This window comes from Lissotriton vulgaris, chromosome 1_1 (genome assembly GCF_964263255.1).
Source record: "Lissotriton vulgaris chromosome 1_1, aLisVul1.2, whole genome shotgun sequence".
NCBI classification, from domain to species: domain Eukaryota; kingdom Metazoa; phylum Chordata; class Amphibia; order Caudata; family Salamandridae; genus Lissotriton; species Lissotriton vulgaris.
In genome coordinates, this window is record NC_141685.1 from 139,590,807 (window position 1) to 139,879,164 (window position 288,358).

General features: G+C 47.3%; 2 protein-coding genes across 4 annotated transcripts; both read right to left on the minus strand.

The window, feature by feature from the left end:
- Window positions 1-24,907: 24,907 nt before the first annotated feature.
- LOC147737802 (uncharacterized) lies at window positions 24,908-239,798 on the minus strand. Of its 3 annotated transcripts, none has more exons than XM_086944993.1 (6): window positions 239,652-239,798; window positions 201,497-201,547; window positions 192,963-193,080; window positions 117,941-117,991; window positions 116,001-116,119; window positions 24,908-27,561 (listed from the first exon to the last, which is right to left on the minus strand). In XM_086944993.1, exon 6 carries the CDS (start codon window positions 26,912-26,914, stop codon window positions 25,532-25,534), a length of 1,383 nt encoding a protein of 460 aa, XP_086801119.1. In that variant the 5' UTR covers window positions 26,915-27,561; window positions 116,001-116,119; window positions 117,941-117,991; window positions 192,963-193,080; window positions 201,497-201,547; window positions 239,652-239,798; the 3' UTR covers window positions 24,908-25,531. The 3 variants fall into 3 exon arrangements, with proteins under 3 accessions (XP_086801119.1, XP_086801120.1, XP_086801118.1); XM_086944994.1 differs by lacking the exon at window positions 117,941-117,991 and adding an exon at window positions 234,997-235,128; XM_086944992.1 differs by lacking the exon at window positions 117,941-117,991.
- On the minus strand, window positions 133,773-179,016 carry LOC147737803 (uncharacterized). The gene is made up of 3 exons (XM_086924978.1): window positions 178,958-179,016; window positions 136,236-137,300; window positions 133,773-135,564 (listed from the first exon to the last, which is right to left on the minus strand). Exons 1-3 carry the CDS (start codon window positions 179,014-179,016, stop codon window positions 135,348-135,350), a joined length of 1,341 nt encoding a protein of 446 aa, XP_086781104.1. The 3' UTR covers window positions 133,773-135,347.
- Window positions 239,799-288,358: the final 48,560 nt, after the last annotated feature.

The window sequence follows — 288,358 nt, forward strand, 5'->3', positions numbered from 1 at the left end:
GATTTTGTTTGCTTACTGAGCTTGGGGTGCCGCTCACTGACCCGAATTTGCAATCACCTGAGGATTTGCCTTTTGTCCACGAACTGCTGCGCATTCCCTGTGGCAGTGGTCGGCTGGTGGGAGCGTTACTGCATTCGGCGGTAAGTCAACCCGCTCTCAGCGCGACCCGCCCAGGTTGTAGTGCATCTGATAGGCTGTGTCCTGGAAAAGCCTACCGGGGGACTGCGAGGCCCAGAAAACACCGCACCTTGCAGCTGGTGCCTCTTCCCCCGGCGGCCACGCCCATCTAATTGGCCCGTTTCTTATAATTTTCGCGACACCCGCTGCGCGGGTGCCGCTCACTGACCCGAATTTGCAATCACCTGAGGATTTGCCTTTTGTCCACGAACTGCTGCGCATTCCCTGTGGCAGTGGTCGGCTGGTGGGAGCGTTACTGCATTCGGCGGTAAGTCAACCCGCTCTCAGCGCGACCCGCCCAGGTTGTAGTGCATCTGATAGGCTGTGTCCTGGAAAAGCCTACCGGGGGACTGCGAGGCCCAGAAAACACCGCACCTTGCAGCTGGTGCCTCTTCCCCCGGCGGCCACGCCCATCTAATTGGCCCGTTTCTTATAACTTTTCACGACACCCGCTGCGCGGGTGCCGCTCACTGACCCGAATTTGCAATCACCTGAGGATTTGCCTTTTGTCCACGAACTGCTGCGCATTCCCTGTGGCAGTGGTCGGCTGGTGGGAGCGTTACTGCATTCGGCGGTAAGTCAACCCGCTCTCAGCGCGACCCGCCCAGGTTGTAGTGCATCTGATAGGCTGTGTCCTGGAAAAGCCTACCGGGGGACTGCGAGGCCCAGAAAACACCGCACCTTGCACCTGGTGCCTCTTCCCCCGGCGGCCACGCCCATCTAATTGGCCCGTTTCTTATAACTTTTCGCGACACCCGCTGCGCGGGTGCCGCTCACTGACCCGAATTTGCAATCACCTGAGGATTTGCCTTTTGTCCACGAACTGCTGCGCATTCCCTGTGGCAGTGGTCGGCTGGTGGGAGCGTTACTGCATTCGGCGGTAAGTCAACCCGCTCTCAGCGCGACCCGCCCAGGTTGTAGTGCATCTGATAGGCTGTGTCCTGGAAAAGCCTACCGGGGGACTGCGAGGCCCAGAAAACACCGCACCTTGCAGCTGGTGCCTCTTCCCCCGGCGGCCACGCCCATCTAATTGGCCCGTTTCTTATAACTTTTCGCGACACCCGCTGCGCCGGTGCCGCTCACTGACCCGAATTTGCAATCACCTGAGGATTTGCCTTTTGTCCACGAACTGCTGCGCATTCCCTGTGGCAGTGGTCGGCTGGTGGGAGCGTTACTGCATTCGGCGGTAAGTCAACCCGCTCTCAGCGCGACCCTCCCAGGTTGTAGTGCATCTGATAGGCTGTGTCCTGGAAAAGCCTACCGGGGGACTGCGAGGCCCAGAAAACACCGCACCTTGCAGCTGGTGCCTCTTCCCCCGGCGGCCACGCCCATTAACTCTTCCATTTAAGCAACCAACCTCCAACGCGACGCGGGACGCGCGCGGGTCGGAGCCCGGGGCGAAGACCGGGCAAAGAGCGGGCCGTTTGAGGCCGTTCGAGGACGCAAGAGACTGGACTGGGCCACCACTCTGACATTTCCACCTGATACACTCCATTCCTTTTTCTAGTAACATCACCCGATTCACTGCCTAACAATAACAATAATGGTTCTTACAAGAGGATCCAAAACTAAAACTAAAGCCCCGAGCTCAGTGGGTAAACTGTTTGGCCCTATGGACGACTTCCTAACGAAGGCTAACACATTCATAGACCAAAGTATTTCAATGATGGAAGAAAGGGTCTCTCTGGATCTGGCATTCGCCAAAAGATCCTCATTAGGTATCCTGGCGGAAGCTAGATCCCCAGCCGTAGGAGCGTCAAATGCTGAGGTAGCCCCAACACGAGAGAGACGCAGCTTACCAAACACAGTAGATTTATCAGTATCCCAGCTGGCGGACTCACAGCTTAGCTTTGATTTAGAAAAAACACCGGATCTACTCCCGCTAACATCTCCATAAATTTCCTCCACAGACAAAAGAATAGAAAGGGGTAGGAGGGAGGGAGCCATTAGTAAGAAAAGGGCGTCCACTAATCCCAATGCACCAAATAACCCGACGCAGCCACCTAGCCTCCCACAAGATCGAGAAGATAGATTAGTGCAAATAGAGATCCTAGCGTCAGTTCATCAATCAGAGAAGGAAACATCGATCCCGAGAGTTCCGGACTCTCCCTCTCTCATACAAGCCCAAGTGGACTTGAGTGATATGGAGGTCCCTGAACTAACACTGACCAATATAGCTAGCATATTTAAACAAGCATTACAACCCCTAGAACAGCGATTAGCACACTTGGAGTCACAAATCTCAAAATTTTTAAAAACCCAATACTCAACCCTTTTACCATGCCCACAAAAAGCAGGAGGAACTAATATTAAAAAACCAACTATTACTAAAATTGCCAATGCAAATCCACCCTCGCTCAATCCCCAACAAAAGACTCTTCGGATAACAACCCCCAACGTGCCCACTAACAATAATACACCAAACTTAGCGAAAACATCAAAAATTGCTACTGCTCCGAGTATCACTAATAATTCACAACAGACAATCATATTAACCTCCCCAGGCGCGGCACTTACATCCGCCCCTACTCCAGTGGCTCCTAATAGTTCTGTTAATAAAACCCTTGGTAAAAATGCAAATAAATTTTCAACTAAATCATCGGCCCCTCAGGCCCCAGCTCCAAAAACCCCCTCGGATAGGCCCAAGAGAAATACTGCTAAGAATTTTGGTCCCCCAAGACTCCCAGCAGATTTTCCTCCTGAGGCCTCACCGTACGTGGTGGTCATGGCTCGCGTCCCCGAATTAACTGATCTTAGTTCGGAACCCGTTTGGTCCTTAAAAAATAAGGCCCAACATTGGCTCCAAACCAACCGCCCGATTCCATCCACCTGGCGTGGAAGGATTAGATCCGTTGCTAGAGTTCCATGGGTGGGTAGCACCAGAAAGACGATCCCCGGGGACTGTATAGCGATTACTTTTGAGGACCCACGCATAGCGGACTACGTCTGCGCATGGGAAGATATTGCCTCAAATGGAGGTATTAAGATCAAGTCACTCTCCTTTTTCTATCCCTTTAGGCAAGTGGACGGATTTATCCAGGAGCAAGACCCACCCTGGTCCGTTCCATTCCCCAGGCAGGACGATTTATCAAATCCTAGATACCACGGCCCCCCTAACACTTATGAGCCAGATTTTTCCTGGCACACAGTAAGACAACGCCATCAGGGTGGACGATGGAAAGACAGAAGACCTCACACGCAATGGCCGCTATCCAGAGATCAATCCCGGTGGGATCCATGGTATAACATCCCGTTATACAACAGGTACAGTGGCCTAGAAATGGTCGACTGACCACTAACAGAAACCCTACCCAACGACCATCATGTTTCTTCTTCCCCACAGACCTCGATTACCCCCTCAGGTTCTAGAAATACGGAACCCATAACCTCAATAGAACAACTAAATGCTGAGCTCTTTCCAATTACAATACTCTATTGGAACACCGCAGGCCTTCGAAGCAAAATCGAGGACGGATCTGCGCAAAAGTTCCTAAAACCATACCAAATAATCTGTCTCCAAGAGACATGGTTATTAGAAGAACTACATTTACAAGGTTATAAAACCCATTTTGTACCAGCATTAACCAGCCTAATGGGAAGATCGAAAGGAGGGTTAATAATCTATATTGCAAACACCCTATCACTCAACAAAGTGGTCACACTCTCTCAGGATTCTAACCATCAAATTCTCTCATTAACCCTTGTGAATAAAGAAACAATCATTCTGACTAATGTATATAATAATCTATCGGAAGAAAATTTCATAACTCTCCTCACAAGTCTATATGATAAATTAAAACAATTTTACCAATGGAGATCTGGTAAAGAGGCAACCCACTTAATTTGGGGAGGAGATTTCAACCTCCATCCCTGTTCAACGACTAACCCACTGTGTTGTGGAATAGTGGACGAACTCAGTGCCCCATTAGCGCACTTTGCACATAACAAAATGGGAAACACTATTAACGCTGTCCTTTCGGATTTGGATCTGCATATTGTTAACCATCACGATGCAGACGCTAACAAATTTAGTCCGACTTACGTGGGCAGAGGCCATCAAACTACGGTAGATTTTATATTCCTTTCCCCTGGCCTGATGAACATAGTTAAGGATTTCGGGGTCATTCCTAATCCTCTTAGTGACCACTCAGCCTTAACGATCAAGCTATATATGCCAGTAAGCACCTCCCACAAATCAGATATAGCGACCACCCTCACACAGAATAAAATTGAGGTCGGTAAACATAATGGATACACAATTAAATGGGCAAAAATAAATCCCACTGAAATAACAAAAAAACTAATAACTCGGACCTATCCAAATATTGTAAAATGTCTAGACCTTGCATCAAGTCACAAGGAAGTCCTAACAAATTTTAAATTAATTTTAGATTATACAAAGGACCTACTTACCACAAAACCCAAAGTAAACCGTTCCACAAAACAGAAATGGTTTAATCATAATTGCACAGCCGCATTAACAAAATTGAAATCAGCACTCCATAACAAACCGCGTGATGCAGCCCAGATCCAACTTTTAAGGCGTCAATACATAGGGGAACGAAAGCTGAGAACTGCCCATCTCAAGCAAAAACTTTGGGACGACCTCCATAAGGGCGCAGTCTCAAAAAATAGTGAGCTTTTTTGGCGCACAGTTAGAACTCCATATCTCTCAGAAACTGGCATCCCAAAAATAGAAGTCGCCATTGATGAAAACAATTGGGTCACACATTTCGCGGAGATCTTCAAAAACACTTCACCTACAGACCCATTACCCCTAAAGGCCCAGTACCCCATTTTGGTTCCCTTTGACATCCCAGATCTCTTGGAGGCTTTGCAGAACAGTAAACCAGGCAAGGCACCAGGTCCCGATGGGGTCCCAGTGGACTTCTTTAAAAGCAACCTAGACCTCTGGGCCCCCATTTTAACGAGAGTCTGTACAGCGGCCGCAAACGAGGGAATCCTAAGCTCTTGGACTAAATCAATAATGGTCCCCATTTTCAAAAAGGGGGACCGCCAAGATGCAAAATGTTACCGGCCAATCTCACTGCTGGATTCGCTTGGGAAAGTAGTGGGGAGAGTCATCCTAGAGCGTCTTCAGCAGTGGAGTGGGGACCAAGGCATTATCTCCGACATTCAATTTGGCTTTCGCGAGGGCTTCGGCACACTAGAGCATGTCCTTAACCTCACCCTAATAATGGGCAAATATACCCAGGCCATCCCAACTAAGATATATATGGTCTTTGTCGACTTATCCGCAGCTTTTGACTGCGTCTCGCACGCAAAGCTGTGGAAGGTCCTAGCCCAATTAGGAGTAGACCTCCCCCTTTTGGACTTCTTAAGAGAGCTCTATACCGGGGCATCGGCCAGAGTGCGTTTTGGCCTAAATGGAGAGCTGACGTCCCCGTTTAGTGTAGGGCGTGGAGTCAGGCAGGGATGCGTCCTGGCCCCCTTCCTCTTCTCACTCTATACCAATGGTCTGGAGGGGGAGATGTTGAGGGGGGCTCAGGACCTCCCACGCATAAACCGACGCCTGATTCCAGCCCTGCTCTATGCGGATGACGCTGTCATCCTTGCACGAACTCCTCGTGAGCTCCAAAAATCATTGAATAGGTACACGACCTTCATGGGTAATCTTGACCTAATGGTGAATGTGAAGAAAACGTTTGTAATGACGGCCGGTAAGGGTCAGAAAAGAATAAAACCCATACAGCTTGACAACCAAAAGCTTGAAGCTACCCCTCAATATCCCTATTTGGGGGTTATGATAGATGACCAATTGACTTGGAAGCCAGCAGTGAACACAAGGGCACATTTATTTAAGAGATCAATTGCCGCCCTAACAACCTTTTCTCAGAGACTAGGAAAAAGGCCACCAGTGGAGCTACTAAAGATTTATAACGCTAAATGCCAGGCAATCGCAACATATGGCGTGGGAGTCTGGGGCTACACTGACACCAGCTTAATCCAGAAGGCAGAAAATGCCTTCTTGAGATTCCTATTAGCCACTCCCAAAGGTACCTCAACTTATGCAATGCATTTAGAACTAGGCATACCCTATATAGAGGACCTAATCAAAATAGAACCATTGATGTTGTGGCGCCGTATCTGGAAATCAGATAAAAACGCACTGACCCAATCCATCATTGCTGATTCAATGAACCTGGACAATTCTTCAAAAATAAAGTGGCTCCTTTACGTTAGAAATTTTTTTAATGACCTAGGTTTTGAGAACTATTACCTGGATCCAGTATCCATATCCATATCAGACACCTCTAAAAAAGACCTTAAACAGGAAGCATTAAGACATTTAGAATCCTTAAGACTTGCATCCAACTCCTCAAAAACAGCAGTTATACATGCGAACATGACATTCATCCGTATTTGGCACTGCAAACATCAACTTACGAAAGAATGTTAATTACAAGATTTAGGCTAAACACTTTTTTTAGAATGGTCACTTTTCCGCTACAAAACTGTTGGAACGCCACACTCCCGCCTTGCCCGTGTGATGGCTTATCAACACAGTCTAACCTGCATGTGATCCTGCTTTGTAAATTTCATCAAGCCCACAGAAAGATCTGGCTACTACCGATATTAAGAACTTGGGGGTTGAGACAATGCAGACTCGCCCTCTTAAGACTCCAAATGCTGGAAACGGAAAATGTCTGATATTTCGATCAACTCCTTTTTTAACTGTTAAATGAATTTTATATGAAATGCTATGTAATGTGTGTATTTCTTTTTTTTATCATGCAATTATGTAATGTACGATATTACCTGTCTCTTTTATGGTTTTTCCACTGTGAATAAGCCGAATAAAGATCTTTATATATATATATATACTGAGCTTGGAGGCTATTTTAGTTAGGGATTGCTCTTGCCTTAGCATTGTGCTAGCCATTCACCGCATTATTAGTTTTAGCTTTTTGAGCTAGGGTGCTATCATAGACGTTCCACCAGGGAATTTGGAACTTTAGTTGCTTTCAGTGCCCTGACCTATTTAGCCTCCCCACCCAAGTTTCTTCAAAGTAGTCTAGGAAGGGAGTTAGTTTCGTTTCGTTTGCTTGGTAGAAAGCGTATAGTGGTTGGCTAAGTCAGTTGTTGGTACATAGGACAAGGCTATTAATTTTTTGATTTGATAGGCAAAGTTGCTATTGGTGAGGTAATCTAATCTATACTTAAAGTAGATTTGTGTAGGAGTCTCCAGATACTTTGGTTGAAGAGATAATAACAACCTTGTATTGCAGTGTGAGGGTATATTTAGAAAATTGACTGAATCATTGCTTGTTCAAAGTCAATGATTATTTTTTGTGGGAAGTAGTTGTTGGTGTGTTGTTTTATTATTGTAAGGAGCCCTATGTAGGTGGTATTTCACTTATTGGGATGTAGTACGTATATGATGGGGATGTTAGTCTTTTCATATTGGTATATAGTTGGTAAAAAAGCTTAGGGTAAACTTTGAATGTTCCATCCATCATCCAGGTTTCACAATTATTTAATTTTTGCATGTTCCTGTTGGTGACAAAGATAGGACGGCACCTGATCCAGTCACTTATTGCGATCAGTGAGGATGATTGAGTGGTGATGAACAGGTTCGACATTGAAATCCATTGGCTTTGAGTGTCTGTGCCGTCCCCTTTAAGATTTGACTAACCAACAGTGTTACATCAGGCCCCTCACACCTCTCCGATGAGGAACACCCTAGACCAGTGGTCTTAAAACTTTTTTAATATCGCACCCCCCCTTCCTCCCAGCAATCATAGGGCGCCCCTTAGAATTTTTCACAATTATTCTATTCAATTGGCAATGTTTAAATATGTCTAGACTTATTTAAGCATTGCAGTTAATTTCTGTTTTAAAAATGCAATCAAATGCATGATTGCCCAACATATTGCTCTAGTCAGGCAAGCCTTACTATAGTTTAATAGCCCGCTGCCGAGGGCCTGTGGCTCGGGCCTAAAACACAGGTTCAGGGCCTTTAACAACCAGTATACCCTGAGGCAGAAAGGCTATAAGGCTATTAGAACATTCCACCCACTGTAGAATGTTCTAAATTAAAAAGGAGAAACATGAAGACAAACATTGGAATGTTGGAGCTCCGGACTTATACCAGCCATTACAAGCCCATAGCTACTCGGTTGTCTTCAATGGAGCTCCCAACATTGCAATGTTCTAATAACGGGTACAAGTACCCACAGTGAGTTTATTTGAAGTGGGGGTGGAGGTTTTGAAGAACATTTGGGGTCCAGTCCCTTTTGACACATAGTCCCAGCTGGGATATAAGACAAAACATGTTAGTGATGGCCCATTGGAGAGCAGCTTACTGCCGCTCATTATTTCCAGCTTAAAATAAAGCACTGTCAGTATAATTTTTTTGGGCCAGAGCCTGGCGCCCCATCTGGGATCCCCTGAGGGCCCCCTAAGGGGGCACACCCCCAGTTTGAACATCTCCACCCTAGACATACATTTCAAGCATTCAATTTTAAAATCCCGTAATTCATGTATACAAGGATTTTTTTTTAAAGACACAATTAGTGCCAAAAAGGTGTGTTAATCTTGCTAAAAAGTGAGATGTAGTTAAAGTGTCCGGCTAATGACCGATTGCCTAAAAAGTTAAAAGCCTTGGTTGACAAGACAATAATAGCATTACTTAAAAAAAGCTGGAGAGGGAGACTTAGACATACATTTTCAAGCCGTAATTAAGTAAGTGGGAGAAGAGTTGGCCTAACGGCTAGGGCGCTCGGCCTCGGACCTGGGGAACCTGGTTCGAGTCTCGGTAATGTCGCCAAAAATCCTGTGATTCTGGGCAAATCACTTAATACCCCCGTGCCTAACAAAAATGAATGTGTGTCCTTGTGTAACGTAACTGGTGCTATGTAAAGCGCTCTGATACCAGGTTCGGTTCGAGTCAAGTTCACGCTATATAAAAACAATTAGTATTAGGTAAAAATAAATGGTCAAATAAACTATACTGGGTGATCAAATGTTCATGAGTTCATCGTGGGACTGAATACTGATGCGGCCAGAGACAAGGAGGTTTGCGGCCCCTCATTTGCCCAGTGATTTGGCCGCTCTTGTGGCAAATTTGGTGAACTGAATGTTCAGCTTTGTATTTTCAGAGCTCATGGTGGCTATTATCGCCTGGCGACATGTACGAACTCCGAGTTTGTTCCATGCGTCACACAGCAAGTTCCTTCTGACATTGAGCAATGAGGGACACGTGCAGGCTATGTGCTCCATTGCTTCAGAGAGGTAACCGCATTTTCTATATTCGGTACTGACATTTGGGTGCCGCCATTTAAGTAAATGCTCTAAAAAAGGCAATTCTCCCAATCTCAGGACCATAAGTTTTAACTTCCAAAAAAGTGCAAACGTGCATGATAAATAAGATGATTCAACCCCCGGTTTGAAGTCAGAAATACCCACCCAGGCATGTTTCCTTCTGGACAGTTTAACCCTGTCTGAATGAAAGGACCATAGCCGGACACTTCTCTTAATAACAGTCTTTAACGCCGGCTGTAATGGATTTGTTCCCCAGTATTCCTTGACGCGGAGTAGCTGCAAGGAATTGTTGAGATGATGCCAATGTTTTTGGCTAGATTGGCTGGTCAATATTTAATTCCAAAGTCTAACCTCCAAGCTGCCTTCCCGGAATTTGCGCAGTCTATTGCAAAGCTTGATAAACGCACCAGCCTCGACACCATGATGGTCTAATAGTCCAAGTTCAAGTCTGATTTGGGCTGGCGACGAGGATCTTGGCAGGCGCCATGCTTGTTTAAAAATGTTGGTGGTTAATTTGTTTAGAGGGGTACTTAATGCGCCCATCATGATCTCATGCCCATATGATAGGGAGTTGGTTATCTTTGCCTTCATCACCTTTAGCAATGGGGTAAGGCTTGGGCCAAGTAGTTGTTTCAAATGTTTCGCTGAGGCAACCTCGCGTGACCAGGGTTTTGCCCTTACTGCCTCTTTGTGCTTTACAAAGGATCCTCTGGCGTATTTAAAGTTTTTCTGAAGTATAGTCATGTAATAGTAAAGTTAGAATATTTTCAGTTCTTTCATTATAAACGTTTTGATTTTCATTATTAATACATTTCTTTTTACATTTTTTAAATGCATTTTCTTTTTTTTGTAAAATTATATTTTGTTACTTTAAAACAAGTTATTTTTTAAATTTCCTTTCATTTTTCGGGTTTGTTGGAGAGTTATTTCTAAGCAAATTTTGGGGGTTTTGAGGGTTTCATTTTGGGAGGATTTCATCGTTGGATCCTTTTTTCCACAGTTGCATCTTTGCATTTCTTCTTGTCGGATGGATTAATTTTTCAATTGATCTACTATGGATATGTTTGTTTTCGAGGACCGTCTACTGCGACATAACTACATTATTTTTTATTATCAAGGGTGTAAAATGTTTTTGGTTACATTTGGTTTATTTGTTTCTTTTTTATTTTAACAATTATATTATGTCATATTTGTGCATTTTAAATTTTTAAATGACGATTATAATTATTAATTAAAAAAAGTAGAATTAGCAACTATGTCTTGGTACTCTAGCCCTTTGGTGTTTGGAAATAGTCAGGTTTTGTCTTGTAGGTATTCATACATTGATTTTGTTTGCTTACTGAGCTTGGGGTGCCGCTCACTGACCCGAATTTGCAATCACCTGAGGATTTGCCTTTTGTCCACGAACTGCTGCGCATTCCCTGTGGCAGTGGTCGGCTGGTGGGAGCGTTACTGCATTCGGCGGTAAGTCAACCCGCTCTCAGCGTGACCCGCCCAGGTTGTAGTGCATCTGATAGGCTGTGTCCTGGAAAAGCCTACCGGGGGACTGCGAGGCCCAGAAAACACCGCACCTTGCAGCTGGTGCCTCTTCCCCCGGCGGCCACGCCCATCTAATTGGCCCGTTTCTTATAACTTTTCGCGACACCCGCTGCGCGGGTGCCGCTCACTGACCCGAATTTGCAATCACCTGAGGATTTGCCTTTTGTCCACGAACTGCTGCGCATTCCCTGTGGCAGTGGTCGGCTGGTGGGAGCGTTACTGCATTCGGCGGTAAGTCAACCCGCTCTCAGCGCGACCCGCCCAGGTTGTAGTGCATCTGATAGGCTGTGTCCTGGAAAAGCCTACCGGGGGACTGCGAGGCCCAGAAAACACCGCACCTTGCAGCTGGTGCCTCTTCCCCCGGCGGCCACGCCCATCTAATTGGCCTGTTTCTTATAACTTTTCGCGACACCCGCTGCGCGGGTGCCGCTCACTGACCCGAATTTGCAATCACCTGAGGATTTGCCTTTTGTCCACGAACTGCTGCGCATTCCCTGTGGCAGTGGTCGGCTGGTGGGAGCGTTACTGCATTCGGCGGTAAGTCAACCCGCTCTCAGCGCGACCCGCCCAGGTTGTAGTGCATCTGATAGGCTGTGTCCTGGAAAAGCCTACCGGGGGACTGCGAGGCCCAGAAAACACCGCACCTTGCAGCTGGTGCCTCTTCCCCCGGCGGCCACGCCCATCTAATTGGCCAGTTTTTTATAACTTTTCGCGACACCCGCTGCGCGGGTGCCGCTCACTGACCCGAATTTGCAATCACCTGAGGATTTGCCTTTTGTCCACGAACTGCTGCGCATTCCCTGTGGCAGTGGTCGGCTGGTGGGAGCGTTACTGCATTCGGCGGTAAGTCAACCCGCTCTCAGCGCGACCCGCCCAGGTTGTAGTGCATCTGATAGGCTGTGTCCTGGAAAAGCCTACCGGGGGACTGCGAGGCCCAGAAAACACCGCACCTTGCAGCTGGTGCCTCTTCCCCCGGCGGCCACGCCCATTAACTCTTCCATTTAAGCAACCAACCTCCAACGCGACGCGGGACGCGCGCGGGTCGGAGCCCGGGGCGAAGACCGGGCAAAGAGCGGGCCGTTTGAGGCCGTTCGAGGACGCAAGAGACTGGACTGGGCCACCACTCTGACATTTCCACCTGATACACTCCATTCCTTTTTCTAGTAACATCACCCGATTCACTGCCTAACAATAACAATAATGGTTCTTACAAGAGGATCCAAAACTAAAACTAAAGCCCCGAGCTCAGTGGGTAAACTGCTTGGCCCTATGGACGACTTCCTAACGAAGGCTAACACATTCATAGACCAAAGTATTTCAATGATGGAAGAAAGGGTCTCTCTGGATCTGGCATTCGCCAAAAGATCCTCATTAGGTATCCTGGCGGAAGCTAGATCCCCAGCCGTAGGAGCGTCAAATGCTGAGGTAGCCCCAACACGAGAGAGACGCAGCTTACCAAACACAGTAGATTTATCAGTATCCCAGCTGGCGGACTCACAGCTTAGCTTTGATTTAGAAAAAACATCGGATCTACTCCTGCTAACATCTCCATAAATTTCCTCCACAGACAAAAGAATAGAAAGGGGTAGGAGGGAGGGAGCCATTAGTAAGAAAAGGGCGTCCACTAATCCCAATGCACCAAATAACCCGACGCAGCCACCTAGCCTCCCACAAGATCGAGAAGATAGATTAGTGCAAATTGAGATCCTAGCGTCAGTTCATCAATCAGAGAAGGAAACATCGATCCCGAGAGTTCCGGACTCTCCCTCTCTCATACAAGCCCAAGTGGACTTGAGTGATATGGAGGTCCCTGAACTAACACTGACCAATATAGCTAGCATATTTAAACAAGCATTACAACCCCTAGAACAGCGATTAGCACACTTGGAGTCACAAATCTCAAAATTTTTAAAAACCCAATACTCAACCCTTTTACCATGCCCACAAAAAGCAGGAGGAACTAATATTCAAAAACCAACTATTACTAAAATTGCCAATGCAAATCCACCCTCGCTCAATCCCCAACAAAAGACTCTTCGGATAACAACCCCCAACGTGCCCACTAACAATAATACACCAAACTTAGCGAAAACATCAAAAATTGCTACTGCTCCGAGTATCACTAATAATTCACAACAGACAATCATATTAACCTCCCCAGGCGCGGCACTTACATCCGCCCCTACTCCAGTGGCTCCTAATAGTTCTGTTAATAAAACCCTTGGTAAAAATGCAAATAAATTTTCAACTAAATCATCGGCCCCTCAGGCCCCAGCTCCAAAAACCCCCTCGGATAGGCCCAAGAGAAATACTGCTAAGAATTTTGGTCCCCCAAGACTCCCAGCAGATTTTCCTCCTGAGGCCTCACCGTACGTGGTGGTCATGGCTCGCGTCCCCGAATTAACTGATCTTAGTTCGGAACCCGTTTGGTCCTTAAAAAATAAGGCCCAGCATTGGCTCCAGACCAACCGCCCGATTCCATCCACCTGGCGTGGAAGGATTAGATCCGTTGCTAGAGTTCCATGGGTGGGTAGCACCAGAAAGACGATCCCCGGGGACTGTATAGCGATTATTTTTGAGGACCCACGCATAGCGGACTACGTCTGCGCATGGGAAGATATTGCCTCAAATGGAGGTATTAAGATCAAGTCACTCTCCTTTTTCTATCCCTTTAGGCAAGTGGACGGATTTATCCAGGAGCAAGACCCACCCTGGTCCGTTCCATTCCCCAGGCAGGACGATTTATCAAATCCTAGATACCACGGCCCCCCTAACACTTATGAGCCAGATTTTTCCTGGCACACAGTAAGACAACGCCATCAGGGTGGACGATGGGAAGACAGAAGACCTCACACGCAATGGCCGCTATCCAGAGATCAATCCCGGTAGGATCCATGGTATAACATCTCGTTATACAACAGGTACAGTGGCCTAGAAATGGTCGACTGACCACTAACAGAAACCCTACCCAACGACCATCATGTTTCTTCTTCCCCACAGACCTCGATTACCCCCTCAGGTTCTAGAAATACGGAACCCATAACCTCAATAGAACAACTAAATGCTGAGCTCTTTCCAATTACAATACTCTATTGGAACACCGCAGGCCTTCGAAGCAAAATCGAGGACGGATCTGCGCAAAAGTTCCTAAAACCATACCAAATAATCTGTCTCCAAGAGACATGGTTATTAGAAGAACTACATTTACAAGGTTATAAAACCCATTTTGTACCAGCATTAACCAGCCTAATGGGAAGATCGAAAGGAGGGTTAATAATCTATATTGCAAACACCCTATCACTCAACAAAGTGGTCACACTCTCTCAGGATTCTAACCATCAAATTCTCTCATTAACCCTTGTGAATAAAGAAACAATCATTCTGACTAATGTATATAATAATCTATCGGAAGAAAATTTCATAACTCTCCTCACAAGTCTATATGATAAATTAAAACAATTTTACCAATGGAGATCTGGTAAAGAGGCAACCCACTTAATTTGGGGAGGAGATTTCAACCTCCATCCCTGTTCAACGACTAACCCACTGTGTTGTGGAATAGTGGACGAACTCGGTGCCCCATTAGCGCACTTTGCACATAACAAAATGGGAAACACTATTAACGCTGTCCTTTCGGATTTGGATCTGCATATTGTTAACCATCACGATGCAGACGCTAACAAATTTAGTCCGACTTACGTGGGCACAGGCCATCAAACTACGGTAGATTTTATATTCCTTTCCCCTGGCCTGATGAACATAGTTAAGGATTTCGGGGTCATTCCTAATCCTCTTAGTGACCACTCAGCCTTAACGATCAAGCTATATATGCCAGTAAGCACCTCCCACAAATCAGATATAGCGACCACCCTCACACAGAATAAAATTGAGGTCGGTAAACATAATGGATACACAATTAAATGGGCAAAAATCAATCCCACTGAAATAACAAAAAAACTAATAACTCGGACCTATCCAAATATTGTAAAATGTCTAGACCTTGCATCAAGTCACAAGGAAGTCCTAACAAATTTTAAATTAATTTTAGATTATACAAAGGACCTACTTACCACAAAACCCAAAGTAAACCGTTCCACAAAACAGAAATGGTTTAATCATAATTGCACAGCCGCATTAACAAAATTGAAATCAGCACTCCATAACAAACCGCGTGATGCAGCCCAGATCCAACTTTTAAGGCGTCAATACATAGGGGAACGAAAGCTGAGAACTGCCCATCTCAAGCAAAAACTTTGGGACGACCTCCATAAGGGCGCAGTCTCAAAAAATAGTGAGCTTTTTTGGCGCACAGTTAGAACTCCATATCTCTCAGAAACTGGCATCCCAAAAATAGAAGTCGCCATTGATGAAAACAATTGGGTCACACATTTCGCGGAGATCTTCAAAAACACTTCACCTACAGACCCATTACCCCTAAAGGCCCAGTACCCCATTTTGGTTCCCTTTGACATCCCAGATCTCTTGGAGGCTTTGCAGAACAGTAAACCAGGCAAGGCACCAGGTCCCGATGGGGTCCCAGTGGACTTCTTTAAAAGCAACCTAGACCTCTGGGCCCCCATTTTAACGAGAGTCTGTACAGCGGCCGCAAACGAGGGAATCCTAAGCTCTTGGACTAAATCAATAATGGTCCCCATTTTCAAAAAGGGGGACCGCCAAGATGCAAAATGTTACCGGCCAATCTCACTGCTGGATTCGCTTGGGAAAGTAGTGGGGAGAGTCATCCTAGAGCGTCTTCAGCAGTGGAGTGGGGACCAAGGCATTATCTCCGACATTCAATTTGGCTTTCGCGAGGGCTTCGGCACACTAGAGCAGGTCCTTAACCTCACCCTAATAATGGGCAAATATACCCAGGCCATCCCAACTAAGATATATATGGTCTTTGTCGACTTATCCGCAGCTTTTGACTGCGTCTCGCACGCAAAGCTGTGGAAGGTCCTAGCCCAATTAGGAGAAGACCTCCCCCTTTTGGACTTCTTAAGAGAGCTCTATACCGGGGCATCGGCCAGAGTGCGTTTTGGCCTAAATGGAGAGCTGACGTCCTCGTTTAGTGTAGGGCGTGGAGTCAGGCAGGGATGCGTCCTGGCCCCCTTCCTCTTCTCACTCTATACCAATGGTCTGGAGGGGGAGATGTTGAGGGGGGCTCAGGACCTCCCACGCATAAACCGACGCCTGATTCCAGCCCTGCTCTATGCGGATGACGCTGTCATCCTTGCACGAACTCCTCGTGAGCTCCAAAAATCATTGAATAGGTACACGACCTTCATGGGTAATCTTGACCTAATGGTGAATGTGAAGAAAACGTTTGTAATGACGGCCGGTAAGGGTCAGAAAAGAATAAAACCCATACAGCTTGACAACCAAAAGCTTGAAGCTACCCCTCAATATCCCTATTTGGGGGTTATGATAGATGACCAATTGACTTGGAAGCCAGCAGTGAACACAAGGGCACATTTATTTAAGAGATCAATTGCCGCCCTAACAACCTTTTCTCAGAGACTAGGAAAAAGGCCACCAGTGGAGCTACTAAAGATTTATAACGCTAAATGCCAGGCAATCGCAACATATGGCGTGGGAGTCTGGGGCTACACTGACACCAGCTTAATCCAGAAGGCAGAAAATGCCTTCTTGAGATTCCTATTAGCCACTCCCAAAGGTACCTCAACTTATGCAATGCATTTAGAACTAGGCATACCCTATATAGAGGACCTAATCAAAATAGAACCATTGATGTTGTGGCGCCGTATCTGGAAATCAGATAAAAACGCACTGACCCAATCCATCATTGCTGATTCAATGAACCTGGACAATTCTTCAAAAATAAAGTGGCTCCTTTACGTTAGAAATTTTTTTAATGACCTAGGTTTTGAGAACTATTACCTGGATCCAGTATCCATATCAGACACCTCTAAAAAAGACCTTAAACAGGAAGCATTAAGACATTTAGAATCCTTAAGACTTGCATCCAACTCCTCAAAAACTGCAGTTATACATGCGAACATGATTCAAATAGCCTATGACATTCATCCGTATTTGGCACTGCAAACATCAACTTACGAAAGAATGTTAATTACAAGATTTAGGCTAAACACTTTTTTTAGAATGGTCACTTTTCCGCTACAAAACTGTTGGAACGCCACACTCCCGCCTTGCCCGTGTGATGGCTTATCAACACAGTCTAACCTGCATGTGATCCTGCTTTGTAAATTTCATCAAGCCCACAGAAAGATCTGGCTACTACCGATATTAAGAACTTGGGGGGTTGAGACAATGCAGACCCGCCCTCTTAAGACTCCAAATGCTGGAAACGGAAAATGTCTGTTATTTTGTTAGTAATTTTTTTAAATGCATCATGAAACATAGAAAGAATCTCTAAAAATCCTCATCAAGCCCACTTTGAGCGGTTTCCCACATATTTCGATCAACTCCTTTTTTAACTGTTAAATGAATTTTATATGAAATGCTATGTAATGTGTGTATTTCTTTTTTTTATCATGCAATTATGTAATGTACGATATTACCTGTCTCTTTTATGGTTTTTCCACTGTGAATAAGCCGAATAAAGATCTTTATATATATATATATACTGAGCTTGGAGGCTATTTTAGTTAGGGATTGCTCTTGCCTTAGCATTGTGCTAGCCATTCACCGCATTATTAGTTTTAGCTTTTTGAGCTAGGGTGCTATCATAGACGTTCCACCAGGGAATTTGGAACTTTAGTTGCTTTCAGTGCCCTGACCTATTTAGCCTCCCCACCCAAGTTTCTTCAAAGTAGTCTAGGAAGGGAGTTAGTTTCGTTTCGTTTGCTTGGTAGAAAGCGTATAGTGGTTGGCTAAGTCAGTTGTTGGTACATAGGACAAGGCTATTAATTTTTTGATTTGATAGGCAAAGTTGCTATTGGTGAGGTAATCTAATCTATACTTAAAGTAGATTTGTGTAGGAGTCTCCAGATACTTTGGTTGAAGAGATAATAACAACCTTGTATTGCAGTGTGAGGGTATATTTAGAAAATTGACTGAATCATTGCTTGTTCAAAGTCAATGATTATTTTTTGTGGGAGGTAGTTGTTGGTGTGTTGTTTTATTATTGTAAGGAGCCCTATGTAGGTGGTATTTCACTTATTGGGATGTAGTACGTATATGATGGGGATGTTAGTCTTTTCATATTGGTATATAGTTGGTAAAAAAGCTTAGGGTAAACTTTGAATGTTCCATCCATCATCCAGGTTTCACAATTATTTAATTTTTGCATGTTCCTGTTGGTGACAAAGATAGGACGGCACCTGATCCAGTCACTTATTGCGATCAGTGAGGATGATTGAGTGGTGATGAACAGGTTCGACATTGAAATCCATTGGCTTTGAGTCTCTGTGCCGTCCCCTTTAAGATTTGACTAACCAACAGTGTTACATCAGGCCCCTCACACCTCTCCGATGAGGAACACCCTAGACCAGTGGTCTTAAAACTTTTTTAATATCGCACCCCCCCTTCCTCCCAGCAATCATAGGGTGCCCCTTAGAATTTTTCACAATTATTCTATTCAATTGGCAATGTTTAAATATGTCTAGACTTATTTAAGCATTGCAGTTAATTTCTGTTTTAAAAATGCAATCAAATGCATGATTGCCCAACATATTGCTCTAGTCAGGCAAGCCTTACTATAGTTTAATAGCCCGCTGCCGAGGGCCTGTGGCTCGGGCCTAAAACACAGGTTCAGGGCCTTTAACAACCGGTATACCCTGAGGCAGAAAGGCTATAAGGCTATTAGAACATTCCACCCACTGTAGAATGTTTTAAATTAAAAAGGAGAAACATGAAGACAAACATTGGAATGTTGGAGCTCCGGACTTATACCAGCCATTACAAGCCCATAGCTACTCGGTTGTCTTCAATGGAGCTCCCAACATTGCAATGTTCTAATAACGGGTACAAGTACCCACAGTGAGTTTATTTGAAGTGGGGGTGGAGGTTTTGAAGAACATTTGGGGTCCAGTCCCTTTTGACACATAGTCCCAGCTGGGATATAAGACAAAACATGTTAGTGATGGCCCATTGGAGAGCAGCTTACTGCCGCTCATTATTTCCAGCTTAAAATAAAGCACTGTCAGTATAATTTTTTTGGGCCAGAGCCTGGCGCCCCATCTGGGATCCCCTGAGGGCCCCCTAAGGGGGCACACCCCCAGTTTGAACATCTCCACCCTAGACATACATTTCAAGCATTCAATTTTAAAATCCCGTAATTCATGTATACAAGGATTTTTTTTTAAAGACACAATTAGTGCCAAAAAGGTGTGTTAATCTTGCTAAAAAGTGAGATGTAGTTAAAGTGTCCGGCTAATGACCGATTGCCTAAAAAGTTAAAAGCCTTGGTTGACAAGACAATAATAGCATTACTTAAAAAAAGCTGGAGAGGGAGACTTAGACATACATTTTCAAGCCGTAATTAAGTAAGTGGGAGAGGAGTTGGCCTAACGGCTAGGGCGCTCGGCCTCGGACCTGGGGAACCTGGTTCGAGTCTCGGTAATGTCGCCAAAAATCCTGTGATTCTGGGCAAATCACTTAATACCCCCGTGCCTAACAAAAATGAATGTGTGTCCTTGTGTAACGTAACTGGTGCTATGTAAAGCGCTCTGATACCAGGTTCGGTTCGAGTCAAGTTCACGCTATATAAAAACAATTAGTATTAGGTAAAAATAAATGGTCAAATAAACTATACTGGGTGATCAAATGTTCATGAGTTCATCGTGGGACTGAATACTGATGCGGCCAGAGACAAGGAGGTTTGCGGCCCCTCATTTGCCCAGTGATTTGGCCGCTCTGGTGGCAAATTTGGTGAACTGAATGTTCAGCTTTGTATTTTCAGAGCTCATGGTGGCTATTATCGCCTGGCGACATGTACGAACTCCGAGTTTGTTCCATGCGTCACACAGCAAGTTCCTTTTGACATTGAGCAATGAGGGACACGTGCAGGCTATGTGCTCCATTGCTTCAGAGAGGTAACCGCATTTTCTATATTCGGTACTGACATTTGGGTGCCGCCATTTAAGTAAATGCTCTAAAAAAGGCAATTCTCCCAATCTCAGGACCATAAGTTTTAACTTCCAAAAAAGTGCAAACGTGCATGATAAATAAGATGATTCAACCCCCGGTTTGGAGTCAGAAATACCCACCCAGGCATGTTTCCTTCTGGACAGTTTAAACCTGTCTGAATGAAAGGACCATAGCCGGACACTTCTCTTAATAACAGTCTTTAACGCCGGCTGTAATGGATTTGTTCCCCAGTATTCCTTGACGCGGAGTAGCTGCAAGGAATTGTTGAGATGATGCCGATGTTTTTGGCTAGATTGGCTGGTCAATATTTAATTCCAAAGTCTAACCTCCAAGCTGCCTTCCCGGAATTTGCGCAGTCTATTGCAAAGCTTGATAAACGCACCAGCCTCGACACCATGATGGTCTAATAGTCCAAGTTCAAGTCTGATTTGGGCTGGCGACGAGGATCTTGGCAGGCGCCATGCTTGTTTAAAAATGTTGGTGGTTAATTTGTTTAGAGGGGTACTTAATGCGCCCATCATGATCTCATGCCCATATGATAGGGAGTTGGTTATCTCTGCCTTCATCACCTTTAGCAATGGGGTAAGGCTTGGGCCAAGTAGTTGTTTCAAATGTTTCGCTGAGGCAACCTCGCGTGACCAGGGTTTTGCCCTTACTGCCTCTTTCTGCTTTACAAAGGATCCTCTGGCGTACAAAAATATTCCCAAATATTTGTAATGAGATACCGTTTCAATGTTTTTATTATTATTATTAAAGACCCACCCACCTCTCTGCTGCTTCCGCTTCCGAAAAGAAATTATTTTAGTTTTTGACAAATTCAGTTCAAGGGAGTTTATTGTTGGGTAGGGGAGCAGCTGATCAAGTAACCTCTGTAGTCCTACTTTTGTAAGGGTCAGTAACACAAGGTCGTCAGCATATAACAGATTGCTAATGCAGGATATGTATATTTGAGGGGGATGAGAATGGACTTTAGAAAGTTAAGGAGATAAGTCCGAAATAAACAAGTTAAAAAGGAGTGGAACCAACACGCAGCCTTGTTTGACACCGCTATTGGTCGAAATCTTCCTTGAGACATGGCACCCATTTCCCAACTTTATTCTAATCCAGGTTTTCGAAATATGTTGAATTATGGCTTTTAAGAGGGTCGGAGGTATGCCCCAGGTCTCAAATGTTTTGCCACAGACGGCCCCGCGGCACCCGGTCAAAAGCCGCTTTGAAGTCCACAAAGCAGCTGTGAAGTTGGATAGCTTGGACTCCCACTTTCTCCATCAAAACAGATATTGCAAGTAGGTTACTAGTTGTTCCGAAGTTCGCAAGCCGGTCTGGTTGAAGGGAAGGCGCTTTGTTGATTCAGCCCGGGCCGACAGCTCTTCCAGCAAAATACTGGCATAGTATTTAGATTTGATGTCAAGGAGAGCTATCATTCTGAAGTTCTTAGGGTCATTTCTCTTTCCACTTTTATAGATTGGGTGGATAATAGCCCCTTTATAGGACTCAGGGATGTTGTGGTTTAGCCTACAGTATGAAAACAGGGGGGCCAAGAGGTCCGACCACAAATCTACATCCGATTTAAACAGGGCTTGAGGAAGACCGTTAGGCCCAGGAGCTCCTTCTGACCTTGCTTTCCTGATTGTATAGGCAATGATGTTTCTTAACACTTCTGGTGTCATCAAGGTCTCCGTCAGTGGGTCTTCGCTTAGCTCTTTTCCATCAAATATTTTTGCTTCCAGGACATGATTAGCTAATTTCTTGTGCTCTGTCTTACCTATGCATTTGGCTTCAAAAGGTAATAACTCTAAATTAGTTGAGGCGGGTGGGCTAGAATGACCGTCCCTGTTTGAGTGGTCGCAGAAATGTTTAGATAAAAACTGAGTCCATTCTTCTGAGGTTATATTTGCGCTACCATTCCCACTTCTGGGACTTACACTCTAATTCCCCTGCGTATCTTGCACAGAAGCTTGTGATATCAGGAGGAAGCAGAAACCTACAATCGACCAAAACCATCCTCCTCCGGCCTGCATGCTTCAGGAAAATAAAAACCCACAATCGGGCTTTCACCGGGACTGCACCAAGAATATGGAACTCCCTCCCTCCTGATATCAGAAGAATCCCTTCACTGGCACGCTTCAAAAAAGAGGCTAAATCCTTCCTCATGGGTAAATTCCTTGGATAATCTCGCTCCACAGCCATCTGAGAGACTATTTCTGCGACCCTGTACAGGACTCATGTTATATCCTGCCTATTGTATGACTCTGTCTCCTCATAATGCCCTGATGTACAGTCTTCCCCTATCCCTAATGTACTGTACTTGTGTGATATCCTGCCTTCCTTATGATCCCGCGACCCTCCCTGATGTACTTTTTCTCCTATGATGACCCGCCTCTGTATTAACCCATGAACATGTAACGCGCTCTGATACCCTCACAGGTCAAGTTTGCGCTCTATAAAACCTTAAAATAAATAATAAATAAAGACTTCTACTTAAAGTACCCCTGTTAACTAGAGACCAGAATAACTTTGTGTTGGAGTTCTTGCTTGTGTGAACCAGCTTCAGCCAGAACTGATCACACACTATTTCTTTTTCCCTGTATATAGATGATTTGAAGGCTTATTGTGTTTGCTTGTAGTTGTTAAATAAGCTTGTGTTGCCTTTGACCCGCCTCTGTATTAACCCATGAACATGTAAAGCGCTCTGATACCCTCACAGGTCAAGTTCGCGCTCTATAAAACCTTAAAATAAATAATAAATAAAGACTTCCACTTAAAGTACCCCTGTTAACTAGAGACCAGAATAACTTTGTGTTGGAGTTCTTGCTTGTGTGAACCAGCTTCAGCCAGAACTGATCACACACTATTTCTTTTTCCCTGTATATAGATGATTTGAAGGCTTATTGTGTTTGCTTGTAGTTGTTAAATAAGCTTGTGTTGCCTTGGTTTTCCCTAGCCAGGCGTAGGGCCAAGTTTCTTTGAGATTTTAACTTCTTTGTTGCTAATGAAATGCAAGGTTGTGTAATGTGCTGATGAGTACGGCTTGTAGATGGAAATTCGGACTATGATCATCGTTTGTTCTACAAAACCACATAGGAAATATAATAACAAATTGGACCTTTGAATTGGGAAAAGATAAATTGTGACCAAACAAGTATAATGAGATATCAAAAATATATGTTTATTTGTATGTAATTTTATCTTTTTGTTTCCAAAAATTGAGAGAACAACGTATCATGGAGACAAATCCTCAATATAAAAAACTGTGTATCAAAAAAGCATTTGCAATATCAATATTCAGCACATAGTTGGTCCATGGGCCCTACTGAAGATATACAGGCATACTTGCACATTCATCCATTTCCTATTTCTATATAGGTGCACTGTCTGATTTTTAACATAGTTGTATAACAATTGCTACATCGTAAGGACAGACCACAAGAGTAACATCAAAATTCAATTGTTGTCACATAGTTTCACAGTTAAAACGTAATCATAATTTTCATGGCGGAAGAATTTCGTGTCCTTATTTGTTCTACATCAGAGCTTCAGAGGTATATGTCATGCACTGCGAGGGTTAACCCAGAGAGCTGCACCTCACCTGCTTTCACTTCTGCTTTCTACACAGTTCTCTGGTCACTGTCACAGAACAATTAATGATGCATAAAATGGCCAGCTCTGAAGAATCATCATTTTGTGCTTGTTAAATTGTTTTGAGTGTGTTTGGTTTATATGTTTTAGTACTAATCTCTAAAATTAGCTGAAAATACCCTTGTTAGTCCAAGCATTGTTCATGGTGTTGATTTTACAGGTAGCATGGTCAGGTGTGCTTGGATTTCTTTCATTAAAACTCTATCACAGAATAAAAACCAACAATGTTTCTTTACTTTTAGTCCACTTTGTGGTATTCTCCCAATGGGTTTCCTGATATTTCATGTTTTTCCTAGCTGTAGGGAAATAAACAACAGCAGAGAATAGACACTTAAATTGATGGTGATGGTGGAGTGCTCGCTGTTTTTTTTTTAGGTTTGAAGATTGACAAATGCTTTTTGCACGTTCACTGCTATGATATGGCTTTTATCCTGTGTGTCTTCACTGATGAATCCTTAATATTGAAGAATCACAAAAGCTACTTCCACATTCATTGCAATGGAATGGTTTTTCTCGAGTGTGTGTTTACTGATGTCTATGTAGGACTGACAAGCGACAAAATCTCTTCCCACATTCATTGCACTGGAATAGTTTTTCCCCAGTGTGTGTTTTCTGGTGCTGCTATAGGTGCGATAATTTATAAAAATTCTTCAGTCATTGACTGCAATGATATGATTTTTCCCCTGTGTGTGTTTGTTGATGATACATTAATCCTGAAGAGAATCTAAAACTACTTCCACATTCACTGCAATGGTATGGTTGTACTCCAGTGTGTGTTTGCTGATGACTCATGAGTTTAGATGATTCCGTAAAATCACTTACACATTCACTGCAATGGCATGATTTTTATCCATTGTGTTTTCGTTGATGAACCTTTAATGTTGATGAGTCATTAAAACGACTTCCACATTCACTGCACTTGAATGGTTTTGTTGTAGAGATTCTGCGCATACAGAACTATGCACAAGAAAATAGGCCGTTAGTGCAAGATTGGTTGTACTACACTTACACCTAGGAACCCACAATCTCTAGACCGACTAGCTATAGTGTCTCATTAGCTCCCCAGACCTTTTGAAGATACCTAATGCTTAGACAAACCCAGAACACGGAACTCCTGAAATCTCTGAGTCGCGGTAGCAATGAACCCCTCTTGCTCACTCACCCTTGCTTGTCCACACCAAATAATGCATAGTCTATGTAAAGTTTAAAATGTTTATTTTTCAACTAACAAACTCTGAGCGTTGTTCTATAATGCAATAAATGAGCTAGCACCAGCAGAATATTACATAAGATAAAAACAATGATCAAAGTTACAATACCATAAAATAAGAAGGGTGAGATCATTCTGAATGAACAGTGGATATTACGGCTATAGCGCCTAGACCACCCTCCCCTGGTAGGATTATATATATTATATAAAAGAAGATCTCAGGGCCAATTCTGGGGAACCCCTCACCTTAGAACTTAGAAGTAAGGTTCCATCATAGGCTCAGCAAGGCTCTAGTTCGTAGAAGGAAATCTTCCATCTGTCTTGAGGAAGCTGCTGCTTGTTAGTATAATACAAGCATTTCTCAATCGTGCCAAAAAGTGCCTAATGTTATGTCTAGGTAGAATGGATTGACCAGAACTGGAAAGCACAGTGGCTTGTTTTTCAACCTTGTACGCTATGAGCAAACTATAACAATATGACCTCATGTGGGCACAAAGGCGTCTTGTACAGGAGAGACAGAGTGTCGCGCGCAAAAATAAAAAGACACACAGCTAAAATGGTTGCTTACTCAGGCTAACTTTAGAAAAGAATAGCGTGACCCTAGGGGCCACACTACAGTTTTTCTCCAGTGTGTGTGTTCTGATGCAATTTTAGGCTTGATAAGTGACAAAATCTCTTACCACATTCACTGCAATGGTATGGTTTTTCTCCAGTGTGTGTTCCCTGATGAATACTTAATGTTGAAGATTGACTAAAACTTCTTCCACATTCACTGCAATGGTATGGTTTTTCTCCAGTGTGTGTTCGCTGATGAATACTTAATGTTGAAGATTCACTAAAACTTCTTCCACATTCACTGCAATGGTATGGTTTTTCACCGGTGTGTGTTTTCTGATGCTGTTTTAGGTGTGATGATCGACAAAAGCTCTTCACACATTCACTGCACTTATATGGTTTTTCCCCAGTGTGTGTTTTCTGATGCCGTTTTAGGTTTGATAAGTGACAAAATCTCTTCCCACATTCACTGCAATTGTATGGTTTTTCTCCAGTGTGTGTTCGCTGATGAATCCTTAATTTTGAAGATTGACAAAAGCTCTTCACACATTCACTGCACTTGTATGGTTTTACACCTGTGTGTGTTCTCTGATGAAGTTTTAGGTATGCTAATTGACTAAAGCTCTTTCCACATTCATTGCACTGGAATGGTTTTTCTCCAGTGTGTGCTCGCTGATGTCTATGTAGGTCTGATAAGTGACAAAATCTCTTCCTACATTCATTGCACTTGAATGTTTTTTCCCCAGTGTGTGTTTTCTGATGCTGCTTTAGGTGCGATAAATTATAAAAACTCTTCAGACATTCACTGCAATTATATGGTTTTTCCCCTGTGTGTGTTTGTTGATGATACATTAATCCTGAAGAGGAACTAAAACTACTTCCACATTTACTGCAATGATATGGTTTTTCTGCAGTGTGTAATCTCTGATGCCGTTTTAGGTGTGATAATTGACTAAAGCGCTTCAGACATTCACTGCAATGATATGGTTTTTCTCCAGTGTGTGTTCTCTGATGCCGTTTTAGGTTTGATAAATATATAAAGCTCTTCAGACATTCACTGCAAGGATATGGTTTTTCTCCAGTGTGTGTTCTCTGATGCCATTTTAGGTTTGATAAATATATAAAGCTCTTCCCACATTCATTGCACTTGAATGGTTTTTCTCCAGTGTGTGTTTGCTGATGATTCCTTAAGTTTGAAGAATCACTAAAACGACTTCCACATTCACTGCAATGGTATGGTTTTTCTCCAGTGTGTGTTTGCTGATGATGCCTTAAGTTTGAAGAATCACTAAAACGACTTCCACATTCACTGCAATGGTATGGTTGTTCTCCATTGTGTGTTCTCTGATGCTGTTTTAGGAGTGATAATTGACCAAAGCTCTTCAGACATTCACTGCAAGGATATGGTTTTTCTCCAGTGTGTGTTCTCTGATGACTCATGACTTTAGATAATTCCGTAAAACTACTTCCACCTTCACTGCAATGATATGTTTTTTCCCCTGTGTGTGTTCGCTGCTGCTTTTTTAGGTCCGATAATTGACTAAAGCTCTTCAGACATTCATTGCATTTGTATGGCTTTTCCCCTGTGTGTGTTCCCTGATGCAGCTTTAGGCTTCGTAAATATAATCTGTGTTTTATATAGCAGAACCGCCATTTCTTTTAACATTCAGTTAACTGCTTTTCGCTGGTTGCTGTGGAATGGCCTGAAAGATCCATTCAATACATTTCTAGCACTGAATGGTGGTCTGATATCACTTTAGGAAGCAAAGTACTGCTGTAACCACCTCATGATCAGAGCTGGTATGGGATATGTTTACACAAGAAGTGGTTGATCAGTGTTGCCTTCATTTTCTAGAGGTCATTTCTTCGTCTTGAGGCACGGAGGTGCACAGCTGAGACTCGTAGAACCACCGAATTGCCCTTGACGGTACTTAGAAGATCTGTCCGTTTACGTTCAGGTTCGGCTGTCTCTGTCGGCACTTATGTTTTCCTGAGTACTGGAGCTCAATGTTTCGGACTTTGTTTTTGAAGATTTACAGTATTATCTTCATTATTCCTAAACATTTTGTGCAATCAAGGATTGTTTTCTGTTGGATGTAAAGAGATTTAAATTACTTAAATAGAAAATACCGGAATGTGCATATACAATTTTTAATTGATTGTAAAAGCATCTAATTTATTACTATTGTTGAAACTTATGAAGACATATTTAAGACACATTTAACCATACAGAGATATTTTTCATAAAACTTCCTTTGAATACGCCACATCTTATTTATTTCAGCACAGGTGTTCATGAGTAGCTTAGCAAATTAAGGGTGCTCGCGTAGCACACATATACTAGTTACAGCTTTAGGAAGATGCATATGGTCAAGGTTTTTTTTAAACAAGAACATGTCTTGGAGTAAGAGATGGATCAGGAAGACTCAAGACATCACAGTGGACATCAGGATGTTGTGCCATAGATCAAATCTTATTGTTCATGGAGGTGCCTTGTTTCATTCACTACTAACTACGAACTCTTTTTTCAGGAGGATTCCACTCGCTGTTGTCTTAAGGCCTGATTACTGGGTCCGTTTTGTACGATGATTGTGTTTGGAGCCCTTGTGGCTAAAGGGGCTCTATTTGGTCATTGTAGGCCCATTTCATGTATTGACCCTCTCCCCATATATAGTCCCTGCCCACTCTAAAATGGCGGCGCCTCTAAGACTCTAGGAAAATAGATATTGACATAGGACTTAGCATGTCCTTCTGATGGACATAAAAGAGTGGATCACCCACGATCTCAGACTCTCGGTAACTCCCTCTATTGTTTGCCGAGCAGAGGTAACCATCTCTCTTTATAATAATGGGATTATCCTCATCCAAGCATCTGAATTACTTGATGACATTTTCCTCACTCACCAAATTCTCTGTGATGAATACGTTTCCTCCCTGACCCAAGCTCATCCTAGCCCTTTAGTCATCCCACGGGTACCTCGTTCTGTATCCTCCCCTCTCCCCAATACTTGCATTGCTTCACCCCTTCTCCTCCTCTCTATCCACCTTCATCAGATTACCCAACAGCATTCATTTACCATTACCCTTGCAGCTTATTTCAACCAAAAAATGTTCGTCATAATAGCCTGAGCCCTCATCACACCCCCAGGGCAGCGACCACTGAAATACACTGACTTAATACTAACACCTTCACCTTATCTCTGTCCCTTACCTCTGAACATTTACTTTATTTATTTATTTTTTTATAAAGTTTTCTATAGCGTGAAAATGACCCACAAGGGTATCAGAGCACTTTACAATATACAGTTACTAAACATTAGATGGTTGAGGTAGTAAATATACATTCGGTATTTGCCTTCAATACAAATTTGCCATTTTTAAGTCGGTCTGTGGGAGAAAGGGTTTAAGTTCCCTTAGTATACTCATCTGGTGATTAGCTCCCTTGGTGGCATTAGTGATTTGCGCCTGCATGTTCAGGTGTTTGTCTATGGTTACTCCCAGGGAGTTCGCGGAGTCAATGATGTGCGGAGCAGAGTCAAAGGAAGTTAGATGTTTCAACTATAGGTCTATCTTGGGTGTGTGATTGGGTGGGAAGATGAGGAGAAATTCCGTTTTTGGGTTAAGCAAGAGGTGGTTGCCAGTGAGCCAACTTTGAGTACTCTGTGGAATAGCGTTGAGGGAGAGGAAGTCTTCTGGTGAGGAGATTTTCATATACAGTTGGGTGTCGTCCGCATACAGGTGATATACAATTTTCACTGAGTTCAATGCGTTTGCCAGGGGCTCCATGAGAAGATAAAAAAGAATGGGTGAAAGTGCTGAGCCCCCGCTGTCAGCACTGATGCATCTGTGACACCCTTTCTGGAAAACCCTGACACTTGCTATCTGGGAACCCCCTAACATGACTGATAACATGGCGCCTATCGACTCATCAATCAGTTTATGAGTCCCACACCCCCACTCCTCAATCATGACTCCATCTCTATTCCCCCTCCCCTGGTTCTCCCAACTCAGCTGCTCCCTGACACCATAAACCGGAGCAGTCTCACCTGGCCTCCTGGCCTGCATCACAACCTCCTGTTCCCACATTACTAATGACGCCAACATCACTGAGATCGGTCAGGAGCCTCAACTTAAGGCTGAGGTTCGAAGCCTAATATCCTTCACCTCAAAGCTTGCTAATTGTTTGTGTCCCACCAGGCCAATGGGTTAGAATAGACACTCCCTTTAGCAATTCAATAACAATCATGTGAGACGGATGTCACTCCGCACATCCAATGGAATCTCAGCAATCACAACGTCTCCTCATTTCACCTGGAAGACAATTCCCTACCCCCACTCCTCCACCCGACCCATCAGGATGAAAAATACTCAATCGGACAACAATAGTTACTCCCTCCTCCTTCAGTCGAATCCACACTGAGATCCTAGGCCCAATCCCAGAGCAATTAACAATTCCAACTTCAAGCAAATTCCCATCACTCAGGCTGCCTCCACTGTCACCATACCCCACCTGAAATGTACGCCACAGAATTGCAAATCGGCATCTAAACACGCGGTGGATATTGCTGACCTTATCCTTATTTATGATCTTGACCTTATAGTCCTGACTGAAACTTAGTTAAATGATTCCTCCACACCAACGCTCTACATTCTAGTACCGCCCAGCTCCGACATCATCAGATTAGATAGACCAAATAGACCTGGTGGAGGTAACCCCTGTACTCACTGCAATAATCTCTCTGTGAAGCAAGCACAAAACATTACTCTCATCTCGTGTGAATCTCTAGGCATCGATATCCTGAGTAAAGATAGGCCTCGATACGAAGTGCATGCGTTTTACCACCCTCCAGAAAATAACCTCCCATCCATTGAACACATTATGGAAATCATCACAACTAACTCCGGTGTATACTGCGCTCAAATCTTCATTGGTGACTTCAACCTCTACTGGAATGACCCAAATTACCAATCAGTGATCAGCCTAAAAACCTTCCTAGCTGACCTAAACTTGATCCAAATATGCGAAAGTCCTACAAACAACGGGGAAGCGACCTTGGATATAATTATCTCTAAAGCTAATTCCATTCAACTTGAATGTATCATTCCATGTGACTGGACAGACTACTACTGCATCACTTTGCTCATCACTGAATCGCGATCCTCAAAAAAAGGTTACATAAAAAAAACAGACACTGGAAAAGGAACCCTCGAAACATAAACCTGCATGAAACATAAACCTGAATGAACTGACATCTATCAGCAATTACATCCTATCCCCTCCCGAGGACATGTCAGATGCCCAGGACCTTACTGATCATTACACTTATTTAATGACAAATATTCTAGACTCTATGGCACCCCTCCAACTAAAAAGAGTATCCACCAAAGACTCCAAGCCTTGGTACAATGGTAGTCTAAACACTGAAAGATGCAATCTAAGATTGTGTGAAGGGTCATGCAGATTCTCCTCCTTTCTCGAACACCTCCAGTACTTGACATATGTAAGCAGCATTAACAACAAGCGCATACATAGCTCAAAAGAAAACTTCTTTAGGAAACTGCTAAACAATGCCAGGAACCGACCTGATAAACAGTTTGAACTTGTTAAATTGCAATCTAACAGGAAAGGCAACCTGCTTTCTGGGTCTAATCTGCAGCCTAACCGCAAAGAACTTGCCGCCTCCTTCCTGGGAAAAACGGAAAAGGGTGAAAGTGACTTAAAGACTTCATTGGCTCTCCCCTGACACTTACACACATCAGCCCCCACCCGCCCGTGTGGCCTGAGCATCATGCACACACCCCCAAAAATATTGCTGTGTGAAGTTCATTCAAATCCTTTGACGAAATGCCATACTACAAATCCTGTCAACACTTGAACCTTCAAAGCACTCAGCAATCCTCTTCCTTCAAATCTCTTCATTGAGATTAAAACCTCTATTCTCCCACTCTGAATCAAAATAGTAAATGTCTGGGAAGATAACCCCCATTCTTAAAAAACCCACGGCGGACCACACTGATCTAAATAACTTCCGCCCTATCTCTAGCATCCTGACTCTTTCAAAGTTCCTCTAGAAATGTGCCCATACCTAGCAATGCAATCACAGAGAACAATTCCAACTCTTAAACCAATACCCATCTGGATTCCTCCAGGAATACAGCACTGAATCAGCCCTGACTCACATCGTTAACAGCATGTTACAAATGTTTGATGAAAATGGATCCTGGCTTTTAAGCATCCTTGGACTGTCATCAGCATTTGATACGGTCAAACATGACAACCTCCTTGATTTACTGGAAGGCAGGATGGGTCTTACTTCCAAATAGGGATCTTAAGGAAAATCCAACCCTTCCTCCCCTCGATGACTTCAAGTCAGTTGCTCAAGCCCCAGTGATTTCCAGGCTGGACTACGGAAATTAAACCCTTTGCGGCCTTCCTAGGTCAAAGTTGGCCCCCCTTAGGGCCTCCTTTAACGCAGCTGCAAGGCGTATTACTGTATCTAAATGCAATAACCACATCACGCCTTATTTGTAATCACTCAACCGGCTCCCTTACGAGGCACAAATTAATTGTTAAATTGCTTGCATGCCACACAAAGCCATACACTCCAACACCCGAGGTAGTTTGCACAAAAACTGAGGGTGCCTGGTGGCTCTAGAACCTCATTCTTTCCAGAAGATGGCGAATGCACGAGAACAGCGCACGCTGCTCATAACACAAAGATAAAGTGCGTTCTGCGACTCTCACATGCCCGGCAAGTACACAGCCCCTACACAGCTTTTACAAAGGCCCACATGCTTAGCACTGCTTTTCAAAGACACACAAAATGCCACAGGCACAGCTCAACAATGTAAGATCAAATTAATTCACAAGTTAAAGCCACCAGCAAATGATCCAAAGCATGCCGCAGGCCGCAAGGGCCTTTACTATCTCAGCTGCTTCCTACAGCAGCACAGCTTAATGGCACCAACGTGTTCTTCATTTGAAAAAGGTGCTATGCATGTAGTATTTGTACAGCACAAACCTCACCAAAAAGAAACAGCGCTCCCTATCAGGTCCAAGGCAGGGACAGAGTCAACGAGTGATAGGTGAGGCAGCTGGATTGTGGATTGTTACTGCATTGTGATCGAAGAGCCTGAAACTAGCAGCATGTGTGCTAATTCCTCAGCAGCTTCTCCTCTGTGACAGGTAGAGCGGTGCAGGCCCAGATCAGACAGTAATAATACATTTATAGCTCAGTAGTATTTTGAGATAAAGGACTGGGTAGCAGGACGCTGGCTTCCAATAGCAAAACACTGAACACCCCACCTCAGCCAATCTTTAACGATTGTTTGAAGAACAGAGCAACAGGAAGGTGTGTTAAATGCCGACCATTAACCTTTCACAAGCTGCACTTTTTATCACACAGTAAATTAGCACAATACACGTGGAGCCCTAGGCGCACCAAACCATATACCAATAAAGTGGTATAAGTGTTAAGAAAACTGCTGACAAGTAGAAGTGGAAGGAAAGCAGTTTATTCAATCCTGTCCTCAGGCACCAACTGCTGAGTCTCAACATTCTAAGGTAGGGACATACCATGGGTATGGGAATGAAGGGGAGGGGGAGGAGGAATATACCAAGCGTGTAAACAATACATTGTATGGAAAACATGTATTTAAAGTAACAGATTATAACAATAAGAACCACGGCTTTACTAGACACAATGCCTAGAGCCTGTAGAAGTGCTGGGCCACAATGAACCACCCAAGGTAGTGACTCAGGGGTCCAACAGGGGTCCCACAGGGGACGCGTGCAGTGTGAGAACACAGCCGCGAATCACCGTTAACTTCAATGGGGAAAGTCGTGTTTGGAAATGTAAAAATTAAGGACACTTGGAAGAGGACTTTGAGCAAACCCCTTTAGACTTAAGGGGTTCTAGGGCCTACATCCATGGGAGCACCGGAGAACTCGTGTTACCTCACCCAGGGAAGCTGAGTGCATAGATGTCTTTTGGTGTCGGGACTCATCGTTGATTTCAGTGGGGATCTGCTGCAAAGTGCTGCTGCCGTCGAAGTGGAAAGTGTCCGGGGTGATCCAAGCCTGGATCGAAGATGAGAAGAACCTGAAAGCAGAGAGGACAGAGTCTGGGTCACTAGCCAGTGACCAGGGGCACGATAGGCGAATGTCCACCGTTGTCGGGTGATTTCAGGTTGAGGAGATGAAGCTTGACTCTTCAGCCACGAAGACCAGAGGAGGTGTTGATGACAACCAGGATCTGGAATTGAGCTGTCCCACAAAGGATATTGAGTGCTGCGGTGTTGGTACCCGGATTGGACCCAACAAGCCTTGGCAACTGCAACCCATGCAGGAAGAAGAAAGATGCTTTGGTGTGGACCAGCAAGGCCTGAGGGATTTACCACACAGTGAGGAGTCGGGGCACGTCTGGACAACCAGGGAAGCCCAAGGAAAATCAGAGTTGGCTTCTCAGGGACCCACCAGTTGACGGACCAGGGATCGCAAAGGTACCTCAAGCAGAAACACAAAGGCCCGGGTCACGGAACACTCGTGGAGTGTAGGCTAGCAATCTTGAGTGGAAAAGTTGCTCGGGGTCTGGGCCACAAGTAACCCAATGAACAGCCTCAAGGGACATCGAGAACCTAATGCACTTGCAGATGTGCACTGTGTCCAGTAGCTGCGGTTCCACGGTACTCACAAGGGCTGCAGTTCCCAGCTTTGCTGGGGATGCAGGTTGACCTCGGAGAAGCCTGGAAATCCACTTCCTGGGCTGTAAATACTTCAGAGTCTGGCAGGAGCTTTGGAAAATGCAGACCAACAAATGCTTCATTGGTGCTTGCCAAGCATGGGAGTAACTGTCTTACTCCAAGGGAGATTCTTCAGTCATCTAGTCGTGTAGATCATCGAAGTTCTGGGATTTCCGTAGCAGAGTCTTTTCAGGGATAAGATGAGAAAAGCTAACATATGAGAGAATAGCATAGAAGGTTGTCTTTTTTGTAGGTTACGAGTGCCGAGTGAGCGGGAGGCAGAGAGAGAGGCGGCGGTTACAGCGGGACAGCGTGGTGGTTTGTTAAACCGCAACACCGTAACATCGTAATACCGCTGTGCCGCAGCACTGCACCCGCGAAGTTGTGAAGCCACCTCAGTCCTGGTCTTGGTGCCGCCGGAGGGCCCTGGAGACCCCCTGGAGGCCGCAGGATAGTTCTAGCGCCCCGGAGCTGAGGCGCTGAGCGGAACCACAGAGTCGAGCAGAGAGGGGGCGTGCCCCGCAGCACCGCAGCCCTGCGTGCGCCGCAGCCCTCCATCCCTGCCGCTCTGTGACTGTGGTAAATTTTAATTACCTATGCGGAATTTATGCGGTAAAATTCAATAAAAATAACTCAGTCAAAATGAAAGGCAGAGACCGTGGCATCTGAGTTTGGAAGGGGTTTTATTCCTTAAAAAGGAATTGGTTCGAACCAGGTTCATTCATATTCCATCACCACGAAGGTTCAGGAAGGGAATTACAATGCTTTATTACAAGTACATCATATATATAGTCAATGCATTACAGTGGTGATGGGTCAGAAGGCGTAACAGCTGAGAGAAAAAGATAAGTACATGTGTACGTAGAAGAAGGCGTGCATGAGGGCGTACACGGAGGTGTGTGCTAGAAACGTCACATAGAGGTGTCACATGTGGGTGGATCCTTAGTAGAATCCTGCAGAGTCAGCAGAAATACCTGGCAGAGATGCGCGCGCAGCAGTATGACGTGTGAATGACGTGGAACTGGAGGGTGAAGGGGACTTGACATTTAGCCCTACATGTGGCGACAGAAGTCTGGAGTGTCAGAACAACCTAAACCCAAATCATATCTATATCTTGTGTATATCTTGTGTTTAAAGAACTGTATTATCTAGAAGGAAAGGTCTCTCGGGCAGAGGCTATTCTATACTGACTGCTAGTGCGTGCATATGCGACTACGTGTCTACATGAGATGTGAGGGGCCATGGGCCTACCATGGTAACGGAAGCTATGAATTACTTGCATGGAGACAGTGAGGCCGGGCCCTTTGCTCTGCAGCTGGGAAGGATGTTTTCGTAAACTACTAGACAGGAATGTATTTTCGAGGAGCGGAGCAGATAACTTGAAGGTTGAATACAGTCTTGGCAGGCAAGGCAGGCCGAGCTAGGTACCGCTCGCCGCACAGGGAGTAAGTCAAGGGTCAGGAAGCAGCAAGCTGCGGCTGTCAGAGACAGAAGGCAGAAAAAGGCTTGATGGCAGAAATCAGGGCCTAACTCGCCAGAGCGAGTAAAACATGAAAAGTGTACCATATAAAGACGTTGGCAAGGCACACTTAGGAACGGAATATCTGACCCATTGATGGTGGATCTGGAAGAGGACATGTTAACGTTGGACGCAAATGTATTTGCGTCTTCATAGCTGAAAGTGTCAGGTCTGGATCTGGTAATGGCGTATCTGTCAAGTCTTGTCTGGGTTTCGTCGTAATAGTAATAACTTCAATACAATCATGTGCCAATGGGTCTGTTTCATTTAATGGCAAAAGTGTAGCAGGGTTCAATGTGTTGCAACGTCTAATTTCTATGTGTGGCTGAAACAATGTCAATTCATAACCTGTCAGTCGTGCTATAGTCAAGTGTTGAGTCTGTGTTCGGTTTAAAAGAACTTCCACGGAGTGTGGAACTTGTACTGTCAATTGGTGTCCTAACACTATGGAATCACTTTGTCTGATTGCTAGAGCTGTTGCTGCTACTGATTTCAAGCATGCAGGCAAAGCCTGGGCTACTGGATCCAATATACTAGAAAAATAGGCACACGGTTTGTGTGAACCTGCTTGATCCTGAGTGAGTACTGACAATGCAGTACCTTCACGTTCTGTAACAAAAAGCGTAAAAGGCTTACTATAACATGGTGTCGCTAAAACTGGTGCTTGGCATAAGGCTTTCTTTAAGTCGTTAAAAGCTTGTGTGTGTTCCTGAGTCCAAGGGAGGACAGTCGATGTCGCTGCCTCCTGGGTTGTCAACTGTATGAGTGGTTTCGCTAGAAATGCATACTGAGGGATCCATTGTCTACAGTAAGAAGTGAGGCCTATAAAGGCTCGTACCTCCTTTTGTGTCTTGGGCTGTGACATATTTACAATTAACTGAATGCGGTCAGGTGTTAGCTGTCTCCCCCATTTGGTCAGCAAGTGCCCAAGGTATACCATTTGCTGAACACAGAATTGTAACTTCGAAGGGGACACCTTGTGTCCCTTGTCAGCCAGGAAATGCAGAACCGTCAGTGACGCATGCTCACATTCAGGTTCGCTGCGGGCGGTGATCAATAGATCATCGACATACTGTAACAGAGCAGTGTTGTTAGGCATATGTATACTGTCTAGTTGTCTTTTTAGTGCTTGACTATAGATGCTGGGGCTTTCTGTGAATCCTTGAGGTGCGCGTGCAAATTTGAAGCTTCGTCCATTTAAACAGAATCCGAAAAAATATTGGCTTTCCGGGTCAATGGGGACACTAAAGAAGGCGTTCTTCAGGTCAATTACAGTAAAGAACGCTGCTTCGGAATCAATGGCAGTCAATAGAGACGAGATATCGGGAACCACGGGGTATTGTGGCACAACGCATTTATTCAATTCGCGCAAATCGATAACTAATCGATAGACAGGAGGTGCATCTGGTTTAGTACGTTTAAGAATTGGAATGATGGGGGAATTACATACATTGGAGTCGGTTTCTACAACCACTCCTTGTGCAATGAGCTCGTCAATGATTTTCAGTAAAGCCGCTACAGCATCTGGAGGTAATTTGTATTGTCGAATTCGTGGCAAGACTACTCCTGGTCTGAGTGTGACTCGATATGGTGTAATGTGCATACATCCTACATCAGTGGGGCCTTGTGCCCACAAATGTGCAGGAACATTCCGTAACCTCGGATCAATGTCTCTCAACACATAGTGACCTTTAAAGTCACGTAAAAACAGTCTTACTCCTTCCGGAGAACAGCAAATGACAGCTCCTAGAGCTTTCAATGTCTTTATACCTAACAAGTTTTCTGGACATGATTTCGTTAGTAATAGATCTGTGGTACGTGTCAATGGTCCAACTGCAAGTGGAAGTGGTTGTGATACTTCATTAATAATAGGCTTTCCTGAAAATCCAAGGGAAACATTCTGTGAGCCTGAGAGGGGTGCCCCTGGAACCTCGTCGTGACTTATAGTTGTCCTGCTTGCCCCTGTATCAATCAGAAACTTTCGGTCTTTCCCTAATACTTGACTGTGTACATAAGGGCCTTCTTGATCTACAGGAATCTCAATGAGAGACAAGCCAACTTCCCTCTCTAGGCTGTTTCATGTGTATCGCTGATAATCGGGGTAATCCGTCTGTGCATACTGGTACATCTGCTGTGTTGCATGTTGTGTTGAGGCAATGGGTTGTGGCTGTGGTACCGCTACTGTCTGTTGTGAGGCTTGCATAGGCTGGATATTCTGTGGTACTTGTTGTTGGACCTGGTCCTGTCTAGGAGGACGCGGTCTCTCTTTAGTTTTACCTGTAGCTATATTATGTTTCAAAACTACACAATCGTTTATATAGTGACCTGGCTGTTTACAATAATTGCATGTCCCTTTAACAGAAGCTGCTGAATTATTGGACTGTGTCATACCCTTTTTCTGACCGTCAGCTGGAACTGACTGAGCAACTAACATTTTCATTTTCGTGTCTTTCATACGTCTTTGTTCGTGATCATGTTCTTCTCTAATTCTGTTCTGGTGCTACTGTAACATTTGTAACATTTGTGAAGGCGTATTTGCTTGCCATGTGCTCTCGACTTTCAGAACACGATTCTTAACCTGGGGCAGAGAATTTTCGACCAGTTTAGATACAAAAAGATGTGGATATGATTCGCTACTTGGTTTCAGGCCACTATTAATAACAAAACATTTCTCAAATCGGCAATAAAAATAACTAGTGTCTTCATCGGGTTTCTGTTTGCAGGCTGAGATTGCATCCCAGTCCTCTTTTTCGTTGCTAACAAACGTGGCAATACTTGTACTAACAATCCTGGTAATGCTTTAGTTTTGTCCCCGAGCCCTAGGCCTGGGGTTCTTGTATTTTCTTCGTTCTCTAATGCAGCCCAATCTATCTTTGCCTCTCCCACCTCCCATTCTTTTTCCTTGAGTTTCTCGTAAATACCAGCAGGCAATAATACTTTCAATATTTTCATGATGTCGGGATAGGTGTAATCACCCATGAGTAACATGTCTTTTATTTCACGGTGGAAACCTGCTGGATCTTTGTCATGACTGGGCACTAATTTCTTCATTTCCAACAGTTCCATTTTTGTTATGGGTGTGTACACAAACACACGTCTAAAGGTATTATCATCATTCTTGACTGGATGTACTTCTCGCAAGGGATTCTGTCTGTCCATGTAATACATTTTTCTTTCTGGAGGTGGAGCTGGATCAAACTGTGGACACAAGAAGGCACTATATCTGTGCCGATGTTCTAGAATTATTTTAATTAAGTCGGTACCTAGACCTCTCCATCTATTCATGAGTAGCTCTATTAAAATATCAGGTAGGGGGCCTGGATCAGAATGTTGGCTTTTATACAATATAAGAAGATGCTGAATCATGTATATTCCAGCTAATTTCTGTTCGTCTGGAGAAAGATTTAAAAAGGTTTGTACTAATGCGTCATCATTATATTTATCAGAACTGTCAGCCCATTGTACTGCTGACCTGGCTAATTCTTGTTCATTCATAGAATTGAGTACATGGTACCCCATTCGTTCTTGAAGTATTTTATCGGTAGCCTGAAATAGGTGTTCAGGCGTCTTTGGATTTGACATGGCAGCTTGAAAGAGTCTCTTGCTTTCTGGACGTACTGGACGCATTGAACTATTAAAGGGTCTTCCCTTACCTACATATGCTATCATTTCTCTAGCTGGTAATTGTAATTGCCCTGTAGTCGTTTCTGGTTGTTCTTCCTCCTCCTCCGAGCATTCACTTTTGTCTGCATCTATTTCTCTTTCAGGCTGTCTCCTTTCATGTATTTGTTCTACTGTTTTTCGGATTCTTCGGTACATGTTTTCTATACTATTCTGTTTATCGTGTTTTCCGTCTGCTATATTCTGACCCCATTTATTAAGTGCCTTCATTTCATCCTGGTCTACACCAGGCCTGTCTTGGTTTCTTATCAAGCAGTTTATGAAAAAAACGTAATATCATTTTCTGAGTATCAACTTTCTGGTATGCCATGGCATCGCCAATACTTTCAGGACCTTCCCCTGTTTGGACAAAACGATATATTCTGTCTAGATGATCAATCATTCCTGGTAATATCATTAAATAGTTTGCAACTCGTCGTAGACGTACTGATGATAGCATCATTCTGTCTATCAATCAATATAGGCTAGCTAGTTTAAGGGAAATATTTAGGAGACTCAGGTACGTCAGCAGTATCAATGAGGAAAAAACACTGTTTTCCTTTGAAAGCCCTCATCATCGGGCCCACCACAGTGGCACCGAATGTGCCCCGGGTGTGCTACAACGCCAGGTGACTGCGGAGCTGGTATATTGCTGAGTGTGCAGTGAAGGGGTGTGAAGGTGAAAACTTAAAATGCTATCCAGGAGGTCCCAGCACCCGAGGGTTTAGCAATATTTAATGAACTGGGCCTCTGTTAGCAGGTTAAAAAGGCAAGAGGACGTTTAAGGGAGAGTTACAATGACCTCCAGCGTCCAGTGTGGTCTACATGTTTCAGCCAGTGCCTTTTATTCTAAGCTGGCTTTCCTCAGGACCAAAGAGAAATGTGAAAGGTGCAAAATTATAATAAACTATATTTTAAGTGAGTGTTGTTTTTTCTGTCTATGTGTTGCGCACGCTAAGGCGCTGTAACTGTTAGAGGGGGATTCCCTCAAGCTTTTTCTGTTATTTCATAGTAAAAAGCCTCATGGGTCGCCTGGCAGAGAAAGAGAGAGTAGTTCGGTCTGGTTCCTCCTGGGACCTATTCGTCCATCCGCGGCGCCCGAAATGCAGTGAATGGGTCCTTTGTGGCCTTGTGACGTACTTTAGTCGGGACCAATGGAGGGGGCAGATTCTTCGGTATCTCCGGGGTGGCCTTAGGTAAACCCTCGGCCAGAAGAGGATACATACCATTCATGAGAGCGTTTCGTTGTCTGTCTACTTGTTCTGTTTTTACTCTTATCCCCTCTTCAACTAATGCATTTTCTCGGGCTTTGTCTGAATCCTCTCTACTTTTCTCTGCTTTTCTGAGTGCTTTTTCTGTACGTCTATGCGATTCTTTACGCCATAAATCAATGGCATCTTTCTGTGACTGTCTGGCTTTCTTTTTCCATAATGCTTCTTCTACTCTCATGATGCACTCGGCATCCCATGTCCCTGCAGAGGGCCATCTTTGATTCTCTGCTAGTTCTTGAGTGTAATCCACCCACAAATCAAGATATAATACAGCGTCTAGGCCATGTTTATGGTACATAAAGTACCCTGGAGTGTCCCTGGGTGGAATGGGAACAGCTTCCTCTAGTATCCCTTTTCTAGTTCCTATCTGTCTTAGCTTAGAAAATAGCGGCATGTCTCCGCCGTACTACTTGGTACTTGATACTTACTTGGATTTGAACACAATTAATACAATTAATACAATGAACACAGTAATGTAGATCGAACAATCCTTCATACCACGACATTTAAAACACATTTAAAACATTTTTAAAACGAACAATAATAACTAGGATAAAACTAACTACCTGCATACTCGATATATTGCTAAACAGTACAGATACACTGCTAAACAGTGCAGACCGGGTCTGTGTACCCAAACCCGTCTTGACCGGCACAAATTAATGCGCACGTCTAGATGCGTCCCCAGCAACGGTACTCACCGGGAAGCACGGAACAGAAGGCCTCGGAAACTCGATACTGGACTGGACTCTGGACTCGACTGGACTGGACTCGTGACGTAGGTACTTCGGAACTTCGGAAACTGGTGGGCCTCCAAATACCTCGGCTCTGCTCTCTCAGCTAGGCTCTGGTCGGGATCCTCCGCACTCCTCACCGCCTCGTCTGGGTGTCGATCGCAGCCTCAGTCACCTCCGTTGGCCTGAGGGAGATACAGGAAGTCCTGCGGGTACGCGTAGTTGTCCGTCAGCGCTGTGGTAGGGGACCGGGCCTGCAACGCACCTCCGGCGCGTGGGGTGGGGGAGGGGTCCCTATTCGGGCGCCAATTATGTGGTAAATTTTAATTACCTATGCGGAATTTATGCGGTAAAATTCAATAAAAATAACTCAGTCAAAATGAAAGGCAGAGACCGTGGCATCTGAGTTTGGAAGGGGTTTTATTCCTTAAAAAGGAATTGGTTCGAACCAGGTTCATTCATATTCCATCACCACGAAGGTTCAGGAAGGGAATTACAATGCTTTATTACAAGTACATCATATATATAGTCAATGCATTACAGTGGTGATGGGTTCAGAAGGCGTAACAGCTGAGAGAAAAAGATAAGCACATGTGTACGTAGAAGAAGGCGTGCATGAGGGCGTACACGGAGGTGTGTGCTAGAAACGTCACATAGAGGTGTCACATGTGGGTGGATCCTTAGTAGAATCCTGCAGAGTCAGCAGAAATGCGCGCGCAGCAGTATGACGTGTGAATGACGTGGAACTGGAGGGTGAAGGGGACTTGACATTTAGCCCTACATGTGGCGACAGAAGTCTGGAGTGTCAGAACAACCTAAACCCAAATCATATCTATATCTTGTGTATATCTTGTGTTTAAAGAACTGTATTATCTAGAAGGAAAGGTCTCTCGGGCAGAGGCTATTCTATACTGACTGCTAGTGCGTGCATATGCGACTACGTGTCTACATGAGATGTGAGGGGCCATGGGCCTACCATGGTAACGGAAGCTATGAATTACTTGCATGGAGACAGTGAGGCCGGGCCCTTTGCTCTGCAGCTGGGAAGGATGTTTTCGTAAACTACTAGACAGGAATGTATTTTCGAGGAGCGGAGCAGATAACTTGAAGGTTGAATACAGTCTTGGCAGGCAAGGCAGGCCGAGCTAGGTACCGCTCGCCGCGCAGGGAGTAAGTCAAGGGTCAGGAAGCAGCAAGCTGCGGCTGTCAGAGACAGAAGGCAGAAAAAGGCTTGATGGCAGAAATCAGGGCCTAACTCGCCAGACCGAGTAAAACATGAAAAGTGTGCCATATAAAGACGTTGGCAAGGCACACTTAGGAACGGAATATCTGACCCATTGATGGTGGATCTGGAAGAGGACATGTTAACGTTGGACGCAAATGTATTTGCGTCTTCATAGCTGAAAGTGGAGGGAACATACATGTACTTAAAGCACGTACATGGAGCCGGTGGGGTCTACGATAGGGGACACAACTGACCATAAAATTCATATTACCTCACAGAGGCTGCAGACAGCGCAGATAGAGACCAAGGCGCCCACTGCTTTCTTCACCAGTGCTGGACTGAGCATCGAAGCCCCGACGGTCTGAGTCCAGCAGCCACAGACAGCACAGGCCGTGCAGGTAGCGAGCGGGCAGTGAGTAAGACGTCCAGCCTGCACCCACCCCACCCTCCTCACTCCCCACCATGGTGAGATAACCGGACCTTAGTGCAAGCGCTGGGGCTGCGGATTTGAGTAGAGCGGGTGTGCGCGCCAAACAACGCCAAACAGCTGACTGAGTCCCGACCTGCCCCACAGCCAAGGAATAAGGCCCCCTGCCGGCCCTCCCTCACCAGAGGATAAGGAACAACCGAGTAGTTGCAGAGCAGTGCCAGACCGAGATCAGAGAGAGCAACCCTGCCCACCTGTAAGGCATAAGGTGTGCGACACAAGAGACCTGGCAACCAACACCCAGAGAGGCAGGCAGCCCTCAACCATCTTCAACCGTCAACCGTTTTTAGCAATCCACCCACCAAAATAAAGAGCCCTCAAACCCTAAAGAGAAAGAAAGAAAGAAAAAGGTACTCCACCACAAGGCACAAAGTACCCAAAGCTGCCCTAAACGTTGTGCCTAAACTGCTTAAAACTGCTTGACTGCTTAAAATTCTGTCAGCAACCTACAACAGTCCAACTGTTTAAAATTCAATCAGCAGCTACCAACAACCAATCCAAAAGCTGACGGCATCAGCATCATTGGCATCAGCACCACCGCCAAAAAACTGCCAACCCATCGCCAACTCGGGAGAGGGCAACGCTGAAAACTCATACCAACACCCAGGAAAACTATTAGAAAAAAGAAAACAGTAAAGTAACACAAAAAGACGAATTACCCGAAACCTTCCTAGTATCCCAACCCAACCCATCGCACAAGGAACCTAGCCGACAATGAGGTCCGGCATGGTGAGGCGAGACACAACTTCCACTACCAACACCAGGAAAAAGAAAATAAAGAATTCTAAGGTTCTAAGCGAGCCGTTTGAGAACAATACCCAAACCCTGATCACTTCGACAACTCTGACTGGACGGGAGAATGTCTCTCACACGCCCACCGCCGCCAACCCAGGAACGCCAGACACCCTGCTAGTAGATCTAGCTCAAGACTCAAGAGAGGTAGGAAAAGGGACCACTTGGAAACAACCTGCGCCCAAGGCGAAAAAATCATTTCAACCTAAAATTTACTCCAAATTTTCCTTCATCAAAGACGCAGGTGCGTTACTCCTCCTTAACACCAGCAACGCCAGCAACCAACCGAATCTCCCCTCCCCATTACACCCCCAGCTATCAGAAGGCGCACCTGCATACCTCTTAGCCTCACCGGCCCTATCCGACACCGACACCGGACGGTCCATCCGATCAACTGAACCAGGGGAGAGAAGACACAGCTCCTCAAACACGCCGACCAACCCAAATACAGAGTGCCCAAAAGACGTGATGTTACCATCGACATTTACTGCACCCCCCAAAATCAACTCTGAAATAGCCACAGGGGCTGCCCCAGAAGAGGCCCTGCCAAGCGAGGAAACCACACTTTCACCGGCTCTACCAGCCTTACCAGCTCCCCAAGTAAACGAAATGGAACTATCAGCGGATCCAGTAGATCCAACCGGGATCCCCTTAGAGTCTAAAAGCACAGTACATCACCGCCAGCATACAAGCCCCCCTTTAGTCCTAGGACCCCCGGCATTCTCACCCACAGTGCCAGACATATTCCACTTCACAGGCCTCACGACTTTCCCACCTGAAGACAAAACCGATATAAAGGCAACCAGAGAGCCAATTCCCCTACAACTTCCGAACTCCTATTTTTTCAACCCCACCAATTGCAACCATGAATCCAATAAGTACAATCACAACCAGGAACGGAAGGACAACAAGAAAAATACTGCTTTCATACAGACGGTAGCGAACCTTTTACCCATTCAAAACAGCTCAGATTACAAGCCCTTCAAGCCCATTCTGGAGGAACCCAACCCTGAAGCACCCTCACCCAAGCATTTCCCTATAACGACTAACATGGAGGCCGATCCAGACGACACAACTTTAGGAGGTCCCAATCCCGCCTCCCTTACAAAGGAAGAATGGGACAATCTTGTCATCACTTACCCATCTGATGAAAAGAAGGCTGCAGCCTCACAAGGATCGGGAACTACTTCCACAAAGGCATACGTAAGCATTCAGCCAAACGAATCAGGAATATGGGCCTTCCTTTTAAACACCATGCAACTCTCCACCAAAGCTCTGGAATACCACTCTGACAAAATGGATATCCAGCTTACCCTTCTCAATTGTCTTGCACTACATGTTACCAGCATTGACAGCAAGCTCTCAGATATGAACAACTTTATCAAAAGGGCCCAACGGGATGCAACCATACTTCCACCAAGCTGTACCTGCCACCTAATTGTTGAAAAAATCACCACACTACCCACAGTGATGAGTGACCTCCTTACCGATCTGAAAACCATAGGCTCAGACAGCGCGAATATCAGCATCAGAGGACCAGGTAAAAGAACAAAGGAAGAAGCAATACACCCGACGGTCCAAACCCCCCAAGAGGCCGGTCATGACCTGGAAACCGGAATGAAAAGTTCCCACAAAGTAACCTAATCGCCTCCTCCAAAACCCTCAAAGAGCGTTGAGGTCAAGCTCCTGGAATCAACGGCAGTACCCAGCAGCCAGTCAAAAAAAGCAGGAAGTAGCAACTTCAGAAGGCCAAGCTGAGCAGAATCAAGCACAACCCTCCAAACAGCGAAGGAAACAAAGGAGGAAAGGGAGGAACAAGAATTCACCTATAAAAACATACTTCCAAATCGCACCTAACCCCCAGAAAGGCCCTCTGCAGGACCTCAAAGAATTAAGCATGCCAAAAAGCCAACAGCCGGACCAAGGCTTAACCAGCACCCAGATATCAAGAAGCCCAGTACGAGTAGTAGAGGACTCTGCCAAGGACCGCAATCAATGCCTAACAAATCCTCAGGAAAAAGCAACTTGCAGCCAAAAGCCTAGTACACAAGGAAGCAATGACCCAAAAACGGGCAGACCCCCTCCAGCATGCGACACTAACCAACATCAACTCTCAGCCACACAATGAAATCTAGTAGCAATAACCGAAACAACTCCAACTCCCTTATTCAACATTGCAGATCAACTTTACCACAGGGAGCGAACCCACGGAAACGAAAACAAAACAGAAAAAACCCAAACGAAACTCGAGACAGACGAGCAAGGCCGCAAGGACCTAGGCAGCAGCAATCCAGTAATCCAAGGTCAACAAGCAACCTCACAAACAATTCTGTTCGTCCCAGAATACAAGTCCAAAGGCAGAAGGGACACCCTAAATCGCGGCACCATTCTCCAAATTCTGAAAGCAACAAGACGCCTGGCCGGGATTAAAACTCAAGACCTGCTGTCAGTAGAATTTGAAACCTTTAAGCATTTCTCGGACCAAGAGGCAACCAAGACCGAATGGGCAACGCCCGAGCTAGCAGAAAGAATCCTTAGTGAAAATCTACAACTAGAAGCTTGGGGGATCCGAGTGTACGAGTACCGACCAGTTGGGTACCCAACCCCGCTTCTCCCAAAACCAACTTGATTTCATCAAGAGGCCACTAAGCAGCCGGATCGAAAACACTCAAACCAGCACAATCCTTAAGGGAGCCCACAGCACCTCGGTCACAGGCCCAGATGGCCCCAGCCCCACAACTAGGAGAGGAAGGTGATCAGAAGAAATCCACCCCCCAACCGACTGGTCTTGGATATCCACAACCATAAATTTAAGAACGGACAATCCATGACCTAACCTTGAACAGGGAGAGAAGGAAAGGAACTTAAAACTCTGCTCATGGAACATCAATGGCCTCAGGACAAAAATGAATGACTCCTCACTATTGTTATGCTTTCAAAAGTTTGACCTAGTTCTCCTGCAGGAAACCTGGCTGGAGGACCCCTTACACCTCCAAGGCTACAAGAGCTACCATCTCTCCGCAGCCCGACAATCGAAGTACGGTCACCGCAAAGGAGGACTATCCGTCTACGCCTCGATCAAAACCATAACTGCAGGGAAAGAAAGCATGAGCAAAAACACTACATCCCTGGAAATAATGGCAATCCAATTTGAAACACGGGGCCAAACCAACCGACAACACATAACTCTGGTAAATGTCTATATTCATCCCCAGAGTAAGATGATCGGTGCAAGGCAGCTGATACTCGAACTTACCCAGCTAATAACGGAGGATGAAAGCGAGAGCTACATTCTAACAGGAGATTTCAACATGTTCCTAGGCGAGGTAACGGACGACTGCAACCCAGAAGATGACAAACACCGAGCATGGGGGATCGCCTCCCAGGACAACTACAAGTGAGGCAAACCAACAAAAATCTCGAAGGACTTGCATAGAGAACTAGAAAGTCTCTCAATGGTAGCACTAAACGGCTGCGTGTCAGGGGACAGACCTCAAGCCCCAACTTTCCTCAGGAACTCAGCCAACTCCGCAATCGACTACACCTTCCTCGCCCTCCCACTTCTTGGCTTACTAAAAGACTTTAGGATCGGGTGTCCGACCACAGCGACCATCAACCCCAAGAGCTTACTCTTGGCATCCAGGGTACCGCCACAACCTACGCAAACCCAGAACCCCACCAAACCATGAGATACCAACACAAGATAATGCGTTGTAAAATACGTGACCCAGAAAAGCTATCAGTCGCTGCAAAACTACTGTGGGAAGAAATCAAACTCATCGAAGGAAGCACTGTCCACGCATGGGAAATCTTCTCCAAAGCTCTGGGCCAACCAGCCTCATCGGCCGCTACCCAACCAGCACAAAAAAGAGTCCCAACCAAAACATAACACCTGGGCGGGAACAAGCCAGTGGACCAACCTGTCATCGAGCCAGCACGCCGAACTAAGACAACTAAGGGGCGACATAAACAGAGCAATCCGCTCTATCCGCCAAAACAGCTCAACTGCCGGCACTAAGAAAACTCTGAGTAAGGAAAAAGAAAATCATTTGGCGTGCAAAAAAGGACCACACGGAATCACTCTGGCTCAAATTACTTCACAACGCCAAAACGAATAATAGTGCAAGATTCTGGCAAACGGTCAAGAGCATTGAAAATCCATCGGCCCCCAGAATCAACTCACATATAACGGAAGACGTTTGGACAACCCACTTGCAAAACTACTTCAACGCAGATCTCCAAAGCAATTTTCAAAAACCAGCTGAGCTTCATGCTGCATTACCTCTGCCCCCCCTTTTCAGGAATAATCAACCACCTAGCTCCTCTCTAAAAATGATTGAGGGCAGAATCCAGCGAAGTCATCAAGAGGGCGCCCCTGGGCCAAACGGCCTGCCACCAACGTTATACAAACAAGATCGAAAGTACTGGTCTAGCGCATTACTACCGCTCTTTGACAATATCATCATAACAGGAACAATCCCAGAATCTTGGAAAGGCTCCATCATATCGCCTATTTATAAAAAAGGCTATAAGAGTGACGCAAAAAACTTATTGACATCGAGGCCAAGTACTATGCGGGCCTTATCCTGGCCGAACTCCGGGAATGGGCAAGAGAAAAGTCCCTAATCCCAATCAACCAAACAGGGTTCCAGGAAAATTTGGGAACAACCACAAACATCCTGGCTCTTTCCCTTTTAGTCGACTCCACAAAAGCAGCAAGAAAACCATTATTTGTCTGCTTAATCGACTATAAAGCCACCTTCGACAGCATAGATCGCGGAAAACTATGGTCAAAGATAGCACGATGGGAAATACCTCCCGCCCTCCTGAACCAACTCATCCTGCTACACTCCTGAGACGTGGGTCCAAATAAAACTGGGGAGCGGCACAGTTGTATCCAGGCAGATCCCAACCTCTAGAGGTTTAAAGCAGGGCTGCGTTTTGGCCCCCACCCTATTTAACCTCTTTGTGGCCGATCTCTCAACCGACCTAGATAACTGCAACCACCATGCACCAAAACTGGGAGGCCTCCCCTTTCAAACTTACTGTATGCCGAGGACTTGATCTTAATTAGCCAAACACCAGTTGGCCTACAACACTTGCTCCACACCACGCATAATTTTGCCTCAAAAAACGGGATAGAAATCAACCTAGAAAAGTCGAAAATAATGGTGCTAAACCAGCGCAACACAAAAAAGCGACTGAAATGGCAGCTGGGCGATTGAGAACTTGAAGTCGTCCAAGATTACAAATATCTAGGGATTATTTTTGACAAGAACCGGTTATATGACCAACAAAAACAGGCGATTCAGAGACGAGGAACCCTCCTAGCAATTACCTTGAAAAACCTTAAAAGCAAAATAGCAGGAGCAAACCGGCTCCCGCTGCTTGAAGTGCTTCATGCAAAGCTGCTACCAACGCTCACATACGGCAGTGAGGTCATGCGAAGGATGGATGAAGAAATCCTGAATAAAACGGTCGCCAAAGCATTAAAAATAATTTTCAAGCTTCCTAAATATACCTCCCCAGCCCAACTAAGACTCGAATTTGGAATAGTAAACCAGAAAATAAGCGGGAAGGCCGCGTATGTAAAAAGCTGGTATAAAATCAGGAGCGCAGAGGCAGGCTCATTAAACTCATTCCTATGGAAGGAAATATCAAGGAAAAACGCCTCACCGGCCAATGCCTACCTTCAATCAGGGATTAGCATGTTAGCCCTGGAGAATATTTGGGAGTTAGGACTTCCATTCAACAACGTTAAAGATCTGGTAAATAAGTCTACAAAGCTTGTCTCTATTGAAAACGATAAAGAATGCCTAAATAAGCGGGCCCACAGCTGGTTTGTGATACAAAGCTACCCAAAATGCTCACCACAACTGTATCTCGGTACCAGCTTTTCAGGACCACTAAAAGAATACTTCTTGGCACTGAGGATGGGGATTTTACCTGCTAAACCCCACATGCCCCCCTGGAAACGTACATTTTAATCTACACTATGCAGATTATGCGGCGAATCCAACAAAAATATGCTGCACCTCCTATGCATATGCAAGTCCCTAGACCGGGAGAGGAGAAGGATGTTAAAACCACATTTAAATGAAATGCATATCCGGTCATGCAGTCAGGCAGTGAAGGCATGCTTCAGCGGGGCCAACGTTAAATTAACCTGCAGTTTTGCCCGTTTCATGAAAACCGCCCAAAGAAAACCTTTTGCCGCAGCTTGAGCACAATCGCACACGCCCAAGCCCTTTTGTCTGGTAACTCTCCCTGACCCCCCCCCATGCTTTGACTCTAAGTCCAGTCGTTCAAGACATCACAATAGAACATTAGATTTACGGACACTGGCGTCGCCCCCAGCCCGGGACTCACCCGCAGCCCTTATCCAAACTTCACACCCCTACCGCAAATATATTGTATGTATTTTAAACCAGTTAACTGTTTGATTTTATAAACATATCCTCAACGCTTTTAAGGAAATATAAAATTATGCTATATATGTACTCATTTATAAATTTTAAACTAATGTGTGGACTGCTAAGATTTCAATTAATCAATGCAATAAAGATTGAATTGTAGCAGAGTTTCATCCATGTGTAATCTAAAGTCCTGTAGTCATGGGTTCCTTTCTTATACCCAAGGAAGGGATTGGACTAACTCTGGGGACCCACCTATGGGAGGGTTTAGAAAGAGGGGTGGCTATACCCATTTCATGTGTCCTGTTTCACGTCAGAGCACGGGCTGGTAGCCCCTGCAACTGGTTTGAACTGGGCTATGCACAGGGACCCCAAATGTGCCCCCAGTGCAGACTTCAAAGCACTCTCAGAGTGCTCCCACCCAGCCCCAATCCACTAAGGCCTGTCTGTGAGGTGGTTACACCTCCCTGTGACAGGAAACCTATTGACCAGGCCTTGCCTGCCAGAGTTTTGTCCAGCAGCAGGAGGCCAGACACCTGTCTGTGGCTGCAGCATCCATTTTGTGATGCCAGGGCTCTTTAAAACTGGTACTGGGTATACCGGTATGTACATGTCTCTCCCTCTAGAAGGGTGGAATTCTAACCCCGCTGCCAGAACTGGAGGGGAGTAGGATTCCAAAGTGTTTGACACCAAACACGACATGTTTCCGTGCAGCCATTCCAAAGTTAGCATTTACCGCAAGGTTATAATGCACTTAAGAGTATATTGTTGTATGGTGATTTAGATTCCGAATGAATTTTCCCGATTCATGCCCTTATATAGGTACAGTTTACGTTGCCCTTATAAAGGCATAGAAATCAAGCCCTTATTTAGGCATAGCCCTGGCTACACAAATACGGGCATGGCTACTTCCATCCATTCACCAAACGTCACAACGATTTCTTGGAAAACAAGCTTAAGCTGTTAGGGACTTCCCCTTGCTCGAATATTGATTTCTCCAAGAACTCAGTTACTTTACAATGAACAACTATTCCCTAGGGGTTCATTCATGACATTCATATGCCTGATTTTTTCATCAACTATGGCAATCCTAAACACCTTCATGGTATAAATATACCTTCACTTGCTATAGCAAAGTACGGTGGTTCGGTGCAGTTCGACGGCCTACTTGCCTGGCGCAAGTCGCTACAGCAAGTGCCGAAGGAAGCCGACTCTCCTGCTGACGAACTGATGAGGAAGCTGCCCTCCTCCGCCGAAATATCCAGCTCCAGTGTTTCTGACTCCCCTTGCGGGTGTTGGGAAATCAAGTCCCGAGACAGGGATACCAGACCTTCTTCATTCAGAGGTATGGAACTGATTAGAACCTAGAGAAACCTTTGGTAGATTTTTGGCAAAATTAAACCTATGCTAAAGACCATACTTTCTTCATCCCTCGTATTAGACTTAGGTTAGGTACATTGGGGTAAGCGTATTTTAGAAGCACTTGTTGAGTATTTTAGCCTGTGTTATTTATGTATGTATTTTTATATGGCTTAGAAACCATACAATGCTCTTACAGTATTATTTCATATTACTGTTTATGCTATATGCATTATACTTTGCAGTCTGCCTAACGATTGTAGCAGTTCACCTCTCTTGCATGAGAAAGAAGACTGTTCAATAAACCCTTTTTTATTGAAACGCCCATCTCTCTATTTCTATGCACTCTCTGAAGAAACAAAGCATGCACAATTGACTGAGTGAAATACTTATCTATTGTTTCCATGACTCTGAAGATACGTATTTATCTTGGGGAAACAAAGTTGTCATTTTTAAGCGGTGGTCAGAAACGAGTTCCTTCGTGCAAATTTGAGAAAGTTTCTAGTGACCTCTAAGCTAGCAGGCAATCACAATTAAGTTTAGTATATTCGATAGAGACCTACTGACCTAAGTCCTACGTCATATCTTTAGGATATATTATTCCAATGTGCAGAGCCTATTGGGAATATAGGAACTACACTACATGGCACCCAACGTTTGGTAAGGCACTAATTTAACGCTAGATACTAAAGTAACTCAGTTCTGCTTTATCCAATAGACGTCTGGAGTGGGTAAAGGGATAAAATATCCGCCATAGCTGAGTAGGACGAGAAATCCTATGTATTAGCTTTTTGGTTTATTCAACGTTGAAGGATAAAGTGTTCCAAATATTATGCACCTTATCTTTGTTTCCTTGAAACTTGCTCTGCAAACTTTCATTAACAATGTCGAATAACGGCAACAACACCGAAAACAGTGGAGCTGTGGCCGATCCAGTCGTTGCAGCTTTCAACATAACAGGTTTCAAAGAAACCGACGCCGATGCTATATGCATACCTCTAAATTTAGGGAAAGCCATCACTATAAAACTTATAAAAAATGGCCGATCAGCAAGAAGTGTTAATGATAATGGTAATGTTAAAAGTGTTTTTTAAAGCTCTCGTTCACCAATTGACTTCATGGCACTGGATCTAGGAGGTGCTAGTGCTGAATCGATAACAGTTATTCGTAGGCCTGGGTGTACAGCCAGGTTTTGAGAGATTTTCTACATTTCAGTAACTCAGAACTAGACATAATTTCCAAGGGGATGGAATTCCACAATCTGGGCGCTAACGTTGCAAACCTACTTCCCCCTTGTTGCTTCAGCTTGAAGGTAGGGATTGCCAATAGTTGGAGGTGAGCCGAGCAAAGGTTACGTGAGAGGGTGTACCGTGCGATCAGGCTGTCTATGAATCCAGGACCCTTGCCTTGCAGGGACTTAAACACAAGACAACCAACCTTGAAGGCGCAACGTTGAGGAATGGGATGCCAATGCAGCTTCCTAAGAAGGGCGGAGGCATGATGCCACTTAGGTTGATGATAAATCAGTCTGGCTGCTTGGTTCTGGACCATCTGTAACCGTTTTGTGAGGCCAAGTGGTAGGCCCATGTAAATAGCATTAGAGTAATCCAGGCGGGAAAGAACCATGGCTATCACAACCTGTGTCAGAGCCGCTTGGTTAAATAACCTGCTTATTTTCCTACGCAGCTGAAAAAAGCAGGAAGAAATCACTGAGCCCACGTGGGTTTTCAGGGATAGATTGTTAGTTATTGTAACACCAAGGCTCTTGGCCGAAGCAGGGGTGGTAGGAGAGGGTCCTAATTCTGTTGGCCAATAGTATGGGCCCCATAAAATTCTGTCTCCCACCTGTCAAGACTAGTTAATTCTTCCCTGTATTTAATTTTAGATGATACCAATCCATCCAGTGAGAAATAAACTTCATTGTAGGCTGGAAATGAGAGACAGATTGGGGAGAGTTGTCAATTGTAAAGAGCAGTTGCAGGTCATCAGCATAGTTGAAAGGGACCACTTTCCATTCCTTTAGAGACCTGATCAGTTGGAGAAGGTAGAGATTGAACAAGTGTGGGGAAAGCGAGGGGCCCTGTGGCACCTCACATTTGGATTTTAGCTTGGGGGCCATAAACTGGCCCAGATGGACTGCCTGGGAACAATTTTCCAGAAACGAGCAGATCCAGTCAAGAGCTGCACCCTGAATGCCAGCATCCCTGACACCGTCCACCAAGAGCTCGTGGTCGACCGTGTCAAAGGTGGCCAGTAGATCTAACAAGACCAGGGCCTGGGAAGTGCCTCTGTCGGCCTTCCCCTGTAGGGAGTCCAGTACAGCTGTGATTACTGACTCCGTGGAATGGGCAGGGCGGAAACCAGCTTGGTGTGGTTCAAGGAAATGTGTTTGGTCCATATGGTTGGACATACATTTTGCCACATGGGCCTCTAGTACCTTGGCCAGGCACGGAAGCAAGGAAATGGGGCAGTAATTTGACAGCATCTGAGGGTCCGCTCCAGATTTCTTCAAGAGGGAAATCACCACTGCCTCTTTGAAGGCCTTAGGGACACAGCCCTGGGATAAGGAATTGTTCAGGAGGGCAAGGGCTGGTCCAGGTAGGGCAGTAAAGATTTCTTTTAAGATGTGTGGAGGGCAGCAGTACCTGAGGGAAACAGATATTACTTTGGACAACAGGGTGTGAAAAGTCTGAACGTCGATAGCTGGTAACCATTCGCGAGAACAAAGGTTCCTGAACCTGGAAGAGGTATTACCCTGAGTAGTATGTTTAGGGATACTGGCTTTAATAGAGGATATTTTTCCTATGAAAACATTCTTCAGTGATTCACAGAGAGCTTGGGAGGGAGTGGGCCTAATTAAGATTCTCTCGGGATTGGACATTTCGTCAACAATTGTAAGGATTTCCTTGGATTGGTTATTAGCGGATAGGATTCTGGAGGAGAAATGAGCAGCTTTAGCATGTAAGATGCATTTTTTATATTCCTTCATGGAGTAAATAAGTTTGTCTTTTAGTAAGTAGTTCTGCCTCCATTTCCTTTCCAATTGTCGAAGGGCACGCTTTTGTAATTGTAATTCAGGGGAAAACCACCTCTGAGCCTCGAGGTGGTGAGTCAGTCTTATTTGTTTCAGTGCTAGGATAGTTTTTGTGATAGAGGCACATGAATATCACCAGACAGAGGTATTCTATTCATGGATAGTCTTCCCTGAAGCAAATCCAGTAACACACTTGTTTGATTTCTATAAAGAAGGAATACATTCCTTTTGAGGATATTGAAATTCCACTAACATGTGCTCTGGTTTAAAGGTGCCCTAAAACATATAAATCACATTACCAGGCTCGGTCCACTAGGAAGACCAGGAGCAACATGGCCGGTCTTTGCCAGCTATACACAACAGCCTGAAATTAAAGAAATGACAGGGCCGCGATGGGCCGGGACCTGGGGCCTGTGCTCCTGGTCCTTTGTTGGTCTATTCGTCTGCCCTGCTACACTCCTATTCTGCTAACATTCTCTCACCTCTTCCCCTTCCTGTGGCACGTTGCCTTGATTCTCTTGGCATTTATGTTTCTCACCCTTGTCCATTGGTCCCTCCCTCCCACACTACATCCCCTCATCCTTCGGATTCCCCCTTTGTCCCCCGCCCCTCTCCCTCCCCCCCTGCTGCCTCTGCCTACCTGCTCAACACTCGTTCAGCAGGAAAGCATCAGGTGGATCTTTTCAATCTCCTGAACACAGATTCTCCTGATTTCCTTTTCCTCACGGAAACCTGGTTCTCAGTTGACTCTCTTCCCGATATCTTGGCCATTCTCCCTGACTCTTATTACATCCTCCGGGCGGATCGTCCTGATGGCAAGGTTGGTGGGGGTGTGGCCATGATTGTTCGTTCCAGTTTGCAATTTCAACTCCTTTCTTATTCCCCCATACCCAATGTAGACTACCTGGTGGCCCGCTCACTCAACCTTTCAGCTCCCCTCACGGTTGTTCTTATGTACCGCCCTCCTCAAAACATGCCTTCGTTTGTGCCCATTCTTCAGGAACTCTTGGCCACGCTTGTGGTCAACAACTCTTCGGTCCTTCTCTTAGGCGATTTTAATTTTTGGCCAGGCGATCCTAAGGAGGACTTGTCCTCCAAAGATTTCTCGGCCACTCTCCGCTGTCTCAATTTTTCCCCTCACGTTTCTGCCCCTACACATGACCAGGGTCACATACTGGACCAAATTTGGTCAGCATGTTGCATGGTCCTCTCCCCTACTATTCTTCCTTGCACTTGGTCGGATCACTCTATTGTTTCTTTCTCTCTTCACCTGGGTTCCACTGACAAACCCCCCCAACCTAAAAATATCTTCGCTCGTAGCTGGAACCAGGTCGATTTGAACTCTCTCTCGCTCGCCCTAGCTTCTTCCACCCCTGATCTTTCTGATCTCCCTCTTGACTTTCAGGCTGAGGCAGTCAGAAACTGGCTATCCTCCTCCTGTGATCAGGTTGCCCCACTAAGGAGGGTTAAGACCATTCGCCCCCACAACGCCCACAAATGGTTCAACACTGATCTAAAAGTTCTTAAGTTAGATCTTAGACGTTCTGAGCGTCAGTGGAGACGTAAATATTGTCCCACTCTTCGGGCCAAATATAAACTTCTCTCACATGAATATAAAAGAGCGATTCTCTCGGCCAAAACTCAATATTTTTCTGAGAAGGTCGCCCTCTCGGTTAACAAATCTAAGGAGATCTTTTCCCTAATTCACAATCTAGCCACTTCTGACCGCACTAGCCCTAGCCCTGTTCCCTCTCAGATTCTTTGCTCCTCCCTGAATGACTATTTTATCGATAAGATCGTTAAGATCAATTCTAATATCCCCTCTGTACCTTTGCCTGGCCCGCTCTCTGTTGTTCCTTTGCCCTCTTCTTCTCTGGACCATTTTTCGTCTATTTCTCTGGACACATTCCATGCTCTACTCACCAAAGTTAAGTCCGGATCACCGGTGTATTGTGCTCCTGCACGTATTCTCAGAACTCTTTTCTCTAGCTGCCCTGCGCCCCCTCTCTCTTTTCCTAATGCTTCCCTCACTCAGGGCTTAGTTCCTGCTTCCTTCAAATCAGCCATTGTTTTACCTATTCTTAAAAAACCCGATCTGGACCCATCACTCCCCTCCAATTTTAGGCCTATTTCTCTTCTTCCCTATCTGGGTAAGATCCTCGAAAGCCATGTAACATCTTGCTTGTCCACCTATATCGAGGAGAACCATCTTCTGGCCTCCCATCAGGCGGGCTTTCGCCCGGGTCACTCTACGGAGTCAGTGGTTCTTGCTGTGCTTGATGAGTTGAAGGGGAAAGCCGACTCCAATCTTCCTCAGGCCCTGTCCTCCTCGATTTGTCCTCTGCGTTTGATACGGTCGACCACTCCATCCTTCTCGACCGTGTTGGCACAGCGGGCATTCGGGGCTCTGCCCTCTCCTGGCTCACGTCCTTTCTTAAGGGACGGTCTCAAGCAGTTCACCTTTCCGGTTTCTCTGCCCCTCCCCGTCCGGTTTCTTGTGGGGTTCCCCAAGGCTCTTCTCTTTCCCCTCTTCCCTTTAATCTCTATATCTACCCTCTCATCTTGTCCCTTCTCGATATGGGGGTCTCTGTGTATAACTACGCAGATGACCTCCAGCTCATTTTTGATCTTTCTCCTTCCTCTGACTCCCTTCCCAAACTTCACTCTACTTTGGTTTTTATTTCTGAGTGGATGAGTTTCAATCATTTGAAACTCAACCCTGATAAGACGGAGATGGTCTTGACGGGCGCCTCCTCTAACCCCTGGTCCTCCTCTTTTTGGCCCCTCGCTTTTGGTCCTCCCCCCCTTCCTGTTGCTTCTGTTCGCACTTTGGGTATTAGGGTAAGTCAGGATCTTTCTATGCACGCACAAATTAGTTCTGTTGTCTCTTCTTGTTTTTTGTCTCTTCGTCTTATTCGTAAAATTTCTCGCTTCTTTTCTTCTGATGCCCTCAAAATTATTATTATGGCTTTCATCACTTCCCGGCTTGATTATGGAAATGGCCTTTATGTGGGCATTCCTGCCTATGAAACTCGTCGTCTTCAAGCGATTCAAAATCAGGCTGCTCGGCTTATCCTCTATCTTCCTAAAACTTCTCACATCACTCCGGCACTCAAGTCCCTTCACTGGCTTCCTGTCCTCCAGAGATCCTTCTTTAAATTGGGCTGCCTAGCTTTCCTAGCTCCGGCCGCTCTGCTCCTCTGTTTATCAGCTCTCTCATTTCTTCTCACGCCCCCACCCGTACTCTCCGTTCCTCCACTCTCTCCCTTCTACATATCCCCCGTTTCCGCAAGACCAGAACGGGTGGCACCAGGTTTTCTGTTTTGGCCCCCCGCTTCTGGAACTGCCTCCCCCTGCCCATTCGTTCTATCCCCATTTACTACCACTTCCGTAAAGCCTTAAAAACCTTTCTATTTTCCCAGGCGTTCTCCTGTTAAATCTCAGTGGCCCATTCCGTGATTTGTGGCTTTGTCCCCAGCGCCAGGAAGCCGCATGGCCACAGTGCGCTTTATTAAATATTTTTTTCATTCATTCATTCATTCATTCATTCATTCAATGACAGATGTGGAACTACGAGCTCAACTCAAAGAGCTAATCAAAATCTATAGACAATTGGTTCTGTATGTCTTGCGGACTTTTACAGTCCAACTGGCAATATGGATTCCACAACACCTCCCTCACCAGGGGAACGTAAACAAAATTACACCACAGACTCTACATTCAGTCGTTGGTAAACTACCCGCAAAATGGGAACACATTTCATTCTGGATAGCTCAAAAAATTACTCAAATCAAAGCAGTATTTTCTAATACGACCCCTCAGAATTCTAACAATATGTTTACCAATGGGGATCGCACACATCTGGAGGACTGTGACACATGGGGTACAGTCTTTGCTTCAATATACACTAAAACACATGGTGTTCCGTCTATGGTGGAAATACCAGACGTCCTGAAACAGATTCAAAATGACTACGGGGCAGAGCCTGCTTTCAATTTAGGTATGAAACTACTGAAAGATTTCAAACAGGTCTCAACGATAATATTAGCTAATATTAAAGGTGAAGCAGCGTCGATGGTGATCCGCCAAAAATTAAGGGAATTCGATGTGACTGAGCAACCACAAGAACCTGCCAGAATAATTGAAAAATCGTATGGACAATTAGGTAGAGAAAGTCTGGGTGGGAAACCAGTGAAACCCCAACTGTCTGAAAGCCCCGAAAAGGTCTTTACTAAAAACACTCCTACTCCTTCTAAAAAGAAGTGGGAAAATAGCAAACAAACTTCTAAAGAGAAGCATTCTCATTCCAGAGGTAGTTCTCCCAAAAGGAGCCCTCTGAAAGGAGGTATAACCTTAGGAATAGAGATAATTTGAGAAAACCTGATAGATATCAAGATACTGATACACGTTCCTCTCGTACCTTTCAGACTTCATCACAGAAATCGAAAGAAGAGGACGGTCAGAACACAAAGAAGAACGTGTAAGTCCAAAGATGATTAACACGTTCAGAAAAACAAGAAACCTCAATTCACCAAAAAGAAGGTATGAGGTCTAAAAATCAGACATGCCGAGGATCTTGAGGACACAACTCAAGAACGGAGAATGGGCTCAGACAATGTTGGACAGCGCTGCAGAGATCACAATACCTGGCCAGAACCTGAAGGATCATCTGAAGACAGTGGACTTGAATGAAATCATTCAAGTTGAAACTGCAGACACCAGGGTTAGTTCTCCACGTACGTTATATGAAGTAACAATCCGGATGGAGGGACACATACCAAGAAAAGTGAGAGCACTTTTTTGGGAGCGACTTTCTAAGGGTTATGATATTCTTTCTGCTGAACAGGACTGGCCACCAGAATTTGTCAGGGAGTGCCCACATTGCAAAGACATCATTATGCCAGCCTTCTCCAACCACATTCCAATTCATTTAAAATACATATATGCCAGGAAATGGGCAGTTGCCCAGGCTCCTGCATTATACAAAAATCATGTAGGATGGGATGAGGACTCTCCTCACCATAAGATCCAGTTAAAAAATCAACCAACTGCACAAAGGCAGTACCCAGCTAAGCAAGAAGCTACAAAACAGGTCAGGGAGATCTTAGATCAACTTAAATATGAGGGGATGATTGAAAAATGTTCCTCCTCAATGAACAATCCTTTGTTTCCTGTCTCCAAACCAGACAATACACATCGTCTAGTTTTGGATTACCGACATCTAAACTCTTGTTGCAAAACTTTTGTGGTACAAAAAGCACACAGTGCAGCATTAATGAATAACACTGTGCGTAAAAAGTACAAAACCACATTAGATATTTCTACTGTTTCTTCTGTCAAAACATTACACCAGAAAGTAGGTATTTGACCGCTTTCTCAATTATGGGGACACAGCGTCACCTCTGTCGTCTCCCTCAGGGAGTCAAGAATAGTCCTGGGTTATGTTCAGCAAGGGAAACAGAGTTACTACAAACTTATGATGATGAAGCTTTGTCATATGTCGATGACATCTATCTGACAGACGATGACTTGGACAGGCACTTGAACAGAGTGAAAACTATTATACTTGGCTTCGCCTCTGAAGGGTACAAATTCAAGAATTGCCTACCTCAACGTACTTTTCCTAGAATATGAGTTAACAAGTGAAGGCAAAAGCCTGGCAGACAACTTTTTTAGAAAAGTGTGCGCTGCTCCAACCTTCAAAAACTCTGAAAAACTTACAGTCGATTCTAGGTTTCCTGAACTTCGGATAACACATTCTAAATTATGCAGAAAGGGTTAAACCTCTCTACGAATTAATCAAACCTGATTTTAAAACGTTTAATTGGACACAAAAACACACTGAAATTTTGCGTTCATTGCAAACAGATATGTTAGCAACAAAACATTTACAAATGCGGATTCGCATACTTAACTTTTAACTAAGGTGAAAAAGTACCAATTGCTTACAAATCACACTTGTACACACAAGCAGAAATGAAATTCACTTCCACAGAAAAAATTCTGACAGCGGTTCAAACTGCAGTAGCAAAAAAGAGAGCCCTTGCACAGGGAAAGCGCATCATGGTTGTTACACCTGTACCTGCTTTAGAGGCAGTGACGAAGATGAGCATCCCAAATGCTAAAGCTTTGCATCCGAGATGGATACAATGGGTTAATTCTCTTGCTGCAACAGTCGTTGAATATGTTTTTGATCCTTATTTGAAAACACAAGAATTTCTACAATATGAACAAGAATGTCCTATGCCTACTGAAATTCTGTCTCTGGAGCAGTATGAATGTATAATTTATACTGACAGATCAGCACGGCCCGCTACGGGAGGTAAACAAGCATATAGTGCTGCATTCAAGATCGTTAAAGGTCGCTAGCGAGATGGCAAATTCCGACCGATGGTCACTAAAACTCAATCTCTAGGAGAATGTACAAACATTCAAGATGGCGCTTGAAAATATGGACCGCGAATTCCCCACACTCATAGTGTGCGATTCATATTATTGTGTTCAATCTTACAATGAGTACTTGCAGAACTGGATCAAAATGGTTACAAAGATGCAAAAGGTGGCATAATCAAGCATAAGTTGCTTTGGGAACAGGTGGTTCAGTTACGACAAGAACTATAAAACACTCACGTGATACATACACTGAGTCAGCAACATGATGGCGTTCACGTTACAGGGAATTCCTTGGCTGATGAAGCCACGAAGGCAGCTGTGCAAACGGCTTCCGTAGCTGCAATCACTCGTTCAAAACGCAAATAGACGGCAAAATAATGCTAGCTGTCAATGCAACAAGCAAAGGCAGTGGTGCATCATTACCTAATAAGTTTCCACTCGAATACTCATATATAATTGATGCAAACTCTGTTCCTTTTGCTAGAATTCCTGGAGTGGGGGGTAGAGTGATTCCAAACAGAAAACGTAGTGTAGCTTGGATATACGAAGCACATTTGGGAGAGGGTCTGATACATCAAGGGATTTCTAAAACAATATTAACTGTAAGGAGACTGTAGTGATTGAGGTATTGGTACTTTTTGGCTCAGTTATGACCGTTGCCCACCACCATCTCAGTATATGCTGCTGTTATTTGAACATGTACGGTGTTCTGCCCATTCCCGACCTTTATTTGACTTAGTTGGTAGGGCTTGCCAACAGACTTTGACAGCTTCATGTCTCATTATATGCTGTTTTTCACTCTTTTCGGGCCTAAAGGCCTATGCTCGGCGATGCCATGTTCTTTTCTGACATCTTGCTGAGCCTCTTTAGGTGAGAGGCAATGTTTTAGTTTCAATGTGTTATTCGCTAGTAGTAAATCAGCACGGACCGGTTCTTATCGGAGGAATGTGCTCTCTTCACATCGGCCCAATAACAAACTCTTGGCCAGCTGCTGTTGGGTGCCTGGTGCGGAAAGGTACAGGAATCTCATGAGAAAGGTAGGCGGGTTCTTTTAGAAGCTTCGAGAGAGAGTTGAGTTCTATATTAGCGAAAGCTGGTCCGAGAGAGGGTGAGATGCTGGTCTGCTGGTTTTGGCGGTCTGGTGAAACATCACAGTGCAGACGTGCATTCGTGTTTCTGGAACAGAGAGTCCTGACCCAGCCGAAGAGGGAAAGAGAGACGGACCTATCTTCAGATTGCAAATGTCTAATTATATGGTGAGCCGTTCCATGTATGTCTAATTTTATCTAATTATTCCTTTATTTTCAGGTTCTATATGTGTGTATGTAACATTTCTTCCTAAGCTTTCTTGCCATTGTGTAATAAAAGACTTTAGTGTACCCTGATTCCATTTGTTTGTTATCACTAAGAGGGAGTACGGGCTCCTTTTAACCAGGTGCTGTCGTATAGAAGGCTGGGTGAACCACTTCTTACAGGTAACTGATGATGAGAAGGTGCACTGGTCGTAATTAGGGATGATTTCATTCTGTAATACATAATTTGTCCTTATTCTTTGTAGAGGAAGGTCGGGCCCCTTTTTTACCAAATGCTTACAGAGGGATTTGCTACTTCCCCTCTAATGAGTAATTGTAGATACGGAAGGGAAATTGGCTTCCAAGCAGGAATACCCAAATTGCTGATAGGCCAACCCAACATAGCATAAGAGGCATGTAACTGATTTTCACCAGAAGGTGTTGCTCGTGCAGATGCGCGTTGTTCGTCGGAAGGCGTTGCTAGGTCCGCACCAGGGTGCGTTGCTCGCGTAGGATCGCGTTGTTCGTCGGGAGACGTTGCTAAGTCCGCACCAGGGTGCGTTGCTCGCATAGAATCGCGTTGTTCGTCGGGAGACGTTGCTAATTTGTTGCTCATGCAGATGCGTGTTCTCCGTCATAAGGCATTGCTAGGTCCGCACCAGGGTGCGTTGCTCGCGTAGGATCACGTTGTTCGTCGGGAGACGTTGCTATACATACCCTCTGAGCTATGATCTTTAGTTATCTATACTATTTCTTTCTTAAGAAAAGTAGGTAAGTAGGTAAGTAGTCTGGAGTGTTATGTTTGTTGTTAGGCATTCTGGGAAGGGACTGTGACAAGAAATGACTTTATAGCTCATTATACTGAAAACACCGAAAAGTAAGAAATTATTAGCCATTACATCTTGGCATCGTGGCTCACAGGATCGTCGGGTGAAAACTGTGTAGGGTAAATTGATAAGATACTGGCGTTGTGACAATTAAAGGGTTAAAATTGAGTGAGTTTCAAAGAAAAAATACATTATGTTTTCTAAGAAAACAAAGAGCGAGTTTCAATTGCCTTTGGAGATTCCCGGATGGGAGTCGACTCCATATGGAGAACTGGCTCATGAATGGGCTGATTCGACGGGTTTAAGAGAAAACTGGAATTCGTTTCTGTTAGAGGCCGAACCGGCTCAGGTGGCGTCATGTTTACAGAAAGTGCCGGTGGTGAAGGGAGAAGAGCTTCCTATATTAGGACGAAGGGGATGGATTTTACTAAATGCTTACAGATTAGTGCATGAAAAATGTATGAAATTACAGCGTGAGTGTAAAGAATTTGAAGAACAATATGTGGAAGTGAAGAACGCTAACACGCTGTTAAGATGTCAAAATAAATTACTTGCAGATAAGTTAGAAACTTATCAGACTGTTTATTTATTTATTTATTTATTTATTTTAATGTTTTATAGAGCGCAAACTTGACCCGGGAGGGAATTAGAGCGCTTTACAGGTTCATAGAGTAATACAGAAAAGACGGTTATCACATGAGAGCAATACATCGGAGGGTTATACAGAATCAAGGGTCATATGGTAGGCAGGGTGTCGAAGGGGAATGTGCAAAGGAAGGAGGGGGGTGAAAGCTGTACATAGGAACATTTGACAGGATAAATTGTCATACAATAGGGAGGATATTGCAGGGGTGCTTTACATTAAGAGAGTGAAAAAGAAAAGAAAACTATACCACAATGTAATTTACATAGTCAAGGATTATACAATAGACAGGATATCACACGGGTAGTAAGTCTCTTGGTGGCAGTGGAGCGGGTTTAGCCAAGGAATTTACCCATGAGGAAGGATTTAGCCTCTTTTTTTAAGCTTGCCAGGGAGTGGATACTTCTGATGTCAGAAGGGGAGGAGTTCCATATTCTTGGAGCAGTCCCGGTGAAAGCCCGATTGTAGGCTTTTTTTTTCTTAAAATGTGCAGGCCGGAGTAGGAAGGTATTTGCCGATCGTGAGTTTCTGCTTCCTCCAGATATCGCAAGCTTCTGTGCTAGATGCCCTGGGTAGTTGGAGTGTAAGGCCTTGTGCGTGATGCATGCCAGCTTGAGGTGAATCCTAGCCTCGAGGGGAAGCCAGTTCAATACTTTCAGGTGAGGGGTGATGTGATCGAATTTTCTAGAGCCAGTAAGTAGTCTGGCGGCTGCGTTGAGGCAGGCTTTTAAGGGTGCCAGAGAGACCTCGGGTAAACCGGAGAGGGTGGAGCAACCATATTCCAGCCGACAGATAACTAATGATTGGACTGCAAGTTTTAGGTCGGGAGCAGCTAGAAAGGGTTTCAGTTTACATAGGTAGCTCAGGTGGAATCTGGCAGATTTGGCCATTGAGTTGATGTGGTTTTGCATGTTTAGGTTGTAATCCAAGGTGATTCCCAGTGATTTGGCTGAGTCCACAATGGTCGGGGGACAGTTTAAGGCTGTGATAGCTTTGATCCAAGTCTGAATCTCAGAGTTGCTCTTGGGCGGGGAGATTAGAAGGAACTCAGTTTTATTAGCATTGAGTTTGAGTTGGTTTGAGGCGAGCCATCGGACGGTCAGCTTCAGGGCCTCATTCAGGGTGAGGATCTCCGCAAGAGATGAGATTTTTATGTAGATCTGAGTATCATCAGCGTACATATGGAAGGAGATATTTGCAGTGCGAAGGACTTCGGCAAAGGGTTCTAAATAGAGATTAAAAAGGGTGGGGGACAACGTGGATCCTTGAGGGACTCCCACCGTGACCACGGAGGGGGTGGAAAGTTCGGCATTGATTAGGAATCTCTGAGATCGGTTTTGGAGGTAGGAACTAAACCAATCGAGTACTGTGCCATCTAAACCCATCCTAAGTTTGAGGCGTTCGAGTAGCATCTCGTGGTTGACAGTATCGAAGGCCGAGGATAGATCAAGGAGGATTAGGAGACAAGTTTTGTCTTGGTCAAGGGCTTGAAGAGCATCATCGACAATGTGGAGCATGGTGGTTTCAGTGCTATGTCCCGGTCGGAAGCCGGATTGGCAGTCATCGAGTAGATGGAAGTTGTTGATGTGAGGAAATATAAATTTTATGGTCAAGTTGTGTTCCCTAGCGAGTACCCCACCGTCTCCATGTACGAGTTAAAGTGCATGTAACTTCCCTCCTGTACCAGCTATGAAGACGCAAATACATTTGCGTCCAACGTTAACATGTCCTCTTTCAGACCCACCATGAATGGGTTGAGTGGTCCGTTCCTAAGTATGCTATGCCAACGTCTTTTTGTAGTGTACTCCTACGTTTTCCAGCTCTAGCTGAGTAGGCCTCTGAATTTCTGCCACCGAGCCTCTTTTCTGGCTTCTGACTCGAAGGGCCTCAGCCCAGGCTGCCCCTGTACCCGTGAACTCTGACTTACTTTCAGCGCGGCCCTTCGCGCTCAGCTCAGCCTGCTGCCTGCCAAGATTGACTATAACCTTCGAGTTATCTGCTCCGTTCCCTGAAAATACATTCCTGCCTGCTAGCTTCAGTAAACATCCTTCTTCAGCTGCAGAGCCAAAGGGCCGACCTGTCTCCATGCAAGTAATTCATAGCTTCTGTTGCCATGCTTCCCTGGAAGGCCCCGTGCCCCCACGCTTCTCATGCAGACACTCAGGCGCTTATACACGCACTTACAGTCAGTATAGAATAGCTTCTGCCCCAGAGACCTTTCCGCCCAGATAGCTTAGTTCCTAAACATCAGATATCAGATATGATAGAAGCACAAGTTGATCTGACATGCCAGACTTCTGTCTCTTTCCGTCAGTTCAAATGTCAAGTCCCCAGCACCCTCCGACTCCATGTCATGCACACGTCATGCAGCTGCGCGCGCATCCAAGCTTCCGATTTCTGCTGACATTGCAACATTTTCTGTTAGTGCCACCCTTTGTGACACCTATCTGTGAAGTTTCAAGCACACACCTCTAGTTCACGCCTAGTCCACGCCTCTTGCTTACGTACTAGTAACACGTGGATACTGTTATCTTGTCTTCTCTCAGCTGTTACGCCTACTGCATCTCTTCTTATGGTGTAAATTAAGTATATAAGCTATGTACTGTTAATAAAGCATTGCTCTATCCCTTCTGACACCCTGTGTGGTGTTCAGAACATGATATCCTGGTCTTGACCATTCCTTTTTAAGGAATAAAACCCCTAAGAACTCTAACACCACTGACTCTGTTTTCTTTCATTTCTGATTGAGTTATTATTGATTAAGTACTTACCTGCATAGAAATTAAGAGTAAATTATTTATTTACATCATTTTGGCGCCCGAACAGGGACCCCTCCCCCACCTCACGCGCCGGTTGGTGCGTTGCAACCTGTGTCCCCTGCCGTCAGTTAGCCGGAACATACGCGTACCGGCAGGATTTCCTGCATCTCCCTCTGACCCACGGAGGTGACGAAGACTGCGATCAGTACCCAGACGAGGCGGTGAGGAGTGCGGAGGATCCCGACCAGAGCCTAGCCGAAAGAAGCAAGGTCCGAGGTGTCAAGAGGCCCACCAGTTTTCCGAAGTTTTCCGAAGTTTTCCGAAGTTTTCCGAAGTATCGAGTCGAGTCCAGTCGAGTTTTCCGAGGCCTTCTGTTTCCGTGCTTCCCGGTGAGTACCATTGCTGGGACGTATCTAGACGGGTTTGGGTACACAAGTCCGGTCTGCACTGTTTTTAGGCAGTGTATCTGTGCTGTTTAGCAGTACATCAGTTTTCAAGTTCTTGCACTGTTTTTAGGCAGTGTATCTGTGCTGTTTAGCAGTACATCCGATGTAGGGGGTAGTTATATATGTTACAAATGTCTTTTTTATGTGATTTATGTTGTGGCATGAATGAGACCGTTTTATGTGTATTATTGTGTTTTCTGTACAAATAGCCGTATTCAGTAGTAAGTAGTAAGGATTGACCATTCAGTAATAAGTAAGCAAAATGCCGTTTCTTAACAAGTTAAAGCAGATAGGAACTAGGAAAGGGATACTGGAGGAAGCAATTCCTATCCCCCCTAGGGACACTCCAGGTAACTTCATGTATCATAAACATGGCATAGATGCCATATTGTATCTAGAATTATGGGCCGAGTACACTAAACATCTAGACGAGAGACACAGATGGCCCGTTATCGGAACATGGGATGCCGAGTGCATCATGAAGGTAGAAGAAGCATTATGGAAAAAGAAAGCCAGACAATCTCAGAAGGACGCCATAGAATTTTGGCGTAAGGAAGCACATAAGCGTGCTGAAAGAACACTCCGAAGAGAAGATAGACTGAAAGAATCAGAAAAAGCTCAAGAAAACGAACTAGTTACCGAGGGGATCCGAGTAAAAACAGAACAAATAGATCGAATCCGAAATAGCCAAGTAAACGGCATGTATCTTATGGCCGAGGGTACACCTGAGGCCATGTCAGAAATACCGAAAAATCTACCACCACCATTAGTTCCAACTAAAGTAATGCATAAAACTACTAAAGATATATTCCTAAATTCTTATCTAGAGGATGTAGCTCCCGCTTATACCAATCTGCCTGTTCGAGCCCTGCCTACTGACAGGGACGGGGGTGGCACCCCGCCTCCAGATCATGTTCCGCCAGTACCGCGACAGACCTCCCCCGCTCCGCCAGCCCCGCCACTCCCCGTACTCAAAACTGACCTACCGAAACCACGTTTGCCTGATCCACCTAAACGACAAATTCAAGTTCAGATACAGACTCCACAGGGAGATAATGCACAAGCTTCCGCTTCAGGAGGTGCGACCGCGGGTCCTCAGACCCCGCCACCAACTCACAGATTCAATCTCAGAGGTATGCAGAGTCCTCTCACGTACAGGTCTCCCCACTTCTCTAATTCATCCCGCCTTGACGCATTAAAAGAAAACATTTCAGTTTGCAGATATGATCCAGTACCCGGAAAAGACGATTTAATGATATTGGCATCACTACGGTTAAGATCTGCTACTGATAACTTGCTATGCTATGTAGGAATGAAGGAGCGTGTAGATAGAATATATGAGTTTGTTCAGACAGGGAAAGACCCTGACAGTATTAAGGATGCCATGGAGAAACAGAAAGTTGACATGCAAGCACAGATACTACGATTTTTCATAAATTGTCTAATAAGAGAACGAGATAGGCCCGGAACAGATCAGAGTGAATTAGATGCATTGAACAAGTGGGGTCAAAATATAGCTGAAGGAAAACACGACAAGGGGACTTGCATAGCCTCTATGTACAAGAAGATTAGGAAAGCAGTGATAGCAGTACACCAGAAAGAGAAAGAAAAGGTTTCCTCCGAGGAGGAAGAAGAACAGGAAGAACCCGAAAGAAATGCAGATACTATAGCGTATGTAGGTAAGGGAAATTACCTTAGGAAAGGTATCCGTCCAGAAAGTAAGAGAGTTTTTCTCTCTGCTTTAACAAATCCGAATTCTTCTGAACATCAGTTTCAGGAGACAGATAAAAGGCTTCGAGATCGAGTAGGGTACCACGTGCTCAATTCTATGGATGAACAAGAACTAGCCCGATCAGCCATATTATGGGCCGAAAATCCAGACATGTACAATGATGATACTTTAGCACAGACGTTTCTGAACCTTTCCCCAGACGAGCAGAAATTAGCAGGTGTATACATGATTCAGCACCTCCTCATCAAATACAGAAACCATCATTCTGATCCAGGTCCCTTACACGAAACATTAGAAGCACTTCTCATGGACAGATGGAGAGGTTTCAGTACCAAGTTAATACAAATAATTCTAGAACAACGCCGTAAATATAGCACTTTTGTAAGCTCTGAATATGTTCCCGCCCCACCTCCAGAAAGGAAAATGTACCACATGCAATGCGGGGGTGGCATTGAGAGTCAGAACCCTTTACGGGAAGTACACCCAGTAATGGGTGAGGACCGTGTCTTGAAGCGTGTATATGTTCACACGCCCCTGACCAAGTTAGAACTGTTAGAAATGAAGAAACTAGTCCCGTGTCATGATAAAGATCCTGCAGGTTTTCATAGAGAGCTTAAAGACATGTTACTAATGGGGGATTACACGTATGATGATATCATGAAAATGTTGAAGGTACTGTTGCCCACGGGCATCTACGAGAAATTAAAGGAAAAAGAATGGGAGGTGGGAGAGACAAAGATTGCATGGGCAGAATTAGAAGAAGAGGAAAAGAAACGTGTCCCAGGGGTAGGCCTTGGGGAAAAAACGAAAGCATTACCAGGTTTAATAGTGCAGGTCTTGCCAAGATTATTGACAACGAGGAAGGAAGATTGGGACGCAATCTCGTCCTGTAAACAGAAACATGATGAAGATACTAGTGACTTCTATTCAAGATTCGAGAAATGTTTCATTATTAATAGTGGCCTTAAACCAAGTAGCGAGTCATATCCGCATCTTTTTGTATCAAAGTTAGTCGAGAATTCCCTGTTAGCAGTCAAGAACCGTGTATACAAGGTCGAGAGTACATGGCAAGCAAATACGCCATCACAGATGTTACAAATGCTCCAATATCATCAGAACAGAATTAGAGAAGAACAAGATCAGGAACAAAAACGCATGAAAGACACAAAGATGAAAATGTTAGTAGCTCAGACGGTCCCAGCCGACGGCCACAGAAAGGGTGGGACCCAGACAAGTCACACTACAGCTCCCGTTAAAGGGACATGCAATTATTGCAAGCAACCAGGTCACTACGTACACGAATGCCCAGTTCTGAAGCACAACATAGAGACAGGTAAAACTAAAGAAAGACCGCATCCGCCTAGACAAGACCATAACCAGCATCAGTCTTCACAGAATGCACAGAATACACAGCCCATGCATGCTTCATCAGCACATACAGCACAGACAGTAGCGGTATCACAGCCACAGCCCATTGCCGCAACTCAGCAAGTTTCACAACAGATGTACCAGTATGCCCAGTCCGCTTACCCCGAATATTCACGATACACATGAAACAGCCTAGGGAGGGAAGGTGACTTGCCTCTTATTGAGATTCCTGTAGATCAAGAAGGTCCTTATGTACACAGTCAAGTATTGGGAAAAGACAGAAAGTTTTTAATTGACACAGGGGCAAGTCGCACAACAATCAGCCATGATGAAGTTCCAGGGGCACCCCTCTCAGGCTCACAGAATGTTTCCCTTGGTTTTTCAGGACAGCCTATTGTAAATGAAGTATCGCAACCAGTTCCCCTGGCTGTAGGTCCATTATCACGTGTTACAGACCTGTTACTCACGAAATCATGTCCAGAAAATCTGTTAGGAATTAAAACATTGAAGGCTCTAGGAGCTATAATATGCTGTTCCCCGGAGGGAGTTAGACTCTTTCTACGGGATTTCAAGGGTCATTATGTTTTGCGAGAATTCGATGTCAGATTGAAAAATGTACCAGATTACTTGTGGGCAAAAGGCCCAACTGATGTAGGTTGTATGCACATCACTCCATACCGTGTTACACTCAAGACAGGAGTTGTTTTACCCAGAATCAGACAATACAAGTTACCACCCGATGCTGTAGTGGCTTTACTGAAAATCGTTGAAGAGCTTATTGCCCAAGGAGTGGTCGTAGAGACCGACTCCAATGTATGTAATTCACCTATCATTCCGATTCTTAAACGTACAGACCCCAATGCACCGCCAGTATATCGGCTGGTGATTGATCTTCGAGAACTGAATAAATGCATTGTACCACAGTACCCTGTGGTTCCTGATATCTCTTCCCTATTGACTGCTATTGATTCAGAAGCAACGTTCTTTACTATAATTGACCTCAAGAACGCCTTCTTCAGCGTACCTATTGATCCAGAGAGCCAATATCTCTTCGGATTCAGTTTAAATGGACGCAGTTTCAAATTTTCGCGCGCACCTCAAGGATTCACAGAAAGCCCCAGCATCTATAGTCAAGCACTGAAAAGACAACTAGATTGTATTCAAATGCCAGTTAACACCGCTTTACTGCAATACGTCGATGATCTACTGATCACCGCACGAAGTGAGCCCGAATGTGAACAAGCATCACTGACAGTTTTACATTTTCTGGCCGACAAGGGACACAAGGTGTCTCCTTCAAAGTTACAATTCTGTGTTCAGCAAGTTGTGTACTTGGGTCACTTGCTGTCCAAAGTGGGGAGACAGCTCACTCCCGATCGCATTCAGTTAATTGTAAATATGCCGCAACCCCAGACACAAAAGGAAGTGCGGGCCTTCATAGGCCTCACCTCGTACTGCAGACAATGGATTCCTCAATATGCATTTCTAGCTAAACCACTCATCCAGTTAACAACACAGGAGGCAGCGACTTCGACTGCCCTCCCTTGGACTCAGGAACACACACAAGCTTTTGAAGAATTAAAGAAAGCCTTATGTCAAGCACCAGTTTTAGCGACACCATGTTACAGCAAACCGTTTACACTTTTTGTGACAGAACGTGATGGTACAGCGTTGTCTGTCCTCACTCAAGATCAAGCAGGTTCACATAAGCCTTGCGCTTATTTTTCTAGTACGTTGGATTCCGTAGCCCAGGCACTCCCTGCGTGCTTGAAGTCAGTAGCAGCAACAGCGTTAGCCATCAGACAGAGCGATTCAATAGTTTTAGGCCATCAGTTAACCGTACAAGTTCCACACTCTGTAGAGGTTCTGTTAAACAGAACCCAGACTCAACACTTGACTATAGCACGACTAACAGGTTATGAATTAACGCTATTCCAGCCACACATAGAAATCAGGCGCTGCAGTATCCTGAACCCCGCAACACTGTTACCCACAGTTATGACAGATCCAGCCCCACATGATTGTATAGAAATCATTAATGCAGTAACAAAGCCTAGACGAGATTTAACAGATGTTCCATTGACAAATCCAGACCTGACACTTTATGTGGACGGTTCATGCATGAGAACAAGTACAGGAGAATTAGTGGCTGCGTATGCAGTGACCACTGAAACTGAAGTTAAAGAAACACACCGTATTGACACACTGTCTGCTCAAGCAGCAGAGCTCATCGCTCTGACCCGAGCTTGTATACTAGCCAAGAACAGAAATGTTAACATCTACACAGATTCCCGTTATGCATTCGGAGTTGTACACGACTTCGGAGTCCTCTGGCAAGAACGAGGTTTCTTGACCTCTCATGGTGCCAAGATACAGCACGGTCCCCTCATTCAAGCACTGTTAGAAGCAATACATTTGCCCTCGGGCATATCAGTCATGAAGTGTAAAGCACATACTAAGGTTACAGATTCTGTTTCCCAGGGTAACGACCTGGCAGATCAGACAGCAAAACATACAGCATTGACTCACATCCAGACAACTGATATGACAAAGCCAACAGTACCGACGCAGTGTATGACAGTCAAAGATCCCGCCCTAGACGTAATTGATATTCAGACACATGCTACTCCAGAGGAAATAAAGAAATGGATTGAACTAGGAGGGATCCAGACAGATCAAGGTTGGATGACGAAGGGAAAATCTATATGGTTTCTCCCTGACTCTATGGTTCTAGTCATGATAAATACAGCACATAGCCCAGCACATCTGGGAGAGAAAGCGATGTTAGACAGTTTACAGAATCTCTGGAGCAACAAACACTTACGAGCAGCAGCAAAACAGAAAGTGCGTACTTGCATGATCTGTTGTCAGTTCAATCCAGGTAAAAGCGTCCCTGTAGAGCAAGGTGGATTTCATCCTCCCGATCACCCTTTTGAAGTCCTCCAGATGGATTATATCCAGATGGACCGATGTCGAGGATTTAAGTATGTCCTTGTAGTTGTTTGTGCTCTGTCCCGCTGGACCGAAGCATACCCAGTTCCAGACTACACTGCTCCGACCACTGCCAAGCAGCTGGTTCGTGAATTCTTCCCACGATACGGCTTGCCTCGTGTCGTGTACTCAGATAACGGTCAGCCATTCTCATCTGCATTAATGAAAGAAGTTTCTTTACTGCTAGGATACCAGTGGAAGTTCCATTGTGTCCGACATCCCGAAGCAGCAGGCCTTGTAGAAAGGCATAACCAGACACTAAAGATCCGCCTTGCCAAAATATGTCAGGAGAAAGGGGTCGACTGGATAGTCGCCCTGCCAGTGGCACTATTCTACATGAGGATGGTCGCCCATTCGAGATCAGGGCTATCCCCGTACGAAGTGGTCTTTGGCAGACCACCGAATATGTGGGGGACGCCCATTCCGAAGAAAATCACTGATGTTGATTGTAATATGTTGACAGATTACCTTGCCTCCTTGATGTCTGCACTCCAATCATGTCGTTCACAGGTTGCCGCAGCCTTCCCTGACAACACTGATGTAAAGCCGCACGACGTCCGTCCTGGCGACCTGGTTCTAGTGCGCAACTTCGACAGAAAGAGTCCGCTGGAGCCCCGCTGGAAGTCCCCGAAGACCGTTCTTCTCACCACAAGGACGGCAGTGAAAATCGAAGGGAGAAAGGGGTGGGTTCACACGAGTCATGTGAAAAAATTCTCTGGACTGAAACCTGACCGAGACTCGTCCACCCCCACCAAAGACTGTGTCGAACAAAAAGACTTTACAGAATCTGAACGAGAAAAAACTCCTCAAGAAAGTTAGCGCATGAAACTCCGATCTAGCAAGTCAGACAGTTTAATTGTTTAAGTCCTCCCCTAGGTGAATCGGTTAAATAGTTTCTGACATGTATCCCCTAGATCGAGATAGAGAGAGAGAAGCCAAGAAACGTACATACTGTAAATCACTTCGTAGTCACTGTATAGTGACCCTATTAATAATGTTTATTCTAAGTATTTTTGTTATTGTTGCCAGCTTCCTGCTACCTATCTACTGGCCTATCTTCAAACGTGAACAATCTGTTTACAATGTCTCTGCTGAACACACTTTTAGTGAACTACCTGCACACGAACTCTCTTACAGACTTGCGCTGCGCAACAACACATTCATTAGTATGTTACACCATTCTCATCAGACTAACAATGCTACAGACTGCTGGATATGTGGCCGACTCCCTCCCTACCAGAATTACAAGGGAGCCCTTCCTCTCTTTCCGTACCCGTTCACTCACAATGGCTCCTGTGGTGCATGGTTTAAAATAATTAATTCCTTAGATCCTGATATTGCTGTTTTCGATGGAGGCTGGGTTTGGGGAAATCTGAACTTAGTCCTGCTAGATGTCTGTTACCCTGACAAGGAGGGACTCCCCACTCGAACAGGAACTGATCTAGAAAATGAAGTATATGAATTAGGTAACTACACCATTAGCCTTATGATCCTTACTGTAGAATCCGAAGCCGCACCAGTCCTGCCCCATATGTCAGTGTTACCAGTCGCTGGTGAATTATGTGTCCGAAAGAAAGGTTCAGTACACTTAGGTCATAGTAAATGCACTACTGTGGTCGAATTCAGTGATCAGGGTAAATCGTCCTTCAAAGCTATCAGTCACTCTTATTTTGTTTGTGGTCATACCGCATACATACGCTTGCCTCCAGACTGGGATGGTACCTGTTATATTGCATTCCTTCTGCCACCAGTATTTCTAGCTCCCCCTGATTACCATAGAAATTCCCGACTCATACAGACCAGACCCAAGAGAGAACTCCCGATTGTTGATCAGACCGAAACAGCATGGGAGCAATATACAGACTTTAATAAAGGATTCTTCTTCTTCCTAGGTCCTGTCCAGAATAGTAAACTCATTCGTAGATTAACTAGAACACTTGAAGCAGTAGTACATGAAACTGCCTCCGCCTTAGGTAATTTAACAGAGGAGCAATCTGCTATGCGGGTTGTTGTCCTTCAGAATCGTCTTGTTATTGACGTCATCTTGGCAGATAGAGGTGGAGCCTGTAAGGTCATCGGGTCGAGTTGCTGTGTTTTCATTCCACAAAATGCGCCATCTGTCTATCAAGCTATTACCCGTCTGCATAAAATTGCAAATCAGATACATCAGAATCCAGGCACCTGGACTTGGTCCGGTTGGTTCTGGACAACGTTAACAGCTTGGGGATGGAAGATCCTATCCTTCCTAGGCATTGGCCTAGTCATAGTATTCAGCTGCTGCCTGTGTCTACAATGTGGACCGGCGATATGTGGACTGTGTGCCACTTCCTGCATTGAACATTCCAGTTGTCTCTCAAATCGTCAAAGAAAGAAAGATGAACGAATTATGTTACAAGAACAAACTGATAGATTTATGATGATCGATATATCATGAAGGGTCCGTAGGGAACAAGGAGGGAATGAGGAAATATAAATTTTATGGTCAAGTTGTGTTCCCTAGCGAGTACCCCACCGTCTCCATGTACGAGTTAAAGTGCATGTAACTTCCCTCCTGTACCAGCTATGAAGACGCAAATACATTTGCGTCCAACGTTAACATGTCCTCTTTCAGACCCACCATGAATGGGTTGAGTGGTCCGTTCCTAAGTATGCTATGCCAACGTCTTTTTGTAGTGTACTCCTACGTTTTCCAGCTCTAGCTGAGTAGGCCTCTGAATTTCTGCCACCGAGCCTCTTTTCTGGCTTCTGACTCGAAGGGCCTCAGCCCAGGCTGCCCCTGTACCCGTGAACTCTGACTTACTTTCAGCGCGGCCCTTCGCGCTCAGCTCAGCCTGCTGCCTGCCAAGATTGACTATAACCTTCGAGTTATCTGCTCCGTTCCCTGAAAATACATTCCTGCCTGCTAGCTTCAGTAAACATCCTTCTTCAGCTGCAGAGCCAAAGGGCCGACCTGTCTCCATGCAAGTAATTCATAGCTTCTGTTGCCATGCTTCCCTGGAAGGCCCCGTGCCCCCACGCTTCTCATGCAGACACTCAGGCGCTTATACACGCACTTACAGTCAGTATAGAATAGCTTCTGCCCCAGAGACCTTTCCGCCCAGATAGCTTAGTTCCTAAACATCAGATATCAGATATGATAGAAGCACAAGTTGATCTGACATGCCAGACTTCTGTCTCTTTCCGTCAGTTCAAATGTCAAGTCCCCAGCACCCTCCGACTCCATGTCATGCACACGTCATGCAGCTGCGCGCGCATCCAAGCTTCCGATTTCTGCTGACATTGCAACATTTTCTGTTAGTGCCACCCTTTGTGACACCTATCTGTGACGTTTCAAGCACACACCTCTAGTTCACGCCTAGTCCACGCCTCTTGCTTACGTACTAGTAACACGTGGATACTGTTATCTTGTCTTCTCTCAGCTGTTACGCCTACTGCATCTCTTCTTATGGTGTAAATTAAGTATATAAGCTATGTACTGTTAATAAAGCATTGCTCTATCCCTTCTGACACCCTGTGTGGTGTTCAGAACATGATATCCTGGTCTTGACCATTCCTTTTTAAGGAATAAAACCCCTAAGAACTCTAACACCACGGACTCTGTTTTCTTTCATTTCCGATTGAGTTATTATTGATTAAGTACTTACCTGCATAGAAATTAAGAGTAAATTATTTATTTACATCAGATGTGGTGACTTAGCTGTATATGAACACACTTTTCCAGCACTTTCGCCAAGAGGGGAATGTTGGAGATTGGTCTAAAGTTATCTGGGGAGGCTGGGTCCAGCGATGGCTTTTTCAGAATGGGGAGGACTTGGCCTGCTTTCAGTGAGGTCGGGATTGAGCCTTGCCGGAGAGAGGCGTTGATTATCGCAGTCCAGAAAGGAATAATGGATTTGGCAACAGTCGCAAGACAGTTTGAGGGGAGCGGGTCATTGAAATGGTTGTTCTGGTTTAAGGAGGAAAGGATATTTGCGACGGAGTCTTCATCGTAGGGTGAGAATTCGGACCAGTGCGCTAGATTCTTGGGTGAGGTAAGTGACGGTAGCAGTGATGGAGGAGACGGATGGTCAATGTTAGGTGGGGGAGTGAGGCAGCTTTGAGTTCGGTACCTAAGGTTTTGATTTTGTTTGCGAAAAACGAGGAGAAATCTTCGGAGGAGATGAGAGACTTGGGGTTTTCTTTCACTGTTTTGGACAGTTTGTTCGATTGGAGTTTGATCATCTCAAAGAGTTTGCGAGGCCTGTTCTGGGCATTTCCTCGTTCCGCTCTGAAAAACTCTTTGAGGATGTTTTTGTTGGAAGCATTTCTGGCCTGGCGAAGAAGTTTCAGGTGATCTGCCGATGGGTGCTGTCTCCAGAATCTTTTGGCTTGTCGGAGGGATCTTCTCTCGTCGTTGAGGGAACCAGTGAACCATGGGTTTCTATCTTTGATCTGAGTCCTTTTTAGTTTAAGGTCATCCAAAATGTTCGACATCGAAACAGTGTAGTGATCATTGAGGTCACTGACTAAGGTGCTGTGGGGAGGGGGGGGGAGGTCGGATTTGCAACGGGTCTCGAGTTCAATTAGGTCTAGGTTTTTGGTGTCTCTGACCCAGCGTTTTGGGAGCACAGGTTGAGGAGCCCATGTTTTGAGGGTGCAGGGTAGAAGAAAGGCGATGGCATGGTGGTCTGACCAGTCGCAGGGGTCGGTGGATATGATCTTGACTGTTTTCTCATTAGAGATGATCCAGTCTAGAGTAGCCCCTTTCGAGACTATTGCAGAAAGAGCTGCAGTGCGTATAGCTAAATACAAATACAGACATAGACGAGGCAGAGTTAACAGCAGGAAAGTACGTCTAGTCATTGCGAAGGCAGGATTAGATTGCGATCCTGAAACGTGGGATGGAAACATCTGGGACTCTTCTGAGTTTTCAGGATCAGGTGAAGAGGAAAATACTAGAGCAGAGCTTGTTAAAAATCAAACGGAAGACAAATCAGAAGTACGTAAAGCAGTGCAGGCGCAGCCGATTCACCAAAGAAAGTTGCAATGGTGGCCCTAACTACCCTGGTGGGATACCTCTTGACAGTTTAGAGGATTTTACACAACACGAGATTAATGCCATTCTAGACAGATTTTGGCAGAAATCTGGAGAGAGTTTACTTACTTGGATGGTTCGAATCTTTGACCTGGGTGCTGCAGGCATTATGTTAGACTGCGAAGATGCAGTAAAATTCTGCACGTTAAGCACAGATCCGACCGTTCAGGAATATTTTAGACGTTATGAGGAAGATGAGCAAATCAGTCTGTTACAACTGGCTGTGGCTGGTTGTGGTCATAATTATACAACTGAATCAGACTGGAAAGGGGCGACCATTCGGTCCCCCCGAACGTATGGCGGAGTACCACGATCCCCCCGGGAAGCCATCTTGGGCGGGAGGCGAGTCTCGGCTGGTATGCCCGAAGCGGCGTAGCCGGGGCGCGCTTTTTCCCGCCCTAGAGTGGGCTGGCCTAGACACTGACGCGGCCGGCCACGCCCTTCGGGCGGGCAGGGGGCGGGTTTACGCCCGCCCTGAAGACGGATAAAAGGAGCAACAAGCCAAGAAAGCAGCCTCTTGTTCCTGTGCTCTGAAGCTGCACCTCCTCGCTGCACGTGAGCTCGAGACGGAACGAAGAGCCAATTTTGAGCGTGGTAATCTTTCTTTTTTGTCTTACAGATACTCTGTCTGAGAATGCCCAAGAAAGTCGGAAAGCGAGTTACTACCGATCAGATGCTCCGTATGCTCATGAAAGAAGTAACCGATCTGAAGAAGCAGATGGCGGCTAAAGACGGGGAAGGGGGACCGAAGCGACCTTTGTCGGGAGCAGCTCCCGGAGGGAAAGGCAAGAGGTCCAGAAGGGGGGCATCTGGGGGGGACACCCCGGTTCCCGATACCCCACTTGAAGAGCCAACTCCAGTGCCGAGGGAGGGGAATCCGATTCCCGTGGTGGTCACTCCTGTGTCCGGGGAGGATATGCCTCCTGAGTTAGCAGCACAATTGGCAGCGTGGTTGGGGAAAGATAAAGAGGGCGCCACGGCTGAGGACGCACGGGTGTTAATGAAACAACTGCGTGAAACTAGGGAGGCGGCGAAGGCACCATCGCCAGTTACCCCGCTGTCTCCGGCGGCGGAAAAAGCAACAGGATCAGGTCCAGCGGCAGATGCAGCTTCTGGTTCAGGTAAGCGGCCATTGCCGATTGCGAGGGAGGGGTCTGCACCTTCACGAAGGGAAAAGGTGGGTCAGCATGTTCCTCTGGCAATTAAGGAAAAGATGTGGGCAGATGAGTATGTAAACATTTTTTCTTTGCTTACCGACCATTATGAGATGGAGCATGTTAAGAGCCAAAAGGAGCTCATGCATCCAAGTGTTTGGCGCGCAAAAATGGCCGCCTTTAAGGTTGACGAAAACATTGGCACTTGGGGCAGGGCATGGGGAATCTTTACCGCCATCATGGGCGAACGTAGGCCCGAGTTACGGACCGAATTGCCTATTTATCAGTCACGGATCATGGAATATTATGGATCATATGGGGGCAATCAGTGGTTCTGTTACGATAATATTTTTAGAAAAGCGAAAGAACACGACAAAAACTTGACTTGGGATTGTTATGACTCTGTTTCATGGTCAAAAATGGAGAGTACAGGTATGTTAAAGGTACCATTGGTGGGGAGTAGCGGGGGTGAATCCTCCCGCCAATATGCTGGGACACCCTTTCGATCGGGTACAGGTAACGACTACCACTCGAAGCCGAACGGCAACGCAGGTAAAAGGGGGATTTGTTGGAATTTCAACAGAGGTAAATGTACGAGGCCCCAGGGGTCATGCAAGTTTAGACACGAATGTGGAGGGTGTGGGCAGCCATCCCATCCTGAGTCCATGTGCAGAGCCAAAACGGGTGATAACGGTGGTAGGGGAAGCGCCAAACAGGTCTGAAATGGTCCGAGGGGCGCCTTCACCTACTCCGATTGATTCCATGGCAATGATTCCTTGGCTCAACGAATACCCGGATCATGCTTCCGCTGGGGTGTTGCGGAACGGGTTTTCATATGGTTTCCGCATCCCAGTGGGGGATTTTCAGGGTGTAGCAAAATGTAAGAACCAACTGTCGGTCTTGCAACATACGACCGTGGTACAGGAAAAGATTGGGAAGGAGGTTACTCGAGGTCGAGTCGCCGGTCCATTCGATGTGCCACCATGTGCTAACTTTGTTTGTTCCCCTTTGGGGGTGGTCCCCAAGAAGGACCCGGGTGAGTTTCGGCTGATACATAATTTATCAGCCCCACGTGGTCTGTCCGTGAATGATGCGATAGACCCGGAAGTGTGTTCGGTGCGGTACGCATCTTTCGATGAGGCCGTTGCCATGTTGAATCGCCTAGGGCCCGGGGCGCTGATGGCAAAATCTGATATTGAGTCAGCGTTCCGGTTGCTCCCGGTACACCCAGACGATCAGCGTCTCCTTGGTTTCATGTTTCAGGGTCACTATTACATGGATAGATGTATGCCAATGGGATGCTCTATATCTTGTGCCTATTTTGAAAAGTTCAGTTGTTTTCTGCAATGGGTCTTCACAAAGAGGACGGGTTTTCAACATGTGATGCATTATCTCGATGATTTTTTGTTTCTGGGGGCAGCCGGGGATCCAGAATGTGGACAGGCTTTGAATGAATTTTGTGTCTTAATGAAGCATTTTGCCGTGCCATTGGCACCAGGTAAGACTGTGGGTCCCTCGACTTGCCTCGAGTTCCTGGGGATCGAGCTCGACTCAGAGGAAGGTTGTTTTCGATTACCAAGAGAAAAGGTGTTAAGATTCAGGGCATCCCTGGAGATGTGTATGAGTGAGTCTAAGGTCAAACTGCATCAATTACAACAATTAGTGGGCCAGCTGAATTTTGCCCTGAGAGTAATGCCGATGGCCCGCCCCTTTTCCCGCTCGATCGCTCAGGCCATGGTCGGCCTGAAGGAGGGTCACCATCGCACAAGGATATCGGCAGAGGTTCGCCAGGACATGCGCATTTGGTTGGCATTCCTAGCGGAGTTCAATGGTCGAATCGTCTGGAATAAACCAGCGGTGTCCTCCGAGGAGCTGGGGCTGTGGACAGATTCGGCTGGGAGCATTGGTTTTGGTGCCATATTCGGCACACAATGGTCGGCTCAAAAATGGCCGTTATGGTGGCATGAGTGTGGGCTGACAAGTAACATTGCCTTTCTTGAACTTTTTCCCATTTTTGTGGCCCTGAAAACTTGGCCTGAGGGATTCAGAGATCACTCTGTGGTGTTTTGGTCTGATAACATGACCGTGGTTGAGTGTATCAATAGCCAGGCAGCACGATGCAAATGGATTCTGAGATTGCTCAAAGAAATTGTGTTATTGTGTATGCAATTGAACGTGCTATTTAAGGCAAGACATGTGCCGGGGGTAATGAATCAAGCGGCTGATGCGCTTTCTCGTTTTCGTATGCAGGCCTTCTGGGGTTTTCTGCCCACAGCGGACCCGGTGGCGGCACCCTTTCCCGAAGCTCTCTGGTCTCTCGGTGCCCCGAACTACAGAACCTCGTGGGAGAGAGTTTAGCACCCAGGACGAGGAAGGCATATGAAGGGGCGTTCCGATCCTATTGGGCCTTTTTGGGGGCTGCTAGGGGAGAGCTTTGGGGCCAGGAGGAGCTAGTAGTAAAATTTCTGCTGTCTTTACATCAGGCAGGCAAATCAGTGGCTACGGCCCAGAGGCATCGGGCCGCCATTTCCGTTATGGCAAGGGCTCATGGGATCCAGGACCCGACTGCGTCTTTCGTTGTGCAAAAAGCGCTACGTGGGTGGCAACGCCTTGAGGGTCGCAGAGTAGATGAGAGGCGCCCGATAGGTCTGGATAGGTTGGCTCTGTTGTTATCTGTACTTCCTGCAACGTGTTCGTCCCAGTATGAAACAGTGCTATTCCGAGCCGCTTTTGTGCTAGCATTCCATGGGGCCATGCGGGTAAGCGAACTAGTGGCGAAGAACAAGCAGGATACCATGGGGGGACTGTGCCGAGAGCACGTTCAGGTCAGGGGAGAGACAATGACGGTCTCTTTTGTCAGGTCCAAGACCGATCAGGGTGCAATTGGGGACTGCATAATCATACAAAGGATTCCCGGGTCTTCCATGTGCCCTGTGGTATGCGTAGAGGAATATTTAACGCAAAGGGTGGCATCATGGGGGGGGACCTTGTTGAGACACGCTGACGCCACCCCACTGACGAGGTTTCAGTTTCAGCGGGTGCTTGCGATGTCGATTTCGGCCGCGGGCTTGAACCCCGGCGAGTTTGGGACCCATTCCTTTCGGATAGGGGCTGCTACAGAGGCTACAGCCAGGGGTCTGAATGTTGAACAAGTAAAACGTGTGGGGCGTGTGGGGAATCAGACTGGCCAGTAAATGAAAAGCCATGGTACACATTGAGAGACGCAACACAGAGAATAAAGGAAGAGGTGATGAAAACCTCTATTTTCCTAGGTGCTGCACATCGATTAATGGAGGGAGCGCTTAACACTTCCGTGAGAAATAAGATCATTCGTACTGCTCCTCCTGCTTATAAGCAGGTGATGATGACATTGTTAATAAATCAGACAGGAAACACATTGGCTGAAGTGATTGAAGCAGTTTGTGAGTTAGGCGAACTAGGAGAATGGATGAAAACAGAGAGAACATCTAGATCTGAAGTCTGTACTGACCATAATCGATTAACCAGACGAGATATGTTTCTTGCCCTGCTCAAAGACGGGGTGAGTGTAGCGGAGATTTATGGGGAACCTACTGCTAAGTTGGGGAACATGTACCGACAGCGAGGTCTAGATAGAAAATAAGGGAGCAGAAGGGTTAACAAACATGATCATGACCGAAAAGATTCAGAGGGAAGTGGTGATGAAGGATACTACTAAGGAAAAAAGATGAGGCTTGGAACGATAAAAATAGACGGGAGTGTGAAGAATCTCCCAGACGCAGGACATTTTCAGAGAGAGAGGAATATAGGGATCGCAGAGACAGGAACGAGAGAGGTAGGTCTCCAGAACGGAGGACGAGAGATGAACGAGAGAAATTCTCCGATCAGAGTTCGCAATCTGGCCAGGGTGGAAGGAATCCATTTTACGAGGACAGAGGGTACGAGCAAGATGCATTACCTAAACGGTATGAGAGTCTTTATCCTGATCTGTCTGGGGCTGATTACAAAGGCAAAACTGACAATGGAAATAGGTCAATCTCCAGTACAAGATTGGGCTCGTAAATATTATAGACCATACGTAGACATAGAATTTTTTTGGAGGCATCGTAATGTGCAGCGGGCTCGAGCATTGGTAGATACAGGAGCGGAGACCACTTTGATATATGGAAATCCCAAGAAATTTAAAGGACCGTGTAGGACTTGGCCTTTCCCCCTGACATTTTTCTCTTTTGCCCCCCCTAATTTGAAATGTCTCCCCCATGGGATTAAACCTGTATAGGCCATGAGTGGTGTGAGACACCTTGTTAAAAATGTAATGTCAAGTAATGGTGTGAGCACTTGTAAATTTCCCCATTTTAAAAATGCACCTGACTAAAATGTACTGTGTTTAAAATGGATGCCATGGCCATGGGTTTTGCCACTGTACTGCCATAGGTCAGCAGTCTATTTATTATTACCCAGCTACCCCTAGCATTTGGAGGGAAAGCCTGGCACCCAGGGTGCTCAACCCCTCCCCTTGAGCCAGTTTAGGCTAGTTTTGCCAACATTCTCGAAGGTTCTGGCACTGCCTGGGAGGAGGGTATAAGTAAGGGGGATGTGCCACCAGAGAGTCAGTCAGCGCTGGGACAAGAAAGAGAGGGGACCTGCTGCGAGGAGCTACCGCCACATGGGCCTGTGAGCTGGGCCCTGCACCCCTAAAACCCCCTACTCTACTGTCCCCTGGGCCCCTGACAAGGGAGGGCCCCTACCCAGGTCCCTGACACAGTGGGGACCGGGAATTACGCCAGTGCTGCGAGGAAGAAGCGCCCAGGAGGTGAGGAGTGTGCCCCTGAGGAGCGGGTGTGGGACTGTGTGCCCCCCCCCAGGGTGAAGCTGTGGCCCCTGTGGAAGTGCTGAGTCGTGAGGAGCTTCCCGGGGAGGATTGTGCCCCCGAGGGACTGTGACCTGTTAAAGCACTGTCCCCCATGACTGTTGCTGGCTGAAGTGCTGTGAGGCCCCGAAGCGCTGGGCCCTGGGACTGTTGTGGCCCCCTAGTACTGTAAAGCCTGCCTGCATAGCGCTGTGTGTGGAAGCGCTGGGGCTGGTGTTGCCCCCGGAGTACTGTTGGCCCTGGAAGCTGTGTGGGCCGAAGGAGGAGCTGTGCTCCGAGGATAGCGCCATTTACTGAGGAGCCTACCCTCGTTTCGGCGCGTTGTGAATACCGCCAAATAAATAATTAAATAAAGGGAGCCTACCCCTTACTGTTGCCGTCGTCACCGCCGCGGCCCGGCGCCGCCAAGGAGACCCCCGCTGTGTTCAGCATCGTCGCGGCAGCCCCCGGTGCCAGGAGAGGGCCGCCGAAGTGAAGGAAGGGCCGCGCTAGGCCCTGAGGCCGCTGACTCCCGCATCACGTGACGGGGGCCCGGCCGCGTCATCGGCCCGCCCCCGCCAACGCCGCGCACGGATTGGCCTGCGCGGCCATGACCCCTGAAGGCCGCGCAGGGATTGGCTGCCGGCCGGCAGCCCGGGAAGAGGAGCGTCCTGAAGCCCTGGGTCCCCGTGAGGGAGGGGGGACCCAGGTGAAGTACCGGTGCGGGGCCCCGTCTGTGCCTAATGCCTCGCGGAGGCTGCCTGTGAGTCCCGAGCCCCCGTGAGGAAGGAGGGGCCCGGTTGTCGTGAGAGAGGAGGGGGCATCGAGGCACACTGTCAGTGCCTGCCCCCCTCCACGGAAGAGAGCCCCTATCACCGTGCCGGTCCGAGGAGACCGAAGGGAGGGGGCCGCGAGGCACTCTGTCGGTGCCTGGCCCCTCCGCTGTGGAGATCCGCGCTCGCCCACGTGAGGAGGGAGAGCTCTGTGTCTGCTACCCTGCCTGCAGTGTCCCTAAAGATCCTGGTGGATCCCGCAGGGGAGAAGGACTGCAGCCACAAGGGAGCCCCGTGGGGGACAGCAAAGCCCGGGCCTCGATGCACATTGTCGGTGCCTGCCCTACCCCGATGGAGGCCCTGGACTGCTGGTTAGTGTGGGCAGCACTAGACTGTGAGGAGGGTGGAGAGGGCAGCGGGACACAAGGTCGGTGTCCGCCCCACCCCTGGTTAACTGGCAAGGGCCTAAGTGCCCAGGAAATAAGTAGAAGCCGCAAGTGACTGCTAGGGGGATAGTTCTTCACAGACTACCGCTAGGCCCCATTTAATGAAAGGTGTGTCATCTGAGACAGGGTTTACATTCAGGGAAATGTTTCACAGTGAAAGGAATGTTATGTCCTCATCCAATGCACTGCTGATTCCCTCTGAAGGAAATGGGCTATTCTGGCACAAGTCGTTTTAGTCCTGCCTAGTGTTTTCACGTTACCTGTCCAGGTGTGGTGCGCTTCTGTGCCTAGTTTTGATTGTAGGCTGATTACCCTGCTAATGTGATTATGCTAATGTTATGCCAGGCTGTTAGACAACTAAGGTTGTGGGCCCCTGCAGATGTTATTTACCTGCCTAAGTGAGCCTTATGTACGCACTGGTGAGGTGCGCAAGGTGTTAGATGCATGGGTATTGCTCCGGAATATTGCGCCAGTGTTGAAATGCTTATGGTTAAATGCATAAGGTAGAATTGCATACAAGGTGCCTACTATCCTGGTGAGATGGTCATCTCCCTGGCCTACGGTGATGAGACCGATATCTAATGTTGATGTGCCCTTTTCTTATAGGTGTCCTGCCCCTGTGCTGGCCTGATGTGTCATTCCAGGCCCCTGGTTGTATCCCATGTTAATAAGCAAGCATTCCTGTATGCTGGGATTTATTGTGATGCCCTGAAGTTTTCCTTACAGGGGTTGGGTTAGAGTTAAACTGCCATGGATGAGAGCCTGAGTTGGCCCCGCCATATTGCCCCCAGGCACAATGTCAATTTAGTCACATTTTTATATTTCAGATGGACTTACGGACTCAGCCCTTACTTCCCATGTAAATAATTCCCCCCTTGATACACTTGGCTCTGGTGCCAGTTGGCGCCATGCGATGATACCACTGTTATGCATTTTTCCTTTGCAGGTTGGAGATACTAAACTTCTTAATTTTCCAACTCAAACTGGTGTCCTGCCTCTTTTGTGGTGTGCCTGGTGTGTCGTCTGTGGGTATTGCGTGAGTGCTTCACATGTCCTCGAAGTTTGGCCTGCCCGCTTGGTTCCGTGCTACCCCCTTGGAGATTTGGGTAACCCCATTTCTTACAGACCGTATTTTACTATCACTGGACTGGGTGCTAAAGAGACCCCAGCAGTGCAAACACAGTGTTAGTAGTACCCATTTTTGAATACATAATTGGAATTGATATTTTAAAAGAATGACTTTACATTTAAGTGATGGTTACTATCAATTTGGATTAAAGAACTATATTTCGACTAAACCTGTGACGTAGGACGTTTAAAAATTCCTCCTGTGAAATTGCCCCAAGCAACGAAAATTATTTCAATGAAACAGTACCGAATCCCAGGTGGGCATGATGAGATCAGTGCTACCATTCAAGACTTGTTGGATGCCGGGGTTGTAATTCCGATCACTTCTGCTTGGAACAATCCCGTGTGGCCCATGCGTAAGAGTGATTATTCTTGGCGCATGACAGTTGACTATCGCGAATTGAACAAGCATACACCTCCACTAACTGTTGCCGTGCCAGATACTATTACTTCGATTAAGAGGATACAGAAACACCCAGGAACTTGGTACGCGACTATTGACATTGCCGATGCTGTCTTTTCCATTCCCCCTGCTCCCGAATATCAGGAACAATTTAGTTTTACATGGAATGGCCGTCAAATGACGTTTCGAAGTTTACCTCAAGGCTATTTGCATAGTCCGACAATCTGTTACTGGCTGGTGGCAGAGCACCTAGATGAAGTACCATTGAGTTCAGGAGTGCAAATTTGTCATTATATTGATGATATCATGATACAAGGGGAGACACAAGAACAAGTTCAACATCAGTTAGATCAGATTGTAACCCATTTGCAGAATAGAGGATGGGAAATTAATCCAGACAATTTGCAAGGTCCATCACAGAATGTGAAATTTCTAGGTATTCAATGGCATGAGGGAAACCGAGAAGTGATTCCACAGGTGAGACAAAAAATTTGAGAATTTGCAATACCACGAAATAAGAAAGAGACTCAGAAATGTATTGGTTTGTTTGTATTTTGGCGACAACATATTCCCCATTTGAGTCAGATTTTGGCCTCTTTGTACAAGGTTACATGCAAAAAGTATGGGTTTGAATGGGGTGAAGTGCTGCGTTTGAATTGGCAAAAGAGGCGATTCAACATGCTTTAGATTTATGGCCAGTACGCGACGGTGCTGTTGATTTAAACGTACATGGTTCTTATGCAAATTGGAGTTTGTGGCAAAAGCAAGGCAGGACGAAAGTGCCTTTGGGGTTCTGGACTAAGAAATTACCTGATGCTGGTGAGCATTATACACCTTTTGAGAAGCAGTTACTTGCATGTTATTGGGCTCTGGTAGATACTGAACAGTTAATACTAGGGCACGATTTGATTTTAAGACCTGAATTTCCTATCATGCAGTGGGTGGTAAGCTCCCCTAAAACTCATAGAATTGGACATGCACAAGAAGCTAGTATCATCAAGTGGAAGTGGTACATTCAGGACAGGGCTCGTGTGGGACCCCAAGGGTGTTGCGATGTTACATGAACAGGTGGCGCAGGCGCCAATCGGAGAGGCAGACAGTGATTGCTCTGTACCTATAGTGCAGGAATCTCCTATGCAGTGGGGTAAACCATTTGATGATCTTTCCGCGGAGGACAGAATGCATGTGTGGTTTACGGATGGTTCAGCGAGGTACATAGGAGCAAAGAGGCATTGGAAAGCAGTCTCTGTTACGAAAAAATTGTTGAGTACCACTGGTGAAGGGAAGAGTAGCCAATTTGCAGAATTATATGCTGTTTATCAAGCTGTGAAACAAGGATTGCCCTGAACTTGTCATCTTTACACCGACTCATGGTCGATTGCAAATGGTTTGACAGGGTGGCTCCCTACGTGGTATAATCATGAGTGGAAAATAAATTGAAAGGAGTTGTGGGGTAAAGAGTTGTGGAAGGAGATTTGGAGTTTACTGTCTCAAAGTACTGTTACAGTTTTTCATGTTGATGCCCACACAACAATAGACTCAATTGATAGACGTTTTAACGTTGTTGCAGATGAGAAATCTAAGATCTCTGAGGCGGAGGTGGAAGAACATGATTCTGATATCATGGGTCTGGCCAGTTGGGCACATCAAAAAGCAGGACATTTCGGTGAAAGAATTACTAGCAGGTGGGCTGCAGATAGAGGAATATGTATCCCATTAGATGTTATTAAAACTGTTATTTTACGATGTCTCATTTGTCAACATTCTCAACAGCGAGAAGTCCCCCAAAAAGTGAGAGGTCAGTTGCATCAAGGTAAATCACCTGCACAGATTTGGCAAATAGATTATGTAGGTCCTTTGCCCATAAGCAAAAATTGTCAGTATATTTGTACAGTTGTCGATACCTTTTCTGGATATTTACTTGCTGCCCCTTACAAGCGTGCTACCCAAATGAATACAATTAAAACCTTAGATTTACTTACATTGTGTTATGGGAATCCATTGCAAGTGAAGTCGGACAATGGCTCGCACTTTAAAGGTAGGTTAATGCATGAATGCTGTGCTCAACATAATATTGAATGGATTTTTCATGTACCTTATCCACAAGCTGCAGGTTTGATTGAACGCATGAATGGTTTGTGAAAAGATCAATTGCGGAAACTGATGGTTCTCTACGTAATTGGGGAGATCATTTAAATGATGCATTGTTAATTTTGAACAATCGCCCCCTTTCTGATTCTGACACCCCTTTGACAAGAATGTTGTCCCCTGCTGCCAATGTTCGACCTTATACAGCTGAAAATACTGTTATGTATTGGGAAATTACTCCTGGTGCTTTGGCTCCACACAGAGCGACTCCTGGAGCCGCTGGAATGGATTTTCATGCTTTAAAACCTGTTCTATTGAAATGCAATGACATTGTTCTTATTGAGACTGGACTGGGTGTCCAGATACCGACTGGATATTTTGGGTTGATTGCTTCCCGATCCAGTTTAGTCTTAAAAGGCATACAAGTGCTGGGTGGTGTTATCGACAGTGATTATCAGGGTGAGATTAAAGTTATCCTTTGAATAGCGGTGACTCAGCTTTACCAATTCGGTCTGCGGACCGTATAGCTCAATTGGTCATAATGCCTGTTTTCAGTGGTGCACTAAAGAAAGGGACTGCCCCGACTTTGTTAACTGTACGTTGCGATGGAGGTTTTGGTTCAACTGATAAAAACCATGGTGCCAGAGTATGGGTTCAGTAGCCTAATCAACCCCCTGAACAGGCCGAAATTATTGCCAGGGGAAATGATAACACTATCTTAGTGATGAAACCTGGACATGAAAAATGGGACACGGTCCCTGCTGACAAATGTTATCTTCGAGAATAAATGATGCCTGTTTCTGGTTGCTTTTCCTACAGATCATTGTATGGACTGCTGCTGCCGGATGTATCGTCTCTGGACTCCTGTCGGTTTGATACGTCGGAGGCCTGGTGAAACCGCAGAATTTCCAAACTGAATTGATCATCCGAGAACATAGCCTCATGTCAGCGCTGGATACTAATAGAAACATTTGGATATCCTTGGCTCATCGACTAACAAATTCATCTGCTTTTTGCATGTCACCGATGAGGTCTGTTTCCGACCTCCTTTCAACGTGCTTTGTCGCAATTCCTGCTCCAACTGCTATTTTACTACATTTCTTCAACATCACTGAGACTAATCCCGATTTCATTCGCAGCAATTTTGATGCTTATGATTATTGCGCCTCATGCCGAGTACTAACTGAACTTGATTCCCCGACAACGTTTGCTATCACAACATACAACATTATGGAGGGTGATGTTTGTTATAACTTTACTTGTGATCCAAGATTGATTGGTAAATGCGTGCAACTAAAACTGGAGAATGCTTCCTGATGTTGTAAACGAATGTAGGACCCTAGTGTAATTTTCCCGATTCATGCTCCTATATAAACTCTGTCTTTTCTCCTGCCGAGAAATCCAGCTCCAGTGTTTCCAGGTTACTCTTGCGGGTTGCTGGGAAATCGAGTCCTGAGAGAGAGATACAAGACCTCCTTCATTCTAAACCAAGGTATGGAGCTGATTAGATCCTTAGAGAATTCTTGATTAGACTCTTGGCAGATTCTTGGCATGGAATACTAAACTTAAAACTACTCCTCACTTACTTCTTCCCTTGGGCTAGGCTTAGGTCAGGTACACCAGGGTAGGCGTATTTTAGAAGCACCAGTTGAGTACTTTTAGCCATCATTTTAACACTGTATGTATTTTATATGTTTTAGGCAATTTATGGCTTAGAAACCATATCATGCTTTTACAGTACTACTTTATAATACTGTTCGTATTATATACCTTGTACTTTATAACCAGTATTACTATTGTAGCAGTGCATTTCTCATGCTTAAGATATAAGACTGTTCAATAAATACTTTTTATTGAAAACGCCCGTCTCTCCATTTCTAAGCAACTCTGGTGAAACGAAGCATGCACGATTGACTGAGTAAAATAGTTATCTATTGTTTCCGCGACTCTAGAGATTGATTTCTTATTCTTGGGAAACAAAGTTGTCATGTTATATGGTTGTCAGAAACTAACCCCTTCTTGTTTATTCGTGAAAGTTTCTAGTGACCTCTGAGCAAGCTGGCACTCACAATTAAGTTTAATATATTCGGTAGAGACCTAGTCGACGTCAGTCCTACATCTAAACTACAGTATATGTTATTTTAATGCTCAGAGCCTTTTGGGAATATAGGAACTACACTACATGGCGCCCAACGTTTGGTAAGGCTATAATTTAACGCTAGATACTAGAGTAACTCAGTCGTGCTTTTCATACAGACCCCTTTTTTCCCATAAATACTGCAAAAGACGTCTGGAGTGGGTAAAGGGATATTATCTGCCAAAACTGAGTAGGATGAAAATCCTATGTATTCGTTTTTGGTTTGTACAACGTTGAAGGATACAGTGTTCCAAAATATTTTGCATCTAATCTTTGTTTCCTTGAAACATGCTCTGCAAACTTTCAGTAAACAATGTCGAATAACGGCGACAACAACGCAACCAGTGGAGCTGCAGTAAATGCAAACCAACCGGGTTCAGACGTTACAGAGTTTAATGAAAGCAACGAGGATGTTATAATCATCCCGGTAAATGTAAGAAAAAGTGTAACTTGAAGACTCATAAATAATGGAGTATCACCTAGAGGTGGTAAAGTAATCTTTGTCGTAGAGGCACATGAATGTCGGCAGACAGAGGTATTCTATTCATGGATTCACTTTCCTGCAGCAGATGCAGGAACACATGAGTTCCAATACTATAAAGCAGCGGAATCCCCAGAGGAATATGTTCCTTTCGAGGACATTGAAATTCCACTAACGTACCAAGAGCATCAGCTCTGGTTTAAAGGACCCCTACAACATCAAAATCACATTACCACGCTCGGTCCACTAGGTAGACCAGGAGGTTATTAATTTTGAAAAAAAAAACTCTTAAAAGAGCTAACACAAGCTTGAATCTATTGCACTCTGAATTCGCATTTGCTAATTTAGAATCGGCTTCCTGAATCATTAGGACACTAAGAACACCTGTGCTTTTATCATTTTAATTAACGGTTGTTTTAAAAACTGTATAAGAAAGTATTTTTTCTTTTTAATATTTCATAGTAATATTGCATTTCATATTGTAACGGTTTTTATTAACTATACAATAAAGAATTTACAGTGCCTCGGGGTTCCTATTTCCTATGTCTGTTTACATTTCCCTCCCCCTCTCGCGCTTTCTTTTCTCTCCATCTCTCAGCCCTTTGATGCTTGTCTCATCCATATCCCCTTACTGCACCCACTACCCCCTCCCCTTGGTTAATACAGTCAGTCTGTTTCCCTCTGAACAAGCTACAGTGGCCTGTCCCCCCACTTCCCCTCTCTTTGTGTGGCCGGCCCTGTCTTCCCACATTCCTGGGAGATTTACCTTTCCAGCCCCCTTCCATCGCCTGGGCCACCGACTGCACATACCCTGCCTTGTTTAAGTGTGAAATCTAAAAGTGGTCATGAATATAAAGCTGTTTTGATACCACACATTTCTGTTGTGGTGAACGCTGGCTTTAACCACCTATGCATCAACAATGACCTCTTCGTGTGTTTTTTTTTGTAAATTCCGTAGAGAACAAGCGGGCATGTGTCTGGTCCTGTCAGGATTAGAGTGCGTTGTCTCCAGATCTATGATATATCTACTCAGACACTGCAGTAGCTCCAGAACCAGGCTGTTTACACAGTGTCACATCAAACGTTAGTCGCATGCTCTGTCAACTATTCGTCAACTCCCCTAGCAAATGGTATAATAATTAGTACTTTTTCTGTCCCGTTTTTAATTAACAAACTTCGGTTCGACAGAAAGTTATTTGCGAAATCGGTTCAATACATATTTGTAAAGTAATAGAAACAGGCACTGCCATAGCCAATAGGTCTCGCCTTTGGGACCTTATAAGTGTTTAGCCATGCAACAGTTGATGTTGTTGCACCAAGGATATTGTGCTGGATAACTAAAGACTTATAAGGTCCCAAACGCGAGACCTATTGGCTATGGCAATGCTTGTTCCTTTTGATAGTAAGGCCCTTAGCAATAGTAATGGTAATATTACAAAAAGCGCCTATAATAGCCGGACACTAGAAGTGGATTTCAGACAGATAGCTTTATCGCTTTGTGATTTCCCAATTATCTGTTCCATAAAAGAAACTGGATTTACTCCAAACCCTTTGAGAGCTACTCCGTTGTTACCATGGGTAGTAATTTCTTCATCCATCAATGTCTCTCTTGTTCTATGGGTAAGATCCATCTTGATTGTAACAATTAAAGGGTTATGATAACTAAAGAGGCTATTTTCTATATAGGAGGTAACCATCGTGTTACTACAATTGTAAGATACAATGAAGTGTTCTATATTTGAAGACAACCTACTTCCCACAAAAGAGGGTACAGAGAGTTTTCCATCCATACCTGTTGGTTCTAGAATACATAGGTCAAACTTATGCATCAGGTAATTAATTGTCTCACCATACCCATCATGTATAAAATGTGGGATCCTATCCCCAGAAGCATCACAATACCCACAGGGATTACCCACTTCTTGGGCACACTTAACACAATTGAAATCACCCCCCCCCCCCAAATAAGATTATAATGCCCTTTAACACTCTTGAGGAAGTTGTCCAGATCATTTTCCAGCGACGTTATAACTTTACACATTGTTTTATCAAATATGTTATTATAAAAATTAATTATAACAAATACCTGGTTTTCTAAGGAGCTAAGTTCCACAAATTGGTAAAATTCAGATGTTACAAAAGTGTTACTTATAGAGAGAGGTGAAGTGACCGCGATCAAGGTAGCAATACCACCTTTTGCTCTTCCATACTAGATGGTCTAGCATTGGTGCTCATTGTATGGACGCCGTCTATAAAGAAAGGCTCAGTACACCATGTCTATTGAATAAGAATGATCATGTATCCATCTATCATTTTTAACCATTCTTTATCTTTAAGTTTACTTTTAATACCTGCCACGTTCCAGGTCATAAGTTTAATAATATCGCCAGTAGATAGTAAAAACCCACCAATCTCCTGTTCAACCTTTAGTAGGTGTGTAATAACATGTGAATGCGCTTTAACCCCACCTTCTTGTGGTCCCATTTGGGTTTCTTGTTCCTTATTAATGGTCTGGTTAATTACTTTAGAGGAATCTTCACTAGCAGACATATGGACCCTGTCATTCAATCCTTCTGATTGTGTATTCATATACACTGCAGGAGGGCAAGAGTTAATATCATCACCCCTATTAAGTTTCCTATAGACGCCCCTTGTCCTTCTGAGTCAATCCACTTCGCTACACCTGCGGAGTGGGGAGAATCTATAATACAGGGGAAGATTAAACATTGGTTGGCTTCTCTGTTTTATAGGGTGCTTATTTAGAGTGGGCCTAGTGGGACTGCCGTGATACAATAATTCCTGGCTAGACTAAATCCATTATAGTTTTCTGCCCGGTCCCTTAGTATGTTACCCACCAACTTGTGGTTTCAAAAATTGACCACTATACAGTATCCATAACATGATTTCCTCGGGTCACCCACCCAGTCAACTCTTCTTAGCATAATTATATTTTGATGCAGAATATGTACCCCGGCAGCAGTATTTGTAGAAAACCAATGTACCACTTGGTTTTTGAAGCTGTCATATGTTTCTCTCTCAGTGGTACTGAGTTTTGGATTTTTTTTTAAGACAATAACATATGGTGTTGCCTGGGGTGGAAGATTAAAACATACTTTACCGATAGGGTCATTCTCGCCTGGTAATACTCTGCTAAGTAAGGGTGAGGTATCATGTTCCCTAGAAGTATTGGGGTTTTCAAGCGTTTTGACTTCTTTTTCCGATCACTGGTCTTCGACCAGTCGCTTTATTATTTCCTTATTCAAATTTGGCTTGTTAGGATTATTAAACTTATGTGGCTCCTTTTCTTTCATACAGTCCCTTACCTCTAGGCTTATTAAACTTATGTGGTCCTTTTCTTTCGTACAGTACCTTACCTCTAGGCTTATTAAACTTATGTGGCCCGTTTTCTTTCGTACAGTCCCTTACCTCCACAACTCTACTGTGTATATTTTGGTGAAGACCTGTGGCACCAGGTGATTTGTTTTTAATAATTGATGAATGGTTATTTACAACCAAATCTGTTAAAAAAGCCACGTCTTTCTGTAATGATTTAATTTCGGACATAACTTATTTTTCGATACTATCTAATTTACCGTGAAGTTTTTTAAACAACTTTACATAGTTGTGGTCATGTTCCACTTGACTGTCCTTTTTACATTCGCTGTTGCCATCCTTTTTGTGAGCAGATTTAATAGCCCCCCTCTTATTCCTAGGTTTGTGTTTTACCATAGAAGTAGAAATATGGATAGAAATAGGCTTTTTTGCATGCTCCTCAACCTGCTCTTTCGTAAATGGAATGCTAGCCGTAATTTTTCTTTTTTGACGGTGAGGCTATCAGTAATGTATCATTAGACAGTGTTGAAATTTCTAGTGTCGAAGTTAGTACACAAGGGTTTGGATGTCCGTGTAATTGTCCATCAGAATCAGTCCTTCTGCCACGATGGAGCAATCAAGAGATGGCGCAAGTCGATACAATTGTGATTATTTTCAAGCATCACCTGTTACGTTATCTTTATTTGCCCGACATTGTAAATATTCTCAAGGGACCGGGCCAGATAAATTTCTGTCACAAACAGCCTCGTAGCAACGAGTGTTCCGCTATTTCGTTTTACTTCAAAATTTGTGCTGATCGTGAAATACCAAGAGGATTTCGCTGACATATTCGAACCAGATATTGACAGACCCTATCGGTTGCCACCCATTTGTTTGCGAAGAGAGAACGTTGGCTAACGCCTATATAATCTGTTAGCTCGGTCGCCCGTTTGAAGTAAAAAGAAATAGCAGAACACTCTTTGCTACGAGGCTGTTTGTGACAGAAATTTATCTGGCCCGGTCCCTTGAGAATATTTACAACGTCGGGCAAATAAAGATAACTTAACAAGTGGCGCTTGAAAATAATCACAATTGTATCGACTTGCGCCATCTCTTGATTGTTCCATCGTCCAGATTCTCTTCTGGCTTAAGGGTTCTACAAGATATGATTTTTATGTCCTGAGGATGGTCTCTGAAACACAAGAATAGAGACCGAAACGTCGACATTCACTTTACCTACCGGATAACTGATTAGATTGTAAATAGGCAGGAAAGTGTCAACAAATGTTGTAAAGAGGTTTCTCTAGATTGATTTATTTGAAATGTACCTCTTATAACTTTGTTTATCTATCATATACCCTGATTTATTACAAACTGAAAGTATTAAATACAAGCATTTTTTCATATACACCCGTTGTTGCTCTTCTCCTTTCATGAGGATCACCGTTTGGTGACATGCCTAAACAAATTTAATATTCTGCTGTCACGTTCTGTGCATTAGCGGTACCAAGTGTGTAAGTCAGCACAATTTTCAACTTGGGAATCATTTGTCGAATTGTATGTTTAATTAAAACCCTTGAAGGTCCATTCACCCTTTCATATCGAGTTTGTATTGCAGCGGGGGGCAGCACACTCGTCGGGACAGTTCCCCGCTCAGGACCGTTCCGCGTCTGGCACCATTTTTCTAGTGCATCATCACTTCACATAGCTCCGGGACAGAGCGCTTTTTCCGATGTAATTCCGTCCGTCACACACTCCGGTGATGCCCAGAACCGGCACGGGCTCACACTCTGCAGCCGCCCGCTAATTGTGACTGCCCTTCAAAACCTCCAAGCCGACAAACCACTAAACCAGCCTTGCCGCGAGGTCATGTAATCATGGTGCTGGTTGCCGTTGCTTTTGCGGTGTTTGCAGTAGGGTCACGGCCCGGTTGGAAGGGGAAAATCCACCGCAGGACCCCTCCCCCCCACTTAGTGATGGTGGGGATCTGCGGAATCACATTGCATTCGGTTAATCAATAGGACGGAGGCCTTGAATAATACGGCACCGAGTCCTCCACCAGATTGTCGACAAAATAAGACACGGCAAAAGCTTCCAACACAGTGTTTGAATTCTGTTCCCAACCTACAAGGGACCAAAACTCATCTCCATTATCATCCCTATTATCAAACTTTGGAGGCACGCAAAAACCATTGATAGTCCTTTTTTGAATCTCCTACCACCACTGGGTAGAGCTACGAGGTCCTGATGAGAACTCCCCCTAATAAGGGTGTTCGAAACATGTAGATCGACCTTATACAGCCTTAGGAATCCTCACAGTGTGTCCAAACTTTTAACTTGAAAAAGTTATCCCAAGGCTGTTGCCAATTGAAAATTCATTGTATAATGTAAAAATGTATATTGTAAAAAGAAAGTGTGTGTGTTTGTAATGAGTCTGAATGAATGTTTGTATGGAATGATTGAGAGTATGAGAAAATGTTCTTTGGTTTTGTAGGTTGTGATAAAATGCAAACGTTAAGAAATGTGCAGAAATGTTGAAATGTTATAAAATAAGAAAAAATGTGTTTTGTTAAATAAGAATAAAAATACAAGGATTTATTTCAGACAGAAAAAGAAGTTTTGAGAATATAGTGATTCATTTCATTATGTCCAAATGATTGTTTTTGTCGAATTGAACTGCAGTACTGGTATTTGTTTTGCCATATAGGGGATCGGCGGAACAGCGGCAGCCTCTTCTCACTGCTTCGCGCTGTGCGTTCTCACTGTGACTGCCAAAACCCGGAGAAAGGACTCACTGGACAGGTTCAGTTAAATAGCATTACATCAGTAGCTGAAACATCAGTCAAGCAAATATAGACTTTGCCTAGGAGAGACTCACTTCCCTCGCCCCTCTTTGACATGTTTTCTTGTCTAGTACTGTTAAGAGAGCAGTTCTTTTTTGATAATATAAACAGGATTGCAGGCCTAAGTATTCTTTTCGCCATACATCTTTTTTGGGATGGCTTTCTAGATGAAACAGTCAAAAAGTACAGAGACAGAGACAGTGGTCATGGATCCGCATTGTTGTCTTATACTAGCAGATTCCACAATAGTACAGCATGGCAGGAATGAGATACCATTCCCAACCAATACTATATGTCCTTTGCATTCCGTTCTACCTTTTCATTGTGTTTAATTTCTTATCTGTTTGTAGCCTTAATCGTTCATTAGGAGAAAAACATTTTCGGTTGACTTGACTGACTACCTGTCTTTTAAAATGTTATCAACCAACACTTTTCCCAAAGGCATTGTGGGAGGGTAGGGCGGAAATATGGCTTCGAGGACTTGGTTCTTCGGTGAATTTTGCCTTTTATTTGGGTGTTAGGATATTGTTGCTTTTTTATAAATTAATAATATAGATGAACACACTTCCAAAGGGTAAGGAATGGGGGCTGCAGCTTCTTGGTCTTGACAGATGTAGTAATGCTTTCCTTTTTCTCTCCACAGGTTTCTTGAGGGATGGTGCCACTGGCAGTCTCCTCCCAAAAAAATAGGGACAATGCGAGGTGTAAGCTACTCTATTCTATTACTATTTTCTCCCGTCACCAGTTCACCCACGATGAAGGATTCTAAACAGTTGGTGTCTCTTTTCTCTCTGATAGGAGCGTCATGGTGGACCGGTGGGAGTTCCCAAGATTATTAAGAGGTTAAGTGCAAAAGGAGAAGGTAGGGAAGGTAATAAAGAGAAAAAACATAGAAGCTTTGAGTCTCTCAGTTCCTGTGCCCAACTTAAGGGAGAATTCCATAGTATCCTCCCCCTACTTGTATAGTAGGGGGAGTATGTGTCCTGGCACTTTCTAGGACACATGCATGGGCCTCCAGTGTTTCTCCTTTCCCCTTCATGCAGGTACTCCCCTACCCACACTTACCTTCCCTCTCCCAGCACTCTACATCGTATCTGCTCACATAAGATAGAGGACAAAAGCCCCCCTGCTCCTACTCCTCGCAACAGTGCACCAATGAAGGTGTGGGGTCCTGCTACTGACCAACCTGGACCTCAATAATTGAAAAACAGAGCTAGGTGGCTGATCAGGAAAGTTAGAAACAGAGTAAGAAACTGCACGGCCAATCAGTACGGTGCAGCCAGGGATTAGAATATTACCCAACAACTCAAGTATTTTTTGAAAAAACTTTTTGTATTATTGCATAAGAAACATGGCATCAAATAGACACTTCATCACGACAGTCAGTGCAAAAACGTGAAGAAATATATACAAATATTTACAAAAGTATATCACAGTGAAGGCAACATACACTTACAAACATGGTAAGACAACATATAATCAAATTCATATGGTGACACCAACTATTGTCTGTGACAAAAATTCAAAAGCACATAGTTGCAAATTGAACACTTTTTTTACAAATTGTTAAAGAAAATAAAGCCAGTCCTATGATAACAAAAACCTGTGAACAGGGCGGAACTTAGGATGGAATAGCCTGCCTGTCACGCAACACCTGTGAATAATAAATTATAAGAAGTTGCAAGAAGGGTCCACAATAGTGGTATGAGTTTGTCCCTGTCTGCACCCCTAGTTCTTGACACAGGCTGGGGGTCAACGCGTTTCGAACCTTGTTTATTCTAGGTTCTCCTCAGGACGAGGACTGGATGACGATGTACCTAAAAAGTAATTTAGGGAAGGTGTCAGCTACTGTATATAGAGTATATATTTAAAACAATGTACAACTCGGACTAACTACCCATGAATAAATAGGATTACCTTCTCAGCCAGAATATTAACTGCATGGAGAGAAGGGTGAAGAGCCACTAGAATTGGTCTGGAAGCACAAAAATGAGGACTATCAAAATGTGCGATTCAAAGAGATGTATCACACGTTGACGGGTTGATTGGTTTCAGTAAATATATAATTATATACTGGTACCTGCAAGTGGTGTCAAAGATGCCGGATCAAGTGGCGCCCAGGGCGAGCCGTATTAGTCAAGGACTCACATTCTCTTAATTTTAGTGTTTATAACGTAGAAGGCGGCTGGGGAGTAAAGGTACAGAGTTCACAAGATTAAACTCCGCAGCGGACAGGGTTCGCGCTAACACAGATTCCAAAAGAGAGGCAGAAACGCTTCCTACCTGCACGCGATGAACGCTGTGCGAAGGAGACAAGTCTGCTACAAAGTGTCTGGGCGGGAATCAATCTCTCGCTGTCAGCTGTAAACAGACACAGTCCGTAAATATGCTTGAATGGAAACGATAACTCTGCCGCGTTGAAGATGGCAATAAAGGAAAGCGGCAGCTAACTTACTCAAAGCCTTCTACAGTCAGAGTCTGTAGTCGTCCGTGATCTGCCGGTCCGGTCAGATTAGTGAGTAGGCGCCGCCCTGTGAAAAGCCACTTAAAGGCACGGCAGTATTGGCGGGTTGATATGGTGTAAAGGATCTTGGTCATTGTAGTTCACAAGGTGTAGGGAATGTCGACAGTGACAATGGGGAGGATGTTTACATGTCTGGATGGTTCGTCTATTGGAAAATGATCCAGGAATAAATTACCCGTTTAGAAGCATGACAGATTCACAACAATGGCAAATCATAATCAACCCATCAGAGGAAAAACACATTCTATGTATATCATTTCACTGTACCAGACCGCACATATTTCAAAAATTCAACACATTGATCAACATTGGCCCCTAGACACTCTGGGAATTGTTAATTTGAGCAAGTATTCTTCTACCCGTCTAGCCCCATATTACCAACAGTGAGAAGAGGAAAGACAAGAATGAAAGCATAATGAAGAAAGCCGTAGTGAGAATAAAGAATGCAGACTGCAGCCACAGTCTCACAGCTCAAAGCAGGTCCATTCAAATTACACATGCAGTGCAAGAACTGTTCGGGGAAGATCAGGGTCCCAGGTTGGAAAGTTCAGACATCTCATTTAACCCTGTGTTGGATGTATCAAACTTTAAAATGAGATACGCTTCTTTTTGTGATAAGCGTACATCTGGGTCACCACTGCCACCTCGGATCACTGCCAGAACGGTCCATCGCATGTCATTCACTGAGTGTTTTTGTTGTAAAAAATGGGACACCAAGGGTGCCGTAAGAGTCTTGTTGTTTATACGGGACCTGTGTTGTATGATTCTTTGGCGCACTTCCTGTGTAGTCTTGCCGATGTACAGCTTTCTGCAGGGGCACTGGATGGCATACACCGTATACTTGGTCTTGCAGTTGGTATGCTCTTCGTGGCGCCAGAACTTGTTCCCATCAGTGAAAAGTGAACCTTCCATTGTAATATTGCAGACAGTGCACGTACCGCATTTGCGATGTCCCTTTACTGGCGTTGACCCAAAGATGGTACTCTGGGTGTCTTTTTTTGCCGGTGGCCTGGTAGAGGTGATCATCTGGCCAATGCTCCGATTCTTCTTTAGGGCAAACAATGGTGTGCCAGCGTCTGGTAAGATCTCCTCAACCAGATGCCAGTTCCTTCTGATAATTTTTTGTAATTCAGTGGTATGGGGTCCAAAAGTAGAGACACACACCATCCTCTGAGTGGTAGTTCTAGATCTTTTCTCGAGGAGATGTTCCCTCGGAGTCCATCTGGCTCTCTTCATCGAATGTTTGAGCAGCTTCTGCGGATAGCCTCTGTCCTGTAATTTGACCGTAAGTGCTTGCCCATGAAGATCAAATTGTTGGACTGAAGAACAATTCCTCCTGACCCGAAGATATTGCCCGTACGGGAGATTATCCCGGAGGCTCCTCGGATGGTAGCTCCTATAGTGGAGGGCATTGTTCTTGTCTGTTTTCTTTTGGTATAATGAGCACGTAAGTTCCTCATTTCGGACCGTGATCTCTACATCCAGGAAGGGCATGGTTTTGGAACTGTGGCTGAGACTGAATTTGATGTCCGGGCTCCTGTTGTTCAACCATATATGAAACTCCTCCAAGAGCGTTTGAGAACCATTCCATGCACCAGACATCATCTATAAATCTGAGCCATTGCTCAATATACTCTTTGTAGGGATTGTCATTGTACACGTACTTGTCCTCATACTGGCCCATATATAGGATGGCCATTTCGGGCGCAAACGGACAGCCCATAGCTGAGCCCTTCACCTGAAGGAACATCTCATCATCAAATGTGAAGAAGTTCTTTTTGAGAGCCAATGTGGCGAAGGAGACAATCAATTCAGTGGGGACTCTGTGAGGGCGGGGTCTGCTTTCTAGATAGAGTTCGATTACATCAAGACCGTCTTGTTGGGGTATCTGTGTATAGAGGGAGCAGACGTCCATGGTCACAAGTAGTTGGGAAGAAGGATTAAACTTACGTCCCTCCACCTTATTGATGAAGTCCATAGTATCCCTAAGGTATGATGGTACTTGGACCACCAAGGGTTTCAAGAAAATGTCTACGAATTGTGCAATGGGTTCCAACACCGAATCACAACCAGACACGATAGGGCGTCCAGGAGGTGTTTTTGGGTCTTTATGTATTTTCGGCAGAAAATACAGATGGGGGGTTCTTGGATGTTTTTTTACAAGATATTCAGATTCTCTTGGTCCTAATATTCCAGACTCCCTCGCATTGTTGACCAGTTTCGTGACTTCATCCAGTATTTGTGCAGTGGGATCTTGATTGATCCGGCGGTACCACTCCTGGTTATATACATGGTTTCTCCCTTCAGACCTGTAGAGATCCTTTGACCACAGAACTACTGCTCCTCCCTTGTCCGCTGGACGTATGATCGCTTCCTGTTGTTCCTTGAGTTGATGTATGGCCTCTTTTTGTTTTTTGGTAATGTTTGCTTTTACAAATGGGCGTTTTCTTTCCAAATTGTTCAGTGATGACATGACCGTACGCTCAAAAGCGAGGATATTCTTCGATGTATTATAGTTGGAGGGACAGAATGTGGATTTATTCCTCAGACCAGATGCTTCGCTTGATACCTGATCCGGCGAGTCTCGAAAGAACCATCTAAGGCGGATTTTGTGAAAGAATTCCATTACTTCCATTTTGATTTTTGTAAAATCCATAGCCACTTGGAGTGGCTATGGATTTTGAATTCCATTACTTCCATTTTGATTTTTGTAAAATCCATAGCCACTTGGAGTGGCTATGGATTTTACAAAAATCAAAATGGAAGTAATGGAATTCTTTCGCAAAATCCGCCTTAGATGGTTCTTTCGAGACTCACCGGATCAGGTATCAAGCGAAGCATCTGGTCTGAGGAATAAATCCACATTCTGTCCCTCCAACTATAATACATCGAAGAATATCCTCGCTTTTGAGCGTACGGTCATGTCATCACTGAACAATTTGGAAAGAAAACGCCCATTTGTAAAAGCAAACATTACCAAAAAACAAAAAGAGGCCATACATCAACTCAAGGAACAACAGGAAGCGATCATACGTCCAGCGGACAAGGGAGGAGCAGTAGTTCTGTGGTCAAAGGATCTCTACAGGTCTGAAGGGAGAAACCATGTATATAACCAGGAGTGGTACCGCCGGATCAATCAAAATCCCACTGCACAAATACTGGATGAAGTCACGAAACTGGTCAACAATGCGAGGGAGTCTGGAATATTAGGACCAAGAGAATCTGAATATCTTGTAAAAAAACATCCAAGAACCCCCCATCTGTATTTTCTGCCGAAAATACATAAAGACCCAAAAACACCTCCTGGACGCCCTATCGTGTCTGGTTGTGATTCGGTGTTGGAACCCATTGCACAATTCGTAGACATTTTCTTGAAACCCTTGGTGGTCCAAGTACCATCATACCTTAGGGATACTATGGACTTCATCAATAAGGTGGAGGGACGTAAGTTTAATCCTTCTTCCCAACTACTTGTGACCATGGACGTCTGCTCCCTCTATACACAGATACCCCAACAAGACGGTCTTGATGTAATCGAACTCTATCTAGAAAGCAGACCCCGCCCTCACAGAGTCCCCACTGAATTGATTGTCTCCTTCGCCACATTGGCTCTCAAAAAGAACTTCTTCACATTTGATGATGAGATGTTCCTTCAGGTGAAGGGCTCAGCTATGGGCTGTCCGTTTGCGCCCGAAATGGCCATCCTATATATGGGCCAGTATGAGGACAAGTACGTGTACAATGACAATCCCTACAAAGAGTATATTGAGCAATGGCTCGGATTTATAGATGATGTCTGGTGCATTTGGAATGGTTCTCAAACGCTCTTGGAGGAGTTTCATATATGGTTGAACAACAGGAGCCCGGACATCAAATTCAGTCTCAGCCACAGTTCCAAAACCATGCCCTTCCTGGATGTAGAGATCACGGTCCGAAATGAGGAACTTACGTGCTCATTATACCAAAAGAAAACAGACAAGAACAATGCCCTCCACTATAGGAGCTACCATCCGAGGAGCCTCCGGGATAATCTCCCGTACGGGCAATATCTTCGGGTCAGGAGGAATTGTTCTTCAGTCCAACAATTTGATCTTCATGGGCAAGCACTTACGGTCAAATTACAGGACAGAGGCTATCCGCAGAAGCTGCTCAAACATTCGATGAAGAGAGCCAGATGGACTCCGAGGGAACATCTCCTCGAGAAAAGATCTAGAACTACCACTCAGAGGATGGTGTGTGTCTCTACTTTTGGACCCCATACCACTGAATTACAAAAAATTATCAGAAGGAACTGGCATCTGGTTGAGGAGATCTTACCAGACGCTGGCAAACCATTGTTTGCCCTAAAGAAGAATCGGAGCATTGGCCAGATGATCACCTCTACCAGGCCACCGGCAAAAAAAGACACCCAGAGTACCATCTTTGGGTCAACGCCAGTAAAGGGACATCGCAAATGCGGTACGTGCACTGTCTGCAATATTACAATGGAAGGTTCACTTTTCACTGATGGGAACAAGTTCTGGCGCCACGAAGAGCATACCAACTGCAAGACCAAGTATACGGTGTATGCCATCCAGTGCCCCTGCAGAAAGCTGTACATCGGCAAGACTACACAGGAAGTGCGCCAAAGAATCATACAACACAGGTCCCGTATAAACAACAAGACTCTTACGGCACCCTTGGTGTCCCATTTTTTACAACAAAAACACTCAGTGAATGACATGCGATGGACCGTTCTGGCAGTGATCCGAGGTGGCAGTGGTGACCCAGATGTACGCTTATCACAAAAAGAAGCGTATCTCATTTTAAAGTTTGATACATCCAACACAGGGTTAAATGAGATGTCTGAACTTTCCAACCTGGGACCCTGATCTTCCCCGAACAGTTCTTGCACTGCATGTGTAATTTGAATGGACCTGCTTTGAGCTGTGAGACTGTGGCTGCAGTCTGCATTCTTTATTCTCACTACGGCTTTCTTCATTATGCTTTCATTCTTGTCTTTCCTCTTCTCACTGTTGGTAATATGGGGCTAGACGGGTAGAAGAATACTTGCTCAAATTAACAATTCCCAGAGTGTCTAGGGGCCAATGTTGATCAATGTGTTGAATTTTTGAAATATGTGCGGTCTGGTACAGTGAAATGATATACATAGAATGTGTTTTTCCTCTGATGGGTTGATTATGATTTGCCATTGTTGTGAATCTGTCATGCTTCTAAACGGGTAATTTATTCCTGGATCATTTTCCAATAGACGAACCATCCAGACATGTAAACATCCTCCCCATTGTCACTGTCGACATTCCCTACACCTTGTGAACTACAATGACCAAGATCCTTTACACCATATCAACCCGCCAATACTGCCGTGCCTTTAAGTGGCTTTTCACAGGGCGGCGCCTACTCACTAATCTGACCGGACCGGCAGATCACGGACGACTACAGACTCTGACTGTAGAAGGCTTTGAGTAAGTTAGCTGCCGCTTTCCTTTATTGCCATCTTCAACGCGGCAGAGTTATCGTTTCCATTCAAGCATATTTACGGACTGTGTCTGTTTACAGCTGACAGCGAGAGATTGATTCCCGCCCAGACACTTTGTAGCAGACTTGTCTCCTTCGCACAGCGTTCATCGCGTGCAGGTAGGAAGCGTTTCTGCCTCTCTTTTGGAATCTGTGTTAGCGCGAACCCTGTCCGCTGCGGAGTTTAATCTTGTGAACTCTGTACCTTTACTCCCCAGCCGCCTTCTACGTTATAAACACTAAAATTAAGAGAATGTGAGTCCTTGACTAATACGGCTCGCCCTGGGCGCCACTTGATCCGGCATCTTTGACACCACTTGCAGGTAGCAGTATATAATTATATATTTACTGAAACCAATCAACCCGTCAACGTGTGATACATCTCTTTGAATCGCACATTTTGATAGTCCTCATTTTTGTGCTTCCAGACCAATTCCAGTGGCTCTTCACCCTTCTCTCCATGCAGTTAATATTCTGGCTGAGAAGGTAATCCTATTTATTCATGGGTAGTTAGTCCGAGTTGTACATTGTTTTAAATATATACTCTATATACAGTAGCTGACACCTTCCCTAAATTACTTTTTAGGTACATCGTCATCCAGTCCTCGTCCTGAGGAGAACCTAGAATAAACAAGGTTCGAAACGCGTTGACCCCCAGCCTGTGTCAAGAACTAGGGGTGCAGACAGGGACAAACTCATACCACTATTGTGGACCCTTCTTGCAACTTCTTATAATTTATTATTCACAGGTGTTGCGTGACAGGCAGGCTATTCCATCCTAAGTTCCGCCCTGTTCACAGGTTTTTGTTATCATAGGACTGGCTTTATTTTCTTTAACAATTTGTAAAAAAAGTGTTCAATTTGCAACTATGTGCTTTTGAATTTTTGTCACAGACAATAGTTGGTGTCACCATATGAATTTGATTATATGTTGTCTTACCATTTTCTCCTGCTAGGGGACTTAAATATCCACTTTGATAATACAGAGTGCATAGAAGCACAATCTCTCCTAGGGGCACTCAAATCCCTGATGTTAGAACTGCAATTTACCACGCCCACACATCAATCAGGTCATTTACTTGACCCGCTATTTGCGAACTGGGATTCTATTCTGACTGCCCCTCCCCTCACAATTCCTTGGTCAGACCATAAGCTTATTGCTTTTGAAATCTCTCACGTCTCTAACACTACGAAATTCCATAATTCCATGTCCCATAGGCGCAGGAATTGGAAGAGATTTACGCAAGAAGCTTATAGGCAGGCCTTATTGGAAAGTCCCCCTCCCTTGAGTAATAATCTATCCAAAAGCTGGACGGCTTATGAAGAATGGATGGAAAAGGCATTGGATAAAATCGCACCGTGGACCACTAAAACCCCAGTAAGATGTAACAAAACGGCTCCTTGGTTTACTGACGAATTAAAAAGAGCTAAAGCCACATGCAAAAAATTGGAACGTCTCTGGAGGAGAGATTATAATATAGAGAGCAAACAACTTTACAAAACTGAACTAAGTAAATACTCTAAAATGATCAGAGCAGCAAAGAGTAAATGTTTTAATGACAGAATCCTGAATGCAAACAATCCTGCCAAAGAACTCTTTGCCATATATAAAGAAATTACGGTCCCCAACAGACTATTGGCTCAGGATATGCTGTCCAATGATCTATGCAATTCCATAGCAGATCACTTTATAAATAAAGTGGACACAATTCACGCCTCATTCACTATAATACCTGCAATTTCTATGCAGGTGAAGATGACAGACAGTTGCCCAGATAGATCTAGGTGCTTAAACAGTTTTGTGATGCCAGACCGCCAGTCTATGCTTCGCATTGTTAAAAGTGTGAAATCAGGTTCACCTAACGATGCTGTTCCACCTAAATGCTTCACTGACATCGCAGATGTTTTAATAGATCACATAAGTCACCTCGTCTCCCTTTCTTTCTCTGAAAAGCAGGTACCTGAACCTTGGAAAAGAGCTCAGGTTATTCCATTAAAAAAGAAAGCTAATCTGCACGTGTCTCATCTTCAGAATCTCCGCCCAATCTCTCTGTTACCCTTCTGTATGAAAGTGGCAGAAAAAATTGTAAATATACAGCTTATAGAACATTTGGAGCAGGGGCGATTTCTTCACCCTACTCAATCTGGCTTCAGAGCTCAATACTCTACTGAATCGGCAGTCCTCTACTCAACAGAACTGATGAGGCAAATAGCTGATAAAGGCCAGACAGCAGCGCTTGTGTTACTTGACTTAAGCGCAGCTTTTGATACTGTGTCACACTCTACGCTGCTATCACGTCTTACAGAGATTGGAGTTGAAGGAGATGCATATGAGTGGCTAAAGTCATTTTTGGAAAATAGAAGTTTCCAAATTCATTGTCCGCCATTCAAATCCACTCCCAGACAGCTGAAGCACGGGGTTCCACAGGGCTCAAGTTTGAGCCCTACCTTGTTCAACCTGCACATGGAACCCCTTGCACGTATAGTTGAGTCCTTCGGTGTTAATATTATAACTTACGCCGATGACACGCAACTAATAATTACACTCAGTCAAGATGGAGAAGAGACAGCTATCAACTTTTCAGCTTGTCTCTCAGCTGTAGCGAGCTGGATGAATAATAACTGTTTGCGTCTGAATGGAGACAAAACTGAGGTGTTGCTCATTGGTAAGGCTCCTTCAGCATGGTCATCAGACTGGTGGCCAGCAGAACTTGGTCAGACCCCTGTTCCTACGGATTCAGCCAAGAATTTGGGAATGATACTAGACACCAAACTCTCGTATGCGAAGCATATCGAAAAGGTTACCGGTAAATGTTACGCAGTTCTCAAAATCCTGCGTAAGGTCCTTGACCTAGTTCCGATGAATACAAGGAAATCTCTTGTCCATGCCCTAGTCACCCCACATCTTGACTATGGCAATGCCCTACTTATAGGGCTGAGCCAAAAAGGTCTGAAACAACTTCAAAGAGTCCAGAATATGGCTGCCCGCCTAGTTCTCAACCTTCCACGCAGAGCTTCAGGAAAGGATGCTTTATCCAAATTGCACTGGCTTCCTATAAAGGAGCGTATACTTTTCAAGGCTTTGTGCATTTCCCATCGTATTGCACAAGGGAAAGGACCCCCTTATCTAAACAAGCTCCTCAGTATCCACCGCCCAAAACGTCACTTAAGATCATCGGGCAGTATGTTGTTTTCAGTTCCTCGCATTTTTAAAGCCAAAATGGGCGGCCGCTCTTTTTGTTATTTAGCAGCCTCCCATTGGAATAAATTACCTCTTGAATTGCGGATGGAACCCTCCGAGAAGAGATTCCGTTTGAAACTTAAGACGCATCTCTTCCCTAAAGACTAGCTGTCTTGTTGGTTAGAGATTCTACTGATCTGGTTGGTCTGATGGTCTAATGATGGGGTTCGATAGCGCGGGGACACACTGTTCAGTGTAACCAGGCGCTTAATAAATGGTTTTTATTATTATATTATTATTACCATGTTTGTAAGTGTATGTTGCCTTCACTGTGATATACTTTTGTAAATATTTGTATATATTTCTTCACGTTTTTGCACTGACTGTCGTGATGAAGTGTCTATTTGATGCCATGTTTCTTATGCAATAATACAAAAAGTTTTTTCAAAAAATACTTGAGTTGTTGGGTAATATTCTAATCCCTGGCTGCACCGTACTGATTGGCCGTGCAGTTTCCTACTCTGTTTCTAACTTTCCTGATCAGCCACCTACTCCTCGTAAGGCACAGGTGTAGGAAACAGTGCTTCTGCTCATCTTTGGCACACGCAGCAGAGGTAAAAATAAGCCCAGGATCACACGTTTTTATTTTCACTCACCGACCTTGCCATGATTGCACGCCCTATTTCCCTGCAGCCTACCACTTCCTTTTGGACTTTTTCAGGCAGACAAGGTACCTGATGTTGATGGTTATCTCGAGGTTTTTTTTATACTAGCCAGAATGGTAAAATACTTGTTGGGAAGCAACCCTACCTGATGGATAGATGGTACTTATCACACCCGTTCAAATCTGATACCCAGAAGCCAAGCAGCTTTGACCAACTGCAATCTATACTGGAGGGGGTTGGGGCTAGGGGAGGGGTAGTGTGGTCTTTAAACCAACTGATAATTACAGGGTTTGTTGAAATCCAACCCACTTGTAAATGCAATCCCTGTGCAGCCTAAACAGAGTTTTAACATTTTGAAGATTTGGCTTGCCAAGCGCCTGGGGAGTGGAGGAGGCTCCGTGGTCTCTGGTGACCCAAGTATGCAACCTTTCCCTGTCCTGTCTGGCATTTGCATGCCGTGATAATGAAGCCTGCACTTCTCAGAGCCTCCAGTACTTTCCTAAGGTGGATCAGGTGCTCCAGCCAGGTGGAGCTAAAGACAGCAATATTGTGCAGATATGCTGCACTCAAGGATTCCAATACAGCAAGGGCTTAGTTCACCAACCTTTGAAAAGTGGCAGATGCATTTTTCAAACCAAAGGGCATTACAGTGAACTGATAATACCCATCTAGGATTGAAAATGCAGATATTTATTTAGCTCCTAGAGTCGACAGACCTATCTGACAGTACTCAGATGTGAGATCAAACATACTCAGATACTTGGCTGCTCCCAACCTGTCAATAAGTTCATCTGCCCATGGAGTTTGGTATGCATCTCTTTTGGTCACAGCATTCACGCCCCAATAGTCCTCACAAAACCTAATTACTTTCTTACCATCCTGATTATGAGGTTTGGGGATTAAGACAACTGGGCAGGTCCAGGGGCTCTCAGAAGGCTTTAGAACACCCAATGTCAGCATCATGCTTACTTCAGCTTTGATGCTCTCTTTCACATGTTCAGTCTGCCTGTATGTTTTATTCTCGAAAGGTAGTCTTTCATCAGTGTCTACAGCATGGATACACCATCTAGTCTGGCGAGAGGTCAAAAAGAAGAGCTCAGCAAAATGATTTAGGACTTGCCTGCAATCAGCCTCCTGATGGGCAGGTAGGGTGTCTGACAAGACCACACCTTCCACTGACCCATCTTTTGGATTGTTGGACAGGTCAGGGACAGGTTCACTCTTAGCTTCCTGATCCTCATCTGTAACCATGAGCATGGTCACATCTGCCATGTCATAGTAGGGTGTAAGGCGCTTGACATCTTATGATTCCTGTCAGAGCCAGGGTCTACCAGGTAGGTGACCGCCCCTTTTCTATCTAGGATAGGGTAGGGTCCACTCCACTTACCTTGAAGAGCCCTAGGATCCACAGGCCCCAAAATCCACACCATCTGCCCTGGCTGGAACTCAACCATAGCAGCCTTTTGGCATCACCAGAGCTTCTGGAGCTAGGCTGTCTTCAATGTTTTTGCTTGCTTTTTCCTCGTACTCATACATCCTGGAGCAAACCCCAAGCACATAGTCTACTATATCTGCCAAGGTTCAACAAGAGGTTTCCCCAACCCCTCCTTCACAAGGCACAGTGGTCCCGACAGGAAACCCAAACAGAAGCTAAAATAAGGTGGACGCCACTCCCTTCTGTGGTCCTTCCCAATAGGCAAAAAGCAGGCATCCCATCTTCTTTTGAGTTTTTCAGGAAGTCAGCCGATCATGCCCTTCATGGTCTTGTTAAATCTTTCAACAAGGCCATTACACATAGCAGAGTGGCTTTGGCCAGGACTTATGCAGCGGGGGATGGGAGGTCCCACATTTGGACCCCTAATATTATGCCGTTCAATTGCAACACGCAGCTCGATGGCTCAACACAGACCCTAGTTGGGAAATGCGGCTCTTGGCGGGAATGGTGGACGCTTGTTGTCTTCCAGAGCTGTTAATGGAGGAATTAGGTACACCGAGAGATACTCCATATATTGTGTGACAGACGGCCAGAGTATGGCAATGGTTTGTAGTGAGAGTACTTAAGCGCGCACCATTCCATAGGGAGCTCCCAATCTGGATATTAAAACCAATCAGGCAGATGGCACTCAGTATGTCCTTCCAGGCATGGAGGGAAGGGGATGCGAGCAATAGGCTGAATTGTACCCAGATGAGACTTATCGCCTTTAAACATGCCCGCAAAGAGTTTGGTCTAAGCCAGTGGCAATTTTTACAAGATGCAGGCTTGGCAGACGTAACTACGCACACCTGGTCATGCTTTGTGACAACTCTGCCGCGTACTCAAACCCTTGAGATACTGCTAACCTATGGAGCGTGTAGACACCTAATTATGCATCTTTACAGAACAATGCGATCGGATACAGTAGGCACTACACACGGGCCCGAGAGGCGTGCAATTTAGACTTTGACATTCCAATGGAAGATCAAGACAGGCAGCGGGCCAGTGAACTAACATGCATGGTTTCTAGTAATGCCCATTTTCGACTGATACATTCGAATTTTCTGCGAAGAACCTACTTAACGCCACAAGGCCTTCATCGAATGGTCGGGTCTTGCCCAGATATATGCTTGCGCTGCAACACTGTGGGGGGCTGATTTCTTACATTAACCATGGTCCTGCGATGCAATACACTCCTTCTGGCAACTAGCTGTCGAAGAAATGGTGCATGCCACACAACTAAGTATTGAGCTGACACCCAAATGCTGTTTATTAGGCCTCTTTAGTTGTCAGAAAGGGCGCATGATAACCTACACATTTGGTCAGTCGCCTATGGTACTGGCATGACGTAGAATTGCAATCACATGGCTGCCCCAGCATGCCCCAACGATTGCGCTCTGGCACAGAGATGGGCCTCTTCTTCTACGGCAGATGCTTCTATCTCGTCTTGGTCAGATTCTTCCCCGAAAGCATGTCCCGAAGGCACATCTTGGGACTCCAGATAGATTTCGAGCTCGCAATCTGACTCTGGAATTGAGAGGGCCTCTTCTTCTACGGAGGACAATTTTATCTCTTCTTGGTCAGATTCTTCTGCAAAGATATCCAGAGTGTGTTGAATGCTTTGACGCTTCCTCTCTCGTCAGCGAGCCTGATGATCGGGTAGAGTCCTCTTGAACCGAAACGACTTACAAGCATCGCAGTCTTCCTCCTTGTGCTCTGGAGAGAGGCACAAGTTATAGACTTGACGTAGGTCGGTGCGAGGGTACTTGGTGTGCCACCCAGGACAGAAATGGAATGGAGTCCGTTCCATTTGCAGACGGCTGGCCCTATGCAGCAAGGCCCGACGATTGCCCACAAGGTTTTCTATCGAAAATTGAGTTTGTGTCGATCGATTTGAAAAGCGGAGATCAGGGAAATGCATACCTAATCAATACCGTTGAGGGTAGAGTAGACTGCGCACTGAGAGGAACCCGAAGAGCGATTTCGGAGAGCAGCAATACACATCCGAACCAGTTTGGGGTAAAAAACAACAATGGAGTCGATGCCCATGTGCACTATCACCGAAAAGAGGAGTCGCCTTACCTCGTGACTGGAAAGACTTCTTCGAAGAAAAACAACTTGCAAACATCCGGACCCAACACAAGATGGCAGGAGTATGCAAAGCATGCGCATCTACAGCACATATGCCTCGAACAGAGGATTAAGGGCCCCAAATCTCTGCCGTGGTATCTGGTCATGTTGTGGCTGAGTGTGCCATGTGATGTGGCAGGCTATAGTGCTTGGTGTGATTTGGTCATTTTTGACAACGTGGAGTGCTGAATGGTTAGGCAATTTTTGATTGTATTTGTTTTTGGGATCGTGTGATATAGTGCGGTACCTACAGTATGATGTAAGTAAATAAATTACATTGCTAATATACCATAAGGATGTGGGGTGAGTGTTATTAAGGATGAAGCCTTGCTGATTATATGCATAATAACAGGTCTGGGAGGTCACTATTGACTAGGGAAGGTTAGCAGCTGCACATGCCTTGGGCATTGATACTATTGAGGATAATATGTGACGGGCCACTGGTGACTGGAGCTGGCTAGCAAGAACGCTAGCCTCTGGTATTCATTACAAGCAGGGTAAAAATGCTGACAGGACCTGGTTTGCAGTAGAGTTGACCTCTGGTTTTGAATATTTGCAGGATTTAAGGTACAGGCGTCACTACTGACTGGAGTTACCTAGCTAGATAATAGGTCTCAGGGGGGCAATACTGACTGAAGCTGGTTAGTATGATCACTAGTCCCAAGGTGCTACTAATGACTCAAGTTGGCTAGAATGATAACAGGTCCCAGGGGGCAGTACTAACAGGAGCTGGCTAGTAGGCTTACATACAGGCCCAAGGGGCCACTACTGACTGGAGCTGGGTAAAAGAATAACAGGCCCAAGGGTGGTGGGGGTGCGAGTGGCACCAGTGAACGTAGTTGGCTAGAAGCATTGACAACCTTTGGTATTGATCAAATGCAGGATTATAGGTCACAGGAGGCACTGCTGAATACAGCTGGCTAGCAGCAGTGGTGGCCTCTAGGAAGAAGGAATTGACAAAGCATAACTGGATATACTGGTTTCTTTAATACCGATAATTGTTTACACATCATACACATCAATGCCACAACCTGCATTAATATATTACATTACCAAATTACAATATTCTTATATTAATTTGATTGTGTTTGTTCGCCTTAATATGCCTGCAAAGTTACATGATTCTATTGGGGCCAAGAATATTTTATTTAGTGATGTCCGTCTGCACACTTTCCTGCATCTTGTAGTAAATTGAACATTGACAAACAGAAGTGTTATTTCCAGAAACAGTGAATTCTGCAGCTTGTCTGTGTATCTTTTATCTGCACCTCACGGACTCCTCACATTCCTTTCGAGAGAAGATCCTTCCTCCTCGTTCACATGTTCATGTTTTATTGACTTGTATTAGGAGAAAAATGTATAAAATACATTGTGTAGCATTAGCATTATATACTCCAACTTGCTATAGGGTTGATGCTCTCGTCCATTGCAAAGACAATTGTCACTTGTTAGTTTGCATGGCCTTTTGCAATTTTTGCATTAAATGTATGATAGATGTGTTGGCCTCCAGGTGTGTTGTGTTTTATTTTACATATCATAAGAGATGACGAGGAAAATGGCAGTCCAGAATACACATTTTTCATATAATCAACTCACAGAATACTGTTCTGGAGGTTCAGTCCCACAGACATTATCTCTAACTGAACGCTGGCACCCTAGGAAGCATGTGCTTTTCAAACCAGGTGCCGTCTGATGCGTCGTCTTTGCTATTGGATAAGTCAATATGTCCTGAATTTTAGGAGGGTCACCGTATCTAGTGCACTCTGTTAGGCAGTGCTCACCTGTGGTAGTAGGATGGTAATAGGCACCTTATCACCTATGCACAGCACATTTACCCATTTTCCCATATTTGGTCCTAATGAAATGCCAACAGATTGCTCCATGACTACTAAAGGCATGAAAAACGTTGACCTGAAGTATAGACCCCAGCTTACCAGCAGGTCCATAGGTGATCGACACTTTCACACAGTGATAGGGGCCATTAGTTCCTCAATTTCTCTGCCACTGTTTTTAATCTCAACACGGACCAGGAAGATCACATTAACTGCATCGATGCTGATGACGGAACCGTTCCGTCATCAGCCGCGGTGTCGCTGTGCTGATGACGAAGCGGTTCCATCATGGCCCGCCCGACGCGCCTGCGTGGAGCTGATTTCGTGCCTGCGCGGCGCGTTCTTTTGAGCGGGCGGGGCCATGACGGAACTGCTCCGTCATCAGCACAGCTCACCCGAGGCTGGTGACGGAGCGCTTCCGTCACCAGCGTGTGAGAGATGCGCGGCCCCCCGCCCCCTTAGCGATGCGGCCGAATAGCCGCCGCAGCGAAGGGGTTAACTATATTGTGGCAACTGGTCGATAGTTGATCTTATATTCAGACTTCACCAATCTCACATCTTATGACACAACATCCTCTGCCCTACTATGCTCATCAGGCATACTTAATAAAAGATGTGCGACAAAGTGCCCTCTAGTGGTGCCCGCCAAGCATTGTAGCGCCGGCCTGGTGAGGAGTATAACCCAATGATGAAGCATGTCACCTTCAGGTGAGTGAACGCAACTTGTCTTAAAAGCACATGCTTCCTCGGGTGTCTGCATTCAGTTACAGATAATGTCGCTGGGACTGAACCTCCGAAAACAGTATACAGTGATTTGACTGTTTTATGTTGCTGCTACAAGCTCCTTACCTGTGCGAGTTATCTGGAACGATGCAGGGGCAGACCCAAACCAGACACATATCGAGATCAATGACAAATACTGAAGAATTAACAGCGCTTCCAAGCTGGTGACCATTACTTAATTGACCCTGAAAATAAAAGACACATTTTTAGTATTCTGGTGACTCATGACCATATAAAACAAAAGGTTATAAATTCAATATTGTGTCAAATACTTGAAATTGAACTGGGTGTGCTGAATCGGATGTTGTCCCAGGTCATGCATGACACCTTCCACCACTATTGCTTGTGGGACTTGTAGTTTTGTTTTTCTCATTAAAAGGATGTCTCTAAAGTCCCAGAGGCCTGATGGAGGATAAAGCATGACACTGCTCTGCTTAGCAGTGAGATGACTGACAGTTCCCCAGCCCTTCCATTCTTTGACCTACAGAGGCTCGTTGACGATTCATATTTTTTTGCAACGACAAAGAAACTTTTATTGCAGCTTCTGTCAACTGAAGAGATAAAACGCCTGGGCGTGTTTCATTAACTACTGACAAACATGAACAATCAAGAACATGAGTTTCTGGAAAACTATCAAGCACCCAATCAGAATCAGCCGCCTTCACAACCAGGAATTCTTGAGGCTTTGGAGAGGGTGAACTGCATGAGGTATAAGAGGAACACTACATCGAATCAAAGCTCACTTCTCAGGGATGCACTGAACAGCCAGCCTCATGGCACACTTAGCCAGCTCTTCACCTCCTCCTCCTCAAACTGTTGACCAGCTATCAGGGCAAATGAGCATGCAGCAAAGCATCGCTGGCTTGGTTCCACACCGGACCAGGCAAGGTGGTCAACTCCATACTCCTCCAAGTCACCAAGCACCCTGGTCGAGCCAGTCCTAACGCCACATGAATGTTCCCCATCACAACCATTTTAATGGTACTAAGTTATGTTTCAGCCAAATCACTGAGTCAAAAATTGAAATGTTTTACTATGAAGTGCTGAAAGAGAAATCATGAAGTTTTTCAATATTTCGGAGTCTACTACAGTACACAGGAGCATTATTTCTCTACAGCAGCATATCGTGTATGTGCCCTGTAGAAAGCACGTTTGAATGAAACATGGAATTGAAACATAGAATGCGTTGCAGCCAGAAATCCATGCAACAACATAGAGTGCAAGATAACTTGTGTTATTATTCCAGCAGAACAAAATGCCATTCCTAATGTGTACATCATTTTAAAGACAAACCCAAATGTATGGTCAGTGTTGTTCTTCTGCCAGTTAAAAGGCAATCTCCATAAATGTGTCAGGAAATAAAATTCCATGAGAAATCCTACTCTATGGCAGGGTGCTGCGTGCCACTGTATTGCAGGTTACTTCCAACATAATCTGATTTATAAATACATACTCCAGGGTGATGCCAGCTATCGGATCTGCACATAGCAGTATTGATCCACTCAGAAAGGAGGTAAGCTCTTCATTTCATCTTAAGCCCTTAGGTTATAGTCACAGCCTGATAGATCCGGAGAACGTTATCCTCGCTCTAAGTGTGCCAAGCAGATAGACGTAGCCCATCGTAGGCTGTGTTTTGTGCTGGGTGATGCCTGGTATCTTATTATTGTTGGCGGGTAGGATGAAGCTCTGATAGGAGCTACTACAAGAAGAGCAGAGAACAGGACCACAGATCGCCACAGAGCGACAACTGCCCAGAAGCTGAAGAAAAAACTCTGGAACAGCAAATCTCCTGCACCCTGGCGATTCTCCAGGGTAAGCAAATGATGGTAATGAAATGCAAACTGCAGCATTAAGGTCACACACCACAACATCATTCCCTTTAAACCAAAGGTAACAGCCTACAAGAAAAAACTAAACAAAAAGCAACAAAACTAGAAAATGCATTTCCAAATGCTGCAAAAGAGAAACAGTTAATGCAAATGAAAAATATTAAACTTTGTTGGTACCTTAGTAATGTGCTTACTTCTGGTCTTCACTCCATCTGCAGCAATAATGCTCTGAAAGGAGAAATTACTGCTGTGAGTCTCAGAGTCTTCAGTGTTACTGGTCTCAGTCACGAAGACTGCGATGTCGGAAGATAACTTTCTCTTATTTGGCTTCATAGATCCACCAGTCACGCCATCGCTTTTAGCAGACACGCTACTGTCGGCAGCATCATAACTTCAGGCAGACGAGCAAAGCAGATCTCACCACTCACATTGGGTGAATATTCAACAAGTACGGTCTCGGCTTACCAAGAAGAACAAAAGAATCGGGTCTCATAACCATACCCAGAGCCACAGGTAGCTCTGCCGCCACTTGAGCACACCCAAACACCTCAGCACTTAAGCACCAGTCCCAGGGGAGACCATCTGTGATGTCCTTGTTAACTTGCACCACTCCTGGGTCAGCACAAGCAGCATCACGGGCAGCGTCTAACTCCGCTACCACAAACATTCATCAACATCCAAATCCTCGTGACCAAACTACCTAAAAATGGTTGCTAGATAAGCAGCCAGCCCTGTAGTTTCTGCCTCTGTGTACTAATTTGATGCCAAAGTTGTAATTTTAAAAACACCCATATCAACATTACAGAGGCCTTTCTGACACCATTAAGGTTTCAAAGCAAAGGGCTGTGATCTGTGAACTTTAAAAGATGAATGCCCCCAGACCTCTTCTGGACAATAACAAGCATTTATTTGCAATGCAATAGGTCTCGCGATTGCGAGATTTAGAGCTATTGGCACTGTAAATGACAAGGCCTTTTATTTACGTTTTAAAAACAAAAACATAAATAAAAGCAATTGTCATTTACAATGCCAATAGCTCAACCTCGCGTAAATGCGAGACCCCTTGCATTGCAAATGCTTGTATGTTGTGAGCCCTGCTGGATGCTCCACGTTTCATTCATGCAGGGGCAGGGTTCACTTCTCACCTCACACCAGTTCAAGCATCTGCAATTATCGTGCAGATGCGGTGATTAGGATAAGGGAAAGAGTTGCCAGCAAAGGAAAGCTGATCACGGCCACAAACTCTGCCCTGCCCAGTCTGCCGCACCTGAAAGGGATGCGGGGGTCATAGTTCCCCTTGAGCCCACGGCCCCGCCTCTGGACTTGAGCTGCACCACGGTTGCACACCCCGAGGGAGTGCGTTTCCCACCTCTAAGTGGTACAATGGCATTTTCAAAAGGATGATGGGCTCCTGGGGACTAAGTCGTAGTTAGAAGGCCGCGGTGCCATGGGCAGCTGCCCACACTGGCCATGCCTAGCGCTGCCCCTGCCAGGGATCCTGCCCGGTAGATATCTTGCCCCTTCATCTCTTATCTTACCTCTCACGTGGACTCAACTGGTATCCAAAATACCCTGGCCCTCATTCACGTGAGGGGTCTCGCCTGAGTATGACACCACCTTTAGACAGCTGTTCTCCAGCCTCCTAGCCAGGGCGCCCCCTAGAGCTGAGCTACCCCCTGCTGGCCACAGAGCCACATAATCCTCTGAACCTAGTGTCCCCTTGCAACTATGTCCTACTGAACTGTGTACTATTGAACTGTGTACCCGCTGTATTATAATTTGTAATTGCTGGTAGTCTTGCTGCATTGCTTGCCATCTTTTTGTCCTCGTAGCCCTGATTTATGTTTCGCTTTGCCGCTCTTCCGTTCCTTGTATTCTTACTTTCTTATTGTACTTTGTACTTACCAAAATAAAAACATTAATTTAAAAAAAAAAAAAGACTATCAACTCGGGACAAACATAAGGGTACATTATATTTTCATAGAGGTAGAAATGTTGGGTAATGCCGTCATACTGGAGAATGATCCAATGCGACCTTAACAATGCATTGCTATAGTGGAGGTCGGAGTGTGGCAGGGTTGGAGGACACTGAAAGAAGAATAGAGAGTTTGAACAAGCGAACGCACAGAATCACAGAGCTCCTCAGCAGAGAATTTGGATATCCTCTGCACCATCCCAACCCTTTCCTTTATTTAAAATACATTTTCCAGTTTTAAGAGAGCGCGAACGTCAGATGAGTACACTGAATGTCTTGTTACACCCTATTCTCCCATGAGATATTCGATCAGCCTCGCAGAGATTGGGAGTTAATTTTAAACAAAGCGTTTTTTTTTGGTACAACCTAATTTCAGAGACCCTCTTGTGTAGCTTACAGCAAGTGAATGCGCTTGGCAGACTCATTAGCAGAGGCTCAGAGTTTTAAGCGCCACCTGCAGTGTAGCATCCCGCCCCAAACCGCACCTACTATTGAAGCAAAGTATGCAAATCTACAATGAATGGCGAAACTACGCTGCAATTTTATCTGTGGAGCACTACTAACAAGCATTTGCAATGCAATAGGTCTCGCCTTTGGGAACTTATAAGTGTTTAGCCAGAGATATTGACTTTACCTATGTCTTTAAGCTGTGCTGTACAGAAGTTTGCAGCATGCTGAAAAGTTATAATAAAGAAGCGCCAGAAGCATTTTTGTTACCTTAGATATGACCAGAAAAGCATTATGTACAACTAAACAACCATATTATTAAAGTATTAAAAATAATGTCTTGAGTTTTTTTCGTCCTTTCAATGCTGGTAACTTGTATCTGCCTGTCCCAATGGTTACTTGCTGTGTTTTTATTTGTTATGGGGGCATAAATAACAGGAGGGTGAAGGTCAGTCAGTCAGTCAGTCAGAGTGAGTGAGAGAGTGAGTCAGTGAGAGTGAGAGAGTGAGAGTCAATGAGAGAGTGAGTCAGTCAGTCAGTAAGAGTGAGTCAGTCAGTGAGAGTGAATGAGAGTGAGTCAGTCAGTGAGTGAAAGAGACTGAGTCAGTAAGATAGTCAGTCAGTGAGAGTGAGTCCATCTTTAAGCAAGAGTCAATCTTTAAGCGAGAGTCAGTCTTTTAGTGAGTCAGTCTTTTAGCAAGAGTCAGTCAGTCAGTGAGAGAGAGTGTCAGTGAGAAAGAGAGGCAGTCAGTGAGAGAGCGAGCCAGTGAGAGAGAATCAGTCACTGAGAGTCAGTCAGTGGGAGAGAGTGAGTCAGTGAGAGTCAGTGAGAGTGAGTCAGTGAGTGAGTCAGTTAGAGAGTTTGTGAGAGAGTCTGTGAGAGTCAGTGAGAGAGAGTCAGTCAGTGAGAGTGAGCCACTCAGTGAGAGAGAGTGGGAGAGTGAGTCTGAGAGGGTGAGTCTGTGAGAGGGAGTATGTGAGAGGGAGTGAGAGGGAGTATGTGAGAGGGAGTGAGAGAGTGCCTGTGAGAGTGTGGCTGTCAGAGTCTGGGAGAGAGTGTCTGTGAGAGTCTGTGAGAGAGAGTTTGTGAGAGAGTGTCTGTGAGGGTCTGTGAGAGAGTGTCTGTGAGGGAGTTTCTGTGAGCGAGTGTCTGTGAGAGTCTGTGAGAGAGTGTCTGTGAGTCAGAGAGTATCTGTGAGTCTGAGAGTGTCTGTGAGAGTCGGTGAGAGTGTGAGTGTGAGAGTCTGTGAGAGAGTGTCTGTGAGAGAGTGTGAGAGTCTGTGAGGGACTGTGAGCGTGTCTGTGACAGTCTGTGAGAGAGTCTGTGAGAGAGTGTCTGTGAGAGAGTGTCTGTGAGAGTCAGTGAGAGTGTCTGTGAGAGTCTGTCTGTGAGAGTGTCTGTGAGTCTGCGAGTCTGTGAGAGTGTCTGAGAGAGTCTGTGAGAGAGTATCTGTGAGAGTGGGTCTGTGTGAGTGTCTGTGAGAGTGTCTGTGAGAGGGTCTGTGAGAGAGTCCATGAGAGAGCCTGTGAGAGAGTCCGAGAGAGTCCGTGAGAGAGTCTCAGAGTGTCTGTGAGAGAGTGTCTGTGAGAGTGTGTCTGTGAGAGTATCTGTGAGAGACTGTCTGTGAGAAAGTGTGAGAGTGTCTGTGAGAGAGTGTCCGTGAGAGAGTCTGTGAGAGAGAGTCTGTTAGAGAGAGTCTGTGAGAGAGTCTGTTAGAGAGAGTCTGTGAGAGTGTTTGAGAGAGTGTCTGTGAGAGTCTGTGAGAGAGTCTGTGAGAGTGTCTGTGAGAGTCTGTCTGTGAGAGTCTGTGAGGGAGAGTCTGTGAGAGAGTGTCTGTGGGAGAGTCTCTGAGAGTCTGTGAGAGAGTGTGTGAGAGTCTGTGAGAGTGTGTGAGAGTCTGTCTGAGAGAGACTGTGAGAGACTGTCTGTGAGAGAGTTTGAGAGTCTGTGAGTGTCTGTGAGAGTCTGTGAGAGAGTGTCTGTGAGAGTCTGTGAGAGAGTGTCTGTGAGAGTATGTGAGAGAGAGTCTGTGAGAGTGTCTGTGAGAGTCTGTGAGAGAGTGTCTGTGAGAGTGTCTGTGAGAGAGTGTTTGTGAGAGAGTGTTTGTGACAGAGTGTCTGTGAGAGAGTCTGTGAGAAAGTGTCTGTGAGAGAGTGTCTGTGAGAGAGTGTGAGAGTGTAAGAGAGTGTCTGTGAGAGTGCCTGTGAGTGTGTGAGTTTGTGAGAGAGTTTGTGAGAGAGTCTGTGAGAGAGTGTCTGTGAGAGTGTCTATGAGAGTGTATGTGAGAATGTATGTGAGAGTGTCTGTGAGTGTCTGTGAGACTGTCTGTAAGAGTGAGTCTGTGAGAGAGTGCCTGTGAAAGAGTGTCTGTGAGACTGAGAGGCTCTTTAGTAGGGTCAGGATTTAATTAACAGTAATAGATGGAGAGCCTGAGTGCAATATGACAATGCCCAAAAGCAGGTAGCGCTCAAGATTGCTATTGAGAACTCAATTAGCAAAAACTACCAAGAAATCACTCAAAAACAATCACTGAGGTTGCATAAATAATTAAAGATTGTATGACCATGAAAGACCCATCAATTAATGACATCACAACAGAAAAACGTATATTATACGTATATTATGATTGAGTAGATAGGACGGTGATGTGCACCTGCAGGAGCTTCATTGGGAATTATACACGGCTGAGCTCGATCAGCCGGTAAGTGCTGGAACGGAGGCAGATGGCGGCTGCTCGCGTTAACGAAAGCGCTAGGCCACCAAAAGCTGCTGATACTAAATGTCTCGGAGCAGCTGATAAAATGTAATAAAATGCAACCAGGTGGATTTCTTTTTTAGGTCGAGCCTGGGCAGCGCATCGCTGCTCTGCAAGGCATGCTCTATTCAGGTATGGACTTGAAGCTCTGCTCACCTACGCCCATATTTCTCATTGGTTTGTGTCATTGCCCTTTGGAAACTGTGGCTTTTCATTGGTTAATAGGCTTGGTAGCCCCTCCTTAGTACCACCTTGTCTCATTTTGTAACCTCCCATGAGGACACACCCTTATACATGTGTTGTTGCACGGTAGGCTTTAATCACAGCCTCCAACCACCATTTCGTTTAATAGTTTTAACATGCCTACTGTTGCAGGCAGGACACGCTCTCTTATTTATTTTACATAGCGCGCCACGTAATAGGGGCAGCCTTGTCTTTGCTTTATTTGCTGCTCCAAACGCAGGCGCATGTTTTTTTTTCTAATCATAAAAAAAATGTAATTGCCTTATGCCGCACTTACACTTCAATGTCGGCCGCCCCCTTACCGTAAACTAGCAGAGTCTAAGGAAAGGGATGCAGCCACCATTAAAGTGAAAGCACAGCATGGGGCGCTTTAACAAAAAAAAAATGCTTTTTAGGTCTCGCCTAGCTATGCAGCGCAGCTGCTCGCTAAGCGAGAACTATCGTCACCGACATGCTTAGCGAAGTGGGACAGGAGAGGTGCACGAGCTTGTAAAGACATTGGAGACATGAACTGTGAACGAGCGCTTTTGGAGACATGAGCTGCGAGCGTGTACGGCGGCGTTAGCAGCTTCTCTTCTAGCGCTCCCCCACGCTTTTAGTTTTGCGAGTGAGTGCCCCTGGACAGCCCATATACATGCTCACGGCGTCTTGCGCCGATCGTTAGAGTCACCCACGCTCTCTAAACACATGTTAGACGTTGGAGCCACACGGGGCTCAGTAAGCCAATAATGCCCCCAAGTGCTGTAAAACTCAGCCTCGCTCACCTGGCTACTTTCTGCCTGCTCTCACTCACGTACGCTCCGCTCTCACTTCTGAGACCTCGGCTTGGAGCCCGACAGGCGGCAGGCAGAGAAGCGAGCAGATACCGGGGGCACGTGAGACAGCATTGCCCCTCCACCCTCTCGTCCCGCTGGCTCTTGTGCACTCCCTGCGCACACACCCTCATCCATAATTGATGCCTGCTTTGGGCAGAAGCTTCGGGCCGTGAACTAGAGCATCTGCTAAATTTATGGAGGAGATAGGGAGCAGGATGGTGCAGCAGGTTTTTCACTTTCTTTTCTGCTTGGCGTTGCGTCACAGGGAGGGCACTGCGGGTGTTAATCTGTCCCGCGCTGCGTGAGCCTCTCACAGGCACCTACACGGCTGCCGACCTCTTCCCTGCAGTGCTTGGTATCTGGACCGGAGACACCCGCGAGCAGCAGGTTAACAGCAGCAGCATGTGCCCACTTCTCTTCTGCTGCATTGTTTTCCTGCCCCGAGGAAAGGGATGGCTTACTTTATTTAACTACAGTAGATGCAGCTTCATTTTGCATACGTTATGCCACTTGATTGGTAAAAGAAATAAATGCAATAGCGCTATTTCAAATGTTGGCAGGTGTAGCTGTGACGTTAAATGGGAGCTGTGTTGATGTGTCTGACTGTTTTTGTATCAATACATCTGTCTCCCATTCCATGTTTGCATTGGGTAAAAGTCAGCCTGTTTCTGTTTACCAATCTATGTACAAGCATTTGTAATGCAATAGGTCTCGCAATTAAACGATTTTAAGTTATTTGTATTGTAAATTACAATGCCTTTTATTTATGTTTTAAAAACGAATCAAAAATAAAAGGCATTGTTATTTGTAATGTCAATAGCTCAAACTCGTGTACATGCGAGACCTATTGCATTGCAAATGATTGTTTTGTAAAAGCGCCCCATACTGCTCTTTCACTTTAATGGCGACCCACCCCTTCCTTTAGACACGGCTCGTCTAAGAAAAGGGGCCCGGCCAACATTAAAGTTAATGCGCTGCACTGGCGTTTTTACAAACAGGCATTTGCAATGCAATAGGTGTCGCATTTACGAAACTCTGGTAAATGCGAGACCTATTGCATTGCAAATGCTAGTTTCAATTTACCATGAGCAATATCGACCTTTTTCAAACAAACTCTTTTCCATGTGCACCTTTAGCATTTTCGTGCTAAAGCAATACATATATTTTTGATAAAACAAAGAGGGTGGCACATAACTCAGTAGGCCACAGGTTGGTCTTTTAGACAGAAATGTGCAAATGCCAGGTCAATACACATGTCCAGCGCTTACAAATCCAAGGGCGTGAACACACATCTTTCCCGGGGTTGGGGCAATGCACCAGTGAGGAAAGACCAAGTAGAATGCATTACTTTTCACAGTTCTCCCATTAGAATCTAAATAATGTTGATAACTATGCAGTGTAAACATCTTGTAGAGTTAAGCACTTAAAGGAAATAGGCCCCAGAGCTGTGAACACTTCACAACTAATGTGCTTACACCATTTGCTTTGTGGAAACATCGAGCTGTAAGAAATAACACTAGAATCAGTTCCTATTGTAAACATTTTGTTACATTGAGCAGAAAAAAATAGTAGACAGAATGCACTCAACTATACCTGGAACAAGAAGCCAGGTGCTTTGAAATTCCGTTTAACTGTATCCACTCTTGAAACACCCGCCTAGGGGCACCCTGAGTAACTAGAAACTTAGACACCTTGTCCCAGACCCACCTTGACACCCAGTGATCTGTAAATGGTGCCTGCGCGAAACAACCTAACTAGGAAATTGTAGCTTGCTGATCATCATCGGGGCCCTGTCAAGGATGGCGAAACTGAAATGCTCTGTCACATACTTTCGACGAACCATAACTATAAGCGGATGTTGGCAATGTCCAACCCAGTGGCCCATACTCCATGGTGTACACATGGCCACATTGTGGTGGAGTTTCCGTAGCCCAGGTGGGCGTCGACATCCCACATTCGGATTCTTTTTTTCTCGTTTTGTGTGTTTGCAAATCCTTGGCAATGTTCAAGTAAGTTATTATTTTTTTTTATCCGCTTTGTCATTAAAGGTATCTTGTTTCAGTATTCTCCTTGTTTTTTCACCACCTTATTCTCCAGCCTCATCTTTCTGGCGGAGGTGGGTGGATTCGCTAGTGAATGCAGAAAGATCTTCAAGCTGCAAAACTACACCGACAGGTAAGAAACTATTCATTTTGCAGCGTGAATCTTTCTGGATTCACTATGCTGTGCATAGACTTTGTAGCGGTTTGTTACTTTTGTGGCGGCTGGGTTGAAGATGAGCGTTGACTGTTGAATATATGTTGAAGCACTTTCTGTCCTACTTGTGCTTCCTTGTTCATTTGTATATCCACACAGTAGTGCTTTGTGAACGTGTGCACTGAAGCCCATGTTGCCGCCAGGCATATGTCCTGAATGGGTGTGTTAGACAGGAAGGCTATTGTTGCTCCCTTTTTCCTAGTTGAGTGGGCCCGTGCCCCTTCCGCTAGTTCTTGGTCTGCCTGTTTGTGGCAGAACTGGATAGTTTGTGCGATTCATCGTGTGATGGTCCCCTTCGTTACTGGTCTACCCAGGGAACTGTTTGCGAAGGACACAAAGAACTGTTTTGTTTTCCTGTGTTCCTTCGTTCTTTCTATGTAGTGCATTACTGCCCTTCTAGTGTCCAGAGTGTGGAGTGCCCTCTCTGCGCTTGTGGTTGGTTTTGAAAGAAGCTTGGTATTTGAACTGTTTAGTTGATGTGAAACCTAGACACCACCTTTGGCATGAAGTGTGGGTCTGTTCTCATCACCACCCTATCATTGTGAATTTGTATGTAGGGTTCTTGTAGCGTTAACGCCTGTAGTTCGCTCACCCTTCGCAGTGAGGTGATAGCCACCAAGAAGGCGGTTTTCATTGTTAACATTTGTAGTGAAGCCTTATGAATTGGTTCAAAGGGCACCTTCATGAGTTCCGTTAGGACTAGGTTAAGGTTCCATGCTGGCGGTGGCATCCTCTTAGGAGGTTGATCCTTTTTGCCCCTTCCATGAACCTCTTTACTATCTGTGACGTAAAGAAGCTTGTCCCAGTCTCTCCTCTTGTGTAGGCCACAATCGCTGCTAGGTGTACTCTCAGCGAGGATGAGCTTAGCTTTGCCTTCAGCAGGTGTGTGAGGTACCTCAGTACTGTAGACTCTTGTCATTTTCCTGTGCAGTTTTTTCTTGCTGCACCATTGCGTGAACCTCTTCCATTTAGCCAAATAGCACTTTCGTGTGCTAGGCCTCCTTGCCCCTCGCAGTACCCGCAGGGTGCTTTCTGGTAACCTTAGGTGTGCAAACTATGTCTTCAGGAGCCATGCTGCTAGGCTGAGGCTCTCTGGTTCTGGGTGAAGTACCTCTCCTTTTTGCATGGACAGTAGGTCTTTTCTTTTCCCGAACTTGTGGGGTGCACCCTGTGCCATCTCCATTATCTGAGAGTACCACGTCTGCCTGGCCCATTGCGGTGCCACCAGGATCAGAGTCATGTTGCTGGTCCTGCACTTGTTGAGTACTCTGTGTATCAAAGGTATTGGGGGAAAAGCGTAAGCTAATGTCCTCGACCAGTCTATCCATAGGGCATTCCCCAGGGAACCCTCCCCTGGTCGCCTGGATGCGAAGCTTTGGCATTTTGCATTCTGGTGTGTTGCAAATAGGTCTATTGTTGGTGTCCCCCACCTTCTGAATAGCTTTAGCGTTTCCTGTGCATTCAGCTCCCACTCGTGGGATGCCGATGTCTGTCTGCTGAGCTAGTCTGCTTCCACATTGTCTTTCCCTGGTAGGTGTATGGCTAGCAGGTCTATATTTAGTGGGATGGCCCATTTCCATATCTCCTGCGCTAGGTTCGACAGTGGCGGAGATGGTGTTCCTCCCTGTTTGTTGATGTAGAACATCGTTGTTGTGTTGTCCATCTGGATCAACACTCTCCGGTTGTACAGTTTTGTCTGGAAGGTTTTCAGGGCGAGGAACGCGGTCTTTAGTTTTAGGTAGTTGATGTGTTTGACCGCAAACGCTGGAGTCCACAGACCCCTCACTCTGAGCTTGCTCATGTGTGCCCCCCATCCTTTCTGGGATGTGTCTGTGGTGATGGTCACTGTTGGGGTCGGTGGTGTTAGAGGCTTCCCTTTTGTTATGTTCTCCAAGTTCCACCACAACATTTCTTCCTGCACTGCGTGCGTTACAACCACTAGGTCTTCCCAACTCCCTGTAGCTTGTGACCATTGTTCTTGCAGCCATTCTTGGAATGGTCCCATGTGGAGGCGTACGTTTGGTACCAAATGTATGCATGAGGCCATCATGCCCATGACTTTGCTCGCTGTCCTCACTGTCAGAGCTCGCCCCTTCTGGTAGAGGTGCATCTCCTTGATTAGCGCCTGCGTCCTTTTGTCGCTGGGGAACACTTTGCACTGTATGGTGTTGATCTGTGCTCCCAGGAAGATTTTTACTTGCTTTGGTTCCATAGAGGATTTCCCCCAGTGAATGGAGAATCCCAGGTCCATCAGAGTGTTTGTCACGCGCTGGGCATGTTCCTTGCATGTCTTGTGAGAACTTGGTTTTATTAGCCAGTCGGCTAGGTAAGGGTATACATGGTTCCCTTCCCTTCTTAGGTGCACCGCCACTGCTGCGAGGCACTTTGTGAACACCCTTGGTGCGGATTTTAGGCCGAACGCTGGGCTGTCAATTGGTAGTGATGCTTGTTGATGGTAAATCTGAGCAGGTGTTTGTGTCTCCTGTTCATTGGTATGTGCAGGTAGGCGTCCTTTAGGTCTATGGTGGCTATGAAGTCTCCGAATCCAATTTGTGGAATGACCTCCTGTAGAGATGTCATTTTGAACTTTTGTGTCTTTATGTATTTGTTTAGGAATCTGGGGGCCAGGATGGGCCTTAGTGTTTCGTCAACTTTTGGTACTAGGAAGTAAGTGGAGTACACCGCCTTTCCTGGCATGGTACCGGTTCGATGGCCTCCTTTTGGAGCAGTTCCTCCGCTTCCTTTTGAAGCAGTTCGATTTTTTTTCCTGACTGCGTCCTCTTTTTTGGTCTTCTGTTTGGTGGAGTCCTTTCTAGTTCTATACAGTATCCGAACAGTATGATGTTCAGGATCCACTTGTCTGTTGTTATCTTCTTCCACTCTCTGAAGAAGAAACTTAGCCTGCCTCCTACTGGTGTTACATGTCTGTGATCTTTTGTCTGTGTAACCCATCTTTTGTTTTCTTGTGCTCCACCCCGGGAGGTCTCGTGCGGGTGGGCACCTGCTGTGTGACGGAGTCACTTAGAGGTTGCTTGGTGGCCCCCCTTTTGTTCTGACCACGTCCATTTCCTCTCCCGTGAAAGGAGTGGCCTCTTTGTTGGTTGTGCCAGTTTAGTTTTTGGTGTCCCTGCTGCATCTGGTTGTCACCCTGGCCGGACTGCTGGAAGGTCTGGTGCGACGTTCCCGGCTGGTTTCCTCTCTGCTGTTCGGTCTCCGTGACGGGGTACCTCTTTTCATCCCTCTGAATTGCAGGGCTCCCATGGACCTTGCAGTGTCGTTCTCTTTTTTAAGCTGGGTGAGCTTGTCATCTACTGGTGCTCCAAAAAGTGTCTCTCCATTAAAAGGGGTGCTAAGGATGTTGTGCTGAACTTCCGGCTTGAATCCTGAGATTCTGAGCCAGGCTTGCCTTCTTTCAGTGTTTCCCATCATCATCAGCCTGCTGGATGTGTCTGCTCCATCTAAGGCAGTCTTAAGGCATGCGTTCACCACATTCTTCCCCTCTTCCACGAGGTGCGTTGCCCTCTGCTGGTACTCCTCTGGGAGGTTCTTCACCAGCTGCCCAATTTGGTTAAGGATTTGGTACTGGTGCCTATTTAGTCGGGCGTTTGAATTTGCCGTGCGCCAATGCATTGCTGTGTTCCTTTCAATTTTCCTCCCAGTCAGGTCCATCCTCCTGCATTCCTTGTCTGGTGGTGGCCCTGATGTTGTCGGCACATTTGCCCTTTTCCTTGCAGTCGCAGTGATAATGGAGTCTGCTAGGACAGTCCCCTTGATGTAGGGGGGATCTTTTGTGGAGTGTTTGTATTTTTTCTCGGTTCTTGGTGTAACGGACCTGCATATTGCTGGCTCCTTGAACGCCTCCTTCCCCTGAGCCATGACACTATCTAGCATAGGGAGATACAGGCTCCTGGTCTGTGTGGGGAGTAGGGTCTCTAATAAAAAGCAAGATTTCTGCTTTTCCTCGTCCAGCTTGACCCCAAATGCCGTTGCCGCGTTCTTCACGACTATATTGTATGCCCCAATGTCGTCTGGCGGCGAAGGCCTCGAAGGGTACGTGTCTACGACCTCTTCTGGGCTTTCGGTGTCGAGGTCCTGCCATTCCAGGTCCTGTGTCCCCGAGGATGCCGACCCAAGGATTGTCCGTTGGTCGTCGTCACCCACCTCCTCATAGTAGAACTCATCATCCTCCTGGTGTTCTTGAGCTTCGGGGCTTTTCGGCGGCTCTTCGGCCGCGAAATCCTCCTCCTCTTCGACGATTATTGTCGGTGTTTGACGGAATCGTGAATTGTTTGAGCCTTTCGTCGAACTCCCTCTTCCTTTGTAGGATGTTATCCATTTCGGCATCAAGCCTTCTCTTCTTTCTTTCCAGTTCGGCGGCCTGTTCGGCGTCGGACTGTTCGGCTGGTCTTTTCGTCGAAAATGTTGACGTCAAAATGGGCTTCGGGTCCTTTGTTGACGCCGAGGCGGTCTTCGGGGCCCTTTCTTTCAAAGTCGAACGTTCCTTCTCGGGGACGTGCTTCGACGACCTTGGCTTTTCGCCGGTCTTCGCCAACTGGGAGTCCTTCTCGAAGGATCCGCTGGGCTCTTTGTCCTTGGATGCAGCTGCGGCCGTGGAGGTTTTCGGCGCCAGTGCTCCATTCGAGGACTTTGACTCATTTTTTTGAGAGTCTGATTCAGACCGTCGATGTTCTGTCGGGGGTTTAGGGGTCGACGACTCTCCTACCTCTTTAGAAGTTTTCTTATCGGTCTCTACAACCGTGTAGTCGTCATCTTCTACGGCGAAGTTATCTTCTTCGTCGGTCGATAGTCCCAGGTCTCGAAGGGACGGAGGTTGGCCCTTCCCTTGCATGGTGTAGTTGGCCCTTCTCTGTCGTTCTCTGACGCGGAGGGTCTTCGGTGTGAAGGCAGAGCAAGCGTTGCAATCCTTGCTCTCGTGGTCGACCGGTAGGCAGAGGTTGCAAACCAGGTGCTGGTCCTTCTGCGCGTACTTGTGGTGGCAGTTACGGCAGAATTTAAAAGGTGTGTTGTTCATTTCTTGCATTCAGGGGGCCCCCTGAGTGCGCATTCTCCATTGGACGTCAAAGTTTTCGAAGTTCTCCTTCCTCTTCGTCGTCCTGGCTTAAGTTTGTTCTTTCCTCGTCATCTTCTCAGTCTTTTCCTGCAAGTTCGACTCTTCTCTCGTCTATTCCCGTCCAAAACTCTGGAGCCTCTCGGGAACGATCCAGACCCAACGGCTGAAAAAAGAATCTGAAGATGGCGCCCATGGGTGGGAGCTTCCGCAGGAAGCATGCCGATGTCACGGAAGGACACCAAAAGGCGGGACGTCGACGCCCACCTGGGCTACGAAAACAAACAAAAAAAACAAAGAAAAGACTATGATTCCGGACCCAACCACTAGACCGCAGAATAATGCACAGCATAGTGAATCCAGAAAGATTCACGCTGCAAAATCATTGTTAATGAGTATGTAGTCTATGGGACTACACCTCAACCCGCTTCTATAAGTAGGGGAGCCATGCTTGTCAGATTTCGCCCTCCCATGGACCGCCCTTAATCCTTGCTCCAAGCAGAGCACGGATTCGGACCGAGTAAGGAAGGCATCCAAAGTCCCTGCCACTCCCGCCCCCTCTTTGCGTGTGATCTTACTCATTTCCAAACTAAATATGTAGTGCCAATTATATTAAAAGAGTCTGCTTGTTTGCAAATATTGATGTTCTTTGACAAGTTATCACTCCCACTTAAGTGCAAACAATCCTTAACAAATGCTTACTTAAAATCCCGGAGTAAATTTTGGAGGGGTGGCCTGGTCCAGCCTCATCCGGTCACTGGCGGGCGCGGACGGGCCCACCCTTGCCCCGGGCTTCGCCCGTCCAACGTCCAGGCACGCCCGTGCGCGTCACACGCTGCGGGAGGCAGGAAGGTCTTTTAAACGCCTCCTGGTGCTTTGTAGTGAAGCTGGTGGCGTGCACCACTGAGGGATGCTGGGAGATGTAGTTCTTGGCCATCCGCGTCTGGGCCAGCAGGGTCAGCGGTACGGTCATCAGTTCCGGGTGATTCAGGCAGCAGTACGGGATCCAGGGGTGAGTACCAAGTAAGTCAAGACCCAACAGTAATATGGCCAACAAGTGAAAAACACGCATGTGCTGCGGGAGGCACGAAGGTCTTTTAAACACCTCCTGGCGCTTTGTAGTGACGCTGGTGGCGTGCGCCACTGAGGGATGCTGGGAGATGTAGTTCTCGGCCGTCCGCGTCTGGGCCAGCAGGGCCAGCGGTACGGCCGTCAGGTCCGGGTGATACAGACAGCAGTACAGGATCCAGGGATGAGTGCCAAGTAAGTCAAGACCCAACAGTATTATGGCCAACAAGTGAAAAACACGTCCCGCACTGCGGAAGGCACAAAGGTATTTTAAACGCCTCCTGGCGCTTTGTAGTGATGCTAGTGGTGTGCGCTACTGAGGGATGCTGCGAGATGTAATTCTCAACCGTCCACGTCTGGGCCAGCGGTACGGCCGTCAGGTCCAGGTGATACAGGCAGCAGTACGGGATCCAGGGGTGAGTGCCAAGTAAGTCAAGACCCAACAGTATTATGGCCAACAAGTGAAAAACACGTCCCCATATTTGGTTACATACAATATCATACATGTCTGATTTATTATTCCTATTACAGCGCCTTCTACCTTGAGAAGGCCCATCCTAGACCAGTGTGTGGACAAAACCCATGCCGACAAATCAAGGACAAAGGGATTGGGACATGGTCTAGGGACACTAACAAAAAATCCTACATCAAACCTCACGTTTAACTGATGGAGAGCTATGAGCGACCTGAAGCGTAATACTGAGAAAAAGTAACCTGTAGAATTGCTGCAAATTAAAGTAAATTAAGAAAAACTAATGAAGAACTACATAACCAAAGCTGTGTGACCTGGAAGCCGATTGTTTCTCAATATAGCCCTAGTTTGTGATTATCTTACAGTGCTCACATTGTCATCCGCGCTGGAAGAGATGGGAGCCTGGGATTTCTGGTCACAGAAGCTCATTTACATACAAAGGGGGTGACAGCCTGTTCACAACGCACAGCACAACTTGTTTACTTAAAGTGCTAGTACACAGAACAGGTTAAAGTCTTGTGTCTCTTTTTTTCATTTTCTTTAATATATCCTGCCCCTTGCTCTGTTCTTCTCTTTCCCTCATTTCAATTTATCATAAATTACTCAAATTCACCATTGCTTTATCAGCACGGCACAAGTCGGGGGGTATCCACAGTTTGAAGGGGTCCCCCCCACTATTATCTAGAAATGGGACTCAGTTCCACCTAGCTCCTTAGCCTGCAACTGGTAAATGTTACTTTGTGCCCCAGCACTGCAGACACAGGCCTCTGAGTGTTTGTTTGTGTGAGTGGCGCAAGAGAGGAACAGAGAACTTGACAAAATTAGCCCTTCAATTGCTTAATACACTGTAAATGTGAAACACTTTGGGGCTTAGGGGCTGGTTAAAGAACGTCAGGAAACAAACACAAATTAAAAGCAATTTTGCTTTATTCGCTGAAAACTGTTTGAAAATGTAATTTCCAAGTTCCACATATCTGTTTAAAAATATTTACACTTTCATTCATTTCCGAGTTTAGTTACAAACTGATAGTGGGAAAAACACTTGATGCATAAAAACTGATACCAAAAACGTATTTTTACAATATTTTATGTTTCTTGCGTTTTGTTTTTAAAACAGGCCGTCGATCTTTCATGTGAAAATTATTATAAGGGCCTGACATCACTTCTTGTGACGTCACTACTTGTGCCATCATTGTGATTTGCATATGATAATGGGCTCCTTCACTAGTTTCCTTATTTGTGCCCTGTTTATTCCATGACATGGGTCTATAGATATTAAAAATAATTATATAAATTCAGAGGTATTCAGCCCGTTTCTATGGTGATGTCACACATTGACAAGTTTTCGGCTGCTTCTTCTATTTTTAGGTGAATAAAAATCACCTGCCGTTCCCCCTCCTTCCATTTCTTTTTCTTTTTCACCCCCTTTCTTTGTCTCTCTCGCTCTCTGTATCTCTCACCCTCTCTATCTCCCACACACTCCTGTTAGCTTTAGCTTCATGAATCTCACTGCCACTTCTGGCATTCATATGACAAATCCTGAGGAACATTTCAGGACAAAGGACAATCAGTGTGGAAGACGAGTTGCTCAGAGTGCAACAGATTGTCCTAGCACATATATGCTTTTGATGTGGAATTTCGCTATTTCACCACATTCTTCAAACAGTCTGCTGCTAACAGTGGCTCAATTCTGGTAAAAAGTAGTGTTTGGCACGGCAGAAAATGAATAGGGAGAGCCGAGTCGGAGAGGAGCCATGGGTCACACATAGTTATAAGGCCTGAGACACAAGCTGATCCATCAACCGAAAACAGTGTGTAAAAGATGCAGCAAACGTTACTTAAAAACAAGGTATATGCTCGGTTATATCTAAAAATAGGTTATTTCTTGAACACCTGTGCTTCGCTTGAGTTCATTACATATACTGCAGTGGCATTTGTTAATAGTAATACATACATTTTACCAATGAAGCTTCCATCTCCAGAGCCCTGACAACATGTCTACTTTGGGTGTGTTGGGTTTATAGATTTTATCACTATTCCTACAAGATAGCTGAAAGTACAGTTGTTAGTCCCAGTATTGTTCAGTGTTGCTTTTACAGGAAGTGTGATCAGGTGTGAATGAATTTTTTTCTTTGTATCTCTTCTTCATTAAATAAAAATCAAGAATGTTTCTTTTCTTTTAATCCACATTGTGCTCGCCTCCCACTGTGTATCCTGGTGCAGCATGTTGCTTTGCTTTGTGTAGGGAAGTGAACAATCTCTGGAAACAAACACTTTTATAACTCTGCAAATACTGTTATCTATTTTTCTTCTTTACTGCTAGTCGGGTCTTCTATCAAAAGCCCTTCACACTTTCAGCGCCCTTCTATGTTTTCTCCCTGTGTGTTCGATGATAACTTAGTAGCTCTGATAATCGACTAAAGCTCTTCCCACTTTAATTGCACTTGAATGGTTTTTTTCCTGTGTGAGTTAGCTGATGATACCTTAATGCTGAAGAGATGCGAAAACAACTGTCACTTTCACTACAATGATAGGGTTTTTCCCTGTGTGTGTTCGTTGATGACTTTGTAGGTCTGATAACTGACTAAAGCTCATCACACATTCACTGCACTTGAATGGTTTTTTTCCCGTGTGTGTTCGCTGATGACTTTGTAGGCTTGATAAATGACTAAAGCACTTTGCACATTCAGTGCACTTGAATGTTTTTTCCCTGTGTGTGTTCGAATATGTGTTTTAAGTTGTGATAACTGACTAAAGCACCTTGCACATTCAATGCACTTGAATGGTTTTTCCCCTGTGCGTATTTGCTGATGTGTTTGGAGCTTTGATAAGCGACAAAAGCACTTTGCACATTCACTGCACTGGTATGGTTTTTCCTCAGAGTGTGTTCGCTGATGTCTTTGTAGGTCTGATAATTGACTGAAGCACTTTGCACATTCACTGCATTTAAATGGCTTTTTTCCTGTGTGTGTTCGCTGATGACTTTTTAGGTCTGATAACTGACTAAAGCACCTTGCACAATCACTGCACTTGAATGGCTTTTTCCCTGTGTCTTCGCTGGTGTCTTTGACGGCTTTATAATTGACTAAAGCTCTCCACACATTCATTGCAATGGTATGGCTTTTCCCGTGTGTGTTGGCTGATGTCTTTGTAGGTCTGATAATCGATTAAAAATGCTCTTCCCACATTCATTGCACTTGAATGGTTTTTCTCCTGTGTGAGTCTGCTGATGATTCCTTAATGCTGAAGAGTCACAAAACCTCCTGTCACATTCACTACAATGATAGGGATTTTTCCTCTGTGTGTGTTCGCTGATGACTTTGTAGGTATGATAATCGACTATAGCTCTTCACACATTCACTGCATTTAAATTGTTTTTCCCCCGTGTGTGTTTGCTGATGTCTTCGAAGGCTTGATAACTGACTAAAGCTCTTCAAACATTCACTGCACTTGAATGGCTTTTCCCCTGTGTGTGTTCGCTGATGAGTTTGGAGGTTTGATGAGTGATCAAAGCTCTTTACACATTCACTGCACTTGAATCGCTTTTCTCCTATGTGAGTTTGCTGATGACTTTGAAGGCTTGATAACCGACTAAAGCTCTTCAAGCATTCACTGCACTGGAATGGCTTTTCCCATGTGTGTGTTCGCTGGTGTCTTTGTAGTTCTGATAACTGACTAAAGTTCTTTACACATTCAGTGCACTTGAATGGTTTTTCCCCTGTGTGTGTTCGCTGATGTGTTCGAAGACTTGATAACTCACTAAAGTACTTTGCACATTCAGTGCACTTGAATGGTTTTTCCCCTGTGTGTGTTCGCTGATGACTTTTAAGGCTTGATAAGTGACTAAAGCTCTTTACACATTCACTGCACTTGAATGGTTTTTCCCCTGTGTGTGTTCGCTGATGAATTTGGAGGTTTGATAAGTGACTAAAGCTCTTTACACATTCACTGCACTTGAATGGTTTTTCCCCTGTGTGTGTTCGCTGATGAATTTGGAGGGTTGATAAGTGACTAAAGCTCTTTACACATTCACTGCACTTGAATGGTTTTTCCCCTGTGTGTGTTCGCTGATGACTTCGAAGGCTCGATAACTGACTAAAGCTCTTTACACATTCTCTGCACTTGAATGGTTTTTCCCCTGTGTGTGTTCGCTGATGAATATGGAGGTTTGATAAGTGACTAAAACTCTTGACACATTCACTGCACTTGAATGGTTTTTGTCCTGTGTTCATTTGCTGATTAAGCTTGAGTAGTGATGACAAACTAAAGCTCTCGCTGCATGTGTATGATTCTTCTTTCTTGGTTAGTGTCTGTGGGTCGGGTATATATTTGTCTACATCCCTTGACTGTATTTCCTGATGGGCCAACGTGACTGATAAAGCACTTGTGTTTTTTTCACACACTTTATATGTGTGCGGTATTTTACACGTTTGATTTCTGTTTTAACAATAAAATGCAATAGCCACCAAATATTAGCTACACTCCTAATACGTAGAAGGTGTCTTTGTAGGTGATTGTGCCTTTAGATTGGATTATGGCTATGCACGCTTGCGGGTAAAGATTTATCTTACTTCTTGCCGGTGCAAATTGGGACAGTCTGTTGTATTGTAGATAGAAGAACTCTTCTTTCCTTTACCCGTCAGTTGTCCGGCTCCGCTCTGTTGTGTGCTCTTCTCTGGTTACTGTGGTTTGTCCAGAAAGAGTTTACAATTCACCTAGAGCACGGAATGATGACTCGTCTTCATTTTAGAAAACAAAGCACTACGGTAATCACATCATACCGATCCCATGATTAAAGTTGGTATTTGAGACTTGTTTATACAGGAGGTGGTTTGTAATTGTTGTTGCCTCAATTTTCCTAAGGTCCTTTCTTCGTCTTGTGCCGTGGAAGTACACAGCTCAGCCTCTTACAATCACTGAACTGCCCTTGATGCTTCATCCACGATCTGTCAATTTGTGTGCAGGTTCCTCTGTCGCCGACTGCCCTGATATTTTCCTGAATACTATAGCTCAAAATTTCTGCTATTATTGAAGATTTACAGCATTAGCTTCTTTATTGATGGTCATTTCATACATTCAAGGCTTGTTTTCTGCTGGATATAAAGATATTTAACATTACTAAATTGAAACATAATGGAATAAGAATTCACAATGTTTAACTGGTTGTAAAAGACATTTTGGGGGAGATTTACCAAATCTCCACGCAATGCAGCGCAGCCCCACCACGCGAGGCTGTGCTGCGTTGCACGACAGGGAGGGAGCAGGAGAGCACCATATTTTCAAATATATGTCTCTCTCCTTCCCTTTCCCTTGCACCAGCACTGATTACAGCAGCCTTGCGCCATGCATACACCTTAGCACCAGAACGCTGGGGTGTGTGTGTGTGTGAGTCCAGCATAGGTTTTGAACAGGAAGAACACCCTTCTTGTACAAAATACTATGCCTAGATATGAGGGAAAGCTTTTCCCATTTTGTATTTGTGTTGCACAGTGCAGCATGGATGCAAAGTTAGAAAAGGAAGGACAAATTAAAGCATTTCTCCTTCCTTGCGCCTAGGTTAAAAGGGTGCAGTTTTCTCACGCTAAACCTAATCTACTGTATTTGGTAAATTGGGTTTAGCGTGAGAAACCATGGGTGGTTGCACGGGAACGCCCATGCACTCCCCTTGCCATGCCCCCCTGGCGCAAAGTAATGTGACGCAGTGCTATGTGCTGCTTCACATACATTTTATGTTATTTGTCCGAAAGTAAATTAGGAAAAACGATTTTGAGCTGTTTTGTGCCACTTTTGTGACGAAAACACAGCACAAAATGTTAGTAAATCTCCCCCTTCCTTCTTTACCGCCTTTGAAAGTTAGCAAGGAATATTTCATCATACACAAATATTTAACTAAAAGTTCTGTTGATCAGGTGACATCTTAATTATATCTGAAAAGGAGGTGATTTACCAGTGATCACAGTGTAACTGAGCAAAGTAAGGGCGCTCACGGAGCTCCCAAGTACTTAGTGGTATAGCTTAAGATAGACGCACATGGTCAAGATTTAATTTAAACAACAATAGATTTTAGAAAAAGAGATGGATGTGGCTGGGCTGCAAAATTTCCAGTATCTCTTTACGAAGTATACAACAAAAGTAACTCCAGTCACACACTTCTTCTTGTTCCTTTCCTATTCACTTAAGATCATCTCAAATGCCAACTCCTGTCTTTACCTTGCTGTTCATAAGCCACCTTTGACACTTTCAACAGCTCCCTTGGTTCAAGCATTTCTGGTTTCTTCTAACCTGGAAGATTGGAACATTATTGTGAGTTGAGTGGGGTTTCCTATCGCCATAACATCTGTCCATCTCCCTGATTCTGGTGCAGCTTACAGCACCCGGTTCTGACCCTGAAAGACAACTTTAAAAAGCAAGTCTTTATTTCTTCCTAGAGTAGATAAAGTTCTGTAAGATGCAGCTCCTTCCGGGGCTTTTGTGTAAAACAGAATGAGGGGTTCACTGTAAGGCAAATCCTTTACATTATAAGCGCAGATAAGGCAAACAAACGTTGATTCATATAATATAATATTCAACAATATCAGTCATTTAGTACTTATAGAGAATCCATCACAACCAATAATTTACCTGACATATCCCCGCAGCAGATGTGTGCATATTACTCTTTTTCCCCCTTTTCCACCATTACATGGCATCTGGCATGATGTTGTCCGTTTGGGGCCCAGGATGCCACTTTGTGACTGGATGGGAATTTGGAAGAGTGGGAGTAGGTCTCAGTTATCCACAGGTGATGCGGCATTTGTACCTTTCCATATTTCTCATATTCAAGTTTACCTAATTTCCTGTCCTTTGGCTACTCTACTGCACTCTGGCTGCACACTCACTCTGTGAGATTCATCAGAAGTCAGATAACGGCCTGATAGTCACAAGGCCTGTGACTGCTGTTCTCTGTGCTGTTCTCTGAGCTGCTCTCTGTCCTCCCCCGCTGTCTGTACATGTTCTGTGCCCGTTTCTTCCCTCTGTTCCCCTCGCTGTCCCTGTGTCTCTCTGCCCGGTTTTCCTTCTGTCCCCCTAGCTGCCCCCGTGTCTCTTTGCCCGTTTTTACCTTTTGTTCCTTAGCTGCCCCTGTAATCCTGTGCCCGTTTTTGCTTTCTGTTCCCTTGTTGCCCCTGTAACACTGTACCTGTTTTTGCCTTCTGTTCCATTCGTTGCCCCTGTATTCCTGTGTCCTTTTGCCTTCTGTTCCCTTTGTTGTCCCGCACCGCTCCCGCCGCTGGGTCCCCTGCGGCCCCGCCCTTTGACTGCCCATTCGCTGCCCCCGCCTCCCAGCTGCTCCTACTCCCACCTCCCCACATATGCCAGCCGCTGCGCGGTGAGGAAAGCGACCCTTGACTCTACCAGGTAGGTCCTCCCCCTCCGCACAGCACCGCCTGTGTGTCCCTGCCCCTGCTGCCGCTGCTGAGGAAGTTCGAGGGCCTCCTCCAGCCGCAGGCTACCACCTGCGCCTCATTTCTGGTGGCCAGTGGGAGGCTGTAGGTTTGTTCCTCTTCCGCTATACATTGTATTTACTGTATTGCCTTATTGTCATTGTTGTGCCTGTGACTGTTGTTCTCTGTGCTGCTCTCTGGCCTCCCTGGCTGCCTGTACTTGTTCTGTTCTTGTTTCTTCCCTCTGTTACCCTTGCTATCCCTGTGTCTCTCTGTCCGGTTTTCCTTCTGTCCCCCTCGCTGCTCCTTTGTCTCTCTGTCCGTTTTTGCCTTTTGTTCCTTAGCTGCCCCTGTAGCCCTGTGCCCGTTTTTGCTTTCTGTTCCCTCGTTGCCCCTGTAACACTGAGACCATTTTTGCCTTCTGTTCCATTAGTTTCCCCTCTATTTTTGTGCCCTTTTGCCTTATGTTCCCTTGTCATCCTGCACCGTTCCCGCCGCTGTGTCACCTGCGGTCCCTCCCCCATGACTGCCCATTTGCTGCCCCCGCCTCCCAGATGCTCCTTCCTCCCACCTCCCCATATATGCCACTTGAGCGCCGATGGCGCGCCTAAGGCAAGCCCATCTGCCCCCGTCCCGCCTGGACCGCACCCAGCACCAGAACCCCTGGTCCCCGCACTCACCACGAGGAACGCCACCACTATGATGCCAGCATTCTGCACACTCTCAACTCTGGACAGACTCACACCTGCTTCAAGGCCACCCCGAAACGCACACACGGTCCCTTCACCTGTCGGAACTGCAGCTACACCAGTCTCAGAGCCGACGAACCACCCGCCAAGAAAGACCTTAACCACCTCCGATGCATTCTACTGAACACCAGCAAACACGCCGTTGAGCTCTGGGACCTGCTCAACACAACATCCCCGGACGTCGCCTTCCTGACGGAGACTTGGATGAACGACTCCTCCGCACCCGACATCGCCATAGCCATCCCAGACGGCTACAAGATCACCCGCAGAGACCGCACCAACGTAGTTGGAGGAGGAATTGCCATCGTCCACAAGAACAGCATCAGGGTATCGACTAGCACTGACAATACTCTCAGCACCACCGAACCAATGCATTTCCAGATCCACACAGACCCCAACTCCACCCTCAGAGTCACCCTCATCTACCGACCCCCCGGACCCCACCCCTAGTTTAGCAACTCCATCGCCGACTTAATCAGCACACACGCCCTGACCTCCAGAGACTACATCCTCCTCGCAGACCTGAACTTTCACCTTGAGAACAACAACTACAGCAACTCCGCAACCCTGATCGACCACCTCAGACTGTGTCAACTCGTCACAACGCCCACCCACTCCGCCGGCCACACGCTCGACTCTGTCTTCTCCTCAAGCCCGCACGTCTCCTTCAACCACACCACCGAACTCCTCTGGACCGACCATCACTGCATCCACTTCACCTTCCAGAAACCCACCACACATCACCGCACCCAACAGATCCCCCGCTGCTGCTGGAGCAAAATCACCGAAGACCAACGATGTGCAAACCTCGCTCTCAGCCCACCCACCGAACCCTCCAACACCGACGACGCTACCCACAGCCTCAGATGCTAGATCGACGACTGCGCCAACACCCTCGCCCCGCCAAAGAAACCCCCCCACTGAGAAACCAGCAAGAGGGCCAGCTGGTTTACCCCAGAACTCCTAGCCTCCAAGCAAGCTTGCCGGAAACTAGAGAAGAAATGGCACAGTGAACAGACTCCGGACAGCCGCGCAGCACAAAAGGACCCCATCCGCAACCACCACCACCTCATCAGGGCTGCCAAGAGGACCTCCTTCAAAGACCGCTTCAACAACAACGCACACAACAGCAAGGAGCTTTTCAACATAGTGAAGAAACTCTCCAACCCCAACTCCAACACCAAAGACATCCTGCCGTCGCAAGCCCTGTTCGACTCCCTCGCCACTTTCTTCCACTGCAAGATAGCACACATCCACAACAGCTTCAACACCCAGAAAGCCCCAAACAGACAGCAACACAACAGACTCTCTGCACACAATTGACCACGATCCCCTGCTAGCCTGGGCCAGCATGAGCATCGATGACACCATCAAGACCATGAGCACAATCCACTCCGGCTCTCCGTCAGACCCATTCCCGCACCACGTCTTCAACAAAGCAAGCAGCTCCTTCGCACCCCACCTGCGCAACGTCATCAATCTCTCCCTCGAGACAACAACCTTCCCAGAGAGCTGGAAACACGCTGAGATCAATGCCCTACTCAAAAAACCTAAGGCAGACCCAAGAGACCTCAAGATCTTCCGGCCCATCTCTCTGCTCCCGTTCCCAAGGTCATCGAGAAGATCGACAACAGACAACTAACCCGATACCTCGAAGATAACAGAATCCTGGACCCTTCCCAGTCAGGGTTCCGCATCAACCACAGCACCGAGACCGCCCTCATCGCCGCCACAGACGACATCAGGACCCTCCTGGACAACGGTGAGACCGCAGCACTCATCCTCCTAGACCTCTCTGCCACCGTTGACACCGTCTGCCACCACACACTACGCACACGCCTCCACACTGCAGGGATTTGAGACAAGGCTCTGGAATAGACCACCTCCTTCCTCTCCGGCAGAACCCTGAGCGTCCTCCTCCCCCCATTCGGATCTGTAGCCTCCAAGATCATCTGCGGCATACCACAGGGATCCTCCCTCAGCCCGACACTGTTCAAAATGTACATGGCCCTGCTCGCACACGTAGCCCGACAGCATGACCTCAACATATTCTCCTACGCCGACAACACTCAACTGATCCTCTCGCTCACCAAGGACCCCATCTCGCCAAAGCAAACCTCGACGAAGGAATGAAGGCCGTCGCCGACTGGATGACGATCAGCCGTCTGAAGCTGAACTCAGAAAAGATGGAGGTCCTCATACTCGGCGCCAACCCTTCAGCCTGGGACGACTCCTGGTGGCCGACGGCACTGGGGGCAGCCCTGACACCCACCAACCACACATGCAACCTGGGAATCATCCTCGCCTCAACGCCAAGCAATTCAACGCCGTCTCCTCCTCCTGCTACAACACCCTCCGCATGCTCCGCAAGATCTACAGATGGATCCCAACAGATACAAGAAAGACAGTCACCCAGGCCCTCGTCAGCAGCAGACTCGACTACGGAAACGCCCTCTACACGGGAGCCCCAACCAAGCTCATCAAACGACTGCAACGCATCCAAAACGCCTCGGCACGGCTGATCCTCGACGCCATGACCACATCACCCCCACCTGAAAAACCTGCACTGGCTCCCCATCAACAAGAGAATATCCTTCAAGCTCCTCATCCACGCACACAAGGCACTCCACAAGACCGGCCCAGCCTACCTCAACAGACGACTTTCCTTCTACATCCCCAACCGCCAGCTATGCTCCGCCGACCTCAAACTCGCCACTGTCCCGCACATCCGAAGAACAACCAGTGGCGGGAGATCCTGCTCCCCCCTCACCGTCAAGACATAGAAAACCCTCCCACTGAGCCTACGACAGACACAAGACCTGCTCACCTTCAGGAGGATACTCAAGACCTGAATGTTCGATCAGTAGCAGCCCCCCCAGCGTCTTAAGACCCTCGCAGGTATGCAGTGCGCTTTACAAATGACTGATTGATTCACTGATTGATTGATTAAAGGCCATGGATCTCACTTCTTCTACAACAATTATTGCAGACATAGGGCCTAGTTAGGAATTTGTCCAACAGAGTATTTCCTCAAAACTAGGGGTGGTTGAAGAATTCTGCTCTGCCGGCAGACCTCGCAAAGTTTTGCCCACTCCGTTCCCAAAAAAATCCTCAAAGTGATGCAGAACTGTGTTTTTTTTCTCAAGCGGTTCGCCAATGGTAAGGTGACGAGCGCTTGTGAGAAAATATAACACGCTAGACCTCCTCCTGGTGAGATTTCTCATTGCGGGAAGTCGCGGCAGGTCGCGACCACTCGAGTGTAGAAATCTGTTATTCTCGTTGATGAAGCTGCCACTTGATTAGAATGTCAATTCGAGCAGCAGAAAGCAGCAGCGCCCTCTGGTGCGACCCATAGCGCTGTTCGCGCTGATTTTACAGTGCGGGAAAAACTCCTGGCACAAAAAATCAGTGAGAGTAGTGCAACTTAGAAACTCTGCCACTAGCGTAAGTTTGCAGAGTGCGGCGGGGTTTCCCTGGCACTTCGTGGAGTTCAGCGGACTAAAACTCTGCGAACTACACCAAGGCCTAATCAAAATGTGATAGATATCCTGTCTGCCTTATTATAATTGCCATAGGATGTAATGCATTTTTAATGGGGCGGGCAGGATACCTATCACATTTGTGATGGAGTAAACCATCCACTGAAATCTAAATCAGGCCTTTGGTGTACATTTTGTCCAGTGTGGCTAGCTGGGCTTGAAGGATCTTGTTGTTTGTCGTCCTCTCACTGCTGTGAGGTCACCGCCAGGCAGAACTTCAGTCAACCGCGCCTTCTGCAGATCTTCCTTTCTAGGCAGGACTTCTGTCAGCTGTGCCTTGTGCGGAACTTCCTTCCAGGCAGCGACTTCTTCCAGCTGCGCCTTGTGTGGATCTTCCTTCCAGCCAGGACCTCTGTCAGCTGCGCCTTGTGCAGATCTTCCTTCCAGGCAGGACTTCTGTCAGCTGTGCCTTGTGCAGATCTTCCTTCCAGGCAGGACTCTGTCAGCTGCTCCTTGTGCAGATCTTCCTTCCAGGCAGGACTCTGTCAGCTGTGCCTTGTGCAGATCTTGCTTCCAGGCAGGACTCTGTCAGCTGTGCCTTGTGCAGATTATACTTCCAGGCAGGACCCTGTCAGCTGTGCCTTGTGCAGATTATACTTCCAGGCAGGACTTCTGTCAGCTGTGCCTTGTGCGGATCTTCCTTCCAGGCAGCGACTTCTTCCAGCTGCGCCTTGTGCGGATCTTCCTTCCAGCCAGGACCTCTGTCAGCTGCGCCTTGTGCATATCTTCTTTTCAGGCTGCAGCTTCTGTTAGCTGCGCCTTGTGCAGATCTTCCTTCCTTCCTTCCAGGCAGGACTTCTGTCAGCTGTGCTTTGTGAAGATCTTCCTTCCAAGCAGGATTTTTGTCAGCTGTGCCTTGTGCAGATCTTCCTTCCAAGGAGGATTTTTGTCAGCTGTGCATCCTAAGCCAACCCAGATGGCAACCAGCCACCCAGATGGCAACCAGCCACCCCATTAATAAGGAAGCTACACTGGCTCCCCATGTCTCAACGCTGCACCTTCATAACAGGATGCTTGATCTTTAAATCTTTACACTGCAAAAGCCCCAAATTCATAGACAACCTGATAGTCAAGCACACCCCTACCCGCAACCTACGCTCAGCCCACCTCTCATTTCTCCAAACCCCCTCCTTCAGACGGAAGCGCACAGGAGGCTGCAGATTTGCCACACTCGCTCCTCGACTTTGGAACTCCCTTCCCCTCGAAATCCGAGCCTGTCCGGACCTCATGAAATTCAGAGGAGCACTTAAAACCTGGCTCTATAAGCAAGCCTACAACTAATGTTCTCTCGAGCCACGAACCTTGCCTTTTCTACAGCGCCATGAAACGAATCGGTGTAAGTGCGCTCTGTAAATCATTTTTAACATTAACATAACATTAACATTGTTCCATTTTTTGATTTCCCTGTATTACACAAGCATGTAGTTTTAGGATGTATCTGGCTCCCCTGCCGCCACACTGAAATGGTGGATTGTTATGACTTTTGTTTTATGTGTTGTTAGCGTTTGACACCATTTCTTTTCTTTGTCTCTGTTACTAGTAGCTGATACTTCACCAGGGAGCGTGTGAAGGTCGCATGGGTTGCTGGACCCTAATTAGGTTTATATTTTGCCTTCACATTATCTTTTAAATTTGCTAATATTGTGCTGAGTAGTACTTTAGTTTCGTACATGCCTCTCCGGCACCCCCCTACAAAGACAGATCTAGGGTGCACCGAAGTTGCGCCTAAGGCAAGCTGGTCCAAACCCGTACACGCTTAAGACGGTGCTTAGCGCCGGCTCTTCTGTTGGTTTCACCCCCCATCCGGCTGTTCATATCCGCTACTCATGGGATGAGCTGCTCGCTTTTAAACCTTTAGGTAAGCCTTGTTTAGACCCTACTTTGATTCCGCCTAATACTATCAGCAAGAATAGTTGCCTAGATTGTAAGCTCACTCACAGTACCTCCAGAATTGTCAAACTTAGCTCTCCTACACCGCATGTCTTTAGGTTGCCCACTCCTCAGATGGAAATCAGAGGCATTTTTATTAATGCATGGTCTCTAACAGAGTGTGCATCCTATTTTGTGGACTTTCTAGAAGCTTGTGCACTGGATTTTGCTTTCATCACTGACACCTGATCAGATGCTTCATCCAACCCAGATCTAATTGCTGCAACACCCACGGTTTTTCCAATTTCAGGCTTGATCATTTGGGGAAAGGGGCAGTGGGTTAACAATCATTTACAGGGACAACCTCAATGCCTCCTTTGAGGCATTACCGGCTGCCTCTGATTATGAAGCACTTTCATATAAAATTCCTCTTTCTAATCGTTACTCCTTAAATGGGGTACTTATTTACTGACCCCAAACGCTAGGACAGCCTTCTTAAATAGTAACAATCAGCTCTAGGACATTAAATCAAATTCCCTCGATTTCACTCTACTCGGTGACTTCAATTTCCATCTTGAAAATTCTGCGGGTAAAGATAGGATCGATCTCTCAGACCCTGGGGCAAGTCTCGGTCTCACCCGTTAGTGACAGCTCCGACACACTCAGCCGGCCACTCATAAGATGGTATTTTCTCAGACAATCCCTCTTCAAGTCACTACTGCACGTCCACTTCTCTGGTCAGACCTTCGTGCAGTTATGCTTCAACTGAATTTGGAAGCGGATGTTGTCACTGTTCATCCTCAGCCGATGGGGTCCTTATGCCGCTCCTGGCATAAAATGACCTCTCAACTATTGATGGATGTTAGAAATGGGGATTTCTGGTTGGCTAAGGGTTGCGCCAAAGCCAGGAAGAAACCACCACTCTAATCAGGGCAATGAAGTCACCCGCCAAGATAACCCCTGCTCACCCCCTTGGTAGCTTGGCACGAGCAGTCAAGCTTATCCCGGAGGCAAGGTGTAAAGCGTTTCCGCGAGCACCCAGCAACAACACCCAAGGTCCACCACAAAGGAAACTCCACACAAGGTTATATATAAAAATAGCCTTTGTATTATACCAAACACATTAGATAATAACCACACAATTTACACTGTGCCACTGGCACGGGCGGAATTTACAGGGGATTATTTACACAGGACAGGGCCATATGGACCAATGTCAGGAATAAGCACTTTTAGAACTAGCACTTGGTAGAAATAATACTTTGTAGGAATAACACTTAGAACATAGAATAATTGTAGCACAAAATAGCAACTGTACACAACCAGTAACCACTGGTAAAAGGTAAGTACACCCTACGCAATCCTAACCACCTTAGGCATATATCATGCAGGCAACCATGAACTCACTAGCATAACTATACTAGGTAAAACAACCTCCTAGGCATAAACCAAATCTAGAGGCATCAAGACAGGGTGCCCAAAACATACTACACACAGTACATTTCCTAACACCCAAAAGTATCAGCACATAAATCAGCATAGCACATAAATCACATTAGGGTCCAGGTTGCGTCACTGCGCCAAAACCTAAACGAAGCAGCTGCCCACTACTTGCTGGACAGCTGAGGACAAGAACAGGGCCTAAACGCTGCAGCTGGCAGGCACTAAGTGCTACGCAGCTGTGGAAGGCCAAAGTAGGTGGCGAAGGAGTGCGACTCACTCCTGAGTCCAAAGACATGTCCCTAGAAAGAAAACCTAAACGTAGCAGCTGCCCACTACTTGCTGGGCAGCTGGAAATGACAAACTGCGGCATGGGCCCTCACTGTCCCTTAGGAGCAAAACTGTGGATAACAACCGTCTCCAGGTAGGAGCGCCTAATTACAAAAGACCTGCAAATACGGTGAACGACTACAGTGCATCAAACTGTGACTATGACATTGGTCTATCAAAACATTTGAGTTCTGCATTTGTTCTTCTTGTTAGGTGTTGATCCTGAAAGATCTAGGTCGACGGGTTTCAGGCTTGTGCTTTATGCACGCTTCAGGACTTCGCAAACGAATGTCACCCAAACATCGCACCATGTTGAGGAGGCCACTGGCGTGAGAGTTGGTCGTGTAAAATAGAGTGCCACGATAAAATAACTGTTCGGGTTAGCTGTCCAGAGGCCCAGAGACCTGAGTGGGGCCATCAATGTAAGCAATGGCCTGTATCCGCCATGGCTAATTTGTAACTCCTCTGTCAGTTTGCTTGTGTAGTATGCTGATATGGTTGGGTTGTATTGCAAACACGATCCACAAACTGGCATGGTGACAAAGAGTAACTATTTTTAAGATTACTGTAAGGTTGTTACCAGTACTTCTTGAATGCAGTATTTTCTTGGAAACCTAAAAAAAAGGTTAACACTAGCTATAGTATGCTTGCGGTTACTAAACATTTAACATCTGATAGCACGGTAAGCATTTGCAAAATATGCTCAACTTATCTTATACTCTCTCCAGCCCATCCTATAATTTGTGTCGCGTATTTTATATTTTGTTTATTATTTTCTTTAAACTATTGGCTTTCCTATTCAAAGTGCTGTCTCAAACAGGTAGGGACGTCATAGCACTGTGAATATACAAGTCACTATTCCCTAGTGCACCAACCAGGATTCAAATTAGTGACCCTCCATTTTTAGACGAAGACATCAGAAATTCTAACACTAAGTAATTGACCACTTCATACAGAATAGTTTAACTTGCATTTACTCTTCATTTTAGATGTGTATACTATATTACAATTCCTCCCACTCCACCCTGATTAACAGGACCCTCATACAGCTCAAAGTTCTGCTGCAGTTTATTGTGATTGGGATTGTGATCCCGTTTGAATTTCGAGACGTGTATTTATAATATAAGGTAGCAGGGCTCTATATTGTTTACGCATGTGTATGTATGTTGTTACCAGTCGCATCCATGTTCGATTGCCCATCATCTAACATGGCACAAGATGGGCTATATTGTCAGCAATCCAGACGAGAAGGGTGTAACTTTGGACACAAGGATGGAGGGATTAAGTCAGGACGCCTTTCAGAAGGTTCATAATTACTGTGCTCATGTTGTAAGTATTCCCGCATGGAGGCAGCAGCATCACTGCCTGCTGTGAGCAGCAATCACCCTGCACAAAGTCCTTGTTTGTGCTGCAGAAGAATATGGACGATGAAATGAAACCAAGGAAACCAGTAAACCAAGACAGGGCATGCCTTTACAACGCGGTTTTTACATCGCAATCCATTACAAAGCATAGCGCTTTGGGGTGCTGGATAGTGAAAAGTTTAATTTACTATTCCAACACCAGTCCCCGTGGACACTAGGGAAGGTGTTGGATAGTAAATTAAACTTATTCCCTATCCTAGAGCGCCCCCCAGCGCAATGCGTTGTAATGGTTTGCGTTGTAAATACCGCGTTGTAAAGGCACTGCGTGGTAAAAGTTGTGTTGTAAAGGTTGCTTACCTCTGAAAATACCACAGAAAAGTGGGTCACAAACATATTGGCTTTGTTGTAAATCAAGTTGCTTTACTGCCCGACACGAAGAGCCGCTGTTTCAAGATAAGTATCATTGATAGTGACTACCCCGTAGGCGAGGGCACATTGCTTGGTTTGTGCAAGTCTTCCGGGATAAAACTATTGCCCCGGGCAGTGGCCCTGTGAGATGCCTGTCTGAAGAGAGGGAAGAGGACAGAGGCTTGTCCGGTAGAAGTCTGCCTGCCCTTTGAGGAGGATCAGCAGCACAGCCCGCTGTGAGGAACGACCCGCAAGGAACAGAGGAAATGTGGCAGCGTGTCGAGAAGTCCTGCGAAGAGCCCAGGGTCCCCTAGTCTCCCTGACTGAGCAAGTCCGTGTTGAGGTTGTGTCTCACTTGCCAGCGTCAACTGCTAAATAAAAAACCTGATTTGGAGACCGCAGAGGGTGAGATGCAGACAACCACTGCTGACTCTACCGTTGTTGCACTTCTGCGATAACACCAGCACCTCAGACCCAAGAAGGAGATCCTTTCACCGCGACTACTCGACCTTCCGCCATGACTACTGGGGCAGACATCTCAACGTGTCTTCATGGAGACACTGTTACACCAGCGAGCTGCACATGGAGAGGAAATCAAAGGGACATCGATGGGTTGTCCTTTTGCCGAAGAGCTGGCCGTGTTATTCACGGCCCAATTTGAGGAGCAGTTTATCTTGTTAACAATCCATGTGCGCATTATATCCAAAAATGGTTTCAGTTTATTGAAGGTTTTTTTTTGCATTTGGGATGGACAAGATTATATCTTACATTTGTTTATTGAATGGTTGAATGCCAAATCAGTAGATATACAATTCTGAACTGCTTCTGGGTCGACAATCCCCCTAGTACTCAGCGCCAAGAAACAAACTGGTGTATGAGCAATTTACAAGTCCTTTTTAACATAACAAATCAAATGAGGTAAAAGTGTGTTTTTTGATGATAAGCTAAGAGAACCCCCATTCTATTTAAGCTGTTTGATATTGATGTATGAATTTTGTGTCATGTTTTGTATTTTGTTATAGAGTGGATATCAGTTCTTTGTCCTGAGGAGAACCCCTGAAAAGATGATGTAGTGGGTTTGAAACACGTTAACCATCATTTGTGCACCTACTTTGTTTTCAAAATAATGTTTTTCATCTGAGAGAGTAATACTGTGTACCAGGGAACTAATAAGAGTATTTTACTTCTATTTAAACTAGTAACCTGGCTTCCGAAGTTATGTTTTTCTAGAGGTGCATTGTCCATTTACAAACAGTGCAAAAAGTATGCAAGTTAAACTATTGTGTTTTTGATTATCTTTGTTAATCACTGTTTGCTCCGGTTCTGGACTTTTGAAAAATAAGAACTGACATTGTTTATTGTATTTTTTGTAATGTTATTCTTGTTTTACATGATGTGCCAATTGTGTTTGTGATTTCCTTTTTGTATCCACTGTAGTGATTTGATTTTTTATTGGTGGGTGGGTAAAGTAATATTACTGTGTTTGATCCAATTTTCTTGTGTGTTTCTTTGTGTACAACATTTAAGATGATGATTCTTTTATATCAAACAAATTGAAAATAAATGGTGACCGTCTTTATTGGTTAAAAATGCACAAATGAATTTATCTATAAAGGAGTAGTCAGTTTTGGCATAGTTGTTGTTGGTTAAATGGAGAGGAAAAGGCAGCATTGCCTGTGTGAACGACAGCTCGCCGTGTGCCCCACAGACTAACAAATCAGTGCTTGGTCATTTCAAGTGCACACCACATCTGGTAATTCCATACGCATGAGGGAATCTGACTGTGAACCTTTGGTTAATAGAGTGGGACAATTTATCGAACATTGCTATCCACACATAGCAAACTAATAGCCATTTTATACGTACTGCTTTCTGGATCACAGAATCCTCGGAAGCGAGCTTGCACCTGAGCTGGTTACTTCAATGTTTTTATTTGTTAAAGGACCCCCTGTAGTGCCTGTAGTGCATCCCTGTAGAGATGCTTACTCTGAGTGAGCCATATTTACTTCTATTGTGATGAAAAAAGTATCATTTTCTAAAAATATGCATACTGGGCTGCACATTACATGATAAAAAACTTTCTTGAAAACATTAACATCAGACGTGCCTTGATGTCTACTCTCTACTTGGTGGCATTCTTCACACCCTTCTCACGGTGCATTCAGCACATGCCATGTGCACCCTTAGATATTAACAAGATGCCTCAAGATTTGGGATACATCCGAACGAGAAGTCAACAATATTGGAAATAGAACAGGCATTGGTAGCGAATCTGTCGAGTAGGGTCCTTAACAGAACAGAGGAAGACGTTTTAGGTAGAGGTTTCAGTGTTGTGCCCTCCACAGGAATCAATAGGTTTCAAGCAGAGAAAGATCGTAAGGCACTTTTTTAGAAAAATTAGACTCAGTCGGTTATTTGAAGGGCGGCCTAAAGAGGACCTCAGAACTGATTCAGGATTGAGACCCAAATCTACATTCACTCTCAATATTGACCAAGTGGGAAGATTTTTTGAATTTTTCAAAACTGTGGTAAGTATAGAGGTGAACAAGAACATAGATGAGATTTGTACACTTAGCAGGGTCTTTTCCAGGCTCGGGGGGCACTGATATGATAGTGTCACTTATAGACGGGACCGACACACCACCCTTTTTATGCCTCGGCATTCACCTCTAGCTAGCAGATATGCGGCCGGTATTTGTTTCTAAGCTTTGTAAAACTCTACACCATACCTTCATATCCCGATGCCTTTCCTCCTCCTAGGGCGTCTATAGCTGCAACAAACTGTTGCCCAGAGATCGATGGCTTATGACTCAATGTTCGAGCCAATTTATATAGCGGTGCCCTGCTAATCTGAAAGAGACACGTTAGTGATAGATTCCTTACCTTAGAATATCCCCAGGCGTCAGACTGGATCCGGAAACTTTTGCGTAGCAATACCCCTGCGCGCCGGTAGGCGTCGTCTGCGGCTCCGCGTCCGTCGTCGGCGTCGTGAGCGCCGGGATGACGTCGTCGGAGTACTTGGACGGCGCCCATGCGCGCTGATGTCAGTTCTCCTTTTTTCCGCGCCAGCTAGCGCAGATCCGGAAGAAGCTCTAACCCCAGTCACTTTTTGACTGAAAATGTTGATCCTTTTTGATCTTCTCTTTAGTCGACTTCTCGACTGTCGGTGCCAGGGATGCCCGGGTTCAAGCCTTGTTCGAAGTGCGGCCGACTCATGTCGGTCACGGACCCCCATCGCCGGTGCCTGAAGTGCTTAGGCCTCGACCACGACGATCGATCCTGCTCCGACTGCCGGGCCCTGACGTCGAAGGCTAGGCGGGAGCGGTCCCGCAAGCGCCTCGAGCTGAGGCAGTCGGCCCCGCGCCACTCCAGTCCCGGTCCCGGTCCCACGGGAGGTCGAGGGACAGGTCGCGAGGTCGGAGTCATCGACGTTCCGGAAGTGGACACCGATCGTCTGGTTCCAAGTCCTCAGGTAAGAGGCATGAGAGGTCGGAGCGACACCCTCGATCCTCCGACCCGCCCCGACGCTCGCACGATGCGGCCGGGGACTCGGGCGACACCGCCCACGCGGCTCCGCGGGAGTCGCAAGCGTCGCCGCCTGCCCCACACCTTCGGGTCCCTGAGCACGGCGCGTCGCAGGAGGAGGTCGAGAGGTACCTCATGGCCATGAGGGCCCTCCCTCCTCAGTCGGTTCCCGTGGCGCCTTCGGGCCGATCGGTTCCGTCTGGAGGTCCTTCCGGGTCGGGCGCTTCGGCCCGACGACGTCGGGTGCTTCGGCCCCGGCGCCGCTGACGACTTCGGTCCCGGCGCCGCACGACCTCGCTGGATCCGGCTCTGGATCCGGGACCTCGCCGGTCGACCTTACGACCTCGCCGGCGCCGTCCCTTCAGGTGTTGTCCCCGGTAGCCGATGTGGTTGCCGCCCCCAATGTCTCCTACGGTCCCACTCAGGAGTCGGAAGGGCGCCGCTGGGCGCCGATTCCGTCGGCCTTTGGAGAATTTTATCTCCACGAGGAGGCCCTGGCTGTTAATCCTGGGTTCCAGGAGCCAGGTGACGAGGAGCAATGGGAGGGGTCCGAGGACCCTCTGGCACGTGATTGCCAGTCGCAACAGGACTGGACATATGAGCTTGGGGAGGCCAGTGGTATTGACACCTCGCCAGACACTGGATTCACGTCGCCCCCGACTGTGGCTTCGGAGGCGGGTTCTGCTTACAGCGTAGTGTTGACGAAGGCAGCTAAGGCCTTAAACCTTCAGCTCCCCGTCGCGGCCGTGAGGACTAATCTCCTCACTGAGGTCCTCAAACAGCAGTCCGGCTCCACGGAGCCCCTCCTGCCGTTCAATGAGGCCTTGTGTGACGTTCTTCTGGGCACTTGGTCCAAGCCCGCCACAGGCCCCCCTGTGGACAGGAACGTGGCCAGACGCTACCGCCCGGCACCGGGCGACCCATGCTTTTTGTCCACCCATCCCACCCCCGAGAGTCTGGTCATCCAGGCCTCAAACTCCCAATCCGCATTCCCGTCGGCCCCGCCCGACAGGGAATCCAAGAGATATGAACAGTTCGGGAAGAAGGTTTTCTCGTCTGTGAGCTTAGGGCTGCAGTCTGTGAACACCGCCTGTCTCTTGGGCCGCTACACCCACACCCTGTGGGACACGGTTGCGGAGGTGCTGCCTAGATGCCCGGAGGAGGTCCAGGCTAAACTCAGCCAAGCCCTGGCGGACGGCCGAGATGCAGCACGCTTTTCTATCCGGTGTGGGCTGGATACTACGGACTCACTGGGCAGGGCGATGGCAACGACGGTGGCGGTTCGACGCCACGCCTGGTTGAGGTCCGCCAACTTCTCGGCCGATGTCCAGGCCACCCTCCTGGACATGCCGTTTGATGGCCGTCGCCTCTTCGGCGACAAGGCAGACCATGCGCTGGAGCGTTTCAAGGACTCCAGGGCCACGGCCAAGTCCTTGGGCCTTACGGCCCCACGCCAGCAATCGGGTGCCTTTCGCTCCTTTCGTGGCCACGGAAGGGGCGCCCCACCACGTACCGTCAGCCACGCGCCGCAGAATGTCCAACAACGCGGTGGCGGACGTGGGAACCGCCGTGGCGGTGGTCGGGGACAGCGGCGAGGCCAGTCCACACCTCCCTCAGCAGCCCCTGCCTCAAAACCTTCCTAGTCCGACCTTTCAGGCCCATGTGACGCCTGTGGGAGGCAGGGTTCGCCATCACCTCTCCCACTGGCATACAGTCACTTCGGACAGGTGGGTGCTGCAGATTGTCCGAAGGGGCTTCTCCCTCCCCTTCGAGTCTTCCCCTCCATCCATGCCACCTCAATACCACCGTGTGTCGGGGGATCACTTGCAACTTCTGCAAGAGGAGGTTTCGGCCCTCTTGGCCAAGAGGGCCATCGAGCGCGTTCCTGGGCCAGAAGTAGGACGTGGTTGTTACTCCCACTACTTTCTGGTACCCAAGAAGGGCAAAGGGGGCCTACGCCCTATCTTGGATCTGCGGAACGTCAACGGCTTCCTCCGGACGGAGAAGTTCAAGATGCTCACTTTGGCTCAGGTCCTGGCAGCCCTGGACCCAGGAGACTGGATGGTAGCGTTGGACTTGCAGGACGCCTATTTCCACATCCCCGTCCTGCCGGCCCACCGGCGTTACCTGCGGTTCACGGTAGGCCAAGAGCACTTTCAGTTTACCGTGCTCCCCTTCGGCCTTACAAGCACCCCACAGGTGTTCACGAAGGTGATGGCGGTGGTCGCAGCCCATCTGCGCAGGCAGGGGATATCAGTCTTCCCCTACCTCGACGACTGGTTGTTGAAGGCGGGCTCGCCCCAGACAGTCGTCAACCACCTCCAGACTACGGCCGACCTCCTGCACTTGCTGGGGTTCTCCATCAATGTGCCGAAGTCACACCTGCGCCCCTCTCAGAAGCTCCTCTTCATCGGAGCGGTTCTCGACTCGGCGCAGTTTCGGGCTTACCCACCCGAGCAGCGGGTTCGGGATATTCAGGCTCTGGTTCCCATCTTCCAGCCGTTATCCCGGGTCTCGGTCAGGTTGACGCTGCGGCTTCTGGGACTGATGGCCTCCTGCATCCTTCTGGTGCGTCACGCCAGGTGGCGGATGCGGGCTCTGCAGTGGGACCTGAAGTTTCAGTGGGCCCAGCATCAGGGCAACCTGTCCGATCATGTCCTGATCTCAGAGGGCACTGCGAGACAGCTGCAGTGGTGGCTCACGGACCGCGACTGGGTCAGTGGCAAACCCCTCTCCCTACCCCAACCGGAGCACGTAGTTGTGACGGACGCATCCCTCCAAGGCTGGGGAGGCCACATGGGAGAGGCGGAGATCAGAGGCCTCTGGTCTCCGGCGGAGTCCCGGCTCCATATCAACCTTCTGGAGCTGCGGGCGATTCGTCTAGCACTGAAGGCATTCCTCCCCTCTGTCCGTGGGAGCGTAGTGCAAGTGTTCACCGACAACACCACCGCCATGTGGTACTGCAACAAACAAGGCGGGGTGGGGTCGTGGACCCTCTGCCAGGAGGCTCTGCGCCTCTGGCAGTGGCTGGAACATCAGGGCGTGACCCTGGTGGTTCAACACCTGGCAGGCTCTCTGAATGCCAGGGCGGACGAACTCAGCCGCCGGTGCATGATGGATCACGAATGGCGTCTGAACTCGGACGTGGCGCAAGGTCTCTTTCAGCAGTGGGGAGAGCCTTGGTTAGATCTATTCGCCACAGAAGAGAACGCGCAATGTCATCAGTTCTGCGCGTTGGAATTTCCAAGGCGGCACTCGCTCGGAGACGCTTTTCGTCGCGAGTGGAGCTGCGGTCTGTTGTACGCCTTTCCGCCTATACCACTTCTGCCCAGAGTGCTGAAGAAGATCAGGCGCGACCGGGCCAAGGTTATCCTTGTGGCTCCGGACTGGGCACGAAGATACTGGTATCCCGAGCTACTCAGCATGTCAGTCGATCCCCCGATTCGTTTGCCTCTTCGGGAGGACCTTCTGTCGCAGTAGCAGGGGACGGTCCTGCACCCGAACCTGTCCAGTCTCCACCTACAAGCTTGGAGATTGAGCGGCGGCAGTTGAGGCCATTTGACTTGCCTCCCGAAGTCTGTGATATCATTCTGGCAGCCAGGCGTCCCTCCACAAAGTCGGTATACGCCTGCCGGTGGAACAGATTTGTGGCATGGTGCACAGCAAAGGCTGTGGATCCTCTCTCGGCACCCCTTTCGGAAGTGCTGCTCTTTCTTCTTTCCCTTGCCCAGCAGGGCTCTGCTCTGGGCACTCTTAAAGGGTACCTTTCTGCTCTATCAGCCTTCTTGAGGCTACCAGATCAGCCTTCTTTATTCAAGTCCCCTATTGTAAGTAGATTTCTGAAGGGCATCACGCACATGTTCCCTCCTGTTCCCTTCGTGATGCCCCAGTGGGACTTGAATCTTGTTCTCACTTATCTGATGTGTGCTCCCTTTGAGCCACTGCACAACTGTCCTCTTCGTCTCCTTACTCTGAAGACTGCCTTCCTGGTTGCCATCACCTCTGCCAGGAGAGTGAGTGAGCTCCAGGCTCTTTCTTCTTCTCCACCTTTCCTGTCTGTTCATCCTGACAAGGTGGTGCTACGTACACGACCTTCCTTTCTGCCCAAGGTTGTCACGGCCTTCCACATCGGGCAGTCCATTACCTTGCCCACTTTCTTTCCGCCTCCGCATCCCTCGAAAGAGGAAGAGAGGCTCCACCGTCTGGATCCAAAACGTGCGCTCTCCTACTACCTGGATCGCACACGCCAGTTCCGGGTGGATGACCAACTCTTCGTTGGTTACGTGGGCGCAAAGAAGGGTAAGGCTGTGCACAAGAGGACCATCTCCAGGTGGATCATCTTGTGTATCCAAGCATGTTACTCCATGGCGAGGAAGGAGCCCCCGGCTGGATTGCGGGCTCACTCCACTCGGGCCACGGCAACGACAACTGCCCTGGGCCGCGGTGTCCCCCTGCAGGACATCTGTCAGGCAGCCACGTGGGCCTCGCTGCACACGTTCGCAAGACACTACTGCCTGGACAGTCAAGTCCGGAGGGATGGCTTCTTTGGCCGTTCCGTCCTCCAGGACTTTCTGGTGTGATACTGGTTCGCAGACCCACCACCGGGGTTGGTATTGCTGGGGTATCTATTCTAAGGTAAGGAATCTATCACTAACGTGTCTCTTTCAGATGCACAAGTTACTACTTGTGTAACGATATATCTGTAAGAGACATTAGTTAGTGATAGATTCCTTACCGACCCACCCATCCTCCCCGTTCTGCGAACCGATATCTAGGGTTAAGGTCATCCCCTTTCAGGGCCCTAGTTTCATGGCACCAGTGTTGGTTCTATCATGGCTCTGCGTATCTGGCGCGGAAAAGCTATGTGTCAGAACTGACGTCAGCGCGCATGGGCGCCGTCTAAGTACTCCGACGACGTCATCCAGGCGCCCACGACGCCGACGACGGACGCGGAGCCGCAGACGACGCCTACCGGCGCGCAGGGGTATTGCTACGCAAAAGTTTCCGGATCCAGTCTGACGCCTGGGGATATTCTAAGGTAAGGAATCTATCACTAACTAATGTCTCTTACAGATATATCGTTACACAAGTAGTAACTTGTGAGTTTGGGACATAAGTGTCCTGGCACTAGTATAAGCACATAAGTATCAAAATCATACAGCCCTGAACACGAACAAAAAGGTTATGAGTTGTTTCCCTAAAGAACTCATGTTTTCTTGGGCGCACAGGCAGAGAGTAGCCATCTATTCTGATTTTCCTAAACTTAGAGACGTTACGCAGCAAAGCACAGTGGGATCTCACCACTCGGCAAGCTGATACCAGGCAAAAAGCGAGGACAAATAAGAATGAACCCGCTGATTGTAGAGTGATTATGACATAAAGTGCTTTATATTTACATATTTTCAGGACACGAAGCCATTGCAATTAAACCAGTTTGTTGAAGATTAACGTTATTTTCTTTAAGCCCAGAACCAGCCCAGCTACTCTGTTTGTAGCAGCTGCAACCTATGTAGGTAATATTTAGATATGCCTACGTATAAAGAGATGCAGAAATCCCTTCTTGATAGAATCAGGACTAGAGCCAGGGCCCTCCTAGATGAAGCAGGGATAAATAGAAGTATTTTTCTGATAACTTTCAGCAGTCAGAAGCCTGTAGAGCAGGTGATTTTAATGTATCCTTTTATGGACAGATGAGAGTCCACCCAAACTCACAGTTTGCTCACCTGATGGAATGGGGTGGACAGAGCTCCCAACGACACCGGCCCCCGCCCTTGTGCCATGAGGCTCCGGTCCCAAATACCACTATTTCCGTTTTTTTCACTGGTTAGCACCAGGGATTTGAGCTCATCCAATCAGAGACTTTCTGGTGGCAGCTCCTGAAATTACTGGCCATCTTATCTGTATTTAATTCTAATCTAATGATTTGAGTATATTCGCGTAGAGGTGATATCAAATGACTCGATCAGGTTGGCCAAGCAGCCATGTAAAGATTGGAAAGATTTTGGCTCAAAACAAGTCCTTGGGGCCTCCTGTGGTGATCCTCTGAGGGGCTGAAGTTAGCTGATGCCACTTCTTGGGTCAGATCTATCAAAAAGGATAAGAACCAAGCAGGCACTTTCCCCTAAGACCCACCATCTGCAATCTCTGTAGTAAAGTGGAGTGGAAGATGGTGGCAAATGCCGCTGACAGATCTAATCAATCAGAGCCCCCACCTCCCCACCCCCTTGCATAATGCTCTAATATCCCACGTGGCTTTAGCCAGCACTGTCTCTGCAGAGAGCTCTGTGGGAGCCCTGGATGGACTTTGTGCAGAAGTTGGTGGAACTCAAGGTATTTGGTGAGCAGCTTATTCACCATGGCCTCAGTTACTTTGGTGAACATCAGGAGCAGAGGGACAGGTCAATCCTTAGAGTTAGAACTGCAGTAAATACAGGAGCAGACATCTGGAAGTAATGTTGGCTAAAACTCTCTGATTGGCTGCATGCTGAGGTGTGACGGAGGGCAAGAACAAGAAGGTTGGGTTTGGATGTGTCTCAGATTAATTACCAGTGGCTGAGATGAACTCAAACGTTCCACCCATCATTTTCCGTATTCATAAATACGCCAGGTGTGCCCAGATGTGGGTCCCGTGCTCGCTGCAACGCTGGAATGAAGCTGCACCCTACAGTCAGGACCCAGTTGTGGGTCCTGTGCTCGCTGCACCGCTGGAATGAAACCGCACAAATTGACTGTTTCTGTTCACGTTTGACTCCACTATATAGTATCATTTCACCACTTTAGGTGGCTCTTAACCTTAATGTTTTTATCATGTTTTAGATTGTAACCCGTGTCGGGAGGTAATAAATTGTTTTAACCTTTTTGCAACCAACAAAGACTTAAAAACTTTTTTTGTGTTACTTTCAGTTATCCTTGTATGAATGTTTATTCTTTGCCTGCTTTAAAACAAGTCACTACAAGTGTATTAATATAGGGAGTATTATCTATATATCCCCTACCCCTTCTAGTACTATCTTGTCTGGCCACGCCAGCCTACTACTGTTAAAACAGGGACTTTTTGTTTTGCTGATGAAACCGCACCCTACAGTCAAGGCCCAGATAGGCTGAAACCAGTCTTGGGTTGATTGTGTTCCGGTTCAGAAAGGATCTGGACTGGCTCTTCAGGCTGCACTGCTTCTATTGGAAGGAGTATAAAGCTGATTTACATATGTCTGCTTCCTGTTTGAGGTGGCATTGTGGGCCAAAAACCAGCTGATCTCCCTCTCCTGCTTGGTCTGGGGAGGACCTGGATGTAAGCCGGAGTCTAGTGAGGATGAGGATGTGATCAGGGCCTGGTATGGACCAGGACATGAGCCGGGGCCTTGTGATGACCAAGACGTGAGTCGGGGCCTTGTGAGGACCAGAACATGAGCTTGGGCATTGTGAGAACCAGGACGTGAGCCGGGCCTTGTGAGGACCAGAACGTGAGTCAGGACCTTGTGAGGACCAGAATGTGAGCCAGGGCCTTGTGCGGACCAGGGCGTGAGTCAGGACCTTGTGAGGACCAGAATGTGAGCTGTGGCCTTGTGAGGACCAGGATGTGAGCCAGGGCCTGATGAGGACCAGGACATTAGTTAGGGCCTTGTGAGGACGAGGACATGAGCCAGGGCCTTGTGAGGACCAGGACGTGAGCTGGGGCCTTGCGAGGATCAGGACATGAGCCAGGGCCTTGTGAGGGCCAGGACATGAGCCAGGGCCTTGTGAGGACCAGGATGTGGAGCAGGGTCCTGGTGGGAACCGGGACGTGAGGTGGGGCCTTGTGTGAACCTAGACATGAGCCGGGACCTTGTGAGGACCTATACGTCAGCTGGGGTCTTGTGAGGACCAGGATGTGAGCCGGGGCCTTGTGAGGACCAGAACGGGAGCCAGGGTCTTGTGAGGACCAGGACGTGAGCCGGAGCCTGGTGGACCAGGACGTGAGCTGGGGCCTTGTATGGACCTAGACGTGAACCTGGGCCTTGTGAGGACCAGGACGTGAGCCAGCGCCTTGTGAGGACCAGGACGTGAGGCAGGCCTTGAGAGGACCAGGATGTGAGTCAGGACCTTGTGAGGACCAGAATGTGAGCTGGGGCCTTGTGAGGACCAAGATGTGAGCCAGGGCCTGGTGAGGACCAGGACGTGAGCCTTGTCTAGTGAAGACCAAGATGTGAGCCAGGGCCTTGTGAGGACCAGGACATGAGTCAGAGACTTGTGAGGACCAGGCCGTGAGCTGGGGCATTGTGTGGACCTAGACATTAGCCGGGGCCTTGTGAGGACCTAGACGTGAGCTGGGGTCTTGTGAGGACCAGGATGTGACCCAGGGCCTTGTGAGGACCAGGACGTGAGCCAGGGCCTTGTGAGGACCAGGACGTGAGATGGGGTCTGGTGGACCAGGACGTGAGTCAGGGCCTTGTGAGGACCAGGATGTGAACCGTGGCCTGGTGAGGACCTGTTATGTTCCATATAGGTACCCATATATAGCCCGGTTAATATCATATACTTTGAACTACATTATTTCCCCTCCACTACACAATAACAAGCTTTTAAGATGGAACCTTTACCTAGTTCTAGTCCTGGGTGCAGCAGGAGAGTTTTTCCCTGAACAATAGCCTCCTATAACTTCATCAATGGACTCATACCATATGAATGAATATTCATGAGGGTTCTTGGAAACCAGGTAGAAGCTAAACCACCTGCATAATATCTACGTACAAGGTTCATCCCATAGGTCATAATAAAATCAAACAATGGCTAATGCAAGGGACAAGGGACAAAGAAACCCTAGATACTGTTTGTATAAATACAGCACATCTTACTGAGTTAAGGGAGAGGAGATCAGGACTTTCATGCCAACACACTGCCGCGAGACGTTGAGGTTCCTGCATGCAGACACTCCAGCTCGCAGTGGTCTGAACATCCCTTGCGGGGTGTCCAGTTCGAGACCAGAACGGGGTTCCCACAGTCTCTCAATTCAGGTAATGGGGTTTGACTTATCGTAGGAGGATTCTTGGCTCAACACTTACACACATGCTAGATACACTTAGGTACATCTAGTTAGGATTACATCATAGGACTACGCATTTTATCGTCATGTATTTCATATGTTTGTAAGCATTCATGATTTTAGTTGAATGGTAGAAATCTATCATCCTTTTACGTTTCTAGTGCTTCTAGTTATCCATATCCAGTACAGTATATTGATTGTCTCAGCACATCTATTTTACACTAGAATAACAACTGGTTAATAAATACTTATTGAAAACGCCCCAACCGTTTATCTATCTGAGAAAAAGTGAGCATGAGTGACTGCGCGAAAAGTGGTGCATTATTTCCACGGTCCTGAGGGATCAGAGGTGTCATGTTTGATAGTTGCCAGGAACTCTTCCCTTCTTGGTAAGAGGAGTTTCTCGTGGCACTGTGAGCTAGCTGGTATACAGGCCAACATACCAGACAGAGGTGTCCAGAATCAGTCTGACACCAATCCTTTAATCTATGTTGTCTAAACGCGCATAACCTATATAGGTATATAGGAACTGCACGACATGGCGCCACCAACGTTGGTTGGGTACTTATTTACTAACAGAATCTGAGTAGTTCAGTTGTGCTAATCTCAGAGACCCCTACTCACATATTCCAGAGACGTCTGGAGTGAGAGGGCACATAAACTCCGCCACAGCTGAGTAGGCTAAATACTATTTATTGGCTGCTGGTTAATCAAGCTTGAAGGACACATTGTTCCTAGAATAGTGCATAAACACCTTATCTCAAACCCTAACAAGGCTATTCTTAAATAAAACAAAATGTCTTTAAAAGGAGAGGCAGTGGAACAAAAACTGCAGTCAAATGCCAAAGATGAAGAAAATGATGCAGATGCAATTCAAATTGCACCAAACGTCAGAAATGTGGTCACCATAAAATTGGGTGCGTATGGTTTAACATCCATGGGTGGACCGGTAACATTATTGATTGAGGCATACAAATCATATCGAACAGGGGTATTCTATTCATGGTTTATATTCCCAGCAGCAAATGCAGTAACAAAAACATTTCTATAATACTTACGGATATATTGAAATTCCACTAATTTACCAGGAACACCCATTCTTGTTTAAAGGCGCCCTCCCCCATACTAGGAATAGAGTTAGACTGGGTCAGCTTGGAAGAGACGGAGCAACAAGGCCAGTATTAGCGGCCTATATACCACACCCTGACATTGAGACAATTCCAGAGGAGATTTACTTATACTCCACAAAGACTATACAGAAACATGACAATTTGTGATGAGAACACTCACACTACAGCCAACACCGACTATAACAACAGGACTAGTCCAGACTTCTACAACTACGATCACACCACAAACATTACATGCAATTGCCCACAAAAACATGAGCAAATGCCTCTCTGGATAGCTCAGAAAATAACACAGCTGGAGGCAGTGTTTTCACACACTGCACCCAAATGAAAAACACAATCTGCTTGCCAATGGGAGTAGCTCCCCAGATCGAAGATTGTACCTCTGGGGTTACAGTTTTCGCTGCCATATATACCGGACCTCATGGTATTCCCTCCTTAGTAGTGATACCGGATGTATTAAGACAGATACAGAATGTGTACGGAGCAGAACTTGCTCTGAATTTGGGGATGAAATTACTAGGTAATTATGCCAAGGTATCAACTATAATATTAGCAAATATTAAAGGAGAGGCAGCATCAGTGCCAGAGAGTAAGTGAATATTCTCCTTTACAACAGGAGACCGAACTACCTAAATAATTGAAACTGCTTATGCAGAATTAGATAGGGATAGCCTGGGAGCTAGACCAGTGAAGCCACAATTGGTGGGTAGTTCTAAAAAGATACTGCTAAGCAAGCACCTGCTACTTCAAAGAAGAAGTATGAAAACAAAAATCAGCACAAAGATAAAGACACTAGATATCAGTCCAGAGGTAGATCTCCTCAACAGGAGCCCTCCAAAAGGAGGTATAACCTTAGGAATACGGACAATATTAGGAAACCTGATACACGTTCCTCTTGTTCCTTTCAGGGTTCATCAAAAAACTCAGAGAAGGAAGGACGGTCAGAACACAGACAAGAGGAGCATACAAAATCCAGAGACACGCAACACGCTGCTGACTACGTACCTAAACAGGAAGACAAACAAAAGTCAAAAGCTCCGTTCAAAAAGAAGAAGGTAGCAGGTCTCAAGATCAGACATGCCCAGAATTCTGAGGACTCAATTAATGAACTGGAATGGACTCTGATGATACTAGAAAGCGTAGCAGAAGTAACAATAGCTCTCCAGAACCTGAAGGAATTTCTAGTGACAGCGGAGTTGAGTGAGTATATCACAGTGGAAACACCAGATACTCGGGTGACTGTCCCACATAGGTTAAATGAGATAACACTCCGGATGGAGGGGGGACAAAGAAAGAAAGATAAAAGGTATTTTTGGGAAGAACCTGACGGTCGGCTATGACATATTATTAGCTGAAAAAGAATGGGCGACTGCATTTGTTATGGATTGCCCAAAAGGGGAAACAGTAATTATGCCAGCTCCGACCTTGTTCCAATACACTTCAAATGCACTTATGCACAGGAGTAGGAGGTAGCCCTAGTCCCTGCATTATACCGAAATCATGTTGGATTGGATGAGGACTCAACCCACCACGTGATACCATTAAAATGTACTCCATCTCCACAGAGACAATATCCAATTAAGCAAGAAGCTAAAAAACAGGTCAGGGAGATCTTAGATGAACTTGAATACCAGGGGGTGACTGAAACTTGCAGTTCATTGATGAATAACCCTTTGTTTCCCGTAATGAAACCTGACAATTCAGATCGTCTAGTCTTGGACTACAAACACTTAAACTCCTGTACAAAAACGTTTGGAGTACAAAATGCACACAGTGCCGCATTATTGAACAACATTGTGCAGAAAAAATGCAAAACAACATTGTACATCTTAAACGCCAGAGAGTAGATACTTGACAGCATTTTCAGCTGTAGTTTCCTAGTATCAATTTTGCAGACTAGCCCAAGGGTGCAAAAATAACCCTGTTGTTTAGTGATAGGGTAACAGAATTACTTCAGGATTTGGATGAAGAAGCATTGTCCTATGTAGAGGACATTTATGAAATGAAATGAAAGACCAGTATTTGTAAAGCGCATAGCTACCTCCGAAGTGGTGTCCAAGAGCTGGGGGCCCTCAGGAAGATTAAGCAAGCTATTGCCCTGAGTCACATGTTGCTGGGCTAACCTGCCTCCGGTGGCGGAGATCGAACCGTGAACCCTGTGCTCCGGAGTCAGGCACCCTGGCCTCTGCGCCACACCTCTTCCACCTCTTCCACTCTTATCTGATGGATGATGACCTAAAAGATCACTTGAACAGGGAGAACACTATAATTTTGGGGTTCGTCTCTGAGGGCGTTTGCATTTGACTCATGAGAGGCACCTAGTAACGACTAGTGGAACTGCAGCTCTTTGTAGAATTATTTTGATATTGAATACTATAATATTCACTGCCCACTGCTAATCTCGTCCTATAATGCTTTGCAGGGCCTTTGGTTGGGATTGTATTATTGCACATAACTGTGCTTGGGGTGGTCTTAAGAGGATGGGACCACCACCGAATGGTTCAGCAAAATGTGCTCTTTGTTTTCAAGGCATCTGCTTGGTTTTTTCACTAGATTAGGGAAAATCCCAAAATCATCACCTCTATCACTGCTTGCTAAATTTTTATTTTCACTTTTGTGAAATGACTATATGCATTTTAGCATGTAAAGACAGAGATACTTGTTTCTTTACCAAAAGTATATGAGGTTTCTGTTTTATGAATTGGGAGTCTGATCGGAATTCACAGTTTTTGATCAACTTCGTGGAATTCTGCATAGAAGTACTCCTCCATCTATGCCCACCCCTACTTTTTACTGTGTCCAGTCTTACAATAAATATCTTCATTATTGGGGGCAGAATGGATATAAATATGCAAAGGGTGGCGCTATCAAGCATAAAATGCTATGGGAACAGGTAGCGAAGTTGAAAAACGACCTATCAAGAACTCCCTGATATACACACTGGGCCCGATTCACATAACTAACTTAAGACAAAATCCTAAACTTACTACTTTTGGTATTCACTGAAGGTATTTAGTAGTAAAGACAGAATTTTTTCTTAAGTCTGTCTTAAGTCTGTCCTAAGTCTGTCCTAAGTTTGTCTTAAGTTTGTCTTAAGTTTGTCTTAAGTTTGTCTTAAGTTTGTCTTAAGTTTGTCTTAAGTTTGTCTTAAGTTTGTCTTAAGTTTGTCTTAAGTTAGTCTTAAGTTTGTCTTAAGTTTGTCTTAAGTTTGTCTTAAGTTTGTCTTAAGTTTGTCTTAAGTTTGTCTTAAGTTTGTCTTAAGTTTGTCTTAAGTTAGTCTTAAGTTTGTCTTAAGTTTGTCTTAAGTTTGTCTTAAGTTTGTCTTAAGGTTTGTCTTAAGTTTGTCTTAAGTTAGTCTTAAGTTAGTCTTAAGTTTGTCTTAAGTCTGTCTTAAGTCTGTCTTAAGTCTGTCTTAAGTCTGTCTTAAGTTTGTCTTAAGTTTGTCTTAAGTTTGTCTTAAGTTTGTCTTAAGTTAGTCTTAAGTTTGTCTTAAGTTTGTCTTAAGTTTGTCTTAAGTTTGTCTTAAGTTTGTCTTAAGTTAGTCTTAAGTTAGTCTTAAGTTAGTCTTAAGTTAGTCTTAAGTCTGTCTTAAGTCTGTCTTAAGTCTGTCTTAAGTCTGTCTTAAGTCTGTCTTAAGTCTGTCTTAAGTCTGTCTTAAGTTAGTCCTACTACTTTTGGTAGTCCAGACTGCTTCCGTAGCTGCAATCACTCGTTCAAAAACGAGAATAGACAGACAGATAATGGTGGTCATCATTTCTTCGTGCAAAAACAGCCCACCTCAACCGAAAGGTTTTCCACTCAAGTACTCCTACAAATTAGATATGAACAATAATCCGTATTCTCAGATTCCAGGACTGTGGGATAGAGGAATACCAAACATGTATTGCAGATCAGATTTAATATTAGCTGCACACAAGGGTCTAGGATCTGAAAATGCAGTAGTTAATGCAACAGTTTCCTTGTTGAAACAGCGCTACTGGTGGCCAGGATTATTGACACAGACAAAGGAAGGGTTCCACTGTGAAACGTCCTGCGCAGACACCTTTATTAATATCAGATGGACCATTAGCCTGTGTCTATTTGGATTACTGCGGCCCCCAAACTTCAGATGAGGCTTATAAATACATCATGGTCGCAGTGAATTCATGCTCATGATTCCTATGGGTATGGCCTCCTCATTTGGCTGATGCTCGAACTGGTATAAAAGGTTTGCGAGTCTTTATCGGGACATACGCAGTTGGCACATTACATTCTGATTGTGGCCCGCGTTTAGCTCTTGAGCTTACAAGGAAGCCATGGAAGGTCTGGGTGTGGTAGTGCGGTACTCCTCTCCATACCATCCCGAGGGAAATTTGGTAGTGGAGAGGAAAAACCAGGACTTAAAGCACTCTTTAACAGCTAGGGTATTAGGTTTGGGTAGTAGTTGGGTCAATCACCTATATGAGGTACAGCGTGCCCTCAACAATCTGCCAAGAAGCCCTCTTGGGGGGGTCACTCCTTACGAGTTCCTATTTGGGACAAGAATGTGAGTGCTTGATCTTGTTTGTGAAGGCACAGTGGTGGATGAAAAAACGTTTGACATCAATAAACTTTTGGCTGTTTTACAGGATCTGAATGAATCCAGGACACGACTAAGTAATGTCCACACTAAGCAGACTGCCACTGAGAAAGTCAAATTAGTAACGGCAAGACCTGTCTGGATTCCTAAAGTAGGGGATCTGGACAGAGAAAAGATACTGGACAAAAAAGAAATTGGGCCATCCTACCGGAAACCCGTACCTGTCCTAGCAGAACAAGAAACGAGAACTGTACTACTTCCACCTATTGCCGGAAGGGAGAAGAGATTTGTCTTCATTGATCTGATCAAATCATACTATGGGGCTGATACTAAATAGTAGACCTCATAGACTCCAGGGTAGCCGACGGTTTCCTCTCACTACATACAAGAAGTTTAAACAGAAAGAATCATCACCATTGAGGAGTCACCAGTACGGAATGAAGGACTATGCAATAATGCCATGGAACTTGTCCCGCTTGGAACTGAAAATCAAACAGAAAGTTTGACTGAAAATGAAAGACAACTATCAGACCAAACACCGATATCTATGTCAACATGCCCCGACAAGAGCAACCTCCAAGGTCAACATAACCTGCTGAGTTACAAACAATTGATCGAACAGTATCTGGCTATTTAGTGGACTTCGATTCCCAGTCTTTGGATCCAAGCGAACCTGAAAAGACGCCAGCCCCAAAATCACATAAACAACAAACTATTGACTTTTTGATCTTTCTTAGAAAGACATACCTGGTATCACCATGGTTGTAGCGCTGGATAAGTACTGGTATTTTATTCTTTCTTTTCTGATTAGGCTTAGTTACTGTTTTCTATTTGCTTATTAATGGTACTTATGTTAGACAGAGCTCTGCAGCTTTGAATGTGAACTTGATTTTAAAACCACACCGTGAAGAAAGAGACTTTTCCTATGTGAACATTACAGGAACTCCTATTCCTGATAGGATAGTTTGGAACAAGTTTGACTATGATATAGTCGGTTCTACAGAACTTTTAAAAATTGTGCATGTATTTAAAATTTTGTTAAATTATATCATTATCTCCAGTACATTTTCTGATTTTTGGGACTCTGAAACTGTTAATAACATGTTGTCTGATTTAGAAATAACTGGCGCATTTCCGAACATTGGAATGTTAGAAGGTACTTCAGACTATGACAATTTGTACAGTTAGCAATATTATGTCATTTTTTGCACATATCTATGTCACCTAGAAATGTTTTTGAGTACCACCAATGGGAACATTGCCCTACAGCCCAAAAATGTACTTTGCAAACATTTGCACAGAAATGTTAATATTTTTCAGGGTTTAACACTTCTGACTCGGCCTCATATTATTATAAGGTTGCACCCACATCAGCACTGAAAAATATGTTGACAAACCTCAAACAGATTTACTCTGCTTCCTTCATTGCCCAACTGTCGGGACAGGGTTTTGACTTATGGAAGTATACTCAATAGACTTAAAATCAGTCCGGGGAAGCATGATTTAGAGCATGCCTCATTCCACAGCAGATGATATTTCTGACTGACACCGTGCAACGGACAGCCTGTCTTGGACTAGCCACGAACAAGGACCTAAACACACCTCAGTTTCCAACACCATCACAAATGGAGGGGGACAAAATTCAACATCACAAGAAGCGGCAGAAATAGATGAAATTTTTCAGCACAATAGATCAGACCCTGATTGGAAAGGATGGTTAGTTTGGCCCTTAGACACAAACAGGTGTCAAAAAAGATTCTGGGATACCACTGAAGGGTTCAGTACACATAGTCCAGACCCACGCTATGTACAAAGAGAACATATTGGGGTGGTGAAATCATACAGTGTTGGGAAGTTATGCCTAGATTGGCTGAAAACCTCAACACTCACACAGGTGAAACATCACTTATCCCTACTGTCAGATGACATGGATCTACAAGATTTTTTATTAGGTCCCAGAAAGCCACGCGACACACGTTTCGTATATGCTGTGCTGTCTATAACGAAATCTGGAAAATCTCCCAACAAGAAGCAGCGGAGAGACTTAGAGAAATAGACAGGATTAACCTAGAAAAGGCATTAGCTGTTGTGGGCAATGGTATGACTACATTAACATCCAGGATTTATTCACTGGGGAACATTGTATCTTCTGCTATAGATGTACTAGAACAAGACTTGTCCATGTTACAACACAGGCAATCACAGCTATGTATTTATTTATTTATTTATTTTATTCATTTATTTAAATTGATAAATCGCAGATCCAAGGAGAGGCTGGAGACCTGGTAGCTGGTTAAGTGTTAAAAAGCCATGTTTTTAGGGCTTTGCGGAATTTGGTGGAATCAGTTTAGTTGCGTAGTGAAGTCGGCAGTGAATTCCACGGGGAGGGACCTAGATAGGAGAAAGACTTTCCACCCATCCTGGAAAGTTTGAATTTAGGAACAACAAACTTTCCTTGCTTGTAGGAGCAGAGATTTCAAGAGGGAAAATAGGGGCAGACAAGAGATTGAAGGTATTTCAGGGCGTTACCTGCTTTGATTTTGTGCATGAAACTTAGGGCTTTAAATTTAACTTGGTTTTCAACCCTGAGCCAGTGCAGGTTTCGTAGGTGTTGGGAAGTAGGAGTGGCTCTTGGGACCTTACATAACAGCCTGGCTGCCGAATTCTGAACCACCTGTAGTCTACGTGTTATGGCTTTGTGTGAGCCCAGGTAAAGCACATTCCCATAGTCAAACCTTGAAGTAATCAAGGCATTGACCACGGTTTTCTGGGTGGACTCAGGCAGCATCCAACCGTTTTTTTTTTAGCCATTTGAGAATGGCGAAACACGTAGCTGTAATTTTTACTGCGTGCGAGTGCATGCTAAGGGATTCATCAATAATGATGCCCAGATTACGCGCTTGGGGAGAGGGCATAGGAAGAGCACCCATTTCGCATGGCCAGTGTTGGGGACCCCACACATTTTTGTTTTTACCAAATATGAGCACTTCTGTTTTTTCTCCGTTTTATTTAAGTTAGTTTTGTTGCATCCAATATGCTATTTTGATAGGGCCCATTTTTAGGGGGGAGGAGTCCTTAGTATTCTTAGAAGAAAGGGAAAAAATAAGTTGGGAATCATCGGCATAAGAGTATAGTGACAGACCAGATTTCTCTACCACTTCGGCCAAAGGACTCACATACAAATTAAAAAGTAGGGGACTGAGTGTGGAGCCCCGTGGCACCCCATGAGCAAAGACATGCGTGTCGGAGAAGGCTGTACGGGAGAAGACTTGAAACGTGCGTTTGGTCAAAAATGAGGCAAGCCAGTTGAGAGCTGAGCCACGGATGCCCAAGGAGCTAAGAGCATTAAATAATACAGTGTGGGATACCGTATAGAATGCGACGCTTAAGTCTAATAGGATAAGCGCCACTGTGTCTCCCATATTCAAGTGGCAACGTATTTTTTCAGTGACTCTTAACAGGGTAGTTTCAGTAGAAAAGCCTGTTCTAAAGCCCGACTGGCTGGGATGTAGCAGGTTTGGGGTGGTTACAACTTGGCAAAGGTGCGTGTGAACGTGCTTTTCTAGAATTTTTGAGAACACCAGCAATAAAGAAATAGGCCGATAATTTGTGGGTTGGTCAGGATCAGCTCCTGCTTTTTTTTTAGATGTGGGTGTATCACTGCATGTTTCTAATCAGGTGGGACGGTTTCTTCCTGAAGGGAAGCATTAAGGAGATCTGTAAATACATCCAGAGAAAAGGGATCTAACTGCTTAAGCACAGAGAAGGGCAAAGAATGGGGCATCCAGATTTGACGTTATTAAGAAGTTTTATTAGAGTCAGGTTTCGGTAAGACAAATCGCATTGGGTTTGTCATTGATAAGCAGATTAAATACCTCAAACTTGTGTTTTGGGAGGGATCTGCGGATTGAGCTGATAAATGAGAAGGATTTATTTTGTGGGATTCCTTGATTGGAGTTTTGACATTTCTTATCCTTCTTGGGGTTAAAATTTGGAGTGAAAACAAAGCTGCAGTTAGAACATACTGCTGTGGTAGCCTCCATATGCAATTTAACACATTCCAAAGGTAGGCGGACATGAAGGGCCTTAAACTGTTCAGGACTATACGTGAGCATAGGAGCTTTCCTAATGCCCAATGAGTGGTTTACCTGATTGTATGTTTCGGGCAGGTTTTTGATACAGCTATTCGGTGCTGAACCAGGGTTTCTGGCCCTCAGCCCGAGCCAGGCGCAGACGGGCTTGCCTTTAGTGCACCCGCTGCGCGCATCCACTGCGCGTTGAGGGAAGCATGCAAAATTATACCGCCTGACGAGAGCTAGACTGCAGACCTCGATTGTGCGTGAGGACCTAGGAATGCTTCTCTTCCGGTCTACACCGTAGTTTTCCTGCACTCAAACGGAAGACCCCGTGGTGGACCGGGGAAAAGGCGCTAGGCGACTGGCTGTGACAGTACCAATATGCTCAGGTAAGGAATGCGTGCTGATTTAAAGTATGAACAGTGATTTATTTTAAAAACAGTGAAGCTAAAAGCAGTGCACAATTTTACAAGCAACTTAGCAGATTACTCAATAGGCAAGTTGTAGAGGTTGCTGGAAGGACTTTACCAGGCGCTTCGTACCTCAGACTCTGACAAATGACTCAGCCTCTAGCGCGTCCTCTAGGATAGGGCGTCTATAGCTGCAACGATCTGTTGCCCAGAGATCGATGGCTTATGATATAATGTGAGATCCAATTTATATAGTGCTGCACAGCTATTTCGAGAAAGAAGTGTCCTTGCGCTAATATGAGCACATAAGTATCAACATCCCACAGCCCCTGAACATGAACAGAAAGGTTTTGATTTGTTTCCTGAAAGAACTCATGTTTTCTTGGGCGCACAGAGCAGGTGGGAGGGTATTTCATTCCAGGTACCTGCAGTCACCACAGGTAGAGAACAGCCATCTATTCAGATTGCTGTAAACTTAGATACTTTAGTCAGCAAAGCATGATGGGATCTCACCCCTCGGCAAGCTTATACCAGGCAAAGACAAATAAGAATGAACCCCCTGATTGTAGAACGGTTATGACATGAAGTGCTTTATATTGACATCTTTTCAGAACAGGAAGCCGGTGCAATTTGACCAGTTTGTTGGAGATCGACCTTGATTTTATTAACCTCAGAACCAGCCCAACTGCTGTCTTTGTAGCAGCAACAATCTATGTAGGCGATATTCAGAAATGCCTACGTATAAAGTGATGCAGGAGTCCATTCTCAATAGAATCAGAACCAGTACCAGGTCCCTCCTAAATGAAGCAGGGATGAATAGAAGTATTTTTCTAATAACTCTCAGCAGGCAGAAGCCTGTAGAGCAGGTGATTTTGATGTATCCTTTTAGGGACAGATGCAAGTCCACCCAAACTCCCAGTTTGCTGACCTGATGGAATGGGATGGACAGATCTCCCAAGGACACCGGTCGCCGCCCTTGTGGCATGAGGCTCCGGTCCCAAATACCACTATTCCTGTTTTTTTCACTGTTTAGCGCCAGGTAGTTTGAGCTCATCCAATCAGTGACTTCCAGGCGGCAGCTCCTGAAATTACTGGGTATTTTATCTGTATTTCATTCTAATCCAATGATTTGTGTACATTTGATTAGAGGTGATATCGAATGGCTCGATCAGGCGTATATTCTTCTAATCTAATGATTTGTGTATCATCGAGTAGATGTGATATCGATTATCGAATTACTCGATCAGGTGTATTTTCTTCTAATCTAATGATCTGTGTATCATCGAGTAGAGTTGATATCGCATGACTCGATCAGGCTGGCCAAGTGGGCCATGTAAAGATTGAAAAGATTGTGGCTCAAAACCATCTGGGGGGAGGGGGAATTGTCTTAAGGGTTGATCTGAAGTGAGCTGAGGCCATCACTTGGGTCAGATCTTTGAAAAAGGATAAGAACCGAGCAGGCACTTTCCCCTAAGACCCACCATCTCCAATCTCTGTAGTAATGTGGAGTGGGAGATGGTGTCAAAGGCTGCAGACAGATCTAATCAGATCAGAGCCCCACCTCCCCACCCCCATACATAATTTCTCTAATATCCCACGTGGCTTTAGCTCTTATGGAGCCCTGGATGGACTTTGTGCAGACGTTGGTGGGACTCAAGGTATTTGGTGAGGAGCTTGTTCACCGTGGCCTCAGTTAGTTAGGTGAAAATCGGGAACAGAGAGAAAGGCCGATCCTTAGAGTTAGAACTGCTGTGACTACTGGAGCAGACATCTGGAAGTAATGTTGTCTAAAACACTCTGATTGGGTGCTGGCTGGGGTGCAACGGAGGGTGAGAACAAGAAGGATGGGCTTGGATGTGTCCCAGAGTAATTACCAGAGCCTGGGATGAACTCAAACATCCCACCCATCATTTTGCTTATTCATAAATATGCCAGGTGTGCCCAGAAGTGGGTCCTGTGCTCGCTGCACCGCTGGAATCAAGCCGGACCCAACAGTCAGAGCCCAGATGTGGGTCCCGTGCTCGCTGCACAACTGGAATGAAGCCACTCCCTGCAGTCAACGCCCAGATAGGCTGAAATTGGTCTTGGGTTGATTGTGTTCCGGTTCAGAAAGGATCTGCATTGGCTCTTCAGGCTGGACTGCCCTATTGGAAGAAGTCTAAAGCTGATTTGCATATGTCTGCTTCCTGTTTGAGGTGGCATTGTGGGCCAACAACCAATTGATCTCCCTCTCAGGCTTGGCCTGGTGAGGACCTGGATGTGAGCCGGAGTCTAGTGAGGACCAGGATGTGATCAGGGCCTTGTGAGGGCTAGGACGTAAGCCGGGGCCTTGTGAGGACTAGGACGTGTGTCGGAACCTGGCAGGGACTAGGACGTGAGCCGGAGTCTAGTGAGTACAAGGATGTGAGCCAGAGTCTAGTGAGGATGAGGATGTGATCAGGGCCTGGTGAAGACCAAGATGCAAACCGGGGCCTTGTGAGGACCAGGACGTGGGCTGGGGCCTTGTGAGGATGAGGATATGTGCCAGGGCCTGATGGACAGGACGTGAGCCAGTACCTTGTGAGGACCAGGACGTGAGCCGTGACATGGTATGGAACAGCATGTGAGCAGGGGTTTGGTGGACCAGGATGTGAGCTAGGGCCTTATGAGGACCAGGACGTGAGGCGGGGTCTTGTGAGGACCAGGACGTGAGCCAAGGCCTTGTGAGGACCAGGACTTGAGCCAGGGCCTTGTGTAGACCAGGACGTAAGCCAGGGCCTTGTGAGGATGAGGATGTGTGCCAGGGCATGGTGGACCAGGAAGTGAGCCAGGGCTTTGTGAGGACCAGGAATTGAGCCTGGGCCTGGTATGGACCAGCACGTGAGCCGGGGTCTGGTGTGCCAGGACGTGAGCCAGGGCCTTGTGAGGACCAGTAAGTGAGCTGGGGCCTTGCGTGGACCAGGATGTGAGCCAGGGCCTTGTGAAGACCAGGACGTGAGCCATTGCCATGTAAGGACCAGGACGTGAGCCTGGGCCTGGTATGGACCAGCACGTGAGCCGGAGCCTGGCGAGGACCAGGACGAGGACCAGGACGTGAGCCTGGGCCTGGTATGGACCAGCACTTGAGCAGGGGCTTGGTAGACCAGGACGTGAGCAAAGGCTTTGTGAGGACCAGGACGTGAACTGGGGCATGGTGAGGAACACGACGTGAGACGGGGCCTTGTGAGGACCAGGATGGGAGATGGGACCTGGTGGACCAGGATACTGAGCCAGCTCTCTCTCCCTTAGAGAGGACAGACTAAACACTTGGTTTGTCCTCTCTTACAGGACCAGGGAAGGGTCAGTGCAGAGATCCAAAGACACGAGAGACTGGGGCGCTGGACTTGCACCCCCTGTTTTTCATTGTATTTCTCCCTGAAACAGATAAAACTGTGTGAAATCTCATTGAGAGAGATTCATATTATCACAGATCTCACTAGACTCACAATCTGGAGAAAGAGGCTGAGAATGAACGTCCTTGCACATGAACTGTTCTACTCTTATCTGCCACGAGGCCCTGGCAAGTACCAAATATTTCCGTAGAGTGATCCCCCGAATATTCATGCCTGTAATACATAAGTGCATTCTGGGGGTTGTAGTCTTGGTTACTTCACTAAAGACAGTGGTTTAAAAAATAAACTCCATGCTTGGAGGAGATGTGTGCCTTTGTCAGGAGCCATCAGCCATCTGCCATCTGTGGTAACTCCAGATACTTTTCAAAAACTCGGGTTATGAGCTCTTAAAATAAAATGATATGTCTGGAAAGGAGCATCTCTGGGCGGTGAGAGCAGCGGCTGAGGCGGTCCACATTCTTCATACCGAGAGAACAGGACTGGCCTTACCTCCTACCACACGACTCGGACCCCCACAGAGAGCGAAACTCTGAGCCACTGACAAGGTAGTCTTTTTAATGGCCAAGAAAGAGATCTAAAGGGACAGCGGAACTACGTACCATCCCATTAGGTAATTCTCGTGAAGGTCAATAGCGAGGTACTCACCAACAGCAACCTACTCTATCATAAACTGTAGGAAGCTGGGACCTCGCGATATCCGCAGATGGCAAATGTGGCCTAACTACAAACAAATCAAATGGTGTTCAGTATAACCAATTTAACTTTGAATACTGATATGCAGTGGGGACAATAAATGTTGTATAAAAGCCAAACAGAATATACAACTGGCAGCAGCAAGTCAATGAGCCCCCAGTTGAAGTCCACGTTTCGATCAGGAATTGATAATTGATCATAACTAGTGACCCTCTACAAAAATTTTTTAGAGACAATTGTATATACTCCCTGGTATTGACAGATAATCACTTGTCTTGATAAAGGTGGTAATAATAAGGAGACACCACCGAAACGCGTCGACGCAACAAACTGTATAATTCAAGCCTCCAACACCATAATTGATATTATCGTATCCAACAATTTTATGTTGTATCTGTTCTGTCTGTTCCTAATTGTGCAGGTCGCAATTAATTGTACTGTTTTAATTGTGTTTTAGATTAGGGATCTAGATCAGTCATCCCTTTTGTGTGTTTTTAAATTATTCAAATTAAATGAATTTTTAACTTTCCTCACGCTTTTTTTGTATGTACTTGTGACATTGTAAGGTTTAATATTTCAAACTTGTGTTTAGTTCTGCCCTAAGGGAACTTTCTTCTCTTACTTTGGTCTCACCTCCTACCCCTACAGGGCAGGTTTAATCCCAGCAGATGACACGCCTCCACTGCTCTGCATCCTTCTGGGCAGGCCTCAACCACTCTGCACCCCTCCCGGATACGCCTCACCTCCTCTGCACCCCCAGCCCAGGACAGGTACCACCTCCTCTGCACCCCTGGACAGGCCTCACCTGCTCTTATCCCCCTGGACAGGACATGCTTCGCCTCCTCTGGACCCCGGACAGACCTCGCCTCCTCTGCTCCCCCTAGACAGGCATCTCCCCTGCACCCCTCAGTACATGCCTCGCCTCCTCTGCACCCCGGGACAGGCCTCACCTCCTCTGCATGACCCAGGACAGGTCTCACCTCCTCTGCACTCCCCGGGTCAGGCCTCACCTCTTCTGCTCCCCCTGGACAGGCATCTCCTCTGCACCCCTCAGGACAGGCATCACCTCCTCTGCACCCCTGGACAGGCCACACCTTCTCTGCACCCCCACGGAACAGGCCTCAATTCTTGTGCACCAGCTTCGCTGGCCTCATCACCTCTGCACCCCTGGACAAACCTCACCTGCTCTACTCCCCCTGGACAGGCCACCTCCTCTCTTCCCCCTGGGGAGGCCTCACCTCCACTGCACCTCTTGGACAGGCGTCACCTTCTTTGCAATCCCCCCTGAAAAGGACATGCCTCACCTCCTTTGAACCCTTTGGACAATCCTCGCCTCCTCTGTACCCCCCTGGACAGGCCTCACCTCTTCTGCACCCCGGACAGGCCTCACCTCCTCTGCACCCCTGGACAGGTCTCTCCTACTCTGCACCCCTGGACAGGCGTTGCCTCCTCTGCAACCCTAGACAGGCCTCTCCTCATGCACCCCTGGACAGGCCTCAACTCCTCTGCACCCCTGGACAGGCCTCATCTCCTCTGAACCCCTGGACAGGCCTCACCTCCTCTGCTCCCCTGGACAGGCCTCTCCTCCTCTGCACCCCTGGACAGGCCTCACCTACTCTGCACCCCTGGACAGGCCTCTCCTCATCTGCACCCCTGGACAGGCCTCTCCTCCTTTGCACCCCTGGACAGGCCTCTCCTCCTCTGCACCCCTGGACAGGCCTCACCTCCTCTGCACCCCTGGACAGGCCTTTCCTCCACTGCACCCCTGCACAGGCCTTTCTTCCTCTGTCCCTGGACAGGCATCACCTCCTCTGCACCTCTTGGACAGGTGTCACCTTCTTTGCACCCCCCGCCTGAAAAGGACATGCCTCACCTCCTTTGCACCCTTCGGACAAGCCTCACCTCATCCGTACTCCCCTGGACAGGCCTCACCTCCTCTGCACACTGGACAGGCCTCACCACCTCTGCACCCCCCCTGGACAGGCATCTCCTCTGCACCCCTCAGGACAGGCATCACCTCCTCTGCACCCCTGGACAGGCCACACCTTCTCTGCACCCCCACGGAACAGGCCTCAAATCTTCTGCACCAGCTTCACTGGCCTCATCACCTCTGCACCCCTGGACAGGCTTCACCTCCTTTACTCGCCCTGGACAGGCCACCTCCTCTCTTCCCCCTGGGGAGGCCTCACCTCCTCTGCACCTCTTCGACAGGCGTCACCTTCTTTGCAATTCCCCCTGAAAAGGACATGCCTCACCTCCTTTGCACCCTTTGGACAGGCCTCACCTCTTCTGCACCCTGGACAGGCCTCACCTCCTCTGCACCCTGGAGAGGCCTCACCTCCTCTGCACCCCTGGACAGGCCTTTCCTACTCTGCACCCCTGGACAGGCGTTGCCTCCTCTGCAACCCTAGACAGGACTCTCTTCATGCACCCCTGGACAGGCCACAACTCTTCTGAACCCCTGGAAAGGCCTCATCTCCTCTGAACCCCTGGACAGGCCTTGCCTCCTCTGCCCTGGACAAGCCTCGCCTCCTCTGCTCCCCTGGACAGGCCTCACCTCCTCTGCTCCCCTGGACAGGCCTCTCCTCCTCTGCACCCCTGGACAGGCCTCTCCTCCTCTGCACCCCTGGACAGGCCTCACCTCATCTGCACCCCTGGAGAGGCCTCTCCTCCTTTGCACCCCTGGACAGGCCTCTCCTCCTCTGCACCTCTTGGACAGGCCTCACCTCCTCTGCACCCCTGGACAGGCCTCACCTCCTCTGTACCCCTGGACAGGCCTCTCCTCCTCTGCACCCCTGGACAGGCCTCACCTCCTCTGCACCCCTGGACAGGCCTCTCCTCCTCTGCACCCCTGGACAGGCCTCACCTCATCTGCACCCCTGGAGAGGCCTTTCCTCCTTTGCACCCCTGGACAGGCCTCACCTCCTCTGTACCGCTGGACAGGCCTCACCTCCTCTGCACCCCTGGACAGGCCTCACCTCCTCTGCACCCCTAGACAGGCGTTGCCTCCTCTGCACCCCTGGACAGGCCTCTCTTCCTCTGCCCCTCCTCTGGACAGGCCTCTCCTCCTCTGCACCCCTGGACAGGCCTCTCTTCCTCTGCCCCTCCTCTGGACAGGCTTCTCCTCCTCTGCACCCCTGGACAGGCCTCTCCTCCTCTGCCACTCCTCTGGACAGGCCTCTCGGTGAAGGATTCTCATTAAGGACAGAGCCTCTGACTCCGCCCTGATCCTCAGGGCGATATGCACAGGCTCCGAAGAGAGACACTGCTCCCCTGGACAGGCCTCACCTCCTCCGCTCCCCACTCAGGCAAGTGAGTTAGCAGCTCTCCTACCTGAGCAGAAACCTGTCCAGGCTCTCTCCTCCTCCTGGGGGGGGCAGATCTGGGGTCTGTGAGGGTCTGTAGATGAAGGTAACTGCACAGACAGGCAGGGCTCCTTCCTCCTCTGCAGCAGGCTGGACACCAGGAGAGACCGGAAGTCTATTGGCCAGGTTTATGGTACTTCCTCCCCAGTGTGTTCTGGTAGTTTAAATGTCTAGTATTATCCCAATACCTGTGTATGGTACCCTTTTGGAACTTGCACACGTCACTTTTGTTTTGTAACACACTGTTTGCTACCTCACACATTTTGTTTGTTCTAGTTACTTGCACAAGTGCCTCCATTGCCTACGTAACGTTTGTTCTTGTGATGTAGTGTCTGCCTTTTATTGCAATGTTATACTTCGATTTGTATTTTGTACATTTTTGTAACCTGCACCAATTTCACTTTTTTTCTCCTGTAATGCACCGTTACTACCTCATGTATTTTGGTTGCTCACTAGTGTCAATTTTGATCCATGTAACCTATTATCTGCATTTGTATTTTGTTCCTGTATGTCATTTTTGGTCCTTTTGTGAAGCGCTCTGACACCTTCGGGTAAGGTCCGCGCTATATAAAATTGCATAAATAAATAAATAAATAAAACTGCTGCTGGTGCTGTCTCTGCCTCCACTGACCCGGAAGAGGAAACCCTTCTCCCTGTCATCCAATGTGCTCATTGGGTTTCATCAGTAGGCGAGGTGCGCCTTCTGGTGGCCACTGACGGAACCGCTGCCACCAGGCACCAGGAGTGAATACATTTCACACAAAGTATTTATACCTGCAAAGACCTGGGATTTCAGATGTCACAGACGTGAATGTTTTTAAAGGTCAGACAGTTCAAGTACAGAGCCTCACACTTGGTTGTTGCTGTAAAAAAAGGATTTATAGCTTCACTTCAGATGAGCATCTTCCAAACACTGATGTAAAGGACTAAAGAGTATTTACAGAAAGGTGACAACTGGAAGTGCCGTCTGTAGTTCAATGAATATATCTGGATTTCAATGAATATATCTGGATTTTAATGCATATATGAGTATTTTGGTCAGTTTTGCAATTAAACTGGACAGCTTATTTATTTTTTTAAATAACTTATTTGCAGGTTTTTCATATCCACAGCACGGCACATAGGAAAGTAAACAGAGGAAAATACCATGGAGTTTTAAACAAGAGGTCAAACAAAATGTGGCATAGGTCATGTGTCAAAGCGACAATTAAAGGAACAGTTTATTTGCAATTTTCCTGTATCTGTCGCTTATTCCTTATATTTGATACAGTTTATATCCTCAAACAAGACTGAAATGTATGCCCTAATTAGGTTTTGAGTTCCTGATTTAAGAGCACAACTGTCTTCTAAATTATTAAGATACCGGCCACTTCCAGGCTTTGTTGTTTTGTTTACAGTAACCACCTCCTCTCTCAACAAAGATTCACTGACAAAAAAGCAATGTATCTTTGAAGCAATTAATTCCTAAGATAGAGATATCAAGTATGAACCAGAATTTTCTCACACAATTTGCATTGTATCATAAAAATGAGTGGGTGTTACTGGTTTGAAGAACAGCGGAGGGGCATTTCATTACTCCTATATCATAGTACGCTCGTCATCAGTACACCGTTGATTAGTGAGTGAGCGACATTAGTTTAGACGTGCATACATCAGAGCCCGGAAGAATCACCCATCACACTAACACATTTGGGGGTCGTGCTGAGGTCTCACTCAAACCTGGCCCTTCCTTCCAAAGTATGGGGATAAACTAGAACTTCACACATGACTATTCGGCACAGAGCAGACCCTCTGCCCCACATTTTGTTGGCAAACCTTTCTCATATTTTACCAGTAGTACTGCACACAGTTCAGTACAATGTTAAATTGAATGTCTATTTTAGTGAGACTTGGTTGTTAATTTTATCACTTTACATTTGTTCTGATCATATCTATAAATTCAGTAATGTCTCTTCCTTTGGTATTGTCAAAGTCAAATGTTAAGTGACTCCACTCCCTGTGTCTTATTTAAATACCTCATTTCTCTATTGATTTTTCATATACAATGAGCATGAAACAGGTATGAAAGATTATCGATTCAGCAGAGTCCAAGATACTGTGTAAACTAAAACTTGTGAGAAGACATTGATAACAGGAAAAACAATAAATAGGATAACCCGTCCAGATAGAGGTGATGTGGACCAGAAGATCCTGCAGATTATCAGGGAAGGAGGACAAAGGGGAACACGAGGGGAAGGGATGTTGGAACAGGAGAGAAAAGTCAGGGTGCCAGGCACCATGGTCACCTCCCAAAAAGCCAACTCCCACTAAGAAGGCCGTAGCCAGAAAACTCTTACCATAGTGTGGTAAATCCTGGAACATTGACATTTTGTGAAGCAAGGTCAGACGGGCCATTAATTGCGGTGCCAGCCCTAGGTTGGTCATCAGGGTATCCCAAATGGAGCCGTAGCAGCACAAAGTACTGTACAGTCCGCAAGAAATGCAAAATGTCACAGGCAGCTGCGCCACGCCGTCAGCTACTCCAGCATGTGGAATCATCTGCCGTATGTGGTTTATAGATCCACTCCAACGTCCAGTGCCAGTGGTCTAGGGACTTGAAATAACTGAATTTCAACCTGACCGCCTGGAGGAAACTGCCATGGTCTGCCCGTCCTGCTCAGAGAGTGAGAGGCACAGCCTCTGCTCTCACAAACAGCATAAAGTGTGGGCAGTGGTGCTCGAAAAAAGGCTGTCCGCAGCTGTAACATACAATCCCACCATAGTGTCCTTGGATCCTTTCCACATCAGGATATAATGCAACATTGGGACAGTCTCAAGATCATAAGGGGGAGCACCCAGCATGTGTCGCAGGCTATGCAGGAGCTGTCAATACTGTCAGTGATGCGATTGTGGCAGCCCATAATCACACATGAGAGTACCTGTTAGAAACAGGACCCTGGCCGGCCATGACTCGCGTCGAGGTCAGTCAGGGATCGCCATTTCTAAGTGTCAGGGCAAGGGAGTTACACGCCAAGATAACCCCTCACTCGCCCTCTAGGTAACGTGGCGCGAGCAGTCAAGGCTAAACTTGGAGGCGATGTAAGTTAAGTATTTGCGCATGCACCCCAGCAACAACACCCAAGGCCCACCACAAAGAAACACTCCACACAAGGTTATATGAAAATAGCCTTTGTATTATAATAAATATACATCAGATAAAACACACATCTTGTTACACTGTGCCAACAGGCACGGGCGGAATTTACAAGGGATAATGTACAGGACAGGGCCACCTGGACCACTGTCAAGGGTATGCACTTTTAGAAATGACACTTTTTAGAAATAGCACTTTTTAGATCATAGAATTATCACTGTAGCACAAAAATAACATACAACCAGTCACTACTGGTACCAGGTGAGCACCACCTATGCAACCCTCACTATCTTAGGAGATTGCACTAGGGAACCTGGGCTCTGCTAGCACCACCTGTACTAGCAAGAAGGAAACCACCTAAGTATTGCTATACCTGTAGGGATCTAAGGAAGGAAACACATGATGCATCACAATACATTCAGCGGTGTAAAAGGACAAAGCACAAGAGAACACATGATGAATAATCTACCCATTCAGAGGTGTAAGCAAAAACACACAGTTGCGCAGAACTCAGATAAGTCACCACCGGTGACAGTCCCTGTGTCCCAATGTCAGGGCCTAAACGTGGCAGTTGCCCACAAAGTGCTGGGCAACTGGAGCAGGGAAAGTTAGGGCAACGTTGCAGCCTCTCTGGGCTCAAAGAACCACCACTGTGGCACTGGTGAGCCTCTCTCAGGCTCTCTTACACCAGTAAGGGGGGCTGCTGAGCCTCTCAGGGCTCCAGCAACAAAAAGGTGCAGCCTCGCTGTGCTGGGGGGTCCCTCGCTCTGGGGACCCAAAGCAATGATGCTTGCCAAGAGCTACGCTGGGCTCTAACTCCACTGGTGCTCCCGGGGCACCTCGTGGCTCCAAGAACGCGGAGGTGCTTTTTCTCGTTGGAGCCTCTCTTAGGCTCGGGTTGGAGTCCCCCTCTTGGGGACTCGGATCGCTCAAAAAATGCCCCCTAAGAGCCTCTCTGGCTCTTTGACTACAGGCGCGAGGTCGCGCCACAGAGAGGGGGCGGGGCGGACACCGGCAATGTGTCCCGACGCTCCCCCCTCCTCTGCAGGCACCTGCACTCACCGGGTTCGCGCTGGGCTCTCCAGCGAAGGCGGGTCTCTCCCGCTGGTCCCGGGGCTCTCCTCTCCACTCGGGGAGCCTCGGCAGGCTGCTTCTCGGCTCTGCAGCGGGGGCGGGACTTCCGGGTTGACTCTCCCGGGCCGCGCGGTGATTGGACGGCCGTCTCTCCACTTCCGGGTCGCCGCGGGCAGCGCGGCGGCTCGCTTTAGGCAGGCAGGCGGGCTCCCAGATGATCCGAGGAGTGGGCTCCCTCGTAGATCAATAAAACCGGGCAAAATAAAGCGGCAAGGAGCGGGGTGGCACCCGTGCCGCCAAAGCACATATAAAGCGAGGTAGGCACTCGCTAGGCACCGCAATTTCGGGCTGATGCCGGGTGGGCACCGGCTGGCTCTCAAAGCGCTAGCAGCGCTAGCCACTAAGAAAAGGCGCTCCCAAGCGCCACCGGGCCAAATGCAGCGCTCTCAAGCGCTAGACAAGGGATTCCAGCACTCCCAGCGCTGAAGGGCAGAGAGCAGCGCTCTCAGGCAAGAAGTCCTCAGTGCTCCCCAGCACTGGAGGACAGGACAGGGCTCCAGCAGGGCTGGAGGCAGGCAGGGGGGCAAGGCTGGGCCAGAGCCAGCACACTGGGTCTCCGGGCAGGGAGACTCCCCAAGTGGCGGTCCTTCTGGCCCCAGCAGCGGCACAAGCCCCCTCTGGCAGGATTCAAAAGTAGAACATTTTCAGTGGGGACACAGCCCCTTCTTATACTGACAAATCTTTTGTCTAAGGTGCAGGGTGGGGGGAAACCAGTCGCAGCTGGTTCTGGAGCACTCTTGATGGCCCAACCACCCATTTCATTCACTGGGGAGGCTAGGGTCGTTAGACACACCACAGGGGGCGGAGCCAGCATTGTGTGGGGAAAACCCAGCCCATCCAGGACACAGGTACACTCCTCCCACACATCACTCATGCTAATCTCCCACTCACCACCGGGCAAACCCATCTAGACTTCCTGGAGCCTGGCATGCCAGCCAGCTCCAGCCAATCACGCTCCAGCACCCTCACAGCACATGCACACATATTCTCAATGTCCAGAAGTAGCACTTCCCAACTAGACACACACATGCCGCAGACACCATCCCGCAGCATTCACTCTCACGAGTTTATACATACTAAACTCGAGCCTGCACTCCCCACGCATCAGGAACTACCAGGGACACACACATTCCCCATGCATTCCTATGGGAGGGCAGGCCAGCCATACTACACGCTCGCACTTTCACTCTGGGACTCAGGGGAAAGTGCGCAGAGACCCAAAAATCACTGACACAGGGTCACACATAAGGCAAAAAGTCTAGGGGTGAACCTGCCCTGCGGGCCAAGTCCAACACAACCCCCTTCCAGCCAAAACGCAGGGGAGAACAATCACCACCGTGATGGACTTCCCTGCTTGGGGCGATAGAACACGGACGCAGGCCCGCCAATGCCGGGACACCCTCCTGTTCTATGCCACAGTGAACCCCTAGGGTTCCTTCTAAAGCTACTGTAAGGACCAACTGGGCTACCCCACTGGTACTCCTCAGCTGTCCGCGGCCAGGACCAGGCCCTGGGCCACCCAGGTGCCACCGGTCCTTGCCAATTCGCAGAGCGGGGGGTAGTAACCCCTGGCACATAGTGTCCATTCTCCACTCTCCCTGTCTGCCAGACAGGACTAGACTGCCACTGGTTCACCAGCCTTTGGTCTACAACCTCAGGCGGACCAGGAGTCTCAGGGAAGGCTCTCCTCCCCTTACCTCTTCTTCCAGGGTTCCTCCTCCCCGTGCGAGGGGGACACCTAGAAAGCCATTCCAACCTAGGGTTTAACCCCTCAGGTTGTACCGGGGTCAGAGGTGGGCTTTCCCACCCTCTGCACCCCCTTCCAGAGGTCTGCCCTCTCCCAACTGGAGAAGTTCCTCTGGAAGAACCGGTCAGGACACTGGTTACAGTCGTCCTACCCTGCAGGTCAGGCCAAACCTGAACCTGGCCTCCCAACCTCCGGTCTAAAACCTTTGGTGGAATAATTGCCTGGCACTCCAGGACTTCTGGGGACTCACACGCAATCCCCCTGAGGCTGACACATGACCCATGTGTCGTGTGACTGTCTGCCTGGCGCAGATCTCCCGCCTCCTGTCCACCTGACAGTGCGCAAAGATCCCCCAGACCAGAAGTGGCGCCACCCGGGTCCACCCAAGAAGAGCTAGCCCAACTGGCTAGTCTCTGGTCCACTGGTGCATCCACTGGGAAACTCATCCCCCAATCACTCCTTGCTTCGGACTTCTGTGCTCTCCCAACTGGAGCGACACTGCCGGGCACTGGAACCCCTGGAGCTCTAGTTACAGACGCTCCAGGTTCCCTAGACACTAGGAGATCCTCCTCAAGTGTACCAACAGGACAGCCTAGGTCCCCAACCTGGTGTTCCCTCAAGAAACCACCCAAGTTCTGAGACAGGGCTTCGGGCCTCTGGGTGCTCTCAGCCACCCCCTGACTCCTGCTCCACTGAGCCAGGCAGTCAGCCCTTCCACCCTTCTCACTATACTGGGACCTAGCTGGGCTACACTGAGCCTCTTCCACCACGCTGGGCTGGAAGCTCCCTGTACCACTACTGTTGGACTCACTCTCTAATGACTGTACAGCACCTCTGGCCCTCTCCCAGCGGTCTGCTTCTACTGCAAGCTCACATGGGTCAGACAATCCACACCCCAACAGGTGTTGCCGCAACCCTGGGGAACAACAACTGAGCAACTGCTCTCTGAGAAACATATCGAACAATATGTCCCAATCACATTTCGTGGGCTCCTGTACCCAATCACACAGGGCTCCACAACAGTCCTCCTCAAATTCCTCCCACGACTGGTGAGGCAGCTTCCTACTGCCCCTGAATTTCAACCTTTTCTCCTCCTCTGGAGAAACAGGAACCATACTCTGGGAATTGGGAGTGGGGCTGTCAACACCAACACTTAAAAAGCTGCCACCACTGGACTCCACCCTCCCTGGGGAATCCAGAAAATTCTGACTGCGGTCAGGGGATAACCTACACTCTAGGGCTATCTTCTCCCTGGCCAAGGCCCTCTCAGCCTCTGCAATCCGCTCATTCATACCCAGCTGCGCCATCTTCCAGGCATGCTCTAACGTGAGCTTCTTCATGGCCAGCTGGTGCTCCCTCTCTTCTCTCCTATCCACCCACTCTTCTGGGGACAGGGAAAGGGATGGGGGGCTACATCTGACACGGGACCCAGCAAGGGACTCCCTATCTAGGGGGTACTCGCTCTCTGCTGGCGCCCATTCACTGTCAAACTCACTCTCCACATCAGACTCTTCAGGGCTCCCCTCAGACCCACCACCCTCATGGTGTGCGGTCCGGGCCCTCTCCCTCTCACTGTGCTCACGCTCCCAGTCACTCTTCTGCCACAGGATCATGTTATCCCTAAGCTTGGACTGGGTGTCTGACTCACTCACTGGGATGTCTCTCTCCTTACATAACCGTACCAACTCATGCACACTGTACTTAGATAGGCCACACAGGTTAAAAGGAGATTCCATCTTGACAGGATGCTCACAGACACGTGCAACACAAGGGACCTAGCAATCTGAAGTAAAAGTACACAATTCCAAAACTTCCACACTCTCCTTAAAAAAAAGAACTCACTCATGCGTCCAGGGAAACACACCATTCATCCACACGCACCCTCCCCTCGGATCGGTAAGGCAGTTTCTACCACCCCTGACTTCTCAACCTGACCACTTGTGACACAGGTACCAAACTCTGGAAGCAGGGCGGGGGACAAATGTACTGAACACAATTATCAAATGGCACTCTTCAGGAGAAGCAATAATGGAACTTCACCAAAAACACAATAATCCCCAAAAATGTGGTCATCTAAAATGCAGAGCTTTGTAGTGGCCAGTTGCTACTGTGGTACAACGCAAACACAAATCCTTATCCTCACCGCTTGCCGCCAATGTTAGAAACGGGACCCTGGCCGGCCATGACTCGCGTCGAGGTCAGTCAGGGATCGCCATTTCTAAGTGTCAGGGCAAGGGAGTTACACGCCAAGATAACTCCTCACTCGCCCTCTAGGTAACGTGGCGCGAGCAGTCAAGGCTAAACTTGGAGGCGATGTAAGTTAAGTATTTGCGCATGCACCCCAGCAACAACACCCAAGGCCCACCACAAAGAAACACTCCACACAAGGTTATATGAAAATAGCCTTTGTATTATAATAAATATACATCAGATAAAACACACATCTTGTTACACTGTGCCAACAGGCACGGGCGGAATTTACAAGGGATAATGTACAGGACAGGGCCACCTGGACCAATGTCAAGGGTATGCACTTTTAGAAATGACACTTTTTAGAAATAGCACTTTTTAGATCATAGAATTATCACTGTAGCACAAAAATAACATACAACCAGTCACTACTGGTACCAGGTGAGCACCACCTATGCAACCCTCACTATCTTAGGAAATTACACTAGGGAACCTGGGCTCTGCTAGCACCACCTGTACTAGCAAGAAGGAAACCACCTAAGTATTGCTATACCTGTAGGGATCTAAGGAAGGAAACACATGATGCATCACAATACATTCAGCGGTGTAAAAGGACAAAGCACAAGAGAACACATGATGAATAATCTACCCATTCAGAGGTGTAAGCAAAAACACACAGTTGCGCAGAACTCAGATAAGTCACCACCGGTGACAGTCCCTGTGTCCCAATGTCAGGGCCTAAACGTGGCAGTTGCCCACAAAGTGCTGGGCAACTGGAGCAGGGAAAGTTAGGGCAACGTTGGAGCCTCTCTGGGCTCAAAGAACCACCACTGTGGCACTGGTGAGCCTCTCTCAGGCTCTCTTATACCAGTAAGGGGGGCTGCTGAGCCTCTCAGGGCTCCAGCAACAAAAAGGTGCAGCCTCGCTGGGCTGGGGGGTCCCTCGCTCTGGGGACCCAAAGCAATGATGCTTGCCAAGAGCCACGCTGGGCTCTAACTCCACTGGTGCCCCCGGGGCACCTCGTGGCTCCAAGAACGCGGAGGTGCTTTCTCTCGTTGGAGCCTCTCTTAGGCTCGGGTTGGAGTCCCCCTCTTGGGGACTCGGATCGCTCAAAAAATGCCCCCTAAGAGCCTCTCTGGCTCTTTGACTACAGGCGCGAGGTCGCGCCACAGAGAGGGGGCGGGGCGGACACCGGCAATGTGTCCCGACGCTCCCCCCTCCTCTGCAGGCACCTGCACTCACCGGGTTCGCGCTGGGCTCTCCAGCGAAGGCGGGTCTCTCCCGCTGGTCCCGGGGCTCTCCTCTCCACTCGGGGAGCCTCGGCAGGCTGCTTCTCGGCTCTGCAGCGGGGGCGGGACTTCCGGGTTGACTCTCCCGGGCCGCGCGGTGATTGGACGGCCGTCTCTCCACTTCCGGGTCGCCGCGGGCAGCGCGGCGGCTCGCTTTAGGCAGGCAGGCGGGCTCCCAGATGATCCGAGGAGTGGGCTCCCTCGTAGATCAATAAAACCGGGCAAAATAAAGCGGCAAGGAGCGGGGTGGCACCCGCGCCGCCAAAGCACATATAAAGCGAGGTAGGCACTCGCTAGGCACCGCAATTTCGGGCTGATGCCGGGTGGGCACCGGCTGGCTCTCAAAGCGCTAGCAGCGCTAGCCTCTAAGAAAAGGCGCTCCCAAGCGCCACCGGGCCAAATGCAGCGCTCTCAAGCGCTAGACAAGGGATTCCAGCACTCCCAGCGCTGAAGGGCAGAGAGCAGCGCTCTCAGGCAAGAAGTCCTCAGTGCTCCCCAGCACTGGAGGACAGGACAGGGCTCCAGCAGGGCTGGAGGCAGGCAGGGGGGCAAGGCTGGGCCAGAGCCAGCACACTGGGTCTCCGGGCAGGGAGACTCCCCAAGTGGCGGTCCTTCTGGCCCCAGCAGCGGCACAAGCCCCCTCTGGCAGGATTCAAAAGTAGAACATTTTCAGTGGGGACACAGCCCCTTCTTATACTGACAAATCTTTTGTCTAAGGTGCAGGGTGGGGGGAAACCAGTCGCAGCTGGTTCTGGAGCACTCTTGATGGCCCAACCACCCATTTCATTCACTGGGGAGGCTAGGGTCGTTAGACACACCACAGGGGGGCGGAGCCAGCATTGTGTGGGGAAAACCCAGCCCATCCAGGACACAGGTACACTCCTCCCACACATCACTCATGCTAATCTCCCACTCACCACCGGGCAAACCCATCTAGACTTCCTGGAGCCTGGCATGCCAGCCAGCTCCAGCCAATCACGCTCCAGCACCCTCACAGCACATGCACACATATTCTCAATGTCCAGAAGTAGCACTTCCCAACTAGACACACACATGCCGCAGACAACATCCCGCAGCATTCACTCTCACGAGTTTATACATACTAAACTCGAGCCTGCACTCCCCACGCATTAGGAACTACCAGGGACACACACATTCCCCATGCATTCCTATGGGAGGGCAGGCCAGTCATACTACACGCACGCACTTTCACTCTGGGACTCAGGGGAAAGTGCGCAGAGACCCAAAAATCACTGACACAGGGTCACACATAAGGCAAAAAGTCTAGGGGTGAACCTGCCCTGCGGGCCAAGTCCAACAGTACCAAAGGGGGCCAACTCCCTTCCCTACTATATCATCCACAGAGTGTATCCCTCTGGTCTTCCACTGTGTAATGGGAGTTCAGATCATACTTGGCTCCAAGCAGCTCCTTGAGAAGAGCAGGGATCTGCAATGCGTTATATGTCTGAGCCAGGTGAAACGTGAAGTCAGTCAACCAACACTGTTATGCCTCACAGCGGCACTTATAAGCAGCCAAATCGTTCATCGAATTACCTCTCGAAGGCCTTCCTGCCCTCACACAGCACCTGTGCGTAGGAGATGGAGCCAATGTTCTCCTTCAAGTACTGGCTCAGATATTGGCACCATATGTGTTGTCTTCAGGGGCTTTATACCATGCTATGTACATACGTCAAAGGGCCTGAGGGGTTTGCAACAGTCGAAGATTAGGGTGGAGTAGCACGGGCGTGGCCAACTGCCGGGCATGGAGGACGTGAGCTGAAAGAGCTCCGCGCCGAGCCCCGACACTTTGCCAAGAATCCTGTAAGATCGGAACCATTGGAGTCACAAATCAATGCATGGTGCAGCGGAACACGTGAGGCCCTGGCAGCTCTGACACGGAGGATCTGGACACCGATTTTTGGCAATCCTGCGCCACTGCTCTTGAAAGCAGCGAGCCGGCGGAGTGAACTCGAATAGAGTGCTGGTTGGTGCTGGGAATATCGGAATGATTTGAAGACAGGGAGTGACCCCGACCTATTGGAGTCAACCGCTGGCTGGATTGAATGGCCCACTCTGCCTGGGTACGCGCTACCCAGAACTCAGCAGGGCGATAAAACTGTCTGCTGGGCGAGGTAGAGACAAAATGGCGGTCGGCAGCGAGTGAGAGCGGCAATTCACTACAGGCCACTGGGGAGCTGCTGGTGTTGTGCAAAGACCCTCGCCCAGGCTAACAGGACTATACAGCATATGCAAGGTAGACCAGGGTAGACTACTGCTGGGGTGTGAGAAAGAGAACGCAGGGTTCACCTTCGGGTCGCCATGGAAAGAACATTCTGACATCCAAAATCAGCGAAGTGCATTTCGGAACCTGAAGGCCAACTTGAACAGCCAACAACCATCCCCGTATACTGTCTCTTCACAGACGGACTAGGAAACGTGGCCGGAAGTGGGCTGTGTCGAACCCGGAAGTTGTTTCCCCGCTCCAATGAAAGGAGGGCGAGACAAGAAGGAGGCGTCTTCAACCGATTGCGGAGAGGAAGCGAGAGTGAAGGCAGAGACTGCCGAGGACCCTGCGAGGACGTGGAGGGCGAGGACGCCAGTGGAGGATCCTGACGAACGGTGGAGCGAGGAGTGGTGGTGCCCACCAGAGGAGGCTGGAGAGCGGCAGCAACTCAGGAGAGTTGCGGCAGAGCCGGTGTGTGCTAGCATCCCGGGGAACAAAGGGGAGGGGGAGCGGATGGAGGGAGGCGTACATGATAGCGGGCATGGGTAGTGAAATTGAGGACACAGCCTCAGAGGTACTCGTGTGTGGCACGTCACTTACATTCCCTGCAGAATCAACACTTTATAGGTGTGGGCAATGAGCGTTGTTTTCACCTTCTTTTCCCTTTCTCGGCACGTTTCCAACTAAGGACCGTTACTGCACGATATTCCCTGTTGTTTAAAGCACTTTTCCTTAGTAAGACTGAATCTGAGGAAACCCTTGAACCGGACCCCTAAGCACTCCAGGGTGTCGTGACTGGTACAACCATAATACCTGCCTAAACAAAGTGATTGACGGCTCTCTTTTCTCTCCTCTCCTATGAGCCTCCGGGGAAACACCATCAAAACAGAGGAGGAGCCGGGAACATCTCCCTCAGAATCCCCATCCAGCTCAACCAAGAGTGAATTTGGAGAAGAGCAGGAGGAAATACACTCTGAGCAAATTACCAAACCCATCCCTGATAATAAAAAACGTACTTTTGGAGTTTCACAAAAATGATCGGATACCTGCCTCGGAGCGCACGTCTTACAGAAGAGTATAGGGTTATCATGTTGCTGCTATAAGGTCCTTACCTGTGTGAGTTATCGGGAACGATGCAGGGGCAGACCCAAACCAGCCACATATGGAGATCAATGACAAATACTGAAGAATTAACAGAGCTTCCAAGCTGGTGACCATTACTTAATTGACCTTGAAAATAAAAGACACATTTTTAGTATTCTGGTGACTCATGACCATAAAAAACAAAGGTTATAAATTCAATATTGTGTCAAATACTTAAAAAATGGAACTGGATGTGCTGAATTGGATGTTGTCCCAGGTCATGCGTGACACCTTCCACCGCTATTTCTTATGGGACTTGTAGTTTTGTTTTTCTCATTAAAAGGATGGTCTCTAAAGTCCCAGTGTTCTAAGCGATGTTGGTCAAAATCAGAGGCCTGAGTGAGGGTGAAGCATGACACTGCTCTGCTTAGCAGTGAGATGACTGACAGTTCCCCAGCCCTTCCATTCTTTGACCTACAGAGGCTCGTCGGCCATTCATATTTTTTTGCAAAGACAAAGAAACCTTTATTGCAGCTTGTGCCAACTGAAGAGATACAAAAACCTGGGCGTGTTTCATTAACTACTGACAAACATGAACAATCAAGAACATGAGTTTCTGGAAAACATAAAGCACCCAATCAGAATCAGCCGCCCTTTAGACCCAGGAATTCTTGAGGCTTTGGAGAGGGTGAATTGCACGTGGTATAAGAGGCACACTACATGACTCAAAGCTCACTTCTCAGGTATGTACTGAACTGCCAGCTTCATGGCACACTTAGCCAGCTTTTCACCTCCTCCTCCTCACACTGTTGACCAGTTATCAGGGCAAATGAGCCTGCAGCAAAGCATCGCTGGCTTGGTTCCACACCGGACCAGGCAAGGTGGTCAACTCCATACTCCTCCATGTCAGCAAGCACTCTGGTCGAGCCAGTCCTAACCCCACATGAATGTTCCCCATCACAACTATTTTAAAGGTACTAAGTTATGTTTCTGCCAAATGTATGACTCAAAAAGTGAAAGGGTTTACTTTGAAGTGCTGAAAGAGAAATCATTAAGTTTTTCAATATTTCTGAGTCTGCCACAGTACGCAGGAGCATTATTTCTCTACAGCAGCAAATCATGTATGCGCCCTGTAGAAAGCACGTGTGAATGAAACATGGAAGGCATTGCAGCCAAAGATCTGTGGCGCAACATCATAGCAGAGTACAAGATAATTTGGGTTATTATTCCAGCAGAAAGAAACGCCATTCCTAATGTGTACGTCATTTTAAAGACAAAACCAGGAATATGTATGGTCAAGTGTTGTTCTTCTGCCAGTTAAGAACAATTGTTACTTACCTGTAAACAGGTGGTTCTCCAGTATTGGTGTCTTTCATAGATTCACATGCTTGAATATTCCCCGTCGTCGAAGTGGGAGTCCCACGGTACATAAAAATAGCAATAATGATAATATATATATATATGTAATAACATAATACATAATAAAACAGATATAATATACACTGAAAAACCTCAACAATGGTTCCTCCATAGGAATGCATTATAGAGAGAAAACTCATTTGTAACATATCAGTGTCATTATGTTAGTCCAAACTGCAGCCAATCAGGCTCAAGCACCCTCTAGAACCTTCTCCTCAGAAGCTCAAGCCCTCAGATTTTCGTAGCACAAGTGATAAGAGCGTATGAGGAGAAAGAGCCTCTGAGGGGAGGAGGGAGGGTCGCATGTGAATCTATGAAAGACACCAATACTGGAGAACCACCTGTTTACAGGTAAGTAACAATTTTTCTTCTCCAGTATTAGGGGTGTCTTTCATAGATTCACATGCTTGAATAGAATAGATAGCAGTAACCTCCTTAGCAGCTGAGATTGCAATACATTCTCAAAAACTTGAAAACAATACATATAGCTTAAAAGCATATAGCAATCTCAGAAAGAAATGGAGGAGGGAACAGAGGCTCACCTTATTTGAAAAGATGACGAAGCACTGCTTGCCCCACTGCGGTATCCGCTTCGTTGATGGCTTCCAAACAGTAATGTCTGGTAAAGGTGTGCCTGCTGGACCATGTCGCTGCCCGACAAATCTGGTATAGAGGCACCCCAGCAAACAAAGCGGTGGATGACGCCATCGCTCTCGTTGAATGTGCCTTCACTGGACGTGGTAAAGGCTTGCCAGCTTGCTGGTGACAAAAGGATATGGCTGCTGAGAGCCATCTTGCAACTGTCTGTTTTGTCACTGAATGACCCTTCCGCATCCGTCCATATGCTACAAACAGTTGATCGGATTTACGGAAAGGGGTGGTCCTTGAAATGTAAAATTTTAGGCAACGTTTGATGTCTAAAGAATGTAGTCGCTGTTCTGCCGGAGATTTTGGATCCGGGAAAAAAGTCTTTAAGAAGACAGGTTCGTTCAAATGGAAATCAGTAGGTACTTTCGGCAAAAAAGAAGGATTGGTACGAAGTGACACTCCATCGGGCTTAAATTGCAAATACGGAGGCTTGATCGTGAAAGCGTGAAGGTCACTTACACGACGAGAAGATGTTAAGGCCAAAAGTAATGCAACCTTCCAGGTAAGATACTTGATGTCTGCTCTGTGAATCGGCTCAAAAGGAGGCTTCATAAGTTGTGACAATACTACGTTGAGGTGCCATGCCGGAGGAGGGCGCCTAATCGGAGGAAACTTCCTGAAGAGACCTTTAAAGAATTGTCGGATGATTCTGGATGAACAGAGAGACGTTGAGCCATCGTGCCGAAAACGTGAAATAGCTGCTAGAAAAACTCTCAAGGTGGCATGAGAGAGACCAGACTGAGCGAGGCTCAGAAAGAAAGGCAAGAGCTGCTCCGGAGTTGAGTTGATTGGGTGGATATTGGATGCAGCGCACCAATGACAGAAAAGCTTCTATTTTAGCTTATATGTCTTGATGGTTGATGGAGCTCTAGCAGATGCTAGAATGTCTCTGCATTCTTGGGGCATATTTAAGTTCGCAAATTCAACGTATTCAGGTTCCATGCTGATAATTGAAGCGTGGATGGGTCTGGATGGCAAATTTGACCGCCGTCTATCGTCAGGAGGTCTGGACGTGGATGTAGATGAATGGGTGTGCATTGTGATAGCAGAAGCAGTTCTGAGAACCATGCCTGTCTGGGCCAACGAGGGGCGATCAGTATCATGTGGCAGGGTTGCCTGCGCATCTTCCATAACGCCCTCAGCACCAATGGGATCGGTGGAAAAGCATAAGCAAACAGTCCGCTCCAATCCATGAGCAGGGCATTTCCGCTGGACTCTGGATGGGGATGCCAGTTTGCGAAAGATTGGCACTTCCGATTCACTGGGGTTGCAAAGAGGTCTATCATGGGACGACCCCAACGATGAAACACCAGGTCCAGAGTTGGCTGATGTATCTCCCACTCGTGAGTGGATGATGCGGACCTGCTCAGGGAATCCGCAAGGATGTTGGATACCCCCGGCAGATGGACTGCTGTCAAAGAAATTTGGTGACGAAGAGCCCAATCCCAAATTTTTTGAGCCAGACGAGACAGTGGCTGAGATCTTGTGCCGCCCTGTTTGTTCATGTAGTGCATGCTGGTGGTGTTGTCTGTCTGAACCAGCACCGACTGACTCCCCCGGCACTACGGGCAAGAACGATTTGAGCGCTAGGAAGATTGCCATCAACTCCAGCCGATTGATATGCCTGGTTCGTTGTGTTGCCGTCCATTTGCCTTTGATGGAAAGGTCTAGGAAATGAGTGCCCCAACCCTCCATGGACGCATCTGTAGTCAACGTCAGATCCGGAGACTGGTCTAGAAACGAAATCCCTTCGTCCAGATTGGCTGGTTGTTCCCACCAGAGCAAACTGTTCTTCATGCGGGACGTTACCGTCACATGGTCGTTGAACGACCCTGACACTTGACGCCATTGCAGGTCCAGTTCCTCCTGTATAGGACGAGTGCGTAACCTGCAATTTGGGATCAGTGCGATACAAGATGATGCCATCCCCAGAAACGATTTTAACGTTCGCACAGAAACTGACTGCTTTGACCTGACGAGTGAGACCAGACGAATTATCTTCTGATGGCGTTCGAGGGAGATGAAGGCTTTTGACAGGTTTGTGTCTAGAATTGCCCCCAGGAAGTTTCTCCTTTGCAGCGTTGTAAAGTGTGACTTCTCCAAATTGATGGTTAACCCTAGTGCCTAGAACATTTGCTGGCATAGACGTGTGTCGTGCGCCAGCTGTTGAGGAGACTGGGATTTTAGAAGACAATCGTCCAGATAAGGAAAAATCTGAACTCCCTGAAGACGCAGATGAGCCATGACCGGAGCCAGAACCTTCGTGAAGACACGAGGTGCTGATCGTAGGCCAAAAGGTAGGACTCTGAACTGATAGTGAACGTGACCCACCTTGAACCTCAAGTATTGCCGATGTCGATGGATTATTGGCACATGAAAATAGGCGTCTTGCAGGTCTATTGTTGTTAGGAAATCTCCGCTGGAGAGAAGCCGTAAGACTTCCGATAGCGTTAGCATGCAGAAAGATTGTTGTTGGAGAAACACATTGAGAGCTCTCAAATTCATAATGGGCCGCCACTCCCCCGTCTTTTTGAGAATGAGGAAAAACCTTGAGTAGAAACCTTTTCCTCGCTGAGATACAGGAACCACTTCAACTGCACCCTTTTTTATCAGAAGATGAACTTGATGTTGTAATTCCTCGAGATGGGGAGGTGGCGGGCCTGAGGGTGGAGAATGTGGAGGAATCTCTGTGAACTCCAAGGCATGACCCTTGTGTACAATGTCCAAAACCCATTGGTCCGAAGTTATCAGAGACCACTGGGAATAAAACTGCGAGATTCGCCCTCCAACTCTCTGCGGAACTGGAAAGTCATTGACGTTTGTTGTTGTTGGAGCCCCTATAGTTAGATTTTCCTCTATAGGGCCTGGACTGCTGTTGACGAGTAGATTGCTGGTTGGCGTAACGCTGGTTCCCTTGATTGTACTGGCGGTACTGGGACTGCCATCCTCGAGAAGTGCCGGACAAGGTGCCTCGTCCACGCGCACCACGAAAAAGCTGTTTCTTGAATTGCAAGGAACCAAGCGACTTTGCCGTATCGGTATCTTTCTTTATCGATTCCAACGCCTCATCGATGTGAGAGCCGAAGAGAGACTCTCCGTCATACGGCATGTCGAGTATCTTCGACTGGATCTCTTGCCGGAACAAAGTGGATTTTAGCCAACCCTGGCGCCGGAGGGCCGCAGCACTGGCAAGGATACGGAAAGCAGTACCCGCAACGTCCACAGCACAGTCAATGATTTCTTCTGATGCCCTCTTGCCATCTTGAAGGATCTGATGTGCTTCCGCTCTGGATGTCTCCGGAATTAACGAGACCAGCGCAGAAATGTCTGACCACATTTGTCGGTCGAAACGACCTAAAATGGCCAAAGCATTAGCGGCACGGACTGAAGTAGATGCCATGGACGAAAAATTCTTCCCAATCGCATCCAAACGTCGACCCTCTCTATCAGGAGGAGAAGTGATAGGAGTTGTAGGGTTACGCGCCCGTTGTTGCGCTGCCTGGGTCACCACGGAATCTGGCTTAGGATGCGTGAGCAGTCAAGCGGGCGAGCCAGTCGGGGCCTTGTATTTCTTCTCTAAACGAGGGAGTTGAGCAGGTAAGGAGTTAGGAGCCTGCATGATCTTCATTCCCTCCTTCCACACAAAGTCGATAATTGGTATGGTGTGGACCTATTTATAAGGCTGGTTTTTAAAGTCATAGAGAAAGCAGTCTTCCTCTCGCTGCACTCTTGGCAATTTGAAACGGTCTGCCGCTTTATCCATCAAATTATGGAAGCTAGCGATGCCAACCGGAGGTGAATCACCGGAATCGCCCTGCTGTGGAGAGGGCGTTTGTATTCGATAGTCATCGAATTCTGCCATATCCGGGTCTTGGTCATCATCCGTATCCTGGGCAACTTCACCTTCCTCTCTTTCCGGCTCTGACTCATCATCCACATCTTGAGAATTAGTGGGGATAGCCGGACGTGGCCCTTCTGGAGGAGCAGTCTGCTTTGGAAGAAGATGCTGAGATTGAGTAGGCTCTGTGGTCTCAGCGGTGGTATGGCCCGGGGTACCTTGAGGCGTAGGAGGAAATCTCCTATTGTAATCATCCAACATATGTTGAAGGTTGGAAAACAGCGATACCGGAAAAGTCGCCATAGGAACTTGCACATATTGTTCATCCTGTTGGTCCTCAGCCTCCTACTCGTCATCTTCAGAACTAGTGTCCTGACACTTGATAATCAAATCTGATGGACTGTGAGCATCACCAAAATCATTGACGTCTGCAATGGATTCTGTTTCATGGTCAGTAACCAACAATGGTGTGGGTGGCTGAAGAGTAGGAAGTGGCAACTGGAGTGCAGAGTCCTGGATATTGCCCAAAGAAGACCCCGTAACGACTGTAGGAGTTGAAGTATCCAAAGGCACTAAGGGCATAGTGGCGAAAGACATGGATCCTGAAGTGGATACTGCGTCCTCTTGCTATTTTCCAGAAGGTAACGGCAAAGCGGTCGTCGACGCAGCCGTCGACGTAGATGTTTTCACTGGAGCAGCCGTCGACGACGATGATTTAGACACCGCTGTCGGAGACGGTGATTTTTTGGATGTATTCGTCGACGACGAGTGTTTTGGCATAGCCGTCGACGGAGTCTTCGTCGTCGACGAATTCTTGGATGTTAACTTCGCCGTCGACGAAGCCTTCGTCGACGGGATATTAGTCGTCGACGAGCTGGTCGACGGTGCTTTCAGCGTCGATGGGATCTTCAACGTCGATGGGACATGCAACGTCGATGATGACTTCCTCGTCGACGGAAGCTTCTTCGTCGACGATATAATCGGAATCGTCGACGAGACTGAGGAAATTGAAGCTTTCGTAGTCGTGAAAGCCGTCGACGAAACCCTCGTCGACGACAATTAAGCAGACGTCGTCGTCATAGTGATCGTCGACGAAGCCACAGCAGCCAATTTCGTCGATGGAGTGGTCGTCGACGAGCCCGTCGATGACCGCGGTGTCAGAAGTGTAACAACACTTATAGAGGCTGGAAAAGACGCCTGAGAGCCAGGTCTCGTGGGCGTAGTCACAGAAGTGACAGTAGCAGTAGGTTTCACTGAGGCTACTGTTAAGGCCAGCTTTTTCTTCTTCAGGAAAGGAGAAGGCAACTCCTGAACACTGCCACGCTTTGAAGGGGCAGTAGAAGGACCTGACTGGAAACTCTCCGCATCAGACAAGACTGCTTCTTTGTCCTGAAGGCGCTTCAACCACAAAAGAAGACGACCTTCCCTGTCCCTGAGAGTCTTAGCAGGAAAAGTTCTACAGAACTTGCAGTCAGCCACCTTGTGTTCAGGATAAAGACAGTAAATACATTTTTGGTGGGGGTCCTTCTCAAACAGACGCAGTTTCCCACAGGAAGAGCAAGGCCTAAACAAAGACTTCTTACTTGACATCCTGAGAACAACTGAAATAGAAGACAAGAATGAAGAAAACTGAGCAGAGCTCAGGGAGACTCCCTTCACACGACGTGCGGTAGAAAATCTGAGGGCTTGAGCTTCTGCGGAGAAGGTTCTAGAGGGTGCTTGAGCCTGATTGGCTGCAGTTTGGACTAACATAATGACACTGGTATGTTACAAATGAGTTTTCTCTCTATAATGCATTCCTATGGAGGAATCATTGTTGAGGTTTTTTCAGTGTGTATTATCTCTATTTTATTATGTATTATGTTATTACATATATATATATATATTAGCATTATTGCTATTTTTATGTACCGTGGGACTCCCACTTCGACGACGGGGAATATTCAAGCATGTGAATCTATGAAAGACACCCCTAATACTGGAGAAAAGATTATCACCATTAATGTGTCAGGAAATAAAATACTATGAGAAATCCTACTCTGTGACAGGGTGCTGCCTGCCACTGTATTGCAGGTTACTTCCAACATAATCGGATTTAAACATACATACTCCAGGGTGCTGCCAGCTATCGGGTCTGCACACAGCAGTCTGGAGCCACTCAGGAAGGAGGTAAGCTGTTCATTTCATCTTAAGCCCTTAGGTTACAGTCAAAGCCTGATAGATCCGGAGAACTTTATCCGCGCTCTAACTGCGCCGAGCAGATAGACGTAGCCCTAGGCTGTGTTGTGTGCTGGGTGATGCCTGGCATCTTATTATCATTGGCGGGAGGATAAAGCTCAGATAGGAGCTGCTACAATAAGAGCAGAGAAACAGGACCACAGATCGCCACAGAGCGACAACTGCCCAGAAGCTGAAGAAAGAACTCTGGAACAGCAAACCTCCTGCACCCTGGAGATTTTCCAGGATAAGCAAATGATGGTAATGAAATGCAAACTGCAGCATTAAGGTCACACACTACAACATCATTCCCTTTAAAACAAAGGTAACAGCCTACAAGAAAAAACTAAACAAAAAGCAACAAAACTAGAAAATGCATTTCCAAATGCTGCAAACGAGAAACAGTTCATACAAATGAAAAATATTAAACTTTGTTGGTACCTTAGTAATGTGCTTAATTCTGGGCTTCACTCCATCTGCAGCAATAACGCTCTGAAAGGAGAAATTACTGCTGTGAGTCTCAGATACTTCAGTGTTACTGGTCTCAGTCACGAAGACTGTGGTGTTGGAAGATAATTTTCTCTTATTTGGCTTTATAGTTCCACCAGTCACGACATTGCTTTTAACAGACACGCTACTGTCGGCAGCATCATAACTTCAGGCAGACCAGCAAAGCGGATATCACCACTCATATTGGGTGAATATTCGACAAGTACAGTCTCGGCTTACCAATTAGAACAAAATAATCGGGTCTCATAACCACACCCAGAGCCACAGTTAGCTCTGTCGCCACTTGAGCACACCCAAACACCTCAGCACTTAAGCACCAGTCCCAGGGGAGACCATCTGTGAAGTCCTTGTTAACTGGCACCACTCCTGGGTCAGCACAAGCAGCATCATGGCCAGTGTCTAACACTGCTGCCACAAACATTCATGAACATCCAAATCCTCGTCACCCAAACTACCCAAAAATGACTTTCTACATAAGCAGCCAGCCCTGTAGTTTCTGCCTCTGTGTACTAATTTGATGCCAAAGTTGTAATTTTAAAAACATCCTTAGCAACATTTCAGAGGCCTTTCTGACACCATTAGCATTAATGTTTCAAAGCAAAGGACTGTGTTCTGTGAACTTTAAAAGATGAATGCCCCCAGACCTCTTCTGGACATTAACAAGCATTTATTTGCAATGCAATAGGTCTCGCGATTGCGAGATTTAGAGCTATTGGCACTGTAAATGACAAGGCCTTTTATTTACGTTTTAAAAACAAAAAAATAGATAAAAGCAATTGTCATTTACAATGCCAATAGCTCAACCTCGCGTAAATGCGAGACCCCTTGCATGCAAATGCTTGTTTGTTGTGAGCCCTGCTGGATGCTCCGCGTTTCATTCATGCAGGGGCAGGGCTCACTTCACACCTCACACCAGTTCAAGCATCTGCAATTATCGTGCAGATGCGGTGATTACGATAAGGGAAAGAGTTGTCAGCAAAGGAAAGCTGATCACGGCCACAAACTCTGCCCTGCGCAGTCTGCCGCAACTGAAAGGGATACGGGGGTCATATTTCCCCTTCAGCCCATGGCCCCGCCTCTGGACTTGAGCTGCACCACAGTTGCACACCCCGAGGGAGAGCGTTTCCCACCTGTAAGTGGTACAATGGCACATTTTCAAAAGGATGATGGCCTCCTGGGGGGCCAGTCGTATTTTGAAAGCCGCGGTGCCATGGGCAGCTACCCACACTGGCCACGCCTAGCGCTGCCCCTGCCAGGGATCCTGCACGGTGGATATCTTGCCCCTTCATCTCTTATCTTACCTCTCACGTGGACTCAACTGGTATTCAAAATACCCCTGGCCTCATTCACGTGAGGGGTCTCGCCTGAGTATGAGACCACCTTTAGACAGCTGGTCTCCTGCCTCCTAGCCAGGGCGCCCCCTAGAGCTGACCTACCCCCTGCTGGCCACAGAGGAACACCATCCTCTGAACCTAGTGTCCCCTTGCAACTATGTCCTACTGAACTGTGTACCCGCTGTATTATAATTTGTAATGGCTGGTAGTCTTGCTGCATTGCTTGCCATCTTTTTGTCCTCTTAGCCCTGATTTATGTTTTGCTTTGCCGCTCTTCCGTACCTTGTATTCTTACTTTCTTATTGTACTTTGAACTTACCAAAATAAAAACATTCATTTAAAAAAAGAGAAAAGACTATCAACTCGGGACAAACATAAGGGTATATTATATTTTCAAAGAGGTAGAAATGTTGGGTAATGTCGTCATACTGGAGAATGATCCAATGTGACGTTAACTACACATTGCTATAGTGGAGGTCGGAGTGTGGCAGGGTTGGAGGACACTGAAAGAAGAATAGAGAGTTTGAACAAGCGAACGCACAGAATCACAGCGCTCCTCAGCAGAGAATTTGGATATCCTCTGCAGCATCCCAACCCTTTCCTTTATTTAAAATACATTTTCCAGTTTTAAGAGAGCGCAAACGTCAGATGAGTACACTGAATGTCTTGTTACACCCTATTCTCCCATGAGATATTCGATCAGCCTCGCAGAGATTGGGAGTTAATTTTAAACAAAGCGCTTTTCTTTTGGTACAACCTAGTATCAGAGACCCTCTTGTGTAGCTTACAGCAAGTGAATGCGCTTGGCAAACTCTATGCACCGGCTCAGAGTTGTAAGCACCACCTGAAGTGTAGCATCCCGCCCCAAACCACGCCTACTATTGAAGCAAAGTATGCAAATCTACAATGAATGGCGAAACTGCGCTGCAATTTTATCTGTGGAGCACTACTAACAAGCATTTGCAATGCAATAGGTCTCGCCTTTGGGAACTTATAAGTGTTTAGCCAGAGATATTGACTTTACCTGTGTCTTTAAGCTGTGCTGAACAGAAGTTTGGAGCATGCTGAAAAGTTATAATAAAGAAGCATCAGAAGCATTTTTGTTACCTTAGATATGACCAAAAAAGCCTTATGTACAACTAAACGACCATATTATAAAAGTATTAAAAATAACGTATTGAGTTTTTTTTCATCCTTTCAATGCTGGTAACTTGTATCTGCCGTCCCAATGGTTACTTGCTGTGTTTTTATTTGTTATGGGGGCATAAATAACAGGAAGGTGAAGGTCAGTCAGTCAGTCAGTCAGTCAGTGAGAGTGAGTGGGAGAGTGAGTCAGTCAGTGAGAGTGAGAGAGTTAGTCAGTCAGTGAGAAAGTGAGAGAGACAGTCAGTAAGAGTGAGTCAGTAGGTGAGAGTGAATGAGAGTGAGTCTGTCAGTGAGTGAAAGATAGTGAGTCAGTAAGATAGTCAGTCAGTGAGAGTGAGTCCGTCTTTAAGCAAGAGTCAATTATTAAGCGAGAGTCAGTCTTTTAGTGAGTCAGTCTTTTAGCGAGAGTCAGTCAGTCAGTGAGAGAGAGTGTCAGTGAGAAAGAGAATCAGTCAGTGAGAGAGAGTGAGTCAGTGAGAGAGAGTCAGTCAGTGAGAGTCAGTCAGTGAGAGAGAGTGAGTCAGTGAGTCAGTGAGAGTGAGTCAGTGAGCGAGCCAGTGAGAGCGTTTGTGAGAGAGTCTGCGAGAGTCAGTGAGAGAGAGTCAGTCAGTGAGAGTGAGTCACTCAGTGAGAGAGAGTGGGAGAGTGAGTCTGAGAGGGTGAGTCTGTGAGAGGGAGTATGTGAGAGGGAGTGGGAGAGTGTCTGTGAGAGTCTGTGAGAGAGAGTTTGTGAGGGAGTGTCTGTGAGCGAGTGTCTGTGAGCGAGTGCCTGTGAGTGAGTGTCTGTGAGCGAGTGTCTGTGAGCGAGTGTCTGTGAGAGAGTGTCTGTGAGAGTCAGAGAGTATCTGTGAATCTGAGAGCGTTTGTGAGAGAGTGTCTGTGAGAGTCTGTGAGAGTGTATGTGAGAGTCTGTGAGAGATTGTCTGTGAGAGACAGAGAGTATCTGTGAGTCTGAGAGTGTCTGTGAGGGAGTGTCTGTGAGCGAGTGTCTGAGAGTCTGTGAGAGAGTGTCTGTGAGAGTCAGAGAGTATCTGTGAGTCTGAGAGTGTGTGTGAGAGTCTGTGAGAGAGTGTCTGTGAGAGAGTGTTTGTGAGAGAGTGTTTGTGAGAGTCTGTGAGGGACTGTGAGCGTGTCTGTGAGAGTGTCTGTGAGAGTGTCTGTGAGAGAGTGTTTGTGAGAGAGTGTCTGTGAGAGAGTGTCTGTGTTCTTCTCTCATCCTCATCTTTGTCTCCTTTTATCTCACTCTTTATTTTTGCCTTATTTGCTCTTCTTCTCAACCACTGTCTGCATCACCCTCTTTCTTTCTTCTTTTTTACTCTGTTCTCTGATACCTCTGGGTTTCCTCTTGCTCTCCCTTCTCATCTTTCTCACTCTCCACCCTACTTGCAGAGTGTGCACCTTTAAGCACTCTGAATAAGGCGGACATCATATCTGACAATCTCTGGCTGATATCCATCATCTCACAAATTCTAAAATGCTAACCTTTGACTTTTTAATTCTATTCTATAATTCCCTTGAGTTTGCAGTCACTTTCATGTTAATTTGTTTCTCTTTTGCTCTGGTTCTTATCCTATTTCATTCTCTCATGCTATTTCTCACTTAGTTTTCACATTCTCTTAGTCTATCTTTCTATCTCTTTTGCTATTTTGGTCACACATAAGACTACCAGATTTTGAAAACAACAAAAAAACTGTACTTTTCAAAAACTAAAAGGACGACTATTTTACATCAACTGAGGGGTATGGGATAACAGTGCATATCAACATCGAAACGCCAAGGAAATAAATAAATTGCCATTTCAAACACAGTTTGGCGATACTCAGCTAGTGGTCTCTCTTGCGCAAAAGAACTGCCAGCAGCCACAGGACAGCTTGACAACTTGTCTAGAACAGATCAAGAACTGGATGACGCAGTCGTGTCTCAAACTTAACGGTGACAAGACCGAGCTGATGCCTATGGGTCCATCAGCTCCCTCCACTTTGGAGCTGTTATGGCTCGTTAGTTTGGGCATGCCCCCCACACCCAGAGACAATATAAAAACTCTTGGGGTGAAGTTGGACAAAACCCTGACTTTTAACATCCAAGCAACTAAATTGTCTGCGACTTGCTTTGGTCTCATCAGGAGGGTGAAAAAAATCCTTCCACTCCTACCTTTTGAGGCCAAGCAGGTAGTTATGCAGGGTCTCATCCAGTCTCGTCTGGATTTCAGTAACGCCCTTTATCTAGGGGCGCCTGACTACTGTCTCAAAAACTCCAGCGGACCCAGAACTGCGCAGCACGTGCACTGCTTGGCCTGCCGCGTAGTACATCGGTGAAGCGTGGGCTGAGAACCCTACATTGGCTCCCGGTGAGGGAGAGAATTGAGTTCAAATCTATGTGCATCTCCCATCAAGCATATTGGAGATCTGGCCCAGTAATTAATCACACGCTGATCACCCCCTATCGACCCACAAAACAGCTCCGTTGTCTCCACGCCTTTTTGGCGGTAGTCCCTCGGATTCGGAGATCTAGAGCTGGAGGCCGGTCATTTTCTTACAATGCAGCCAAACTGTGGAACTCACTTCCCCTTCACCTAAGATCCAATCCTAATTTGACTACCTTCCGCAAACAGCTTAAAACCTTCCTTTTTAATAAATCAGTTTAACTCCATGCTTACTCTTTTCTGGAGGGTATTGACTTAGTCTGTTAGCGCCTGGACGCCTCAGGGCAGCAGTCGCGCTTAATAAAACCCTTTTTCATTTCATTTTCATTTCATTTCAGTTTCATACCTGCTAAATAAATTTCTTTCTGATAACAGAAACTAGCCAGTCCTCCATTGGAATACATAAAAATGTGCCTCTTTCAGTTAGCCCTCTATGAAAACAGTGACATGAGCCAAATGTCTTGAAATTTTAAACACTGGGGTTGTCCTGGTAAATCTGGGGCACCTGGTCACCCTAATCACACACACATTTCATAACCTTTGTTGTCAGCCCTTGCTGTTTTTCTACAACATTCACTCTTTTTTATATACCCATTGTCTCTCTTGCTTTGGTTTCTTCTATCTATTCTCTGCATAGCAGGTTTCAAAGAGGCCCTTCCGGCTCGCAGAGTTGAAATGGTCTTATCTAATGTATGGTTCATATGAGGGGTGCAGTCCAGCAGATGGAGTCACATTAGGGCACATAAATATAAACAACCCAGTGCAACCAACTCCCAGGGCACCGAAGGTTAGGGGTCAAAGTGCAAAATGCTCCTGGGACAGAGCACATGGGCACAGCAGGCACAGTGGCACCAGGGCTGAAGAAGGGGTAAGAGCTCAGTGAAGCCTATCCTATGCCCACAAAAGAACAGCAATCATTAGTGAAGCAGGTGCAGGGACGCTCACCAAGGTGCTATTACCGTAATCAGATGTAGGATATATATATATAGGTAATCACCGTTGCATGCAAGGCCGATTCTCTCTCAGATCGGATAGACGGCCTTGCATACCCAGAGACTACACGCTAGTACTTATCAAAGGCAATAATCCTTTCAAGATTTTATCTGACTGGATGTGATGGTGATTACCAGCGTATTGATATTGCATCTCTTAATAAGAATAGGCGATTTGTTGTTCTTCAATAATATGGATTGAAGGCATTAAATCAATCATGAATGTACCAAACTGATTGCCTATATATCTATACTACATCTGATTACAGAAATAGCACCTTGGTGAGCTTCTATAAAAGACTATTCCAACCCTGATGAAGTCCATGTTGGGCAAAACGAGTTGGCTGGGCTGATGCATTTGAGTACAAATAAAGAATACATTGAAAAAAAGAAATCTCAAGACCCTGCGCTGTATTTTCTGATTTGGTGGATCTTATAATATTTTGTATAGTTTGCAAAGGAAATGAGGTTTAATTACATGCTCGAGTATAATTGATGAAAGAATCTAGTTATAACTGAATGCTCCTTTTCAGAATTTGACAATCCTAGTCAGGATAAGGCACAAGCAAACCCCAAATTAAACTGTGGTCAGCCCCCTGGTAGCTTGGCACAGAGCAGTCAGGCTTAATTTACAGGCAATGTGTAAATATTTGTGCAACACTTCAAACAGTAAAACAGCGTAAACAGCACACAAAATCAACACCTGGTTAGAACAATAGAGCTTAGTTTAATTAGCAAATCGAAACCCAAACGACAAAAATCCAATCAGTAGAACCGGAGATACGAATACTTAAAGAATAAACTTCTATATAGCACTTAAAAATATAAAGCGCAAACCAAGGCAATCTGGTCATGCAGAACCAGGTCAAAGTCAAAAGTTCAAGCTGATCACGATGGAGCGTGAATTAGATAGAGCCCCAGATTAGTTCGGCTGAAGGTTTACCCTCTCAAGTTTTGAGCCAAAACCCCCGTTCGCATTGGAGAGGGTCGCAGGGAGTAAGAAGAGTGTTGATGGCGATGGTGGACATGGCACGAAGAGCAGGCCGAGTGTCGCAGACGGTCAGGCTGGAGCTTCGCGTTGATGGTCTTCCAGATCGATTGATGCTTTCCCTGCAAGGAGATAGGCGGCAGGGGCCCACGCTGAAGATCCGTGCGAACAGTGGGATTCCAGTGCAAATGGGCTTATTTGCAGTCATGAAGTGTTCAAAAGCTTGATTTAGGAGCCCACTGAACCACATCAAGGGTCTAGGGCCTGGTAAGCACCATTTGAGAGCAAGGAACGCACTGAAGCCTAATCCAGGAGCTGCTTGGGAGCTTGTTTTGTGCCGGAGGCTCAGATCAGGAGGCCAACAGACTAGCCCTCTGAGTCTCTCGGGATCCAGGGTTTAAGATAGAGTTGCAGGCCTAGATATTCTTCCCCAGACAAGAGTGCAGCAGGCCAGTAAAGCAGGGTGCAGTTCCTTATAGAGAAGCTGTAGGAGAGTAGGGTCTGCTTTCCTATGGTCACCCCAATTTTTGCTTTTTTGCTTCACTGGTTTTCGACTTAATGTGGCTGTGAGCCTGCTAATCAGACCCACAGCCTGCTGTTCTCTCTCTAAATTCATATCCATGTACTTTAGGTACATCACCAATTTGGTACTGGGCACCTTATCAGCCCCTGTACAGTGCACTATAGGTGCCCAGGGCATAGGTGCATCCAAGGCCTACCAGGGGCTGCAGCATATCTTTTGCCACCCCTGGCTGGCCGTTTAAATCGACACAACTGGCTGATCACTCAGCTGGGGCAAGGTGGTGTAATCACCCCTTGCTTAGATATAGTATACCTATATCTAAACCTATCTGGACACATATATACCTATACGTCACTCCTATGGCAGGCCTTAACAATCCTGGAGGCAGAGTGCTTTGTTTTATGTGAGATGGTGCTCTAGCATGAGCTGAGCCTGTCTGCAGCTTTCGGAACCATTTCCTTATAGCTGTTCCAGGATATTGCCATACCATATACTCTTAAGTGCATTATAATCCTCGCGGTTATTGCTAACTTTGGTTTGGCTTTATCAAAACATGTCGTGTAAGGTGTCATACACTTTGGAATACTACCCCCTCGCCAGTTCTCGCGACGGGGGTAGCATTCCACCCTTCTAGAGGGAGAAGACATGTTACTTTACTTAAAACGCGGTTAATCCTAACCAGAGCATCAGCATCACAAAATGGATGCTGCTGCCCCGACACAAGTCTGGCCTCCTGCTGCTGACCGAAACTTGGCAGGGGAGGCCTGGACAAAAGGTTTCCTGTCACAGGGAGGTGCTACACCACCCCAGACAGGAGATTGTGGATTGGAGCAGGGAGGGTTGAATGAAACTAGACACTGCCTGGGGCACACAAGGTGTCCCAGGCAAATTCCAGTCAAACAGTTTCTGGGGCACTCCAGCCCCAGCTCTGGCGCGAAACTGGACAAAGGAAAAGGGGGGGAAAGGGGTGTAACCACCCCCTTCCTGGGTCCCACCCATAGGAGGGACCTAGCAGGTAATCCAGCCCCTTGATTTGGAATAAAGGTAGGAGCTGTGCTGATGCACATCAGATTATCCTGACTGAAACTTCGATACAGTACTCTGGACCCTTCGACATCCCACTCGACGTGGAAGACTGAAGAATCTCCCTTGTGGCCAAGGAGTGACCACCCTGTGCAAACAGGTACCATCCAGCAACTAACAGAGATCGACGAGACCCAGCTTCCCTGACTTCTAACAGCCCGATCCACAGTCCCAGCGAATCTGAGACCCGTGGAGGCGACGTGAAGCGTGGAGCCGGCCATCTTGGAAAAACTACGAAGCGCTGACCGTGCAGCTCCCGAGGCCCCCTGGAAGCTGTGCATTGGGGTTTGTGAAGCCCCAGCCCCGAGCAGCTTTTGCACCAAAGCTCTCCCCTCCACACTCATCGAGTGCTGCGTGGGGCCCTTTTGCATTTTCCTGCTCGACGCGTTGGTCCGGTCGCTTGCCCGTTGGCTAGTGGCCCCAGTACCGACGAACCAAAGAATTTACACTGCTAGTCTGGTTGCTTCAGACTGGCCCTCGCTCCCCTGAAAACAAGCACCCGCTCTGACCTTGCTGGTCCGAGTAAGAAGCGATCTTCAAATCCTGCGTGGGTTGCATTTGCCAAGGCCTGTTAACTCCGATTCGGAAGCCGACACCGCCGACAGCGAGAGCCTTCGTGGGACAGCTCGTGATTCACTCCTGGACATCCTCGGTGCCCCAGAGTCCACGTGGCAGCGGAGACAAGCTTCTCGACAACCACCTGATTGCGCCCGACATTGCCTGGTTCCTTCCTGGTCACTGGCTAGTGACCCAGACTCTGTCCCCTCTGCTTTCAGGTACTCTACATCTTCGATCCACCCTTGGATCCAACCGGACTCTTCTCTCCTGGCCGCCTGCAGCATCTTCATCTCCAAGCTCCATAGAACTGCACGACGAAACCCGACATACTTTGGCACCTATGCACCCTCTTCTTGTGGGTGAGGTAACGATCTAATACCGGTGCTCCTGTAGTGGTTTACACCTCTAGTGTCCAAGTTTAAAGTGTGGTAATTCTATTCCAGTTGCAAGACTCCTAAAACTGTAATTCGATAACTTTTACGCACCATTGACTTAGCATTGGTGCATGCGTGTGCTTTTAGCGCTGCACCCGAATCCCGCGGGATACTCCCGTCCTAACTGCTGTTAGTCCAGTGTAGTCCCAGCGATTCCCAAGGCCCCAGGCCTTACCACTGTTCGTAAAGTGATACTTATACCACTTTTTTGATATATGGTTTGAGTGGCCACCGGCCTCATCCATAATTGTGCAACTTTCATGTGTTTAACTGTGCTTTTGTTTAAACGCTTGTGCTTCTATACTCAAAGAGTACAGGGGATTATTCTAGTAATAAATACATATATTTTTATAATATATAACTTGTGTGGTGTCCTTTCATTTGATATTACAGGATTGCACATGGTAAAACAGCTGGCTTCACATGCCCTCTTGAGTTTAGCCTGAAGGCTGCTTAGTCCATGCTACCATTAGGATAGCTTGTCTTTTAAGGTTGACTTACAACCACCACCATAAGGGATTGTTTGGACTGATACAAGGTGCCCCCAGAATTGGAGACATCATACATCTGGCCAACTTCTCACATTGGTGTGCAGCGGTTGGGATTTGAGCTTGCTGTTGTTTTACCATTGCAATCTTTTCATCAAATTGAAAGATCACATTAAGTACCATAGGTACATATAAACAAAGCTTACATATTTAAGTTCTACTGAACTTAGTAGTTGTAGATAAAAGGGCTTAGCACACCCTGCCTACAACTCACTAGCAAGGTACAGTAGGAAAACACTTAGTGTAGGTAAGTGCATCACTTACACCTCACTAGAGTCATGTCTGGCACAGGTAAATGTAAATGTAAATGTACATGAATTTATATAGCGCAAATCACCACTGGATTCTAAGCGCTTGCTTAGGGAACCCGTCCTGGTATTCCCCTGTGAAATAACCCCGGCAGGGTATCCGCAAGGTGAAAGCCAGGCATCCCGCCGCGAGGGGCCGTTGTGGAGATTAAGCAAGCTATTGCCAGAGTCGCAGAGTGTGAACCCATTAATCGAGTAGGCACCGGAGCGAGAATTGTCGAGTCCATGGACATATTAGGACTCAAGACCCCGCCGAGCCGGGAATTGAACCCTGGTCCCGGGCTGACCTCTGCTTCCAGGTCTGCCTCCTCTAACTAGTGAGCCACACTTCTCCAGGTGAGCAACCCATTGCTCTGCCTGTGATACGTGACCTTGCCCGGGCACCTTCCAGCTATGACAAACTCAGCCACAGGGACTTGAGTGCCTTCTGCACCGCAAGGAGGCTGAAAAAGGGTCACAACCCTACCATTCCTATCCTGATAGCCATCCTAGAGAAGGATGATCTTGAGAAAGCTTGTACAGTTCCTTCAGGAAATTCAGGTGAAGGAGTGAACCCCCCCAGATACTGAGAACACCACCCCAGAGGTAGAAGATGAGGAGGTGGACCCAGAATCAGAAGGTGATGAGTCAGATCATGATCAAGGGGATATCCAGGTACAAGTGGGGAGGCTTAACCAAACCAACTTGGACCTACATGGAAATGGGGAGGGCCTGCACCTCCTCAGAGTCCATAACAGAATACTCCCAGGCAATAGAAGAGAGAGATCTCCTTCCAGGGAATCTCACCTTTCTAGTGCCTCAAGTGAATCTCAAAGGGGAATGACTTCCCCCCCCAGAGAAAAGAGCATAAGGCCAGGATGAGAGCTGTCAAACTCCAGATAGAGAGGGAGGAGGTAGCCCTGGCCCAAGCTAAACTTGCTTTAGCAAGGGAACAAAAACTGTGTGGGGAGATACCCACTGGTAGCAGCATTATTCCTAAAGAGAAAGACAGGTCCTATGATAATAGAAACCTGACAAAGATTGTGCCCCCTACAAGGAAGGGGATGACATCCACAAATGGATGACTGCTCTGGAGAGAGCCTGCATGGTACAGCAGGTTCCTCGAGAACAGTGGGCAGCAATCTTATGGTACTCCTTTTCTGAGAAAGGGAGAGACAAGCTCCTCACTGTTAGACCTGAGGATGCTAAAAACTACTCTTTCCTGAAGAGTGCTCTTATTGATGGGTTTGGCCTAACCACTGAGCAATACAGGTTGTTGTTCAGAGATACCCAAAAAGCTAAGACTCAGGACTGGACTGATTTTGTTGATTGTGCCACTAAGGCTCTGGAGGGTTGGTTGCAGGGAAATAAAGTCTCAGACTATACAGGATTGTACAATCTTATAATGAGAGAACAGATCCTTAATAACTGTCAGAACCAGCTATTGCATCAACACCTTATTGACTCAGATCTGACCTCTCCCCAAGAATTGGGAAAGAAGTAAGACAAATGGGTCAGAACAAGGGTTAAGCAGAAACCCCAGAACCATGGAGGGGATCAAATGAAGGCAGACAAGAAGGGTGGAGATAAGAAAGAAAAAGAAAAAAACCAGAAGTCTTCTTCAGGCCCCCAAAATAATTCTAATAAGGAGGGTTGTTCCCAGAATGGAAACAAGAAGAAGAAGAATGATGGCCCAAAGAAACCTTGGTGCAATTACTGTAAATCCACCTCTCACTGGGGTAGTGAATGCACTAAGAAAAATCCAGTCCCTACCACTGCAGCCCCTAAGGCACCTGCACCCCCTAGTACAGTCAGAAGTGGAGGGACACAACCCAAGGCTATAGTGGGGTTAACCCTGGGTACTGAGATGGAGTCTGGCCTAGTCAGAATCCCTACTCAGGCAGTTCTGCTATATGATGTGGACATGTCTGTGTCCACTCCTATGAGTCCCAATACTTTGGGCAAATATAGGCAGACGCCTTTAATCAATGAGAAACTGGCTCAGGCCTACAGGGACACATGTGCCAGTGTCACTATGGTGACACCTAACTTTGTGGACCCTGGACAAATCATACTAGGTGAGAACTACCTAGTGACCAATGCCACTACTGCCCATACTGTGGCTGTTGTTAAATTCTCCTGGGGAGGGGTAATTGGCCACAAAAAAGTTGTTGTAAGTGCAGACCTCCCAGTTGACTGTCTTTTGGGCAATGATCTTGAGGAATCCTTATGGTCTGAAGTGGAGTATAGGACTCATGCAGAAATGCTAGGGATTTCAGCACATGTCCTTGCTGTAACCAGGTCCCAGGCCAAAAAGTGCCTACCTGAACCTGTGGTGGGTCTTGAAACAATAGACCATCCACAACCCAAGAGGAAGAGCAAGAGGGTTAAGGCAGTGCCTTCCCACTTGCCCCATGTTGAGGATCAGCCCCCTCAGGAGGATGATTCTGTGATCCAAGAGGAGACTGTCCTGGAAGAGCTTGAACCTGATCAGGTTGAGTTTCTGGGGACAGGGGGACCCTCAAGGGCAGACCTGGGGCAGGCTCAGTTTACTTGCCCTTCTCTTGAAGCCCTCAGACAGCAAGCTGCTGCTGAGGCTGTTGGGAATGCTCAAGGTACCCATAGAGCAGTGGTTCCCAAACTTTTTTCACCTACGGCTCCCTTGATCAATTGGCCATTGACCGCGGCTCCCCATTAAATGTTTTGTGTGTTTGTGTGTGTGCGTGTAATCCCGGCCTCAGTAGCACTTACATTTTAATCCCTGAAAGTAATTGGGATGAAGTTAGGGAGAATAGTGCATGCAATGCAAAGATATGTCTACTCTCACTTTTCACAATACTTGTGCGCCCTCTAGCCATACAGTGGCTGCATCTGTTTGCGATTAAACTGAAGCTGGACACTTCCAGCTGAATCCAGGGGCACTGAGGGGCTGCGGGCACAGTTTTGAAACCACCGCTATAGTTCCTTACATGTGCGAGTTAATGATCTGTATAGTATACAATGAGGAATTGCAAAGGCTTGTTCGCTTTGTAATTTTCCTTTCACATTATGCCAGGTCAGTAACCTACCACTGAGGTTCATTTGGACACTGAGTCCACTCAGATGGCTTACATGTGTCCAGTTCAATTCCAGTAGTAAAGGACTCTCTAATCATGTCAAGAAAGACAAAGCCTATTTTTGTAGCCAAGGCATTCAGAGTACTGCTGGTGCTATACCTCCAGTTAAGGAAGTTAGTGCTGTTAAATACTGTCTGCCTATTCAAACCACTGTAATTAGCAGCAAAACATCAGCAATAACCACATTATGGAGTACTTTTGTCATCAAGGAGAGCGACTGGATTCGAATTACACAGGATTGTATTCAGTGCTAAGAAAGTCAAACAGTGAAGGTATCAGATGGTATCGTGGGGGCTATGCACCCCAATCTTTTTGTCGTCTTAAATACTGGAAAACAAGGACAGAAACATAAATAAATTAGAAGATCTATCACTATGGGCATTGGACACTGTGGACCACGATTCTTTTTGAAAAGACAATCTTAATGTCCTTGTGCCATCGACTTGGGTACATCCTCTGAGACGAGATGTCAATTCCAGTGACCTTTGCTCATAAAAAATACCGAACCGTTTCCTGTCCTGCTGTCCTGGGGATTGTTCAGCAGCTGCTTAAATAAACTGAAAACACTCTCAATGAGGGCCACGTCTGCTACTGTGTATTTCTTCACTCGTGATAAATTATTACACTAACATGACACATTTTGTAATCATAATTGTAATTGTACTTATATATTGCACACAACCTCGAGCAAGGCCTTTTTTTTATTATTTGTGCACGTTAGCGCTATCTGGGCTAAAGATTCACCTTAGTACCAATTTGACACCAAAATACAGCAAGCAAACTAAAGGTGACCAGTCAACATTTTCAAAGGTCCTTCAACTGCTCTGCAACACGTATTGCTGAGTTTATAGTAACATTTGATCCGGTTGAGTTAGAAACAAAGTTGTGTTATACTCAGCAGGTGGTGCACGAGCTGACAGTTTGCATGACAAACGCATCAAATTCATAGTTATGCAGAAAACACAGAGGCCGTGAGATCGCATAATTTATATGGCCATGCCTATATATAAGAATTCTTGTACTTCATAAACTTGAAGTTCGAATGCGTCTTAAAATTAGAAAGTACAGATCCCACGCACTGCTGCTCGGCCTGGAATGAGTAATGGTTTAATGAAAGGTGGTTTTACATATATTTCCCTCCAGATGATGTCAAGCGGCTTCGATGGCAGACTGGCCATTTATCTCCCAGTATGTCCCTCTGCTGCCCCCCCCTCCTTGCAGTGAGATGACTTTGTTTATCTCTGCCTCCGGGCAGGTGATAATGATCAGCGATCGTGGCGCCCTTGGCTGGTTTTGGCTGCGCACCAGGGCGCCGCGGCGCACAGTTTGGGAACCACTGCCATAGAGTGTATTGGGATGATGAGCTCCTTTATTCAGAGGCTAGAGACCCCAAGCCTGGTGCTACCAGGAGGTTGGTTATACCTCTGCAATTTAGGGGCTTCCTTCTCACCTTGGCCCATGATATTCCCCTTGCAGGACACTTAGGCCAGAACAAGACTTGGGAAAGACTTATCCCACACTTTCACTGGCCTCACATGTCAGAGAATACCAAGGAGTTTTGTCGCTCCTGTGAAACCTGCCAAGCCAGTGGCAAAGCAGGTGGAACCACAAAGACCCCCCTTATACCACTACCTGTGGTGGGGGTGCCCTTTGAAAGAGTTGGGATAGACATTGTAGGACCAATGGATCCCCCAACAGCATCTGGGCACAGGTTTATCCTGGTGGTAGTGGATCATGCCACCAGGTACCCAGAGGCAATACCCCTAAGGACCACAACAGCTCCTGTTGTGGCAAGGGCCCTACTTGGAGTTTTCTCCAGAGTGGGCTTTCCAAAGGAGGTCCTTTCAGACAGAGGCACCAACTTCATGTCTGGATACTTAAAAGCAATGTGGAAAGAGTGTGGAGTAAACTATAAGTTTACCACACCCTACCATCCACAGTGCAATGGGCTTGTTGAAAGGTTCAACAAGACCCTAAAGGGAATGATAAAAGGGTTACCTGAAAAGCTTAGGCGAAGATGGGACATCCTTTTACCCTGCTTGCTCTTTGCTTACAGAGAGGTCCCACAGAAGGGGGTTGGCTACAGCCCTTTTGAACTTTTGTTTGGCCACCCTGTGAGGGGTCCATTGTGTCTTGTGAAGGAAGGATGGGAGTTACCTCTCAAAAAGCCTAAACTTGATATTGTGGACTATGTACTTGGTCTCCGCTCCAGGATGGCTGAGTACATGGAGAGGGCATCCAAAAACCTGGAAGCCAGCCAAGAATTACAGAAAGCTTGGCATGACCAAAAGGCTGTTCTGACTGAGTACCAGCCAGGGCAGAAGGTGTGGGTGTTGGAGCCAGTGGCCCCAGCAGCTCTCCAAGACAAATGGTCTGGACCCCACATCATACTTGACAAAAAGGGAGAGGTCACCTACTTGGTGGACCTTGGCACCCCTAGGAGCCCCCACAGGGTGCTCCATGTAAACAGACTGAAACCATATGTGGACAGGGCAGACATGGGTTTACTCATGGCTACAGATGGGGAACAGGAGGAAGAGAGTGACCCTCTCCCAGACCTGCTTTCCCAAAACCCTGATGATGGTTCAGTGGATGGAGTAGCCTTGGCAGGCAGGCTCTCTGACCAGCAGCAATGGGACTGCAGACAAGTGTTGCAGGCTCATAGACATATGTTTTCTCTTACACCCAGTCAAACTAACTGGTGCACCCATGAGGTGGACACTGGTGACAGTCCGCCTGTGAAGAATAAAATCTACAGGCAACCTGACCATGTCAGGGATTGTATAAAGGCTGAGGTGCAGAAAATGCTTGAACTTGGAGTGATTGAGCCATCAGAGAGCCCCTGGGCCAGCCCAGTAGTCCTTGTGCCAAAACCTCATACCAAAGATGGAAAGAGAGAAATTAGATTTTGTGTGGACTATAGAGGTCTCAAAGCTGTCACTAGGACAGATGCTCATCCCATTCCAAAGGCAGATGAGCTCATAGATAAATTGGCTTCTGCCAAATTTCTGAGCACATTTGATCTGACAGCTGGCTATTGGCAAATCAGGTTAGCTGAGGAGTCTAAAGCCAAAACAGCATTCTCTACCCCCAGTGGACATTATCAGTTTGTGGTGATGCCCTTTGGTTTGAAGAATGCACCTGCCACCTTCCAAAGGTTGGTGAATCAAGTCCTTGCTGGGTTGGATGACTTTTGTGCAGCATATCTAGATGATATTGCTGTCTTCAGCTCCACCTGGGAGGATCACCTGATCCACATGAAGAAGGTTCTGGAGGCCCTGCAAAAGGCAGGCCTGACTATCAAGGCTACCAAGTGCCAGATAGGGCAGAGCAAGGTTGTGTACCTGGGCCACCTAGTAGGTGGGGGTCAGGTTCAACCATTGGAGAGCAAGATCCAGGCCATACAGGACTGGGCTCCTCCAACTACCCAGACACAAGTCAGAGCCTTCTTGGGCCTGACTGGGTATTACAGGAAATTTGTGAAGAATTATGGATCCATTGTGACTCCATTAAATGATTTGACATCCAAAAAGATGCCCAAAAAGGTTCAGTGGACAGTTAGCTGTCAAAAGGCATTTGATGACCCGAAGAAGGCCATGTGCTCTGCACCTATCCTGAAGAGTCCTGACTACTCCAAAGAGTTCATTGTCCAAACAGATGCTTCTGAGTTGGGGTGGGAGCTGTGCTTTCACAACTTAATGTAGACGGTCAAGACCAGCCCATTGCTTTCATTAGCAGAAGGCTGACCCCTAGAGAGAAACGTTGGTCAGCCATTGAGAGGGAGGCCTTTGCTGTGGTTTGGGCCCTGAAGAAGTTGAGACCATACTTGTTTGGCACTCACTTCCTAATTCAGACAGACCATAAGCCCCTCTTGTGGCTTAATCAGATGAAGGGTGAAAATCCCAAACTGCTCAGGTGGTCCATTTCCCTACAGGGGATGAGGTTCCGTGACAATCATAATGGTGTTTTCGACTCGTTCGAATATGGACGAGTTTGGTATCTATGAACCGCAAATGACGAGTTTAGTGGGTGTACGCGTTTTCGCTACGCTGCCCTGAACCGTTCGTCTTATTCGTGGGTTTCTTCATCTGAACCCACGGGTTCCATTTTAGATACGGCATCCATTTTGTCTCTTGCCCTCAAGTAGCCAGCGAACGGACACTGTCCGCTTCGTGACCCTGGGATTTCCAAGCTCATGCGGAAGACACGTGTTCCTTTGAGGGTGTCTTTTATGACGAGGGGGATGACCCTGCAAATGCAGATGGCTCCGCTCAAGGCTCATCTTGCCATGCCGGTCTATTGTTTCAGCCATACATACATTAGGCACGAATCCTTTGATCCTGCAATCGTGTTTCCGATATTGCCCCCCACACTCTTTTTCAATCTGTTGCACCTGTTTCTGTCTCTCTTTAACTCGTTTACAGTCAGAATGGAATGTACTTTTACAGTTGGGAACCGGCGATGCTACTGTAATTATGTTCCGGGCCTCTGAATACATGAAAGCAACCCTTTTGAAGTTTACTGTGGGAACTGAATTGTAACCTTTTGTTCGCCATGTTGTGCTATGACTAAAATATGTATAAAAGGAGCGACCCACTGTTGCAATTTGAAGCAGTCTCTCAGAACCTACACGTAGTGTACTTCTTGCGATTTCTGTATCCCTGCAGTAAATAAACCTTGATCTTTGACGCCGAAGGAAGTGTCCTGTGTCTCTGTAATTTGTACGCCGGAACAGGTAACCCACGAAGGTTTCAGGTGTTGTTCCCTGGCACCGCTGGGCCTTAAATTCGGTCCAGTCCTTCAGTTGGCGCCCAACGTTACGTTGGGGGACATCAGCGGTACCGGTCCAAAGCCCGACGATCGCGAGGAACTTCGTGTGAAATCTCCGAGGAAAGGTGCACCCCGCTTCATCGATCCTGTTGTCGAAATAAGTGGTCCGAAGACTTTTCCCGTGAAGATTCCCGTCTCCTGACGGCTGCGACGGACTGATGCCCTGACTGTCGACCTGTTTTGGCGCCTGGCGTAGACCTTTGTACAGCGAGACGAAAGACGGGCCTTCCTGGTGACGCCATTGTTCTTTCAGTTAAGTATTTGTGGGTCGCTCCCAGTCCTTAGTTGTTGGTTCCTTTTGGGACCTTTGCTTTGTTGTTGAAACTTGGTTGTATGCATGGTTCCATTGCACTTGTGGTTCTTAGTCGTTGGTTCTTAGTTGTTGGGTTTTATTTGACGATTGCAATTGCCAAAAACCGTCTTGCATTTTTGCGAGGACATCGTAATTCGATAACCCTTGAAGTTTGTAAACTCGGTTAGTGTGCACGATGCCTGGCCGTAGTACTTTGTTTGGTTTCTTTAAATGTTGCGGTAAGGATTCCCGATTGGAGGACTCATGTCCGATACCTCCAGTTGGAACTCCAATATATGAGCTTTATAGTCGCCATGGAGTGGGTCCTATCGTGTATAATGATTATTGGATCCGCTACACTAAAGACGATGGTGTCCTGAGTTGGCCACCCCATGGTAGTTTCGAAACTTCAATTTTGGACAATCTCGAAGCAAAATTGTTTAAAAAGAAAGCTAGGCCGGCCATGTTTGATTCCTTTCGGTTATGGCGCAAAGAGGCCAAGCAGAAAGAAATCAAACAGATTAAGAAAAATAAGAGAGAAGGTATCATTACGGTGATGAGAAATGCAGAGCAGTTTCAGCGAGACAAAGAAGAGAAGGAAAAGGACGTTTTTGCTAGACTGCAACACATGGCGGTGGATAAATGTTATCCGGTTTTACCGTCAAGTTCTGATAAGAAGGGAGATGAAACGGTAGAGGACCCTTTGCTGTCCTATCTACTGAAATCACCACCTCCATACGCACAGGATACTACGGTTCCTGTGATTCCTCCTGTCCCTCAACCTGTTGTCCCGGCAGCTGCTGGTCAGCCTGCCGTTGGTCCTGTTCTTCCGAATCCTCTTGTTCCTCCAGTTGTTCCTGCTCCCTTACCTGCCCTTTTTCCTACTGCTCCACTGCCTATATCTTCTCAGTCTATTGGTCCTGCTACTTCTGCTGTCCTGGCTACTCCTACTGCCCCTACTTTCAGTCCTCATGTTGTTGCCCCTGTGCTTCTCTCCTCTTCTCCTTCTGTCCGTAGTCGCATACCTAACGCTGTGGCTAATCTTTACTCTCCGTTGTTCGGACCGATCCTCGGGTCCGATGTTTCTGATGTCCCTCAGAGACGGAGTCAAATTCCTGGTGGTAGGGAGAGTGAGACGTTAACTAATATGACGCGCAAATGGATTAGGCATCCTGCTAAGTACACCCCGCGCATAGTTTTTGAGACGTTCTCTCAATTCAATGAGCCCACACAAAGATTTGTGTTTGAGGAAATGTGTAAGTCCTTACGAGAGGAGTGGGATAATGATGAGGTGGACAATGTACCGCCCGAAATGACTGAACTCCAGAATCAGTTTTCGACCGGTATGATTGTGGGTACTAATGTTCGACGTGCTTTAGAGCGTCTCTTATCCTTTCGATCTACAGTACAACCTCGAGCATTGTTTAAAGGTGACACTGAGGATTGGATGGCACAACCTGGTCAGTATCCCATGCGAGAAGTTCCGCCAGTATGGATGCCAGGTGATGCTAATGTAGCCCCTCCCATTTTACCACACTTCCAGAGAGTTTGGATACACCTCCCATGGAAGCGGTCGGAAGTTTTGCAGGTGAAGCAATCTTTGCATGATCCTCGGAAAAATCCGGCAGGTTATTATAAGGAGTTATCCCAACTTGTGGATGCTACTATTATGAACCTCGCCGATATTGATATGTTGTTCGGTAACGTAGTACCTCAACCGATTTGGGGCAAAATCCGCCAAGAGAATCATGCGGCTGAATTAGGTGGTGATTGGGCTGCACTTGTAGCGGCTGACGCACTACAAGTTGGAGGGGCTAAGCCCGAACAGTTAATTACGGCTTTGCCCCAAAGGATCATTACGCTTATGAAGACACTTATGCCAGCGATGAGAGTGAACTGGGATAAACTGTCTGCGTGTAAGCAAAAGAAAGACGAGAGTGTCTCCGATTTCTTTACCAGGTTCGAGGAGGCATTTATCGATCACAGTGGTCAGGATATGAGCACTGAGGGAGGTCAGCGACTGTTCGTTGACAAATTCGTGTCCAATTTGTTGCCTGAGTTAAGCAATAAATTGAAAAATTCCGAAAGTTCGTGGGCTGTTTCTACCACTGCTCAAATATTAGCTACGGCTCAATATTATGAAAATAGAGAAAAGGAAGAAAGTGATCGTGTAGATAAGAAAACGAAGGAGCTTAAAACTAAGGTTTTGTTGCAGCAAGCGTATCCTCCGAGCTCGAATCAAAATGACTCACAGCAGCAAAATCGATCACAATCACAGTCTTCTAGGACACAGTCGCGTACTGACCCCTCTACACCAAGATCTTCGCTTGGGTATAATCAATGTGCATACTGTAGGGGTGAGGGCCATTTGAAGTTTAATTGTCCGGTTTTACGTGACTGAAATAATGGCGTTTCGGCTCGAGGAGGTCGTAGTGGTCCTCAACAGGCTTCACGTGGAAGAGGCCGTGGTACTTCTCAAAATCAAAATGAGCGTTCTACCACTTCATCAGATTCAAACAATTGCTTTGATCAGCGCGATTCATCTTCTGGTAGATCTGCACAGTATCATGTGGACGACTATTACGTCGAGCATGATATTGATGCTGACGGTCATTACTAGGACAGCCACAGACAAAGAGAGGGAGTAATATCAGTTCCGGTTGATCAGAGTGGGCCTTACGTCGCAGTTGCCACATCGGGCGTAGTTGAGCCTTTTCTGTTGGACACTGGTGCAACTAAAAGTTCCATCATGCATTCGAAACTCCCTGGCGCACCTTTGTCTGGCTTAACGAACGTTTCCGTTGGATTCTCTGGCGCCCCAGTTAGTAATCCAGTCTCTAGCCCTTTGTCCCTTATGATCGGGCCACGTGAGTTAGAGGCTCCCTTGATTTTAACTACTGGTTGTGGTGAGAATCTATTGGGTCTGGATCTGTTAAAATGGTTATATGCGACTCTGTATTGCTCTCCTACGGGAGTGGAACTTACATTGGGTAAGAGAGTGATCTCTCCTATGTACTTGTCAACTGATAAGTTCCCACCGGAATTGAGTTCCCTTCCTGAGTTTTTATGGGCGGTAGGTCCCAATGATGTGGGCCTGCTGGACATACCACCTTATGTCGTTCAATTGAAATCGAATGTGCGATTGCCACGCATTCCCCAGTATCGTATCTCTCTTGATGGTGAACGAGCGCTATTAGCGATCATTTATGACTTGATCGAAAAAGACGTTATTGAGGAAACTCGGGGAAATGTGTGTAACAGTCCTGTGTTACCTATTTTAAAACGAACTAATCCATCCAAGCCTCCCGTGTACCGTTTTGTCATTGATTTGCGTGAGGTGAATAAGATTGTGATTTCACAATTTCCTGTGGTGCCTGACATTACGGCTTTACTGACTCTGATTCCAGCCTCTGCCTCTTGGTTCTCGGTAATCGATTTGAAGAATGCTTTCTTTAGCATTCCGATTGCTGAGGAAAGCAGAGATCTATTCGGCTTCTCATTAGGTGGTCGCAGTTTTAGATTTAAACGCGCTCCTCAGGGCTACTGTGAGAGTCCATCGATCTACAGCCAAGCTCTTAAGAGTCAACTTGATGCGTTTGTGTTACCAGCTGGTGCGGCCTTGATTCAATACGTTGATGACTTGCTGGTGGCTGCTGACACGAAAGAGATTTGCAAAACTGCTACAGTGTCGCTGTTACAGCATCTTTGTGACTTGCATCACAAGGTGTCACCTTCTAAGCTACAATATTGTTGTCAAGAAGTAACCTATCTAGGTCACTTATTGTCAAAGGAGGGAAGAAGGTTGACCCCAGAAAGAATTGCAGCGATCGCTCGAATGACTGTGCCAACAACTCAGAGAGATGTGCGCGCCTTTCTAGGTATCACGTCATACTGCAGGCAATGGATTCCGAATTTTTCATTGCTAGCGAAGCCATTGGTAGCCCTCACGTGCAAGGATGTTTCGACTCCTTTGCCATGGACTGAAGAGTGTCAGAAAAGTTTTTCTGAGTTACGTGATGCGTTGTGTTCGGCTCCTGTGTTAGGTACCCCTGATTACAGTAAGCCGTTTACACTATACGTTCACGAGAGAGAGGGTTGTGCGTTGAGTGTCCTGACGCAACAATTTGGTGGTAAGCAGCGTCCATGTGCATATTTTTCCTCGACCTTGGACCCCGTAGCTAGAGCATTGCCGAGTTGTCTGAGAGCGACAGCGGCAGCTGCCGTGTCCATCCGGCAATCTGCAGGACTGGTCATGGATAATATGCTTACGGTAATGGTTCCGCATGCAGTTGACACTCTCTTGAATCGAACGAAAACTCAACACTTGACGAGTGCAAGGTTGTCTGGTTATGAGTTGACGCTTTTGGCAAGTCATATACAAATCAAGCGCTATAATGTGCTGAACCCGGCGACATTGTTGCCGATTAGTATGGAATCAGACGATGTACCACCACATGATTGTTATTTACGAACTGAGGAAGAAACGAAGGGTCGTGTTGACCTAAAAAACACTCCATTGGCAGATCCTGACGGTACTCTGTATGTTGATGGTTCATGCTTTAAGTTGCCGAATGGTAATGTAACGACTGCGTATGCTGTAGTGACGTTGAGTACGGTTGTGGAAACTGCGAGATTGAGTCAGAATTCGGCTCAAGCGGCAGAGTTGATTGCGTTGACAAGAGCGTGTGTTTTATCTAAGGGAAAGCGAGTGAATGTGTTTACAGATAGTCAATATGCGTTTGGCGTTGCACATAGCTTTGGTCGATTGTGGAGAGAAAGAGGATTTATGACATCGCATGGTACGAAGATCCAACACGGACAGCTCGTGAACGATCTTTTGGACGCATTTACGTTGCCTAAGCAGGTGGCAATCATTAAATGCAGCGCGCACCGAAAGGTTACGGACGATGTTGGTCGTGGTAATGCGTTTGCGGATGAGATTGCTAAGGAAACGGCTAAGAATCTTGCAACTCGAATGTACGTTACGAGTTCAGTAAGGTGGCCTGCGGAGACTGGTATGTGTGAGGACACTGTTGAGAGCGTGAAAGCGATTCAGAATGAGGCCACTGAAACTGAAAAGACTAGGTGGAAAGAAAGTACGGGAAAGTTAGACACGCATGGATGTTGGGTCGATTTGTCGGAATGTCAGAGGTGGATGTTACCGGATGCATATGTACTAGCCGTTGTGACTATGGCTCACGGCTTGTCACATATTAGCGCGAAAGGTATATGTAAGTTGTTGTCCCCTGTATGGAAGAATGATGGTATTGCTAAGTGTGCTGAGAGAGTGGTCAAAAATTGTATGATATGTATGATGTATAATCCTGGCAAGGGCATTCCTACTCCACCTGGCCATTTTGCTCCTCCCACATGTCCCTTTGAGGTTATCCAACTGGACTTCATCCATATGGAGAGATGCAATAACCTGAAATACGTTTTAGTTGTGGTCTGCGCGTTCTCCAGATGGATTGAGGCCTATCCTCTTAAAGATAATACTGCCCTGTCTACAGCGAAAGTCCTACTGAAGGAATACTTTCCTCGGTATGGAATGCCACGGATTGTATGGTCTGATAACGGAAGTGAGTTTGTGGGGAGTGTGATGAAGAGTGTGTGTAAGGGCCTTGGAATTCGACAAAAATTCCATAGCGCCAATCATCCCCAGTCAGCAGGTTTAGTGGAAGGGTACAATGGCACTCCGAAACTGAAACTTGCCAAGATTCAAGCTACGACTGGTCTGTCATGGCCTGATGCCTTGCCTCTAGCTCTCTTGTCGACCAGGGCGACTGTACACTCTCGAGTAGGGCTTAGCCCATATGAGATTGTGTTTGGCCGTCCTGCGAACATTTGGGGAGTCCCGAGGCCAACGGCATTTGATAGTCTCGAATACCCAATGTTGATTGATTATCTTTATGATCTGACTGCTAAACTGAGGTTAATTCATCAACAGGTCTTTGAAGCTCTACCGGCACAGACAGAGAGTCCTGGGCATCGGCTCCAACCGGGTGACTGGGTTGTCACCCGTAATTTTGGGAGAAAACGCAACTTGGAGCCGAGATTTGTTGGTCCCTTCCAAGTCCTGCTGGTCACAAGGACTGCAGTTCGGTTGGAAGGCAGGAAGAATTGGGTGCATGCCACCCACACCAAAAAAGTTCCGATCCCTTTACCAGCAGATTCATGGGTCCGAACTGGAATTGCTGCAACAGAAACTGAGACCCCAACACGTTTTGTGCCGTTTAGTGATGCTCAACCTGTAGGAGACACTTCATTGCAGCCAGATACATTTGTTGAATCGTCAGCGTTGGAGAATTCGAGGCCTGAACAATCACCTGATCAATTGAACACTGGTTCGCAATCTGACCAATTATTTGAAGAACAGACTCGTCCTGGAAGAAGTAGATATTTCCTTCGTTCACATGACAAAGACTAATAAAAGAAATCCCTTTTGTTTTCCCTTTCAATTCATATTATCCCCTTACAGTTGCCACGAACATTATGAACAATTGCATCTTCTATCAATTTTTGAGTTCCTTTTGTGTGTTCCTTTTTCCACAGCTAGGAGATTTGTATTAAAATTGAATGTTTGATTAAGAAAACCTTTCATCTGGGTTGACTGTAGGGCCGTGCGGGTACTTCCTTCTGTTTAGCAGGTTCCTGACACTAGGTCGGTTACTTTTGTCGATTCCTGGGAACTCCTGGAAATTGATAATCGCTACTCAGAACGAAGTGCGTCAAGAACGTTACGGATGGTTTTTTAGAGGATGGAGTTCTCTAAGCTGTCGGAAGTAGAGAGGATGTCGATGCAAAGATCCAAGCTTTATAAGGCGATCCGAACAAAATGCTTTCTGTTTCAGTTATTCCTGCTATTCCTGACTGTTTCTATGTTACTAGTGGGTGGAGTGTATTTTGGAATACAGTCGTTATTGCCTTCTGTTTCACCTACCTCTTCTTCTTCTGAACTAAATTCTATTCCCACTGTTTCTCCACATTCCTTTCATCCTCTGCCCCAACATGAACAGGTTAGACGTGCGGAATTCATGAATAACTCCTTTGTCCAGCTCCTACATCAGCATCAGTTGGTGATGAACACTACTAACTGTTGGGTGTGTGGTTTAATGCCACATACCATGGATAGGGGTATTCCGTATTTGGTTCTTCCTTACATCTCCCAGGGGTCAGCTCGAGCATTCCAAACTATGTTTCGTAGCGCACTAGATTCCTACCCCCATCGAGAGCCACGCTCTGCAGATCCTGGTCCTGGCCCGTACCACTAGCCTTTGGCAAGAGCGATTGTTGACTTAGATAGAGATATTTTTGATGCATCGCTTATTCCAGAGGAAGAGGTGCGAGCATACAAAGATCTGAGTGAGGCTGAGTATAGTATGTCAGTGGGTGATAGACAGCTTAAAAGCTCGTCTCCGATCTGGATCGTACCCCATCTTGGTAATTTCTGCTTGCAAGGACTTGGTCGAAATCCGCGAGCTCAGCTTGGGAAGAGTGCTTGCACTGAAACGTATGTTTTACCAATGCTCTCTTCCCCTGTTTTCCTGACTGCCAAGGGTACATACTTTGTATGTTATGATCGCGCATATACATGGTTGCCCCGTGACTTCTCAGACACCTGTTATATTGCGAATCTTTTGCCACCGACTTTTACAGTTGCCTCAGACTATCACAAGACTAGAGTTGTGAGAGGCGTTATTAGCAAAGAGGACACTGCCGGTCAAGAAGCAGGAGATTTCTTTAAGGGTTTCCTGCCGTTTTGGGGACCTATGGTTAATAGTAGGAACCTGAGACAGTTGACTCGTGTGGTAGAATCGACTGCTAATATAACTGCAAGGGCTCTTGGTAATCTGACAGCAGAGCTTCAGGCGGATAGGCTTATGACGTTGCAGAACCGTATGGTTTTAGACGTTGTTCTTGCAGATAGAGGTGGTGTGTGCAAGGTGATCCATTCGAGTTGTTGTATTTTCATCCCTGATAACGCTCTAACTGTATATCAAGCCATCTCGAAGTTGCATAAGATCTCCGAGTCCATACACGTGGACGTAGGTGATTGGACGCTACTAGTATGGTTTTGGGGCCTAATGTCGACGTGGGGTTGGAAGATTCTGATGATCATCGGGGTTGTTGTAGCGTTTCTGTTCACGTGTTGTCTTTGCGTGCAGTGTGGTCCTGCCTTATGTGGCCTTTGTGCCACAACGTGTACAAGACGGTCATCTGTTACCAAAGAGACATTGATGGATAGAATAATGTTGCAGCAACATCTGAACGATCTGATGAATATCGAGATCGATTCTGATATCGACTAGTGCTTGCCTACATGAGGGCAAAAGGAGCGTCTGAGGTTCCGTGACAATCATAATGGTGTTTTCGACTCGTTCGAATATGGACGAGTTTGGTATCTATGAACCGCAAATGACGAGTTTAGTGGATGTATGCGTTTTCGCTACGCTGCCCTGAACCGTTCGTCTTATTCGTGGGTTTCTTCATCTGAACCCACGGGTTCCATTTTAGATACAGCATCCATTTTGTCTCTTGCCCTCAAGTAGCCAGCGAACGGACACTGTCCGCTTCGTGACCCTGGGATTCCCAAGCTCTTGCGGAAGACACGTGTTCCTTTGAGGGTGTCTTTTATGATGAGGGGGATGACCCTGCAAAGGCAGATGACTCCGCTCAAGGCTCATCTTGCCATGCCGGTCTATTGTTTCAGCCATACATACATTAGGCACGAATCCTTTGATCCTGCAATCGTGTTTCCGATATTGCCCCCCACACCCTTTTTCAATCTGTTGCACCTGTTTCTGTCTCTCTTTAACTCGTTTACAGTCAGAATGGAATGTACTTAATGATGAGAAAACGTACTTTTACAGTTGGGAACCGGCGATGCTACTGTAATTATGTTCCGGGCCTCTGAATACATGAAAGCAACCCTTTTGAAGTTTACTGTGGGAACTGAGCTGTAACCTTTTGTTCGCCATGTTGTGCTATGACTAAAATATGTATAAAAGGAGCGACCCACTGTTGCAATTTGAAGCAGTCTCTCAGAACCTACACGTAGTGTACTTCTTGCGATTTCTGTATCCCTGCAGTAAATATACCTTGATCTTTGACGCCGAAGGAAGTGTCCCGTGTCTCTGTAATTTGTACGCCGGAACAGGTAACCCACGAAGGTTTCAGGTGTTGTTCCCTGGCACCGCTGGGCCTTAAATTCGGTCCAGTCCTTCAGGGATGGACTTTACAGTGGAGCACAGACCATGGACTGACCATGGCAATGCAGATGGTCTCTCCAGGTATTTCCACTTAGAACATGAAGACTTATCTGGTCATGGTTAAGTTTAATGTCCTTGCATTTGGGGGGTTGTGTAGGAGAGTAGGGTCTGCTTTCCTATGGTCACCCCAATTTTTGCTTTTTTGCTTCACTGGTTTTCGACTTAATGTGGCTGTGGGCCTGCTAATCAGACCCACAGCCTGCTGTTCTCTCTCTAAATTCATATCCATGTACTTTAGGTACATCACCAATTTGGTACTGGACACCTTATCAGTCCCTGTACAGTGCACTGTAGGTGCCCAGGGCATAGGTGCATTCAAGGCCTACCAGGGGCTGCAGCATATCTTTTGCCACCCCTGGCTGGCCATTTAAATCGACACAACTGGCTGATCACTCAGCTGGGGCAAGGTGGTGTAATCACCCCCTGCTTAGATATAGTATACCTATATCTAAACCTATCTGGACACACATATACCTATAAGTCACTCCTATGGTAGGCCTTAACAATCCTGGAGGCAGAGTGCTTGGTTTTATGTGAGATGGTGCTCTAGCATGAGCTGAGCCTGTCTGCAGCTTTTGGAACCATTTCTTATAGCTGTTCCAGGATATTGCCATACCATATACTCTTAAGTGCATTATAATCCTCGCAGTTATTGCTAACTTTGGTTTGGCTTTATCAAAACATGTCGTGTAAGGTGTCATACACTTTGGAATACTACCCCCTCGCCAGTTCTGGCGACGGGGGTAGCATTCCACCCTTCTAGAGGGAGAAGGCATGTTACTTTACTTAAAACGCGGTTAATCCTAACCAGAGCCTCAGCATCACAAAATGGATGCTGCTGCACCGACACAAGTCTGGCCTCCTGCTGCTGACCGAAACTTGGCAGGGGAGGCTTGGACAAAAGGTTTCCTGTCACAGGGAGGTGCTACACCACCCCAGACAGGAGATAGTGGATTGGAGCAGGGAGGGTTGAATGAAACTAGACACTGCCTGGGGCACACAAGGTGTCCCAGGAAATTCCAGTCAAACCGGTTCTGGGGCACTCCAGCCCCAGCTCTGGCGCAAAACTGGACAAAGGGAAAGGGGTGTAACCACCCCCTTCCTGGGTCCCACCCATAGGAGGGACCTAGCAGGTAATCCAGCCCCTTGATTTGGAATAAAGGTAGGAGCTGTGCTGATGGACATCAGATTATCCTGACTGAAACTTCGATACAGAACTCTGGACCCTTCGACATCCCACTCGACGTGGAAGACTGAAGAATCTCCCTTGTGGTCAAGGAGTGACCACCCTGTGCAAACAGGTACCATCCAGCACCTCACCGTTTGCTTTGTTGCAGTTCCCGCCGGAACTCGAGCGACAGAGATCGACGAGACCCAGCTTCCCTGACTTCTAACAGCCCAATCCACAGTCCCAGTGAATCTGAGACCCGTGGAGGCAACATGAAGCGTGGAGCAGGCCATCTTGGAAAAACTACGAAGCGCTGACCGTGCAGCTCCCGAGGCCCCCTCGAAGCTGTGCATTGGGGTCTGGGAAGCCCCAGCCCCGAGCAGCTTTTGCACCAAAGCTCTCCCCTGCACACTCATCGAGTGCTGCGATGGGGCCCTTTTGCATTTTCCTGCTCGACGTGTTGGTCCGGTCGCTTGCCCGTTGGCTAGTGGCCCCAGTACCGACGAACCAAAGAATTTACACTGCTAGTCTGGTTGCTCCAGACTGGTCCTCGCTTCCCTGAAAAGGAGCACCCGCTCTGACCTTGCTGGTCCGAGTAAGAAGCGATCTTCAAATCCTGCGTGGGTTGCATTTGCCAAGGCCTGTTAACTCTGATTCGGAAGCCGACACTGCCGACAGCGAGAGCCTTCGTGGGACAGCTCGTGATTCACTCCTGGACATCCTCGGTGCCCCAGAGTCCACGTGGCAGCGGAGACAAGCTTCTCGACAACCACCTGATTGCGCCCGACATTGCCTGATTCCTTCCTGGTTCCTTCCTGGTCACTGGCTTGTGACCCAGACTCTGTCCCCTCTTCTTTCAGGTACCCTACATCCTCGATCCACCCTTGGATCCAACCGGACTCTTCTCTCCTGGCCGCCTACAGCATCTTCATCTCCAGGCTCCATAGAACTGCACGACGAAACCCGACACACTTTGGCACCTATGCACCCGCTTCCTGTGGGTGAGGTAACAATCTAACACCAGTGCTCCTGTAGTGGTTTACACCTCTAGTTTCCAAGTTTAAAGTGTGGTAATTCTATTCCAGCCGGAAGACTCCTAAAACTGTAACTCGATAACTTTTACGCACCATTAACTTTGCATTGGTGCATGCGTGTGCTTTTATCGCTGCACCTGAATCCCGCGGGCAACTCCCGTCCTAACTGCTGTTAGTCCAGTGTAGTCCCAGCGATTCCCAAGGCCCCAGGCCTTACCACTGTTCGTAAAGTGATACTTATACCACTTTTTTGATATATGGTTTGAGTGGCCACCGGCCTCATCCATAATTGTGCAACTTTCATATGTTTAACTGTGCTTTTGTTTAAACGCTTGTGCTTCTATACTCATAAAGAGTACAGGGGATTATTCTAGTAATATATACATATATTTTTATAATATATAACTTGTGTGGTGTCCTTTAATTTGATATTACAGGATTGCACATGGTAAAACAGCTGGCTTCACATGCCCTCTTGAGTTTAGCCTGAAGGCTGCTTAGTCCATGCTACCATTAGGATAGCTTGTCTTTTAAGGTTGACTTACAACCACCACCATAAGGAATTGTTTGGACTGATACAAGGTGCCCCCAGAATTGGAGACATTATACATCAGGCCAACTTCTCACAGAAGCAGTCCACCAAAGTGGCACTCCTTGTAGCGGCACAGTAGTCCTTCTTCCTGGCAGTGTCCCCAAGTCCAAAAGTGTACTGAAGTGGTGGCGTCCAATGACCTTCTTTCATACACAGTTGTGCCTTTGAAGTGGAATAAACTTCTAGAGGCATACCTTTGAAGTGTACAGATGCCCTACCTTCCCTGCCCTTGTTCCAGACTAAAACAGAGGGTGAGCAGTTCTTTGTGTTGACTGTATGGAAGAGTCTGTGGCCCGCACTCCTTGTTTCTATTCTCTTTAATCCAATGGTAGTCCTTAGGGGGAGCAATCCTGGCTTACGCTGCATCCTGCAGCGCCAAGTAAACAATGTAACAACCGCTGATATGGATGATATCAGTCCCAGGATGCATCACGCCTTGTAGGATGAAAAAATCATCGTAAACCAAATTTAATGAATGTCCCATAATTTTAGTGTTTGAAAAATGAGGTTGTAGAACGAGGTAATTCCAATTTTCAAATGTGTGCATAATGCCCAATTGCCTTTAATACAGCATGTCGAAATTCCCAGTTCCTTTAACAATGATGAAAAGCTTGACCCAATGCATTTCCGGCCATACTGGCCCTTCGTCAGGGGTCCTGTTCTAAAAAATGTTAATCAAAAGTATTGCCATTAGTATGCTATAAACTCATTACCACGAGCAACATTAAACACCTTATATGTCAGCCATGTAAATTGTCCCATACACAACGCTTTCCCTCTAAAAGCGTGAAGTAACACTGTATTAAAGGCAATTGGGCATTACCCTACAAGTCGTGATGCATCCTGGGACTGATATCATCCATATCAGCGGTTTTTACGTTCTTTGTGTTGAGACACTACAGAGCCTATTCAGGCCCTCCCTCGTATCCTGCCAGTGATGTCTTGTGCAGTGGCAGGCTTGAGACATGTTTAAAGGGCTACTTAATTGGGTGGCACACCCAGTGCTGCAGCCCACTAGTGGCATTTAGTTTACAGGCCATGGGCACAAGTAGGGCTACCTAACTAGGGCCTTACAAGTAGATTAAATATGTTAAATCGGCAGAAGTATATGTGATCATGTTTTAAGAAGAGAACACACACACTTTAGCACGGATTAGCAATGGTAAAGTGCACAGAGTCCCAATGCCAACAAAACAAATGTATCAAAAAGTAGTAGGGGGAAGGTATAAAGTGTGGGGATGACCATGCAAAAAGGACCAGGTCTAACACAACCCCCCTTCAGCCTAACGACAGGGGAGTTTAATCAATACCTTGATAGACTTTCCTGCTTAGGTGATAGAACGTGGACAGTGGCCCTCTACTACAGAGGCAATCATCAGTTCTATGCCCCTTTGAACTCTGTTGGATACCTCTACCTACACTCTCCTGAGCCCCTGAACTGACAAACGGGGAACTCTTCTCCTCATCTGTGCAGCACCTAACATTAAGTTGTTCACAGATACACCCCAGTTTGCAGACAGTACCACCATGTGATCTGGCTCGGTACACCCCTTGGATCAGACTTTTGTCCCCAACCCAAGGAAAACTCTGTGAATTAAGACAGCAACCAACAGAGGCCCCCGACAGCGGTCAGCTGACAAAAACATCAAAGACAAACAGGTACGTGCCAATACACAGATGAATAGACCAAAGGTTTCCATATAGACCAAGCTAGCACTACCTCCCATAAAAGGACACCACCGATGTGGAAATTGCATCTCATGCTTGAGTACCATCGAAGGAAATAAATTTGAATACAGAGGCAAAAGTATCATACATGAAGAATTTATAAATTGCAATAGTACCAAAGTAATATATTGTGTAATATGCCCATGCCAGCTTGCATACGTAGGTAAAACAACTCAGGCACTAAAAAAGAGGCTCACTCAACACAGATCCAGAATTAAATGCAAAGTCCAGAATGCACCCATGGTACAACATTGCGAAGAAAAAAGACATGGGGCATAAGACATAAAATGGACAGTCCTAAAACACGTAAAAGGAAGTTGCACTAATTCCATACTATCGCGCTTCGAAGCAAAAACGATCCTACATCTGGGCACAACCGACAATGGACTCAATGAGAACAGCGAAATAATGCATTGCATACGAGGAGCCAACTACATACAGACACTCCAGGATTTCGTGGCAAACCGGGAAATCAGCACTTTTGTAATAAATGCCGCAATTTTTACAAAAGTGCCCAGGAATGCAGGGACTTCAACGGGTTAAAACAGTGGCAAAAGGAGACCGTGGGAATTAAGAATAATCTGCACAAGTGTGATAAAAGAGCTAGGAAGTGTAGATAGGTAGAAGAAAACGGCATGGAGTAAAATCAAGAGTAGCCAGCTTGGTATCTGGCAATATAAATATATATTATGTTATGTATCCTCCCCCTGTTTGTACAAATTAAAATTAGGCCATATCCTAGGTTTCTCAAGGTTTACATGTTTCATTCTATGTCGCCGAAGCAGTGCCCCTTTAATTAAAATGCTACAGTTCATTTATCTCTACAGACATATTGAAGATATGAGAATTAAAATTCGGAATTATGAAAAAGTCAAAGTGAAAAATAAAATAATGAATTGTTAAACCAAGTACGTGGTTGGAAATATTTAATTTGAAGCTAATGTCTGAAATTGCGCCCTTTTCTGAAATGAAATATTGTAAAGGTGTTCTGATATCTGAATTGATTGATTCCCTAATTAGGAATACAAATAAATCATCAGCTTCAGATTGATTCACTCAACTCTGAATGATAGTTTAAAGGCCATACCTGAAGATTGTATTGCTCTAAGACCTCCTTTTCTAATCAGGTTCCAGACCTCTGTCTTGGCGTAAGTTCAACAGACTCTTAATAGACAGGTGAAAAATGACCATGACCATATTTCAGAATGTTGGATATTGCCTAATATGAAAGAAAAATGTATTTAGGTCATTAGAATTACAGAAGGTTCAGGCGGTGCTGTTCTAAGTAATATTATGGTCTGTTGCATTCTGTAGTTTGTTGTGTAATGTGATTTTTTTTTAACTTACCACGGATTTACCTTTTAAAAAACTTTCAAAATTCACCTTTGTATTAATGTCCCTCTCTTAGGGCATTATATACACTTAGAACATATGAAAGTCCTACTTTTTGGGCCTGGGTAGGGATTTTAAGACTTTTATGGGGGCATACCCTGGGTCTACTGGGAAAGAATGTTTATGGAAATGGTGAGGTTTAGGGTTTTGGGATAATTTAGGGAAATGCGGAATTGGGTCACCAGAAGACATTGGGTGGACTTGGGACAGTGTGAGTGCTTTGAGTGGGGTCAGGTGGCGGAATGAGGTCATAGGTTGGAATAGATGTACAAGGAGGAATAGGGGCAGGTGTGCTGGAAGCACTTGTGTCAGAGGAGGTATTAGACCTCCCTGTGTGGCAGACAGGGCAGAGAGCATATCTTCCAGGATGTTAACCAATTTAGACAGTTGCTGAGTTAGATTTGCTTTAATACACTAGGAAATTGTGGCTCGTCATCCTGTGATTCTGGGCACGTCACTTAATCTACCTATGTCTATAAACAATGCATGTGTTTGTGTTGTAATTGTGTAGTGTCACTGGTGCACATGTGAAGAGCTTCAATACCTTCGGGTCAAGTTGGAGCTATAATTTAAAACACTACAGAAGAATGCACTAGGAGGTTAAAACTAAAAACAACGTCTTAACATAAGGAAAGAAATTGATACCCACTTACTTGCTATTTTGTACAGAGTGAAACCAGAAAATGTGGATAAAATCGTGGCTTCCCTGCTGAAATTGTGTGATTTTAGGCAAATATTTAATTTCACTAAGGTAGGTTCTGGAATGCCATTTCCTATGGGATGCTCTGCTACCAGGCCATCTTTGATGGGCTTCTCAGAACCTATACTAAATCAAATGGAGGATTGCATTCCAAGGAATAACAGCCTTCACCTGTGGGCTGCTTCCTCTGTTTCACATCCCAGGCTGCCTATTTCAAAGCGGAATACTCTGCTAAAACAGTTTCCATTGATATAAGGCTGAAAATGATAGATTATGAGTAAAATAAAGTGCCGCAAAAATGCCGCTAAATTGCCATATTTTTGCCGCTAAATTTCTATATCTGTGCGGCTAAATTTACTAACTCATGCTGCTATATCCTGGGGGGTCTGTACATAACACACAGCACAATATGCATGTAACATTCGAACTGATAGTTTTTCACTAGGTCCTGATGAATCGCCACTGATCCTCCAGACTATGAGGCATCAAACATGTCGGCCCCTTAAGAGTAGAGCGCAGTTATCCCAATCCATTACTTCAGATAGTCGCCACTCTTCCTTTTAACCAGGGGAGGAGCCAACCTGAATAAAAGTAATTATTTGGACTACCCAACCTGTTTTAATCACTTTCCATTACACCACATCTACAATTTTTAGGTCCCTTACCTCCACTGCACCAAACGGCAAGGAACAAAAGATATCTGCCAAAGAGCCCCTCTTCAGCATCTTCAGGCCAAAACCTCAGGGGGGATACAGCGTGGTTGGGAATTAAAAGATAATTCCAATTTCAAATCTGTGTACCCTTGACTGAAGTATAGGCTAAGGTTTATTCTTGAAAAAAGGTTTCAAGTCTTATCCTGCGTAAATTAAAATACTTGCCCAGGATCACATCATTTGAAATCAATTTAGGGGTCAAGAGCATTATAATTAGGTTGAGTAGATTATTTGAGTCACTTGCCCTACAAGTCTTCTAACATTTTTAAGATTTTTCGAGGCCTGTGTGGGACCCGACTGTACCAACCAGGATGTGAGAGGCCCCAACACGGATAATCTCAGCTGCCTGCTAATAAATTATCATAACTACTTAAAGTAACTACAGTCTGCCAACTTGGAGCGCTGCCCAGTCCGCCGCAGTACTGGGCAAACCGCAGGAGATTGAGAAGCTGAGGCAAACAGGATGTACATTGTTCAAAAGGCTTCAGCTTAGCTGCTAGCTCCCTGAAATAATTTAAATCAATTTTATTGTAGGCAATATGCCAGATCTGTTTATTAAGAAAAGCTATGCAAAAACAAACAGTCGGATGTATTTATTGTGAAAAGCATATTTTAAAAGTGCCTAGAGATATAATATAGGGGAATTGCTATTACATGGCACGTCCCAGATCAGCCAAATTAAAAGATGCTCATGTGGACACATTTGTGTCAAATACATCATTTATAGATGTGGTCAGTTAATGGGTAAAGTCCGTGGTTGCAGTGGCCCAGGAGAAAGGTAAGAATGTGCAACTTGAGATTCGGCGACTACGGCGGCATTCATTATCATGCCTGAAGCCTCCAAAAGCAGCCTGCTGGAGCCTGAGGAATCGACAGTTCTGAGTTGCAAGCAGCAGACAGTCTTTAGTCTACAAACCTGAGGACGTGTGACTGGGAGCCCCAAGGCCACGAAGAGTCTCCAACAGCCTGGTCGCAGCGCATTGGATTTATTTAGGCATTTTTCGATAGCGCATGCTTTACCCAGAGGTGTCAGAGCGCTTTACAATAGAGCGAAGTATATAAGATTAGATATTATGGTAACATATTTACAGAGTATAAATCCGCTAAAAATTACACAATGCAAACTAAAGTTGGCGCGATTATGGTCCCAAAAAAACACATTCCACAATTTAAGCGTAAGGACAAACTAGTTCTCCAGTGAGGAACACGAAACAGTCAGAGTTATTGGTAGCCGTGTCTTTGAAAGAGAAGAGTTTTAAAATCCTTTCGGAAGATGCGGAAAGAGGTGGCAGTGTGGAGGTACAGAGTAAGCGAGTTCCAAATTCTGGTCACACAGGGCCTCCAGTCTGGGCAGGTTTATTGTTTTGACCCCGCTCTCATTAACAGACCCCGCCCCCAAACCCAGACCCACCCCCACCCACAGACCACACCCCCAAACCCGCCCCTATGCAGTTCCCAAACTAAGTTCTGTGGTGGGTGGTAAGAATGTCGCTGCCGTGCCGCCGCCAGCGAGAGCGCAGCTCGGCCCGGCCGGACCTGCCCCCGGCAGAGGAGGAGCATTCACACCACAGGCCCCGCTCCAACATTCACTGACCATGCCCCACATACCCCAACCCACACCCACAGGCCCCGCCCCCGGCAGAGGAGGCGCATTCCCACTCACAGGCCCCGCCCCCACAGGCCCCGCCCCCACAGGCCCCGCCCCTTGCAGTTCCCAACCTAACCTGTAGTGGGTGGTAGGAATGCCGCCGCGGTGCTGCCGCCCGGACCCGCCCCTGGCAGAGGAGGTGCATTCATACGCACTCTGGAAATAACCATTCAATGCCCCCAGGCTGGGCAGGTTTATTGTTTTGACCCCGCCCTAATATCCACGGACCCCGCCCACTGACAGACTCCGCCCTCACATACACAGACCGTGCCCCTACCCACAGGCCCCGCCCCTGACAGGCCCCGTCAGCTCATCCACAGGCCCGCCTCCTTTCAGTTCTCATACTTTAATGCTTTTGACCGCTGCCTCGAGCCATGTCATACCTTAACTCTTTTGTGTGTTTGGCCTGCGAGAGGCGGCGAGGGTAAGATTGTGCCATTGTGTATTGAGCAGCATAGCTCATAGGTTGCGATGTGACATTTTTATAATTTTTGTGTAATAATGAGTGACATTTCAAAGACTATGAGTGACACTTTCTTCCGAGCAAAATCAAGCAATGAAGATGAAGGAAACAAACAAATATTATAAATTACTATCCACTGAGCAACGAAAAGCTCTAATTGTATCTTAAAATTGCTTAAAAGCACCAGAAATGTAAGGACACTAACAAGACATAATCTCACCCCCACCATGCAGATTATGCAAAATTGGTATTGACTACACCAGGTTGACAGGTGATGGCAGTTGGTCGGAGCAGGATGTTATTTAACTGCGTGAGGGGGAGCCCTGTGATTAGTCTGCTGTGTGTCTCTCCCTGCACAGAGAAACTGGATCTCAGCAGCCAATTAACTCATTTTCTGTAGTTTCAGTAAGTTGTTTAAGTTAGGGGTGGGTGCTCTGGTTTCTGGATGGTTTGGGCAGAGTGGACAGGTTTTCAGTTTGCCCATGTGTGACATTTATAGGCTTTCAGGGTATTTATGAGTAAAATGTCAGTGGTTTATGTTTGACACTTTCTTAATAATTAAAGAAAGCTTAATTGTATTTTTCTTGCATTTTCCGTTTTCATAACTTCTTCTTGTAACTAGCCCTTGTCATAACCCATTGCCCTCCAGCGCAAAGTAACGACGCTTTGGACAGAAGCTTTCACCAATATTCATTTCATTTACAGACCCAAAATGTGTTCACATTCTTGATGGCTGCAGCAGCAGTTCCTATTTTAAAGCAGGGCCACTTATGATGACAGAAGATAACTCAATTCTGGTGACAATGTCATTCGACGAAGAATATACCTCCAACAGATGCCCACCGCTGCTCTCTGGACAGGATCATTTTTAACCTCCTGGTCCCAGGATGGCAGCTGTCCCCGCCGGGGCTGCTGCAGGGCTCTGTTTGGGCCTCTCAGCTCCTTGGCCTCAGAGACGCCGCCATGATGTTGTTTGGGGGGCGGGGGAGGTCAGGAGCACGAGAGCGATAGGAAGGAGTGTCTTCGCTCCGCACGTGCGCAGAAATGAACGCGCGGCCCTGCGCATGCGCAGTTATGCGACGCAGTCATTGTGTGGTTTGGGGGCGGTCAGGAGCACGGGAGCCATGATAAAGAGATGCCCTCGCCTGACTTCCCTCAAGGAAAACAATGTCACCGTATGAGCTTTGATACACGGGCTGCGAGGCACTACAGCACCAATGTATGTGAGCAGGTTCGAGTAGTGTCTTGTGCGCAGTGATGACGCGCAGTTATGAGATGTTACCCTGTTCTCGGAGTCGGTGGTTCTTTTATACAATGGCGCACATCCCTTTACCTCATGTATTTTTGGTTGCTCACAATTTTTACTACCTCAAGTATTTTGTTTGCTCACGATTGTCATTATTACCTTTACTACCTCATGTATTTTTGGTTGCTCACAATTTTTACTACCTCATGTTTTTGTTTGCTCACAATTGTCACTATTACCTTATGTAACGTAACGTATGCTTTTGTAATCTGCTCTTTTATAATGTTTCTCATTATGTTTCATTTCTGTTCCTAATGTGAAGCGCTCTGACGTCCTCGGGTAAAGTCCGCGCTATATAAAAATGCATAAATAAATAAATAAATGAGGCACCATGCAGTGTGATTAGTCTGCGATAGGAAGGTGCGTCTTTACTCCGCACATGCGCAGTGAAAACGCACGGTGCTGCGCATGCGTAGTGATGAGACGCGTTCGTGTTCTTGGAGTCGGTGGTTCTCACACATTCCTCTCTGAGGCACCGGTGTTCTAACTATATTTCCACCCCCGTCGTTTTGTACCCCCCGTACGTCAGAGGGGTGTCGATTCATGCAGGTTCTGCCTGTGTATTCGTACTTCCCCGTCTGGCTGCACACCCTACGAGTGTCACTCACTGTGCGCATGCGTGCTTCTGTTTATTGATTTTATGCGTTTTTCTCTCGTGACATTATTCCCATTTGTGCGGGGGAAAAATAACCCAATCTGGCAAACTGGTTGCGGCGGAATTTATCATTTATTTGGGGACAGTGACACTACTGTCACTGAGTGTCACCAAATAAATGATAAATGCCGCCGCAACAGAACTCGAGTGCGGCTACGCCGCTGAGAGGATGGTTGTTGTAGCCGCGGGTGTGGTGAGGCCGGGCTCCTTCTAATGTCTAATGTCTTCATGTTTGATGGGGCCACAGAGGGTAACGCAGTCACGTCTTGGGAATAACAGGCAGAAGTCACCTGCACCAGGTGTTCACTACAATCCGATGAGTCTCAGGAACTGAGTGTTTACAAGACTGATGCAACAAGAGGAGGCATGAAGTATGTTCACAGAGAGCACGTGTGCAGAGACGTCAGGCGGTGAATGCAGCCGAGAGCCACAGTCCTGCGTCCTGAGACCCCCGAGACCCCTCGCTCACTCCTGACCTGGCTGTCATGTCTGGCATCTCTCCTATGCCAGTCTAGTTATCCTGTGGAATGTTATCTTTGATATGATGTCATGGAATTCTAGGAACTGGACTCTAGGAGTCAGTTGATAACTGGGCTGAGCAAGTAACATACTGCTCCTGGTGGGGCTGTTCCCTTCTTCCTCCTTAACTTATACCTGTACCCTAACTTGGAATAAATACCTTAACCTTCCACTTCGTCTGAGTCCTGCTTCCTACACCAACACTACAATTTTGGCGACGTTTTTGGTGAACTTCTACTTACTACTCAAAGGATTTCTAAGATTAAAGAAATTTCAAGGTAATGAACTTCCTTTTCTTCTATCTACTAATTCATAAGCATACTGGCACCCTGTCAGCCCCACCAGTGACCACCCTAATGGTCGCCCACATGATTTAAGTGCCAGCCTCTGCTGTTATTTACCTATATACTTCTCCTAAAATCCTTGGAGAATCCTTCTGCTATTTTAAACTGGCAGTACGTATTTCTGACATTCCAGTTAACTAATGAAGAGCATGCAGTGTTTTAAATTACATTCAAGTTGTATTTGACCTTCCTGCTGCCTTTAGAATTTCAAGCCTGCAGTGTTAATCCACACTCCTGTGTCGAGTGAATTCTGCACTTCATTTATTGGTCTGCTATAACCTGCTGTTTTGAGGAATACTTCTCCTGCTGCATTTCTGAATTTCTGCCCTGAAGCACTGTTTTACTGCCAATCGAGTATTCTAACTCTCGGAGTGCATCTTCTTTCTTGAGGAATTTGAAATTAAAAAATGAGACATTGCGCAGTCACTGTTGCTGTCTACGTTTTTGGCTCTGCGCTATGATTTCTGCAGCTTCAATTTTTTTTTTTTTAAGGAATTCATAAAAAGAAGTCAGCGATTTTATTAACTGAGTCTATCTGGGTTCTTGCCGTTTTGTGAGAAAACATTTGCAGTGCTCGTTAATTCGAGTGATGGGTCATGATCTCTGTCAGCCTGAACACTTTGTCATTACCATCTGCGTGTGTTTACAGAGAGGAAAACTGTCAGTTTCAAAACTCTGCTGTTCGTGAGGATTATTTCTTTTTGCTTCATCTCAAGTTTCAGTTAAGCAATTAATTTAATGTCGATCTGTGCGCACGTTTGTGTTTTCACTTTCAAAATGTCAGTTTACAAAATTCAAACAGCACAAGTCATTACCTGATCTCGAGCCTGGTAGCGCGCTCATGGATCCTTGTTGATGTCACGTCATTCTTTGAACTGCTGATACACGCTCTGCTTAATTGACGTGTTGTGAGCCACCCGGCTTTGCGTCAGGGGACGTGCCACCATCTTTGGGAGTCGTTTTTTTTTTCTACAGGATGTGTTTGAGTGCCCTCGGAGATGCAAGGATAATTATTATTCACGTCCAGTGAACTTTCGTGCAGACTTTGGAGCTATAAAGTTAAATTCTGATATTATTCACTACCAGTGAACCTACGTGCAGACCTTGGGAGCTATGAAGTTAAATCTGAGTAAAGAAACTCGTTTATGGCTAAACAGTAAAATTCACTTTATGAATATTCTGGACTTCCTCATTCATCTATGGCTGACATTATTTACTTTCGGATGTTCTTGGTGTCATCATTTGAGAACTAACTTTCTTAACGATCTTCATGAGGAAGGTACTGTTTGTTTATTACACATTTCCATGGAGATGTTTACAGAGCTGCTGTCCTATTCCATGACTACGGTGACTGCTTTATTTATTTTAATTTATTGTTTTCATGAGACTTGATTATAACTCTGCTTGCCATTTTTTGCTCAAGTTTTATTGTTTTTAACTTAATTAATTATACGCGATTTTCCTTTCACAGTGCCATTTATCGGCTGAAAATGTTCTGTGTGTTTTTGAGTTATTTATACTATTGATAACTCTTAACCAAAACACAAGGTAGGCAGGGGTTATTTTCTAATGGTATTTTACTTGTTTTTGTTGGCAGGTTAGACTGTTCAAATTCTTGATGTAATTTCCATTTCTCTTTTTTTGTGAGTGGATGTTCATGAGTATCATTTGTAGGTTAGGTACTACTTAAAGGTACTGCTTAAACTTTGTGATATAATTCCATATCTCTTTTATGTGAGTGGATGTTCTTCAGTAACTTTTGCAGTTTAGGTAATGTTTAAAAAATACTGCTTAACTTCATGATGTGATTTCCATATCTCTTTTATGTGAGTGGATGTTCTTGAGTAACTTTTACAGTTTAGGTAATGTTTAAAAAAATACTGCTTAAACTTCATGATGTAATTTCCAATTCTCTCTTGTGTGAATGGATGTTCATGAATAACAGTTGGAAGTTAAGTACTGCTTAATGTGATGTAATTTCCATTTCTCTTTTATGTGAGTGGATGTTCTTGAGTAGCACTTTTCGTGTTTCATATTTTATGTTACTGACATCAGTATGTGCACGGAGCTTCTTCCTGTGATTTTTTTTTTTTTTAAAGTTCTGTATGAATTTTCTTCAACAGTTCTGAATGATTCTTTTTTAAATGTTCTGCCAGTTTCTATTTTACCTTGCGCAAGGGTTTCTTTCTAGAAATTTACTGGCAATTGTTTTTTTTCTCTCTTACTCCTGTTTGGTGTAATTTTCTCGTAATCTTTTTTGTGTTTTTCTCCATTGTCTTCCGTTCGCCGGTTCATGTCTTCATACCAGTCTGGCCAATTGGTGTGTTTTACTATAACCTTGAATGTTTTGAGTACTTCTCTTTTGTCCTTGAAAGAGAAGATGTGTTTCCTTTCACTTCTTTGCTTTTCTATTCTTTCCATTTTATTCTAAATACTTTTGATCTATTCTTTCCATTATATTCTGTATACTTTTGACCTTTTCTATTCTTTCCATTATATTCTGTATACGTATAACCTTTTCTATTCCTTCCACTATATTCTACATACTTTTATGGTCTTCTCTTCTTATTCTTGTTGTTCCGTCTTTATTCTTCCATTTATGTCTTCTTCCATCTATACTCTTCCTTTGAGTTTCTTACTATATTCTTTCTTCATCCCCAATCTATGTTCATTTTGTTGCAGTTATGCTTTCCATTTTCAATTCCATTATAAAGGGGAAGATGTGTCATGTCTGGCATCTCTCCTATGCCAGTCTAGTTATCCTGTGGAATGTTATCTTTGATATGATGTCATGGAATTCTAGGAACTGGACTCTAGGAGTCAGTTGATAACTGGGCTGAGCAAGTAACATACTGCTCCTGGTGGGGCTGTTCCCTTCTTCCTCCTTAACTTATACCTGTAACCTAACTTGGAATAAATACCTTAACCTTCCACTTCGTCTGAGTCCTGCTTCCTACACCAACACTACACTGGCCCTCACTCACTCTTGGCCCTCTCACTCAATCCTGACCCTCACACAGAGAGCACGTGTGCAGAGACGTCAGGCGGTGAATGCAGCCGAGAGCCACAGCCCTGCGCCCTGAGACCCCCGAGACCCCTCACTCACTCCTGACCTGGCCCTCACTCACTCTCGACCGCTGTTGTCTACACATACTGAAGTGCTCGGTCAGTGACGCAGGGTGGCATCTGCTCATGTATCTAAACATAGCTCACTCAATCCTGACCCTCACTCAATCCTGACCCTCACTCAGTCCTGACTCTCACTCCTGACCTGGCCCTCACTCACTCCTGACCTGGCCCTCGCTCACTCCTGACCCTCACTCAATCCTGACTCTCACTCCTGACCTGGCCCTCACTCACTCCTGGCCCTAACTCACTCCTGAACCTCACTCAATCCTGACCCTCACTCAATCCTGACTCTCACTCCTGACCTGGCCCTCACTCCTGGTCCTCACTCACTCCTGACCCTCACTCAAAACTGACCCTCACTCAATCCCGACTCTCACTACAGACCTGGCCCTCACTCACTCCTGACCCTCACTCAATCCTGACTCTCACTTACTCCTGACCTGGCCCTCACTCACTCCTGGCCCTCACTCACTCCTGACCTGGCCCTCACTCACTCTTGGCCCTCACTCAATCCTGACCCTCAGACAGAGAGCACGTGTGCAGAGATGTCAGGCAGTGAATGCAGCTGAGAGCCACAGTCCTGCGTCCTGAGATCCCCGAGACCCCCTCTATGCCTCCTGCAGACCTGGTGTGCAGGGCTCACTTAACCAACACTGCACCGGAAACCGACGGCTCGACCGCTGTTGTCTACACATACTGAAGTGCTCGGTCAGTGACGCAGGGTGGCATCTGCTCATGTATCTAAACATAGCTCCCTCAATCCTGACCCTCACTCAATCCTGACGCTCACTCAGTCCTGACTCTCACTCCTGACCTGGCCCTCACTCACTCCTGACCTGGCCCTCACTCACTCCTGACCCTCACTCAATCCTGACTCTCACTCCTGACCTGGCCCTCACTCACTCCTGGCCCTAAGTCACTCCTGAACCTCACTCAATCCTGACCCTCACTCAATCCTGACTCTCACTCCTGACCTGGCCCTCACTCACTCCTGGTCCTCACTCACTCCTGACCCTCACTCAATCCTGACTCTCACTACAGACCTGGCCCTCACTCACTCCTGACCCTCACTCAATCCTGACTCTCACTCCTGACCTGGCCCTCACTCACTCCTGGCCCTCACTCACTCCTGACCCTCACTCAATCCTGACTCTCACTCCTGACCTGGCCCTCACTCACTCCTGGCCCTCACTCACTCCTGACCCTCACTCAATCCCGACCCTCACTCACTCCTGACCCTCACTCAATCCTGACTCTCACTCCTGACCTGGCCCTCACTCACTCCTGACCTTCACTCAATCCTGACTCTCACTCCTGACCTGGCCCTCACTCACTCCTGACCTGGCCCTCACTCACTCCTGACCCTCACTCACCCCTGACCCTCACTCTATCCGGACTCTCACTGCTGACCTGGCCCTCACTCACTCCTGACCCTCACTCAATCCTGACCCTCACACACAGAGCACGTGTGCAGAGACGTCAGGCGGTGAATGCAGCCGAGAGCCACAGTCCTGCATCCTGAGATCCCCGAGACCTCCTCTATGCCTCCTGCAGACCTGGTGTGCAGGGCTCACTTAACCTACACTGCACCGGAAACCGACGGCTCGACCGCTGTTGTCTACACATACTGAAGTGCTCGGTCAGTGACACAGTGTGGCATCTGCTCATGTATCTAAACATAGCTCACTCAATCCTGACCCTCACTCAATCCTGACCCTCACTCAGTCCTGACTCTCACTCCTTACCTGGCCCTCACTCACTCCTGACCTGGCCCTCACTCACTCCTGACCCTCACTCAATCCTGACTCTCACTCCTGACCTGGCCCTCACTCACTCCTGGCCCTAACTCACTCCTGAACCTCACTCAATCCTGACCCTCACTCAATCCTGACTCTCACTCCTGACCTGGCCCTCACTCACTCCTGGTCCTCACTCACTCCTGACCCTCACTCAAAACTGACCCTCACTCAATCCTGACTCTCACTACAGACCTGGCCCTCACTCACTCCTGACCCTCACTCAATCCTGACTCTCACTCCTGACCTGGCCCTCACTCACTCCTGGCCCTCACTCACTCCTGACCCTCACTCAATCCTGACTCTCACTCCTGACCTGGCCCTCACTCACTCCTGGCCCTCACTCACTCCTGACCCTCACTCAATCCCGACCCTCACTCACTCCTGACCCTCACTCAATCCTGACTCTCACTCCTGACCTGGCCCTCACTCACTCCTGACCCTCACTCAATCCTGACTCTCACTCCTGACCTGGCCCTCACTCACTCCTGACCTGGCCCTCACTCACTCCTGACCCTCACTCTATCCTGACTCTCACTCCTGACCTGGCCCTCACTCACTCCTGACCTGGCCCTCACTCACTCCTGACCCTCACTCAATCCTGACCCTCACACACAGAGCACGTGTGCAGAGACGTCAGGCGGTGAAAGCAGCCGAGAGCCACAGTCCTGCGTCCTGAGATCCCCGAGACCCCCTCTATGCCTCCTGCAGACCTGGTGTGCAGGGCTCACTTAACCAACACTGCACCGGAAACCGACGGCTCGACCGCTGTTGTCTACACATACTGAAGTGCTCGGTCAGTGACGCAGGGTGGCATCTGCTCATGTATCTAAACATAGCTCACTCAATCCTGACCCTCACTCAATCCTGACCCTCACTCAGTCCTGACTCTCACTCCTGACCTGGCCCTCACTCACTCCTGACCTGGCCTTCACTCACTCCTGACCCTCACTCAATCCTGACCCTCACTCAATCCTGACTTTCACTCCTGACCTGGCCCTCACTCACTCCTGGCCCTAACTCACTCCTGAACCTCACTCAATCCTGACCCTCACTCAATCCTGACTCTCACTCCTGACCTGGCCCTCACTCACTCCTGGCCCTCACTCACTCCTGACCCTCACTCAATCCCGACCCTCACTCCTGACCCTCACTCTATCCTGACTCTCACTCCTGACCTGGCCCTCACTCACTCCTGACCTGGCCCTCACTCACTCCTGACCTGGCCCTCACTCACTCCTGACCCTCACTCAATCCTGACCCTCACACACAGAGCACGTGTGCAGAGACGTCAGGCGGTGAATGCAGCCGAGAGCCACAGTCCTGCGTCCTGAGATCCCCAAGACCCCCTCTATGCCTCCTGCAGACCTGGTGTGCAGGGCTCACTTAACCAACACTGCACCGGAAACCGACGGCTCGACCGCTGTTGTCTACACATACTGAAGTGCTCGGTCAGTGACGCAGGGTGGCATCTGCTCATGTATCTAAACATAGCTCACTCAATCCTGACCCTCACTCAATCCTGACCCTCACTCAGTCCTGACTCTCACTCCTGATCTGGCCCTCACTCACTCCTGACCCTCACTCAATCCTGACTCTCACTCCTGACCTGGCCCTCACTCACTCCTGGCCCTAACTCACTCCTGAACCTCACTCAATCCTGACCCTCACTCAATCCTGACTCTCACTCCTGACCTGGCCCTCACTCACTCCTGGTCCTCACTCACTCCTGACCCTCACTCAAAACTGACCCTCACTCAATCCTGACTCTCACTACAGACCTGGCCTCACTCACTCCTGACCCTCACTCAATCCTGACTCGCACTCCTGACCTGGCCCTCACTCACTCCTGGCCCTCTCACTCCTGACCCTCACTCAATCCTGACTCTCACTCCTGACCTGGCCCTCACTCACTCCTGGCCCTCACTCACTCCTGACCCTCACTCAATCCCGACCCTCACTCACTCCTGACCCTCACTCAATCCTGACTCTCACTCCTGACCTGGCCCTCACTCACTCCTGACCCTCACTCAATCCTGACTCTCACTCCTGACCTGGCCCTCACTCACTCCTGGTCCTCACTCACTCCTGACCCTCACTCAATCCTGACTCTCACTCCTGACCTGGCCCTCACTCACTCCTGACCCTCACTCAATCCTGACTCTCACTCCTGACCTGGCCCTCACTCACTCCTGGTCCTCACTCACTCCTGACCCTCACTCAAAACTGACCCTCACTCAATCCTGACTCTCACTACAGACCTGACCCTCACTCACTCCTGACCCTCACTCAATCCTGACTCTCACTCCTGACCTGGCCCTCACTCACTCCTGGCCCTCACTCACTCCTGACCCTCACTCAAAACTGACCCTCACTCAATCCTGACTCTCACTACAGACCTGACCCTCACTCACTCCTGACCCTCACTCAATCCTGACTCTCACTCCTGACCTGGCCCTCACTCACTCCTGGTCCTCACTCACTCCTGACCCTCACTCAAAACTGACCCTCACTCAATCCTGACTCTCACTACAGACCTGGCCCTCACTCACTCCTGACCCTCACTCAATCCTGACTCTCACTCCTGACCTGGCCCTCACTCACTCCTGGTCCTCACTCACTCCTGACCCTCACTCAAAACTGACCCTCACTCAATCCTGACTCTCACTACAGACCTGACCCTCACTCACTCCTGACCCTCACTCAATCCTGACTCTCACTCACTCCTGACCCTCACTCAATCCTGACTCTCACTCCTGACCTGGCCCTCACTCACTCCTGACCCTCACTCAATCCTGACTCTCACTCCTGACCTGGCCCTCACTCACTCCTGGCCCTCACTCACTCCTGACCCTCACTCAATCCTGACTCTCACTCCTGACCTGGCCCTCACTCACTCCTGGCCCTCACTCACTCCTGACCCTCACTCAATCCCGACCCTCACTCACTCCTGACCCTCACTCAATCCTGACTCTCACTCCTGACCTGGCCCTCACTCACTCCTGACCTTCACTCAATCCTGACTCTCACTCCTGACCTGGCCCTCACTCACTCCTGACCTGGCCCTCACTCACTCCTGACCCTCACTCACCCCTGACCCTCACTCTATCCGGACTCTCACTGCTGACCTGGCCCTCACTCACTCCTGACCCTCACTCAATCCTGACCCTCACACACAGAGCACGTGTGCAGAGACGTCAGGCGGTGAATGCAGCCGAGAGCCACAGTCCTGCATCCTGAGATCCCCGAGACCTCCTCTATGCCTCCTGCAGACCTGGTGTGCAGGGCTCACTTAACCTACACTGCACCGGAAACCGACGGCTCGACCGCTGTTGTCTACACATACTGAAGTGCTCGGTCAGTGACACAGTGTGGCATCTGCTCATGTATCTAAACATAGCTCACTCAATCCTGACCCTCACTCAATCCTGACCCTCACTCAGTCCTGACTCTCACTCCTTACCTGGCCCTCACTCACTCCTGACCTGGCCCTCACTCACTCCTGACCCTCACTCAATCCTGACTCTCACTCCTGACCTGGCCCTCACTCACTCCTGGCCCTAACTCACTCCTGAACCTCACTCAATCCTGACCCTCACTCAATCCTGACTCTCACTCCTGACCTGGCCCTCACTCACTCCTGGTCCTCACTCACTCCTGACCCTCACTCAAAACTGACCCTCACTCAATCCTGACTCTCACTACAGACCTGGCCCTCACTCACTCCTGACCCTCACTCAATCCTGACTCTCACTCCTGACCTGGCCCTCACTCACTCCTGGCCCTCACTCACTCCTGACCCTCACTCAATCCTGACTCTCACTCCTGACCTGGCCCTCACTCACTCCTGGCCCTCACTCACTCCTGACCCTCACTCAATCCCGACCCTCACTCACTCCTGACCCTCACTCAATCCTGACTCTCACTCCTGACCTGGCCCTCACTCACTCCTGACCCTCACTCAATCCTGACTCTCACTCCTGACCTGGCCCTCACTCACTCCTGACCTGGCCCTTACTCACTCCTGACCCTCACTCTATCCTGACTCTCACTCCTGACCTGGCCCTCACTCACTCCTGACCTGGCCCTCACTCACTCCTGACCCTCACTCAATCCTGACCCTCACACACAGAGCACGTGTGCAGAGACGTCAGGCGGTGAAAGCAGCCGAGAGCCACAGTCCTGCGTCTTGAGATCCCCGAGACCCCCTCTATGCCTCCTGCAGACCTGGTGTGCAGGGCTCACTTAACCAACACTGCACCGGAAACCGACGGCTCGACCGCTGTTGTCTACACATACTGAAGTGCTCGGTCAGTGACGCAGGGTGGCATCTGCTCATGTATCTAAACATAGCTCACTCAATCCTGACCCTCACTCAATCCTGACCCTCACTCAGTCCTGACTCTCACTCCTGACCTGGCCCTCACTCACTCCTGACCTGGCCCTCACTCACTCCTGACCCTCACTCAATCCTGACCCTCACTCAATCCTGACTTTCACTCCTGACCTGGCCCTCACTCACTCCTGGCCCTAACTCACTCCTGAACCTCACTCAATCCTGACCCTCACTCAATCCTGACTCTCACTCCTGACCTGGCCCTCACTCACTCCTGGCCCTCACTCACTCCTGACCCTCACTCAATCCCGACCCTCACTCCTGACCCTCACTCTATCCTGACTCTCACTCCTGACCTGGCCCTCACTCACTCCTGACCTGGCCCTCACTCACTCCTGACCTGGCCCTCACTCACTCCTGGTCCTCACTCACTCCTGACCCTCACTCAAAACTGACCCTCACTCAATCCTGACTCTCACTACAGACCTGGCCTCACTCACTCCTGACCCTCACTCAATCCTGACTCGCACTCCTGACCTGGCCCTCACTCACTCCTGGCCCTCTCACTCCTGACCCTCACTCAATCCTGACTCTCACTCCTGACCTGGCCCTCACTCACTCCTGGCCCTCACTCACTCCTGACCCTCACTCAATCCCGACCCTCACTCACTCCTGACCCTCACTCAATCCTGACTCTCACTCCTGACCTGGCCCTCACTCACTCCTGACCCTCACTCAATCCTGACTCTCACTCCTGACCTGGCCCTCACTCACTCCTGGTCCTCACTCACTCCTGACCCTCACTCAATCCTGACTCTCACTCCTGACCTGGCCCTCACTCACTCCTGACCCTCACTCAATCCTGACTCTCACTCCTGACCTGGCCCTCACTCACTCCTGGTCCTCACTCACTCCTGACCCTCACTCAAAACTGACCCTCACTCAATCCTGACTCTCACTACAGACCTGACCCTCACTCACTCCTGACCCTCACTCAATCCTGACTCTCACTCCTGACCTGGCCCTCACTCACTCCTGGCCCTCACTCACTCCTGACCCTCACTCAAAACTGACCCTCACTCAATCCTGACTCTCACTACAGACCTGACCCTCACTCACTCCTGACCCTCACTCAATCCTGACTCTCACTCCTGACCTGGCCCCCACTCACTCCTGACCCTCACTCAAAACTGACCCTCACTCAATCCTGACTCTCACTACAGACCTGACCCTTACTCACTCCTGACCCTCACTCAATCCTGACTCTCACTCCTGACCTGGCCCTCACTCACTCCTGGTCCTCACTCACTCCTGACCCTCACTCAAAACTGACCCTCACTCAATCCTGACTCTCACTACAGACCTGGCCCTCACTCACTCCTGACCCTCACTCAATCCTGACTCTCACTCCTGACCTGGCCCTCACTCACTCCTGGTCCTCACTCACTCCTGACCCTCACTCAAAACTGACCCTCACTCAATCCTGACTCTCACTACAGACCTGACCCTCACTCACTCCTGACCCTCACTCAATCCTGACTCTCACTCCTGACCTGGCCCTCACTCACTCCTGGCCCTCACTCACTCCTGACCCTCACTCAATCCTGACTCTCACTCCTGACCTGGCCCTCACTCACTCCTGACCCTCACTCAATCCTGACTCTCACTCCTGACCTGGCCCTCACTCACTCCTGGCCCTCACTCACTCCTGACCCTCACTCAATCCTGACTCTCACTCCTGACCTGGCCCTCACTCACTCCTGGCCCTCACTCACTCCTGACCCTCACTCAATCCCGACCCTCACTCACTCCTGACCCTCACTCAATCCTGACTCTCACTCCTGACCTGGCCCTCACTCACTCCTGACCTTCACTCAATCCTGACTCTCACTCCTGACCTGGCCCTCACTCACTCCTGACCTGGCCCTCACTCACTCCTGACCCTCACTCACCCCTGACCCTCACTCTATCCGGACTCTCACTGCTGACCTGGCCCTCACTCACTCCTGACCCTCACTCAATCCTGACCCTCACACACAGAGCACGTGTGCAGAGACGTCAGGCGGTGAATGCAGCCGAGAGCCACAGTCCTGCATCCTGAGATCCCCGAGACCTCCTCTATGCCTCCTGCAGACCTGGTGTGCAGGGCTCACTTAACCTACACTGCACCGGAAACCGACGGCTCGACCGCTGTTGTCTACACATACTGAAGTGCTCGGTCAGTGACACAGTGTGGCATCTGCTCATGTATCTAAACATAGCTCACTCAATCCTGACCCTCACTCAATCCTGACCCTCACTCAGTCCTGACTCTCACTCCTTACCTGGCCCTCACTCACTCCTGACCTGGCCCTCACTCACTCCTGACCCTCACTCAATCCTGACTCTCACTCCTGACCTGGCCCTCACTCACTCCTGGCCCTAACTCACTCCTGAACCTCACTCAATCCTGACCCTCACTCAATCCTGACTCTCACTCCTGACCTGGCCCTCACTCACTCCTGGTCCTCACTCACTCCTGACCCTCACTCAAAACTGACCCTCACTCAATCCTGACTCTCACTACAGACCTGGCCCTCACTCACTCCTGACCCTCACTCAATCCTGACTCTCACTCCTGACCTGGCCCTCACTCACTCCTGGCCCTCACTCACTCCTGACCCTCACTCAATCCTGACTCTCACTCCTGACCTGGCCCTCACTCACTCCTGGCCCTCACTCACTCCTGACCCTCACTCAATCCCGACCCTCACTCACTCTTGACCCTCACTCAATCCTGACTCTCACTCCTGACCTGGCCCTCACTCACTCCTGACCCTCACTCAATCCTGACTCTCACTCCTGACCTGGCCCTCACTCACTCCTGACCTGGCCCTCACTCACTCCTGACCCTCACTCTATCCTGACTCTCACTCCTGACCTGGCCCTCACTCACTCCTGACCTGGCCCTCACTCACTCCTGACCCTCACTCAATCCTGACCCTCACACACAGAGCACGTGTGCAGAGACGTCAGGCGGTGAAAGCAGCCGAGAGCCACAGTCCTGCGTCTTGAGATCCCCGAGACCCCCTCTATGCCTCCTGCAGACCTGGTGTGCAGGGCTCACTTAACCAACACTGCACCGGAAACCGACGGCTCGACCGCTGTTGTCTACACATACTGAAGTGCTCGGTCAGTGACGCAGGGTGGCATCTGCTCATGTATCTAAACATAGCTCACTCAATCCTGACCCTCACTCAATCCTGGCCCTCACTCAGTCCTGACTCTCACTCCTGACCTGGCCCTCACTCACTCCTGACCTGGCCCTCACTCACTCCTGACCCTCACTCAATCCTGACCCTCACTCAATCCTGACTTTCACTCCTGACCTGGCCCTCACTCACTCCTGGCCCTAACTCACTCCTGAACCTCACTCAATCCTGACCCTCACTCAATCCTGACTCTCACTCCTGACCTGGCCCTCACTCACTCCTGGCCCTCACTCACTCCTGACCCTCACTCAATCCCGACCCTCACTCCTGACCCTCACTCTATCCTGACTCTCACTCCTGACCTGGCCCTCACTCACTCCTGACCTGGCCCTCACTCACTCCTGACCTGGCCCTCACTCACTCCTGACCCTCACTCAATCCTGACCCTCACACACAGAGCACGTGTGCAGAGACGTCAGGCGGTGAATGCAGCCGAGAGCCACAGTCCTGCGTCCTGAGATCCCCAAGACCCCCTCTATGCCTCCTGCAGACCTGGTGTGCAGGGCTCACTTAACCAACACTGCACCGGAAACCGACGGCTCGACCGCTGTTGTCTACACATACTGAAGTGCTCGGTCAGTGACGCAGGGTGGCATCTGCTCATGTATCTAAACATAGCTCACTCAATCCTGACCCTCACTCAATCCTGACCCTCACTCAGTCCTGACTCTCACTCCTGATCTGGCCCTCACTCACTCCTGACCCTCACTCAATCCTGACTCTCACTCCTGACCTGGCCCTCACTCACTCCTGGCCCTAACTCACTCCTGAACCTCACTCAATCCTGACCCTCACTCAATCCTGACTCTCACTCCTGACCTGGCCCTCACTCACTCCTGGTCCTCACTCACTCCTGACCCTCACTCAAAACTGACCCTCACTCAATCCTGACTCTCACTACAGACCTGGCCTCACTCACTCCTGACCCTCACTCAATCCTGACTCGCACTCCTGACCTGGCCCTCACTCACTCCTGGCCCTCTCACTCCTGACCCTCACTCAATCCTGACTCTCACTCCTGACCTGGCCCTCACTCACTCCTGGCCCTCACTCACTCCTGACCCTCACTCAATCCCGACCCTCACTCACTCCTGACCCTCACTCAATCCTGACTCTCACTCCTGACCTGGCCCTCACTCACTCCTGACCCCCCCTCAATCCTGACTCTCACTCCTGACCTGGCCCTCACTCACTCCTGGTCCTCACTCACTCCTGACCCTCACTCAATCCTGACTCTCACTCCTGACCTGGCCCTCACTCACTCCTGACCCTCACTCAATCCTGACTCTCACTCCTGACCTGGCCCTCACTCACTCCTGGTCCTCACTCACTCCTGACCCTCACTCAAAACTGACCCTCACTCAATCCTGACTCTCACTACAGACCTGACCCTCACTCACTCCTGACCCTCACTCAATCCTGATTCTCACTCCTGACCTGGCCCTCACTCACTCCTGGCCCTCACTCACTCCTGACCCTCACTCAATCCTGACTCTCACTCCTGACCTGGCCCTCACTCACTCCTGGCCCTCACTCACTCCTGACCCTCACTCAATCCTGACTCTCACTCCTGACCTGGCCCTCACTCACTCCTGACCCTCACTCAATCCTGACTCTCACTCCTGACCTGGCCCTCACTCACTCCTGGTCCTCACTCACTCCTGACCCTCACTCAAAACTGACCCTCACTCAATCCTGACTCTCACTACAGACCTGACCCTCACTCACTCCTGACCCTCACTCAATCCTGACTCTCACTCCTGACCTGGCCCTCACTCACTCCTGGCCCTCACTCACTCCTGACCCTCACTCAATCCTGACTCTCACTCCTGACCTGGCCCTCACTCACTCCTGGCCCTCACTCACTCCTGACCCTCACTCAATCCCGACCCTCACTCACTCCTGACCCTCACTCAATCCTGACTCTCACTCCTGACCTGGCCCTCACTCACTCCTGACCCTCACTCAATCCTGTCTCTCCCTCCTGACCTGGCCCTCACTCACTCCTGACCCTCACTCAATCCTGACCCTCACACACAGAGCACATGTGCAGAGACGTCAGGCGGTGAATGCAGCCGAGAGCCACAGTCCTGCGTCCTGAGATCCCCCAGAGACCCCCTCTATGCCTCCTGCAGACCTGGTGTGCAGGGCTCACTTAACCAACACTACACCGGAAACCGATGGCTCGACCGCTGTTGTCTACACATACTGAAGTGCTCGGTCAGTGACGCAGGGTGGCATCTGCTCATGTATCTAAACATAGCTCACTCAATCCTGACCCTCACTCAGTCCTGACTCTCACTCCTGACCTGGCCCTCACTCACTCCTGACCCTCACTCAATCCTGACTCTCACTCCTGACCTGGCCCTCACTCACTCCTGGCCCTAACTCACTCCTGAACCTCACTCAATCCTGACCCTCACTCAATCCTGACTCTCACTCCTGACCTGGCCCTCACTCACTCCTGGTCCTCACTCACTCCTGACCCTCACTCAAAACTGACCCTCACTCAATCCTGACTCTCACTACAGACCTGGCCTCACTCACTCCTGACCCTCACTCAATCCTGACTCGCACTCCTGACCTGGCCCTCACGCCTGACCTGGCCCTCACTCACTCCTGACCCTCACTCAATCCTGACTCTCACTCCTGACCTGGCCCTCACTCACTCCTGGCCCTCACTCACTCCTGACCCTCACTCAATCCCGACCCTCACTCACTCCTGACCCTCACTCAATCCTGACTCTCACTCCTGACCTGGCCCTCACTCACTCCTGACCCTCACTCAATCCTGACTCTCACTCCTGACCTGGCCCTCACTCACTCCTGGTCCTCACTCACTCCTGACCCTCACTCAATCCTGACTCTCACTCCTGACCTGGCCCTCACTCACTCCTGACCCTCACTCAATCCTGACTCTCACTCCTGACCTGGCCCTCACTCACTCCTGGTCCTCACTCACTCCTGACCCTCACTCAAAACTGACCCTCACTCAATCCTGACTCTCACTACAGACCTGGCCCTCACTCACTCCTGACCCTCACTCAATCCTGACTCTCACTCCTGACCTGGCCCTCACTCACTCCTGGCCCTCACTCACTCCTGACCCTCACTCAATCCTGACTCTCACTCCTGACCTGGCCCTCACTCACTCCTGGCCCTCACTCACTCCTGACCCTCACTCAATCCCGACCCTCACTCACTCCTGACCCTCACTCAATCCTGACTCTCACTCCTGACCTGGCCCTCACTCACTCCTGACCCTCACTCACTCCTGACCCTCACTCAATCCTGACTCTCACTCCTGACCTGGCCCTCACTCACTCCTGACCTGGCCCTCACTCACTCCTGACCCTCACTCACTTCTGACCCTCACTCTATCCTGACTCTCACTCCTGACCTGGCCCTCACTCACTCCTGACCCTCACTGAATCCTGACCCTCACACACAGAGCACGTGTGCAGAGACGTCAGGCGGTGAATGCAGCCGAGAGCCACAGTCCTGCGTCCTGAGATCCCCAAGACCCCCTCTATGCCTCCTGCAGACCTGGTGTGCAGGGCTCACTTAACCAACACTGCACCGGAAACCGACGGCTCGACCGCTGTTGTCTACACATACTGAAGTGCTCGGTCAGTGACGCAGGGTGGCATCTGCTCATGTATCCAAACATAGCTCACTCAATCCTGACCCTCACTCAATCCTGACCCTCACTCAGTCCTGACTCTCACTCCTGACCTGGCCCTCACTCACTCCTGACCTGGCCCTCACTCACTCCTGACCCTCACTCAATCCTGACCCTCACTCAATCCTGACTCTCACTCCTGACCTGGCCCTCACTCACTCCTGGCCCTAACTCACTCCTGCACCTCACTCAATCCTGACCCTCACTCAATCCTGACTCTCACTCCTGACCTGGCCCTCACTCACTCCTGGCCCTCACTCACTCCTGACCCTGACTCAATCCCGACCCTCACTCCTGACCCTCACTCTATCCTGACTCTCACTCCTGACCTGGCCCTCACTCACTCCTGACCTGGCCCTCACTCAATCCTGACCCTCACTCAATCCTGACCCTCACACACAGAGCACGTGCGCAGAGACGTCAGGCGGTGAATGCAGTCGAGAGCCACAGTCCTGCGTCCTGAGATCCCCAAGACCCCCTCTATGCCTCCTGCAGACCTGGTGTGCAGGGCTCACTTAACCAACACTGCACCGGAAACCGATGGCTCGACCGCTGTTGTCTACACATACTGAAGTGCTCGGTCAGTGACGCAGGGTGGCATCTGCTCATGTATCTAAACATAGCTCACTCAATCCTGACCCTCACTCAATCCTGACCCTCACTCAGTCCTGACTCTCACTCCTGACCTGGCCCTCACTCACTCCTGACCCTCACTCAATCCTGACTCTCACTCCTGACCTGGCCCTCACTCACTCCTGGCCCTAACTCACTCCTGAACCTCACTCAATCCTGACCCTCACTCAATCCTGACTCTCACTCCTGACCTGGCCCACACTCACTCCTGGTCCTCACTCACTCCTGACCCTCACTCAAAACTGACCCTCACTCAATCCTGACTCTCACTACAGACCTGGCCTCACTCACTCCTGACCCTCACTCAATCCTGACTCGCACTCCTGACCTGGCCCTCACTCACTCCTGGCCCTCACTCACTCCTGACCCTCACTCAATCCTGACTCTCACTCCTGACCTGGCCCTCACTCACTCCTGGCCCTCACTCACTCCTGACCCTCACTCAATCCCGACCCTCACTCACTCCTGACCCTCACTCAATCCTGACTCTCACTCCTGACCTGGCCCTCACTCACTCCTGACCCCCCCTCAATCCTGACTCTCACTCCTGACCTGGCCCTCACTCACTCCTGGTCCTCACTCACTCCTGACCCTCACTCAATCCTGACTCTCACTCCTGACCTGGCCCTCACTCACTCCTGACCCTCACTCAATCCTGACTCTCACTCCTGACCTGGCCCTCACTCACTCCTGGTCCTCACTCACTCCTGACCCTCACTCAAAACTGACCCTCACTCAATCCTGACTCTCACTACAGACCTGACCCTCACTCACTCCTGACCCTCACTCAATCCTGATTCTCACTCCTGACCTGGCCCTCACTCACTCCTGGCCCTCACTCACTCCTGACCCTCACTCAATCCTGACTCTCACTCCTGACCTGGCCCTCACTCACTCCTGGCCCTCACTCACTCCTGACCCTCACTCAATCCTGACTCTCACTCCTGACCTGGCCCTCACTCACTCCTGACCCTCACTCAATCCTGACTCTCACTCCTGACCTGGCCCTCACTCACTCCTGGTCCTCACTCACTCCTGACCCTCACTCAAAACTGACCCTCACTCAATCCTGACTCTCACTACAGACCTGACCCTCACTCACTCCTGACCCTCACTCAATCCTGACTCTCACTCCTGACCTGGCCCTCACTCACTCCTGGCCCTCACTCACTCCTGACCCTCACTCAATCCTGACTCTCACTCCTGACCTGGCCCTCACTCACTCCTGGCCCTCACTCACTCCTGACCCTCACTCAATCCCGACCCTCACTCACTCCTGACCCTCACTCAATCCTGACTCTCACTCCTGACCTGGCCCTCACTCACTCCTGACCCTCACTCAATCCTGACTCTCCCTCCTGACCTGGCCCTCACTCACTCCTGACCCTCACTCAATCCTGACCCTCACACACAGAGCACATGTGCAGAGACGTCAGGCGGTGAATGCAGCCGAGAGCCACAGTCCTGCGTCCTGAGATCCCCCAGAGACCCCCTCTATGCCTCCTGCAGACCTGGTGTGCAGGGCTCACTTAACCAACACTACACCGGAAACCGATGGCTCGACCGCTGTTGTCTACACATACTGAAGTGCTCGGTCAGTGACGCAGGGTGGCATCTGCTCATGTATCTAAACATAGCTCACTCAATCCTGACCCTCACTCAGTCCTGACTCTCACTCCTGACCTGGCCCTCACTCACTCCTGACCCTCACTCAATCCTGACTCTCACTCCTGACCTGGCCCTCACTCACTCCTGGCCCTAACTCACTCCTGAACCTCACTCAATCCTGACCCTCACTCAATCCTGACTCTCACTCCTGACCTGGCCCTCACTCACTCCTGGTCCTCACTCACTCCTGACCCTCACTCAAAACTGACCCTCACTCAATCCTGACTCTCACTACAGACCTGGCCTCACTCACTCCTGACCCTCACTCAATCCTGACTCGCACTCCTGACCTGGCCCTCACGCCTGACCTGGCCCTCACTCACTCCTGACCCTCACTCAATCCTGACTCTCACTCCTGACCTGGCCCTCACTCACTCCTGGCCCTCACTCACTCCTGACCCTCACTCAATCCCGACCCTCACTCACTCCTGACCCTCACTCAATCCTGACTCTCACTCCTGACCTGGCCCTCACTCACTCCTGACCCTCACTCAATCCTGACTCTCACTCCTGACCTGGCCCTCACTCACTCCTGGTCCTCACTCACTCCTGACCCTCACTCAATCCTGACTCTCACTCCTGACCTGGCCCTCACTCACTCCTGACCCTCACTCAATCCTGACTCTCACTCCTGACCTGGCCCTCACTCACTCCTGGTCCTCACTCACTCCTGACCCTCACTCAAAACTGACCCTCACTCAATCCTGACTCTCACTACAGACCTGGCCCTCACTCACTCCTGACCCTCACTCAATCCTGACTCTCACTCCTGACCTGGCCCTCACTCACTCCTGGCCCTCACTCACTCCTGACCCTCACTCAATCCTGACTCTCACTCCTGACCTGGCCCTCACTCACTCCTGGCCCTCACTCACTCCTGACCCTCACTCAATCCCGACCCTCACTCACTCCTGACCCTCACTCAATCCTGACTCTCACTCCTGACCTGGCCCTCACTCACTCCTGACCCTCACTCAATCCTGACTCTCACTCCTGACCTGGCCCTCACTCACTCCTGACCTGGCCCTCACTCACTCCTGACCCTCACTCACTTCTGACCCTCACTCTATCCTGACTCTCACTCCTGACCTGGCCCTCACTCACTCCTGACCCTCACTGAATCCTGACCCTCACACACAGAGCACGTGTGCAGAGACGTCAGGCGGTGAATGCAGCCGAGAGCCACAGTCCTGCGTCCTGAGATCCCCAAGACCCCCTCTATGCCTCCTGCAGACCTGGTGTGCAGGGCTCACTTAACCAACACTGCACCGGAAACCGACGGCTCGACCGCTGTTGTCTACACATACTGAAGTGCTCGGTCAGTGACGCAGGGTGGCATCTGCTCATGTATCCAAACATAGCTCACTCAATCCTGACCCTCACTCAATCCTGACCCTCACTCAGTCCTGACTCTCACTCCTGACCTGGCCCTCACTCACTCCTGACCTGGCCCTCACTCACTCCTGACCCTCACTCAATCCTGACCCTCACTCAATCCTGACTCTCACTCCTGACCTGGCCCTCACTCACTCCTGGCCCTAACTCACTCCTGCACCTCACTCAATCCTGACCCTCACTCAATCCTGACTCTCACTCCTGACCTGGCCCTCACTCACTCCTGGCCCTCACTCACTCCTGACCCTGACTCAATCCCGACCCTCACTCCTGACCCTCACTCTATCCTGACTCTCACTCCTGACCTGGCCCTCACTCACTCCTGACCTGGCCCTCACTCAATCCTGACCCTCACTCAATCCTGACCCTCACACACAGAGCACGTGCGCAGAGACGTCAGGCGGTGAATGCAGCCGAGAGCCACAGTCCTGCGTCCTGAGATCCCCAAGACCCCCTCTATGCCTCCTGCAGACCTGGTGTGCAGGGCTCACTTAACCAACACTGCACCGGAAACCGATGGCTCGACCGCTGTTGTCTACACATACTGAAGTGCTCGGTCAGTGACGCAGGGTGGCATCTGCTCATGTATCTAAACATAGCTCACTCAATCCTGACCCTCACTCAATCCTGACCCTCACTCAGTCCTGACTCTCACTCCTGACCTGGCCCTCACTCACTCCTGACCCTCACTCAATCCTGACTCTCACTCCTGACCTGGCCCTCACTCACTCCTGGCCCTAACTCACTCCTGAACCTCACTCAATCCTGACCCTCACTCAATCCTGACTCTCACTCCTGACCTGGCCCACACTCACTCTTGGTCCTCACTCACTCCTGACCCTCACTCAAAACTGACCCTCACTCAATCCTGACTCTCACTACAGACCTGGCCTCACTCACTCCTGACCCTCACTCAATCCTGACTCGCACTCCTGACCTGGCCCTCACTCACTCCTGGCCCTCACTCACTCCTGACCCTCACTCAATCCTGACTCTCACTCCTGACCTGGCCCTCACTCACTCCTGGCCCTCACTCACTCCTGACCCTCACTCAATCCCGACCCTCACTCACTCCTGACCCTCACTCAATCCTGACTCTCACTCCTGACCTGGCCCTCACTCACTCCTGACCCTTACTCAATCCTGACTCTCACTCCTGACCTGGCCCTCACTCACTCCTGACCTGGCCCTCACTCACCCCTGGCCCTCACTCACTCCTGACCCTCACTCAATCCTGACTCTCACTCCTGACCTGGCCCTCACTCACTCCTGGCCCTCACTCACTCCTGACCCTCACTCAATCCCGACCCTCACTCACTCCTGACCCTCACTCAATCCTGACTCTCACTCCTGACCTGGCCCTCACTCACTCCTGACCCTCACTCAATCCTGACTCTCACTCCTGACCTGGCCCTCACTCACTCCTGACCTGGCCCTCACTCACTCCTGACCCTCACTCACTCCTGACCCTCACTCTATCCTGACTCTCACTCCTGACCTGGCCCTCACTCACTCCTGACCTGGCCCTCACTCACTCCTGACCCTCACTCAATCCTGACCCTCACACACAGAGCACGTGTGCAGAGACGTCAGGCGGTGAATGCAGCCGAGAGCCACAGTCCTGCGTCCTGAGATCCCCGAGACCCCCTCTATGCCTCCTGCAGACCTGGTGTGCAGGGCTCACTTAACCAACACTGCACCGGAAACCGACGGCTCGACCGCTGTTGTCTACACATACTGAAGTGCTCGGTCAGTGACGCAGGGTGGCATCTGCTCATGTATCTAAACATAGCTCACTCAATCCTGACCCTCACTCAATCCTGACCCTCACTCAGTCCTGACTCTCACTCCTGACCTGGCCCTCACTCACTCCTGACCTGGCCCTCACTCACTCCTGACCCTCACTCAATCCTGACCCTCACTCAATCCTGACTCTCACTCCTGACCTGGCCCTCACTCACTCCTGGCCCTAACTCACTCCTGAACCTCACTCAATCCTGACCCTCACTCAATCCTGACTCTCACTCCTGACCTGGCCCTCACTCACTCCTGGCCCTCACTCACTCCTGACCCTCACTCAATCCCGACCCTCACTCCTGACCCTCACTCTATCCTGACTCTCACTCCTGACCTGGCCCTCACTCACTCCTGACCTGGCCCTCACTCACTCCTGACCCTCACTCAATCCTGACCCTCACACACAGAGCACGTGTGCAGAGACGTCAGGCGGTGAATGCAGCCGAGAGCCACAGTCCTGCATCCTGAGATCCCCAAGACCCCCTCTATGCCTCCTGCAGACCTGGTGTGCAGGGCTCACTTAACCAACACTGCACCGGAAACCGACGGCTCGACCGCTGTTGTCTACACATACTGACGTGCTCGGTCAGTGACGCAGGGTGGCATCTGCTCATGTATCTAAACATAGCTCACTCAATCCTGACCCTCACTCAATCCTGACCCTCACTCAGTCCTGACTCTCACTCCTGACCTGGCCCTCACTCACTCCTGACCCTCACTCAATCCTGACTCTCACTCCTGACCTGGCCCTCACTCACTCCTGGCCCTAACTCACTCCTGAACCTCACTCAATCCTGACCCTCACTCAATCCTGACTCTCACTCCTGACCTGGCCCTCACTCACTCCTGGTCCTCACTCACTCCTGACCCTCACTCAAAACTGACCCTCACTCAATCCTGACTCTCACTACAGACCTGGCCTCACTCACTCCTGACCCTCGCTCAATCCTGACTCGCACTCCTGACCTGGCCCTCACTCACTCCTGGCCCTCACTCACTCCTGACCCTCACTCAATCCTGACTCTCACTCCTGACCTGGCCCTCACTCACTCCTGGCCCTCACTCACTCCTGACCCTCACTCAATCCCGACCCTCACTCACTCCTGACCCTCACTCAATCCTGACTCTCACTCCTGACCTGGCCCTCACTCACTCCTGACCCTCACTCAATCCTGACTCTCACTCCTGACCTGGCCCTCACTCACTCCTGGTCCTCACTCACTCCTGACCCTCACTCAATCCTGACTCTCACTTCTGACCTGGCCCTCACTCACTCCTGACCCTCACTCAATCCTGACTCTCACTCCTGACCTGACCCTCACTCACTCCTGGTCCTCACTCAAAACTGACCCTCACTCAATCCTGACTCTCACCACAGACCTGGCCCTCACTCACTCCTGACCCTCACTCAATCCTGACTCTCACTCCTGACCTGGCCCTCACTCACTCCTGGCCCTCACTCACTCCTGACCCTCACTCAATCCTGACTCTCACTCCTGACCTGGCCCTCACTCACTCCTGGCCCTCACTCACTCCTGACCCTCACTCAATCCCGACCCTCACTTACTCCTGACCCTCACTCAATCCTGACTCTCACTCCTGACCTGGCCCTCACTCACTCCTGACCCTCACTCAATCCTGACTCTCACTCCTGACCTGGCCCTCACTCACTCCTGACCTGGCCCTCACTCACTCCTGACCCTCACTCACTCCTGACCCTCACTCTATCCTGACTCTCACTCCTGACCTGGCCCTCACTCACTCCTGACCTGGCCCTCACTCACTCCTGACCCTCACTCAATCCTGACCCTCACACACAGAGCACGTGTGCAGAGACGTCAGGCGGTGAATGCAGCCGAGAGCCACAGTCCTGCGTCCTGAGATCCCCAAGACCCCCTCTATGCCTCCTGCAGACCTGGTGTGCAGGGCTCACTTAACCAACACTGCACCGGAAACCGACGGCTCGACCGCTGTTGTCTACACATACTGAAGTGCTCGGTCAGTGACGCAGGGTGGCATCTGCTCATGTATCTAAACATAGCTCACTCAATCCTGACCCTCACTCAATCCTGACCCTCACTCAGTCCTGACTCTCACTCCTGACCTGGCCCTCACTCACTCCTGACCTGGCCCTCACTCACTCCTGACCCTCACTCAATCCTGACCCTCACTCAATCCTGACTCTCACTCCTGACCTGGCCCTCACTCACTCCTGGCCCTAACTCACTCCTGAACCTCACTCAATCCTGACCCTCACTCAATCCTGACTCTCACTCCTGACCTGGCCCTCACTCACTCCTGGCCCTCACTCACTCCTGACCCTCACTCAATCCCAACCCTCACTCCTGACCCTCACTCTATCCTGACTCTCACTCCTGACCTGGCCCTCACTCACTCCTGACCTGGCCCTCACTCACTCCTGACCCTCACTCAATCCTGACCCTCACACACAGAGCACGTGTGCAGAGACGTCAGGCGGTGAATGCAGCCGAGAGCCACAGTCCTGCGTCCTGAAATCCCCAAGACCCCCTCTATGCCTCCTGCAGACCTGGTGTGCAGGGCTCACTTAACCAACACTGCACCGGAAACCGACGGCTCGACCGCTGTTGTCTACACATACTGAAGTGCTCGGTCAGTGACGCAGGGTGGCATCTGCTCATGTATCTAAACATAGCTCACTCAATCCTGACCCTCACTCAATCCTGACCCTCACTCAGTCCTGACTCTCACTCCTGACCTGGCCCTCACTCACTCCTGACCCTCACTCAATCCTGACTCTCACTCCTGACCTGGCCCTAACTCACTCCTGAACCTCACTCAATCCTGACCCTCACTCAATCCTGACTCTCACTCCTGACCTGGCCCTCACTCACTCCTGGTCCTCACTCACTCCTGACCCTCACTCAAAACTGACCCTCACTCAATCCTGACTCTCACTACAGACCTGGCCTCACTCACTCCTGACCCTCACTCAATCCTGACTCGCACTCCTGACCTGGCCCTCACTCACTCCTGGCCCTCACTCACTCCTGACCCTCACTCAATCCTGACTCTCACTCCTGACCTGGCCCTCACTCACTCCTGGCCCTCACTCACTCCTGACCCTCACTCAATCCCGACCCTCACTCACTCCTGACCCTCACTCAATCCTGACTCTCACTCCTGACCTGGCCCTCACTCACTCCTGACCCTCACTCAATCCTGACTCTCACTCCTGACCTGGCCCTCACTCACTCCTGACCTGGCCCTCACTCACTCCTGACCTGGCCCTCACTCACTCCTGACCCTCACTCACTCCTGACCCTCACTCTATCCTGACTCTCACTCCTGACCTGGCCCTCACTCACTCCTGACCCTCACTCAATCCTGACTCTCACTCCTGACCTGGCCCTCACTCACTCCTGACCCTCACTCAATCCTGACTCTCACTCCTGACCTGGCCCTCACTCCTGACCTGGCCCTCACTCACTCCTGACCGTCACTCTATCCTGACTCTCACTCCTGACCTGGCCCTCACTCACTCCTGATTCTGTGCCTGGTTTCATGTGCCTGTTGCTGTACTCTGTGCATCTCAGCGCTTGAAACTTGGCTCTCCAAGTTTGAAAAGTCAATATTCGATGTGGGCCCTGGAGATGGCTTTGATGCCATGATTTAGATTTAGATTTAGATTTACTTTATTGTACAGTTAATTAAAACTCACAATATAAAACGTACATCATTAAAATCCATGAGGGGCGTCCCTCTGGGCGCTGCATGACGAATCAAGAGATTCAGATTCTGCTGCCAGAATCAAAACAAAAACCAAAAAAAAAACGAGTCCTTGTCATTTGGTTTGAGTCAAATCTTTATTCTTACAATAACGTTCTGTGGATTTCTTTCAGTCTTGAAATGCCTCCTTTTAATGTCACAAGCGAAGTTTAAGGATGACCCCAGAGCATTTCGGGATTGAAGTAGGGTGACCAACTGGCATGGGTGCCAATTCAGGGCAAAAATTGGCAACAAAAGTTACGTTTTACAGACCGAGGAGGTCACGCAATAGTATACAAGTAAGTAAATAGGCACCCAACACAAGTACAAGTCAAAATAAGGTTATATCAGTTGAGACACTGTGCACTTCACAAAGTGCGCAGGTCTTTTTGTGGTATTTCATAGGATGTAAGAATCTTGAAGCTCTAGGAAATTGCAAAGCTAGCACTTTTTAGGCAACAGCGGTTTAAAAAAAATAAAAGAATTGATAAAAGCATCCTCCTTAATATTTTGCATTGAAACTTTTACAAACATCTTCTTACAACCGACCTTGCACTATTTCCCCAAGGAATCCCACCCACAGGACTGCAGTAAATCGAGACCTTTTGTTTGCCTCTTTCATCCTAATAGTGGAGATAACCGCGCTGCTACACTACCTTGATCTTGAAGGTATTTTGTCTCTGGGATTTGCTGAAACTTTCAGTGATAGGACAACTGGGCACAGATGAATGCCAGAAGCGAATGTTGGCAGCAGTTTTACATGGATCTGGAGCTCATGAGGCAGAGAAAGATATTGGATCCACAGGAAGAGAAATCGCACTTGATGGCGAAACGTTTTTTGCAGGACCTTTTAGATGCAGAACTAAATATGTAAAGAAAGCAGCCCTTCTGCAAACCGATAACATCTCAGATGTTTCAAAACTGTGTATGTGTCCTAATCTGTGATGCTTGTTGCTGTCGCGATTGCAAGCGGCGCGTATACAGTCTCGCACCACTAACCTGATTAATCTGGTCAGCAGGAACGATGGGATGAAAAGTCCCCTCGACTTGTCTAAACACCACACCCAGTGGTGTCGTAGAAAGCACCTTCTGAATGAGTATTGCGAGAAGCCGGGAGGGTATAGGCGTAGGAGAAAACGGAGTGTAGGATGTGGCCCTCTGGGTCTGGGTCCGGGGAATCCTCAGTTGAGGGACGTACTGCAGCGTGGAGAGACAAATGACAGGTATCAATACCTTGTCCCCCTATAGTTACTTCCTTCCCCTGGCCTCGAGCAATGACACTTACCAAAGACAGACTCTCTCTCTCTTTACCCAAAACGATCAGTTCCTCACTCCCAGATGGCCGGAGAGGTGAAGAGAAAGTTAATCGTCACTTTCTCATAATTGCCGTATCCCACTATTAAGGCTCTTCAAATTATAAATGCGGTAAAGTATTTTTTCTCCGTTTGACTCGTGTTCTCAATACTGCTTGAGAACAATAGTGTTGTCATCGAGCATCCTATCTAAGGCTCTTAGGAACAAATGAAATCATAACATGGTGCTCGCGGGAAACTAGAACGAAAGAAAAATACTGAGAAAGAAGAACGATCCCGTTCTTCTTTTGGTATACTTGCGACTGGTCGGAAGTTTCTCCACTCCTCTGACCACGCAGGCTCTTGCTCGGCGAAGGCTTGATAAGTCTCTGACCACGCTGTCTTTTCCTCTGCGTCGTCTTGATCCTCTGACCACGCAGGCTCTTGCTCGGCGAAGGCTTGATAAGTCTCTGACCACGCAGGCTTTTGCTCGGCGCTGGTTTTCTCAGGGCGAACTCCGGCGGGGAACACCACCCGCCAACTCTCGATCAAAAAAACAATTGTCAAGCGCCGACCCGTTGCAGAGGCGGAGCTATATAGGTTCGGCCTTCCTTCCTGCTCTCCAGAGCCGCTTGGCCTTCTGGGACATGTAGTGCATTGGGAGCAATCGCGCTATTTGACCTTTCCTTCTTCCTCTCGCTGTGGTGGCGAGAGCGGTCGCGACAGTTGCTTGCCTTAGTATAAATGATCTGTGAGATGCCATGCCTTCTTACATTCACGTTCACAACATATCAGTGCATTGCCTCATTTAAAGTAGGGCATCCAAACCAAGAAACTCAAGATAGTCACCAGAAGCAGGGCAGAGAGGTGAATAAAGGAGGGGGGGGGGGCAGGGCAGTGAGACAATATAGCAAACATTTCGAGATAAACTCCCGCATTGGCAGTTACAGCAGAAAGAAGAAATCTTTCACATCAGGCAGCGTATCAGGAACTCTAGCAATGGACAACCCTCCCACATTCAAGCAGCCTTTACATGTGCAGATTCACTACTTGCTGCATTTCCATCTCTTTGCAGCCGCCCGGCCCCCTCTGGCTCGCCCCTCCCTCTGAATCACCGCACATTTTTTAGGTTTCGCCTAAGTGAAAGCTGCGCACTGTGCATCTTTTCACGAAGGTGAAAACCTAATGAGAATAGTATGTGGCTTGGGAATCCGCCCTCTGTTCCATTGGCTAGCTCCATAAATGGAAGCTAGCCATTGGAACAGAGAGCTGTCCGTCATGGCCGGACCAGATTCGAGGGCGTTCCCGCGATTTCTTCCCTCTCCACCCTTTTCTGATCGTCATCGCGGCGGTGGGCAGGTGTTATTTATTTTTTTTGTATCGGCATGTTGGTTGCATTTCCAACGTGTGCCTTGCAGGGGTGCGCTGCGCGATTTCACTTTCCAAGAGCCAGCAGGTAAGCGGCATATTTCTATCCCCCTCCCGTCCCCCCTCCCGCTGTCCGTGTTCCCCTTAACCCGCCCCCCTCCCGCTGTCCGTGTGCCCGTTAACCCGCCCCCCCCTCCCGCTGTCCGTGTGCCCGTTAACCCGCCCCCCCTCCTGCCCATGTGAGCCCGTCCCGTCATTCAGGCATCTGAATGAAATTGCGGCTGGATCAAACTAGTGAGTTGCGTGCTATACCTGTGCCATGTGTCTCTATTTTAACTTTCTGTGCCTCTCCGGGGTGGAGCGCGCCCTATTCCAGGGTGGAGCACGTCCCCTCACTGTTGGTGCAGCTTTTGAATGTGCTGCAAGGCTACCATGCATTGCGGACTGTGTGTTCATTTACCATTATCCGATGCGGCATTGGAAACTGCCCTCGTGGGCTGCTGTTCGTCTCTGCAGTGTGAGTTGATTCTTTGCAGTGTAGCTTCAATCTCTGCAGTGTGTCTTGAATATGCACAGAGTGGCTCGATTCAGCGCAGTGTGACGTGAATCAGCACATGACGCGAATCAGCGCAGTGTGACTTCAGTCTCTGCAGTGTGACGCTAATCTGCGCAGTGTGACTTGAATCTGTGCCATGAAACACGTATACATGCTGAGCAGTCAAATGTGTTTCTTCTGGTGTTTTCTGTAGCTCTTTCGTTTCCAGGCGCCACTTGGTTCACCTGGCCAGGTGTGGTGTGAACCTTGACCTCTGTTTAATCTGGAGGGGGTGGGGCCGATTCGCCACCCCTGGGGACACTGTGTACACATCTTGAATGACTGGCTTGGGGCCTCTGCGAGTGTACCCTGGGGTGGTGTTTGTGCAGGCCGGAGGGGTGAACGGTGACGTCATGACGGGGTTAAGGGGGGCAGACCTCAGCGGGGGCTCTGTCTTTATTTGTGTTTCATTGTCCGGGTATGTTGGGCTGGAGGGCAGGTTCCCGCGAGGGGCTGTGTTTGTGTAGGGGGTGCTGGAACATTCACGGTTAATGTGGAGGTGGGGGCTCTGTCCCCAGAGGCGATGCACGAAAAGGGGGCCATTGTTCCAGCCGTGGGAGCGCAGGCGTGCCCATGACCCCTGTAGTAAATGCCCATGCATGTTCTTAGCGCCTTGATACCTACGGGGTTCAGCGCGTGATTTAAAATAAAAAATATTGTGGCTTCTTCTGTCAGACTCCGGCTGACCAGTCCGACACGCCCTCTCGGAGGGCATGTGAGTCCATTTAACACTGTGTGTGCCTCGATCGATAATTATCGATACAGATAGAGGACATGTGGCTGACCTTACTTGGGTAAATCTCTGCAACATAGTGAAGCTTCAGACTGAGATGCTGATCAATACAGTGGAACTGCTACCAATAGCTTAAAGAATCACTCTAAAATCCCAACCTGGTCACCTCCTCCCAGCATCAAAATTGTGGTCTTGGCACTCGCCAGGAGTTTTGGTAACAAATCTTTAGAACATAGGAAAAACTGAAAATTCTGAAAATTTAGTTCAGATTTGGCACAAATAATGGTGTTGTAAAAAAGTGTTTTCTAGTTTTTTTAAAAGCCTGGTTATTTGAAATGAGAAATAACCAGTATATTATCAAGGATGTCTCAAAAATATGAGAGGAAATGCCTTCATGGACTAGAGGCTTAAATCTTAAGCACAAGTTTTTGCCTTTATGTTTCTGAAGAACTATGCCAACCCATTCAAGTGGCATCCATTTTACAGGAGTGTCGAATTATAAAATAAGATATTTGTTACCACCTTATTTACATATGATTGTAATGATATTTTGCACAATATTTGTAAACAATTTTCTAAACTGCTGTTAACTGGTGTAATGTTACAGGCATTCTCATGGTTGCAGGAGGAAGGCAAAATACCTCGTCCTATAAATGCTATATTTTCAATGAATTACATTATTGGTGACCGTTTTTTCTTACCTTTTCGTGGTAAACGGGGTTGTACTCGGACCCAACTGGTGAAAGTTTTTGAGCACGGCTAATTTCTCAAATTATACATGAAAAGTGGATGCCCCGGTAACTAGACTAGTTAAGGGATTATACTGATGTACTTCATAAATACGCATTGTTGTTTGGGGGGTAAACATGTGTGCACAATCTTTTGTGCTCGTGTTATTTTCACCTACTTTGTTTTAATTGTTCTCATGTGTATGGAAAATGACGGCAAACGAAGCAAAGGGCCCCTCTGTGGATTCAGAACGTGATGACTCGTTGGAGTGTAGTTTTCCATGCTCCTGTGGTTTTTAGTCCTTGCCTACATACATCTTTATCTGCTTGTTGTTGATTGCCTGTAGTTAACAATGTAATACAGCGAATGGGTTGTGGCTCAGCCCCTTTCATTTCCTTTCATTGCTTTTCTCCCAATACTTGTAACTTAACAAGCATTTCGGTCTCTCCATATTTGATTAGTTAGCATGTGAACTCCATTGCTTTCAGAACATGTAGCAGTGCATGTGAGGTCTACTTTATCTCATTTAAATGTTGCATGGAAGTCGGATCTGTTCTGAAAGTGGACCAGTTAAATACCACACAGTTGAGGAAAGTGTTTGTGTGACTATGTGCTCCTCATCAGGCATGCAACTGGACCCAAGCTTTGGGGGAGGAGAGGGAGTGAGGGGCGGGGGTGTGAGGGTTGTCTCCAAAGCCATGTCTAATAACATTGGTAAAAAGGGCTTACAACCAGAAATATGCTGCTTTGAGGAAGGCGCAATATAGTCAAAATGTTTTTATTCCTCCAAACTTTTCAAACTTCGCATGTCTGCTGCACTGCACAGCACACATTCCAATGTGGGAAACGTTTTAAATCAGTCTAAGCATTGTTACAGACAATATTTTCCTTGTCGATTTTTCAAGCTTGGGGCCAGAAGGAATTAATAAAAAACAATGATTTTAGCTACATTATTGTAGCTCCTCCCTTCTGTCTGAAAAGCACCTTCTACATCCCTCAGGGCTGGAATATTGAAGATGCATTTATATAGGAGATAAGAGAACCCCTTAACGCACATTTTAGGGATATTGCAAGAGTTTTGTTACAATATATTGGAATGAGGCCAAAAGGCAACTTCTTATTCAGAACGTCGAAGGACTTACAATACCCTGGCTGTGCTTGCTTCCCTGCCCCCTGGCTGTGCTTGATTCCCTGCCCCCTGGCTGTGCTTGCTCCCCCGCCCCCTGGTTCCCCTTCCCCTGGCTGTGCTTGCTTCCCTGCCCCCTCGCTGTGCTTGCTTCCATGCCCCCTCGCTGTGCTTGCTTCCCTGCCCCCACGCTGTGCTTGCTTCCCTGCCCCCTTGCTGTGCTTGCTTCCCTGCCCCCTGGCTGTGCTTGATTCCCTGCCCCCTGGCTGTGCTTGCTTCCCTGCCCCCACGCTGTGCTTGCTTCCCTGCCCCCACGCTGTGCTTGCTTCCCTGCCCCCTTGCTGTGCTTGCTTCCCTGCCCCCTGGCTGTGCTTGATTCCCTGCCCCCTGGCTGTGCTTGCTCCCCCGCCCCCTGGTTCCCCTTCCCCTGGCTGTGCTTGCTTCCCTGCCCCCTCGCTGTGCTTGCTTCCATGCCCCCTCGCTGCGCTTTCTTCCCTGCCCCCTCGCTGTGCTTGCTTCCCTGCCCCCTGGCTGTGCTTGCTTCCCTGCCCCCTGGCTGTGCTTGCTTCCCTGCCCCCTGGCTGTGCTTTCCTGCCCCCTCGTTGTGCTTGCTCTCCTGAGTGTGTGTATGGCTCTGTGTGTGTGTGGGGGGCTCCGGGTGTGTGTGTGTGTGGCTCTGGGTGTGTGTGTGTGGCTGGCTCTGGGTGTGTGTGTGTGGCTGGCTCTGGGTGTGTGTGTGTGGCTCTGGGTGTGTGTGTGTGGTAGTAATTCCTGTCTGGTGAGCTCATCCGTAGGGTACAATAGGTCTCACGAGAGATTAAGCTAATGGCAATGTAAATGACAAAACCAACACATAAATACAAATTTTGTCATTTACAATGCCAATAGCTCTAAATTTTCCAAAGGCGAAACCATTGTATTGTAAATGCTTGTTTTATTCTGGCAGCAGAATCTGAATATCGCGATTCATCCATGTAGCGCCCAGAGGCACGTCCCTAATGGTAGTAAGCGCCTGGTATCCAAATGTGATTCAAACACTCCTAGGACCAGAGAGTGATACCTCCGTGGCACGCCACAACTTTTCTAACACACAAGCAACCAGCTACTGCGTCCTCAATTACTCTATTTCAAAAGTCAAAAAATTACTTTATTCGGTTTCAATTAGGAAAAACCATAAAGTACATACATATAAGCCAGTTAAGTTCATGACATTTGATACAATTTTTTTTTTTTTAAATGACGACTCAGTCCAAATAAAATAGCTTAAAATACAAAATTGATACTAAAAACCAGACAATATATAAATCAGAGCAAAGATGAAAGTGCATCGATCTTCTATTATAAATTGCACCTGTGGGGAATACAAATGTAAAAAAATTTAGCGATATTTAACCGCAAGCATTCTATTTCATTTTGACTAGAGATAGCTTTTGCAATCGCGCCAGACTCATGTTTCCCAAAATGTTGATACTAAAAACACACACAAAAAAATTTCCGACCGAGGCTAGAAAGCAAATAGAAGGGGATGATGGACGGAGTGTTGACCATTGCAAGCACTCACCCCCAGTCAACTGATGTGGGTTAATCCATCATCGTTCTTTAGCTCACTCCGCCACCCCAGTTCAGACATGGCCATATGCAAATCAGTCTGACCCTGTGAATCATGGGAACAGTCCAGCCCGAACTGCCAAGCCATGTCTTCCCTGGACCGGAAACAAGGATCCTAGGACCGGTTTCGGGTTCATAACCCTCATCAGCCAGGATAGCTTGACTCCAGTGGCATGGAGAGCACGGGACCCACGTCTGAGCATACCCAGCCCACATAGGGCGAACAAAACAAACAGTGGCAGCCCTCTTCATTCATTTGTTGGTTGTTGTGTCACTCACATTTTTCTTCCACTTCCTAAAGTCTACAGCAGGGGGCTATGGGTCAACCCCCTTCAGCCACTAACTAACTTTAAATTGTGATTGATGACGTTTTTCAGCCAGCTCACATGTGCACAGCCGCCTGAAAAGGAGTTTGTGCCTGTGCCATTACCAGGTCTTCCAATGCACAACGTGTTGTGTCTACACGCGCTTTACAGGGGTTGTGGGGTCGGTAAAGCACTCCGTGGCCTACCGGGTGCGCTCAGCGCTAAATAATACTGAAGACCATGTAACCAAACCGCCCCAATCCACCCCAGTCCGGGGCTACAACGAGATAGCGCCTACTCAAGCTCTCACCGGCAGGGGGCGTCCTTCCACCACCCACAGGGGAGAAGCACATAAACCCAGACCACCCGGAGGGACCACCACAACCACATGACCTACTCATCAGTCTGAACTCCAAGCATCCCTCGGGAAGAACCACCACAGAGACCGCCCCCACCCAAGGCCAGGCCACCTGTCGGGGACGCCACTACAAGAACCAGACCGCCCACCGGAAGAGCCACCTCAGAAGCCAGCACCACCGAATGCCACCGGATTCACTGCAGGGGGCGCCCCACAAATTCCCCCAGGCCTTCCCGTGCACAGCCTCCTTGCACTCTGAGGCGCACAGGCCTCCCCCTGCTTTGAGGCGCTTAGGTGATTCCCAATGATTGATTTGGTAGCAGGCTTCCTAGCAGCCAAGATGATGTCTGCAACTTCCTTGGGATGGGAAAAGGACACTGTCTGGCACCATTCAGTCTCACTTGTACTGCCGCAGTGTTTGGGGCTCAGGGTGCGGGACCAGACCACCATACTGCAAGAACAAGATCACACTGTATGGTAAAGGGAGCAAAGTATTGAATGCCAGCTGATCAGCATACCAGATCCTCATTGGCTGATTAGGATCAGCCGTGCTCCATCTTTGTACAAAACGTTCAATGGAAGCAGTCAGTGGCTACTTGTACAGCCGGCCCCGTCTAGATGAACCTAAATGCATCCCCAAGAATCCATTCAGTGAGAAATGTATAGCACAAAACGGAGGACATTCCCTGTTCTAGGTTGAGGTGAATGAGTCTGTGGAAACCCCAACATAGAGATCACCACCACGGTCACTTCAGGGTGAAGATTTCACTTGTCTCCAGCGAGAGAAGAGCCTCTGCTTTCACATTGAGGGAACCTGAAGAGTAAGCTAGTAATGGGCAAATTCCCCATCGTTGCACCCCTGCCAGAGGTGAATCATCTCCCAACACAGGGTCAATTACAGCAATCTTCTCAGTCGATTTATATATTAGATGCTGTTGGAGCGGTCTGATAGAATCGGATTGTTGCCATCCGAGATGGAGGCAAGAAATGCTGTTAGAACAGTATGGACAGCCAACAACTGCAGCACAAAGAACACCCATTTGGGCATCCGAGGCCAATAAAGCAGCATTTGTGATTACATTAGCCTGTTTTTGACAAGGGCTAAAGGAAATGGTTGAAGGAGTCTATTCATTAGTGCAGATCTGATTGGAGGATGATCTACACTGAAGTGAAGAAGCAATGCCTTGGCAGTCATGTGGCACGAACTGGATGTACGAGGCACATCAGATATAAGACATGCAGAATCAAGATCCTTTCTCAGTCAAAAAAAAATCTATTGAGTATCCACAATCTTTTGAGGAAAAGTCATCATACTGGTCATTCAGACACTTATGTTCTCCAGTATTGGATCTTTCATAGATTAAACATGCCTGAAACATTCTCTGTCGAAGTGGGGGTACCATAGACTGGGAAGTTGTTGACAGAGACATTGTGAAGAAACTTGAGTCTGAAGAAGCAGTAGCTTTGATTTGTGATAACTCTGATTATGATTTGGGTGCATTTTCAAAAGCATAATGGGTGCCGGAGATGAAATCTGATTCTATTCTGAAAGAAGTTCTTTCTTTAAATACGAATGGAGCACCACGAGAAAATATGGTGTGTATTGGAGTTAGACCATAATGGAAACTCTTGGATGAATTATCAGTGTGCAATCATGATGTCATTATAAGAGGTGATAGGTTTGTACCGCCAAGTTGTCTTCGAGTTCATATTTTTAAACTTGTCCATGAAGGTCATCTTGGCCAAGGGATGAATATTAAGAGGATCAAACAGGAGTTTTGGTGGCCAGGTATGGACGATCAGATTAGAAAATGTGTTGAAAGTTGTGTCTTGTGTAAAGAAAGTGAGAAGAGACTTAAAGTTGGCGCTCAAAAGTGTGTTGATCATATTACTGATCCAGGCAAGGCTTGGCATACTATTTGCTTAGATTTCATCGGTCCACTTGCTGAATTTTCTGGTGATATGCGGTTTGCAGTAGTCGTTGATGTTCATTCGAGGTGGTTGGTTGTTAAGTTTCTGGAAAACATTACTACTAAATCCACTATTGATGTACTGGAAAAATTGTTCCTTGATGAGGGTGTTCCTCATATTTTGTTGACGGATAATGGTACGCAGTTGACTTCTGGTGAAATGCGTTGTTTTCTTGAAAAGTGTGGCATTAAACATTCTTGTACTTCTTTATGCAATCCCATGGGTAATGGTATGGTGGAGAGGGTCAATAGATTGGTGAAAGGGACATTACAGTTAGCTTTGGTAAATCGTCTTCCACCGAGACATTTGATTGATGAAATGTTGTGGGCATATCGTTCTATTGAACATAGTGTTACTGACCTTGTACCTTTTCAAGTCATGAGGGGGCGGTTACCCGGTTCTAGGTTAGTTCCAGCATGGCTTAAAGATTGGGTTTTATCTGGAGGGGAGTCTCCTGAAGATTTTTCTGATTCTAAATTTAGGATTGGAGATTGGGTAAAGGTGAAGAGTGGAAGGGTTAAGGGTGGTCTCTCTGAATTTTCTGATCCTCGGCGAATCATTAATGTTCGAAAACATTTTGTGGTGCTTGAAGGTGGGCAGAAGTGGAATTTAAGGAGGGTTGCTCTTTATCAAAGGAGGGGTTCTGTGGTCAGACAGGCTAATGACAATGAAGGGTGTTCTGGTGCTATGTTCATTCCTGATTATCATCTTAATTTTGAAACAGAGAAGATGGGTCAGTTGGTTGAAGAACAGAATGGTTCTGATGAATATAACCCTATTCCTGATTTTGCTACAAGTTCAAGATCTAGCTTGGTCGCCAGATTCTGCCGACCTACGAAGAAGAATGACACGGAAGAGCCACAAAAGCACAGACTGTGGAGGAAGCAACTCACCCAGTGCCAGCCCCGCCGGCCTGTCTGCTGTTCCCATCAAAGTGCGCCAAAAGTCATCTCGTCCTGCAACTGCTCTACCTCCAAAGCCTACCTTCAACAGAGAACCAGGGACTTCCATAGAGCACTCGAGCTGCTCCCTTGCATCCTTCAGGAACCCCAATAAAGACTGTGGGACTCCGGAATGGCAAAAACCTGACGCCGCAAAGTACCACTGCATCTGCGCTCCCGAGCCCAAGCTGAAGTGAGCCAATGGTGCCAGCGTGGTCTCCAAGGCCTCCAGAGACAAAGCCCACCTTGGACTTGGCCACTGAGAATTTACGGACACACCCGGAGACTCTTTGCAAGCCCCCTCTACAGCGAGTGCTTCCGGTGACGAAAATCCGACGCCTAAAGACACTTCTGTACCCATTGCCCCTGGCCCCTGGAGAAGAGGAACAAAGGTGTTCCAAGCCTCACAAGAGTTGAGCCCCCCTATTGGTTCAGCCCGACTGGTACCCCAGTCCAAGCTTGCAGCCTCTTTTACCATAGACCAATCTCCATAGACTTAAATAGGGCTCCAACCGCTGTAATGCTCCTCTGCACCCGGTGCCCCAGTGGTGCCAGAAGTGAACTGTTGGTGTTACTTTAGACCCTGCCCTTTACTCACCTTAAGTCAAGAAGATTTGTCCCATAAGTCGCTGTTGAGGGCCCAAATGCAATATATGTTTTTCCTACATAGGTTAACATCACACCGAAGTGTTTCAATTACGATTTAAAGTAACAAAATCACCCAACGATGAAAAACACACCTCTGCATCCAGACGCCGCAGTACCTCCCAAGGTGACCTATTAGTGCTGCCTTGGACCTTGCTCTCTACTTACCTTAAATCCTGGGGAAAGATTCCATAAGTCATTTTTTACATAACCTGATGCAACATATGTTTTCTCCTACGCTTAGCATTACCTCAAAAGGCTTTAATCACAATTGAAAGTGTCAAAAACCTGTTTTCTTCAAACATGCTGTTTAAAAAAATACTTACCTGACTTTGATGATCTTGGGGCCGAAGGTTATATGTAAATGCGTGTTATTTTCATAAATTGGTGTGGATCTCCTTATTGAGTCGTGTGATCATTTATTGACTATTGAGTGTATTTGCAGATATCTAATACTCCCCTCTGATAAGCCTAAGAATGCTCAACCACCCTTCCCCTAGAAGAGCACCGTGGGATTGCTGGAGCAAGCCCTAGTCCACTCGTAAGGGAATACCTGAACTCTTTGTACAGTATACCTCTTTTTGATATACTATATGGAGAGCCAGCTTCCTGCACCGCCCTCAACTTACACATTAATTTTTTTTAAACTCTAGAAAAAAGAAATTGTGAACAAAGAAAAATGTGGTAGCAAATTTGTCCTGCTTAGTTGGTTGCAAAGTCTGTATTTTAAAATATCTTGTGTGTTTAAGGCACATGCTGCAGAGATCTTTGTGTGCCCAGTAAATCTCAGGGAATAATAATAATGGTAAGATAACTCTGAAGGTTAACGCATTTGCTTTAGAGATCTATCTTTTGTCTAGTACCAGTAGCAGGGAGGGTTATTATATCTCCTGCAAAGCACATAATGTGACACACACACAACAGATTTTTATTTCATGTAGATCGGTAAGTGGGTTACTGCTTTTAACACAGGGATCCTTTTTTCTTATGTAACACATACTGTACATTGATTTACACATATATGATTTATTATGAAAGTTTAATGTGTAAGTGTGATGTAAAGCGCTCTGACACCCTGCATTGGGATGAGTAGTGCTATAAAAGAAATACAACAAAATAGTGGTAAATTGTTATCTGTGTACATACTAGGATAGACCTACACATCTGACATTCTTATGTTAAAAGTGTATGGATATCTTTTATTTAAGGGGACTGAACAAAGTCAAAAGCATGCCTCTCTTAAGTACTAGTGAATAGGCATGGGCGGATTTCGTGGATCCACGATCCGCGAATTTGTGTATTCGCAAAATCCGCGAATTTGCAGATTCTGCGTATTTTTTAAATGTGGGGGGATCTGTGTGTAACTCTGCCATCACACCAAAGAGCGCCGGGGTCCCTCGAGTGAGCTGTCCATCAAGTGAGTAAAGGGCGCGAAGACGGTGCACACACCACTAGTGTGTGGGGAGGGGCCAAATGGACGGGGCTTATATGTGAGTCACATGCCTCTTGTGTGTATAAAAGGACAGGCACGGATCAGAGAAGCTTGTGGTCACAGGAACTGCACAGGGATTGAGCTCGTGAAAGTCAATTATGCAAAGGCCTCCATCAAGCATCATAGCTAATTTTCGACGATAGATATAGGGAGAACGCACACCTACCCAGCCTCGACAAAACACACATTTTTGGGGGGGCTGATTAACTTTGCCATCACACCAAAGAGCGCAGGGGTCCCTTGAGTGAGCTGCCCAGTGACCATCATCCTGTAACTATTTTAGGATGGCGCCGGCAAGCTGCCAGCGCCATCCTAAAATAGTTACTAAATTAGCTTCATCAGGAAGCACTAATAGATAAAATAAAGCAGGTGCTCGAGCACCTGCTTTATTTTATCTATTAGTGCTTCCTGTTGAAGCTAACTTAGTAACTATTTTAGGATGGCGCTGGCAGCTTGCCGGCGCCATCCTAACATAGTTACAACTTGAACTTTTGCCCCCCAAATCCGCCGCTCGCGGATTCGCGGATTTTCGGTAAATTCGCGGGAGTTTGCGGATTGCGGATTTACCGAAAATCCTCGAAATCCGCGAGCGGAACGGATTTTGCGCTCACCCCTACTAGTGAAGTCATAAGCTGTGTGCATTTGTCTCCCCTCCATTGCATTTGCATCGAGGAGTGAGGCTGCAGATACTTGCCAGCCTGGACACTTGAACAAAAGGAGACCTGATGGCCCCTTAACTTCAGCCTTTGTTTTTGGCCCGGCTGGAATTTAAAATAACAAAGCCCTGTCTCCTGGGTGGGCATCTGTCCTAGTGACAGCATTGAGACCTCTGTAGTCCACACAACACCTCATCTCTCTCTTACCATCTTGGGTGTGAGGTTTAGGCACAAGGACTACTGGGCTGGCCCAGGGCTCTCTGAGGGCTCAATAACTCCCAACTCCAACATCATTTGGACCTCTGTCCCCATACAGTCCCCGACATGGTCAGGTTACCTGTAGATTTTACTCTTCACAGGCAGACTGTCACCAGTGTCAACCTCATAGGTGCACCAGTTTGTCTGACTTGGAGTCTATGAAAACATATGTCTATAGGCCTGTAGAACCTGTCTGCAGTCCTGTTGCTGTTGGTCAGAGAGGCTGCCTGCCAAGGCTACTCCATCTACTGAGCCATCATCAGGGTTCTGAGAAAAGCAGGTCTGGGAGAGGGTCACTCTCCTCCTCCTGTCCCTCATCTGTAGCCATGAGCAAGCCCATGTCTGCCCTGTCAAGATATGCCTTCAGTCTGTTGACATGAAGCACCCTGTGGGGGCTCCTGGGAATTCCAAGGTCAACCAAGTAGGTTACCTCTCCCTTTTGCTCAACAATTGTGTGGGGTCCAGACCAACTACGAGGGGCTCGTGTCTTCACCAAACTAGACCTACGAGGAGCGTATCACCTGGTACGGGTGAAACCAGGGGACGAGTGGAAGACAGCATTCCAAACTAAATTCGCACCCTATGAGTACCAGGTGATGCCTTTCGGACTGTGCAACACCCCCGCTGCCTTCCAATTCTTCATGGATGAGGTATTGAGGGGTCTTCTGGATACCATCTGCATTGTCTACATTGATGACATACTCGTATATTCTACCAATTTCCAAGAACACATCTGCCATGTTAAAACCGTTCTAGACCGACTCCGAAAGCATTCGTTATTTGCCAAGCTTAACAAATGCCTGTTTCATGTTGAAGAAGTTGCCTTCTTAGGTTATGTCATCAACGCCTACGGATTTCAAATGGACATGAGCAAAGTAGAGGCCATAACCCAATGGAAGGCACCCCATCATGTGAAATCAGTGCAGAGTTTCCTAGGGTTTGCTAACTATTGCTGGCGCTTCATTAAAAACTTTTCCAGCACTATTCACCCTCTTTCCAGTCTACTGCGAAAAAATGTTCTGTTTGAATGGACTCAAAAAGCTAATCAAGTCTTTGAGACATTAAAGACCCGTTTCACCCAAGACCCCATTTTACGCCATCCTGATCCCAGCTTGCCGTTTGTGGTGGAAACAGATGCCTCGCAATACGCATTAGGGGGAGTGTTGTCCCAACGTCATCCAGACACTGGACAGCTACATCCAGTCGCGTTTTACTCCAAGAAACTCACTCCATGCGAGGTGAACTATTCAATCACTGACAAAGAACTACTAGCTATAAAACGAGCATGTGAGGAGTGGAGACATTATATCCTAGGGGGCCCTCCATACAGTGGAGATGTACACAGACCATCGGAGCCTTCTGTTTCTAAAGACGGCGATGGCATTAACTCAGAGACAACTGCAATGGTCGCTCTTCTTCTCTGATTATGATTTTATCATCAAGTACAGACCGGGTCCACAAAACGACAAAGCGGATGCTTTATCCTGTAGAGTTGATCTCGCAGAACATCCCCCTGAGATGGACAAAGACCGTCCGACCATTCTCCCCTCCTCTGCCTTTCCTGACAAAACTCTTGCCTTCGTGGTGACACAGGATTTCATCGAGGATTTGAAGGTGTCGGTGTCCACTATTGATAGCCTCTCGTGGATACAGGAAGATCCAGCCCATAGAAGCGTCAATGGAGACTTGCTATGCCATTACCAGGCCATGTACATTCCACAGCCTGTACTCCAAGAACAGGTGATGACTTGGGCTCATGATTCTACATTAGGAGGACACCTCGGGGAATACAAGACCATAGCTAGTATTGAAAGAGCCTTTTGGTGGCCCACACTGAAAAAGGATACAAAAGAGTATATAAAGAAATGCGCCATCTGTGCCCAGGGCAAAACCAGTCATTCCAAACTCGTGGGTTTGCTTAGTCCTATTCCTATTCCTCATTCTCCATGGCACACTGTTTCCATGGATTTTATAGTTGAGATACCTCCTTGTTAGGGCTATACCACAATCCTGGTCCTTGTCGATCACTTGACTAAGATGGGACACTTCATCCCGCTAAAAAGACTACCTACCTCCTCTGAATTAGCGATGGTATTTCTTCAACATGTGGTGAGAGCACATGGTATACCCAGGGTCCTTATAACGGATCGAGGGACTGAGTTCACTTCACGCTTTTGGAAGGCTCTATGTCAAGCGATTAATATGGAGGCCCGTCTGTCCACCAGTTTCCATCCCCAGACTGACGGAAAAACGGAGAGACTAAACCAAACCCTAGAGCAATACCCTCTTGCCTGGATGGCGGAGTTTGCCTAAAACAATGATGAACACTCCACATTGGGGTGTTCACCCTTCTTGTGTCTGTATGGCTTTCATCCAGAAATGCTCCCCTTTGAGTGGCCTGTTACCTCCACACATCCTTCCATACCGGAACATCACGCCCATCTACGTTCTGTTATGCTTGATGCCAAACACCAGTTAGCCTTGTCCCAGTCAGCCCAAAAGAGATTTGCAGATAGAAAACGAATTTCTGAGCCAGACTACAAAGTGGGTGGGGTAGCTCCCAAATACATTGGGCCTTATGGGATAGAAGAGGTTATCAACCCTGTGGCTGTACGTTTAATACTCCTACTCTCCTGGCATATCCACCCCGTATTTCACATGTCCTTGCTTTAGCCTTGCCCGGTAGGAATGAGACTCCTCGCCAGACCGGGTCCCATTGACATTGATGGTCAGCAAGAGTATGAGGTAGAGGAAATTCTTGATTCCCGTATGGTTAGAGGTAGAATGCAATACCATGTAGACTGGAAGGGGTTTGGGGTGGAGGATAGGACCTGGGAACCCTTTGCCAACCTGCACTGCCCCCTTCTACTAGAACGCTTTCATGCTACACATCCCGGGAAGCCAGGCCAACCGCCGGGACGTCGGTCCTTGAGAGGGGGTTCTGTAGCGATCACGAGCCTGCTGCGTGGGGGTGGGGGGTTGGCACCACGCTATCATCAGCGAAATAGGTGTGGTGTACCAGAAACGCCTGTTATGTCCATCGAATACCATCAGGGGGAACCGGGCGTACCTTGTACTACATTTCCCAGAGGCATAACGGGTTTCGAACCGGAAGAGGTAAGACCAGTTTCCTCTACAAAGCCCTTCCAGGTCAAAGGAGCGGGGCTTGTCAATCTTCATCCCGGAGGTGAGCCTATGGAACGAACGGCTGTTCGTACCTGCAGGAGACCCAAAGCCTTTTGAATCCAGCGCCACACCTCGATCAGGTATTTGGTACGGTAATACAGAGAGCAGCGCAGGAGCGCATTGTCCGCTCTCCGTCTCAAGCCCCCTTTGGTTTGGCCGTTACAGAACAGGATCTTAGGAACGCCGACCCTTCCTTTCCCCCGTGAATAACAAACAGTGGTGTAGGCTGCTAGTCCTGGCTTTTGAGAACGTTGAGAACCACACAGGAGCGCGTTTACTGTTCTCCATCTCACGAGCCTTCTTACACCACAAAACTCTGATTCAAACCACCACAAGAGGTTTGTGTATCGAGTCATAGGACTCCTATGTCTGATGCCGAGTACTTGTCATTTTGACACATCCTGGAGCTCTGAAAAATCCCTTTGTATTCTATTCCTACGCCTTGCTGATTCTGGTGCTTGCTCCTACTTCCTTGCTGATTTTGTTCTATTCCAATTCCTTGCTGATTTTGGGTGCTTGTTCTTACTGCCTTGCTGATTTTGGATCTTTTCTGATATTGCTTCTTTTGTACTGCGTAGGAGCGCTACTTCCTGGTTTTGTTATTTCATTGCACAAGACGTGGATACTGATACAGCTCTGCTGTGCTTGTGTTCTATATTTGAACCCAGTTTACTGGGATGACTATCCTTCGAGTAAGAAGGGTTCATGACTTATTAGGATTACTGCCATGTAATGTTTGTAAGTAGTGCGAGAATATTAACACTTGATGATGTGTTCCCAGACTCTCCTAACCTACGGCTTCTTTTCTCCCCCTTACCTGCAGTTACCCTGTGGTAGACGACTCCTAGAGCTTCTGTGAGGGCCTACTAGCTACAACAGAAACAGGAAAGAAGGAGACATCTCTTTTGGCAGCAGTTTATTATTTTATCCACTTCCCTTTTCCCTGGGGTGCATGGACGCATAGTAGTGTTACCTTCACTCTGTGTGTGGGTGCATCCTGGAGAAGAAGGGGGGATTTACGGCATTCCACCGTTCCTGCTGACATCTTTCTGAGGTTAGTGGTTACATTAAGTGCAGCCATTGACATCGTGGCAGCTGCTGTTTTAGGCCTTCTGAGGAATTGCGTGTCGCAAGGAGCTGGAAGCACAACTCAACGAGAAGAAGCGTGTCGCCGTCGCTGTGCCTGCCATCGCGACTCCGGAGGAGGGTGTCGCCTCTGGAACTGTCGCACTGCACCGCATTGGAGAGAAGCGTGCCACAACGAAGAGGAAGCGTGTTGCAGTCGCTGCTGCTGCCGTCGCAACTCCAAAGAAGGAGGGTGTCGCCGCTGGAGCTGTCACACTGCACCGCATCAGGAGAAGAATCTGGCAAAGAGGTCGAAGCGTGATGCCGTCGCTCCGGGATATCATGGCATCGTGAGCAAACAAATCCAAACAGTTCTGGCTGGCCGCAACGTAGAGGGCCAGGTACTGTGTCGGGAAGACCCGCAAACAAGACCTTTTAGAGATGCAGGGCGCGGCCACCTCTCGTTGAGCTTCCGAAAAGTAGGCGTCCGCAGGCGTCGATTCCGGATGTCGTTGCAGGAGCCGTCTGGGCCCTCGAAGTCACATGCATTACAGATCGATCTTGTCTCTGCTGGAGTCAGGATCACTGGTGTCGCCGGGCATCGTGTGCTGCGGTGCGAAGTGCAGTGGTGTGACGTGCGGTGCCCCCGTGTCACGGTGCGAGCGGCGGCTCTGTGGCGGGATCAGATGGCGTCATTGGTGAGACCAGGGTCACAGTGCGAGCTGAAGGGGGTGCTCATCACGGTGCTGGCAGGTCACGGTGCAAGCAGCGGTGTCGTCCATGCTGAATCGCTGTTGTCAGCTGACAAACTAGAGCCGATGGCGTCGGTAGCCCAAGGCTGCAGTGCGGGATGAGGGCAGTGCGTCGTGTTACCTTATGAGCGGTGCCCTCAAACCGTGGTGCAAGCAGCTGCGTCGATTTCGGCATGTAGTGGCGTCATCGAGGATACCAAAGCGTCGTCATGAGGCGGTACTGAGTGCGGTGCACAGAGGTCGCAGTCTGTGAGCTTTCCTCTCAGAGCTTAATGGCCAAGGTCAAGATGTTGCAATATAACCCACAGTGTTTGGTGAGATTACCCTTGACACAGAGTAAAAGCAAATTCTCAGTTAGAGAGAGAGAAAGTTTAAAAGGTTGGCATGTGGGTGCATAGTATTTCTATTTATATAGCGCTTAATGGCCCTAAAAGGCACTGGCATAGAATGTGTGCTCTCATTATTGTGAGTACTTTTTGTAATCCATTCTGGCGAGGGCTTTCGTGCACGCGTCTGCATAGACAATCATGGCTGCTCTTGCCATTTGTCTATAGCAGACAGCAGGCGGGTGTCCATAAGGACTGTGGACAGTCCGACGCTCCAGACTTAGAGTTTCAGCATTCATTTTCTGAATGAATCTGACAAGCATCACTTCTTCGTCATTAACTTCGCTTTTCGAGTCTCTCAACGTATTTATTCATGGCTTCCCCAACTTTCTGTCGTTCTTGACCAGTGGCGTTGTCAACCCCTCACTGGCGTGGGGGTGGTGTTGGTGTGCCCTGTTAGGCAAAAGAGATTAGTTCGCAGGGCGTCAAACTCAGCAGTTCTGATACTGGCTATGTTGTCTTGTAACTGTATGCATAAGACACAGTTGTCCCTTGGAGGCTATAGCCTACAGGCCTACTTTTCCTATTTGTGAGTGGCCTGTGCAGGACTGCAACATCCAGGGCTCTTTTCCTAAGCATGTGACAGTAGGTGCCATGATGTAATGCAGATTCTGATTGAGAGTGATAAATGCTTCCATGTAAGCAGCTCTCTGACACAATTTTGGTCGAGTATTTGCAGCGCGTCGTCAATGATGTGTGTCATGGCAGATTCTGTGCTATGGCCTGCACGGAAGCCTGATTGGAGTTTGTTGAGAAGATTAAAGTGCTCAATATGTTTTGTAAGCTGTAGGTGCACGCATTTTTCCAGCAGCTTGGCTAAGGTAGGAATATTGGAGATAGGTCGATAGTTGGTAAGCTCAGTAGGATCTGCCGTGGGCTTCTTTAGAATGGGTGAAACCTGGCCTACTTTGAGCGTATCTGGAATACATCCTTGTTGAAGTGAACTGTTAATGATCTTAGACCAGAGGGGTAGAAGCAGTGGTGTGAAAACTTTAGTTGCGCTTGCCGGAAGCGGGTCACAAAGGTGGTTAGCTGGCTTCATTGCCCTGAGTATTTTGCCTATGGCCTCTTCGAAGTAGGAGGTAAATGATGACCAGTCTGCATTATTTTTTGGGTTGGCCTTTGATAGAGGTTGGCATGGGGCGGTTTGGGGAGCAGGAGTGATTTGTGTATTGGGTCTTGCGTATAAGGATAGATCCTTTTGGAGGTCTTTCTTGATGGAGTCCGTCTTCAAGGTGAAGAAGGTGGAGAATTCTTTACAACTTGGCTGCCGGCATTCTAGATCTTGTGGACGATGAGATGCGTCTTTGGTTTGAGTTTTGATCAGTTCAAAGAGTTATTTGGGACGATTTCTTGCCTGGTCAAGTTGAAGGTTGAAAAAGTCGGCTTTGGTGCGTTTGATCTTTCGGAAATATGCGTTTCTTTTTGTCCTGAGTATCTTGAGGTGGTTGGCGGATGGTATAGATCTCCAAGCCCGTTCCGATGTTCTGAGCGAACGCCTGTCTTCGTTGAGTGTATCGTTGTACCAAGGTTTTGAGCCTTTCAAAGACACTCTTTTTAGTTGCAGAGGAGCTACCTCTTCTATTATCGATTTCATGGTCGATAAGTAGTGGTTGGTGAGATCGTGTACTTTGGAAGATCCTACGGGAGGCAGCATTAGGTTGGAGCAGGAAGAGGGCAGATCTCTTTTCCACACTATCGGTCTTGTGGATTGCACTGAGTTTAGTTTCACCTTTTCCTTAATGGAGAAAGTGATGATATGATGGTCTGACCAGTCGCAGGGTTGGATCGCCTCTAGCTGAATAGTTT

Coding starts and splice junctions, on each gene's coding strand:
- LOC147737802 (XM_086944992.1), bottom strand. CDS start 26,914: ATGAGTCATCAGAGAACACACACTGGAGAAAAACCATATCCTTGCAGT.
- LOC147737803 (XM_086924978.1), bottom strand. CDS start 179,016: ATGTCCTTTTCAGGGGGAATTGCAAAGAAGGTGACGCCTGTCGAAGAG. Junction 137,301..178,957: donor GTCGAAGAGGTGCAGAGGAG/GTGAGGCCTCCC, acceptor TTGTTAAAACAG/AAATCAAACGTGTAAAATAC. Junction 135,565..136,235: donor ACACACACGGGGGAAAAACA/ATTTAAATGCAG, acceptor CAGGGAAAAAAC/ATTCAAGTGCACTGAATGTG.